The 240,161-nt window shown below is 43.5% G+C and overlaps 15 protein-coding genes and 2 long non-coding RNA genes across 21 annotated transcripts; 11 read left to right on the top strand and 6 right to left on the bottom strand.

The window, feature by feature from the left end:
- Positions 1 to 47,621: 47,621 nt before the first annotated feature.
- On the bottom strand, positions 47,622 to 56,545 carry traf2a (Tnf receptor-associated factor 2a). Of its 2 annotated transcripts, XM_076167485.1 has the most exons (10): positions 56,101 to 56,545; positions 54,420 to 54,498; positions 53,982 to 54,080; positions 53,610 to 53,771; positions 52,974 to 53,048; positions 52,776 to 52,850; positions 51,839 to 52,321; positions 51,507 to 51,684; positions 51,274 to 51,422; positions 47,622 to 50,627 (listed from the first exon to the last, which is right to left on the bottom strand). In XM_076167485.1, the coding sequence occupies exons 1-10, from the start codon at positions 56,286 to 56,288 to the stop codon at positions 50,409 to 50,411; spliced, it is 1,707 nt and encodes a 568-aa protein (XP_076023600.1). In that variant the 5' UTR covers positions 56,289 to 56,545; the 3' UTR covers positions 47,622 to 50,408. The 2 variants fall into 2 exon arrangements, with proteins under 2 accessions (XP_076023600.1, XP_076023601.1); XM_076167486.1 differs by lacking the exon at positions 52,776 to 52,850.
- Positions 56,546 to 57,751: 1,206 nt separating this feature from the next.
- Positions 57,752 to 68,570, top strand: rabl6b (RAB, member RAS oncogene family-like 6b). 2 transcript variants are annotated; one of them, XM_076167446.1, is made up of 17 exons: positions 57,752 to 57,898; positions 59,116 to 59,484; positions 60,007 to 60,141; positions 60,475 to 60,522; positions 60,727 to 60,756; positions 61,101 to 61,153; positions 61,261 to 61,349; positions 62,173 to 62,313; positions 62,969 to 63,074; positions 63,486 to 63,589; positions 63,712 to 64,106; positions 64,613 to 64,766; positions 64,897 to 65,097; positions 65,343 to 65,610; positions 65,816 to 65,999; positions 66,173 to 66,231; positions 66,331 to 68,570. In XM_076167446.1, the coding sequence occupies exons 2-17, from the start codon at positions 59,355 to 59,357 to the stop codon at positions 66,532 to 66,534; spliced, it is 2,301 nt and encodes a 766-aa protein (XP_076023561.1). In that variant the 5' UTR covers positions 57,752 to 57,898; positions 59,116 to 59,354; the 3' UTR covers positions 66,535 to 68,570. The 2 variants fall into 2 exon arrangements, with proteins under 2 accessions (XP_076023561.1, XP_076023562.1); XM_076167447.1 differs by lacking the exon at positions 60,727 to 60,756.
- A 362-nt stretch (positions 68,571 to 68,932) lies between these two features.
- On the top strand, positions 68,933 to 72,049 carry imp4 (IMP U3 small nucleolar ribonucleoprotein 4). Its single transcript, XM_076167450.1, has 9 exons — positions 68,933 to 69,031; positions 69,611 to 69,719; positions 69,829 to 69,912; positions 70,024 to 70,133; positions 70,294 to 70,426; positions 70,845 to 70,999; positions 71,092 to 71,186; positions 71,267 to 71,340; positions 71,849 to 72,049. Exons 1-9 carry the CDS (start codon positions 69,029 to 69,031, stop codon positions 71,959 to 71,961), a joined length of 876 nt encoding a protein of 291 aa, XP_076023565.1. The 5' UTR covers positions 68,933 to 69,028; the 3' UTR covers positions 71,962 to 72,049.
- A 1,140-nt stretch (positions 72,050 to 73,189) lies between these two features.
- araf (A-Raf proto-oncogene, serine/threonine kinase) lies at positions 73,190 to 85,519 on the top strand. Of its 2 annotated transcripts, none has more exons than XM_076167496.1 (16): positions 73,190 to 73,241; positions 74,409 to 74,610; positions 75,119 to 75,222; positions 76,690 to 76,792; positions 76,895 to 77,049; positions 77,480 to 77,584; positions 77,748 to 77,892; positions 78,105 to 78,132; positions 78,257 to 78,387; positions 78,500 to 78,702; positions 78,846 to 79,022; positions 79,201 to 79,247; positions 79,730 to 79,848; positions 80,142 to 80,273; positions 80,414 to 80,548; positions 81,038 to 85,519. In XM_076167496.1, exons 2-16 carry the CDS (start codon positions 74,500 to 74,502, stop codon positions 81,176 to 81,178), a joined length of 1,836 nt encoding a protein of 611 aa, XP_076023611.1. In that variant the 5' UTR covers positions 73,190 to 73,241; positions 74,409 to 74,499; the 3' UTR covers positions 81,179 to 85,519. The 2 variants fall into 2 exon arrangements, with proteins under 2 accessions (XP_076023611.1, XP_076023610.1); XM_076167495.1 differs by having other exon boundaries at positions 77,468 to 77,584.
- Positions 85,520 to 85,886: 367 nt separating this feature from the next.
- LOC143013810 (leukocyte surface antigen CD53-like) lies at positions 85,887 to 89,996 on the bottom strand. Its single transcript, XM_076167499.1, has 8 exons — positions 89,813 to 89,996; positions 89,047 to 89,129; positions 88,327 to 88,515; positions 87,966 to 88,040; positions 87,720 to 87,830; positions 87,513 to 87,608; positions 87,309 to 87,392; positions 85,887 to 86,372 (listed from the first exon to the last, which is right to left on the bottom strand). The coding sequence occupies exons 2-8, from the start codon at positions 89,107 to 89,109 to the stop codon at positions 86,301 to 86,303; spliced, it is 690 nt and encodes a 229-aa protein (XP_076023614.1). The 5' UTR covers positions 89,110 to 89,129; positions 89,813 to 89,996; the 3' UTR covers positions 85,887 to 86,300.
- A 232-nt stretch (positions 89,997 to 90,228) lies between these two features.
- LOC143013809 (leukocyte surface antigen CD53-like) lies at positions 90,229 to 94,342 on the bottom strand. Its single transcript, XM_076167498.1, has 7 exons — positions 94,167 to 94,342; positions 93,353 to 93,541; positions 92,813 to 92,887; positions 92,141 to 92,251; positions 91,886 to 91,993; positions 91,612 to 91,695; positions 90,229 to 91,205 (listed from the first exon to the last, which is right to left on the bottom strand). The coding sequence occupies exons 1-7, from the start codon at positions 94,227 to 94,229 to the stop codon at positions 91,134 to 91,136; spliced, it is 702 nt and encodes a 233-aa protein (XP_076023613.1). The 5' UTR covers positions 94,230 to 94,342; the 3' UTR covers positions 90,229 to 91,133.
- Positions 94,343 to 96,222: 1,880 nt separating this feature from the next.
- lman2lb (lectin, mannose-binding 2-like b) lies at positions 96,223 to 103,462 on the bottom strand. The gene is made up of 8 exons (XM_076167441.1): positions 103,235 to 103,462; positions 102,115 to 102,233; positions 101,741 to 101,858; positions 100,518 to 100,600; positions 100,043 to 100,204; positions 99,835 to 99,949; positions 99,488 to 99,598; positions 96,223 to 98,827 (listed from the first exon to the last, which is right to left on the bottom strand). Exons 1-8 carry the CDS (start codon positions 103,440 to 103,442, stop codon positions 98,685 to 98,687), a joined length of 1,059 nt encoding a protein of 352 aa, XP_076023556.1. The 5' UTR covers positions 103,443 to 103,462; the 3' UTR covers positions 96,223 to 98,684.
- Positions 103,463 to 113,518: 10,056 nt separating this feature from the next.
- On the top strand, positions 113,519 to 116,872 carry tbx3b (T-box transcription factor 3b). The gene is made up of 7 exons (XM_076167418.1): positions 113,519 to 113,867; positions 113,979 to 114,246; positions 114,714 to 114,860; positions 115,009 to 115,085; positions 115,618 to 115,709; positions 115,826 to 116,238; positions 116,564 to 116,872. Exons 1-7 carry the CDS (start codon positions 113,539 to 113,541, stop codon positions 116,870 to 116,872), a joined length of 1,635 nt encoding a protein of 544 aa, XP_076023533.1. The 5' UTR covers positions 113,519 to 113,538.
- Positions 116,873 to 119,573: 2,701 nt separating this feature from the next.
- Positions 119,574 to 122,149, top strand: LOC143013767 (E3 ubiquitin-protein ligase TRIM39-like). Its single transcript, XM_076167442.1, has 2 exons — positions 119,574 to 119,694; positions 120,311 to 122,149. Exon 2 carries the CDS (start codon positions 120,320 to 120,322, stop codon positions 121,961 to 121,963), a length of 1,644 nt encoding a protein of 547 aa, XP_076023557.1. The 5' UTR covers positions 119,574 to 119,694; positions 120,311 to 120,319; the 3' UTR covers positions 121,964 to 122,149.
- Positions 122,150 to 123,123: 974 nt separating this feature from the next.
- On the top strand, positions 123,124 to 127,320 carry tm2d2 (TM2 domain containing 2). Its single transcript, XM_076167443.1, has 4 exons — positions 123,124 to 123,518; positions 123,848 to 123,935; positions 124,044 to 124,159; positions 125,488 to 127,320. Exons 1-4 carry the CDS (start codon positions 123,250 to 123,252, stop codon positions 125,699 to 125,701), a joined length of 687 nt encoding a protein of 228 aa, XP_076023558.1. The 5' UTR covers positions 123,124 to 123,249; the 3' UTR covers positions 125,702 to 127,320.
- Positions 127,321 to 127,327: 7 nt separating this feature from the next.
- htra4 (HtrA serine peptidase 4) lies at positions 127,328 to 136,690 on the bottom strand. Its single transcript, XM_076167416.1, has 9 exons — positions 136,183 to 136,690; positions 132,539 to 132,638; positions 132,253 to 132,457; positions 131,241 to 131,435; positions 131,101 to 131,133; positions 130,455 to 130,569; positions 130,290 to 130,347; positions 129,978 to 130,073; positions 127,328 to 128,656 (listed from the first exon to the last, which is right to left on the bottom strand). Exons 1-9 carry the CDS (start codon positions 136,688 to 136,690, stop codon positions 128,491 to 128,493), a joined length of 1,476 nt encoding a protein of 491 aa, XP_076023531.1. The 3' UTR covers positions 127,328 to 128,490.
- Positions 136,691 to 147,106: 10,416 nt separating this feature from the next.
- On the top strand, positions 147,107 to 149,621 carry LOC143013757 (E3 ubiquitin-protein ligase TRIM39-like). The gene is made up of 2 exons (XM_076167428.1): positions 147,107 to 147,278; positions 147,894 to 149,621. Exon 2 carries the CDS (start codon positions 147,903 to 147,905, stop codon positions 149,544 to 149,546), a length of 1,644 nt encoding a protein of 547 aa, XP_076023543.1. The 5' UTR covers positions 147,107 to 147,278; positions 147,894 to 147,902; the 3' UTR covers positions 149,547 to 149,621.
- A 702-nt stretch (positions 149,622 to 150,323) lies between these two features.
- On the bottom strand, positions 150,324 to 185,197 carry LOC143013758 (uncharacterized). Of its 2 annotated transcripts, XR_012965215.1 has the most exons (4): positions 185,096 to 185,197; positions 154,672 to 154,790; positions 153,238 to 153,347; positions 150,324 to 153,153 (listed from the first exon to the last, which is right to left on the bottom strand). It is a non-coding gene; the product is annotated as an uncharacterized LOC143013758 (long non-coding RNA). The 2 variants fall into 2 exon arrangements; XR_012965214.1 differs by lacking the exon at positions 185,096 to 185,197 and having other exon boundaries at positions 154,672 to 155,158.
- LOC143013694 (E3 ubiquitin-protein ligase TRIM39-like) lies at positions 164,674 to 167,564 on the top strand. The gene is made up of 2 exons (XM_076167342.1): positions 164,674 to 164,835; positions 165,441 to 167,564. The coding sequence occupies exons 1-2, from the start codon at positions 164,674 to 164,676 to the stop codon at positions 167,079 to 167,081; spliced, it is 1,803 nt and encodes a 600-aa protein (XP_076023457.1). The 3' UTR covers positions 167,082 to 167,564.
- On the top strand, positions 176,689 to 235,682 carry LOC143013759 (uncharacterized). The gene is made up of 3 exons (XR_012965216.1): positions 176,689 to 177,044; positions 224,949 to 225,026; positions 235,202 to 235,682. It is a non-coding gene; the product is annotated as an uncharacterized LOC143013759 (long non-coding RNA).
- LOC143013756 (E3 ubiquitin-protein ligase TRIM39-like) lies at positions 185,107 to 187,970 on the top strand. Its single transcript, XM_076167427.1, has 2 exons — positions 185,107 to 185,221; positions 185,838 to 187,970. The coding sequence occupies exon 2, from the start codon at positions 185,847 to 185,849 to the stop codon at positions 187,485 to 187,487; it is 1,641 nt and encodes a 546-aa protein (XP_076023542.1). The 5' UTR covers positions 185,107 to 185,221; positions 185,838 to 185,846; the 3' UTR covers positions 187,488 to 187,970.
- Positions 218,653 to 221,529, top strand: LOC143013755 (E3 ubiquitin-protein ligase TRIM21-like). The gene is made up of 2 exons (XM_076167426.1): positions 218,653 to 218,781; positions 219,397 to 221,529. The coding sequence occupies exon 2, from the start codon at positions 219,406 to 219,408 to the stop codon at positions 221,044 to 221,046; it is 1,641 nt and encodes a 546-aa protein (XP_076023541.1). The 5' UTR covers positions 218,653 to 218,781; positions 219,397 to 219,405; the 3' UTR covers positions 221,047 to 221,529.
- Positions 235,683 to 240,161: the final 4,479 nt, after the last annotated feature.

Genomic DNA, 240,161 nt, shown 5'->3' with positions numbered 1-240,161 from the left:
CTGCACTTCTGTTATTGTGGACCTCAAACTCTGCAACTCTATGAAGGCTCAACACACACACACAGTACAGATACACATACAGTATTTAGGAAGTGCGTTAGTTAGAGTGCATGGACAGGAAATGAATGATGATGAGCACATTTTAGATATGGGTTGTGTGTGTAAATGTCTTGAGAAACCCACTGAAATCAGACTGCCTGTCCATCTGGTCTGGGCTCTTCAAAGCATTAATTACAACACATGGCAATAAATACACACACACACACATACACATACACACACACACATGCAAGCCTTGGCAAGCTAGTAAAATCTGAGACGTCCCTCAGGATCCCAGCAGCGAGCAGAGGGCTGCAGCCTCGTCTGAAAGGATCTGACAATTTACTGCAAGTGAAGTCGAGCAAATATATAATAACATCAAACAGTCAACAGGTCATTCGGACAAATGTGAGGCTCTACTGGAGTCCAGCTACACGCAAACCAACAACACAGCTGCCATCTACAGTGTGTGTGTGTGTGTGTGTGTGTGTGTGTGTGTGTGTGTGTGTGTGTGTGTGTGTGTGTGTGTGTGTGTGTGTGTCTTTGCTGTGATGAACCTCGCTCACACTCAGGGCTTTAAACAGACTGCAGGTGTATTTGTGGGGAAAGAAGAGAGCACCATGCAGGACAAGTCCCACCAAACAGGAACGATACACACACACTCTGAGGGAACGCCTCCTCCTGGGTGCTCTTCCTCACTAAAATGTGGCCTCTCAGGTGGCTTTGTCTTGGGTTACAAGCCCAGGCCTTTGAGTTGTGTGCGCTATAAAACAACAGACTGTGACCTCGCTTTGTCCCACTCAGGTCCTGGAACATTTTATCGCCTCAGCACAAAAACTATAGGCATACACCAGGATCCTTCATCTGTGCAGCCACCAACCACAGTAAATTGTATTCTATTGCCATTGGTCAGGCTACACAGGCAGGGCACTTCCCGGAGAGGCACTAAAACAAAGACCCACAGGTTTGGCCGAAGCCTGGTGGGGATGAAGGAGTTTGGGTTCAGCGCTCGTATGAGGGATTTATGAGGGAGGCTGGTGTGAATGTGAAACAGTGAAGCCAGCTCAGCGACTCATCCATCCCAGCTTTCTGCAGCACGCCTGTGTGTTCAGAACTAAAGCCCAGCTGCAGACACAAGTCACTCTTCTCACTTTCTCTGACCAGAAGGTCTTCATTGATCAGTTAGCATGTAGAGGAGTCGAGCCCACACGTGTGTGAGCCCACACACGTGCACACACAGACACTATATCTGTCTGCAGATGCATTTGTGATGAAACTGTTCTCCAAAGGTTTAGGGAACAGGTTTATTTTTGAAAGGGTTCCCTGAGCTGATTATAAATAAATGTGGCTGGACTTGTCTCTTACAGGAAGTTGTGTATGTATCAGTATGCCACTCATCAAGTCTGCTGCTACAACTGAAACCGTGGACAGCGTTCCAAACATTGGCTATACTGTTGCTGGAAACCAGCAGGGATTTGTTGGATCCAAATATCTTCAGGAGTTGAGTTTGTGATGGGCTTTGCAGGCTCGCGGCGTGAATCTAACCCCACTGAGCTACAGCTACAGTTGAAAGGTTGAACGGCAACAAACTTCTGCAAACCCCACAGAGGCAAAACAGAACTTTTTCTCTCAAACACAACACAGTAAACATACCACACTATTGTCAGAGTTGCCTTTCCAGCCTACTGTCCTTAAATGACCAAACATATATATCTTTGTCTGTCTCTACTGCATATCGGATGTGAATGTTGAATAAACATTTCATGCCTTTTGATCACTGAGAGCCCGGGAGAATTTTGTATCACTGCAGTTCCTGTTGTCTGATTGACAAGCGCTGCCATTGGGTAATCTCATTGCATGGCTGACTGGCACAATCTGTGGAGTCCGGCAGAAAGAGGCCTTTACATTGACATGCGAGGAGGGTCCCAGACCTGAATGGATGGGACCAGTGGTTTCCTCACTGCCATTTCCCCCTCTGTACTATTCAACTGTGCGCTATACTATACTCAGCTACAACATGACAGGGAGCGACACAAAGAGCTCAGTGTGTGAAAGTCGAGGTGAGGAACAGAGGGATTGGAATGATCTTTATGTATACAGAAGGTCTGTGTCAAACCCAAACACAGACACACATTCTGAACTTGAGGAGCAGATGGTGAAAAGACCATTGTGCAGTAAAAAAATGGCTTTGGAGACTTGAATGTTACAGCTTTGGACTTCAATGTTTGATTTACAAGATAAACACATGGTGATAACTTGTAATGGAGGATTACACGATATCTAAATTCTAATCCCATACTCCTGTGTTATTGAGTAGGTTTGCATGCCCACTGTGCTGGATGAAGGCATGAATGAAGGCAAAAACCTGAGTAACACATGTAAACAATCAATAGAATTCCATGGTTGACTGAATTCAGCAAGACAGAGGTTAAACTAATGTGGAAGTTTACTCTGATCAGCATACTGTATATATAACTGCATAACTATTACTATCACTTTCATTATATTATGTGTATTTGCATCAGTTTAAATTTACAATTGTGTTTACATGATGTTTGAAAAAATCAATTTATTGCTTCAGTTTGAGTTTAATCAAACTGACAAACAAAACAAAGTGATTTTCGTCTGGTGTCATGTTTGCATTTGGTCTCAGATGGATAAGAAGGCGAGCTAAATGCTGGATCTATCTGGATCTGAAAGACTGCCACAGAATTCTGTTTAGGCTTAGGAAACAGATGTTTGCAGCATGGTGACTGTACAGCTGTCTTAAAGTGAAGTAGAGACTCCAGCTACAGGAATGAAATGTTTCAACTCAAAATACAAACTAACTCACCAAAACCCAATCAACTGATCTGAATTCATTGAAAATCTGTTCTTGCTAGGCGGCAATCAGTCCAGGCTGAATGTCTGCAGACCCAGCAGAGGAGCCTGAGAGCAATGAGCCATAGACAGATTGACGGCTTCTCACCAACAAGGCGAAGGGTCCTATTCCAGGGACCGATCCTCTGTGATGACATGTCATCTGGAGCCCAGATGGATCGCCTGAAGTCTCTTCCATGTCCTGTATTGAATAACCTGAGGAGTGGATCATCTATACACAATCCCAACCTCAACCAACCCCCATGTAGAGAAAGCCTTTATCCATCTATTACTCTATCACACAGAGACTGGAATGCGCTGCTTGTGCTTCTTTCCCTTCATCACACTGAGGAGCAGAATGCAATGATGAAGCTCTGACCCTACCACCTCTATTCTGACTCTTAGACACATCCATACCAGATGAAATCCCTCTGATAGCAGCAGCATTTGTGAACATGTAATGCTATTGGATTCCTAAAGGTATTATTGTATCAGAGCTGCTCTTAGCATTTATCTGGCTGGAATCAAATAGACTGCTTTAATACAGCTTTAGTACAGCTCTGCATATGTGTATAACTGTTCAACTAAGCTATGGAGACATGGCAGGAAGCTGTATATACCAATGTATATATATACAGTATATTGTTTATGTTTATTGTTGGGGGGAAAATTCCCAATTGGTTCAGGATGAAGTCAGGAACTCTTCTCAACACTCACACTCAATGTTCAAAATGAATTTTCGCAAGTCCGCAAAATAATCTAACAGGCAGAATCTAGGTGAAGAGTGTGAGAGTCTCAGTTGTAAACAACGAGCGGGATTCCGGAACTAACTGAAATTCTAGTCTGACACATTTTACACCCTATGGTATACGCCGTCCTGCTGAGCTGACTTATACTTTGTGTTCACGGTTCCTTCATCTCTGCCTACACAGCAGAATCTCTCCTTACACATCCTTAAATCAAATCATTCTCCTGTCAGGGTCTTTCAGAAGTGCCTTGTCCTTATGGCAAATATTCGACCTGCTAGCCTGCCGATCTCCTCTCACCATCACGTCACCCTTTTTGGGATGGGAATGATTAATCACTGTCTCACTTCTTCCCCTTGATATGCAGGTAGACTGAGCTGCCTCCATACACTAATTGGCCCCCGCCTCCTGAAACAGCAGGAAGTCTGTCTGCCTGACTCTACATGTCCGTCTGGTTGATGGACTTCGCCGGGATACAGTGGAGCTTTGCTCAGCTCAGTCTTGTTGAATCAACTCTCTTTGTTACACATGATGGTGGTGACAGAAAGCTTAAACTTCTCATCTCTGCCTATATTATTTATCAGGAAAACCTTATAAAAGAAACGAACATCTACTTTAACACACCGTGCGATGAGTTCTCCTGCTGTAATGTCGTAATCAAAGAGCACATTGTCTGAGTGTTAAAACAATGTCAACCATCCTAGATTTTAACATGAAATTGAGACGGTCCCTCATGCACATTACAGCCTGTACAGAAATTAAGGCATTAGGTATCTTTTAATGACGTAATGGAAAACTCACATAACTTTTAGGAATAAGATTGGAAATTCTGAGCACTAAATGGAACCAGGAGCCACAGATTTCACACTGTGGGACGGTCTGGTTTAAAGCTGGCCACCCCCAGGATCTGATGATGAGCGGTGAAGATGTTATGCATGTACAGCTGCTCAAGGTAAGATTGAGTACCTGCTGTGGTTGTAGACTTCCTCCTCAGTTGACCCAATTTAATACAGCCTATCAAGAACTAATTTGAGTGAGCAGCGTATATTGATCAGTATCTCATTTGTGGTCTGTCCTTCTGTTGCAGCCTGTAAGTTTGTTGGTTAAGCAGATCCAGGTCCTGGTGGGATCACAGGTCCTGCATCAGGCCAGGTCCAGAATGTATTCAAAGATTACTGAGGCAGAATCATGTGTGTGTGTGTGTGTATGTGTGTGTAACACTGGACGTGTGCAGGGCTCTAAATATGATCCGGAGCAGGAGGAGGTCGAGTTTTAGGTCGAGTGTGTGGAGAATTTCCCCAACAATGCTGCTTTGGTTCTGCTGCAGTCCCAGATGTTTGCCTTACAGCTCACTCCTGCATGTGACCCAGCCAACTTCATTCAAATCACACACACAGATGATGGCATATAGCCTGAGAGCAGAGAGGCTGTCAGGGAAAGGGACAGACCGGGGCACAGGATTTCCACTCCAGTCACATACTCTGCCATGGTCCAGATCAGAACAAGGCTCCTGGTTGTGTCACATGTGGAGAATAAGACTTCAGAAGGCAATTCTTCAGAAGAACTTTAAAGAGGATTTGTGTGATTCATGCAGTAAATTACAATTACAACAACGACCGGACATCAGACTGCATGTATGTGGACTTACACAGATCCCACATTAGACGTGTGTGTGTGTGTGTGTGTGTCATGGGAGTCATGAGGAAACCAGGGCACATCTCTTGTAGATCTCATCGCTTGTACTGTTTGAGGATATGAGTCACGTAGCAGCAAAACAGACCCATCTGTATGGAGTCATATTTTCAAAGCCAAGTTTGAGCTCAGTCGCTACATTTGGTTAATATATACAGATTAGAAGACATGTGTGCCAAGTGATTTAATGATGGTTGTGGTGGATTCACAGACACTGAAACTACGTCTGAATCCAACAGCTACTAGTCTGAAACCTAATATATGACCTGAATTGTCATGCTAATTGAAAGCAGTCGTTGAGGATAATGACCTCATCAACGCAGCGTGCCAGAGCGGTGTAGTTGGGAGCCATCTTGGCTGCTAGCTGCTCCGCTCTGGACAGGAGAACCAAGGCAAAATCCTATTTGGCCTTTGGATGAAAGCGATTACATCTTAGAGAGCAGCATCACCCCCAACATTAGTGGTCACAGCACTTCAACAGTCAGTTTAATGACACTAAGCGCCACACAGGCAGGTTGCATAGATGTGCAGGACCACTGGCATGGCCTCCTGTCTGACCTTCTGCACATCATCACTTGGCCATTAACCAGGGCGAGGGGGGGAGAAGGGCAGCGCTTTAACAGCCACTTAGTGAGAGTGCAAGGTGTAGCCAAGTATGCTATGTAAACACATTTATCCTGTGATATGTGGAGTGTGCACATGCATGAATGTTCTGACCTGAGCCTTGGCTGGTGGTTTGTTCGCTGGTTTACTTGAATGGTAAAGTGCAGCAACACTTCAACACTTTGCAGCACTCAGATATCACATCACATCCTCATAAATCAGAAAGAAGCTGCGCTGAAAGGCTCGGCTCAATGCTTCATCGTCCAGCTTGTTTTCTGGCACCGTTTGATAAAGTTTCACAATGAAGTAGTGCCTGAAATGAACTCTCATGAAAAGATATATCTTTTAACACAAACGGTAAACATACTTGTTTGTAAGTGTGTAGCCCAGTAGTCTGGCAGAGTGATAAGCGTAGCATTTCAGAGAGATGGCAGACTGGATAATGCAGCCGTTTGTTCTGTTTGAATGAAAAGTAGTTGGCACTAACGCAACTCTTCTGGCAAATGATTCAGTGGCAGAGTGCCGCCCTCTCTCACAGAGAGGAGAGGGTAAGAAACAGTGAATCCAGCTTCACATAACTGAGAGAGGAGGCAAAAACAAAACACATTCCAATAGTCAGTTCAGTTCACAAACTACAGCTGTTAAAGGAAGAAATTCCCACACAGGTATAATTGAGCTCGGAGGATGTAGCACCTTGGTCTACCTGTTATAATCCAACATCAACCCCCCCCCCCCAGGAGAGCTCGTACCCATGGCAACAGGAGCCTGAGAAAAGCCTTGTGCAAGGTGCATTTTCAAACTTTTCTTTTCCTGTATTGCTACCATTAATTGGTTGCCAACCACACTTGACTGTAGCGAGTTCAACCCCCCGCCCCCTCCCCTCTTGGCAGGTCTTAGCTAAAGCCAGAGGCCAGATGAGCAAAGGGTTTCGCCGGCTCCCAGCATCCAGCCGTTAAGGGAGACAGTACGTTTGCACTGGGCGTGATTAGATAGCCGTTATGTGTCACACATGCCTGGGCTGAGCCCAAGTTGACTCATTTTCTATCAATTTCTCTTTTATGTCTGCTTGTGGACAGTTCTGTTTAGAGCATCACATAAAGAAGAATTATTTCATGCATTAGTCTCAGGCCAGTGATGACAAGGTGGGGGAGATGGCTTCTCATCAGCTTCCTCCTAACTAGGTCACTGTGTTATTCAAGTCCAGCAGGAGACTGGAAGCAACAGAAGGCTGCCAACTGAATGTTTAAACTCCCCCTCACCCACCGCAGGAGATCTTGTTAAAAGATGCCACAGAAAACTATTATGGGAAAAGATGGGATGACCCTAATTTCATTTCTTGAACCAACACAACACACAAGCGACCCTAACCAATGTCACAACACGTACGTTCACCACTAGTTCATGTAATTGGCTCAGTGTAGGTAGGAGGGATGGACAGTGATGGGTTACGGTTCAGCCTGCTCACTAACATGCAGTCACTCACAACCTCACCAATGTAAAGCTCAAACGTACAGACATCCAGCTTATCTACAAGTATCTGATGAGGCTACAGTTCAAGCTGTTACCATCAGGGTTATTTTAAAATACACAGGAGCTGCCGGCATGAGGAGTCTCACTTGGAGATGGGAACCAAAAAGCCCAAACAGTACTCCTTGTGCTCATCGACACGCCAATCAAGACGCTGCTATTTTACATTAGAGTTACAGAAATGCAACTCTTGAAAAACAGCCGGCGTGGGTCCTTGCTGTACAAAGTGTCGGTAGCACTGAAAGAAGCACTAAATTGCTTTTAATGAGGTCCCTCTCAAGTTAAATGGAGCGTCTGTCAGTTACATCTGCTGCGATCATCTTACACCACATTGGCTTGAGGTTAAAACCAGAGACGCCAACTAACAATGTGAGCCCCTTCCAATTAACTTTCAAGAATGATACTGGGAAGAAATACAAGAGAATAGATGTTCGTTACCTTCCTATAGGTTGAACATATTCTATATTTTCCCCATCAGTAGGCTAGAATACACATTACCCTGACGTGACACAGAATTTCAATTGTCCATATGAAATATTTACACACTCCTGAACTGGCTGTACAACAGAAAAGGGTTCAATATGAAAATATATGCTGTGTGTGTTCACATCCAGCAGATAACAGAATCTCCAACAGTGTACTGCTTATATTAGTATTTAGATTTTTAATACTGTTTTTATACCTTTGTACAAAATGGAGTACATCAGTTGAGATTTTACAAATAGCTTTTAGTGGTTAGAAATAAATTCATAGTTCCATTCCCTTCAACAAGAGATGAATTGAAGGTTCCTCTCATCTCCACACAACAGTACCCAGACATGGTGTGTGTATGGGTGTGTGTCAGATTAAAACCTTTCATTTAAGTAATATGACTAATCAACTGAGTGACAGATGAATTGATAGGAGTGTATTCACGAACTACCCCAAAAAGCTGAAGACATCATGTTTTGCATTTGGAGGCCATTTTAGACGCCCCTGTTTTAGGACCTGAGATTCAGCAAACAATGTTAAATACTACATCCTGTCTGGAATGGTCCCCACGTCAAAAACAACCATTTTATGAAGGTACTTTTCCCCCTCTCTCCTCATTTAGTGTTGGAACTACTTGATCCATTTTGTCCAAAGTAGGGCAACAGTGAGCGACTCAGCAGCAAGAGAGAGCGAGAGCCAGAAGAGAGAGCATGTTTCCCCTGTGCTAACCTCCCTGCACTGGCTACCCATCAAATGCAGAATTGATTTTTAGATTCTTTTATGTGTTTTGAAGCACTGCACGACTCGGCCCCTGAGATCTCCTGACCTATTATTCCTCTCCATTCCACGCTCCCTGAGTAAACACAGGGGAGATTGTGTGTTCACCATTGCTGCACTGAGACTGTGGAACATCTTACCTGTTGAAATATACTTGAATTCTTTCAAAGAACCGTTTTAGTTCAGGACACAACTCAAGTAAATATTTCCGTATGACCTCATCTTAATCTCATATCCGTCACAAATCATAATACCACCATCTGAGCCACTTGGGAGCTCAGCTTGCCGACGCCATACTGTGATCAAAGCAGCGTTTACGCCTGACAGAAATTAAATCTTTTAGAAGTTTGTGTTGTATACTCCACAAGACTCTTTCTAGAACACAGTATTAAATCGTGTTTTTAATCCCTTCCAATCCAACCAAACCCCCACGAGGCCACCTACCCCCCAAAAGCGGGGCGCAACCTAGAGGGATGCAAAGGTATTGTGGGATCAGTTCTCCAATCAAATAGCTTTGAGGGACTGTGGCTTCCGCTGCCTGCAGCCCTGTAGCCAGCTTTGTTCTGCTCGTTATCTTTGGTGGCAGATAATCCTGCATGCGCTGCTTGGATCACAGCTGCTTCGCTAGAATTTAACCACCAGCTCCTCATGCATGGTATACTTGTTACATATTCAAAAGGTAACTAAATCTCCTGCATATCTGCTTGCCGGAGGGCTGCGTGCGTGCTTAAAGCGTTTTTCATCCCCCATTTAACCTTCGACTTTCCTTGTTAACGTTCTTTGCAGAGACCTAGAAAAAGAGTTTCATAGAGGAGTTTAAATTATGGATTCTTTGGCAATGAGCTAAAACAAAAAACACAACTAATAATGTGTGTGTGTGCCTCGCTGAGTGTGTTGCCTGTGGTCAAAGCCTCCACTAATTATCTATAAACAGGCTTTATTGATAGTCTTGTTATCGCCACAGAAACTCAATCAAGACGGTGAAGAAGCGAGCAGTATGTGATCACATGTACACAGGCTCAGTATCCATCTAATAACAGCAGCAGCGACTGGATTCTTCATAAACACGAGAGGAACATATCAAAGCCTTTGAAACCTCAGAAATGCATAAATATTTGTGGAATTTTTTGAGGCTTTTCATTCATAAACTCTCAAAACTTGCAAGCAAAATAATATGAATGAATCCACCTGCAGAATGAACTAAATCCAGTTTAACAAAATCAAAAGAGTCCTATAATCCAATCTCCAGATTTCATTTGACCACTAACTTCCATATTTCATGTGCTCCTAGTAATCATGTCATATTGTGGAATGTGCCCTGAGTGGATTAAGTGACAGATTGATCTGCAGGGGACATGTGCTCTGCCACGGTAGGCAAATTAGTTGTGTCGATAATGCGCTTGTTTGCATGTGAGGCTCAGGCACTTCATCTATCTGTGAGTCCTCACCTCCTCTTAATCCTGTCCCCAGACAGGCTGAGGCCAGATCAGCAATGGCTACAAGCTGGGGGACCCTGTCTCAACCAATAAGCCCTGCAGACCAGCCTACATGAATTATAGCTCTAACTTCTGTTTATCAAAGTATGGCTTATTTACATTTGAGCCCTGTACACCTGGAATCTATTCAACAACCATAGAAGTGCAAAACCCAACAAATGATGCCTTCAAGTCACGTCAGAGATATTGTAAATACACAAAGTCATAGGTTCAAACAGGAAATCCACGTTTTCCTGTTTAATACATCATTGTGTATTGAGTTAAGAAGACATAAATAAATGTGTGAGGGTTTGTGACTACACAGAGTTTTGTCCACCACAATATTTATGGTAAATGACATTGTGACACAGGTGAAACTGTTTGTGTTCATCTGGAGTAGTTATCACGCTTATGCTGCTCAAATTAAGGTTTATATGTAAAATGGTGAAGTGGTACTTTGGACTTCAGTGCATTTTGATGCAAAAAAGATCAACATGAAGGGGCCAAATATCAGAATACTGGATTTATTCTTTTACGCCAAATAAATACATAGAAATGTTTCAGGAGTTCTATTCTGAAAAGCATCGGTGTGTTTACCATTTATCAGTGTGGATACTCATGTAGCATCAAGAATCCAGAGTTTGTGACTTGTAAATACCACTTTGTCAGTTGTACAATTGCAAGTTCCAAGTTAAATTAGTAGATAAAACTGGTATCTACCAATCTGCAACAACACCTGAACGCAGCATTACCAGTGAGCAGATCTGTGAGTAAGCCAACGATCACTTAGAAACTAGCAGTACCTTCATATCTTAACAGAGAGACACAGAAAAGTAAAAAAGTATTGCGTCTGCTGTAAATGATCTTTAAGGTAATTGTTCCATTTAAAGGTGGAAGTCTGTGATTTTATTGCTCTCTGAATTGACAAATGTGTTATTCTCCCACGACCTCTGAGAAAGTTAAGAGCTGCCATTCTGAATACCAACACACACTCTCACTGCTCTTCTGATCATTTTAATTCCATTCCAATCACATCTCAGGGGTTTAAAGGAGTGGCAGGACAAAGAGCCATGGAGGAATCTTTTCTTTTTGGCCTTTTCTAAATGCCGCAATGTAAACTATCAGTTTGGCATTTGGCACAAATGTTGCTGTCTGACTTGAAGGAGATTCACAGGTGGAAAACAATAAAAGCACTTCAAAGGTTGAACACAGGTGAGCTTTGCATTGAGATTTAGTTTGTATTCCTACACACACACACACACACACACACACACACACACACACACAACCTGTAGACCACAGTTTAACAAATCAGTATCCATCTTCTATCTATAGCTCGTTCTTCATGTAATGCAAATGTAAGCCAGCAGAATGTTGTTATGTTGCACTCTGAACACATTGTTTCCTTTTTACCGTATTAGTTAGTTTATTTTCTTATTATTATTTATCTTAGAGGCTTCTTTATTGAACTGCACTTTCAATTTAGTTGTACAATGACGATAAAAATGTTCTATTCTATTTATTTCTATTCGGAAATTGAACGTTCCACCATTCCACAGGTCTAAAGTTGGGTAAAGAAAAGATAAGATAAGACAAGATAAGAATTCTGGTTTCCTCAAAGGGAAAAACACGCTTATCCTCCTGATAAGTATCAAATATCCTGTGATTTCAAATGCCACCTGAATGCAGCAGCTCAATCACAGAAAAGGGTAATGTATTGATCAGAATAAGAAAGTAAATATGTATTGATTTAGTAACACACATAGATACCTGTAGTATGTACCTCTTCACACTTTACACTGCTTGAAAACCTTCACTCAACACACACAAAGCTGCACAGAACTGAGAATCCATTTCCCCTCCTGACATTTCACTTCAAGAGGCACTTTTTGGCTTCTTATAGATAAGCAAAGACAATTTGCTGGTGAGGAAGAAAGTGTCAGAAGAAGAAAATTGGCTGGAGCACAAGAGGTAAAAACTATTCCAAAGAGAAAGAGCAGACTGTTCTGCTAACGAGCCGCTCAAACGTCCAAATATATCTGTAGGAAGCACAGATCAGGAATGTCGTTTTGTTCTTTTTAAAACAAATATCTGCTCTCCTCCACCACAGACTGAACAATGAACACTTGAGAAACTAACAGCTCTCCTCCAGTCTCTGTCTCGTGTTGGTATTTGAAACTGGTCAGATTAGAGCGATAACACAGATTCTTCCATTTACAGGACACTGGGTGGCAGGAGAGGGGGGGGGGGGGGGGTTCAGTGTCAACCCAGTGCATGATCGGAATTTCGATGAGGCGCTCCCGTCAGCGCTCCTTTCATCCTCCGTTCCACACACATCTCTGGCAGCACATCATCCTCCTGCCACCACCTCCACACACACTTGCCATGGTATCATTGTCCTACCATAATCCAATGTTTGACGAGCGCACATTAAGCCCCTGCAAACATCCATGTCTGATTATGAGAAACACACAGAGTACGGCCGGCGTTCCGACGTGAAAGCCCGGCTGCTGCAGTTCTTTGATGACTCTGCTGACACGCGGGTCAAACAAACACAAAGTTGGATCGATGGCGCATCTGAACCAACAGCCTTGTGGGTTTGTCCCGTCGGCTTGATGAGACTCGGAGTAGGAAAGTAGGTTGATGACTAAACATGACAGTATCAATATTAGATGAATCCTAACATCCAATGATTTCTTTCTTCAATGTTTGTAAAGGAGCCGCCGGGTAAGATTCCTCTCAACGTCGCCACATGAAAGCGTGTTCTCATGGATTAAGCTGGAGCAGAATATATAATAGATAAATCATTGGTAAACCAAAAGCTGAATTCTGCAGCAAAGCCGTGTGGTTTGTACTTCTCTGCTGATAAAACAGAGGGATTAATAACGTTGGTAAAAGAGGACGTTTTCAGGAAAGAGACGCCTCTGACTGAAGCGTAACCTAGAATTAAAGCCACAAATAAATAATGCCCCACAAATCCCACCATAGAGGCTGCATTCATCCTCAGCCTGATTATTCCCCAGCTAGTAAGAAAGAGAGAAAATGGTCTACCTTGTTTATATGGAGCCGGGACACTTCAGTGGCATTGTCAGTGTTGTAGCTGCAGGGTGCTTGTGTGTTCCCCAGTGAACTGAAGCAGATGTCAGTGGAGACACCTGCTCTGGCTCAGCCTCCTCCTCTGCTGCCTGCCTGCCTGCCTGGCGGGCCCGGGTGCCGGGGGGTCGCCGCCCTGCCCATCGCTCAGCCCCCTGGCATGCTATTGTCTTAGGCGCAAGCACGGGTTTAAGTACTCGTTAAGACATTTGAACACATTCCTCATCTGTTGCCCGAGCCGTTAAACACTTAGAATTAAACGAGAGGTGGTAACGTGTGCGCAAAGCGTGCCGGGGACATGTATGTGCAACATTTACATGTATATGACTTTGATTGCTTTCATGATAAGACCTAAATTAGTGACAAGCATGGAAAAAAAAACCCTCTAAGGAGCTTACAGTCTTTTACTAAAGGGTCTGAGGTGGGGCGGGGGGGGGGGAAGGGGGGGGGGGGGGTCGGGGGGGGGGGGGGGGGGGGGCAAGCGTGTGTTGGTGGCCGGCCATCTGTCTGGGATGATTCATGGTGGGCTTGCATCAACACCCAAATGATTGATTGACAGATGGGGAATCCAATCTTTTGCAGTTGTAAGTGGGAGTGGGTCACAGAGTCTCACAGCCGTCAGAGCAGCAGCATCCCTCTGACCGGGCCGCTGCAGAGGAAGGCGAATGTTGTGTAACTTCAGGGCTTGTGGTGGGACTGGAGCTCTTATCCGGTTGTCAGGAGGCCATAGGTTGCTGCTTTAATCAGGCCCCTGCTTGGGCAAAGACATGAGAAACAGTGACCTACATTCCTCCTCATCTGACTGACAGATGTCCCTGGTGTCTTTGGTGAGGAGTTGTAGTACGTGTTCATTCTTTAGTGATTACAGCTGCACGCATACAGCTCAGGCATTTACAGCAGCAGCATCAGGAAACAACTGGAGGAACTCTCTACGCCAATATGTGCATGTTACTGTATCAGACTGTGTGATGGACAAAGAACGTTAGGAACTATTCTGACATTTGCCTAGGAGATAATATTTTAAAGAGTGTCAGTTTGACTTGTCTGAAGCGATTTTGAAGAAATGTTGGGCATGGCCAGAGGAAGAATCCATTGAATTAAGGTTTAAATCCATAAACAAGAACAGATCCAAGATTTAGTTTTAAGAACAATTTCTTAACATTGTCAGAAATGTCAATCTTGATGAAAAACCGGCAACAACCATTAACATTGATATATTGTGTTTACATTAGCTCTCTCTCTCTCTCTCTCTCTCTCTCTCTCTCTCTCTCTCTCTCTCTCTCTCTCTCTCTCTCGTATATTATTTGGGTGTGTTCAGGCTTGGACTTCACTTTTTTCTGAAATCTGTAGAATAAGCAGAAAATCAAAAACCTTTCATATTTAAATGTTTAATAGAAACATTTAAGCATAATTTTACACATACTAGAGTTTATAAATGATTGAATTCCCTAGAGGATTGCTGAACAGCTGTCTGATCTGCGTCTACATCAGTAACTCAAACACAAACCCTTCACATTTATCCTCTTAATAAGATCCAGTAATGTCAGTTATGCAAAAATACTTCTTATATACTTCAGAGACAAAAGAGCAGAAGGGGAACAAAGATGAGAAATGCTATTGTTTCAGCACAATGTGTCCCCCCCTTTGATCTGCGCTGCTTCTGTTTCCATGGCTCACCTTTTGTGAATCGGCTTATGAATCACAGTTAACCCTTTCCTCTTCTTTTTTTTCTAAACACAGGTTCTTTGACATGACAAATGACTAAAAGTGTTCATTCATCTCCACAGTCATTATGAGAGCGATCTGCTTGTCAAAGGTCGGCCTAATCTGTGGGCGTTTGGTTGAGGGGATCACATCGATCACATTTACACACCTGTGCTGCTGCTGTTCTTCACAACAAAGGCAAGGTCAGGTTTCGCACTGCAGAGGTACGTGTGTGTGTGCGTGTGTGTGTGTGTGTGTGTGTGTGTGTGTGTGTGTTTGTGTGTGCGTACATCGGCACACACACACATACACACAAACAAACACACAGCAAGCTGAGCTGCAAGTCGCCGGTATTTTAAGACCTTTTTCTGCAGCCTATTTATTGTGAGATGCCAGGAGCAAATCTAAGCTGCAGAGGAGCCGTTTACTTCAAGGAAACCCTTCAGAAAACCTCTGCTGCACATTTATACACCAGTTTAACATTCAGCCATCACCACTACAGGTCCAGCCTCTGCCACATGCACAACAATGTCAAAAAGCCACCTTCAAAAAGTGATTTAGTTTTCAAATTTTGTCTCAAATCATTTAAATTATTTGCAAATGATGTTGTGGGGTGTTCACCAACATCTCTCCTTCCTCTGCCAAGCTTCAGCTTTCAACCACCACAAGTTGCCAGTGACCGAAAACATCTAGACACAAACTAATGAAGCTAAAGGGAGAGGTGCAGATGAGGAGGAAGAGTCCAGCAGTACAGGAGGCTGCACACACTGAGACACACACTTCCTGATTAGGTCAAAGATAAGAATTTTCCTGTCAATGTCTTGACAAATGTGTCTGATATATAAAAGTCATCTGTGCAAAAAAGAATCCTTTTCTCATTCTAAAATCAGTCCACATGTAAACACAGTACACAGTATCTGTTCACATATCAGATAACATCAGATCAACATGAGCTGTGATTGCAAATGCAGCTTCTTCCGTCCATCTGGCAGATAGATGGAGGTTATTAGACCTTTCATGGTCAAACTAGTTTCTCTTTGGCCGGTTGCCCAATGTCTTCAACCTATTTGTTACATGTGTTCCTCTACAACCACAGCAACACGGAACAAAATGGATTATTTCCTCCCAAGATGTTTAAACATCATCTGCCCTCTAATTACTGCAGGTGCTCTATATTCAGTCAGCAGGAGCACGGTGATCTTGTGCCTCTCACACAGGAACACACTCTTTCCTCCCAGGAGAAGCCTTTGTGTGTGTTCTGCATGAGTGTGACTGTTCTTTCCCATCATGAAATTGTCAGATCACTGTGGCGTAGAGTGAACTGCCTTTAATGGGAAGGAGGGAAAAAAAGGTGATTTGATTCATGGTGACTGATAGCAGAAGACCACACCTAATGAAAATGTATTCCTCCCCCTTCCATCTGCACCACAGGTGCACTGTGCACCTCTGGCAATGAACATGAAAGTCAGACGCTGTGCCCTTGTGCTGTGCGCCTTTGACTGCATCACGCACCACTGACTCACATAAATAAAGCCCTCTAACTCCACCTCTGCAAACATGTACTGTTTATAAGCTGATGGGATTTTATGCATAAATGAACAATGATATTCAGTCATAATCAAAGCCGGGCCAGATAAGAAGTGTGTCCTGAGATGTCATCCTCTAACTGTGAGTTGTTTTCAGGCCCTGCAGGCGTTGCTGCTCACCCTGAAGACTACAAGTCACTGGTGCCCTCACCCAGGCTGCACAGGCAGATGGTCATTTGTTCAAATTAATTACCCGCAATGTATCGTCCATATGGGAGGGGACAAACAACAGAGCGCTGCCTTAGCATGCATGAGGCGTGATAGGCAATTCATCTATTATTGATAACAATTGATCTATGATACTTCCTGAAATATTCATAATGTTATCAGTTCATTCATGAAAGATATCACTGGATAAGCAAGGTGAGGTTTTATATCACACATGGTGTTAAAGGTTATTATGATACAATGTTAATCAATGATTTCATTTCAGGACCTGCCGGTTTATCAGGCAGCAGATAGGAAACCTTCAACCAGTCACCAGTTACATTATACATCAAAGTTAACAGTCTTTTATACACAGTTGCAGGGTTAATCAGTGATGTCATACAGGACGTATGAGTCTAAGATGCATCTCAAAGCAGTCACTAGCTGTATTCTTCCGAATACCTTATGAGCCCTGAGCTGTTATTGAATATCTCATTCATGAAACACAATAACTACAGTCCAGTCACAGTCACAGGATATAATTTGCCACCTACAGATATTTTCAAAACCACTCTATTGTGAGAAGTATGAAAGACTAAATGTCCTCCAAAGTCTGAGATCAAATGAGTCTTCGGCAATCAATTACACACAGATTTTGTCTACAGCTGAGACACAATTGCTGTTGGCACCAGAATGCATCTCAACTGCATCACAAGCGACCACTTGTTATCACACTTGGCATCAGGGCTCAAATGAGATTTTGTCTGTGGGAAAATGTAGCCACGGGTAAACAAAACAGGGTTCTCTCTAGGTTGTATAGCTCAAGTGGAGGACTGGGGTGGCTGTGTTACTATGAGACACAGGTAGTGACTTTAATATCTTGACAAATCCATTGAACCTGACTATCTGAGAGTTTTGTCTAAAATAGAAGTATATGTTCTGTTTCACTGCCACACTACAAACATTAGAGACAAACTATTAGGACCTGGATCTGGAGGACAAACCCAAACAAATACGACTGCAAACATGCAACGACCGCTAATGTGCAGCTGAGACGATGCTGATTCAGCAGCATGCAAAAGGGTTTGAAGTGACTTTAACAGTTACAGAGATAGATTGTGTTTATTATAACATTGTGTTTGTTGTAGTTGTTTCGGTGTCTCTAGGCGATCATATTATTAGAACACGACTCATGGAAGTATGTTCTCTAATGAAAGCTCATCAGTTCTGTGAGAGTCTGAAAGTACATGTTCTATAAATGTTTGGATGATGTAAATATTTTGTGCCAGTGTTCAAAATGTTGTTTGTACGTGTTTAAACATGTTTGCAAAGTTCCAGAACCCTAATATCTGTAATATTAATTGTTTCCTTTTGTCATTAATTAAACCCAACATGGCACTGAAAAGCACACACACATATCTGGATGTTATGACAACATATGACTGATAACTTTGGCTTTGGTCATCTCAAAATCAAACATTTTGCACAGACACTGAAGCCACCTAAACAGCTTCTCCAGGCTCTATTGGGTCAGGAGGTCGGAGCTTAGACGCCATGGAGGAACATCTACCTCTCTGTCCTCTCTCTCTTCCACTTGTAGCACCTCTTTTAAACCTGCTATCTAAAATGTTACAAAAAAACCAGCAGAGACTGACATCGCTGTTGATTTTGCTTTTAAAACTGCATTGAAGAGAAAGTGATGCGGTTCACCGTTCATTGCCAAATAAGGCAGCTGTGCGGAAAGAGACAAACGAGCGGTGACAGATGCTCACAGAGGAGCATCATTTCAGAAAGTCATTAAAATGAATGAGGAGCACTAGATTGGGTCAAATGTTTTTATCTGTAGCCAATGGGAATTTCAAATTGATTGAACACGCTGAGAGAATGGGAGTTTCAAATGAAAATTATTGGCGTTTTGGCTCTTTGATAGACACCTCACTGCTGCCTTTGCTGACACCAGGAATTTCATTTTCCTTTGCAGATATTAAGCCCTTTGTTGCTTATTCCTAAAATGGAACCAAAATGGGCAGAATTCAATCAAGACCCACTGAAAGATAATGATTTATAGAAGCTGCTCTGTTCCTTTAGCAGCCCAGAGGACAAAGTGATGTGGAGAAAGAATCCACATGATGTTGATTAATACAAATGAGTTCCACGCCTACTTCCAGTGTCAGTTCACACATGTCCTGTCACTGTCACAGGACAACAGAAGACCTATGTTCGATCTCAGTCTCTCCACTTAACTCATAGACCCTGCAAGAAATAGGAGTCATCTTTTACCTCTCCTCTTCAGAAGCTCTATTATGTTTTTAAATCAATAGTCAGAATCCATATTTATGTGGAATGGCCTTGACACACACCCCTGTAATAGTGTGTGTGTGTGTGTGTGTGTGTGTGTATGAAGTAAGGGTGCTTTAAGGGCATTTTCACGCCTGGGGTTTTACTGCCGTTCACTCACATACACTTGAGAGAAATGAGAAATACATGAAGTCACCTCAAACAATGTGGGAAAGTGTGCGTGGGTCTGCTGCTGTAATGGGAAGGAGGTTAGTGGTGTCATGGTGTGCATCTGCTTCTCTTCAGCTGGGACAGGGCCTCCAGTCAGGATGAAGGGGATAATAAAAAGCTCTGAATATCCAGCAAGAAACCTGCTGAGCTGACAGGAAGCTGAAGATGAAGAGGGATTTCACCTTCGAATAGGATTGTAGTCGTCAAAAGTGCACAGCCGAGTCAACCAATGAGAGAGAGCGGAAGAGGGAAGCTGAGAGTGAAAGAGTCAGGCCAGGCCTCGCTCTCATTAAAGACCTGTGAAATGACCCCAGAGAGCAGGGCACAGGAGAGCCACGCACAATTACATGGAGCTTAAGCACTTTTGCAAGATAAAGTGGGAAAGTCCAGGTGTGGGAAGTTGATAAAGACTCACTGGAGTCATAAATGTAAAAGGTACTTTAATCGTGTTTCACTTTAGGGATGTGCAAACATGTGCAGGATACACTTCATGTTTAATTTGTGTTGTCCTTATAAGAAAAATGATATTTCTACAGTAATGTCTACTTAGATTCAGTTCGGTATGCAGTCAGTTTAAAGGTGGACACACACTCACATGATTTTTCTAAATATAGCCTAAATATACGTTTGACTACCTGGGAATAAAATAGATCCAGAAATTGATTTGGATCTGATGTTGTGTTCCTCCATTCATTAATATTGAATCTAAAGATGCTGCACAAGGTAGATTTTACAAATGTAGGTTACTAGGATACAGGAAGCTGTCTCTGTCTCCTCTCTAGCTGAGGTCCCTTGGGTGCTTCATCTTCAAATCAAACATTGCAAGCTGGCGCTTCAGCAGAATGAGCACACTTATTTTTAAAACACACAGTTGGTTTATGGCTTTGTTGTCTCCTCATCTCCCCAGCAGACGACTTGAACAAAGCAGCCAATCGTGTGATCATGAGTCCAATAGGCCGGGGTTATACTGGAGGTTAAACTAAGCATAGAGTTAATGATGGCTGACATGTATCCTCCTTTCATTTTAGCATTGATTGTGCATTTCCTTTAAGAAGTAGCATGCATTCACACTCTGCTCCACTGCACAATGTCAAAAAGCCTGAAAAATAGTTAGAAATAGAAATCATCTTAGATTGTTGTCACCTTTGCTTACAATCTCGAAGGAAATCGTAAAGATTAAAACTTGTCTGACTTCGAGAAAACGGACCAATCACTTCTCGTGGACATAACGCTCTCCAGCCGACTCTGTTTTGATCGACATCGGTTCAATCCAATAGTAGAGCTTCTACGCTTTCCAACGCCGCCTTACACGGCCCGACTTCATGTTGTTTGAGAGTGTGCTTCATGCTTCCTGTCTGAGGTTTAAAGGGCCAGCGCTCAAGGCTTGAAATCACCACTCTAGAGATCCAGCAAGTCTTTTATCTTGAAAAGTAAGATACAGATTAAGGTTTTGTGCATTGATACGCTCAGAATATGAATTATAAAACCCATTTGACCACTACCTCTCACAAAAGGATCACTTTGTAGTAAAACAGGGTATTTTCATGTTACTAGCAGTCATTGAAGGTAGAAGTTTAGTTTATCAAACTAAAACTAAACGAGCTTTCTGAGGCTTTTCCACATGTTCCATGGATTGTGTTCTGTGCTTCTGATTGGGTCCATTCTACAGACTGTGGACCTGAGAAGGGCTCCAACTCACAATAGCCAGTAGCCTAATTTGGAGAAGTTTCAAAGAAGTCCTTAGTATCAAAAATCCGTATCAGTTTGCTGTTATAACAAAAAGACATTATGTTTGAACTTTGAACATCCCTGCTAAAGTGGGACTTATATGTCACTTGAAAGCTTTTCTACAGAGACAGACTTTATGACACTTTAATGTGCAGTGTAATGCTGAGACTGATGTATTAGATTACCCACAGTGAGATCAGATCGTGTCTTTTCCGTTTCTTTGACCAATAAACCTCAAAATCAAAGGCACCACAATAAAAAGACGACCTCCAGCAAAGCTCCGCAAAACAGCTGGCAAACAAAAGTGCCATTGTCACCGAGACGGCGTCGGGTGAGAGAATTGGGTCAACTTTGTAATGATAAAGCTGCGTGGGTTTATTTTCCTCCGCTCGGCCTTTCAACAGGTAACGTGACACGAGGACTTCCCGTCTGCTCGGCCTAAGTTGCACGATAAACTCTCCGCCGCTGTGATTCATGTAGGATGACTGCATAGTCTGAGTCACACAGAGCAGACAAGTCCAACCACTAACCATAGCTCATACTTCAGAATCCTTCATCCTTCTCCCAGCAGAGACCTCACTCACACACATTTTCCCCTCTAAACGCAGACTTGCTTATAAACCTAAAATAAGCTTGCATCATGCCGTTGGAAGGGAATCTGACCAATTTACTTTTATAGCTTTCATGAGAAAATGATCACTTTACTAGAGAAACACCAACAAAAAACACATTTCATTCACTGCAGTTGTGAGTTTCTGGATGAATTAAATGAGTGTATACTTTAATGGTTAAAGGTGTCTTTAAGTGATTTATTTGTTAGGGCAACACTTCTGCCTCTTCAGCCATGTTGGCTTCTTTTAAACTATAAAAGTTAAATGTATCACTTCCCTCTGCAGCAAAGGCTTTGGACCAATAATGACCGACACCAGACACCACATGCTCAGGAGAGCAGCGTCAAGCTTCAGGAGCCTGCGGTGTCTTCAGTCACTCTTATGTAACATCAATGTGGTCTAAGAAACCTTTTAATTTACTCTGTATGAAAGGAACTTCATGCAGGATGCTTGATTACAATGAACTCAAGTCAACATCTAAGCCAATTGTGAGCAACTTAATCAGTTTCAGTGAAAACCATAAGGCATATTCAAGTTACCAAGTGTTATTATAATTCTAATAGTCTATTCTCCATTTTTAGGCAAGTGTATAATTAGAACCAGACAAATGATGTGTGATCATTTCTAATATGCGATGGTAAAAAGATGAAAACTGAAATTATACACGTCTTACTGCTTCACAAGGTCAGTAACTTTAGTTCTAAGCTATTTTGTGAACAGAACTCTCTTACTTCTGTACTTCTTGTTTTGTTATATATGACATAACATCACTTTTATTAAAGCGTGGGTTTCATGCTTGGAAAAGAAAGAGCAGATCTTTCTTGATTTATCAGATCTGACCTGAGTCTACTGGCCTCCCCTGTGTTTTTAACCCCGTGTCAGTGTTTCCCTGCTCACCTAATGTCTGTCTCCATGTCAGATGTTTTTCTCATTTACGGCGCCCACCTGCCAGAGAGTGCAAAAAGAAGACTTCACCCATCAAACCACACCGGAAAGCCCAAGGCAGAAGTACTGAGGCCCCAGGGAAGCTGTCATCCTCAGGTTACAGCTCTGAATGTAACCCTCAGTCTGAACACAGAGGCTGATTAAAGCCAGAGAGAGGAAGAGGCTGAGAAAGACTCACATGAAAACAAAGCAGTACTGAGGGAAACCTTAACTTATCCTACAGAAAAAAATCTCTCGGAATGTTGCTGAGTAACATTTAAATAGCATTTGTCTAAAAAAAAAATGAATATCTCAAACTTGAAAAAAAAATTGAAGAGTTAAATAATTATCTTATTATCTTAATTTTCTTATCTTCTTAAGATATAAAAAGCATTGACCAGAGGGCACAGTGACCTAATTCCTACTAAATCAAAGAGAAAATATACAAAATATGTCACAAAAAAGGGATAATCTGCAATTCATGCTCAAAAGTGTCGCATGGATGTTTTGATCTGTGATGAGTTCATCCACTGGTCAGGTGGCGCTCTTTCGATTGATGCAGCCTGAGATGAACCTCTGACTGTGTTAGAAGTTAAGGTCCAAAATCTCCAAACTTGATTTCCTCACACATCTAGACAGCAGTGAGGATGGATAAGAAGTCTCCAAGAGTATGCAGTCGTTTTAGCAGAGTATTGAGTTTGAGATTTAGGCTGCACGGTTCATTTATTTTTGTAGGTGAGCTCTGGGCCAATCGGTTTCCTGCCACACCATATTGTGCAAGTACAGCTGTTTGGTTATAAATATTAATGAACTCAACTTTTCTGTGATGCTCCAGGACGAGGTCAGGATGGGTCAGGACACGTATTTAAAAGTGTGTCGGTAATGAGCAGAAGCAATTTGAGTCCAGCCTGGGGTTTCTGCCACAGATCACAGAAGTTTGACCCGGAAATAGGAACTAAAGTCGTGTAGTCTGAGCTCGGAATGTTTATGAACCCACCAGCCAATCAAAGCAATCACATAGTAAGCAGGGGGCATTGATTCATCTGATAGAATAATGCAAAACAGAACATTAGGTTCACCTGTAAGAGTCTTTCAATGGACACAGAGACCATTGAAGTTGGTGCTTCTTATGTCTGGCATGGCACACACACAGAAAGCAGCTGATCCACTGTTTGCCAGTCCTTTTTTCTCCGTCCTGTCTGCACATTTTCTAGAGGACATCTGGGGAAAACATAACGGAGGGTTTCATTCATAACTTTTAGAAACACTGGTAATCCTGAAGCCCCGTCTCTGGAGAATCCCAATTTTCCAGCTCGTGTCTCGCCTGCACGTGTGACCGTATCTAATCTGTGACCGCACTCGTTCCAAACTCAAAGTATAGGAGTTAGGCTGACTTGTACCTTGAGCTTTGTGTTTCTCCAATGTGTGATAAATGACAGAAGGCTGTGCTAAACATCTGGTAGCAGGAGATAAACCTGGAGTAACCAGGAGGAAATGGGTCAGATGGTAGCTGTAAATCATTATTTTCGTTAATCTGCATTTACCACCAGATGGTTTGGCTTGACTTTAATTCTTCCAGGTGTAGGTAAGTTGTTAATCACACAAAAGTGCTCTTGCCAGACTTTCTAATAAATCTAAATAAATAAATCTTTCCAGCTTTGAGAGTTTGTCCCTCATGGAGCAAATCCCTCAATAACATAAACTAACACTGCCGGCTGAAACTCAATCCATCCTGCTTTCTCATTACACACTTTGGTCTGTCTGAGATGTCTTCACTGCATGTCTATACACAGAATTATGCTTCTATATAACATAACTGAGGCAGTTGGTTTATAGTTTTAGACCAAATCACAAGCACCATGGTGAAACTGTGTAAAGTAATATGTCCTCTATTGGCCACATGGCAAAACTAGTCCGACATTTGTCCTAATATTATTTGTTACTTTATGTTATTCACTGTATAACTAATTCTGCTATGGTGGTTAATTAATGTAGACTCCTGTTGGTAACTTGCCTTGCTGTGGGATTAGAGAGGATTCAGTTTTATCTCACTTACTCCTTCTTTCTGTCTTTAGAGACTTAGTTCTGAACTACTAACATGATTCACACAGCAAGGACTAGCATAATGTCCAAGTTTGGGATCAATAAAAGTCTACTTATCTATCTATTATGCAATCTGAGACAATGTAAACTCACATTAACCTACCAGTGTGACGGCGTAGCGAGAGATCACATGACCCGTCACCTGTGAGGTCACATGGAAAACGTTTGAAGCAACCTGGAACCCATCCATCCAACTTCTTGAAGGAAATTCATCATTTTTATTATTGACTTGTTATTATTTCTCTAGTAAAGTAAATCAAGAAGAGGCCAGGTTGAACTTTTTAAAGTGAAACACAGATAACAAAGCTCCAGCTCATATTTCATTGGGTCGTGTTGTGCTTCTTGTTATTTTCTTTCATTTTTATAGACTAATAAAAAACCTCATGGTACAATTTAAGGTTTCACAGTATGTATGTTTTTATGGGCCAATTTAATGGCAGAAAATGAGTTTTTATAGAACCGTGACTTACTTCTACTCTGATGTGATTTAGGCTTTATACTAAAGTTAATCTGGACTGATATGTGGACTAAAAACATGGAAACACATTCTGGTGTCACATCATAACAACATAATAACTTACCATAGTGATCATTCATATGTGAATCAACCACTGAATATATAAGGTAAAATAGCAGGATGTCATTATTTAGCATTAGTAAGTAACTATAAAGTTTTATTTTATTTTAGCTGAAATATGTTATCCAGGGTAAGACGACCCCGTGTTTTATCATCTACTTACTGTAAATCTGTCACTTCTGGCTCTGTCACCGTATACGACGGTGGTAAATACCAGATGTTAGAGGGAAAATACCAGGGTACAAATAAATACTACACATTCTAGAGCTTCTTGGAAGAATAAAACAAACACGGATGTGCAGAAGATCAAAATACTGCTTATGGGAATGTGAAATCTGTTTAAGTCTCCTTTAAGATCTGAGTGGGAGTGAAATATTTGACTTATATAGGATTTATTTGACATGTTTACTGAATAATGTTAAACTCCTGTAAATAAGTAACATAACGCCGCCCTGAAGGATTTAAAACAGACCTCTCTTTTTTTAACAGTTATTTATATTTTGAAGCATTTTGACTGGCTTGTACCAAGAAAGAAAAAAAGAAAAAGCCCTTTAATGTCATTCTGCACATAAGTAGTATTTCTGCTTCCCCCTGATTTTATCCACCAGCCTATAATCAGACTGCCTCACTGGGGGAGAAGATGGAACACTGTTAAATGAACTGTGATAAGTAAGTTCAAGATGCTCCGTTCTGCAAAGAAAGCCATATAGGCACATATGGGCATAAGATCCCTTATGGGAGTAATTTGAGTTTCCAGTCTCCAGAGGCAAGTTTCCACATATAGGCCTGTGTGTTTCCACAGATACAATGGCTGTGACCACCTTTAGAGAGTAACTGCTCATTATAGGAAACCTTCACATGGATCGAAACAACATCCAACGCATTCACGCATCAACAAGGTCCGCAAAAGATGCAACGTTTTGCTTTTCTCTCTCTTGTTTCTGTCAATTCTTCCCTTGTCTCAGTGTTTCTGTCATATTCTTAATGAAACTGACTGATATCCGCATTAAAGACATTGTATCACGGCATTTCAAAGGACTTGGCTATCTTCTAATCCTTCAGATTTGAGAATTTCACAGCTTTGGCATCGAGCTAAGCTTTAATTTAGTATTCTGATACACGGTGACAGGGTGGATTAGTGTCGGCCCGTATCTGTAAGAAAGGTTTCTAAAATGTATACAAGGCAAAGATTGTAATTACAGACTGTCCCCAAGTTACGTTTTCAAGTCTGTGTTTGAGTCAAAGCAGTTTGTAAGTGGAAGCAATTAGTCAAAGACAACGTTCACAAAAGTGTTTACGTAGGACTAGGCTAATACACATGGTTAATACACATTTGTTAGATTGCAAAGGTTTTTGGGCTTTCCAATACCAACACAGCTCAACTATGATGAAGATCTGGTTAACATGGCAGAAGTCTACAAAGCCAATATCGTCTTCTCTTTCTGAAATACCCATACAGATGCTGGAACAACACCAAACTAAAACAACAGTACATAAAGTGAATACTGTGATTCTATGGCTGAACCATCCTGATCCTTGAATCTTCTGGCCGTGCTCAAACATGTTTTTCCAGTTTGTTGGAAAATCTATTATGCCACAAGGTCAGAGGATAAGTGGAGAAGGTCCATACACGGAATCCTTACAAAGATCAGACAGGAGGAAGAGCAAAGAGAGGAAGTGTTTCATACTCAAACCCAGGGTCAACCAATACAAAGAGCAGATGGAGAATCATTTGGCCTTTCTGTCCATGTTCAGCTTAAAGAGGCCAAAAGGATGAGCATTGGAGGAGCCATTTATCACCACAGAATAAGTGAAAGTATCCCAGTGTCGACCTCACTGCTCATTCAGCAGCACTATTTATCTTGTGAGAATACGAAGACAGTCTGATGGCTTAAGAAGCTGACACAGTCAACTTCCTGGAATGGCTGAGAGAGAAACACTGTTGCTATGACACTGAGCATGTGGAAGTTTTTTTTTTCTTTCCTCGCTTCTGAAGGAGTTGAAGGAGTTCAGACTGAAAGTGAAGAGAGAGGGAAAAAAGGGAAACGTTTCGGCTCGCTATGATGTATAAACCACAACAGATTTGTAATTTCCTCTGGGCTCTGACCCATTAGACAGCTGAATGTGGGAGAAAAATTCACCCAAGGAAAATTGCTGAGTAGAATAAAGATGAGACCCTTAAAAGTAAAGAAATATGGAATAATTGGACAAGGTGATGTTATCTCTGCGAGGCCCCGATGGAGGATTTCCATGAGAGGTGTGAGCATTATGTGAGTGCAAATCAATGGCATGAGGAAAGCGGGCCAGGCCACAGTTTGATGTTTCTCTCCAATCATTAATTGAACCAGCCTGGGGGAATGACCTAATTCTCACTGAGACTCCCAGCGTGCCTCCGGCCACAGCCTCCTGCTTCCCTTCACTCATCGCCGTATTCAACAACTCACAAAAGCCTGGGAGAGAAGCAAATGGACGGACATGGGTGTGAAGGAGACGAACACAAGATCCATCAGCTTGACAAAGGTGGTGTGAGAAGACCCGGGAGATAGAGGGGCCAGTCTAGGTAGCCCCAAGTCACACTCGCCTAAATGGCTATCAGGGATGTGTTCAGGGGCAAAGGACAATGAATGTTACAATGTGTGTCAAGAGCCACTGAGGAGGATCTGTATGAGAACATGCCGTCTAAACAGAGTCAGGCTTATTATCTGCTACAGTAAATGAAATGCAGAAAGTGGCGGTAATGAGCGCGTTGGTGTTTCACTGACGTTGTTGTCCCTTATAAAAGCCAATTAAATGTTGTGTTATTGAGCTGCTACATGTATAAGAGGGAGGCGGTGGCTCAGTGGTAGAGCTTCTGCTTGGAAACCGGAGGGTAGCCGGTTCGAGTCCCTGCTGATGTGCCCCCGGGCAAGGCACCGAACCCTTAATTGCTCCCCCCTCTGTAACTTACTGGGTGGCAATGTAATGTAAGAAGAAGATGTTGCCCATGGGGTGGCATTACTGCATTTCTGGATGATTTATAGACTGTACATATCTAAGTAATTTGAAAAACACCGAAAATGAGCAGAAGTTATACCATTATTACACCCACAAACAATTCTGTTCAGACAGATGAGGGAGAGTGAGGGGCTGTTAAGACCGCCTTAGTTAAACCTCTTCTTAAGCTAAATAATTAAGATAACTCACTTCTTAAACAGATCAGAATCCAATCTGCCAAAATAAAAATCTTAGAGAAGCTGCTCTTTAATCAGTTAAATGATTTTCAAGATTTTATTTTAGGGCCTACACTTTTTAGCTTCTGCATTCTTCCATTTGGAAATGTCATCCTGAAGCTGATGATTGACAGCTTTACATTGCCGTGTCTCCTGAAAACTCAGGGCTCATAGATGCCATAGATGACCTCATTAACTGTATGTTAGATATCAAATCATGGCTGGCAGAGAATTTTCTACAGCTCAAACTGAACAAAACTAAAGTCTTGGATATTCGTTCTGAAGGTCAGAGAGATGAAACTGCAAGCACTGCCATTAAATCCCTCTCAACAAGTTAGAGACCCTGGACTGGAGTGATCTTTGATTCAGATCTTTGTTTTGAACCTCACATTAGGGACATAATTAAGAAGGCATTTTATCACCATAGGAACATGAGTGTGACACTTCTCTGTCAAGCCAACACAGAGACACTGATGCATGGGGGAGTGGCCACTGTGATGCTCTGTTTGCTGGTCTCTCTAAAAAGGATACAGCCAAATTGTAATTACTTCAATAGTCACACATGAAGAGAAGACACATTACAGCAATCCCTTCATTGGCTACCTGTTTGCTTCAGAGTTGATCCTTTTATGGGTGTATAAAGCTCTTCATGGTCTTGCTCCTTCCTATTTAACAGGTGTGCCTTTAGCCAACGACCCCTATAGAACCCTCAGGTCTTCTGGTGGGGCCTTTTAATTATCCCTAAAGTCAGAACAAAAACCCAGGGTGAGGCATCCTTTATTACTGTGGTCCAGGTCTCCAGCCTGAAGACCTGAGGACAGCAGAGAAGGTTGGAATTTTTATGTATTACAGGAAAACACTGTTCCACACCAAAGAGACTCTTTCCTCTCTTTCTCATACGTTCCTATAAATAACGTCAAGCACATTTAAGTCTCCATTGTAAAACTTGGCGGTTCTTGTTAGATATCAGTAAACCGGACATGAGTGACAGTACAGCTGCTCCAACAGAAGAGCTATGATCTATGTGCTCATACCTCCGCCCTGCAGCAGAAGCTGTCAGGTCAGACTGAAGGCTACCGTGCCAATCCCAACAGACTGGACACCACTGTGACACAGCACAGAGCACACAGACAGACGGACAGAACCCGTTATAACTCATGGGTGCAGCTGGTGTTTACATCATCTGAGCACATTGTCAAGATGTTGTGTTCTCCAAACACAGCTCATGTCTCGTTGAGCTCATGAAGTGGCTGCCATACTCTCTGCTGAGTGCTGGGCTTTATAGATGTAAGTCTGATCTAAGATCTAAGATCAGTAGGTGAGGTAACAACTTCACCATCAGCGGTCATTCTCATCAAATAATTGACTGCCAAATGCTACAACCGACCAATCAGATTTGGGGAAATGCTAGATTAACAACCAACAGTTCATATTTCAAAGACCAGCGGGCTGTAGTGCAACCTCTTACACACACAAAACAAACACACACACACACACACACACACACACACACACACACACACACACACACACACACACACACACACACACACACACTGTAGTATCATCATATCTAAGGCCACCTCTTCCAGGGTTTGTAATGAATCATTGACAGCACTTTTCTTTGTTTGAGAAGCTTCTCCTTCCTCCGCCAGAGAGGAAACGTTCATGATGAAGCACCCTGACCTGTTATTTTCCCTCTGAAGATGGGCAGTCACAAAAATAAATTGTCCAGACTCCAGGGACCCCCCTTTCCCCCCCCTGCCCCCCTGCCTGTCCCACCTCCTGTCATTGGGACTAATCCCCTGTCATCATAGGTGAGGTGTAATGGACGGGAATCCTCTCAGCCATTTCACAAAATAATATTCTCTGTTCCCTTTAGAAGAGAAACTCTTGACACTTAAAATCTCTTTACTTTTCTCCCTATTAATCATATCCTGCTGGAGGTCAGGGCGGTGCATTACACACTGCTGCTGATAAAGCTGCTGTCAGATTCATATTGTAAGTAAAGTGCCGCATGAGTGTGTGACGGCAGCGACAGCATCATAATCCTCTGATAGCTGGAATCCTATTAGCTATGGGTGTGTGACTTATAATATGAGGGGTCAGATTAATGCGGCGATACAGCATCATAATCTGTTGACCGCACTTTGCCCTCTGCTGCGCCACCTACAGGAAGTTAGATTTAACCTCCTAGGAAGTCACAGCGGTGGACAAAAAAAATCAAGTTTACACACTGAGAAATTATTGAATTGAAGTTTGACTCATCTCAGACAGGAAATATTGAAATATTAGATATTAAGATGACATAAATTCAAAACAAACTGACAAATATCTATAAACATGTGACTGAAACTCGTTAATTTGTCATTTTTAAACCGCTTAAACAATGCTGTCCAAACCTCCATTGTCGCTGACTGAGCCGGTTTGACAGCACTGCCACATCTCAGAAACACCACCATCTCTAATTCCCCCTCTACACACACCTCTGTGCTCTGGCTCGCCACTTCTACACATGCAGGTAGCAGGTGCACACTGTAAATGTCTTTCACAGTTACCTGACCGTCAGCGTATTCAGCTATTATATAACAGCAGAAGCTCCTTTGACAGCTGTCCTATACTTTTTACCTCTTCCGCAGTCCAGACATGCATGGGGAGGGAGGACGGTACTGTATGTGCGGTAGCAGGAAAAGGGGGGCGAGCACAGGGAGGCGAGGGCGAAGGAAAGGAGGGATGATTTACAGCCTTACTCCCTTCTCTGGGCTGGGATGATAACTGGAACAGACCTCTGGCAGGATACAAGCCAGCAACTTCCCACTAGGCTACGACCAAAGCCAGGTCTGTGCAAACTTTGGCACACGCTTACAGTCGTGTGGTTAACAGATACCAAAGTCATGTCTCAGCACTAAACCGACCCAAAATACTGCTTGTAATATTTGACAGATATGATCAAAAAAAGGTCAGTTCAGTTCTATTTTTGGATGCAGAAGAAAGTTGCTGTTACATATTATCTACTCCAAAGCTTTGAGACTTGTCTGGTCTTTATATCTCTGTATACTTTTCTTATTGGTTTGATGGCACACTGGATGGAGGGGGAGGTCTTGAAGGCCTTGAAGGTCTTGAAGGCCTCCTTTGAGAGCGGCTGGGGACATCACAACCCACACCATCTCCTCTTAACAGAACCACTCAGACAGCAGATCTGGCTCAGTTCAAGCCCACAAAGCTGCATCAGGAAACATCATCCCAGCCGCCTGTCAGTGAGTAAACCTGATCCCCTCCAGAGGTTGTGGTAGGCACACGTTCATGCTAAATGAAACACGTAGGGAAGGGCTGCGTGTGTCGCAGAGAGACATGGACCTTTATAGTTTGTTTAAAATGAGCCGGTAGGTCTGGCATGTAACTGCAACATCCTTAGTCTGAGTCTGTCTGGGGACTTCTGTCGTTCTCCCTCACTAATGCAAGATGAGTTAATGTTGCCTAGTTCAGGTACGAGTCTCATAAAAGGGACTATTTAATGGATAAAATGTTTAAAAATGTAGTTAATTTCTACATAAACACACCAATAAGTCCACTCATTGATGTGTTTACTGCTTGTGATGTTCGGTGTTGTTGCGAATTGTGTAATTTCCACATGTAGACATAAATGGCCAAAGTAAAAGTAGGCCTATTTTGTGTTTCCTAGGTTCAACAGACACTTTCTTCATCTTCTTAAAAACTCCCTGGCTGTACAACACAGCATCAAGATTATCTATAATCTGATTTAATCCCAAAGATCTGGGCTATTGTGCAAATCCCTGTGCAATATACTGTAAATCCCATGACTCGTCTTGGTGTTGGCACTCGTGGAAATGCAGAATTAGGCACCGGGGCAGAGTGAAGCAGTCTCAGTCTCCTCCCATCTAAAGTGTTTAACCACATGAGGAGGTTCAGGATCATTCTTTAAAGACCACAGTGGGGTTTGCGGCCCTCAGACAGACCCAATGCAACAATTCTAGCCCTGTAAGACCCGTAGAGTTGAAACCAGGACTCAGTACAGTGGTACCGGAGACAATAGTGGCACACAATCAGGCAGACAGCTGGGTTTCCACCCCCTCTGCTCCCCACAGACCCCCACCACTGTGGCTTTGTTCCACTAGATTAGACTGCTGCAGATCCAGGGCTTCCCCGTGTCCTCTGACATCACTGGCCAGCTGATAGGAAGCACAAAGGAGCCTTGCAGAAAGGATGCCGCCTATTTATAAACCATGAAGAACTGCAGGGATTTCACTGCCTCTCTGGTTTGAGCTCAGCCTCCGGGGCAAACCTGTGGGACAATAGATGAATTTGAAAAAAAGACTATGGAGAAACGCTAGAAAGCTTTGTTTGTTGTGTATTCTAATGTAAACTGTCATAATGTGTGTACCTGAGATCCTAAAGGGGGTGGAGGTCACACACATGTGCATCTGTCAGTACTTTGCCATGCATTTTAAGTCTTTAATTACAATTTTGTAGACGTCATGATGTAAATGGACAGAAGCCTACAGACCTTCATCTTTCTGTTTGTCCCATTGACCTACTTCAGCATGAGTTTCTTCACCTGCACAATTCTCTAAACTCATTAGTAATAAGATTCATGTATTTTTGGTGAACCACAGCTCCATGGAGATGTCTATGCAATTGTGGTGTGTGAGAGAGAGAGAGCGAGAGAGAGGGAGAGAGAGAGAGAGAGAGAGAGAGAGAGAGAGAGAGAGAGAGAGAGAGAGAGAGAGAGAGAGAGAGAGAGAGAGAATCTTGCAAAGTGTTCGTAGATGTGCTGCTTCTTAACGCACGTACTATAAAGAGCATTAATCTCCAATATTATTTGATAAAGTCTAAACGTAAACTTCTTAGTTTTTGGAGATAAAAAAGATTATCAGTGCCTCCTCAATGCCTCCTTCTCTGAGGAAATGAGAAATGTATTGCCCCTTTAACCCCTCTTTTCTTGATAAATCTCTTTTGTAAAACTGAAGTGTAAAGGTTATAACAGAAGAACTGTAACGTATGTATGAGGTACGATGCATGTTTGGATGGGAACCTCCTCCAATGTCTGAGAGATAAACACAACCTAAACTACATCAACTTAAACAGGAAGGACTCTTTAAAATTCCACTGGGCCAAACTTTATGGGAGCTTGTGAGGTTTTAGTTTGCATCTTTACTAATTGAGTCTAAAAATCATTTTCATAGAAACAAGAAGACAAAGTTACTTTACATTTCTGAAAAAGACATTGATTGGTTTTTGTACAGAGAACAGAGCAAACTTTTTAAGATTCCCTCACAGAAATGAGCTCAATAAGCAGAGTTCCTGCAGACGGAGCCATCTGTCTCTGCGTCTCTGCTCCATAAACACACACAGATCTGCACAGCGCTTCTTCCTCTGCTGCAGAGAATAACAAGGCTAATGCTAATGACAACGTTTGGTGTTTTCACTCAGAATGAAAGCGCTTGTGTAGCTCAGGCCGACTGAATCTTAAATGAAGTCACCACACGGAGGAGCAGAGGTGAGGAGCGATCAATAACTCTTATGTTGTAGTTCTCTACGCTGGGAACTTTAATGATCTATCCTGGGATTCAAACTAACTTCATCCTCACTCACTCACTTTAGTATCGACACACCAGACGTCCTGTCACTGCAGTAGTGTGTGTGTGTGTTTGATGCAGAGGTTTGTTACCTGAAGCCTGACAGCTCCTGACTGATCATTTACAAAACAGCTGTTGTTTAATTCAAGTGTTTCTTATCTTATTATTGACGTCCATTAAAGATTTAATTATTATAGAACATGGCAACAGTTCTGCTAGAACATCTTCATCTTCATTACATCTCCTCTCTCCTCAGGACTAATTAGAGTCATTTGTCTTAAATTGCCGAGGGAAATGAGATAAGGAGTGATGATGTTTACAGCTGGATGTCTCAATGATGTGACAGGTTACTATCTGAGAGTAAAGCTCCTGTCTGGAAAATGAAGCCTCACGTTCAACCAGAACTACAAATCTTTAAAGACTAAAGGGAAATTGATCTGATTTTATTGCCCGAGACACGAGGACGCACAAATGTGTGATGTCTCCTCAGTAAATAGACACAGAGTTTGTGTTTAATTAGGAGATCAGTCAATAGAGCATTTTAGCCTCCAATGCAATATCACGTGTTCATACAGAGTCCTTAGTGTTCAGTCTATCGCTGCCTTAAAGCAAGCTGGTTGTGTGTGTGTGTGTGTGTGTGTGTGTGTGTGTGTGTGTGTGTGTGTGTGCGTGTGTGTGTGTGTGTGTGTGTGTGGTATGTATTGCATTGCAGCAGTAAGTGGATGAAATGATGTCACATGAATCTATGTCATTGATTCAACAGCTAATAATAGAAGTCTGTTCTTCACATCATCACTGAGCAAATCAATCATCAGCAGATATGAAGATATGTCAGCAGGGCTTTACTGGAGCATATCCCTGCTTCCGACACACACACACACAGACACAGACACACACACACACACACACACACACACTTACAACTTCTTCCAGCCTGACTCACCATTATTACTTTTCAAGAGGTTCTGTGTTCCCAGTAGATTGAAAGCAAACACACACACACACACACACACACACGTAGCCGGTTGTAAATTTATCTCCATTTCCAACGAGTCAGAAATTCAATCACAGACGTGTGGGGGGGGGGGGCGGGGAGGGAGACAGACGGGCCGCCGTATTGGATTGCCGACCCCAGAAAGAACTTCCAAGCCCCCCCCCCCCCTCACCGCACTGGCTTGACCTCCGGAGCACAAAGAAAGCACATGACTTCATCCTCCACAGACCGCGTTCAAACAGTCAAACACTTATCTGATCATTAGCAATTTCTTCGCAATCCTGCCGAGACGATTATGTGTGTAGTCTAACCGAAGTGGAGCCTCAGCCAGTGTAGGTGCGGCGGTGCTGAGATTGTAGCGGCGGGGGTGAGAGCAGAGCCGAGCGGGGCCGAGCAGAGAGGAGCCAACGCCACGGCCGCCCGGTTTCCCCCTCAGCCAAGAGTGGGAGTGTGTTTAATTTTGATTAATGGTGGCAATTAAACAGATGAAAAGAAGCAGAGCTCTAATGAATGTATCAGGCTTTAGTTGGGACTGCAGAGGGAGGCTTTGAAAGCGGTCCCAGGGCCTGATACTCCCTAATTTGATAGTATAAATCACTGGAGAGGCTTTAATCCTGTTAAACTCTATTCAGGCCTAATGGTCACTGCTGCTGTCATCAGGCCTCCGCAATTAGGCTCAGCCAACAGGAGATACTGAGCAGGAAGACGTGTGTTGAGCTGATGAGACTAGAATCTCTACAGTAGAACGCAATTTTATTTCTAAAAGCACAATTTCTTCAACTGAACGTCACTGATGATAAGTGAGGAGCAGAGGAAGGGGAAGAGGAAGCAGAGGATGGCAGATAGATCAATCCTCAGCGAAGGAATCATCATTTCCACCCCCGGAGGGATTCTGATGCGTTGAAAGAAATATCTGTAAGTTAAAAGCAGTGTGTCACAGATAGAGATCAATCATGTGGGAATGTGCATGATCTCCTCCCCAGACAGACTGTGGGGCACCCACAGGTCACCAAAACATGGCCCCGACCTGGAGGAGGAGGAGGAGGAGGCTGAGAGGGAGCCCAGCTTCTCATGAATCAACCCACCAGGACCCCCACACACACACACACACACACACACACTTCAGCCATCTGCATAGTTAAACAGTGACATAAACAGTGATGTAAGTGTTCCTTCCTTGAATACTATAACACATGGCCACAGAGAATACTTATACTTTAATGTCTGTGTGTGTCCAGATAAGGTTCGCTGTAAATCTATAAATCGACGGTTAGAGAAATTTGTATCTTGCAGATTGTGGGTTTGAGTCCCATCCAGGGGACGACTTAATGACATGTGAGGAAACGTCCTCTTCACAGGACTGAAACTGCACACTTCTTAGTTTCAGTCAGAGTTCAGAGAGAAGCCGGTCCAGCAGCATGAAGCTCATCAGGACACCCCCTGACTCTGAACATCAAACGGCTGCTGATGAGGCTGAGCTTCAGCCCCACGACCAAATCAGGCTCATATCAGGACTGAACTCCTCCAGATTCAGACTTCATACCACCACCAAGTCAGACTCTGAACACTCTGTAGACACATGCTGCCCTCCAGTCCTCATTGTTGATTTATTTAATTGATTGTCATTACCACAGAATGCAGAGCTTTTGTAAATGGCACATTGTTTCTCACATCTGATCTGAGTCCAAACAACACAAATACAGTACAAAAGATTACTTGAGCTTGAAAATAAGTCTTAGAATGGTTTGAACATTCTTCCTTGTCTGTGGCGTCCTGATATTGAACTCAAGGCTCAACAGTCTAAAGCCCTTTTGTTCATTTGTTTGCAACTGGATTACAGGAAAAGAATGGAAATGGTACAAAATATGCACTGCTGGGAGTTTAGAATGAATAGAAGAAGAAGAGTCAACCAGAGGCACTGAGCCCCAGCAGAGCCACCTGAGCCTTTGGGGCCCAGGGCCTTGGCCATAGGAACATCAATTGCAGTTTCAAAGGTAAAGTATGAAATATGTGTACCCTCAGTCAGATGGCTATCAGACACAAATCCTGCCAGCTGACCTGCTTGCCTCTCTTTGCACAGTTAATTATTATGACTTTGCAAGCTTTATTTGTAGCACTGACCCTTGAGTTTTGCCCTCCAGCTCTCAAAAGAGTCTTTGTGTGAGCCAGGTGTCTCTGCGGGACCGTTACTCTGGGTTACGTCATCGCTCACACTCACAGGGTGAAGTCCCGAGGTCCCGAGTGTCAAGAACAGTGTCATACATCTAACTGTGAGAAGAAGAAGAAGAAGAAGAAGCAAGAATGAAGTACCCAGACCTCCAGCCGGGGGCCGAGCCAGACCCCAGAACATTCAGCGGTTGATCCAGGAGCCTCTTATGAGCCCTGGTCTTGGCTGACAGGACAGAAGATCTCACAGAACAGAGAAGCTTTGTGCTTCAACCATCCTGCTAACCTCTAACTTCTGTGGTGCGCCACAGAAATGAAGGAACTCATATGAGAGCAGCATGAGGCGAGCTCACCCCTGCTGCCACTCACTGTATGTTTATGCAGAGTAATGTGCCATAACGCTGCTGCTTACTCCCTTTGTTAACCATTAATCATCCCTTCACCAATGTTGTTGTTATGCCTGAAATTGTGCAAAAGGAAGCTTATAGCAACACGAGAGCTGCCAATTTAGGACTTTTTGTGCCAATAATGTTACTTCTTTTCCTTCTCACCTATAATACTTTGCAGGTTTTATTCCTAGTTGGGTGGATAAGACAGGGAACAATCTGGGAAAATCTGGGAAAATTCTGGAAAAAAATCAGGAAAATTAGGGAAAACTATGATACTCTAAATGTATCAACTCATCATTATTGAACTCACAGGCCTGAGAACAAGATGATCCACCATGCAAACTCAGTAGTAAGGATGTAGTTCACAAAAAGGTTCAACTGAATGAAAGAAAAACCTCTGTTACTGTGGTTCTCAAACTGTGTTACATGTACGACAGGTGATTCCTGAATTAAGCCCCTCGTGGTTTGACTAAATCAATGTCTACAGAGAGCAGGAGGAGGTACAGATGCTGCTAATTCAGCCTAATATAGGAGTAAACCTGTTCTAAAGGAAAATGCTTAATCTGATAATTATCTTTAGTCTTGTAAGTTCCTAACTTGTTTGTGCTCCTTTGCCGTCAGCTTTTCCAAACCTCACACCATCACACAGAGTGTCAGGGCCTGGTCTGCGGCTCCCCAGGGGGCCGTCATTAGGAGGACGGTGCATTTTATGGCCTCCTATTTCTTTAAATTGATTGAATGAATGCCAAAGACCTCTTAAATATTAAAACATCTGTGTTTTCCTCACTTGTAATGTCTGGTTGAAATATTTTTATATCCACTGGATACTTTGGCAAATGCCATCAGTAAGTAGCCCAGGCCGTTAGGAATTTACTGCGGTACTAAACGGCATCCTGAGGGAACGATCTTATAAAACTGAAATAAAGCTATGTTTTATAGGAAAGAAAGGAATTTTAATCATAAATGAGATTTTAACTTTGCTTATTCTCAGAATAGCAGTTGAGTAAAGAAGTCTCTGCAGCAGGTTCACTGTGACGACTCGACTCTGCCAAGGCAGCACAAGGTTTCACCCTTTCAAAGCCGTGAAGGAGCCAAGAACACTGGAGCTGCTGCAGCTGCTGCTGGTGGAACTCTGTGGAGCCGGCTGAGCTGCCAGACGATCTGAGCTCCTAAAGTCATTTGTGAAGTCCTTATTTCATTCATTTCTCAACAGAATTTCCAAGGTTTTATAATCTATGATGTATAAATAAGCAGTCAGGTGTTTTCTTCCCGCTCCCTAAGCCCCTAACTTTGCATTCATCGCAAGTCACTGTTGAAATATGAATGAATCCTGTGACATAAGATGCAGATAAATACGTTTACATCTTCGCTTTAACCTCTAACTCTCCATTTTCCTCAGCGGTCACGTTCACATGCCCACATTCCATGTAAACAACCATGTACAACAGCAGTAGATAGAGATAATAACTATTATTATCATCTCTGCCACATAGCTTCACCTTGTAAAGTACAAGGACAGTCCAGCTGCTGAGTGAGGCCGGGGTCTTTGAAAGTGAATGATCAAAGTGAAGAGGGTTAAGAGTTAGAATGCACAAACACCGTCCTTTACGTTAGACAGCAGCGCCACATGACAGTGACTGATGGATCTCATGCATTACTGAAACTGTATGTAGTAAATTAAGAAGTAAAAGTTAAGATGAGCCGAGCTGACGTGTGTGATGAAGGTCTGCAGCCTCACTCAGGCGTCTTTAGAGAGATTTTAGGGGCCTCAAAGTGGACACGCCTTTTTAAATGTATACGTTTAAACATCCACCTTTGCCTATCAAACACACGCAACAGGAAGCCTCTGGACGGCCCAGCTATCTGGAGAATTCCTTTAAGAAGAAGATGAAGAAGAAGAAGAAACTTTATTGGGTCAAATAGCATGCGAACTATCTGAAAGTGTTGCGTGCCCCTCTAATGCCATGACACGGCGCCTGTGGAGCAGTTTTGGGGTTCGGTGCCTTACTCAAGGGCACCTCGGCAGTGCCCTGTAGGCAAACTGGCAACTCTCCAGCTGCTAGTCCACTTCCTTGGTCTATACAGGACTCGACCCCGTGGTTCCAAAGCTGAGTCCCTATGAACGGAGCTACTGCCCCATTTAGACCTGCAGGTTAGTGTGAGGGGGCCCAACATGTGGCTCTGGCCTCGGCGGCTGCTCGCCTGCTATAGGAAGCCCTGAAAGCGAAATCCTTTAATGAATGTTTCTAATAGGTTACACACACACACACACACACACACACGGACACACACATCTGTAGGACGTTAGACCTGCGGCTGCACCGCTGAAGTTTAAAAGTCAGCGTCAGAACGAGATGACTTAAGCTATGGAACATGATTTACACCGCAGCACAGCACGTGCAACAGGCGTCCATTCCCCCAAACACCAACATCTGTGTGGCAGTCCGTTTGGGAGAGAACCTGGGAGAACGGCTCATAAACAACAGCGTGTAATAATGAGAATAATAATAATGAAGGACTTTTTTTCCCCTTTGCACTGCTTTTCACAAACGTCACACGGGGCCAAAGAGAGACAGAGAGAGAGAGAGAGAGAGAGAGAGAGAGAGAGAGAGAGAGAGAGAGAAGAGAGAGAGAGAGAGAGAGAGAGAGAGAGAGAGAGAGAGAGAAAGAGAGAGAGAGAGAGAGAGAGAGAGAGAGAGAGAGAGAGAGAGGCCTCAAAAGAAAACAGAAGCCGCTGACAAGGAAAACACAGCACCGGCGCTTCATTGGATCCCGCTCCCTCCCGGCAATGAAAATAAAGCCTCCAGCCGGTCCAGACGATCAAGAGACAGACTGACTCAAGCTTCTCTTAAGCCGACCGCAAGGCCCATCTGAAAGGGCTGAATGTTCTCAGCCTCATAGAACCAGTGGAAGAATAGAAGCATTATAAGAGCGTCGGTGCCAGCTCACCGGCAGGATACACAGAATGTACATTATGCTTTGATTACAGATCTATAGAGCAAGCAGGAGTACAGTGCAGAGTCTTTGTCTTTAGATGTACACGTATAGGATTATGGATGAGCTGCTACATGTTAGGCGCTATCTTATTTCACTGTATAGTTACATTGATTCTCTGCTCTTAGTCATTCTAATGGGGCGCTCGTTCTCACACTGATACTCTGCGCTGCACTTAATGACTTTAGACCATTGGATTAAGACGAGCACACGCGTTTTGAAACGGAGTACAAACCCTGTGCTGTGTGATCTCTTCATGTCATCTTCTCTATTCTATACCTGTCAGATTTGTTGTTTTGATGAATTGAATGACAGCCCCTGACCCAGATATTCCATTATAACCAGCTTGTCTAAATAAATGTGGAACGCCGGGCTGCATCGTGTTTCATTGAGGACGGAGACACGTCGAGCGTCCAGACGTTCATAATCACTTCCTCTGGAGTGGGAGGCTGAATCGCTCTTTGGCACATTCAAGGAAAAGTGCTTTTACAAATGTCCTATTCATCTTTTTTTTTTAAGTCAAATTGTTCCAAAGTATACCTGCGAGTGTTTGAAAACTTTTGTCCAAGAACGCCATACTTGAGTTTGTCACGTTCAATCAAGTCTTTGGTGCGAGTACAAGACCATAATCGAATCTGAGGAGTGATTTGTGTTTCCATGAAGGAAACTAAATTCTATGCCCTTAAGATCCATTACAGTTAGTCATAATAACACACAGAGGCGAGTGTGAGACGTCTGCATGACAGGCAGCGCTGGAAAGTCACTGCATTTACTGCAAAGTATACATTCTGGAGCTTTCACAGAAAACAAATATGAGCCCACATTCTAGGCACTGGAGGGTTTCTGTGGAGATCAGCAGCAGACCTGGAGAAATAAATGTGCCAATGTCAATCCTATTATATAGTCACTATTAATATGAGAAATATGACATATTTTAAATTGAAACAAAGCTAATTTCACCCACCTGATTGAGGTAATTCCCTGTTTGTAAGAACTCTCTAACTACACATTAACACACACTACATTTCTCAGACATTGTGCTTCTCCAGCTCCTTGTCTTCATAAACCATCCAATGAAACTCTTGTGTGTGTGTGTGTGTGTGTGTGTGTTGATTGTAAAGCTCTAGCAGATGTAACTCCTACAACATAAGTGGCAAACATTCAGCATGAACACTGTGGAACATGTTCCTTGTTAGAAATGAAAAATGGCTCCTGCCCGGCGTCTTCAGACAGCTGCTTCATCATCTCAACCCCCAGGAGATGAGATGCCTGTGTACAACTACAACCGACCAACCTACATCTCTGAGCCTCCTCATTTCCCTCCGCTCCCAACAGCAAAGCCACACAGTCAAAGACGGCAATGTGTCTTGGAAAAGCCCCGCGCCACCTGTGGCCTCTTCCAGACGTGTAACACGGCCTCGGCCTCGGCTGCCACTCAATACTTCTGTTCTCTGGGGAGACACCAGGCACCGAGAGAGATACTTCAACACTTCTGTTCAGCTCTGTCTTCCAGAGGTGAACTTTCGTCTAACATTCCAAAATCTGCTTCCATACGCCAGCTACCTGCTTCCAATTTTGGATTTCAAGATTTGATTCAGTGCCGTTATGCAACAAGAGTAGCAAGGCGGCGTATTTAAACACAAAGGCATGGAGCATTCTGTCTCACACGCAAGACCTGGAGCTTTAGAACCCGTCTCCCCGTCCCTGACCACATGCTGACACGGACGTGACACAAGCTGTCCACATCTGCTGCTCTGGACACTCTCATCCAGGAAAGCTGTATTAGTGCCGGCAGGTTGGGTGGCCGGAGTGAAGCAAACCCCGGTAGAGGCAAAGCCAAGCTGTGCCACATCAAGACCGAACCAACGACCACAGCCAGGGAGAGATGAGAGGGAAACCTAAATAAATACAGCGGGTTTGAATCTGAAAGTGAGCATCCAGATGTCTGAGCCATGCTGTTTATGGAAACATTCATTCATTCACAAGCTGACGCAAGGGGCTTCCTCTTCTCTGCCCACGGCGACGGTTTCCAAGGTGTGGAAGGATCCTGAACTCCATCATCTACACTTAAGTCCTCTCTCACTGGCTATTAACTTTGTACATATTTTGCAAAGTCTGTGTGTGTGTGTGTGTGTGTGTGTGTGTGTGTGTGTGTGTGTGTGTGTGTGTGTGTGTGTACTGTACTTGCTAAGGACTAATGAAGGACAGTGTGATAATGTGTGTATGCACCACAGCAGCGGGGGAGCCAGACCCATGAGATGATGTTTGGAAGTGAGCTCAGGCCCTCAGAATGTGGGTTACACAGTTAAGCACCACATGAAAGGGGCTCCTCTGGGTTTTGTGGGGACTCCATGATTTCTCTCTCCCCCCCCCCCCCCCCCCACCACTGCAGGAGTTTCCAGCCATGGGCCTCACGTTAATGTAGGGGTTAAAACGTGCCGCTGAGTGATACATGAACATTTCCACTCAGCTACCGTTCCCTTCGCCGTGCCGTACCTGAGCAGACGCCATCATGACCTCACCTCTCTAATGAAGCAGGCAGGGCTGAGGTGAGACTGAGGTTTGCAGACAGACAGGCTCATTAGAGTTGACAATTAGTCTGCATGCCTGATGGATCGACTGGACTCGGCTGAACTCTGACCCGTTGACCCCGGAGCTAGGTTAGATGACGTAGAGATGGAAAGGAGATGAACGCTCGCAACTTCCTCCACCGTGGCTCAGGAGGGAAACAGAGCTGCTCGGTTAAACAGGCAGATCATGGTTGAGTTCAAAGCGCCGGGCTGATGGTGAAGTGTTCAGAGCCGGGATCTCAGTAGGTAACGCTTTACCGTAATGATGAAAAACACAGCAGGTTAGAAACTCTGGGAGCCCGGCGGCATCTCCTGAATGCCATCCACTGTTTCCATTGAGCAGTAAAACAGCTGCTGGCCTGAAGACGGAGAGGCCAGAGAACACACACGTGGTGGCGTGTCGTCTCCAGGCTATCGGAGTAAGTGATGGTATGACAGAGAGCGGTGTAGGACAAACGTATAACAAAGGGAGAGCAGGCTCTGTGTCTCCGCCTGCCAAGGACGGGAATTAGATCCTTAAAGGTAAAATACGGGCCGTAAAGAATGTCTCTCTCTCTCTCTCTCTCTCTCACCGGGGCAGGGATTCATGGGGCTCACAAGAAATAATAGAAAAACTCTCTGACTGCAGATCAAATCTATTGGAACGTTGGACAAGAGGTCCATCTATCATTAGAGCTGGTCTGAGTCAGAGAGAGGAGAAGTGGGCTTGGTGACGTTTCTGTGTGAAACGGTCTGGAGAGAACTGAAGACATCTCAGTGAAGCTAAACTGGTCGATGAGTGAAAGATGAGTGTAAAAGTGTATTCAGTAAAGGCAAAGGCCGTCAGCTGAGACCAGGGCAGCTCAGAAGCACAAGAAGAAGAAATGGTCCACATGCAAAATGTCCTGTTCCACATAAATGGAGGATAAATGGCAGAACTAATACCAATACTAACTCTACTAATACTAATTTACATGATTCCTCTCTTGTGTGGTCACTGTTTCATTGCAGATCAACTCCATGAGTCTGTTGCTTCCCTTGGACAGAATACATTTCTGTGTCACTCTCGTGTCTTCCTTTCTTTTCTTTGAATCGGCGGTACAAAAAGCTTCAATGTAAACAGAACACAAAAACCTACACACTAACAGAAATATCAGTATCATGTAAAGAGAAGGGATGGAAGGATGGAGATCTAAGCTTTCCACCATAGATCTACTGCACACACACACACACACATACACACACACACACACACACACACACACACACACAGTATACCTGGCTGATGAATGAACTCAGCAGGGAGTTCTGTTTACCTTTCAGACAGAGAATGAGAGTTTGTATCTTAGAGGGGAAAGACAACAGTCACAGACGAGCGTCAAAAGGCTTTGACGCCACCGATGGCATTCATAAAGAAATCAAGCCATGGAAACTATGCAGTCACACAAGGGAGGGAAGTGGTGAGAGTGATATCACTGAGGGGAGAGAGGAGGAAGGCTGCTTACCCACAATGCCCAAAGACACCAAGCATGGGGACCACGCTGGGGACACGACAGGGGGGAGGGAGGAGGGGAGGGAGGGAGGAGGGGAGGGAGAGAGGGAGAGATGGAGGGGGTAATAGAGGGAGAGATGGAGGGATGAATGGGGGGAGTAATGGAGGGATGGAGGGTGGAAGGATGAATGGAGGGAGAGAGAGATGGAGGGATGGAGGGAGGAAAAGAGGAAGAGATGGAGGGAAGAATGGAGGGAGAGAAGGAGGGCTTGGAAAAATGTTTGTCAGACTGAATGAATCCTCGTCTCCAGCCATCAGCAGGCCACCACACTATGTTCTTCACCTCCATCACCATCAACTTCAGTCACACAAAGGAGAGCAGAGAGGCTTCTCTTGTGGTAGTTGTGGCTCAATTTGTTCTAAATAACAAAATGCAGAATACGAGCGGAGGTGTTCTGGTTATTAACTGAGGTTTTATGTGAAACGAGACGCAGGAAGGAAACTGAAGGATTTGCTGCATTGAGATTCAGCAACAAAACTAAACAAGGCTGAGACAAGGCTGCCCTCTAGTGGAGAACAGAGGACATGACACTTCCTAAAGCAGTAGTTAGGCTCAATCCATTACATTACATTACAATCATTTGGCAGACGCTTTTATCCAAAGCGACTTACATTACATTACCACCCTTCGCAGAGGGGGGAGCAATTGAGGGTTCGGTGCCTTGCTCAGGGGCACCTCGGCAGGGACTCGAACCGGCAACCCTCCGGTTCCCAAGCGGAAGCGGTTGTATATGTAAACAGTTTAATGTAATGATAATGAATGAACAAGATGTATAGAAAAAAAAGGATGATTGTGATTTTTTTTGTTCATTAAAATCCACTTTACCTTCCTTTAAGTTGATGTCAAAGGATTTGCCTTTAATATTCCTTTAATATGTCTTTAGGATTTAGAGTTAAACACGTCACACAACGCCTCCAGAGGGAAGATATCTCTCGTGCTAACCCACATATGAGTCCTGCACACATTGTGATTAAGCCCCTGATTGCGTGCACTCACTCACTCACACACTCACTCACACACTTGCATTACCCTGCTCTGCCCATAATGCAAGGTCACGATGGGGGGGAAACTCTTGGCCTCCTTATATAACTCCTCATCCAAGCACAAAGTCAAAACCAACACGACATCCAGGGGTTAAGTCCAGGCCGAGAGAAGATTGAGATCAAGTCAAGATTGAATCCTTAACAAAGATTCCAAGCCGCCTTCTCAATCATTACTGACTAATGAGGGGACGGCAGCTCAGGTGTCGTCCATTAAGACTCTAAGTGCGTGTCAGCTGTTGAATGGACACTCTTTGACTCAGACTGACTGAAACACTGTTTACTCACTGGATTAGACACAAATTAACTTAACTACACAGGACATTGACCAGACAAGACGCGACTTCAGCTGCCACGTAGAGTCAATGTGCAGGAGATGCTGGATGCTTTTGGTGTTGAGCTCAACTCCCCTTATTCCTCCTAGTCAGAACTTTTCCACATGAAGCTTCCTATGCTGTATCCTCTCCCTCCTTGTTTCACAAAGAGCCGCCTGTATGGAAACACCAAGGTCTCATTCATTCATGCAGCAGGTAAAGTTTCTGCATCCTCAGGTCAGACTCACTGTTTCCCTGAGTGCCTGTCACTGCTCATTTCCTCAATCCCCCAGTGGTGCCAGTGACTCCACACGAGACCAAGACTTTGAAGCTACGCACGCAACACTGCTACACAAAGAAAGGAAAAAGAAATACTGAGCTCTTTGTGCAGAAGCCAGCCACAACAAACACAGTACACTCATGTTGGCTTCCAAATATTGAGCTATTATTACTCAAATATGTCAATAAGTTGACATTTCTTAACAGTATTGACTCCAGTTGATCTTCAGAGTTCAGAAACAACAACACAAGTAACACAATGACACACAAATAACTCACAAAAGCTTTGCATAGAGGTCTTAAAGTCTTTAATAGAAACGAAATTAAATACAAATATGAAACAAACATCGCACCTGCTGTACAAAATACTAACACGCAAGTTACTACACACACACACACACACACACACACACACACAATGTAGCAGAGAGAGAACAACAGAGTAAAGTTTACAAGTGCCAATCATCTCGACGGATGAAAGCTTGAGAGAAATGGAGAATAGATGGAGATAGAAGTGTTATTTGAAATATATATATATATATAGAGAGAGAGATAACATTGACATATTGTTGTTATTCCGTTAGAGTAACAGTGAGGCAGCGTGGCGTTTCAGAGTGGAGATCGCTGATACAGCATAACGTGAAGAGTCTCAGAGTTCCATGTTTTCCCCCCCAAACTGGAGTTCTTTTGAGGGTTTCTGCCAAATCCATTCAACAAGTCGAGATCACAGGAGGCAAACAGAGACAAAGGCAAGGAGACAGTTACCACTAAAGGAAATGAGAAAAAGCCCTTTTGTAATGTTTACAGGCTCTCTTCAGACTGAGGGGCCGGGTGGGCGGAGCTTTGGCGCCGGGTCGGGCCACAGATTTGACTCTTTCATCTGCGGGTCATGTCTCTTCCAGGTACACGGACCTGGAGGAGCAGTGTGTGAGTCAGCAAGGTGCTCTCTTCTCCTTTATGCATACGGGAATCTGCTTAAAGTGTCTCTCCGCCTCCTTTAGGACAGGTGCAGGTTAAGGAAGGGGCATCTGACAGAGATCCAACGCACTCAACAGGAGTTGTGACGACGTAAATAGAGACAGAGATCACATACGGCGTGAAATGTGTGGAAAATATGGCTACATTTAGATGTTAGCTTATTTACAGAGTTTGTGGAGGCTCCATGTTGGACAGATTCCTCCTCTGAACTCACAGTCGCACCCTAAATGCGACGAGTAGACGGTTACATTCACTGGCTGCATAAGAAGCTGCAACTTTTGTAAATTAAGAGTTCAATTCAATCTCATCTGGCTGGGATTTGCACTGAAGACATAAACCCCCCCCCCCCCCTATCAGGTGACACCTTCTCCCTTTCTTCACTTTCACAAAGACAAAGCAAAAGTAAAAACACCAACACAGTGCTGCTAGGCTGCATCTAATCCACAATCAACACAAGAAAAAGGTAGCAGCTGAATTATTCTGAGGCCACGGTCAGACGTGCAAAATATGGTGAACATATGATGCAACGGGAAGGAAGAGAAGAGGAGAGAAGAGGGGATGATGTAGTGTGAAAGGCAGCGATGCTCTGCAGAGGAAACCAACCTGAGGCCAGCGAACACGCTCAGGCTGCAGAAGAGAACATGCTTTAAAGCCTCTCAACATAAACAGAATCTAGATTATTTAGATGTTTAAGATTCTCACAGCAGCACAAGAGTCATCAAACTGTCACACACTCCTACTAAAGCTCTTATACTGTATAGATTGAAGCTGCAGGTCTACAACATAAACAAGCGCTGAATCTGCAGATTTACATCAATGTCTTAGTTTACATTTCTGTTGAGAGTTTTTAAAAGATGCTGGATGTGTTTGGACAAAGCCAGAAGTAGAGTGTGTGTTGTTTGATCTGTGGTTAAGCAGAGGAATCCTTGATAACATTCACCAGTTTTAATGCAAAGTCACCATGGAAACATTCTCATCATCACATCACTCCAGACACAATCATCAGATGAGTTAGTTTAGAGTTATAAAGTCACAAGAAAGCACATTCACAATCCAGTGGGTGGGTTAGGGTCAGGGGGAAACAAACAAACAAACACACAAACACACACACAAACTGTTACAGGCACTTTTTTTCCTCTGTAAAAAGTCGATCGGTTCAAAAGCTGTAAGAAAAACTCAAAGAGGCGGAGCTTCAACAACTTCACACATTTACACTTTTCTCAAATTTCAGGCCCACCTCACCTCCACCTCAGTGTGTGTGTGTGTGTGTGTGTGTGTGTGTGTGTGTGTGTGTGTGTGTGTGTGTGTGTGTGTGTGTGTGTGTGTGTGTGTGTGTGTGTGTGTGTGTGTGTGTGTGTGTGTGTGTGTGTGTGTGTGTGTCTCTGTCTTATTATTCAGGTTTAATGCTCAGAAAAAGAAATCAACTAGACCACAGGCACTTTGGTGTCTGCCTTGTTTGGTACACACCAGTGTGAAAGCCTCTCACACTCTCAGGTGAGCACCAAACAAGTGAACCAGGATCCACCAAGCCTCACAACATGTCCTGGATCTTTAGACTGAAGCATGAAAAGGTCCTAAGAGCCTGTGCTGAGGACATCAGACAGAGGTGGAAACAGACAACAGATCAACTATTAACTGGGATTTGGGTCCCAGAGACAAAACGTGGGAGGAAGACAAACGTTTACAAGTGTTCCCCTGGAAATCTGACTGACTTTAGAAGACAGAGACTTAATGGGAGACGGGCCAAAAGTCCAGAACCAGGAGGGCTTCAAGTAGCTGCCAATGCAAATCTGTCAACGATCTGGATCCTTCCTTCATGCGTGTCTAAACTGGACTGATTAAATGTTTTCTGTCCGCTCCACAAGATGAAGCCTAAAGCCCAACCAACTAGGCCGACAGCAGGAGAGGGGAGATAAAGGGATTTTTGCTTTGGGCTATTTTAAATCTGTGTTCTTCTCATTTTCTCTCTTACTTTAGGAAACAGAAAACACACACTAGACAAACATTGGAAGGGGAAGCGTTGTGAAGTCTGTAACATACTTCTCCTCTTCTCCTCCCGTTGCTAAGCAGCAACAAAAACACACAACAGGAACCTCAGATGTGTCCATGTGCATATAATGCAATATTAGTATGATGCAGACAGAGATCCGTCTTTGTAAAGTATAACAACTTAACGTGTCCACATCAAATATTGAAAAATAGCTTAAGTCCAGTATTGAAAATATTTAGTGTCAGCAAAACATGTGAGCAAACACGTTTACCCAAAAACCTCTTCATCCTTCCATCCGGGTTTCATCAGCCGGAGTCAGACTCACACTGGAACTCACACAGCCAAGGAAATGGAACGGCTACGCACGCACACGCACACACACACACGACGACGACGACGACGACGACAAAAGTCACAACTCAAATACTGCACTCTGAATTCATGGAATTCAAGCAATGTCCACCGCCACGAATGATCACAGATGAACAGGGGGACTCCAGATGTGGAGGCGTAGACGAGGGAGGGACAGCATAGCGCCTCCAAAGTCCTACTGCGGTACAAACTGTGTGTGTGCAAAGCTGAGCAATACTCTGAAGGCTACATGGGCGTCACACGCTCAGGGAAAGAACTGCAATACAAATTTAACTCAAACTAAACGCCGACGGTGAGCTTAAGCACCTAGACTGCTGGATGATCTCACCGCTCTGCTCCGCTCTGCTCTGTTCTATCTATGGCACAGGCAGCTAGACGATGGTGATGATGAGGGGAGATATTAGTATCTTTGTTGTTTACATGTGTGACAAACCTCACAAGTACCATCCTCTAGGACTGTGGACGCTTCGCTCATTTCAAAACGATGTGCAACAAATCCATCAGGGTGAGAAATGAACGACCTGCCTGCCTGCCTGCCGGCCGACAACGCACAGCACAGAGTCCTTCAGTCCCTTTGGTAGGTAAACACCGTGAAGAGGCTTCTGTTGACTACAAACCGTTAAAGAGTGGCAGGAGAATATTTGGGAGACCAGTTGGCAAAGGAGTTGTGTCCCCCTGGTCCTAAAGTAAGTGCGCTCATGCCAACAACCAAGAGAGAAAGTGACAGACGGCAAAGAAAGGTGCCAGGTACCGGCCATGATCACGTCCATGGCAAAGGAAAGGCGCGGTTGGGTTCGGAACTTCACCTCCTGCCCTAAAGTCCGGTGAGATCCACGATGGCCTTGATGAAGATGGTGTCGTCGCGGGTGTAGGAGCTTTTAGAGTCCAGCTTGGGGAGCGGACAGAAGAGCGGGCAGCCGCTGGCAATGTTCATGTCGCTGACCGGCCTCTGGAAGGACGAGGAGGAGATGTCGGGCCGGAAGGCGTCGATGATGTGCTCTCTTTTGTTCTGGTCCAGCAGCATGAGGGTGACCTGGGAGCAGAGGTTAGAGCAGAGAGCCTTTAAATGAGGTGAGCCACTAAAGTACAGACTGCAGTAAAGACTTAACTAGAGCAAAGACTAAACTATGCTTCATCTAACCAGCTGTGTTTACACCCAAGCAGCTCTCGCCCACACTGGAAGGTGGGGTGAAGAACCTGGTCATAGAGAAGGGAGGGTGTGTGTGTGTGTGTGTGTGTGTGTGTGTGATCTCCATTATCATATTAATTTTAATGGACTTATTGCTATAAAACAGGAGAAATAAAAGTGGGATGATTAAAAAGGACTGCGCCAGTTTGATCAAATCAGACAGACGGGTAAACTGAACGCTCCAACTTAAAACAAAACAATGTCAGTTCAATGGTTTGATGACATTTTGAAATCCATTAAAAGAATCCATGAAATGATTCCCATGACTGAGACTGTCCACTGGGCAGCGCTGTTGCACTGGGGAGGAAGGGAACGTTTGCTGGTTTAGTTAATGAACTGATAAATTTCATTGTTGAGAGATGGAATCATATTTTAAGGACGACTCGGCCTTGGCGGAGGTATGCCAGTGTGAAAGCAGCATTTCCTTCTCCGCCTTAAGGAGTTTGACCTTCTGGTTAAAGAGTTTGACCTTCTGGTTAAAGAGTTTGACCTTCTGGTTGAAGGGCCACTTCAGCAGAGCGTCGCTGTGTCCTCTCATCACCACGAAGAACAGAGATAGGTGCGTCCCCCGGCCCGTCCCGTCCCCGTTCAGGTAGATACGCAAGCACATCTTGTAGCCATATTTGCTGGTGTAGAAGGCTGGAAGAGACACAGTGGGGTCATGTCCGCTGTCACTACAACCAATCAAAACCCTTCAGTTCGTCTGAGTTCTCCTGGTGTTACCTGGGGAGAACATAGCAGGAGCCCGGCCGGCCACAGCGTCCTGCCTCTTCTTGATGAAATCTGAGACCTTCCACACAGAGATGCCGTCATACGTGGCAGCAGACATATCCCTCATCTTGCCCTCCATCTCCACGATGGACAGGTCCCTCAGGCTCACCGTCCTCTCCAGCTGGCGGACCTGCGGCACAGCAACACAGAGGAGTAAACACCGGGGGGGGTCGGGAGAACCGGATACAGATCAGTGACCGACTGCTACAAACATGGAGGAGTTGATGACATCATTCACATGAACACCCTCCTCTTGTTAGAAGCCGTCCTGATGAATTCTTCACCTTGTTATTCAGGATCTCGATCTTGTCCTGGTCCAGACGGTGCTGGCGGGTGTTTGACTCCATGGTGGCGCAGGAACGCTCCATCTCTCGGTTGAGAACGCAGACAATATTCTCGAAGGTGCTCACTTTGAGCTCCAGATCCTGGCAGCGCTGGCTCAGCTCGGTCACCTTGGTCTTCTCACTCTGGAGCTGCAGCTCCAGGGCGGCGCCCACGGCGCTTGGCAGCGGGGTGAAGGAGGTAGGGAAGGTGGGCGCACAAGCCCCCTCTACGGGAGCCTCTCCACCCTGGCCCAGCTGGCTCAGCTTCAGCTCCAGGTCCCTGAGGGACTGGTGGAGCTCCTGCAGCTTGTGGCTGGCCACCTCCAGGCTCTGAGGCTGCAGGCTCTCCAGGCTCACCTTGATGCCCATGATGAAGTGCAGGAGCAGGTTGAGGTGCTCGTAGGAACACTGACGCTCGTGATCAGGGATCTTCTCTTTCTCCGCCTTGGGAGTGAAGAAGAACACACAGAACACATAAAGAACACAAACACACACACACACACACACACGCGCTACACAACATGAAGCTACTGTGTAGAGATGATGTCACCACACAGGAAAAGAGCAACAACATACAAAACAAAAACTGATGACAGAGGAAATGATTCGATAGAATATATGACAGATATGAAGTTATGATGTTTAACACACAGTCATTCACTTATTGGTGTGTAGCAACGGATTCTGTAATAACTATGGAGGAAGGAAATAACTTGGCTCTTTATAATGTTAATCTTTATGATTTCACTGTTTACCTCATTGAATTAAGAGGAATTAGATGATGAATATGTCTCATAGCTCGGTCAGCGAATGTTTGAACAAGTTATCCACTGAGCCAGTAGTCATTACATAACTGTTGTTACACACGTTGCAACTTATGACAAAAATGTCTACTTACAGATGTATCGCAGCCAACAACATGAAATCTGCATGGAGCTTTAAATTTACTGCAGAACTTAATATGGTCCACATACTGGAAAACAAACCAAAGAAGCTAATGATCCATTAAATACTGCAGTTTGATCCCAAACTAGATTCATGGTAAATGAGTTCAAGAGATCAATCGATTAGAGAAGAAGATGAACAACGCGAGTACCTTTTCTCTGGGGATATTTTTCTTTGCACAACCTTCACATATCAGTGGATACTTGGGACAAATCTCATCGTGAGCCTAAAAGAGAAGAAGATATATAGAAGGACTTCATTCACAGTAAGACATTTGTTTGTTTTCAAGAGAAGAGGATTGAAGAAAATATTAATGAGATAAGTTTGATTTTATTTTGGGGGAAATCATTGAACGTGATATTGGGCTATACAAATAAACTTGACTTGACTTCTATTGCGTAATAAATATAATCTATAGATTAGTCGACAAATCGAAAAAAATAATCTGTAGATTAATCGTTAAAAAATAATCATTAGGTGCAGCCCTAGATTAGTTTGATATTTACTTTTGGGGAAATAATTGATATATTGCGTAATAAATATAATCTATAGATTAATCGACTAATCGAAAAAATAATCTGTAGATTAATCGTTTAAAAAAAAATGGTTAGGTGAAGCCCTACATCAATCACAACGTACAGAGGCTCTACGTCTGTCACTTATAGATTCATATTATAGAAACATAAAGAAGTTCATCCTGCACGAGCTCCGTTAGAATGTTGACATTAATATACAACAAACACATAAACAGTCAGTATAGTTGATAAGAGGACAGATGTGTGTTCACCTTGATGTCCTTTGTGAGGAAGGGTTCTTTGCAGTATCTGCAGCTGAGCCTCCTCTCCGTACATTCCCACTCGTCGTGGCGTTCCTGCTCGTTGGCCCTCATGAGCTCCTTACAGTGCGGACAGAGGATGATCATGAAGTCACAGCTGTCCTCATGCCCGGCCTGCGGACGAGACACAACAGGAAAGACACAGCCTCCAAAATCAGACGGCCTCTTGATGCAATATGAACATAACTTTAACTATCATTGATCGAGTATGTCATTAATTTTTTACTCATTGTGTGTAATCATTGTTCAGAGTGAAAGATCATTCCAGAACAAAAGCAAAGTGATCTGAAAAAACAGAATGAGGAGGAGTTCCTCTGTCAGCACCTCGTACTCTTTGATGGTCCCCGTCCAGGTGCAGCCCTCGTTGGGACAGACGGCCGCCAGCGCCTCCACTTCTCTACGGGCGGCATTGTCCGGAAAAGCCTGAATGGAAAAACCAGAGGGTGTGTTTGTGCGATGGGTGTGTGTGTGTGTGTGTGTGTGTGTGTGTGTGTGTGTGTGTGTTCAGTTACAGTCTGAGGTTTAGGGGTTACAAGCAGTGTGTGATTCAAATACTGCATCAATTTACATCAGGATCAGCTCAGGATCAGCTCACTATAAGCTCACTTCTCACCCCTGGATCTAATTTCTCTGCATAATCGTCTCCATCAGAAAAGAAGTGCAGCTTTACATCCTAACATTCTCTTCTTTAACTCAGAGCTTAAATGCATTTTAATGTCTCATTTCTTTAAACAGCAAATCAAAACACGTGTTGTTACTCACACCGCCTGGCTTGAGAACGGAGGTGGGCTCCTCAAAGAAGTCTTCTTTGATGCAAGCAGTGCAGTTCTGTGGTCCGGAACTTGACAAAGGAAGAAATTGTCAATCAATCATATCGACCATCTATCAGGTGAGCATCAAACAACACGCAAGAAAACACAACAGTTCTGCTTCATGCTGCTGCCTGATCTGACCTCTACTCCTGAATCAACTTTCATTAGAAGAGGAGTCTTCCCCCACATGAGCTTTAATTGTTTATGGATCGTTTGAACACACTAACTGTAATCTGGCATCAATCCAATCCGCTTTACAGCTTTATTTCCAACACAATGTCTACTTTGTTCTGTTCTCATTCCAGAACATTCATGGAGCTGCTTAGACCTACAGATCTCATTACAGTGCTGCTTAGTGGATCCATGTTAGGTTCCCACAACATCACAGAACTCTGTAGAACCGGATCTGATCCAGTCTGAGCCGCTTCACTCAGACGCTGCCTGAGTGAAGCCTGGGTTGTTTGGTCATGGTTGCAGCTGAAACTACACAGCTGTTTGGAACGCATCGTTTGTGGTGTGGTGATGCAGACGGGCAGGGCATTGTTTTGCCCAAGTCCAATCAAGTTCTGAGTTGAAAGGGAAGTCACAAGTCAACGCTGACAGGTCCATGACAAGTAACAGGTCCTACAGTTTGAGTTTTGGCTCAAGTCGATGCGATTGGATATCAAAGTGGAGTCGCAATGCTTTTCATTGCGCCAAATGGTGTCTGAGGTCAAGTTGTGTGACTCAACACCCGGCTGCAGGAGCTTCAGGTGCACAGCAACACACGAGCCAAGATCCTACATGAGACACTGAGCCAACATCCCTCCATCCTCCATCTCTCTATTGTACAGATGTTTATTGTATCGTGTTTAGGTTTGTGTTTACCCTCAGAGCAGCAAAGCTACACTCATAACCTGCTTTACTAAAAGGATTCAGCATAGATAATAAAATGATAAATCGATTTAATTTTACTCTTAAAACGTGTTAAAACGTATTTCCCATGCATTAATAAGAGAATAAATAGACGTAGACGCGTATTGGAGAGCTGAATCTCCTCTTATCACACCAAGGTCGTTGTTGATGCTGCAGGTGTCTGACACACTCACACAGCAACACGCTGCTGCTGCTGCTGCTGCTGGCGTCAGACTGAAAGTGAAACTGAAAGAAGAAGCTGACAGCCAGACTTCTTTAGAAAAGCTCACACTAACATCCTTTAGGTTCGAATCCCCTTAATTCTCCACTAAACAGCAACATCCATGCTTCAGATCTAACTCAAGAGTTGAACAATAACGCAGCGGCCTTCCGGTCAAATGCGTTTCAATGCCAAACATCCCAAAAACATCACTTTAATCCATGATATCATAAACGTGTTAAACGTTTAATTGTCCTTAAAATGTTTGTTTCAGGTAAATCTAGAGACATAAGATGACATTTTGTAGGACTTAAGTGTTGATTTGGAAACTAATGTGTAAGCCGATTTGTGCTCTGGCTCATTGTCACACAAAATACGAGTTTTTGTTCTTTGTAGTTTTGCAGAACTGACAATAACCAAAGCATAAAGAAGTAAACAGATTATTTTAGAGGCAGACTGGTGCCTCGCTCCGCTCTCTCTCGTTAGCTCGCCCGCTAGCAGCCATGACACCGCTCACCTCACTATTTTGTTGAAACAGAACGAACAATAGCGGTGTCCGCACTGGGCCTGCAGCGGCCTCCTCAGGACTTTCAGGCAGGAATTGCACAAGTGTTTGTCCTCGAGGTTGTTCGCCAGAATCTTCTTGGGGAAGCCCGGTTTGTTTCCTTCCAGGGAAGATGGAGGAGACAGCTCCTGAGCGGCCATTATCCCCCCGAACGCTGGGAATCGGGGTGCTCAGCGGGGTGTGTTCAAGACTGCAAACACGGCGGAAAGTGCTTTTAGCAACAACTGTCTCCCATGACTAATTTTTCTTGCACTATTTACCGAATAAGTAATAGTTAATTTGACTTTATCTTAACAACTATAAGCGTTTTATCCACATGTTTTACGACAAATACGAAGTGTTTTCATGTGTGTGAACAACTGACAGCTGAGCGAGGACGGCTGTGTTTACAACGTCTACCGCTAGATGGCGCAAACCCAAGAGGAGAGCGACGCGTCTGAACGAGCATCAGCAGCAGGTGACGCTGGATTGGACCGTCAGAGCGGTATCAAGTTAGAAACAATAAACCAGTAGTAACCAGTTATGTGCTTCACAATAAAGGTAATAGTCTTGACGCTTTTACAGGATCTGGTGCAGGAGGGAAAGTAAATTTATTTTGTTTGGTAACATTTGATGCTGAAAATATTCTAAATGTTTTACTTCCCTGCGTGTGCTGTGGATTGCAGAATATCCACTCACATAGCTTCTCATGTCATTGCTGTGATCCTCTTCCTGCCAGAGATTTTCTTCCTCAAGCAGAAGTACAGAGGTTCGTTGCTTCCTTTTTTTCAAAGTGGAGGCCTCAGGGTATTTATCTGTAAGCATTAGTGACGCTGTTAAGCACAGCGTGGAAATGAGAGATTGGCTGCACCTGATCCTGTAGTGCAGGCTTTCAGATGGATGCTCTTCCTGTTTGTTACAGTAATAAAATGACCTCATCTGGCTCAGAAGCCCGGCTTTATTTGCGCGTTCAAGGCGGCTCATAATAAACAGAGTGACCAGTAACCCAATGCAGACTCTTGTGCTGTCATCAAGTCAGCTCAGTCCTTGCTTCCTCCAGAGCCACAGCCAGTAATATAAACATGTGTCAATGTATTTATTCTTTGTACTGCATTCCAAGTTTAAAATTGATCAGAATAGCTTAATTGATGTCCATGATCTCCTTCATATTAAAGGACAATATCTCAAGATAATTCATGCAGTCCCACAGTTGTGGCCACAAATTATATTTCTTGATCCTTCACATTGACAACTGGTTACACCTAATATGTATAAACACAAGATGCAACTTCTCCTCTTCCGTAAACAATAACAGACTCAGACTCTGATGCAGGTCTCTGCCTCATCTTGGTCATTCGACCCACTTTGCATCCCAAGCTTGGCTCTTTCCAGTTCTTGAATTCCTCTCCTGTGAACACCTTCACACCTGAGGGCTTTCACTTTATATTCCTCCTCTGACAGCCCTCGGACATGTACAGGCAGAGGAACTGGAACTTTGCTCCAGGGTTCTAATTCTTTTCTCTTATGCCTGTCTGATTTATTGAGTTCTTGCATTAATTTCTGTACCTCTAAGTTTAATTTTGAAGGTTTCAACGGAAGTCGGTCATTCTCTGTGTGAATTGACTCTCGGTCTGTGTCAAACTGGTGTGTTTGCAAAGGAATGTCGCCTCTACGCGTCTGCCGGGATGGAGCGCTGACAGATGCTGAGGGAAAACATGTCAGGGCCTCAGTTTGATGTCAGGACCTCAGTTTGATGTCTGATCAAGTGACGGTGAGTCTCCGCGGCGGCTAACAGCTCCAAGCTAGCTGCCCCTTGTTCTCACTGAGCGTAGACTGGGTGAAGCTAGGCTAGGCTAACTAGCAACACTGAGCCGCCGGATAACGTTACCTCTCAGCTGGGATCGGTAACACACCGGGCTGAAACCTGCGGTGACCTTGAGTTACCCTCTACGATGTCTGTTTGCAACACATACAAGCGGACATTGAACACTTTGCTCCCATCTGTTGAACGAGCTAATCCAAGCTCGGGCTGCTAATGCTAGCTGGCTAATATCGTAGGCAGAATGAACCCAAACATGTAAACTCCCTGTGTTACTGTGTTAGTGACGTAAATGCGCGTCAGGTTCGGTTCGGTTTGATTCGGGATTGTGACCCGTTTGGATTCAGAGACAGAAATGGACTCGTGTAATGATGTCAACCAGAGACGGACCCTCCATAGAAAAACAACTCCAGGGCTCTAAAGCAGCAGCTGCCAGTGTGACGTCATCTTTTGCTTCAGAGCTTCATGTAGTGTTTCATACAAACATCTGGCTCATATGATGTTTAATCTGTGGACTGACTGCTAAACACACCTGATGAGGCTGTGAGCTCAGGTTGAAGCTCTGAGCTCTGACACGTCTGCATGTAGATCTTTGTTGTGTTGTCATAAATCAAATGTGTCTGGACAGCACAATTAATATAATGAATGCAGTTTAAATCAAATTAATGGGCCGGCAGGAGCTCAGTCCAGAGGGGATTCAGTTTGGGAACTGGAGGGTCGCCAGTTCGAGTCCCTGTATGGACCAAGGAATTGGACTACCATCTGGATAGTTGCCAGTTTGCACTTGAGCAAGGCACCAAACCCCCAAACTGCTTCAGGGGCTCCGTATCATGGCTGCACTGTGCTGACCCCTCTGTGATGTAATAAAGTTTATTCTGTCTTCTTCTTCTTCTTCTCTTCAAAGTGAAGCAGCCAAACACAGATATTAAAAAATTGCAACATTGACATTCAGGAAAGAGAGAAGAAGAAAATGATTCTACTACTAATAATGATAAACATTTGAGCAAAGATTATGTTACGTGTGTGTGTGTGTGTGTGTGTGTGTGTGTGTGTGTGTGTGTGTGTGTGTAGGTTTACCTCTGTATATGATTCTGTGTGTTAGACATCTGTTCCTTCTCTGTACCTCCTTCATCTCTCTTCATTACAAACTGTACCTTGTATTCTGACAGATGATGCTCAGGACGACCTCCATCTCTGACTGAGGAGCAGGAACATCTGGTCACATCTGCTCCGTCCTCAGAGAGCTGCTGCAGCCTCAGTAGGAACTTCTTTGGCGTTGTTTGCTTTGAGGCATGGACTCTTAACTTCCCTGGCCTCCAGCGTTCCTTTAGTTGTGTGACGCGTCGGCAGAGGAGCTCCGCCTTACTATCAGCTGTTACTGTAAACAAGTTAGAGAATCCTGGTCGAGATGTTCTCAGCGCTGAAGAAGCTGGTGGGGTCAGAGCCGGGGCAGCTCAGGGACAAGAACATCCCTGCAGGCCTGCAGTCCATGAACCAGAGTCTACAGAGACGCTTCGCCAAGGGAGTCCAATACAACAGTATGTGATCCAGCTACTCACCAAGCTACTCACCAAGCTACTCACCAAGCTACTCTTACAGCTATTCTTACAGCTATTCTTACAGCTACACATCCAGCTGCTCATCCAGCTGCTCATCCACTTACTCATCCACTTACTCATCCACTTACTCATCCACTTACTCATCCACTTACTCATCCACTTACTACCCCAGCTACTCACCCAGCTACTCACCCAGCTACTCACCCAGCTACTCACCCAGCTACTTCCCCAGCTACTCACCCAGCTACTCCCCCAGCTACTCCCCCAGCTACTCACCCAGCTACTCTCCCAGCTACTCTCCCAGCTACTTTCCCAGCTACTTTCCCAGCTACTCTCCCAGCTACTCACCCAGCTACTTACCCAGCTACTCTCCCAGCTACTCCTCTATCTATTGATTGAGCTGCACCTGTAGTTTCCTTCTTACTTTCTCATCAAATGTAGCTTTTTATTGAAGAGGCGACTTTGTTTATGACGATATTAATTATTTTTGTTCCCCTTAAGTGAAAATCGTGATCCGGGGCGACAGAAATACAGGAAAGAGCACTTTATGGCACCGGCTGCAGGGGAAGAAGTTTGTGGAGGATTACATCCCCACTCAGGAGATCCAGGCCACCAGCATCCACTGGAACTACAAAAGTAAGAAGCCGACCGCAGCTTTCAGCGCCTCAGTCAGTCAGAACATTAAAAACACTGTGGTTGATCTGCTTGCTGATGGAAGTGTTTGACCTTTGTTGTTGTCGTCTTGCCCTGCTGATCTATTTCAGTGGCTCCATATCAAGGTAAACACTAGACTGGGTACTTAGCCTTAGCATCAGCTGACCCGTTTCTAGACTAGGAGCCCTGTGTTTGACTTTATTTGAGCTATTTTTAAAAAACACTCCCGTAGCTGCTTGATCCATATTCCTGTGACCTCACCTGTAAGGATGACTAAACGTGACTAATGAACGCCTTGACCCCTGCTTCTCCCAGCTACTGATGACGTGGTGAAGGTGGAGGTGTGGGACGTAGTGGACAAAGGTGAGTGTCCAAATAAAGAACGATGGCTTCTCTCCTAGGTGAAGTCCTCCTGTCTTCTCTCATTCTAATGTAGTTATTCTTGTCTATTTGCTAAAGTATTTCATGCAATCAAGCCGACAGATGTTTGATCACCCTTTCTTCAGATGTCCCATGTCCTCAGTGTTGACGTTGTCTTTTGTTTACACCCCTCCGCACTCATCTCAGGCCAAAAATATCCTCTTCCTGAAGGTGTAGGTGAGCGCCGCTCTAGTGTGTAGACGTGTATCTCACTTGTGTGCAGTGTGAACTCTACACCGATCTGAATGTCAATATTCACAAGTGTGGGCTGTTTGCCAAGTGTGCAGTGTTGCTCCGTGTCAGGTTTGGCCGAACTTGCTGCTGCTGTGTGTAGATGAAGAAGCCTGAGTATGTAGCGGTGGTAGTGTGTGAGCCGGCAGTAGCTTAGTACTTTAATGACGCTGCAAGATGTGGCTGTGCTGCTTGGCTTACTTTACTTATGAGAGGTAGTGTAAAGCAACAAGCAAACTGTAAGGTTGTAGCGGTTTAAACGTAAACACTGCTCTGCTTTGTTCCTCCAGGCAAAGGCAAGAAGCGTGGAGAGAATCTGAAACTGGAGAATGAGCCCCAAGAGGTGATTATCACATGACCGTCATGTGTGCAGTGGAAGAAAGAAAGGATCAAATCTGCCCTGAAGGGGGCGGGGGGGCGGGCAACGATTAACCTTTCATTTGTCTCCAGTCAGATGAGGTGGCGTTGGATGCAGAGTTCTTGGATGTTTACAAGAACTGTAATGGAATCATCATGATGTTTGACATCACCAAGCAGTGGTAAGAGGCCTCAGTCTGTCCTCAGTCTGTCCTCAGTCTGCCTGTAGCTCCTCTGTTGTCGTCGTCGTAGTCCCAGCACCGACTGATCAATGAACTCTAAACGCTACAATATGCATGGGGAGGTTAAGTTTCACTCAGCCTGCACGGCGCTGTGCAGGCTGAAAGCTTCCAGTGGTAGAGTCTGTTAACATCATTTAGTGCAGTGTAGTGCGATCTAGACCTCCTGTCTGAGGACGCAGATACGTGTTTCTGTTTGAAATATGAGCATGATGCTACGTGATGCTACGCTGCCATAGAAGTGTTTTAACAGTATTCATACCTCCATCAAACTAACCAAGTACATACACATACTGTAACTTTATTTTTGAATTTTTTATTTATTTCATTTCATTTCATTTCATTTTATTTTTTATTTTATTTTATTTTATTTTATTTTATTTTATTTTATTTTATTTTATTTTATTTTATTTTAATTAATTAATTAATTTATCTATTTATCTTTGTATCTATTAATCTATTTATCTATTTATCTATCTATCTTGGTGCTGTGCTCATCTTAGTATTAGTTTCAAACATTCAACCGGATCACTTGTGTTGTTTACCTCTTTTAGTTCATTAGTCTACATTAGTTATTGCACAATAATGGATCACAGCATCTCGAGGCTTCTAAGACGTCTTATACTCTTGAAGGTTCCACTTCAGTTATCAGAAAAGGTTAAAGTCTCTAATTTGGACACAATAAACAACAGTAAACGTCATTTCTGCCGTCTCCTCCTCCTCCATGGACCCATAGGTGATGATGATGATGGTTTTTGCCTTCCAGGACATTTAGCTACATCATGAGAGAGCTCCCCAAAGTGCCCACACACGTCCCTGTGTGTGTGCTGGGAAACCACAGGGACATGGGCGAGCACCGGGTCATTCTTCCTGATGACATCAGAGACCTGATCGCTGGACTGAACAGGTACAAGTCAGGGTCCCGCTGTGAGGAAGGAGGGGAAAGACAACGGGCTTCATTTATGAAGATTCAACATTATTCTGGGTTTTTGATGAAAACGAAGTCGACAGCAAAAAGAAAATGTGACCACTGATTCCTATTTCAAGAGAGTCTTACTACTTTGGATGTAGCTTCCAGGCAATCTGACCAAAGTGAGCGTGTGGGAGGATTTCAGCCCAGTTAATGCTGAACAACACATGGAGAGAAATAAGAATAAAACCAGTTTGATTTTAAAATAGAAACCTTTAAGCCGTCTGTCAGCTGTGAGCTTGCATTCGTTTCTTCAGATGCAAACACAGCACTTATTGTCTCTCGGACCCACACACATACACACACACACACACACACACACACACACACACACACACACACACACACACACACACACACACACACACTCTCTGACCGCTGGAACCTTTTCTGAATGAGAGCCATCGTGTGTCGGATCGGGAATCGCAAAAAGAATTTAACACAAAGGTGGAAAGTAAATGAAGCAGCGATGTCACAGACGTGTGAACTCCATGTGTGCCATATAGAAAAGATGGAGGAAATGTGCCTGTGTTCACATTATGGATGTACGGTTAACACATGCATACGATCATGACGCTGTGATGTCTTTCAGACCGATGGGTTCCTCTTACATCCACTATGCTGAGTCGTCCATGAAGAACGGCTTTGGGCTGAAATATCTGCACAGATTTTTCAACATCCCCTTCTTACAACTCCAGGTTATTGTTTCCTCCTCGTTTACCCTCATTATAATCTGAACGATTCTGGGTCAGGTGTGTTTCTGATAAGCTTCTGTGTTTGTTACTGCTGAGGTGTGTGTGAGTGTGAGAGAATAGCCCCAAATGTGTGTGTTCCCTTCTCTTATCTCATCCTGGAGTGAGAATGTGAAAGCTGCTGCTGCTGCTCAGTCCTTCATGCCAGGTGTGTGTGTGTGTGTGTGTGTGTGTGTGTGTGTGTGTGTGTGTGTGTTGTGTGTGTGTGTGTGTGTGTGTGTGTGTGTGTGTGTGTGTGTGTGTGTGTGTGTGTGTGTGTGTGTGTGTGTGTGTGTGTGTGTGTGTGTGTGTGTGTGTGTGTGTGTGTGTGTGTGTGTGTGTGTGTGTGTGTGTGTGTGTGTGTGTGTGTGTCCACAGAGGGAGACCCTCCTGAGACAGCTGGAGACCAACCAGCTGGACATGGATGCGACTCTGGAGGAGTTGTGTGTCCAGCAGGAGACTGAAGATCAGAACTATGAGATGTACGGTACTCAGTTTGTCTTCATGTTATAGTATAGAATGTATCAGAAGGACATTGGTTGTATTCTTGGTTGATATTCTTGAACCAGACGTTTTCTTCCCCACCCCTCTCTGATCTCTGCAGTTTCCTGGAGAACCTGGAGTCTCGCAGTAAAGGTTTCGGCTCTCCTGGTCCAGCCAACGGTCAGAGTCCCTCCTCGGGCTCCCAGTCTCCCATCGTCCCCCCCAGCGGGGCCTCCACAGGCAGCTCCAGCCCCAGCACCCCTCAGCCCCCCGTCCCCTCGCAGACGCTTCCACCCTCGCAGCCGTCGTCCGCTTCCTCCCCTCCTCCTCCTCCTTCGCCGGCAGTCACCGCCACGGCCTCGCCCACCGTGGAGGCGAAGCCCGCGGCCCAGTCCCCCGAGCACCAGGGGGCCTCTCAGTCCCCGGCAGGGTTTGGGTCGGCCCCCCAGAAACGTGGCTTCATGTCCCGCTGGTTTGGCGCCTCTCCGGCCCCTGAGGGTCCGGCCTCTGCTCCAGGTAGGTCCCTTTCACATCCCCCGCCCTGATCCAGGCCTGATGCTGCCCCTCAGAGCGGAGTAACGCAGCTCAGAGCTTTAGTTTGTGACAGACAGCTTTGATCTGCTTGACTCCTTTTTCAAGTACAAACCAGTTATTGCATGTGAATAGAACACAGCATGTTTCATAATCTGCTGATTGGTTTGTAGGTCAGTTGTTCATGTGTGTGGTTGCTTATTGTGTTTTTGAAAGCCCTTGGCTGGATTATTCAAAGAAAGCAGTCACAAGATTCAAGGTTTAGCCGCTGCGAAATGCAGAACTTGAAAAAAAACTCAAGTCCTGACGTGTGTGTGTGTGTGTGTGTGTGTGAGAGGATCATGTGACTCTGGTGTTTCCTTTGGTCTCTGCTTACTGAACAAGGCAGCTTAGTGGCGGCACCATGAGAGTCTGAGAGCTCTGCAGCATTCAGACAGCCGCTCACAACAAGTTGAGTTATATGTTTATATTTATTGCCATGTCTTCCTCAGAGGAGCCGCCTGCGCCCCTGGGCTCTGCTAAGGTGCAGAGCTTGGATGACTTCGTACCGGATGAGAGACTGGACAAGAGCTTCCTGGAGGACGGCCTGCCCTCCAGGTCCAAGGGGCCTCAACGTCCACCGGCTCCAGCTGTGGACAGTGACAGGTAAAGGGAGACGAGGAGGGGGAGATAAAAGAATAAACATCATTATTATTATTGTTATTCAAGTTGTTTATAGCAGTAGATTCACACTAATAGTTTTGTATTTCACGTTGTTTCTCTTCCTCTCTCCCAGTGATGGTGAAGGCAGAGGGAACCCCATGGTCTCTGGTTTCCTAGATGAGCTCGACCCCGACGATGAGTCCGGCCTTCCTCAGCCCAAAGCTCTGCCCCTGAGTAAAGACGTCACTCTGACCAGCGATGAAGAGGAAGGCGTCCCAGCTGCTCCCACAATCACACAGGACAAAGACCTGGACAGTGAGCCGGAGCTGAAAATGTGAGTCCTCTCTCAGACAGCATGATGTGACCTTTAACCTCTGAAGCATTTCACAGTACAGTAGATCTTGACTTATCTTTGCAGCGTTGTATTCTGATTATATTGAAACTTAGAAGAAAATAAATTATAGCATGAGATTTAGCTGTAAAACAATATGGATTATGGAACATTAGTCTGTTTTTGTAATCTCCTGGTCGGCCACTAGATGTCACTAAAGAGCCTCATGTCTCTCTGCCCTGTTTCAGCCATGCTGTCCATATCACCAAACCAAAGGTGGCACCCAAAGCCTCCGAGCCCCGAGGTCTGGCCGCAGCTCCCATCTCCCTCACTTTGACCCCGGCCTCGGCAGCGGAGCAGCCGGGTCGACACCAGAGCAAGAAGAAGGGGAGCACGCCCAAAGCTGACGACTCTGACAGCGACCTGGAGGCTCCTGTCGCCCAGCAGATGCTTTCTTTTGTCATGGACGACCCGGACTTTGATTCAGAAGCTTCGGACACACCAAAAGTAACAAAGGTACAAAGGAACACTTAGATATTCACTTAGAACGTTTCCTGTCTGAGCTGTCTCATGTTTGTTAGATTTCAGTCAAGCTTTGTTTCTCTACAGCTACAGTTACAAATGAGCGGTACGTCCAGATACAAAGCTGATTTTAATGATATCTCTCTGTAAACCTGTACTTTTCTCTCCTTGTGATCCTTTTCTTGCCTGATCTACCCAGGATGCATTTCCACTGAGAGATGAGCTGTCTGACCTCTCTGATGATGAGGTCAAGTTGACCAAGGTAACGGAGCCTCTGAAGCCGACCGTGATCTCCTTCAAACACAAGGACGACACCGACCTGTTTGGCCTGGGCTTCCAGGAGGAAGCTCCCATCGTCAAAGACAGCAGTGAGGATCAGGAAGGCAAGTCCACTAACTCCCAACCTCATCTATACAAGCCTGATAGACACTTACATCAGAATCCGATCCTGTTATTCTTTAGCCATTATTCTGAGAGGATTGAATTTATACTTGATAAATGCATGCAGTGATTGTGGAATGCAATCAGAGCAGAAATCCTTTTGTGTCACCTGCAGAGAAAGAAAGTAAACAGGCCCCCAAAGAAAAGAAGAAAAAGAAGAAGAAAAGCAAAGAGGTAACGTTGTAGATGTTGTTGTTGTTGTTGTGTAAGTCCAGGCTTTATACTTTTGTGTTTCTGACGTCGTTCCTGTCCAATAATCCTTTTCCCCATCAGGAGGAGGATAAGAACAAAAAGAAACACAAACACAAGAAGAAGGAGAAAGAGGAGGTGGCAGTGGGAGTGGCCGCCGGGGACGACAAAGAAAAAAAGAAAAAGAAACCACGGGCTAAAAAAACGGACGTGGACGAGCTGGAGGACTTCCTGGGCGGAGGGGCGGCGTCATCCAACAGGGAGGACGGCGATTATGAAGAACTCTAAAGCCCCGGTTCTAGTTTAGAAATCCAGCCGCAGAACAGCAGCGAGGCACGTGGTTGTTGACTTGTGTGTGCGGACGCAGCATCTCCAAGCTCATACGCAATACACAAGGCCACCAACGACACCCGGGGCAGAAAAGATCAAGGACTCTGGCTCCTGTTTGCTGCTTCTGATTGATTGATTTCCTCATCTGCACTACCGCTGTCACTCCCATTCCAATACCAGACGGAAAAACAGACTGACGTGAACTACCGGCGACTAGTTCAGGCACAAAGTGAGAGTCGTGGCTCTGTGACTCTTGTTGAATGCGTCGGCTTTGTGTTTCCTTTGGTTTGATACACTCGTTAGGTGAGCCACTCCAGATCAGCTGCTGTAAATACGGTTACCTTTTAGTTTGGATGTTGTGTGCTTGGTGTACAAAAACAAAACAAAAAAGGTAGAAAAAAAGGAGAGCATGCTTAAAGTGAGGACCGACTTCTAGACTTTATAGATGAACGTAGGTGTTCATGTTTTTCTTTACTTCCTCTTTGGTGATTTCAGATTATTGGCAGACCTTTTGTGCAGATTTGATCAGAAAAAGTCTTTAAATCATGAATATGGAACTGAGACTGTCACTACTCCATTGTTGCTCTGTGTTGTCTGTAATGTTAGTAAGTCTTGTCTCCTCCTCTGCCGGCGTCTTTGGCCAGGCTTTAGTCGTCGTCGTCGTCATTGGCGACGTCCTGACACGTTTACCGACCCACACGGCTGGCACGTTACCGCTCTACCCTCATTACCACGACTCCACCGAGAAGTTTCTCACACTAACGTTTAGAAGAGTTTCATCCTGTCGTCTGCAAACGCCTTAATTTAAGGTCATTACAAGGGAATGATGATGTCGTTACCCTCAGCAACCATTTGAAGTGTTCTTACTGTAAACCTGTCGAGTCGCTGGGACGAGATCACCGATAACGTTGCCGTCTGGACCTTTTTGATTGGTGAACTTTCCTCCAGACAGAAGCTCCATCATCCATCGCGCCTGATCTATGAGTGCAGTGAATCATCTTTGTCTTGTGGTCCGGTTTTGTTTTGTTTTGTTGTGTTTGTTTTCAGCAAACCACTCTTTATCATTATCAAAGAGTTTTGTTGAATTTATATTTTTCTCGCTAAGTGCAACATTCCCAAGATTTGCTGCTTGTTTTACGGTTGTGTTATTTATTGTTTTTGGTTTTGTTTGTTTAAAGTGTCTGGCCTCTGTTTGTTTTTGACGTGTATTGAACGTGTTTGTGCTGAACTATCATATCTGAGCTCCATCTCTTCTGTACGGGTCTCTGTTCTGAACCCGATCATGTAAGTCATCCTACAATAACACTTTATTTCCTTTTTGCTTTGAATCAAACGCCTCTGTTAACATCTCCTTATTCTGTCTGTCCCCTCAACATGTAGTTTCTCCCATGAATCACATCAACTCCATCTTTCCTACATATATATATATATATACAGATACATGCTGTGTATTTTTAAATATACTTTTTGACAGATTTCATACTTCATTCTTATGCTTCTGCTTCCATTGTGTTGGTTTACAGAAACACTGTTTAATATTCCAAAGTTGGAACTATGCAGCATTGATCCTGAATACTGTATGATCCTTTTTTTCCTTTTTTGTTCTTTTGTCACGTGATGGAGGATAAATGCTGAAGTTTCAAGTGATGCATGAGACTTAAATGCACAGCAAGAAAATGTATAAAGTATATAAATAAATACATATATTTGAATGGCTTTTGACTAAAATGACCTAAGCATCATGGGGGGAAAATGTCAAAGTGTTCCTAGGGAGGAAGAAAATATGGGAGCCTGTTGGTCGTTTGAAAGAAATCTGCTGTAGAAAGTCAAATTTCTGAGAATCGATATCAATATGACTTTTCAACTTCAGCTTTTTCCCAAATTGATGTGTGGCATTTTGGAATAAAGCCCTTCATGTATTTTTCACCCCATGACATGTTTCATCTTTACACAATGTGTGAGTTTGTCCAATAAATGCAAATTATTTCTTCTTAGTTGGTGTTCTTGGTCCATTTTTAAGGGTCTGGATTCCATAGATTTGGATTTTTTGTTCTAATTAATGGGTTTAATGGTTAAACTGCAAGTTGCATTCTAGCAAAATAATTGTTATCCCCCGCGTTTCCGCTTTTATTTTGAGGGTCAGATGCCCTTAGCGGAAGTCCTGCTATTATCCTCAGTATAAACGTAGATTAAGGGACAGTAGTTGCTTTCTAAATACACTTTGTTTTTGCCAGAACCTATCCACGATGTGCTCTACAGAAGAGACATATTTATTCTATAAAACCCCAAACTGACAAAATCTCAGGCTTTTATTATTATTTTGTCGGCGACTATTCAGTGTCGCGCCCTGTCATTGGATGCTCTCGTAGCCAATGAAAAAAAGCCTTGTACGCGCTTCTTCCGGGCTCCATGTGAGAATCCCTAAGCCCTGCTGCTCTCCAAAGAAACAAACATGGTACGTAACGATCCCATACAAACTGTTTAAAATCTTTAAAAATAACGTGTTTGTCCTATTGATTTTGCTCAGCAATATGTCGTTTCGTTAACGATCAAACTAACACTGCGCGTGCCTGTAACGTAACTTAACTCGTGTCGATGTGAGGCTAAAATTAAATGTAAACAGCTCAGTTTACAAACGCATTCTAACTTGTTGTCTCTATTTATACAGCACTTCTTTTTAAAGTTGGCATTTATTTCCAGTTATTTAATCTGCTCACATAATAACAAATAAACTTTAAACTTGAAAGTAGAAATGCCACGCTGGACATAAGCATCTAACAATGTTATACAGTAAACTTAGATGCATTAAAATTGTATTTTCTCCACAAATATTCTAATGACATCAGATTAAATTCATTTGATATTGGTCTCGTTTACTTTGGCACGTCCACCTAAGTGTACTACTACTACTACTTCTACTACTTCAACAATGAATTGGAAATAAATTCAGAGGAATATTTTATTTATCTAAGGATTTCCATCCCAGCTGTATATTTGTTCCATACTGACGTTGTTCTGTGTCGTACTATAACAGCTTCGTCGTGAGGTGAGATTGAGACGTGAGTACCTGTACAGGAAAGCACAGGAGGACCGGCTCCGGACCATAGAGGACAAGAAACAGAAGCTGAAGGGAGCTCTTGAAGGTAGGAAGGCGTCGCCATTTTCCACCTGAGCTTCGTATGGAAATCAAATCAATTCCACCTTAAATTCTGGCTGTTTTTGTTTTCTTATCTAATTCAATTCTTCTTGCAGAAAATCTTCTCATTCCCACGGAGGTACGCAAAGACGCCCTGCAGCTACAGAAACTCCTGGAATATGATGATGAAGGGGCAGAAGGTTTGTGTTAACTCCTATTAATCATCACTCTCCCCTCAGATAGTTTTCATTTATCACAGTTTTAGAAAAAAATATTATTTAGTGTTGCTTATTTGAGTCTTATATTTGCAGGTGTCAGCTCTCACATGGATGATGAGTATAAATGGGCTGGAGTTGAAGATCCTAAAGTCATGGTGACATCATCCAGAGACCCCAGCTCCCGACTCAAGATGTTTGTCAAGGTCAGGTGAAATGTTTATGTGAAGTAGGAAACACCTCAGCCATCCAACTGTCTCTCTCTGACTCTCTCCAAACTGACTACTGCAACTTGTAGTCAAGAATTGCTATATTTAATTCAGCTTAACTTCTGTCACTGATGATGTATCATTCCTGGGCCCACAGGAGGTGAAGCTGATGTTCCCTGGAGCCCAGCGCATGAACAGAGGAAACCATGAAATCGCTTCTCTGGTACAAGCCTGCAAAGCTAACAACGTGTCCGACCTCATCATCGTGCATGAAACCAGAGGACAACCAGGTGAGAACGCTTGTCCTTCCATTTCCACATAATATTGGGACTCGTTTATTTGAGCTTTTGTTCTTTTTACCTTTTGGTTCATGTAATCATATTTATATTTTGGTTTGTTGCATCTGTACCTTGCATCTTTTAATTGCTTTGTTGAGGCCAAACCTGAAGTTTTAATTGCATCTGCATGGACTACTGTAATTAGAGTGTGCTTGTCTGAAATAAACACAAAAGAAAGCAACACACAGGTGGAGCGCACAACCTAAAAGTATCTACACATTTGCATCTGAAGTAAAAACTTAAATCCAACTTTCCATGTACTGTATTCATCTTTCTGTCTTGTCCCACTGAATTCTGTTGCTTCTGCACACGATGATCTCTACTCGTACAAACTGTGCTGAGTGTCTGGATTCTTCTCTCTCTTCTGCAGACGGGTTGGTGGTTTGCCATTTGCCATTTGGACCCACAGCGTATTTCACACTATACAACGTGGTGATGAGACACGACGTCCCAGACATAGGCACGATGTCCGAGGCCTACCCACACCTCATCCTTCACAACTTCTCCTCAAGGCTGGGCAAGAGAGTGAGTGACTCGGCCCTGCCCTCTACACGTGATGCTGAGCTTCTCTTTCACTGCTTGTTTGTGCATACAGCTAATTAATTCTGCTCACACAGGTGTCCAATATCCTGAAGTATCTGTTTCCAGTGCCCAAAGAGGACAGTAGGCGTGTAATCACATTTGCTAACCAAGAAGACTTCATCTCATTCAGGTCAGCCTGAAAGGAAATGTCAGTAACAGTTTGTTGTCATTTGAGATACACTGTTAAACATAAAGTTATTTTTGTTGCAGACATCACACTTATAAGAAGACGGACCACAAGAATGTTGAGATGACAGAAGTAGGACCCAGGTTTGAAATGAAATGTAAGTATGGATAGATGTTCATCCAGAGAGCTGCAATAACTAAAGAGTTAAGCCTCTGTGTGGATATTTAAAGGAACAGTGCAACATTTAGTAAAATGTGCCAGTTTCTCATTTCATTTCTGTGTGTAGTTCAGAGGATCTAGGATCTGTTTGCTTGGTTTAGCTTCTACAGTGACTGCAAAGGGGAAACTACAAGCCTAGCACTGCTAGAAGTAACTAAATATTTGCGGTATCAATCTTTATTTTATCTTAATCTTGGTAGGTATGTTGAATAAGTCAAATCAGAATCACTATGTTAGAGAGCTATTTAACTCTTTAACTTTGGGTAGTAAACGCTTCATGATGCTCACTCTATAGGTGAAATGCAAAACATATTAACTGGAAAACAAAGAGAACGTGTTCTTAGTCTCATTATAAATGTATTTAAAAAGGTGGAAAATGTGAAAATGTTTGTTTTGGAGCATTTTACAGGGATTGAGTGATTAACTGTGTTTCTGTCTTTGTTTAGTGTACATGATCAAACTGGGCACTCTGGAGAATGAGAGCACAGCGGACGTTGAGTGGCGTCACCATGCATACACACACACAGCCAAGAAGAGGAGGGTCCTCAGCCTGGAATAGGAAATACTGTCGATGAAATGCATTTCTTACCTGTTTGTCTCAAGGAGATGCTGTGTTTTATTACCATCATAACAAAAATGACAAAGGATATCTGTCATAAAAGGATCTCTCCTAACCTGTAAAGATGTCATCAGTTAAACATGATATTTAAAAATAATTAGTGAAGCATTTCCTTTCTTCATACCCTTCATATCAGAAGTTAACAACACTGATAACTGAATCCACCTGTTCTGTATTTAAACATGGTGAATACTTCTACCAAGCTTATTATAGCTGACATTTTGTAATAAAATATGTTCCTGACTTTTGTTGCACTGGCTCAAAATGCTTTTCCTACACTGAAATGAGTAATAGAAGATCTCAGTGCAAACTAAAGCTGCATACTTACTACTAATAGTAAGCAGGAGGACTTGGCTGAAAAATGGCTGATTTCTAATGAATGTTAAGCTGTAGACATCTGTCAGCATCTTGAACAGTAATTAATACTAATGAAACTGATCCCACCTTTACCTGATCTTGATGAGAAGTGTTTCGAGTCCCTGCCGAGGTGCCCCTGAGCAAGGCACCGAACCCTCAATTGCTCCCCCCTCTGCGAAGGGTGGTAATGTAATGTAAGTCGCTTTGGATAAAAGCGTCTGCCAAATGATCGTAATGTAACAATGTTCAGCTGGGGTGAGAGCGCCTGACTAAATGCCACAAGAAGAAGAAACTATTGGTGAAATCACATGCAAACGCATCATCTGAAATTTGTCTTGCGCCCCTCTTACATATCACAACACACACACACACACATGCATTACTGCAGGGCAGGCATGATACGGCGCCCCTGGAGCAGTTTGATTCCTTGCTTAAGGGAACCTCGGCAGTGCCCCAGAGGCAAACTGGCAACTCTCCAGCTGCCAGTCCACATTTACGTACATAATGTCCATACAAACCATTCAGTGATCCATCATAGGGGGAACATTTCTATGCTGTTCTGTTCATGAGCCCAGACAGATTTCACTGAAGCAACCTCATCATAAAGGTGTGTTGCTCATGATGTTGCTCATGATGTTGCTCATGTTGCCCTGTACACTTCAGATACAGTGGATCTCATTTACATGACGACTATTGACTCACAGCTCCCGCCCCCTAAAAACGGGGGCACGTGTTGTCCAATGGGAGGGCGCGGCTGTGAGAATCAGCCAATAGCGGAGGGGCATTCCGAAGGTTTTCCGCTTTCTCTGAACTTCTTGACAGATCCGACTTCAGATTGAGAGAATTCAAGATGGCTGCACCAGGTAAGGGTGTCATTTAAGACAAACTGCGTTAAATCACTTTGTTTCTACTGTTAAACTGGCGAACAGAAGTGGATTATGTGCTGATAAACACGCGCCGAGGTTTGTCCTGATGTATAAGGGAGACAGCCGGAGTAGTTTACAGGCTGACGCGCTGGTAAACCCCCTCAGATAGGCTAACGTTAGCCGGCTAGCGTTAGCATTAAAGCTCAGACAGTAAAGTCAGCGAGCCGCTGAGTTTAGCCGCTTAATCCTCCAGGTAGCACTTAGCAACTTAGCACTGCGGGGAGGATATATTTGTACACCCGAAACAGCACCGTCATCCTGTAAAACTATCTATAAAAGTAGTAGACAGGATAGCTGAAGTCGTCAAAGTGCTGCTCCGGCAGTAACATGGCTTCCTCCCAAACTGGGATGTCACATTCACTGCAGTCACATCCATGCTACATGCTAAGCTACCGTGCTAACCAGCTAGCGTTAGCATCAGGCGAGTCGGACCAGCAGCAACTTTAACTTCGCTGGTTTGCAACTTGGATTGTCGCCGCCGAATTTCAACAGTAACTTCAAACTTGGGTCACACAATAGTTACAACAATAACGGAATGTCATAGAACTCTTAACGACTCTTATCGATTATATGTAGTTGTGTCCGTCAAGGTATCCATCATTCAGACTGATCGATCGGCTTGATTCTGCTGCATTTCGTGTTTTGTTTATATAATTAAACGGATAAATCAATCGCAAATTAGCGGGCAAAAAAATGGATCACATCGGTTCTGCATTACTTGACAGATTCTGTAATTATATCGTATTTTTATCTAATTATATGAACATTGCAGATTCTTAATCATCTATTAAATCTGATCAGTGTGATCTGCTTTTGCTTGCCTGATTATTGATGACGTCATAATTTATTAATGGGATAAATAAGCTTTTATTTTGCAAGGATCGGTTTGATTACTATGTTATCAGTGTTAATGGAAATGACAACACTTAAGGCAGTCTGTTGTTAATTGTTTGATGATTGTATCCGTCATTGTGTTTGTGTGTGTGTTGGTAATTGATGAAATGATACCAAGGACTGCAGATGCTTTATGTCCACATCAGTCACCTCCATTATTCTTACAGAGGCGTTCTGATTATGTCTGAATTGGATGTTTGTATTCTGTAGGTTGTAGGTAAAGGCTCAATCTTTTGGATACTCGTGTGCTGACGTCGTGGTGTGTTAGTGCTGCTTCCCTGAGCTCCTCCTGCCGCTCACCATGTCCTCCACCTCCTCCTGCTACTCCTCCTCTGGGGAGACCAGTCCAGAGGATGTACCTCGAGGTGGGGGCACCATCCGAGTCTTCCTCCCTAACAAGCAGCGGACAGTGGTGAGATGTTTGACTTCATCCTGTACGAGAGCAACGATCTGTCACCGCCTGTCACCGCCTCTATGAAAGGGTTAATTGTGTTACCCGTATGGGTAATAACACCAAAGTGTGTTTTCTTTCACAACCCCCTAATGAGTAAGCTGGTTGACAGTTGCCGTGGTTACACAGATGAGGCCTTATGCCACCTTTTTGCAAACCAAGTGACTTAAGTTGATCTGTATTGTATAAATGTACATTGTCAAAGCGTATTATAGGAAGGAACAGAACAATGATTAACTGACTGTGATTTGGCCGACAGCAATGTAATCTGCATGCTGGAGAGAAACGTTTGTAATGTTATCCTGCTGTATTATATGGCTGAGGAGTGTGTGTGATGCTGAAAGGAGTTTGTCTTCTGATTCACTTTCTGCACCGTATTCTCAATGTTCCTTCCCATTAATGTCTTAAAGTGTGATGCAAGTGAATGTTATCTCAATGTCACACTCTAAATCTCATTTCCTGTTCTCAGGTGAATGTTCGACAAGGACAGACCGTGTACGAGAGCTTAGATAAAGCTCTCAAAGTCAGAGGCCTAAGTCAAGACTGCTGCGCCGTGTTTCGCCTTCTGGAAGGGTGAGATTGCATCACTGTGCGCCGATTATTCTCCCACTCCATATAGGGATAATAAGTTGCATTCCACATCGCCTACAAAGAAGATCGACGGGCAACAGCAGGCAGTTGTTGCGAGTCACAGATCTCCATATTGGACAGTGTGGTCTATTGATGTGTCGGTCATATATTCAGGCTGAAGGCAGAGTAGGAAATGTGCTTTGTGTTTACACACGCTGTGATTGTCCTTTCTGTCACAGATGATACAGTACATAGCGTTCATTTCTGATCGAGTTGACTACTTTTCAGAGGCCATCACTGGATGTACATGGAATAGTAAATTATTCTAGAATAACACTACCACAACATTGTGGTGTGAAGGAAGGTGATAATGGCAACACAACACCAGAGATGATGAGGATGATGATGAATCATGTTTTATCAAGACCGACAACACGACCGCTAATGTTTACTTACTAATCAGCGAGTCGAAGCTGGAGGGTTTCTTATTCATGTCCGGGAATAAATATTGATTGAAGCTCCTGGATTGTAATTCTGAAGAAACACAGATGCCCAGTCTGGATTCATCCAAATGAATATCACTTGTTGATGCTGTGCCAATATAGAGTGTGTTTAGTAGAACCATAACATGTGGACAGTTGTATGATAATAAATAAGCTGATTTTCTGTGCCAGTAAGTTGTGATACAGAAGAAAACTGCCAGTATATCTCTGTTTGCGGAAATCATTTTGAAACAGTTTTACAACCACGCTCCATGCAGTCTTACAGGTGGAACAACAGGGGAATGATTCCTCTGGTAGTTCCCCAGACTGAACTTAGGATTCCCCTAAAAGAAAGCAACAAAATAAAGACTGAAAAATGCACGTATGCTTATTTGATCGTATCTATTTACGACCTAACCAGGATGTGTGGTATGTACATGAGTATGAGTACGTGCTGAAGTAGCACTTTACATAATGCACACATACTGTAGGTGGGTTATAGATTGTCCATCGTGTGTTGCCGTTAAGGAATCTTATTGATTTGGGATCAAAACCTCTCGAGTCTCCCCGTCCTCATCTTGTTCCCTGACCTCAGCTGTGTGTGTGTGTGTGTGTGTGGGGGTGGGTGGGTGGGTGTGGGGTTCAGCTCCCACACCAGTCAGGATGCTGTGGATGACTGCAGTGTAGAAAGACTTTAAAATGAGGGACACTTTGTGTGTCAGAGCGCACACACACACACAGCTGTCTGACCGTGGCGTTTGGTTCGGGAAAGTCCAGGGAAAGTGGTTAAGGTGGTGCTGTTCTGGACCGATTAAACTCAAAGCTGTTACTTGTATGTTGCCACTTCATGAGGAAGGTCAGATTATTACAGAAACCCCTGGATTGAGTGGAATAATCACCTCTGACGTTCAGTCTAATCAAAATTGTAAAATCGCGAGCTTATCACATCATGTGTATTTATGTTTTGTTTATGTTTTGCTTTTTCCAGCCGCAAGAGACTCACAGAGTGGGACACTGATATCACCCCTCTGGTGGGAGAGGAGCTGCTAGTGGAGGTCCTGGATGATGTTCCTCTCACCATGCACAACTTTGTAAGCAGCTAAATGTCACTATAGCAAGGTCAATAAACTGAAATCTTATTGCGGCGTTCTAACCAAACCCTTCTTAAACCCGATCACTGTTCATCTGCGCAGGTACGGAAAACCTTCTTCAAGCTGGCCTACTGTGATTTCTGCCACAAGTTTCTTTTTAATGGCTTCAGATGTCAGACGTGTGGCTACAAATTTCACCAGCACTGCAGTAGCAAAGTCCCAACTGTGTGCTTGGACATGGATACGGTGTCCAAACGGTGAGTTGGACCAGAAATGTTTCACACCATGGAGTCACTGTGTCGGGTTGATCAGTGGTTCAACTGCTGCCAAGTGGATCACAGCATCAACATGTGTGTATGTTTACCTTTAGCTCAACACGGAATAACAGCATCACAGGAATACCTTCACATGGAAGATGATATGTTGTATTTGTCAGTTAATGTAACCCTGCCATTTTCACGGACACCGTTGCCATTAGTGACACTAAACAGTAAACTTGACTCTTTGGTGCCCGCTGGGTGGTGAGACAGCTTTCTATCTGTCGGCCTGAGCTAAATGTTCATGTAACATCACTTCACCAGGTTGGAGACATGAAGATTGTCCAGAGTCTACTCTTTTGTTGTCTGATGTTTCTCTTGATTCATTGTGCTTCTTGTATGTTAATGAATCTTACAGTATGTTCTCCAGGTGTGATCCCAACCCCTGCACAGATGAATACCCTCGGATATCCATCTTAATGCAAGATAACTCCATATCTCAGAGCTACATAGCCTTAACCCCCGAGCCTCCAGGGTAAAAACACACACACACACACACACACACACACACACACACACACACACACACACACACACACACACACACACACACACACACACACACACACACACTTTGTAAAAGACAGCATGATCAGAAATATATTCACATTGTGTAACTGAACATCTTCATCACCTAGGATGGACCTCCTGTCCCCAACGTCAGCCTTCCGCTTCCCCATGCCTGGTGGTGAGTGTCAGTCTCTACAGAGGCATCGCTCCACCTCCACTCCAAATGTTCATATGGTCAGCACCGTGGGCCCTGCAGGAACCAGCATCATCGAGGCAAGATGACAAAACACTGTGGCATTAGACAGGAAATGAAAGTCTATTTAAAGCGTGAAGCCAAAGTGATGAAAAAGCATCACAGCACTTAAAATAACTGGTCATGAATCAGCCACCTGAATGTGATCATCGTCTTTTATCACCTTTACCACCTTCACCTTTCTTGTGTTCAGACATGAACGTCATCATCTGTTTCTGTCTCCATGTTTTAGGAAGCACTCAAATTCAACAACACAATAGGTATGATTTTACATTTCATTCATCCCCATTTTATTTCACAATGATTTATCCCTTTGGAAGACACGTAAGCGTTGGCATGATCATTGTGACTTCAGCTCATGTCTTGTGCCGTCTGCCTTCATAGGTCCTGAGCCTTCACCTAAGCCCTCCACCAGCCCACCCTCTCATATGGGTTCTCCCGGGAGGAGACCACCCAAGTCTCCCTCAGAACACAAGGAGCGCAAGCCCTCCTCGTCTGATGACAAAAAGAAAGTTGTACGTTGTCTCTGACCTTATTCACTGGTTGTCTTTATAGTGTCTGGTTAGCTTCTCCAAATAGCGTTCTCATGTTTGTTTACATTGTTGTGTGAACATGCCTCTGTTTCAGCATCGGGGAGGCTACAGAGACTCCAGTTACTACTGGGAGGTCCACTCTCGAGAAGTCACTGCCCAGAAGAGGATAGGTGCCGGCTCCTTTGGAACGGTCTACAAGGGCAAGTGGCACGGAGATGTGGCAATCAAGATCCTCAAAGTGACTGAGCCGACGCCTGAGCAGTTACAGGCCTTCAAAAATGAGATGCAGGTCTTGCGGTGGGTAGAGCTGTCTGTCATACACTTCAACCTAATCCTTCACTCCTAATCCTGTCCTAATTACTTACCTAGAGATCATAACGGTTTATAATCAAACCTTAACCTTCCTCTAAATGCGAGTTCTGAATCTGTTCTCTCTTCAGGAAGACTCGCCATGTCAACATCCTGCTGTTCATGGGCTACATGACCAAGCCCAACTTTGCCATCATCACTCAGTGGTGTGAAGGCAGCAGCCTGTACCGCCACCTGCACGTCACCGAGACCAAGTTTGACACCATGAGGCGCATCGACGTGGCTCGGCAGACGGCACAGGGCATGGAGTAAGATGACCTTTCACCTAAAGCACTTAACACTGGTAGAACGTTTTGGTATTGAAGTTGATAAAAGAACTCGATTGAAACAGAGCCTCAAATGAGATAAAGTGGCTTCTCATTGTATTTCTGTGCCTTCCCCATTCTCCTGTACAAATTATGATTCAACATTTATTTTTCTTTTCAGTTATCTTCATGCAAAGAACATTATTCATCGAGACCTGAAATCAAACAGTATCCTTTCACTATCGGTGTTAGTTTAGCTTGTGTGGCCGATGTTTAAATAGGTCACCAGACAGATAACCACAGTGGCAGGTATGAATACTGTGCTGCTGTGCAGCTTCATGAAGCATTTTAGTGCAAACTGCAGTTTGAGTGATGCAGAATACTGTTTGTCCCCCTGCCTTTGTATCGCTTCTCTTTTCAGTTCTTGTTATGGATTGTGATTTTGTCATTTCAAACTCAAACTTATCCATGATTGTTTTGTTACTACAACACAAATAAATCCACACATACACTTGCTTACTAACTCCTCCTCCTAACTCTCACCGTACATTTGTTCCTAACAATTGAATTACGTGTTTACTCTGTTATCAGACGTTTCAGTTTCCTACCTATACATTCTTTGGGCACTTTCATGTTTGAATGTTTTCATTACCTTCCTGGATATGTATGTATGTATGTATGTTGTAATATTTCCTGAGCTGTGCTGCCAGATATTTTCCTCCATGAGGGCTGGACAGTTAAGATCGGGGACTTTGGCCTGGCCACTGTGAAGTCCCGATGGAGCGGCTCTCAACAGGTGGAGCAGCCCAGTGGATCCATTCTCTGGATGGTGAGGCTTTTTAATATTTGAAGACTTGAAGTAAATGAATAAGATCACTAAAGATAACAAGAGGAAGAGAGCAACAAATGACAGATTAAGCAGATGCAGACAGATGTGCAGTAACTTGGGCAGAGGGAGAATGTTGAGCGCTGTTGTCTCTTTAAACAATGAAGCTTAGTCATGCCTGTAATGAGATCCAAACCTGAACCTTCACACAGATAGAAGCTTTACAAACATATAAATGATACAAAGATTCTGTAGCAGCAATTCTGACACTCTGCTTTGTTTGTGTTGTGTTTCAGGCTCCTGAGGTGATCCGAATGCAGGACAGCAACCCCTATACATTCCAGTCTGATGTGTACGGCTATGGAGTGGTGCTGTTTGAGCTGATGTCAGGGACGCTGCCTTACTCCAACATCAACAACAGAGACCAGGTGCTTCAGTGTTCAAACTAATATTTAGGTTTCCAATTGCATTACAGTTGTCCCATGTAGATAAACACAAAGCATCATAAGATGAATAACACTCACGTCAACAGATGCAGATTTTGACGCCTCCTTGTTTTCCCTCTCAGATTCTCTTCATGGTTGGACGTGGTTACTTGTCTCCAGACCTCAGTAAGCTGTATAGTACCTCACCCAAGGCCATGAAAAGGCTCATCATCGACTGCCTGAAGTTCAAACGGGACGAGAGGCCCCTATTTCCACAAGTGAGTGGTTTATGGTCCATCCAGAACCCGATGCATAAAGTATGTTTGTTTGTTTTTGAGTGAAACCCGACCGGAGAAGGACTCTGATCTTAACTCGGCCTTAAGTTAATAAGAACTGATCCAACATGTGATGGACCTGAGCAAACCCAAACACGGAGAGAGAACAGCAGCAGTCCTTCACATCTGCGTAGATCACCTCAATCTTGTCCCTGCACATCAGTTTACACTTTAAGACACAGGAGGGAGAAAGCATGCTGTCAGAGCTCATCGGCACCCTGCTTGGGTTAACTCAGATCCACGTAAGACTCATTGACGCAGGCTTAAGACACGAGACAGTAGGCCACCTTGGGCTCACTTTGACTTAACTAATTAGAATTTGGAGACGTCTTGGTTCTGGTCTCAGTTCAGAGCGACCCGATTGGACACAACTCCAGGTAATATGTGATGACGGTTTCCGCAGGTTAACTTTTCTTTCTCTTTCTTCCTCAGATCATTGTAGCCATTGAACAGGTTCAAGAACTGATGCCAAAAATTGAGCGGAGTCGTTCAGAGCCCTCCCTCCATCGAGCCGTCAACGCTGAGGACCTGAACCCCCTCCTCTTCCACACCACCAGGCTCATGCCTCTTTAAGCTCCCAGCCCCACCAGGCGGAGAGGCAACCCCCCCACCCCCCACCCCCCCTCCTCCGCCTACATAACAGCATTCCCCTGCCACAGAGGCCACAGCTGGCAGCCCTGTCAGACCACTCTCACTGATTCTCTGCTCGGCCCCTCAGAGCCTAGGAGCTGCAGCCCAGAGGACAGGAACACTGTGCAGAAAACAAATCAAACCTTTTAGCCTGATATTCTTCTTGTTTTTCATGAAGCAAGTGACAACAAATAGTTAATTGCATGACATATTTCCCTGTGCACCAGCAGCTTTTAACATTGTGTGAGTGGGTTTAAGAGAATCCATCTAACAGGTCCATGTGCAGAGGAAGAGTGAAGTGAAGCCCCTCCATGTTTAGTTTTCACTGAAAACAAAACAAAGGCGTCTTTGCAGAGCACACCTGCACTGGAAACATCTGGTTACAAAAATAAGTCCCACTTTCTGGAGCACTGTGAAGATCAGACGTCACAAACACGTGTGATGTCATCATTGCACAGATTTTAAGGACACATTTTTTTTAAATTGGCAGAGAAGGGTTTGACTGATTTGACATTTTAATGAGAAGTTTTTAAAAAACTATAACGATGGCCATTATTCCCAAACCATATTCCACATCATACCTGACTGTTTTCATGGCACAGCTACACGTATGTAGATGATCCCAAACAGCAGTGAAGCCTCCTCTGAACCACAACAACAACAACAACAACAACAACAACACTCTGTAGAGCCGTAAGAAAGGTAGCCGAGTCCTGATCAGCTGCCTGTCATGCAGTAACCAGGAGGGGGAAGCTCTGAGCAGAGATCAATCACTTGAGTTTCCTCCCCTCACACACACAGCAGCACAGCTCAGATGGGCCCTAGCAGCTTCTGACTCCTCCTGACCCCTCGGCTCAGCAGGAAGCGGCTCCGGCCTCTTAGTTGGATCTATTGGATGACATTCCTAAACAGGCCCTCCAAATTAACCTCTTATTGTTTTTATTAACCCCATGATTCCCTTTACTAGTTCCCGCAGAATGTTCCCATCTGGTTCACACCTGTTTATGTTCATGTGTTTTTTTTTTAAGTTATTGTCATTTAATCCTCTGGAGAAACCTTAGTCTTAATATAAATGGTTTAGTTCTATTGCTGCTATGAACGGTGAATCTTAGGCTTTAGCGTTTAAAACCTTATTGTTTTTGTATAAACACCTCGGGGAGCAGAGCATTCTGGGACTGGAGTGCACCACTGTAGCACGTAGCTTTGGGCTTTCTTCTTCTTCTTCTTCTTCTTTTAAAGCTCTAACATTAAATCTGTAAAGCCATAGATATCTATAGTCTTAAACATCCTGTAGAGTAACGTTCCCACACGCTGCACAGCGGAGCAGCCGTCAGTCTTTACATGTAACTATTACTGTAGCCATGAGAGGAGCGATGACATCATGGACAACTCGCTTAGTTAGTCACTAATGAGGCAGCACATTAACCTTTCACCCCTCCCCCCCCCACCACACACACACGCACATGCACACGCACATGCACACGCACACGCACACGCACACACACGCGCACCCCAGTACGTTTACATGCATGTTCAAACACCAAAACTCAATCATTGTAAAGGATGCATGCGTTTCCTCACCTGACAGATTCTCCTCATACACAAGTTAAGCAGCATGTCGTGTGTGTGTGTGTGTGTGTGTTTGTATCGTTTGACCACAGAATCCTGTTAACTCGGTCCATGTAAACGTCAAACTCACACCTTTGCCTTATTTGCAGTTATTGGAAGTCATTGGCGTACAGCGTGCATGTAACCGTAGCGATGGAGGCTGTCATCTTCCTCTACGTCCTTATTTGGGAAACATATATGCAGATGACAATCAGAGTAGCATTGACTCAGCGTGTTGGCTTTAACCACACACACTTCAGTGACTCACATGTCAGAGGCAGCCAGCGTTTCTCCTCTGGCGTTTCATTCGGTCACGTTTGGGGGAAAACCACTCCATGACTTGTTGGCGGTTTTGTCTTCAGGTGTGACGTTGGGCTGAGCTCTGTAGCAGAGTGCTGTTCTCTCCTGACCCACATGGGGAGCAGAGCTTTGGTGTGGAACCATCAGGAAAGTGCACAGGGGTGGGATTTGACTTGGAGGTGCCCTGTAGCTGCTTCTCCTCCTGTTTGGGTCGGCAGAGGAAGGTGTTGATCGGCTCTTGGTTGAGTTCTTGGAAGAAACGAGCCTCAGTGTTTTCATCTTGCAGACTCGCCTGACTCCTCAGCTTGCCTCCCGCTGTCAGATCAAACAGTTTCTGACTTATTTACTGTACGGAAGCTCAATGGATGTGATCGCTTTGTCTCCCAAGTGTGAATTATGCAAATGATTGTAGCCGCCGGCCTTGTGATCGGCGAGGCGTCGGCGTCGATCACGACTCCGGCCGTCCTCTTCATCATCATCACGCTGAAGGACCGTTAAGTCTCGTGTATCGAGTCCTGACAATCCCATCTGGTGAGACCTGGACGTCCTTCATCACCGCACCAAACTCTGTTCTAACAACCTCACCCTAACACACACACACACACACACCACCTCACTAACAGGCCGGCAAAACCACAACTTATACTAAGACTACTTTAATAAGACACAGGTGACACTCCTCCTGTCCTCCTCAGTGGAAACAGGTGTGTTAGTCTGAGTACGAGCACAGGAAGTCACCTTAGAGCACATAGAGCACGTAGAGCACATAGAGCAGTAGAGCACGGGTTGAGGTGGGGGTTTAGATGGAATAGGATAGAATGAATGAAACACTTCTTTCTCATTGAATGAATGTCACCTTATTTGTGAACACTTTCCATAGGTTTAAACTGTTTTGATTTCCTGTTTACCACTTGGGTCGTTCCATCCATCAAGTACCATCACTGGTACCTGTACCGCAGTTTGTGAACCTCTTGTTCATCGCTTTGGCCCTTCATTCTCGTGCATCGTTGGTTGCTGTGGTTTTTGATGCTTATGTCATCTCGTCCCCTGAAAGAGGAACGGATCAGAGCTGTCAGACTCTCTCGCTCTCTCTCGCTCTCTCTCTCTCTCTCTGGTGTCTTCATGAACGAGCTCCACCTTCTCTGTCAGAGTGGGAATGAACTCCCAGCAGCAGCCAGTTCCATATTTAAGGTCATAATCAATCAAACTGTACTCTCTGATGTGATTGAGCAGCAAACAGAATGAACTCGCAGCTTGAATCTGAACGTTGGGGCTGGGCCCCCGAACCGTCTCCACTCGCTCCGGTCCTGTCAGCTGGAGGTCGTCGGCTTTGTGAACCCGGGACAGGAGAGATTTTTTTTTTCTTTCTGTCTTTCTTTGTGGTATTTATTGACGTCAGTGCAGCTTCTCCTGCAGTCATTGATGAGACGTTCACTGAGAGTTTGTTTGGGTCGTGGTTAGGCTCTCCTGTTGGTACGGGCTTTCATTCTGGTCGGGCTCTTGGGTTCTTCTCTGTTCTCGGGCACAAACGTAGCCATGCGGTGGTTTTGTAGACACACAGTTTCCTTGTTTCACTTGCATTTGAGTTGAAACACTTGCGGTAAACCCCTTGTTGGGGGGGCGGGGCGGTGTGTTAGCGTGAGTCTGGGTTAAACGACTGACCGACTGTTTTTCTAAACAAGCAGCTTTTTATAACTTTTTGGCAATAGTAAGAACAGAATGAGATTTTCTTTTTTTTAATAATTTCCACAGTTAATCATTAGCGATGCTTCACATTGATTATTGATCAGGTTTTCTTTGAATCAATGCTTTTTTGTGTTTTAAGAATTGATTTCCCTGTTTATAAGTTATTCAGTCAGTGGGGCTTGGTTGGTTGGTTGGTTGGATGTGACTTTGCTTCCTCCGGAGGCCAAGGAAGGAGGCGACAACAAGTGCCACAGCTCCCAGAAATCCCCATGGTAACGGACCTGAGAGAGATGTAGAGAGGCGTGGCTCAGTGCTGCCCCCGGAGGCGACTTCAAACAACGGGAATTTGTTCCACAGAAGAAGAGGAAGAGCAAGGCTGTGACAGAGAAGTTTTTTTTTTTTTCTTTGAATATTTGTAGGTGAATTACAATAATTGTGTTTATAGTTTGAGGTGTCGGTGTTCTGTTTGCAATAAATGCTATATTCTGCTGTGTACAGTTACATTTTTTTAAATTACAAAAATTGTACTTGTGTCTATTTTTTGTGTGATGGTTTCAGAAAGAACAAAATTATTTTAAACTGTAAAGGAAATCTTAGTATTTTTTCAGTTTTTTTTTTTTTTTTTTTTTTTTTTTGTCTTAAAATATTGATGCAGGATTTATTCTTTAAATAAAATTGTGGAACACTTAAGGAAGTTGCTTTGTCTTCATTTGAGCTGTACTGAAGTTTGAGAACCGCTTTGGCTCTTCTGCTTCCATCATAGTTTACACTCTTTCCCCATGAAAGAGGAACTTGAGTTCTGATAAAGTTTGTGTTTAGTTTGCATTTCTGATGTTCTTCCCCCTTAAAACTCCAAATTTCAAATCCTTCATTAAACAAAGTGATGACTCCTCTGAGAGAGGCCTGGGTGTGGTGCATGCCATGCACACACACACACACACGCACACACATGGGGACTTCAGGGTCTGATGGTTCACTCTGACCAAAAGAGGAAGTGGTTCTTATTTACAGCTCTGCTCGCTGAACAGGAAATGCTGATCTGACAATAAAGAAACGATTTAAACTCTAAACACAATACTTTATTAGTAAATGTGGATATTACAAGAAAAAACAACATTTCATCAAGTTTGTCTTTGCAAAATGAAGGAAAGAACAGAAACAAAAAAGTAAAATATACACAAACATCTTTCATTCCAAATCTAGAATCTCCATATCTATTCAGCCTACAGAAATAACAGGGTTTGTTACTTGTTACATGTAGAAAATCATTTGATACAGCATAAAATAAACTTGTTCAGTAAAAGAAAAATCAGATTTGTCTATTTTTTGAATCTTATGTCGACACCACTGCTATAGTCTTTCAATCATTTTCTCTTTAGCTCTCTCGTCACACCTCACCTGTGCCGTCATGAGACGTTGTTAAAGAGCCGATCTGTTCAACGTCTTCTGCTACACACACACAGAATCGAATCTATAATTTGTAGCCAAGTCCAGATCTGCTGATGTGGCAGAAGAGAGTCATGGCGAAACACATCGCCAAGACCTGTGGACACACAAAGACACTTAGAAAGGATCTGTACAAAAACACAACACATACAACACCGGCACTCTAGATCTGATTGTTTGTTTCTGAAATCAGCGAGCTCGTATCCTCAGATGCAATGATGCACTGTGCATGAGGAAGATGAAGATGAAGATGAAGCGGCACAAGGGTATAATTGGAATATTGTTTGATAAAATATTTGTTATTTAAATATAATATGGTAAATGTACAGTTTACATTTACAAAATCCAGGAACTGTACCAGAGATTGAACACATCCACCAAGATCCAGCAGTGCTCCAGTTTTGACTCGTGTTTCATATTATCATAGAAGTGAGTCCAGCAAGTCTGTCCAGCATCAGTGGACCAATTCCTTTAGCAATTCCTAGTTCCTGATCTGTTTGAGTCTGTAGTTGTGTCTGTACATCTGATGTGCTCACCATAAACATCACAACCAGGCTGGAAGTGGATTCTAAAAGCCAACAACAAAAGTGATGAAGAATAAGGAATCTTTCAAACTCCATTAGATTAGAGGTCACAGGACTCCAAAGGTCATCTGTATGAGTGTGGCCTCTAACTAGGAATTCAAAATAGCTGTGCGGCCACAAAATGTTGTTTGTGAGTCATAAAGACAGATGTGATGTCACACAAGCAGCTGGAAATGACACAGGCCGTTCTCAGCGGTCTACCAAAGCTTAATGATGGACATGAGTCACACTCCGTCATACAGGCTTCACACACACACATGCATCAGATCAACCGGTAACAGGGTAGAATCCATCACCATCGGTTTGTTGTACATGCAGATAAGAGTATTTCCACACAGTGAACAGCTGATTGCCGGTTCTAATCTGTAACGGACTCATCCATCTTGTCTCATCCAGCAGATCAACCACCTTCATTTCCTTACATTTGACCTCATCTACTTTCATTTTACCTCAATAATGCAGAGGAAGATGACAGAGATTCCAACGTATAGGAAATTTTCTTCAAACCAGATCGTCAGCTTGGACAGACAGCCCTGCACACCAGGAACACACATACATGATCAGAGTAGTGCGTTATGTGTTTATGCTAGAGAGACAGAGACAACAGCATGTGAATGAATCCCAGCTGATAAGAGAGTCAAGTGTTGCTGTACCTGTCTCTTCTGTTTGTCACAAGGCGACGTCACACAGCAGGAATCCGGCACGTTGGCTCCCCAGTCTGAACTGTTTTTGACGCCACAGCATTCAAACTGAAATATACATCACAGAAAATACATTTCCACGTCGCAGAAGAGGGAACGAGACGAGCCACTGTCACCTTGGTAACCGCGTCAGCTTGTTAAGAAGACGGATGTACTCACCTCGATCTGCATCCAATCCCAGTCCTTCAACTCTGTGGTGGAATTATTGGCGAGATCTTTTTGGATTTTTTTCAAACCGTCCTCGAGGTCTTTCTCCAGCCACTTACCGACCTGATCAGCAGGGGACATGGCAGGGAAATGAGCCACTATTTAGCAGTCAGGATGACGAAGAGTTCATACAGGTTGCTTCTCCCTTCAGTGTGACGTCTGACACATCACAGAGTACAAATGAACACATGACTGTACCTTCTCGTCATTCATCAGCAGTATGCAGGCTGCCGACAACTCTGCCAGCATCAGAATGAACAGCAGGAGGAAAAACTGTCAACAGAGATGACATCATCGGTCACTGGACACAATTTGCACATTTCTCTGTGAATGATCATCTAAACTTGAGAGTTTCACATTGGCAGTAGCGGCATGTGTGTGTGCAGTGATGTCATTTGTGTAACCTGCTCCTGCTCATAACACATCTGGAGTCACAGCTGTAAATTTGGCCAAATGTTTGTCATCAAGATAGATGTGGTTTTTATAGGAAATAGGCAATAAATGTCCCATAATTTAGCGTTAGAGAGGGGAAAATATCCTCCAAATCGAACCGTCGTACCGTCAGGAGGAGACAGCGGTTCTCCTTCAGTGCCCCCAGGAAGCCCAGGAAGGAGATGCAGGTGATGATGGTGCCGCAGATCAGCAGCAAGGTGGACACGTTGAGCGCAGCCAAGGTGGGGAAGAGGGAGGACAGCCTCAGGGTCATCATCATGTAAACGCCGAGGCCCAGTACGGCTGTGCCACACAGCTGAGAGGGGAGGAGGAGTGTGTGATCAGAGTCAGAGGGACAGCGATGGAGGTCAGGACACAAACAACACAAAGGTTTCAACACAAATTCAGACTTGGACAGATTTGTGATTTCTGACCGATCCTAGTTTCAGTTCTGGTTCACAGCTTTGACCTTTGGCCCTCATGTGCAGTTGGTTCTTTCATCTAGAGCCATCTTTAAGGTTCACACCTCCACCAAAGCCTAACAAGTCGAGACAGAATGTGTGATTCGGATCCAAATCCAGATCATTGCTGTTGTTGTTGTTGTTCTTAAGGACTGGATCATAAAGATGGCAGATTGTGTGTATATGTATATTGTGTCATGGATCTATTCTTTATACTTGAAGAGTTTCCTCCCTGTGCTGTGCCCCTTCCTCTACGATCAACCACAAATCAACCACCAAAGCAAAACACAGAAACAGATGTAGGTGAAAACACAACAATACTACGACTTACAACCATAATAATAATGAATTGACTCAATAAGATGCTGTAGTTGAGGCTTACGTACAAAACAAAGGAAGTTGGCGACACACATGGTGTACTTCAAACACTTGAGGCAGCCTTGAGACATGGTGAGGCGTCGGATCAAACCTGCAGCAGCGGAAGAAAAGGGAAGAAATCACAGTGTCAACATTTTGTGATCCTATAGGGTCAAAGGTGAGAAAAGGAAAAGAAGTGAGTGTCGTGTGACAATCTGACACACTGTCACATGCGTGTGTGTGTGTGCGTGTCGTGTGTTTGGTTCTGGTTTTGTGTGAGCCGTTTGTTAGAGTGGCGTTGTGAGGAAGTTGCGTTCACGCGTCTCATTTCCTGTGTTTTTGCTACCCGTACATTTAAGGACTCAAACCTTTAAATATGAATACAGAATAATGAAGTGACGGGATTCTGCTTTACTTCGGAAAAACAGAACGACAGAAGATCCCCAAAAATAACAAACGGACTCCAATCATCCATTGTTGAATCAAACTATATGAATCGATCTAAACCGCTGATTCAGCAGTGAAAGACGATGTAAAGAGTACAAAACCAGTCAATGTGTATTTTAATATTCTTCACTAGTTCCCATTGAAGTTCCTCTCAATAAGGATGACATCATTATCGTGCTTACTTTTCCAATGATTACAAATGGAAGATATGAAGCTTCTGTGTTCTTCTAACAGCGGCGCTAAAGAGGAAACCTGATCTCTATGATGGAGCTCAGACGAGGATCAGACATCAGTAGCCTCACACCTTAAAGAGAAGAAGAAGAAGAAGAGGAGAAGAAGAGTTCTTACCTGCTTTAGACGATAATCTGTGTCTATGGTCTCTCTTCACACTGAGCGTTGTTCTGTGCTTCCTCTTCTCAAAACACTGCCAACTGTGAAGATTCAGGGACTTTCAGCTCGACTTCTCACTTCCTTATTTCTGAGCTCTACATGGAAACTGTGCGACTGCGAAAGTGCAGCGGGGGAACAAACCAGAATAAGACTGCTGCGTCTTACACACTGCTTTTAGAAGTAATATGGTCAACAAACAAACACACACGCGCACACACGCACACACGCACACACGCACACACGCACGCACGCACACACACACACACCTCTGGATTGAAATAGTCACAGAAACCAAAGGTGTCACATACATGAGACCTAATCCGTATTTTGGCCCTCAAGACCAGAGTCAACATTTAACACACATTCACAAATAATAGATGCTTTAACATTCTGTGTTTATTACTTTCAAGATAAATGTTATTATTTGACAAATGTACAAAATAAAAACAGACTATTTTGTGTGTTTCCATGTGAATTGTATTGTGACAGGAACAGAGGGAACCTGCTCACTTGGAATAAAAGATCTAATTCACTTCACACACTAAATATCTCATCTCATCCCTCACACACCTCACACACCTTATAAAGCCAGCTGTCACACAGAAGTCACATTTCTCTAAAACTCTTCTGTCATGGCTGCCAGATTAGAGATGAGCCATGTGGTCAACAGGGCGAGACGCCGCCTTCACACACACACACACACACACACACTCAACACCAGTTTCGGTTAAGAATGGAGACCACGCCCTCCAAGTGGCACACACACACACACACACACACACACACACACACAAACACACACACAAACCCACACACACACTCATTTGTCTTATTCTAATAGCTGGTGAGGTTTTCTTGTCTCAGCATTGTTTATATTTTAAGGCAGTTGCACCACCGTGCTGCCCTCAATGACAACAATGGCAGCAGTGCTTCATTTCCTTGTTAAGGGAGAAGAAAGTATTTCAAACACATCTTTACCATCACTTGATCCTGGCTCCACAATTGAACAGAACGTGTGTGTGTGTGTGTGTGTGTGTGTGTGTGTGTGTGTGTGTGTGTTTGTGTGTGTGTGTGTGTGTGTGTGTGTGTCACCCAGAGTTAATAGTATCCAGCTGATGTCATCATTACATACTGTACATAGTCTCCTATTATACGAGCACACAAATCACAAGACAGTGATAAATAAAACACAATGTTCAGGTGATTGATTAAAACAGTGACAAATCCCAATAAAACACAACACTTGGAGGAATGGGAGGTTCGATATCCTTCAGGTGCGTCACCCCTGGTAACCAAGCCCATGGCGACTGAAGTGGCAAAACAATGGGACGGTGACACACATACAAGCAAACTGCAGATAGAGAAGAAGAAGACAGAAAATATGAATCAATATTATAATATCAGACCAAGACACAATCAACTGGGAACATGTGTGACATTCAGATTATTTAGCTCCTTTTATCATTAGTTCCTTTTATGATCTTGACACATTAGCTGTACTTATAAATGTGTGATACAATTTTACTCTTCCTAGCTGCAGCACAACTGTCCACACAGAGTGAAAACAGGCTGTTTAAGATGTTGTCTCTTCAAAACTGACCCAGGACCAATAAGTTTATCGTACAGCATACATTCGTATAAATAGTCAACCTCACGTTTAAGAACACATTCTTCCACATATTCCACTGTAGAAACAAGAACATAAATCTTACATGTGCCCTTTAAATCCCTGTAATGAACCCAAATCCATACTCTACCTGTAGGATGAACATGGTGATGATGCCTGCTCCTGTGCTGAGATAGTTTCGGGAAAACCAGTCCCTCAGTATCACAAGACAGCCCTGAGAGAGTGTGTCAATATGGGAAATAGGAATACGGCATTATCTTCACATTATAATCTAGATCTTATTTCATGTGTTCATGATCTTACTACAATGTTTCTGGGTCACATGTTCTCTTTGTTGGGTCATAGGTCAGGGTTCTCTAACCTAGGGTCCTTAAAGCTGCGGCCACACTGATCCTGTGCCTCACCTCTCTCCAGTTGGTGGGGGTGATGTTGTCACAGGGGTCCTGGGTGCAGCAGGAGATCGGGACGTTTCCCTCCCAGTCTGCCTCACCGTGAACGCCACAGCACCTGAACTGTACACCAGACAGGAACACTTCACTGACATGCACCTCTGATGTGAATGAATGAACTCTGACGGCGGAGGTTGGAGTTAAATTACGGAGGAACTGAATGAAAACAGAACTATAGTCATTATTCACTCAATAACAAACAACACAAACCACATAATGGACAGCATCAAAGTCATCTTTAATGGTCATGTTTCCTTCTGGACTGGACTGCTTGTAGATCTGCAGGCTTTGCGTCAGGTCTTTCTCAAAGTAAGTGCCGATCTGCAGACAGACAGTCACTGCTGCTCACTGGACAGTAAGTATTCATTCATACAGGCTGGGATTCATCTGATCCTGCACGTCTGTGATGCAGAGATGTGATACTCAAAACTGAAAATAATACATTGAGATAACATCATGTGTGTAATGAATATGTTTACTGTAGACTTAAAATGCTGAATCAACCTTAGATAATTACTGTAACTAAGGAAAATGTCACAGTAAAAAGCTATTTGTGTTAAATTAAAACTTTTTAACTTTCTATGATATGAAACTAACCTCAACCCACAAATGTATGTAGAACTAATAAATAAAAGTAAGTAATATTATTGTGTAACTTAGCTTCAGTTAATGCACAAGTTACATAAGATAACAGTCCAGGCAGCCAATATTCAAATATTGGTTCAATAACAAAAGCAATGAGGAGAATACTTCAAATGGTTCTCAGGAGTCAGACTAAATATAAATAGAGGAAGTGTTGTTACATCAGTCAGCATCACTGAAGCATATTTCTGATAAATAGACAGCTGTGTAAATGTGTTATTGTCCTTAACCCTACTTTACCTCTCTGCTGTAGACAAAGAACACACAGGCCATGGCAAGTTCAACCAGCATCAGGATGAAGAGCAGCACGAAAAACTGGCGAACGGAAATCAGACGGATAGAAGTATTGAGTAACAAAAGGAAATCAGCTGATAGACTGAATGTTATTATATTTTTCTAACTACCAAATATGGCAAACAGAAAAAAAAGAAGAGAAAAAGTTCTACTGTGGTTTTGAAGTTAAATTCTTCCACATTGCAGTTCAGTCTAATGTTTATAAGTTCTTGGTGATTGTAGAGTATTAACACCTTCACACTTCTGACTGATGATGTAATGATAAAACAATATTATTGACAATAAGACGGATGACAGATGTTTAATTTTACAGTTATGAAAGTATTACTGTGACAGTTACAAAACACTAGAGAGCGCCAAAAATCACTATGACATTATGTTTTGTGTTTTAAAATAATAATGACAATAATAAGAGGTCATATGTTTATCAGTTGTATGCGTGTGTGTGTGTGGGTGTGTGTGTGTGTGTGTGTGTGTGTGCCTCACAGTGATCAGCATGCAGCGGTTCTCCTTCATGCTGCCTAACACTCCCAGGAAGCACACACAGGTCACAATGGTGCCAGTGACCACCAGCGTGTTGGCCGGGTAGATGGGCCAGAAGGAAATGACCAGGGAGGCGTATTTAGAGTTCATCATCATGAACTCGCCCAGCGCCACCACAAACGCACCGCACAACTACAACACACACACACACACACACACACACACACACACACACACACACACACACATAAGGGGCTTGATATTGTCATCCTGGGTGTCTAAATTTATGTTTGACTGAGACTGAATCAGAGTCATTATTACGTCATATTGCTGAATGCTTTTACAACAAGAACAATTTACACTCTTACATGGCCTCTTTAAGTTAATTCAACTTTCAAATGTGTCCTCTTTCTGTCATTTTCTATAATGTATTATTGGAAAGATTGTGATCTTTTCCACTGATTGGAGATTTAAGAGAATTTAAAACCCCTTAAAAAATTAGGTTAATAACAGAATAAAAAAGTGTAAATCTTAATAAAAGAATAATTTCATTGTTTTAGTAACATGTCTGAATCCAGGTGAAGCCCGAGGTCGATGCGGACAGAAAGTTGCAAGTTAAAAACACAAATGCTCTCTAAAACCTTTGAGTCCTTCATACAGTTAATGGCAGAAGAGTCATTGAGTTTTTACGAGTCTCTATAAAGACCTAACACACCCTCACTTCTAACCTGTGTGATTATGTAGCACATTTATCTTAAATAAAAGAAACACATTCATTATATTTGTCAGTAAAGCACAGCTGTCTGTATCCACCTACCCAGCACATGAAGTTGAGAAATGTCAGGAAGCTTTTCAGGCAGTTTACGCAGGAAGAATTCATCTTCTTCCACTGATTAACACAAAAATCACCTGTAACAAAATCCTCACAAGAGTCGCGATCAAATGGCCGAATCCAACATGTGTGAAGGACGAGCAGTGATGCTGCTGTGTGTTTACAGCACATCAGTGTTTGATATGACAACACTGAGGCATCAGGCACCATCAGGCCCCTGTGACCTATTCAGCCTCCAACCTCAGGCAGGTAATCATTGCTTAGACTTAAATATGCAGTAAACAATTACTGCAAATGTCTAAAAATGTGTTTCATCAAAAGAAATGAATGTGGAAATGAATTGTTTTTTTTCCCGTATAGCTGGTTGGAATATTTAATGGAAGAAAACAGCAAAAAAATGACTTTTCAAAGTCACTACAAAGTGATAAAACCCAAATTTATATGAAATTGTATATATTATTCATTCTGTACAGATATATTATATTATTAATTCTGTCTCCATTCAAAATAACCAATATTGACGCTCTTGAGCCAAATGAACGTCGAACTACTCCACCCAGAGGCGGACGGAGGTACTGTAGTTGTGACGTCATTGTAAAGCGTACCTGGGCCTTCGTTCAGTGAAATCCCGCCGAGACTTAGCTAGCAACTGAAGAGGTAAGATGCTTTAACCATTTCTAGCTCCAATGTTAGTTAATATGCCTGCTAATGTGTTTACAAATAGTATAAAGGTTGTTTGCGCTTGTTTTAATGCTTGTGTGAACATCCTTTTGCTTGTTTTATGCTTGTTTGAGTCACGTCAATGAATGAATTACAGTTAATCTTTTTTGACAACTCCTCAGTAAGGACAGTAGCTATTGGCTGTTCTAAAATTCGCCTAATTTGCATAATTAATGGCCGCTGTAGGAGAGAGGAACGTCGTCGGAGAGGTTTTTTAATTTTACCATTAAAAAAGGCCACCACTTCTCAAAATAACTTCATGATTTTAATACTTTGTCTAGACCCACATTACATACATCAATTAAGTCCTGTATTGTTAAATGTTCGAATATCAGGCTGTTATGTGGGGTGGAATTGCTAGCTCTACGTCCAAGTTAAGTTTTCTTTGTTTTGCTTGTGGTTTTCTTAAGTTTGGTTTAGTTTCTCACTTTATGCTCCACTAAGAAGTCTACAACAAGTCTTTTTTTTGCCATAACCATAACAACATTGTTTGTATAAACGGTGTTTAACTTGACAACATCACATTTAGTCATTTAGCAGACGTTCCAGAAGTTTCCCTTCAGACTGAAACATTAATTGTAATTGTAATGTATAACCTCAAATATTCTAACTAAACTGCATATCAGTATCATTTATCCATCACCTTTCTGTAAATGGTTAGGGGATATTTGATTTAACAGAAAGGAATATTGTTTAATTAAAGTGTGAATTTTTATTTTTTGTATTTCCTTTTTCTTCATATATGCTCCAGCTAATTTAACAAATCTACGTGTCACCGTTACGTTATGTAGTTGCCTACATAACATGTTTTGACACTTTTGTCTCTGTTCACAGGTGTCAGTGTTGCAGATGTGCATTTCATGAAGTGAAAGATAAAGATAAACAATAAGTTCTGTGTCTTCTCAAGCAACAACCTAAGGAGAATACAGCAGTATTACCAGGAGCTACATGGACACTATCTAAGAGGTTTGGGCCTAATTTGTGTTCACAAAGACTTCTTTTACATATTTAAAACCCAAGTAAAACTGAAAAAATCATTTGAATGGACATAAAAAAGACAAAGCTGTAACCAAAGAATCCTGTAATTGGAGCTTATTAATATTCAGAAATACTTTTCTCATCTGAAGAGACGTTTGAGAAACTGTAAAATGCCCTTTTGTTAATTTTGTTTTCAAATCTAGTGTGCTGTCAACCTAGTTTCTTTTAATGACACACAACAAATCATTTTCAATCTGATAAGGCGTTCACTCACTTTAGCTGCATAAATATAATCTTGGACCTATCCAGTGTTTTCAGTGAAGTGAATCAAAACAATACATAATACCTTTTCTACATCATTTATTAAGTATTTATAACGTAAGGTCATACAAACAAAAACATAAGTACATAAACAAGACAGAATTATTTAACAGAAAAACACATCAGACACTGGTTGGTGATGAGAACACACACACACACACACCGACACACTCTCGATGACACTGATTACAATTTCCAGCTTCAATTAACAAATGTAGGTAGATTTAAAGCAGAGAATTCACACATTTACCACAACAAAATGATTTAATAAAGTATAGGACTGATTTCTCTCCATGCAGCATTTAAAACACAAGGTTGGCAGACAAAACAATGAAGGAGAAACATCTAAACAGACAAATTAGACTAGAAATCATCTAAAAATCTCATTTTCAATCTAATATTTTAGAAATAAAATTAGATAAAGCTAAATCAAGTTTTCAGAACAAAATCAACTCTGACCACACACAACTGTAAACATGATGAGAAAGTGGCTTTGATGGACTCACACACATGTTGAAACCTCTCCAATACACGCACATAAATGTAAATGCTGTTTGCGATGATGCTTTTTCACTCATCCCTGTTTGTTTCCTGAGTTATAAAGGCAAGATTCACATTATGATCCAAGTGAACAGTGGTTTTGTTTTACATTGTTTTTTTTCCACTTTAATTGTGCTTCATGAACTGAGACTTTTCTTTAGTGCTACCAGAGTTTTACTGTGCAAACACACACACGTAAGGATTGTTGTGCCTGGAATTTCCCCCAGTTTGATCATTAAGTTTGCACACACACACATAAACAGCAGTGACCAATGACAGATCAGACAGGAGTAACATTAAAGAAAAGGATGAGTGTGTGCCTTTAGGTAAAGTCTTAAAATCACCCAGGATCAGATCACAAGTCAACTAGTATAGGAAAAAAATCTGTTTAAACAGCATGAGGATGTTTAATCTCAACTCTCCACTAAATGTTGTTTCAAACTCACACTACTCTACACAACAAGGGAAACATTTGTGAAGAACAGATCCTGGTGTTACAGCGTTCAGTAAGGCACCTGCTTAGAAGCCCGACGGTAAACAGCATTCAGATCAAATCATTCACATTTGATGAGATCATGGCAATAAGTGACAGATTGGCTGAAAAAAAAAGAAATCAATTTCAAATGTTAGATTACTTCAATGATGGCATGAAGAACTGTGTTCCATTAGCAGGGCCTTTATCCTATGCAGAAAATATGTTTTAATTAACTCTCAAAAGCTTTATAATTAAGATCTCTTTAAAACTCCAGTGCAGAAAATGAAGACTTTGGTGTAACTTTGTCCTGGAGGGAAGATTAAACAACACAAACAGTGCCAGGACTACACCTGAGGGTCATTTATCTCAGTGCAGCTCACGATCCACAGGATTGTCGGTCTTGTCAGCACCTTGTGATCAGATTAAAGCTGCATGTTGCAACTTCAAATGCAGGGAGCAAGAGGAACCATTTATCTAAGCATGATGTGAATTACTGTCCAGGACGCAAATTTGTGTGTATTCACTAAGAATGATTATGTAAATGGTGCACAGGTGCAAAAAGTTGCTTTGAATGCACCGACACCATGTGAGAGGCTTCCTGCTTCTGTTCTCCTGCTGTCTCTTCTCTTCATAAACGTCTTCAGGCCTCTCAACTCAATTTCAGGAGAATCTCTCTATCCTTTTATTTTACATTATTGTACCTCACATCTATATTAAAATTAAATGTTTTTCATCTACATCAATCAATCAGTTAAGTCCTCATTTTTTCATTTATTTTGATCCCACAGGTGTTGCCGTGCTAACTGATGCCAAAGAAAGTTCCGACTCCGAGTGCCCGTCCCCTGCCGTTTCCAAGTCGATGCGGTCCTAAGTAATTGTAAGAGACGGCTTTTCTGGTAAACCCCCCAAGAAATGCTCCAAACATATATAAAACTGAAAAATAAGAAGCTGCAGCAGGTGGATGGAGAAACGCTCTCCTCCTCAGAACGACAGCTGCTTTGCCTACAATCTAGAGTCGCACAAATCATAACTCATTCACTTTGCTGCCACAGTGAGCAGCCGTGATCATCAGGCTGCTAAATCAGCTGTATGCACACATTTCTTTATCATATCTTCCTTGTCACTGTCAGTAAATCTAAATACCATACAGCCTGTAACACGCCGGCACATGGACCATGGAGCTCCACAGCAGAAAGGTTTAAATTTGGATGTGCTCTTGTATTTGTGTGCGTCCGTGTGCTGTGGGTGAAGATGATCACAGCCGACAGCAGAATTTCTTTTGGGTAATAATAGTAAATTCACAGTGTTTCAGTTGGCGGGGGTTTGAACAGCTTGATCTTTTCTCTCTTTAACACTCTCTGCGACACGTTCATGTTCTCTCTGTGAGGATGTTCACTCTTCAGCTCCCACAGTCTCAGCCTTGTTCATCTGTTTGTCTGTCAGGATTCAAACACGTCGATCATCTTCTCTCAATAAAAGCGTTTGCGTTTGTTTTCTTTCCAGCGCCCGTAAACCACCACCGCTATCACTCCCAGCACCATCAGGCCCAGCATGGAGAAGAGCAGGGTGAAGAAGAGCTGGACTCCACTCATCCCCTCCTCCTGAACCTCCACTGTAAAGAGTTAAGGACATGATTATTACTCTAATTAGGCTTCATTAGAAGAACCAATAAGAAAGTTAAGTTATAAAAAAACACTAAATAACAGAAACTAAACAAGTAAGCAGTAGAATTTTGCTGCAATACACAAAGTTAATGTTAATCACAGCGGCTAAACAAAGTCTGCCTGTCACTCAGACACACAGATCAAATCGCCAGGATAGTCGGTGGTTATGGGTTGAAGCTCTTGTTTCAGTTTTGCAATGCTAATGCTGCTTCAGGCTCGACAATGCACGAAGCAGCACATGGACACATGCGGAACACATTTCAACACTCATTTCAAAGCTCAGTCATAGAATGTGTTGTTAAGTGGAAACATGAAGCTTTCATCATGATAAGAATCAGCGGACTTGTTTTCTGACACATTTTGGACAAACAAGTCATCATGTTGCTGTCATTGTTACACAAAGCACCTCTTCTCACCTGATAACCAGAGATTAGACTGAACTTACTTAATGAAGGAGACATCTGCCTCTCACATCAAACTCCAATGAGACCCTGGCGTGTGTTTATCATTACCGTGTGTTGATTAAATAGATGTTGCACATTGAATTTTGGAAATCAAGCAGACGTTTATCATCATCATCAGAGTCAAGATGAACATGCTGCATCTACCGTGGAACTGCTCCATGTTGTCCACTCTGGGAACGACCACTTCTTCTTCTTCTTCTGCCTCCTCTTCCTCTGCCAGCTGGAACAGCTTCATAGAGATGAGGTCATGGATATCTAGAGCACAACAATATTAACCATCAGAGGAGTCGTGTGCTCATCCAGTCACTCAACGCCTGAACCTGCGCTCAGTACTTATGTGGCCACGCAGAATATTAAGGTCAAAATGTGATTACACCACACACACACACACGGAGGGAATTAACACAAGTCTGCTGCTGTCAGAGTATACATGAGGCAATACATCCATTTAAAATCTAATGATTCACTGCCTTTGAGTTTTGAATCTGTACCTGACAGGTCTCCGGTGGCAGACGAGGCACCAAAGAAGTATCCTCTGGGGAGCCGCAGCCCGCTGATGTCAGCACAGTCTTTCCATTCCTGCCTTCCATCCACGTCCACCATGATCTGGAGCGCAGAGGAAACAGGTGAGATACATGCGACGACTTCCTTTAAGCTGGAGCAAGGCCAAACAGAAGCGTGTGTGTGTGTGTTTCCTACCCTCAGCCTGTTCCCGGAGTATCTGATGAGGAGGAAGGAGTCGTAAATTGCGTTGCGCACCATGGCTGTGCATCCACCGAGCTCAGTGGGCCGCCCGTCACGCTCGTGGTCGTATTTTAGAGTCCCATTCCCGAGCATCACTGAGACATAAGGGAAGGCCCTCTGCCACAGGGAGAGGAAGGTTTAGTCAAATGTGCAACTACATTACAGCTACAGCATCATACAGCACCGCTCTCTGTTTGAAGGCGTCAAAACAGCACAAATGGCGCCAGCAGTTTACACTCGTGTGCTTATGACAGAGAGTCGGACTGTTTATCAGACACATTAAAGGAAATTGAAAAAATTTAAACACAAAACATTCATTTGTGCTCATCAAGTAAAGAATCCGAGAGCTCAGCAGGAAACGTTACGTTGAATCAGAGAGACACTAACAGAACAATGACACAGGAGTGAAACAGAAGCCGTAGTTTCTCACATCGTGGTTCTTGTTGTCGTTGGGGTACGTGTCCACAAAGATCCCCAGACCGGTGAACTGGTTCATGTTTCCAAACACAGAACCTGCAAAGAAGCAGTGAGGTCAACAATCTGGCTGAATCATAGCAGACATCACAACTTCACACACTCATTCAGGATGGCTTTGTTCCATTTAGTTGCGTCAGTCAGCACATTACCTCAAACTCAATGCTTCTGACAATGTTCTTATTCTTTATGCTCGTTGTGTCATAAACACACAGAAGCATGTGACTGATGACACATGTTAACAGATTGCATAAAGGGAAATATTTCACAGTGTTGTGTGAAACATGCAGACCAACGGCAGAAGAATGTGGAAATGTAACTCATGACTTCATGCACAGCAAGGGAAGCAACTGGTGACAAATAACAAACAAACCTCACTTCATACAGCATATCATGTTTAAATAAAGAAACGCCTTGGTATGTTTATTCAAATGTGTATCCACCCTAATGTGACTGAAAGTGAGACGATGCCTTTGTAGGTCATCACACCTCTACATGCATTTTAAAGCAGGAATAATTCTGCAATTGCGCAACATGTCACATACAGACGAGGCTAAACAGGTCGGTGCTGTTCAAATAAACAACAGCTGGATGAGACCACAGTTCCTCAGATTACCAGGAGGTTTAAGGTCCATGGGAGTGCAGCCAGTATGAAGTTTGCTAAAATGTCACAAAGCTTCTGGACAGAGGAAAGTAGATTAGAGCTTTGTTTGTAAGTCACATTTGCTCCATGTTCACAGAAGAACAACAAACCAGCTGTGAGCTCAGATGTGTTTGGGGGCAAAATTAAATCGCAAGATGATGATCGAGACATTCCTGATCTTCATCAAGCACTTTGAATTGCTTTTGAGTCTGAATGGTACTACTGGATATAAAGCAAAGTGTCAGGCCTATTAGGATAAGACAAAACTTTATGGATATGGAATAAAGAACGCCAAAGTCCTCTTCATTCCATTTAATCACATTGTTGACTTATCTATCTTTCTCCCAAAGTAATTGTTGTTGTAGCTGACGCATTTAGATTGTAGTAAGTGTGGGATTTGCATTGTGTACTAGAAAGTTTGTAACCATTTCCACTGGATTATTGGGGCTTGGCTCTTTAAATGAATCAGATATAAAAGTCAACATAGCTCAAAGACTTCCCTGAGGCACCTGCAGCACGACCCAGCGTCTACCTACCAATCTGCATGCGCTCCTTTGTGAACCAAACGGCCAAACCATCGCCATTTAAATTCTTTTTTCCCAGGCCGTGGACTTTGAAGTGAACCCTAAGCTCCCAGTCCCGCAAAGTACAAGGCTAGAAGAGAAAGACAAAAAAAGACAAGTTCTTCCTGTTATTATATATGGTCAACTATTCATAGAAGGTATTAGCCAGAGGAAATGAGTGAAATGAGTCTCTGGCTGTTTAGCCTAAGATACTACGACTGCATGCTTCTCTAATGCAGGGATACACTTCTGACTTTGAAGCTGTGTGAGATCTGTTAATGACAAAGAATGCAAACTGATGATATAAGATGGCATCTCACGAGGCCTGAGGCGACTGGAAGACTTACAACTCGACTCCACACCGCCCCCTGTCTGCTCTGCAGGTCTGGCGTCAGTCTCACATGGTCGGGCGTTACCATGGCGGTGCCCAAGAGATCCCATTGCGAAGAACTGGAGAAACCCAACCCTGCAAGCAACACAGCAGAGGACTGTAAGCTCCATCACAGTATGAAACACCTCAACATCACACATACCTACAAACACACACGCTTCACTGTGCCTCCATGAGTTGGGAAGGTGGAGTTGTGATGTCATATGTGACAAAAGTGGTGGGGCTTTTTAAAACTTTTGACTTGCTTTGGCCACAGAAATGTGATCCAGCAGATGAGAATAGAATCGATCACAATGCATTCTGGGAGCATTTAGAGTACAGCATGTAAACAAAGATTATCACACGTACATTTAGATAGAAGACTTGCCCCCCTTTAAAAAAATAATAATCTGTGTGTGTGTATGATTTCCGTGTATGTGTTGTGTTTATGTGTGTGTGAGGAAAAACCTTTGATTTGCAACACCAGCCGTGTTTATTATTTACTATTATTATTCATTGTGTAGCTCTGGCTTTTTTTCAGTTTTAAGATTGCATGCATTACTCACAATCACTTATAATATTAATAATGGCTCCATTCCGTTTAGTTTGTCATTAACAGCCACAGTACGAAGTCCTTAGCACGTACACACCCCGTGGATCGCAGCCAGCACTATTGTTAGTAGCTACACCTGAAGAAGTCCCTACAGATGAAGCTTCATTAGTGCCGCTTTGTGTGTGTGTGTGTAGAGACGGATTTAAAGGTACACACACAATTTAATTTATGTCTTGATTGAAGAGCTTATCTGGTACAAACTAATACGTAATGGCAGTTTAACGTTAGTAAACTAATCACAGTAGACCGTGTTTGTGGTCGCCTCTCTCATTTAACATAAGCTAAACAAATAAAGAAGTTGACTCTGAGTCCAATGCGCACAAAGTTCTTCTGGGTTAATTATTAACCTGAGTGGCTAAAGCAGTGTTAGCTTCTCGGTACCCGGGCGGACACACACCATGACGTCACCCGGTACCAGGGTGACTTCATTCTCGGTTTCTGTTCCAGTTCATCCTGTTAGCTTAGATTAACGACAATAGCTCACCTCGGTAAGGTTTCACCAGAGAATACTCCCGCTTCAAAAAGTCTTCCGACCCGTCCTGGTCATCTGCCAACGACTGGCCCGTCAAAATAAAAACACAAATAAACAAACATGTTAATTCACGAATGTTTTTGAGTCGAAACATTGGATATAAAAATAAGAAAGTTCTCAATCGACCGTGATTACACTTGTTAGTTACAGCGGAAGCCATTTTACTCCTCCCACTTTTGTTTCACGCGATCTAGTCGGAGAAATATACACTTCCGGGGAGGCTTTTCAACTTAAAGTTTCTTTGGAGCGAATCGACTAATTGGATATATATAAAAATAAAATAAAAATCTTCTGCAAAATCTACTTTATAAATAAATGTGTTTTGCCACTTTAATACAAAAGCAGAAGTTGTGCTCTCCCTGCTTCAAACAAGGCTATTATCCGCCTCAGCGACGGTTCCATTTTTTATTTTGAAGGTTTGATTTCGTTAGTTGTTATACTAATCTTCTAGCTTGAAATAAAGAGAAAATAGTCCCGCCTCCAACTTCTATTGGACAGTTCGGTTGACATCCTTCTCCTATTGGCTGACGCTCAGATACTTCTGTGTTCAGAAATCATCAAAACAAGAATTATTAATTTCATAAAGATAGACGATCACCAAAGCAAAATGAAGCAGATAAATGAAAACACTTGTGTTTAAGATGAAGTGTTTTTTTTTTATCATGTTAGATGCATAACTCACTAAACATGAGGGCTGAGATTAGATCAGATGTGAGATTACAAGTTGTTTAGTGTTTTATTGGTTATGGTAAAACGATTTATTTACAGCACCTGTGATGAGATATTCAGATCTGAAGGAGGGTATTTTTTATGTATTACTAAAAAACTATTCACCCACTGCTTTCTTTTACAGACAAACTTAATGACTGTAACTCTTCATCTTATAATGAATACTTCTGTCATATGATTTATGAAAACATTCTATTTCTTATTGATACGATACTGTATCAGAGCTGACAGGTGTTTAAAGTAGAAACTAGGATGAAGCAAGTACAATAATAGATAACAGAATATAATAACATAGTACAACAAACTTGTAGTGCAAAACAAAATAGCAAAGTGCAGATACTGCAAAGTCTAACTCACTTGAACAGCAAAAGATGGCTGAATGATATCAATATACTAATAATTCAGAAATATTCGTAACCCAGTTGCAATTTAAGCATATTACTTTGAAGGCCGATTTTTTGTTAAATCGAAACATAATTCAGTTTAATTGATTTGCTGTCTGATCTTACAGGTTAATAATCATGAAAATGGAGATTATGCCTTGGAGGCTTCTAGCTATCTGCCTGTTCAAACAAATCTCACTCTATCATGAAGCTCAGTCTGAGGTCATCATCAAACAGGGAAATTCCAGGAGAACATTACCACATTTTGTCATTTGTGATACAACTGAATTTAGTTTGTTATGTCTTTGGTCCTCTATATGATCAGTATATATATTTACCAAACTGACAGGAGCATTAATTCTCATACTTATACATTCCTGCATTATTTGACATTTCCATTTAATGAAGACCTGGACGCCCCTCACAAATTGTTCCAGTTACCGGATCAAATGTGAAATCCACCTGACTCAGGGCTTTGCAGAGTTTGTTTGCTTGCTCACCCGTCCTGCTGTGTCTCATAAAATAATGGTGCTCGGTTCGATTAATGGACAGAGCCAAGTATTGACCTGCAATGGCGAGCAGCAGGGTTGTGTCAAGATCCTGGGAGGAATTACACTAATGCAGTCAACTTGAGGGTAATTCTATTGCTCCTCAGAGACCACAGCCTTTAACAAACAGACAAAGAGATGGAGTGGAGAATAAGACAGTAAACATAAAGGTGTTAAGACCACAATAGATCATATGTTTATGATCCAGCAGGCCCTCTGTGTTTCCTGTAACTGTGCCCGGGGAAGATATCCCTCACTTCAATTCAAAAAAGCTCAAGAATCCTAGCAGAACCTTGAAACCTGAAACATTCCTGTCCAGCACATCTCCTGACACCCACACATCACCATTTGTTTATCCCATAATCCCCATCCACAGGGCTGTCTGCTCATCATAAACCTCTGACTCTGCTGGTTGAGTGCAGAAGAGTGTGATGCATGTTATGTTGCCCCTGCTGTTGTAGACTTCTGCTGTAATCCCAGAGATATTTGAATATCCCTCCTCCTTATTAAACCCATCCACACCTGTTCTCCTGCTAACATTTGGGAAGCAGATATTTCCGAGGGGAAGTGTAGGCGTCACTTTTATGGGACCATAACCTCAGCATTGCATGTCTGGAATAATGTACAATTGCAGAATTTAAGAAAGGAAACACAGCAACGCTATAATGAATACTACACAACACAGACACAACATCATCATGAGCTTCCTCTCCTGTCTGCAATGATGTCATCTCCCTCTGTAACAGCCATACAGTATGCTTCCACACACACTACACATGAACAGACTGATTGATGGAGAGTTGCGTGTAGCCTTGTCACAGCCCGGCGGTAAATACCAGCAATAATGAAATAATGAAGAGACCTTAATGCTTCCTCTGGCAGGGCGAGCCTGGGCTAATATACGACCACTTACAGGAGACAATAACTGTCCTCTCCGTCTACTTAAAGACCAGAGACATTAAGAGCGGGCAAACACCTCTGGACATAAATATTCACACTATTCAAATCAACAGGCCTGAGAGAATATCGTCAGGCCAATCAGCTCAGTGAAATATAGCTGCTGGTCATTTCACATCCACTTAAAGCGTCTTTTCATTCCCTGCTGTTTGTGCTGACAGGAAGGAAAACACATCTTCTTAATTGAAGCACTCATTTGCTCTTTTCTGTTCAGGATGTGTCACCCAGACATTTATTATCAATATTCTACAGCCATAGAGAACACATTACAATATGATGTAATAGTCTTATTCTCTGAGAGTTGATGGAGATCTTCTTGGTCCTACAAACCTGGAAGACTTAAGAATATAATCAGTAATCAGTATACTTGACTGCTATACTTCATAACATCTCTGCGTGTAAAATGGAGCACAGGAAGGCGTCCCGCTCGTGAACAAATTTGTAAACGCCCTGTAGACTTCTGCTTAAAAAGATGGACTTCCTCCTGCCATGGAAGCTACTCTAGAAGATTAGCAACAAGCTGCCAGGTTGTGTAAATTATTCTGAAAATTGCAGCAGTATTCAGTTTAGATGTCCAAGCTGGAGAGCAGGGTAAAAGGACAGACAGGTGAATGAATGACTCCACACTGGAGATTAAACAGAGTTACTTATTCATCAGCAATCAATCAACCAACACATTCAATCCATTAACAAGCTATTCATATTTTTATTTCTTGGCTTACATTAAAATTGGGCTATTATGAGATTCTTACTAAAATCCTTTGCATATTTGTTATGAAAGTGAGCTGCAGATGCTTCCAAAAATATTATTAAAAAGCTATAATTTTGTATTTTAAGTATCAATTAGATTAAAGATGTGTAAGTTGTGATTGGCCAGCTCACCAAAGTCACGGGTCATTCTCCGTCTTCCAGACTTTTCAGAGACCGGTATCATCTATTAAATATTTATGTTATGATACATGCATGTTCCCCCTGTGTGTGAGGAGTTTCATCTGGGTACTCCGGGTTCCTCACACCTCCACAGGCATGAGATTTACCTGACTTGTAAACACTAAAATGTCTGTAGGTGTGAATGGGAGTATGACTGAGTTGTCTCTCTCAGTGGGTTAACCCTGTGACCGCTGGACCACCTGAGCCTGAATAGGATAAGCTGTTATAGAGAATAGCTGAACGGATGTTAGTATATACTGTATATGTGTAGGATAAGCAGTATAAACTGTATATCTGCAAAGTGGAGCTGGCTTTGATTTGCTTGAGCGCCTCCTCGACTCGTTGCTTCGGCCTCTTTGCGGACGTCTGAGGTGGAAACTCTCGGACCCTTCTCTCTCTCTCTCTCTCTCTCTCTCTCTCTCTCTCTCTCTCTCTCTCTCTCTCTCTCTCTTTAACCTTCACTGGCTTACCGAAAACAAATTCATCCCATATTTGTGTATCTAGTGTAAATCTGAATAAATGTGTAAATAAAAAAAATATTTTCACCTTCTCTTCCCCCCACCAAAAGCATTTGAAGAAACATTAGATAAGAAAGCTTACTTCCCAGGTTAAGACTCTAGGTTCCTTCAATAAATGCTCTCTGTTACCAGGAAATTCTAAAGATATCCTCAAAATAAATAATATCAGTGATGAAATATGACATCAATGTTACCGACACACTGATGTCCTTAGGTGTCTGAACTAGTCAGTGACCTGGGACTCTGACTTGAGCTATTAAAATGTTCTATAGTCTTGTTCTGTAGCATTACGACTTGTGTTGTGACTTGGACTTGTCTTCATCTGTGAGCTGATTGATGACTTGCCTGTCTTGACTTGAGAGTTGACATTTGACCTGTGACATGCCAAATAAGGACTTAGGCTGATATTTCAATGTAAAAGTTTTTAAAATTTTCCAAACAGTTGGTATCTCAGCATACAGACGAGCTCCTGGTGAAGTAAACACACCACTATGTCACCACTTTATGTGCTTAAAGGAAAACAGTAATATAGATATTTAATTGCAGCTTCCCATCACTTTCAGGAAAGCTCATCAGTCCAGAAGCTCTTTTCCAGTTACAGCTCTCTTTAATGTCCGGCCTTCAATCCGTCTTTCAGCTCTCAATAAGCTAATAGTTCTAATGTGTCAAAATTGATTCCTAGGAGCCTTCTGCCTCCTCCTTCCACAGCTCTTTTCATTCCCTTTCTACACTCATCTTGCCATATAACTGTTTTATGGCCTCGCTGGAACTGGGAAACCTTTATTGATTTCTTTCTTTAAATATACCTTTGTTTTGCAGTGCATCTGCCAGAGCAGCAGAGTGAAGTTTGCTGAGAAGCAAAACTGTCAAAAGCAAGATCTTATAGTGTGCTTTGGAATAACGACTTAGACTTACGACTTAGACCAACTTTACTGTCATCCAAGCTGTACACAGAGTGTGTGTTGTGTTTTTGAACGCTCCTGTAACAGAATGACATTTAGTAAGAAAGCTGTAGCTCTCCAAATTCAATCAAAATCATTTCACAGATGTTTTAGCCTGATCTAAATAGCGATATATGCAGTATATAGTATGGAGTGTACATATATTTACTCACATTGCAAGATAGGATGTAAAAATACATTTGTAAACATTTGTTCAAAAGTAATACATTATCTATCTAACTATCTCATTGGAAAATAGAAAGTCTATCAATAAATATATGTTGTTTATCTGTCTTTCATACAGTATGTTGACAAGAGAAGGACAAGGATTCACATCTGTTACTGCTGTTCAGAAAAGGGCCTCTTATTTCAGAGTCCTAACACTTCGACTGGAAACGAGTCCGCTGCTAATAGGTATTGTTCCTGATCCTGTGGCTTGCTGACCAAATATGTCTTAAGTATGTCTGACTTCTTCCAGAGGGGATCTGAGGAGCTGGGAAATGTGAGGAATGCTTAGCATCACCTTGTCAGTCCTGTGCCACCCCCCACCCTCTAAACTCACCCTGCAGCCCAGAGGGGATCTGCTGCTGGCCTGTTTGAGCCGCACTGGTGTGAATCATGTCCTCCAGGTAAATCTCAACTGTAAATAGACGTAAATTAGTTACAGGGGCTCTGGCTTCTGCATTCCTAGTTTCCTCTTGAACAGGCTGGTGAACACCCTGAAACACTGTAGAGCCTTAAGAGATGGACATCTGTACATGCCACTCAATGATGCTCTCCAGTCCTCTCTCACTTGATTTGTCATATTTTTCAATATGGCATTACAGAGGTCAGGATTGTTGACCCCCCATGTCCGGGAGATTCTAGTGAAGAAGTTGAGCCTATTGAGTCCTGGAGGCCATCTCCCCCTCTCCATCTCTCCAACTCTCCACAGTATCAGATACAGTATGAGTCGGTGTAGTTCTGACTATAGTAACAAAGATAGAACCAGAAAACTATAATGTTCATTGTTTATTTCTCTTTATGTTGGTGATATATTATTAGAACAACAACCATTTTCTCGGCTTGTTCTTTAGGCCCCCTATGTGAAAGCCTGTACTGTAGTAAGTGTGCCTGTTCAGAGGTTGTCCTGTTTAAATGGCTGTGTTTTCAAATCAGCGCCAAAATGAACAATAGTAGAAGTATAAATCACGATAAACACAGGAACTTAGACTTTCTCATGGCTCCTCTTCCAGTCTGTCCCACCAGACATGTGGCCTCTTGTTTGATATCAACTCCAACACCGTCTCTTTTAGCACCTCCGCTCTGCTGTTAAACGACATTCCTCCCACCTCTGAAGCCCAAATATGTTCAGTCGCACTAACCTGTTACCATTAGGCCATTCATCAACGTTCAACTGTCCAAACATGAGAGGTGTTAGGGAGACAGCACGGCCAGAGAGGTTTGGAAAGTTTCCAGTGACCCTGACTGTGGAGACTCTTTCCAGTCACAGGACACCACAGTTGCAGACAGAGATGATCAGGGTGGGTTTGCTTTGCAATTTGCCATTAAAAGATGTTACATACTACAACTGGCTAAAGGACCGAGGTTTGGTTTGGATGTGTTGGGTCAAATTCCATAATCAGTATGAATTTGGCACCGCATCAATACAAAATGATGATGTAATCTTTCTAACACCGTCCGAGCTTGATGGTCTTAGTGGCTGATGTCACCAGGGTTTGGAATTCTTCTCAAATGTATTAGACTCTGATAGTTTGAAACTGAAGAATCTATATCTATGATCCATAAGAAATATATATCTGAAGTCCAGGATTTAATAAATACATTTAAAAAAGATGATCCAAACAAAACCATTGCCATTTCTCTCAGCCCAGAGTCCAACTGTAACACTGTCCTCAGTCAGTATATGGTTACAAGTAAAGATTGTGTAACGCTTACACATTGATTGAATAGTTAAGATTCCACTCTTATCACTAATCAGAGTACAACAGGAAAAGCATGCAGAGATTGTTTACAATGTTAATCATGGACAATGGATTGTTTACATGTTTGAGTAGACTGACTCCTCTTAAGTGCAAACTTAATTGGCAAATAAAGTGATTCTGATTCTGATTCTGATTTACAATCTCATAATCTAGATCTGTTAGTTTGTCAACACACTTCAGTCTATGTTAGATTTGAATCTGATCTGAGAATCTAAACTTTTCAAGTGCATGTAAACATTGAGTGAGGCTGCGGATCACAAGGCAAGGAGCTAACAAAGTGTTAACAAATTTGTGTTTATTACTGCTTATGATTGTATTTGTAACCCTTCTTGGTTTCTTGGAAGTAGAGCAATAACTGGAGGAGGGGAGTTGTTGTTTTGGATCTGAAAGTACAATTTAATGACTAGAATATTTGTGTCAGGGCGTTAGAGTGTGAAAGTGCAGTGGTGAGTCCAAGGAGGAAGGTTACCATGGATCTTATGAGCTCCGTTATAGAGTCCTACTATTGGCTCCATGGTTTCCTTTGTGGTGAGAGACCAAACTGGGAGAAAATAGGATATTGTTGAAAGAATGATTGCATGTAAGTACGGGTCTGAGACAGTGATTTGATCATTTAGGCAAGTTTGCTCTTTTCACCATCTTTATTCTCTATTTCTTATATAGTTTGTTTTATTTGTCAAAAGTATTATATACCTGAATTTAGGTCTCAAATATCACTTGTTGATGAATGCACCCATTGGTGGACTTGACATTGGTTCTGTATGTGTCACTCATGATCATTAACACGTTTTCTTTTACAGATTTGACAATGTTAAGATCTGCCAGAGAGATTCAAGAGCAGAAAACGTGAAACCCAGTGATGTTGGTAGAGATTTGGGCGATGGTTCTCCTGCTGAGGGGTCCCACCGCTCAGGGCTTAGGGACCTAAAAGCGTCCCTCCAGTAACGGGGAGGTTTGCCTGGGGAGGGTGTGTTGCTGGGCAGTGACCCAGTGGAGATCTGTGGGTTTATCCACAGTGACAGGTTTCACACGCAGCTTGTGGGCCAAACCCACAAATAACAGCCAGGCGTCTTGTTTGCCATCATTCTCCGGCCTGTTTCAGATTACTGACTGGGTCTTTGAAGTTGGCTGATGGACAGGCAAGGGTTTTCCCCTGCTTCTCTGCCAGAAACAGACTGGGTCATCGACACATCCACCACCCACCACATATCTTCAATGACCTCTGAATCAGAAGTGTGCTTACTTAGGCATCTGATCAGAGAAACACGAGGAAGCTGGAACAAAGGCTCCACGCTGAGGCATTTCCTGATTTCACGTAGAGTCCCTGCTGGAATTACAAGGCTCAGTGTGTTGTTCTTCGAAGAACGGCTGCTTACTATGGCGTCGTTAAAGGCCAGGACACAAGATTGTAACTTTAAATACACAGCGTTCACAGCCAGAGCTGCTTCTGATAACCTGCGCATCACAAGCCTGCACAACACAGTCAACTTGTGATGAAAGGTATGAAAATAAATCTATTCACATATAGACGTCTGAGTTAAAGGTTAAACTGGAAGGCTCTCAGAGTGCATACCTCCAACAGGGCAGATTTTTTCAATTATGACTCTCTCAATGATGAAATTGAACTGGGTTTTGTCCCATGATACCTGGTGGAAAACTTACTTGGTACAAATGCAGATTAATAATAACCCAATCATTTTAATTCTATATCTCAGGTAGGTAGGTTGCAAATTTTCTGTGTTAGAAAATCATTTTAAATTGACTCGCAATGTAATCCCCCAAAGTTCCACTCTCTCTGACTCCAATTTCCAATGTGGAAAAAGGATTTATGTTCCACAAAAGTTATTTTAATAGATTGGAAAGAGGTTTGGGAGTCAGATGTGACATCACCTATGTCTGAAGATGCTCTCTGTAGGAAATCCATAGAGAGACGACCCGTACATGGGACACTTTCTAGCTGTTGGAAGTCCTTATTGTCCTCTGTCATCTTCATCTTTAATGCTCTGTATTCTGCTCAGTGATGATGGTGACTGCTGCTCCTGCCAAATACAAATACTCCTTTTTCTATATTTCAAACTGTTAACAAACTATTATATTACCTAATATAACAAGTATAGGGACTAACTATTAGTAAATAAAAGAGGCTCACTTCATTCTGTTTTATCTAGACTTCATATTAAGCTCGGTCTTCCCCATGTTGACATATAGCAGAGAGGTATTAAGCTGCCGTCCTCACTGACAGAACGTTCTCACAACGCCGCTCCTGGACTCTCATGGGCCATCGAGCAATAAAAAGCCTGTAACCAAACCTAGAGACTAATCCAGCCCGGACAATCGCTGGCAGAGCTGAGGTCTGCACACTGTTCAGTCCTCAGCACCGCCTCCTCTCATGGCAAGAAGCCTCATTAACACAATGCTTCAAAACACAAACAACAACTCTGTGATTAAAGCAACATGGATGTTTTTCACTCATATGGATGTTGAGTTTAGATCGCTTGTGTTGGACCAATGAGCGTCTCAGAAAGGACAACACACACACACACACAAGCATGACAAAGGAGGAGGAGGAATTTCCTGCATGAGACAATTAGTTGTAAAAGAGATTAACCGGATAATTGGTTGTAATTGTTGTAACCCTGTTAATTGTGACATCATTGTTAGTTCAGAATTGCAATTGACATGTTGTTATTGACAGCTCTAGAGTCTGATACTGTTGTAAGTGACATTGGAAGCAACACATCAGACATACATGAGTTTATTAGACTTGTTTGTTTACGTTTCACCCAGAAGCTGACACATCTACGCTGAAGCTACACACCAGCGTCGCCCCGTGCTGCGTGTGTATCCAGGTTGAAATTTGTTCAGTTGTATTGCGATGAATGAAATGGATGTAAGAGCCAAAAGGTCAGCTCCATCAACCAACTAGCCAAGCAGCTCGAAGGAAGCAGCACACACACACACACAAAGCCTCTGCTTCAGAGCGACACCAGGCAGGCAGACCACACCCACCGCTGGGTGGTGCACAGCCCGGACATGTCAAGGAGCACATCGACCCGGACACGGGGAGGGAGGCAGCTGGACGCGCCACAGCCTGCATGGGTCAAATATCAACAAGAGAGGAAATTACATCAAAGCTGATTGATTGGATGCAGTTAATAGATCCAGATAAAGAAGGATGCAGACGCGTTCACCTGCTGGGTGTTAAGGCAGCGCGTCGCAGCCCGGCCAGAGTCGTGCGTAAAAGTTCCAAGTTTGTTTGGAGACAATGCGCAGCTTCTCGGAGTCTTGCGTCCCCGGTGAGGTTCCGCACACATTCCCACCCAGAAGACTTGGGAATGTTCCGCTGCACGGTGCCATCCTGGCCGGAGCCCCGCTCTTCCCGGCAATCGCCTTAACTTCTCGTGGATCAAATTCCATTTTGGATCCCGGCGTGGAACAAGCGAGTCACACATCCGCGCCCGAGCAGTGTGTGAGTCTGTGTGGGCCGGGATGGGAGACGCCAGAGGATGAGCCCAAAGTGCATCTGGAAGCCATGGACCTGTGGAGACAGTTCCATAAAAGCGGCACAGAAATGGTCATTACAAAATCCGGGAGGTAAATGTGGAGGTCACTGTGAGATGAACGCATGTTGTGGCTCCTGTTAGGGCTCCTGTGGTTCCATGCTCTCTTCTCCTCTCCTCTCCTCTCCTCTCCTCCCCTCCTCAGGCGCATGTTCCCGCCGCTCAGAGCGAGGTGCAGCGGGATGGACCCAAAGGCCAAATACGTTCTCCTGATGGACATCGTGGCGGCGGATGAGTGCAGGTATAAGTTCCATAACTCCCGCTGGATGGTGGCGGGGAAGGCGGACCCGGAGATGCCCAAGCGCATGTACATCCACCCGGACAGCCCGGCGGCGGGAGAGCAGTGGATGTCCAAAGTGGTCAACTTCCATAAACTCAAACTGACAAACAACCTTTCAGACAAGCATGGATTCGTAAGCTGCAACTTTTATTTTTATGTTGTTAGATGTTTTTCTGTGTGAATTATTATTATTATTATTATTATTATTATTATAATAATAATAATAATAATAATAATAATTATTATTATTATACGTGTTATTTATGTGATTATGAATATTATTGTTATTGTAATTGGTGTTGTTATTATTGTTATTATTATTATTATTACTTGTTGTAGTGGTATATTTTTATTAAATTAATTATTCAGTCGTTTCCCACAGGATAATAAAGTTTTATCTTATTTTAACTTTTCTTTACTTTATCTTATTATTATATCACTGTTTATTTGACTAGAATTTATTTAATTTGACCAGAACATAATTTTATTTTCTGGGTGAAGAGTGTGTGTGTGTGTGTGTGTGTGTGTGTGTGTGTGTGTGTGTGTGTGTGTGTTGGTACTCAAACGGTCTAATTTCTCCCGTTGTTTTCCTCCCTGCAGACAATTCTTAACTCCATGCACAAATACCAGCCCAGGTTCCACATGGTGAAGGCCCATGACATCCTGAAGCTCCCCTACAGCACCTTCAGGACCTACGTCTTCCCTGAGACAGAGTTCATTGCAGTCACAGCTTATCAGAACGATAAGGTAACAGATTCCAGGGCTAGAACTATGTCACATACTGTATGTGTCCCTATGCTGGTTGATGATGTTCATATGACTGAAGCACAGAACCTTTTATTCATATTTGCGTTCTTGATTTTATTTATTCAGATTTTATTTTGTATTGTTCCAGATCACGCAGCTTAAAATAGACAACAATCCTTTTGCAAAGGGATTCAGAGACACAGGCAATGGAAGGAGGGAGAAGAGGTACGTAACAGACAGACAGACAGACAGACAGACAGACAGACAGACAGACAGACAGACAGACAGTAAAAGGGGCATTTCGATTTAAAACCTTAAAACATCTTTGCACTGATTTTACTTTGAAGTAAGAGTTTGTTTCCACACAAATTCTAGTTTTATTAAATGTTTTGAAATTGGCTTTTTTTTTGTTTAGTCACATTAATATGGACACAATGATTTTTAGAATTAGATGCATGTTAAGTGTTTATTCTTTCCTGTGTCATTGCATTCACATTTGAAGATTATACAACAATAAAATAATAAAAACATAATAAAGCAAAATTACAAATGCAATTTTACTGGCAAAATTCAGTTTTGTCTGACAATTTCTTTTGAAATGTGTTGACACTAACGGTTCCCTTTGGTGTGAGTAGCAACAGTCTTATCTTCCTGACATTAGGATTAGATGTTTTGGTGTTAGATGTTTAGTATTGGAATTTAACTTTCCCATATTGAACGCGACTTATTTCTCTTTTGCCTTTTTGGGCGGAATCAGGAAACTACAACCTTCCTCAGCAAAGTCAAAGGAGATGAGGATGAATGAAGTGAAAGCTGAATCCTTGGATTGCTCTTCAGATAAGTGTTCAGGTGAACAATTCTTATTTTCACACATGATCCCCCTGTATTCTGTATTTAGATGTTTTAACTTCCCCTAAACCCTCACAGCCATGTTCATTTCTCTCTGTATGTTTTTCAAATGCAAGACGCCCACGACAGTGACAGCGACAAAGACTGTAACGATGAGGAGAAGCAGCAACTCAACAAGGAAACAGAAACCGAACCACGAAGCCCAGAAAGGCCTGTAAACACGTCAGAACCGGGCCCACAGAGCCACGATGGGTCCAGCTGCCATGCTCAGCAGGACTCCCACCCAAAATGCCCTGTGGACAAGGAACAAGTGTACAGATTACGCAGCGGCTTTACTCGCAGCTGTCTTCACCCGGCAGGAATAAGCAGACATTTCCCAGATCTGAGTACGGCCAACAGTCTTTTCCACACGTTTCCTGTGAACACGGGAGCCGGGTGGTACAGCTGTGCGGGCGTAGACGCAGCAGGACCGTGCGGACTCACTCGGGGAACTTCAGGGTTCCCGATCAGCCTTCAGCAACACGCACTGGTACAGATACACAGAGGAGCAGGAAAGCCAGCACAGCACTGACACATACAAGCAAAAACACCTGGAACATGGAACATCCCATAATAAACATGGATGACAGTGCAGATATGGAAATATATACATACAGTATTTATATTTTTATCTTTTAATGTTGGAGAGCTTTTTCACAGGGCAGATCCAGGTCCATTTTGTTTTATTTACAACGTTTAACAAAGTGATTTTGCTTCACATCGTCACATTTCAGAGTCTAATAATTATAATAATTCTGTTTCAGCAAATCCAGACTTATTTGAACTTCTCCATGTGCTGTTCTTGTCTTCCTCAGGACCTGGTGGGTCTTTCTCACTTCGGAGGCTTCTTCTTTTATCCGTACTCTGGCTTCCCTGCTCCTCTCTCAGCCCAGTGCCTCCCACCGTCCCGGGCCAGGCTGGATTCCATTCCCTACCCCCTACCCCTCGCCCAGGATTACTTGACCTCTCCGATGACACCCTGTCCCCTTCAGCTCCTGGGTGACGGTGGTCTTAAATATCAGCCGCTCGCCCCGGATTTACTGGTTCCACATAAAATGGAACACAAGAACACGGAGGAGCCTGAGAGTGTGGTACAAGACTCCGGTCAGGAGGAATCAGTCTGAGGCAAAACCAGCAGAGAATCCTGAATGCATAAAGGGTTAAATGCTTAAATGATGCATGTGGTGAGATGATGATGATGTTGGAGTCCACACCTGCTGTTTAACACACATTTCATAATCCACTTCAGACTTCATTCTTACAGAATTTAGCTCACTTTGGTGGAAACATATTACGGTTCAACTTTATTGGAACGAGTGGAAGTCAGGTTCTCAACTATGTTGTACATTTATTGAACATATCATCACTTTCACGCTGTTCGCTCTCTTCCCCCTGCAGAAGGCTTAAGGCTGTGAGCGAACTCAGGCCGAGGAAGGTACATGTCTACTCACTCATTGTCTTGACCCCTGACCTTTGATAATGGTCACTACTGCCTGACAAAGGTAATTTGTGTCATGGTGGAGCGTCTTCTTTGGCAAATCATGTTGGTGTTTGTAGGAATCAGTTTGGAGGTGATGGACACACAGACACACTCACACACACACGCTCACTGTCATTTCTCTGACGTCATGATGTCGTTGTGGGGGCGGGGCTACAGGGTGATTCCTGTCTCTTCGTGTGTCATCTATGACATCACTCCTGATGTTTTAATTACTACCATCATTCATGGCTGAGGTCATATGATCCGACCCTCGCATATTTATTTTCTCAAAGCCTAAAATAAACGAAGACATTAAATGTCTACATGAGTGCTGTTTCTAAACATCAGGGCATACTGTGGTTGAACATAGGAGATAAAACTGTAAATGTGTATTAAAGCTAACATTTTGCAATATGAGTTTGTTTCTTTTGTCTGTAATCTGCTGTGTTTCCTGATCTGGTGACTGCAGAGTGATGAACATGGTCATCCTGGAACAAAGCTCGCAGAATCTTAGAACGACTTTGTATTGATTTGCAGTGATGCTTCAGTTTAACCCTCCAAGGGGACGAGTGGACACAGACGTCCCACACAGCACAACATGAGCCACACAACTGACATCAACACACAACTGACAGGGACAAGTGACATGGTTACCAACTCATCAATAAGTGAATAGTGTGTGAGAGACGCCTCCAGGCCTGAGTGCTGCTCCCTCACACTGGGGACGTGTTTGGGTCCACTTGTCTCCTGGATGGAAGCATCTCTGCAAATCACTACACAGTCGCACCAAGTGATCACTTTAGCTATGATTAAACATTTGATCCTGATGAGAGTGAGACTGAGGTCCTCAAGGATAATAATGTCTTCACCCTTAAGAAATAAGGGCTCAGTGGTTTGACTATGGAGATGATATAAAAGCATGCATGTGGTCAAAGTCATCAGGTCTCAATCTTTCACTTTTTGTACCTTCATGTTAGATGTCCTTCTCCACCACCATCATCCACCGTCCCTCCAGCAGCCAGAGACTTTTGCAAGGTGCACTGACGTTGTTCTGGTGGCTTGTGGTGGCCCAACATCTTACCAAGTAACTTTACGATGGTTTGTCCTGTTCTCAGCAGCCTGTGTACACCTGGGTGTGGCTGGAGTGCTGTCCATGGTACTGAACACCACAGCAATTTATGTGACACTCATGAAAATATTACGTTAAAAACCAATATTGATGCCAAACGTTCCGATGTGGATTTTTAAGATAATATAAAGCACGGATCCTCCACATTAAACTGAAGACAGAGTGCACACATAAATTACATAAGGCTTAAACACACATCTAGCATCCATGTATCATCTTACACTTCTTACTATTTGGTTTTCCTTTACAGAAAAAGAAAAGAAAAATCCCAAATTCATTTAATCAAGGTTCAAGTTTTGTTTAGTAATAATTAAAATGAATATGTTAATCAATCAGTGTGATGAGTTCAAAGGAAATGAGATGGTTCAGATCAACAGGTTGGTGAAGTATATTTAAGTGGGATTTGAACGGCATGGATTTCAGGTTTTGCGAGCTTTGGTTTTCACACCTAGTTCCTAAAATTAAATGTAGCAGTCATTTTGATTTAAAACATACCAAGATAACTACAAATTAATGGGGGAGTCAAGCACTGATTGTACTAAAACAGGGGTGTCAAACACACATACACACTGGGCCAAATTAACCAACTGGCACTAAGTCACGGGCCGGACTCCATATTCTTGAAAAATGGACTACGGTTGTGCATGTTTTCCCTTCTCTCCAGATTGGAAACATACTTAAGTTTAGCTTAAACATTAAGTCTGGAACAAGCACAGCTTAATATTATAAACAGGCTCTTATTTTATCTTAATGCTCTTTATTGCTTTGCACTTTAGACTTTGCTGCTGTAACATGTGGATTCCCCCGTTGAGGGACGAATAAATGATAATCTTATCTTATCTCTTATCTTAAGACAGTGAGCTGAGGTGCAGTGCTGATTGTATTCAATGTCTTACAGATCCTGCAGATTGTTAAGTAAACTTTCAAAACTACACACTTGAGTGGCCTCATTTCAAAAGTGAGCAACAGTTAGAGAGAACGATCATTTCACACACAAACAATCCAGAAACTTTGCATCGTGTGTAAGTCTGTAAAAAGGAAGAACCTTCCTCCAAACCTGCAGGAGGAAGAGAAGCAGCAACAACAGCTACAGGAGGAGGAGGAGGAGCAACAACAGCTACAGGAGGAGGAGGAGGAGCAACAACAGCTACAGGTGGAGGAGGAGGAGGAGCAACACAAGAGGAGGAAGCAGAAGCTGCAACATCACATACCTGAAACGAAAGTCAGTCAGTCAGAGTCCAGCAGAGCCTCGACTGAAGCAGAAGAGAAGCCAGAGGATCAGAAGTTTGTCCAAGTTTGTCTCTGCAGCGTCTCTGCAGCGTCTCAGCCAAACTCAGGTGAGTGCAGACAGAATCTTGTCAGTTTCAGCAGCAGCATGAGGTCCAGGCTGAGCTGCTCTCACACGTCTCACTTCACTGCTTCAGTCTTAAAGGCTTGGCTCTGGTTCACACACGTTGGTGTTTGTAAACACACGGCAGTTTTTACCGTCAGAGCAAGAAAAGAGCGTCAGGAAGTGTGTGTTTATCTGTGTTAGTGAGTCTCAGAACTCAGCCGCACCCACGGCAACAGGAAGTGAAGTGAGTGCAGCCTGTAGTCATGGTGACCTCATTAAAAGGCAAAGTTCAGCTCCAGAGTGAAAAGGGAAACTTTAAAGTTAAACAGTCTGAATAGAACTAAAGGGACAAAAGCTTCATGTCCTGATCAATACACAATCAATCCTCATGAAGCTGAGCCTGAAGCTGAGCCTGAAGTCTTTTCATGACGTTTCCTTGAGCGTCCCCTCAGGACAAACCCCAGTCTGCTCATAATATCCATCAAGAACAAAGTCGTCTCTCCTGTTTCACTCTGACATGAACTTCAGGAGCTTTAAGACTTCCAGACTCTTCATCCTGCTCAACAATCAGTGTTTGTGTCTCCAGAGATGTTTTCACTCATGTTCTCGTCTGTTCTCAGTTTGTAGACATGTCTGCTGCCAGCTGTCTGCGGTCTGAAGATCAGTTCCTGTGCTCCATCTGTCTGGAGGTCTTCACTGATCCAGTCTCCACACCATGTGGACACAACTTCTGCAAAAGCTGCATCACTCAACACTGGGACAGTAACGTCCAGTGTGTGTGTCCTCTGTGTAAAGACACTTTCCACACAAGACCTGAGATGAAGGTCAACACGTTCATATCTCAGATGGCCGCTGAGTTCAGACAGTCGACTCAAAAGGAAGCCAGCAGAAGATCAGAGGAACCAGCTGCCAAACCAGGAGAAGTTCAGTGTGACGTCTGCACTGGAACCAAACTAAAGGCCATCAAGTCCTGCCTGAAGTGTGAGGCCTCCTACTGTGAGACTCATCTGGAGCCTCATCTGACAGCAGCACGCCTGAGATCACACCAGCTGATCCATCCTGTGGACAACCTGGAGGACAGGATGTGTAAGAAGCACAAGAAACCTCTGGAGCTCTTCTGCAAGACCGACCAGACCTGTGTGTGCTCACTCTGTCCTGTTTTAGACCACAAGAACCATGAGTTTGTTCCTCTGGAAGAAGAATATGAAGGAAAGAAGTCTGAGCTGGAGAAGATGGTGGCTGAACTTCAGCAGAAGATCCAGCTGACACTACTGAAGATCCAGGAGATGAAACAGTCAGCAAAGCTCAGCAGGGAAGCTGCAGACAGAGAGAGAGCAGATGGAGATCAGGTCTTCACCGCTCTGAAGCAGCTTGTGGAGAAAATCCAGGCCGACTTCAGGAAGACCATGGAGGAGAAGCAGAGGAGCACAGAGAAACAGACTGAAGACCTCATCAAGGAGCTGCAGCAGGAACTCTCTGGGCAGAGAGAGAGAACTGCTGATGTGGAGAAGCTCCTACTCTCTGAAGATCACCTCCACCTCCTCCAGAGCTTCTCATCCATCAGCTCTGCTCCTCCCACCAAGGACTGGACACAGGTCAGAGTCCATCAAAGGTCACATGAGGGGAGTGTGGTGAAAGCTGTGGCTCAGCTGGAGATGACCATCAGTAAGGAGGTGAAGAAGCTGCAGGAGAAGGTGGAGCTGAGGAGGATCCAGCAGTTTGCAGTGGACGTGACTCTGGATCCTGATACAGCTCATCCTCTACTCATCCTGTCTGATGATGAGAAACAAGTTCACCGTGGTGATGTGAGGAAGAATCTCCCATACAAACCACAGAGATTTGATGAATGTGTTTGTGTTTTAGCAAAGCGAAGTCTCTCCTCTGGAAGCTTTTACTTTGAGGTTCAGGTCAAAGGAAAGACAGGGTGGACTTTAGGAGTGACCAGAGAGACGAGCAAGAGGAAGGGAGACATCAAACCGAGCCCTCAGGAAGGTTACTGGACTGTAGCGTTGTGGAATGTAGATGAGTACATAGCTTGTGCTGGACCTCCTGTCCCTCTGAGTCTAAAGTCAAAGCCAGAGAAGGTGGGCGTGTTTGTGGACTATGAGGAGGGTCTGGTCTCCTTCTATGACGTGGATGCTGCAGCTCTGATCTTCTCCTTCACTGGCTGCTCCTTCACTCATAATCTCCTCCCATTCTTCTATCCTGGGCTTCATGATGATGGTACAAACTCCGCCCCTCTGATCATCTCAGCTGTCAGTCACTCTGCCTAACCTGCAGGAGTTTACATGAAACGTTTCTGTGGTTTAAGGGAACTAAAGTACAAAGGATCAGCTGATCTTCCCTCTTTACTTTGTCTTTTCTTCACATTCTGATGACATCATATTTGTTTCTGGTTGCTTCTTACTGCTGTAACACAACAATTTACTCACACTGATCTAAGAACTGTCATTACTGTTCATCAATCAATCAATCAGAAGCTTTTAGTAAAGTCTTTGCATGTAAGTGTGATCAATCAAAAGGTTTGATTGATCTATGTAAATATCACAAATGTTGGGTTGTGGTTTATGAATGGACTGAATTCTGTCTTTGATCTTTGGAACAAAAACAATAATAAAGTTGGGATGAGGTCATGTCAGCTGTTTTCATGTTTGGTATCAAATCTGGAAACATGTTTGACTTTCAGGTTTGAGTGCAGAGCTCTGTTCATGTAAGACTGTATCTGTAATCTAATAAATCCATCCATCTCTGTCACATATCTGATTTACTCATGTTCTCCTTCTCTCCATGTACCGATGCTTTGTGGTCAAAGTGTGATAGGAATAAGAAGTCTGGTGTGAGAAGCAGCAGCCTAGAAACCTAGCTGGGGAGTTGAGACCAAGCCTAGAGATCTGAGCGTTCTTCATGTCTGACTGTTGTGTTATGTTTCCACCTTATTGCTCTTCTCTTAACCCCCAGGTTGCTATGTAAAGTCTCAGTTTATTTATTTTATTTATTTATGGCAAACTGTTATAAGTTATTTGAAGGTTGTACCCAGTTATGTAGAACAGACACCAGTACATGGATTCAGGTGGTTAACAAACACAAACCAGGATGAAGCTGGGCGCTGCTGCTGGAGACGCTGCACACGGAATGCTTGACGAAGCGAGAGTGAGTGGATCCCAAAAACAGAATCCAGGAGCACAGGAAAAACAAAAGGTCCACTCACTAAAACAGAACAGCGCAGCATGTAAGGGCCAACTTAAAATTCCATGGAATGAACCGGAACTTGAATCGAAGCAAAGTAAAACTCTCTGCCCCCCCTAAACCTGCAGCTGTGGTAACCATGGTGGAGGTATGAGACCGGAGCACAGTGTATAAGAACGATTTGGCCGTAAACACGGAGTTAAGTTTTTATAATTCCTACGCTCTTGAAAGGCACCATTAGTTTTTACTTGGCGCTTGACGATGACATCACTCGACGCGACAACCTGGTCAAAACAAAACGACTAATGGCAGCTGTCCGTGTTTAACGTTACACTATTTTTATTCGGGTTAATGTCGCATTTAGAGGACGGTCATGATTTCGGTCAGTTATTTTCTGTTCTGCGGACAGTTCTTGTTGCTGTTGACAGTCGTTCTATTACAACATCTGGAAGGAATCCATCCTCTGAACGCTTCCACCGAGGAGTCTCCTGCTGCTTCCCCCGGACACGAAGCGACCGCCGCCCCGTTCACCGAGCAGCCGGAGCCCGACGTAGTGAAGTATGAAGTCCCGGTGGAGAGTGTGAACGATACGGAGACCTACGAGTATAAACCCCCGTCCCCGGTGGTCCTCTGCAGCTACCTGTGAGTGTGTGCGGGCTGGGGTTAGCACGTTAGCTTTGGGTGGCTATGCTAAAGGAAATCTCGTAAAATCTCGTTAATGCTACAAATCACGACCTGATAACTGGAGACTTTTAGCGATGATTAGGGCAAAATAAACCTTAAGCTTTTTATTTACCTTTGTTGTTGTATATTTCTGTTGAAGTAAGCATTTGACATGACATTGAGCACAGTTATGAGACATCATGGAGATATTATCCTTCTCCTGCTTGTCTGATCAGCTGATGAACCTCAAACTGTGACTGACATGTGGTTGTTCTCTTTCCCTCCTCTCCTCTCTCTGTGCGGTACAGACCAGAGGAGTTCATCTTCTGTCAGGAGCCTGTGGACCACGCAGGGAACCACAGTGCCTTTGCGGAGATGGGACACGGCTGTGTGGGGGTCAGTGACATCATCACGCTCTCACTCTGCCTGGTTGAAGACGTTTAGTCGACTCACACATGATGTTTGTTAATGTTTTTGTTTGTTTGTTTGTGTGTGTGTTTGTAGTGGGGCGGTCAGACTCGGAGAGAAGTGAACCACACACCTGTGATCTGCACGGCCCTGGATGAGATCGAGTGTGCTGGACCCAGAGAGTTCCTGCGGGGGAACGTGCCCTGCATCAAGTACGTGACTGCAGACACACAGACATACATGTGTTTGAATACTCAGTCAGTGTGTTGGTCCAAGATCCTCACTGTGGACATTCAGAGCTTTATGTCCATCAGAGCGTAACACTGGAGAAAAGACATTCACTACGTTTTCTGGAAAAGAAGCATTTCAGTGATTTCAGTACAAACATTGTTCACACACACACACACACACGTTCTCAAGGTCAGTCACCTCTGGAATGTAAAGAAAATGTTAACACCTATTGTGTCACCAGGAAACCTAAACCTGCACACAGAGAATCTATTCTAGAGCCCAGTGTGAATCTGATCTGGAGGAAAGGTCACAGGGTCACCATAATCAATAGGTCCTTCCTCTTCCTCTCTGGTGGACGTGCATGAGGATGTGCTGGACGTTAAACAGGCAGAAGCTGTGCTGCTTGGTCTTCGTATGAAGTTATGAGACTATAAGACTTTGTGTTAAACAGGAGGAAGAACACGCAGACTGAGCTTAGGATCAATCTATTGCAATGTTCATGAGTCAAGAGAAATACGTTCATGTAACAATGATTTAGTTTGTAACTGTATAAAGTTTTGGTCACAGTGTGTGAGTCCAGACTCTGATAAAGATTCAGACAGAAATATAATGTAAAGAAAATCAAACAGAACATAATCACGAAGTTCCTAAAGTGATCACATTCTTTAGAGTGAGGCAGCTGATTCAGACGGAACAGTGACAACACGTGTCCACTAGGGGGCACTGTTGACAAAGCTGACAAGGGACGCGCTGCATTGTTTGGTTCTAACAGAAAAGCTGCAGTGACAGAGAGAGGGAGAGGGAGAGGGAGAGGGAGAGAGAGAGAGAGAGAGAGAGAGAGAGAGAGAGAGAGAGAGAGAGAGAGAGAGAGAGAGAGAGAGAGAGAGAGAGAGAGAGAGAGAGAGAGAGAGAGAGAGAGAGAGAGAGAGAGAGAGAGAGAGAGAGAGAGAGAGAGAGAGAGAGAGAGAGAGAGAGAGAGACAAGAGAGACAAGAGAGACCAGGGACCAGGGACCAGGGACAGGCAACATGCAAGACAACAATACAGAGACCCTGCACTTTATATTTATACTGAGAAAAGTATTTATAATGTCAAACTCTTTGCTTTACCTGTGTCCATCTTTTATATAGTTGACCAGAAGTGAAGTGTTGCTGTCTTACACATGTCTCTCTCTCTCTCTCTCTCTCTCTCTCTCTCTCTCTCTCTCTCTCTCTCTCTCTCTCTCTCTCTCTCTCTCTCTCTCTCTCTCTCTCTCTCTCTCTCTCTCTCTCTCTCTCTCCCCCTCCCTCCCTCCCTCCCCCTCTCCTCAGGTACACCGGTCACTACTTCATCACCACTCTGCTCTACTCCTTCTTCCTTGGCTGTTTCGGCGTGGATCGCTTCTGCCTGGGTCACACCGGCACGGCTGTGGGCAAACTGCTGACGCTGGGTGGTCTGGGGATCTGGTGGTTTGTAGACCTGATCCTCCTCATCACCGGAGGCCTCATGCCCAGTGACTACAGCAACTGGTGCACCTACTACTGAGGAGGGAGGAGGGAGGACAAACTCCAACAGGGAGAACTCTGGCTGCTGCTCCTCAGCTCTCTGTTTGTCAGATATTATTAGATGGGTATTTCAGGGACTTGGCTGTAGTCTGGCCCCGGTTATGAACACTCTGGCCTCTGTGGGCTTTACAGCAGAGTGGAGTCCAGGGACCTCCAGAGGGACCTCCAGAGGGACCTCCAGAGGGACCTCCAGAGGGACCCCACAGGGTTTCTATAGACTCCTGAGAAAGATAGGGGAAGGATTTGATTTGGTTCTTATTTAATTGGTTTAAAATGTGAGCGTTTGAGAGGAAGTAAGGATGACTCAGCAGAATGATACGGCCATGACGGTTCAATACGACTTCTCTTCTCTCTTCTCTGGCCCCACTTTGGGTCTGGCACAGTCCTGATCCACTCTAGTCTCCCGTCACATGACCCTTACGTACCCCCACTCCGCTCTCCCACGCCAGAACCTCTCATCTTCTTCTCCGTTCCTTGAGTTTCCCCCTGCAGAGTCTGGATTGATGGCACCTTACAGCCACCAGCAAGTTTAAACACAGAGCCTGAGAAAGTTGAGGCTCACACACTGTAACTCACGCTGGCAACTTAATGATTGACTGCTCCCAGGCTTTGAGTGGAGGAATGTGGTGTGTGTGTGTGTGTGAGGGTGTAAATAGTTATTTAATCTGATAAATGGAAGGAATGGAACTCCAGATCCTGTCATCCGGATTAAGGTAATGAGAGTTGATTGACAGCTGAGGCATCGATCACGCGCTCCCATCCCTCAGATTCCACTTTGTTAAGTTTCCTGCCTTTTTTATGGGAGCTGGAGCTTTATGTGCTCGCTCACAGACGGAGCAGGTTTCATTACCCTGCGCTCCATAAAAACACTTTCACATCCAAATCATAAAAAAAAGCTGAAGAAGACGCAACCAATCAAAGTGTCGGCTCCTCCCCGTCAGCCGCAGAGACGTGGGAGACGTTTAGTGACTCCTATGTTTCCTCCTGACTGAAGAGAGAGCAGAGCTGGACCTTCGCTGAGTCCAGCTTAGCAAAAATCCACTTCTAGAACCTTCAGAGCCTTCACAGAGCTCAGTCTGAATGGTGATGTCATCATGTTCCCCATCACCAGTCACAGTGAAGCGGATGAATTCTCCTCCCCGGCTGAAATGTTCATCAGAGCTGTAGAAAGTGTGTTTGATGTAAAATACTGTAAATACGATGATTGATCTGCCTGTCAGAAGCTTTGGATCGTTTTATATTCTTAAACCTGAATCCAATCTACTCTTTTATTTATTTGCCTCATCTTTTTATGTGACCTGATGTTATTTACAAACTAATGAGAAACCCTTACACGTCTGTAAATGTTGTGAATCTGAAACTAAACGTGTTCAGGGGGGAAGAGTAAAGAAGTCTTTCATCTGTAAGTTAAGATTAAGATAAGGGACGACTGTACTTCATTCTTTTACTCTTTGTTCTTGTCTCTCTTGTGCTTGTAAACATTTGAATGAAGCAGCACAGGTGTGTGTTGGACCCGGAGCACAGGAACACACAGACGTCTCCTCTCGTACTCGTCACTGTGCTGAGTCTTTATCATCCAATTAAAAAGATATCCCTTAAGTCTGATCTCATAATTCTCAGAGTGGATTTAATGGGCTGTGGTTTGTTTCCGTGTGGAGACTCGGTCTGCAGGCGGTCTCTCTCTCTCTCTCTCTCTCTCTCTCTCTCTCTCTCTCTCTCTCTCTCTCTCTCTCTCTCTCTCTCTCTCTCTCTCTCTCTCAGACGGCTTCATTCATCTCAAGGTTTCTTTATTACACTCATGTACAAACTTGATACCTTATATTAAATGTCTAAATGAAAAGCTGACAACAACACAGTGCAGTACACAGTTTTGTTGCCATGGCACCCGTATACAGTGAGGATCGTTTACATGGCATTAGGAAAAATAGTTTCAGTTCTATTTGTTCAAAATATTACATACGTATGTACCAATAAAGGGTTAAGAATGGATACAGCCACAACTGGATGTGTGTTAAGATGCTGGTGGGTCACATGATCAAGTGGATTGATCAGGAACCAGCTGATACTGTGAACAACACAGGAGGTAAGGTTTATGAAGCTCACGTCCTCATGCGTTTGATTTACAACACACATACAAATATCCCATTAGCAGCCTTTAGATAAAATGCTATGAACACGATGGCTGACAACTATTATACAACTATTATACAACTATTATACAACTATTATATAACTATTATATAACAAACATTATACAACTCAAGTCTTTTTCATTTCGCATAAATCTCACACATCCTGCAACAGAGCCAAGTTGCATGTAGCGTTTCCTCCAACACTTTGCTTCATCATCAAAATGTATACTTACTAATCAATCAGTCAATCAATCAATCAATCAATCAATTCATTTTCAAACACACAGGCACTTGTGAAGTTACTTGTCCTTTTTGGAAAACGCACCCTTTGTTTTCCTTCATTTACCAAAAGTTTTTAAGTGTCCTTAATAAAGTCTTAAAGTCTCCTTAAAGAAGTTACAAACTTACATCCTGTTGGAGTATGAACTTACTCCAACAGGATGTGTGAGTGTGTGTACACAAACACAGTGGTGTGTGAATACTTAGTGTGTCTCTCACCTTAAACATGATATATTCACAGATATAAGACAAACACATTAAAAATAAAATGCATGGCAAACTTTACATCTGTTTACATCAGAATTATTACATTTGAAGGTAGATTGAATGGTCGTCATTCATTCCAGTCGCAGTGACATCAGTCAATCTCCTCAGGAACGATTGTTAGTGCGACGTCCCTGTCGTGTCGTCGCACAACCACAGAGAGAGAGGAGCCGGTCTGCACGGCGTCCGTCACTTCATCCATCGTGTGAATCGGCCGGCCGTTGATGCCGATGATCACGTCGTGACTGATCATACCGGCACTGTGGGACACACACACACACACACACACACACACACACACACACACACACACACACACACACACACACACACACACACACACACACACACACACACACACACACACACACGTAAACACCCCTGACCTTTGGTCAGGTCTGGTACTGTATCACATTCCCGCTCCCTCAAGAGACAAAGTAAACAATCCGACGGCGGGGTCATGACATCATATTGCACGCTGACATTTACACCGGTGGCATTTCCTCTAACTGATGATCTTATGCAGACTGACTGACACCGCATGCAGGGGAACCAGGAAGATGGAATTCAGATAGCGAGGAGGCGAATCTGCGAGGAGGCAGAACATGTGGAGGAAACTGTCCTGTCCTGTCCAATTCTGTCTGCTGCTCAAAGCTCCAGGCTTCAGTGTCAAGGGGAGAATGTTGGGCTATTAGGAATATAGTGAGTCTAAAGCGTTAGAGAGAGAAATCCTGTCTACATGAAGACAAAGATGTCAGAGCTCTGCCTGTGGGAAGCACAAATATAATGAGCAACTGGACCACAGTTCAATTTGCAGCCTTGAGAAGTGCAGGGATGCTCTGATTCCACAGCTCGGGAAATATCCAGAGGCCTCCAAACACCGGCTCACAGAGCGGCTGCTGCATTCGGTCAAATCCAGTACCAAAACAATGTCCTGCTGTATATCAGACTGATTAACTTCAGGTAGGACGAACTACAATGATGGATTTATTCAGAATTAAAGAATAAACAGTGTCTGTGAAAGAACAACAGTGTCTTTGTATCAGTCAGGGTTTGATCCATGAGGTTGATATTGATGTTGCTATATGTTGGACTGAGGCGGGGGATATACTTGCAAATAATATTCATTCTTAAGCATTCAGCACTGATTACTAATAATATTAGACAATCACATGTATGAACACTTGTGCTTTATCTCCTTCAGGTCTGATATTGTCACATTATATTAAACTGGAGATATTTGCCACTCAGCAACAATATATAGATTTTCCACATGCTTTTAATGTGTGTTATTTTGTGAATTTACCTCAAAATTCTGAAAAAACGCGTATACAAATATTATACATGTACAGTATCTTCAAATTCTACCAAAGTTTAAAGAATTTTTAAATCCAGAAAAGTCTAATTTAGTTGTTATGAACTTCCATGTCCATGTTTTTGTGTAAATCAAGGTTTTCCTCATAACATTATAGCCATTTTAGAATAAAGCCTTGATATCAGCCAGTGTCAATGTCCGGCACATGTCCAGTGTATTGTAGTATAGTGTGACCTTGTCTGCGCAGGGTTTGGTTGAACTCTTACCTGGATGCGGCTGTTCCAGGTATGACCTCGTAAATATAAACTCCCGCTCTCACGTCGGAGAAATCTTGCTGCTGCTCCTTGAGATCTTGGATCAAACTGGACAGAGAGAGAGAAGAGTAGGGACGAGTTCAAGTTCAAACAAATCAATCAAAATATATCTGGTATATTGGTCTAAAAACAGACACAAGCAGGTTAAATAGAGACCAGATCAGTTCTGATGGTGTATTCCTGCATTCTAACTGCATAATGCTTTACAAACCCTCATGGATAAGCCTTCTAATCAGACCTTGAACTCTCCTGCTGTTTACTCACGATGGTGAAAGCTGCAGCATCCGGACGCCCATGTATTTCTTTTTTGATAAAGTATTTCCTAAAAGAAAACACCTGAATGAATGAACGAGCACATAAATAAATGAAGGACAGATATAAGCATGGTATCTGAGGAGGAGTGTGTGTAAACGCTGGAACGCCACTCACCGCTGATTTGTCTGTTATAAGATTCAGCGAGGAACTGCCGCACTCGGTCAGCAGGAATGGCAAAAGAGATCCCAGCTGCCACTTTCAGAGTATTAATGCCTATAACGTCCCCGTCCTGTGAAATAGAGCGTGAGAGAGCCGGTTCTTAACTGTTGGACGGACTTTATGGCTCTGCTATATGGAAAGACAAAACGGCAGTAAAAGCAGTGCATATGTTTTCTTCCACTGAGCGATAAGTCAAAGTCTGTGAAGTTTTGGTTTCACCTCCAACACAGCACCGACAGAAATACAACTTTTAACAAATTAACTCTGGGGAAAGACAGTGAACAGTGTAGTGTCGGTATGGCAACTATGTGTTTAGTCTTTGAAGAGAAGCAGCAGAGCACAGAGGAGAGATTTTGGGTTATCCCTTACTTAATGGATTAAAATCAAATCAAAAAATCAAAAAATCAAAAAATCAAAAAATCAAAAAAAAAAAAAATAAATAAATAAATAAATAAATAAATAAATAAATAAAATAAATAAATAAATAAATAAATAAATAAATAAATAAATAAATAAATAAATACATAAATAAATAAAAATAAAAATAAAATAAAATAAAATAAAATAAAATAAAATAAAATAAAATAAAAAATTCTCTTACCAGGTTGACAAGTGGTCCACCTGAGTTTCCATACTATGAATTTAAGAGAGAAAGCAGAGAAACGTGTGTTTAAATCACAACCCTAAAGGACATGAAAGAGGATGAGATACATGAGGTGAGGAGTTTGTGGCCTCACTGACGTTGATGATGGCGTCGGTCTGGATGTACTCCATGTCAGAGTCCTTCAGGCCCAGCTCCACGCCGTTCCTCTGGGTGGTGCTGATGATGCCGGTTGTCACGGTGTTCTGCAGGGAGATGGGGCTTCCCACGGCAACGACAAACTCCCCCGGACGCAGGTCAGACGACAGACCCAGACGAAGCACTGGCAAGGGACTCTGGAGCAAGGCAGCAGTGTGAGCAGAGAGTAGAAAGGAGTCATTTAATGGTGATTAATGCTAGGAGACTGGCCAACTAGTTTACACTTCAAGATTTGTCAGTTGCAGTTGATCCATTAGCATCCGTAGTTAGCGGTGCTGTTTCCATGAGCGTTTCTTCTCCTTGTCTTGTGCAGCTAAGGTGATTTGTTGAGTAAACCAATCTAACCAAAGCCTTAGCTTGTCTCTGCCTGCCCTCTTATGCCCGGCCCAGGCTGAATTTATTGCTATATAATGTATCTCCTGCGGCGTGGAGACTTTAGAGCCGTGCATCATGACATCAGTCAGGCTATAGGAGCGTCTAACAGCGACGTAACAGACTGTACTGCCTCACTGAGTGAACCTTACATTCATACACAGCTCCTAAGCTCTGTCTTCAATTCAGATCAGCTCTAAAGCTGTTAATCGTCTCGTTCCTGCTGAGTGGAGACTCAGCGAGGTGGTCAGGAGGAGCGGAGCCTCTTCCTCCACACAGAGCAGCTGCTTGTGTCCACGCATGTTTTATTCAGAGCACTACACACAAACAGACACAAACAGCTGAAACTTTGAATTTATGAGGCATGACCAGCAAATCCCCGGAGGAAATCAGCTGATAAATTGACCGTGTTAAAGACTGGGCTCTAATTCTGAAGGGCAGAGGCCCTTTGTGACTTTCACCAGCCCACTATCTACACAGATTAATACACTTTGATGGAAGCCACTCGTGACAAGAGGCCAGGCCAGAATAGAACACAAGATAGACTTAAGGGCACTCAGGGAGCGACTTCTTTCCACTCACATCTGGCTCAATCTTGATGAGTGCGATGTCCATCCTCTGGTCCGTGTCCTTGACCGTGGCGTCGTACTGCAAACCACTTTTCAGCTCAACTTTTACCCTCTGTTTGTTGGCGAGAACGTGTGCATTGGTGACGATCCAGCCGTCCTCTGACACAACAAACCCTGAACCACTGGACACAGACACCTGCTCGCTGGAAAACGGCAGCCTGGCATGAAAGAAAAGCCAAGATTAGCTGTTTGTACGTCAGTTTCCATCTGTTTTCATCTGTTTTTCCGGGTTGTTTTACCTTTGGAAAAGCTCCAGATGTACAACAGCTGGAGCAATCTTATCCACAACATCTGCAATGAAGTTGAACTTGTATCGCATACTTCCTGGATGTTGTGTTCCTTTGATGAGCGCAGGAGAATAAAGGAAACATGAGAAATATCTTCAGCACAAAAATCAGCATTTAAATTTCAATGAACAAAAGTGTAATTTTCATCAAAACTACAGTTTAAAAAGTCAGGATCTGATTTTGGATTCATTCTCACATCGTTCCTTTCATGTCCATGTATCTCCTGAAGAGTGGAATTAAAGTTCATCACCAGATAATCTCAGTAAGCCAAAGCTGAGTGTCTCATGACAGCAGGCTCAATTCTCAGACAAGTCATAACACATCATTGCTCTTTAAGTTTGTACAGCCCAGGTAAGATCATGAACTCACTGGAAACAGACAAACATCTTCATGAACATGCAAACCATCTGCTTTACTACTTTTCTACTCTTGCTACTTTGTTGTAATGGACAGAATGAGGTATCGCTCACAGTACATCACACGAAATCAGCATCTACATCCTAACAGAGTGCAGCCGTGAACATTACCACCCAACAATCTAAGATAGGATTCCCTTTAAAACCAAATTCTTTGTTGAACACCTGCCTTTGATGCCTCTGGGCCAAATCAAAGTCGTCCTCCGTCCTCACTGTCACTGTGCTCTGCTTCTTAAATTAACTTCACCGTGTTTCCTCCAGCAAACACTCCTCCATCTCAGATGCCTCCTCACTCTCCAACTGACGCCGTGTGTGTCTCACAAATCAACTTGTCTCTACAGAAACACTTTAAAATGCATCTGATACCAGAAACTACTTTGGAAGTAGGGGAGTAGTTGGGGTCGTCAGAAAACCAAAAATACCTCATATAGTTTTCCTGTTCATGGAAGAAACTGGAGCTCAGTCCTTAAACTGTGTTGCCATAGCAGCTTTGCATATAAATCCCAACACGTGCTGAGGACCTGTCATGTGTCTCACAGTTGTAAAACAAGTAACATCCTGTTTGACTGGGATGAAATAACTCAGTTTACTTTAAGGAGACAAACTGTACAGTACTGTAGTCCATGTTGTGATTGTCGTTCCAGGCTCTGCTTTGAAACAGATTGATACTTTTTTGACATATTTTCACTGCTTGGTGAATCATTCAGGGTGAGAACAGGCAGGTGGAGGCGTTGTCATGGATAAACAACCTAGTAAGGGTGTTCAGGATAATTAATTTAACGAATACACACACACACACACACACACACACACACACACACACACACACACACACACACACACACACCATCATCTGGTGAAAGAAAGAAAAACTAAAGCTACACCTACAGGTTCGGTTTCCCGATCACCATGGTTACCAGTGAAAGGTGATGAACTCTGCAGGCAGGCTTTGCTGGACCATATTGTCCATTGTTATGTTCACACTGACGGACACAAAGTTGTGTACCTCATGTTCATCAGTCTGACAATCATTTAGTTTGATGGATGTGTGACACAGTAGACGGCTAACATTAACATATTATAAATATAACAACCGAGGGAGACACGACCAAAAACAACAGCCTCAGTGAGCACAGCAGTGAAGAAGCAAAACAACAGCAGCAGTGTTCCTCTTAATGTAACTCAGCTTCGATTGCATTCAAATAAACCTGTGTGAAACTGTAAACAACACAAACCATTTACCGAGCGCAACATTCAAACACACGGCTTTCTAATGAAGCTGGGTGTGAAACAATAAATGAAACAATGACTTAATGAAAGAGACAATAAAAGACACTGACAACTGAAACCACACAAACAGGCCAGAGGCAAGAAGACACACAGACAGCCATTCTGCTGTACTCTGGGTTTCTGGCATGAAGATTCAGATAGAAATCATGTAACAGTGACGATACAACATGCCGGTATCGTGTTGCATGTTTGTCTCTGGATCTCCGTCTTCACACTCACAGGTTTAACATGAACGTGTTTACCTCGGGCACATGTTTCCTGTATCTCAGGTCATTTCAGAAGTTATGTTAAGCTCACATCCTGGTCTGCCACACACGGTGACGTATCTGACAGCAACGAAGCTAAAGCGCTAACTGGAAGCACACATTTGAAGTCTGCAGACTCTGTGTGACCTGTAAGGCTTTGAAGTTTGCTTTCCAGACAGTTTTCAGTTTTGAAATTCTCAGAAATATAGACAGGGAAAAGGATTTTACAGTGTTTTTTTCTTTTTCCTTTTCAATGCTACAGTCTGCAAACCTTTTCAACCCTGCTTACAACAGAAAGCAGTGGGAGGACGAATGCAGGAGGAACTCTTTTCCCTGTGTGTGTGTGTGTGTGTGTGTGTGTGTGACTATAATAGGCAGCTGCATATTATGAAAATGAACAGGACAGGATATGAAAAGGAAAACGATGTATTTGCACGCAGGAGTTGAAATTTGCAACTGCTAACTGGGGGAAAAGCTTATTAGCTCTTTAAGTCAAATAAAAGAGCCCAGGTGATGATTAGCGCTCAGCAGGGGGCTCAGGACCGAAGCAGATCTTGTATTCAGCCTTTATTAGGCATGGGAGTGTTTACAGCCAGTATTCAGCTCCGTTTAGCCGCTGCCCTGCCCAATAAAGTTGGTGGAACAGTTGGTGCTTAAGTGCTTTGCTTAAGGGAACCACAACAGCAACAGCAACTGATTCTGTTTCTCTGATGTCTTTGTCATTTATTTTCACTTTATGCCTCCATACTGTAAGGTCACAGTGTGGCACCGCTTCAAACTGCAGCGATCACAGAGGATCTATACGGCACAGCTATCACCTCCATGCATCCATCCAAGGGTCCGCTGACTGAACACTTATTGGATCTCTTTGTTCTAATATAAAGGCCCAAACATTTGTGATTGAGAAGCCGTGAGTAAAGAAGCACAGGTTTGGATCCATAATTAGAACTGATGATGAACATTAACCTGATTGGTCTTTAGCGCCACCTCTGGCAGATCAATATATAGATAACTCAATGTATATACAACTCAAAGAACACAACACAGCTGCAGCTCAGAAACAAGACAAGGTGAACTTTTGTAGCTGCTGAGGTTCTCGTCATAGATAAGAGTCGAAACAAACAAACAAACAAACAAACACAGTAACTTCCAAACAACAACAAACAGTAAATGCTTTATAAAAGTTTGTGTTTCTTAAAGTTATAAGCTTAAAAATACAGGCGAGCTTCATCTTCACTGCAAATCAGGCAAAACACAAACACATGCTGTTAGTTTCACACTCCTGTTCTCTGTGTTCTATTACTGCCAAATGAATAAATGTAAATGTATTTAAATTTTTAGTTTACTTGACTTTTGTTGCAGCTTTGGGTGATTTGAATTTTTCAGTGTTGTATTTTTAATTTTTGCTTTTCTTGAACCCTCTGACATTTTGTTCTTTACTGCAGCTGCCTGCTTCGATTATCAGCATCATTATTATTATGGGATGGAGCCTGCGAATCAGATTCATCAATAACAGAAAGATCAATAAGAAGGAAGGATGTTACGATCAGGGGGACTAATTGGGAACAACCTGGGAACATTTGTGCTTTAACACAAGATAAATAAACACACACACACACACACACACACACACACACACACTCACCAGACTCACACGGGCCCCTCTGCACCAAGATGACCGCTGCAATCTCCCCGAGCTCGGCCCTCTTGTTCTCGGCCGTGAGGCGGCAGGCGCTGGGGTAAGTCCTCCCGTCGCTGCCGCACACGGGTCCGGAGGAGGCGCACACGCAGGCGCGCCGGTGCCTCCCGTGTTTCCCGGCGGGAGACTCGCACCGCAGCCCGTCGCCGCAGGACTCCTCCCCGCAGGCTTCACCCTCCCCGGCCGCGCACACGGAGCAGCAGCCGCAGCGGTCCCTCGCCAGGCCGTAGTAGCAGGCCCGGGGCGGGACGGGGCAGTGGGACGCGTCGCACACCTCCGGGCACGTTTGCCTCCTTCTGATCAGGCCTGCGTGGACGGCGGAGGTGAGGAGCGTGAAGTAAGTCACAAACTTCAGCGTCATCGTGGGCCAACTTCCAAAATCAAGTTTCTTCCTGTAAGTGTGGATCTCGCCCGGTCCCGTGGGAGCTCCGTTCGTGGAGGTGTGAAGGTTCATGTGGGGCTTCCAGGGACCTTCAGTCTCTCAGAGTCACGCTGCTGCTGCTGCTGCTGCTGCTGCTGCTTCTTACACAACAGATTTATGGGCTTAAATGTATCTGCATGTCTGCATATCTGTAAATGCATCTTCTAGTCTCTGCATGTTCATGTTCCTCCTGGATTCTTTTCATGTATCTATGTGCTGCAGACTTTACTGCTGCTGTGGAATGAAGCTGCAGGAGCTCACAGAGAGCCGGCAGCTTCCTCAGGCCTCAGGTCTCAGGTCTCTGCTGGAGCCGGATCTGAGTTTATGTAACAGAAAAGTTAAATACATGATGGCAGCAGAACGTGTGTGTATGATGCCTGTGGCCTTAGATGAGGGTGTGTGTGTGTGTGTGTGTGTGTGTGTGTGTGTGTGTGTGTGTGTGTATGTGTGTGTGTGTGTGGAGAATGCAGTGAACCTTTTCAGCGTGAGTGAACTTTTGAACCATCAGAATCCTGAACTGTAGCATAATTCCTGCTTGATTGTGTTGCATGGGCTTAAAATTGTTTGATCATAAATGCAGCATGCTTGATGATGTCATGTTGTGGTATGATTCACATTGTTGTTCAATGAGTTGCAGTGTAGATGTTCTATGAAAACGTGCACACTTGTACCCCCCCGGGTGTGTTAGACAGATGTTAAGTCATTTATCAACTTCAGCACCTGGGACATTATCATCCTCCAGCTAAATGATTCTTTATTATAGCTAAGAGTGCTGAATGATATGGGACCTATAGGCTCCTGTAGGCTCTGGATGATCTTATTGATGATCATACAAGTCCAGTCTGCTCATGTGCTTGCAAAGCCTTGAGATGCTGTGTCTGAGGTCCATCGTTACTTCACAACTTTGACTTTAAAAGACTATAAAGAGTCGTTAAATAGTCAGCTGAACTGTTGTTGTGATGTGCAAATAATGTAACATGTGGACTGGAGAAGGGCATCAACATCCACTGCCTCTATCTGCTGTTCTGTTCAAACTTTAATGGAGACTTTAAGTGATGGAGCAGTTCAGCTGACTAGAGCAAAGTGCTTCAGACCCTTCAGACCCTTCAGACCTTCAGACCCTTCAGACCTTTAGACCTTCAGACCTTTAGACCTTCAGACCTTCAGACCCTTCAGACCCTTCAGACCTTCAGACCCTTCAGACCTTTAGACCTTCAGACCTTTAGACCTTCAGACCTTTAGACCCTTCAGACCCTTCGGGTGCTTTCCCTTAGTTTCACCCCCATCGCCCCAGCCCGACCCTTCACCCCTAACCCCAGCCTCCCTCGACCCTCCTGCCCCTCCTGCCCCAGTTGGTATAATGAATATGAATGTGAAACTAAATATGCTGGCATATCATCATCATAGTTTAATAAGAAAGCCTGAGTATTTATCTGAGGCCTCTGGTTGCTCAGCCTCCTTGTCTGGCGCTCTTCCTCACAGTGCTGAGCTGATGTGATGTGGTTGTTTGAAATGAGTCCCACATAAGCAGTGACCTCATGTAAATAAGATGGTGTGTGTGTGTGTGTGTCCTGTACAGTGAACACCATGGATCAGAGTGATGACACTGAGAACATGAAGGTTTACCTGAGGCCTTGGGCGACTCCACGACTTTGTTTGCTTCATTCTCTGTCATCTCATCTGAGAAGTCATGTAGCTGTTAGATGTTAATCAAACCTCAAAGTCATTTTGTGTCAATAGTTTAGGCTTCCATTCATTAGAAACTCTGTTCTGGCTCACGTTGTGGAGAGAACACGAGACAGAAGTACTTCCTGCTTCTATATGCATTAGTTAGCAATGCAAATAAAAAATGAAACAGGTCACACACACACACACACACACACACACACACACACACAGAGGCCGATCTCCAATTACAGGATTTCCCCCAAAGCCTCTGGTTCAGTGTAATCATGCTGCAAATGACTTGTGATGAATGTTTTAATGATTTCCTGACGCTACATGTTGAACCTTTCACCTCCTGAATTACCTTCAGCTACGGCTCCAGCAGCCAGCATAGAGGATGTGCTGTGGAGTGGCCACAGACACACAATCCTCCTGTGGCTCTGTAGTGTTTGACAGGGAAAGCTGGGGAAGCAGATCGTCATGCCAACAGCTCTCTCACTCAATGCAGTATTGTATGAGAGAGTTTCTGTTCAAGTGATTACAAAGAAGAATGTAAATATGATTGAAGTGTTCCAATTAGTGGAGAGTTCGGTTTGTTCTTCTGGAATTTGAACACATTTGAACCAAATAGCAGTTTTGTTGAATTCCCAGCTTTATATATTACTGCTATCCTCATTAAACATCTAATTAATCACCCCCCCCCCCCACACACACACACACACCTCCACCCTCCACTGTGCTCACCACAGACACCTTGGCCTCCTTCTTCACTGATAAAGTATCTGCCACCAGTAAACAGTTCCTCACCAACTCAGTTCCTCACCCCAGCCTAACATCTCTCTCTCATGTCATTCTCCACTCCACCCTCCTACACCCTGTATGCTGGACCCCAGACCCTCCAACCTGCTGCAAGCCATTTCAAAGGAGTGTTCCTCACCACATTCAAGCAAGCTCAACCCATCCTTGGCCATGAATTACAGGCTGGTCTCACTCCTTCACTTTCTGTCCAGAAGAATCTTTGCTTGTGTTGTGTTCAAATCTCAAATGTACGTCATCTGCCAAATGATTAAATGTCTAAATCTAAAAGTAATTATAAGATTAATGAGGTCCCTACCTGCAAAGAAAGGGCCCAAGCTTTGTTACCAGGACCTTCATTGCCATGCTAGACCAAGACCCGTTGTTGGAATAGAATGTGGGAAATAACAATAAAAGCTCTCCGTAATCCAAATTGAACAAAATTAAACCAGTCAACTACATTTCAATTGTTACTGCATCATATATCAAAGTAACATTAGAGGTTAGATTTCATTATAATCTTTATAATCTCTGTTTTAGTCAAACTTTCTTTCTCTTTTGCAGCTGAGATGCACCTGAGATCCAAGACAGGATCTTCAAAAGACACCGGTTCAATTCTACTTGAGTCGGCACGTATCTGACTTTAGACATCCTAATTAACTGTCTTCTCTCGTTATTATGCAAAGAAAAGCATCTATTGATCAGCGGCCGGTATCTCTCTTTAAGTTCTACCTGTGTGAGGGCGGCGTCTTCCTTTGATCCATTCTCAGAACTTCATTGATGCGTGGTTTTAAGTTGTATGTGCCTCATCTGTATTATCGCTGCGGCTCTCACACACAGGATCCAAAGCAGCAGAAGCACTTTGATCAAAACCTGTAGGTAGGCAAGGGAATTTAAAACCTTTAATACAAGATAAATAAATGAGGCGATCTTCCAGCATTGAGATTCTACACACATGCCAACAGACACTTTATGATGTTAGACTTACCAGTAAGATAAATATGAACAAACTAGAGTAAAACTGATGAATGTCTTAATAATAACACTGATGAATAATTGAGTATTAGCAGGGTGATGTCATTCTCTAATATGATGGATATCATGCAGTTTGATTGACCGCAGTCCAACAATCAATACAACAAAGGTCAACAACAGGAAATTACCTTCTAATGAGGCGTATTGATTCATGTCATATATGTACAGGTAGGATTAGATTCATTCTGTTTTACTTTCCCCTGGACTGAACTCTTTCGTCCTCATCACTTACACACTGTTGTCTGTTTGTCAGTCTCAGCCCATAAATCTCCACTAGAACAACCTTGAAACAGGTTTCCGTCTGCTGTGCATCAGTCAAGCTCTGAAACGAGAACACAAAGTATCAAACTACAACTCTACACCGTGTCTTTACACTAAATTAACAATCATTTGTCTCGTTTTGCATCACAGAATACAAGACTTGTGTTCAAAGTCCTTGTTTTCTATGTGATGGATTTCAGACCGAGCCCAGTCCTCAGCGTGCTCAGCATCAGACACCAAACCACACACAGGTGACAGTGATGAATAGGCACTGCAGCACTGCACAGTAATAAGTCATGGTGTAGAGACTCTTCACTAACATTTATCAGTGTCATTCAACTGTGCGGCACACCTAAGGAGAGCACTTTCATAGAAACACTAAGAATGTACCGCAGTTATTCATAGTGAAGATTCTTTTGACATCATGTAATGCAAGCCAGGGCCGAGCCAAACATTCTAGGGCCTTACCTAGGTCTACCTGCATGCACACAAACTGTTACAAATGATCCATTTGCTCTGTTCTTCATATCCCTCCATTGACTCCCAGTCTACCAAACAGCTTCCAATATGGAAATCCCTTATTCAGGTTAATGCTTCCTCCTGTTCACTCCGCTCTACCAACCAATGGTGCCTGGTGCCAGAACCATAACGAGGCCTCTAGCCAGACACTTCCTCTTTGTCGCCCCGAGGTGGAGAACTGAGTTACCAAACGCCATTCCATCCACCGAGTCCCTCACTGTCTTAACAATCTTAAAAACAAACTACCTCTCTCTCTATCCATACCTCCTCCAGGCTCTGCCTCTTGGAGCTTATGTCCTGTTGTTGTTCCCGTCTAATATGTTTTTCCTGTGTGAAAACCAAAGAGTACATTTCTGACCCTGGGTTGAAGCAACGCAAATGAACTGCAGATCTGTAAATGTCATATGTAAATTGAAACAGACTGAGACAAGCGACTGTTTCATGCAGTTGAATGTCACATTTCCTTTCTGATTACATTGTGAAAGATAGATAAAGGTTGAGTTTAAGTCTGAAGAAGAACGGAAATCAGTCTTTGATATTATGGACAAACACTCAGGACGAGCCTAGCTGCTTCTCTTCTTGTTGGCTGCTTCTCTTCTTGTTGGCTGTTCTCTCCTTGTTGGCTGCTTCTCTTCTTGTTGGCTGTTCTCTCCTTGTTGGCTGCTTCTCTTCTTGTTAGCTGCTTCTCTTCTTGTTGGCTGCTTCTCTTCTTGTTAGCTGCTTCTCTTCTTCTTGGCTGTTCTCTTCTTCTTGGCTGTTCTCTTCTTGTTGGCTGCTTCTCTTCTTGTTGGCTGCTTCTCTTCTTGATAGCTGCTTCTCTTCTTGTTGTCTGCTTCTCTTCTTGTTGGCTGCTTCTCTTCTTGTTAGCTGCTTCTCTTCTTGTCAGCTGCTTCTCTTCTTCTTGGCTGTTCTCTTCTTCTTGGCTGCTTCTCTTCTTGTTGGCTGCTTCTCTTCTTGTTGTCTGCTTCTCTTCTTGTTGGCTGCTTCTCTTCTTGTTAGCTGCTTCTCTTCTTGTCAGCTGCTTCTCTTCTTCTTGGCTGTTCTCTTCTTCTTGGCTGCTTCTCTTCTTGTTGTCTGCTTCTCTTCTTGTTAGCTGCTTCTCTTCTTGTTAGCTGCTTCTCTTCTTGTTAGCTGCTTCTCTTCTTGTTGGCTGCTTCTCTTCCTGCCTGGTGACCGTTAAGAATCCCTTTGATTCTAAAAGTTGAGCCAACTGTTCCCTCTCCCTTTAGGGTCCAGTGTGAAGTCAAAGAGACGATTCAGGGCTGCAGATTGTTCTCTCTATAGTTTTTAGATCACTATTTATTTGTGCTGGTTGAACATGAATTGTCCACCTGTGCAGTAATTCTCCATCACTGTGGTCAATGATCCTGTGTCTGCTCACACAGTATGAATCCTCTCTTTCTGTCTGATGCTTTGATAATCGCTCAATAGCCTCAGTAAGCAAGCAGACCCTCTGTGTATCTGTCTGCACCTTCGCTCTTTCTCTCTCTAATAAACTGACTCATGACCTCATATCACACAGCACACAGACACACACACACACACACACACACAGAATGTATAACCTATGAATGTTTCTGTCTCTATACGGTGATGGGTACAATTTAGATCCAGACAAGCTGACACAATATTTCATATGTTTCTGTGATTGATCTCTTCTTTTTGGGTGAACGTTTGTCCCTAGAACACAGGAAGCTCCACACATACAGGAGAAGAAGGACAGTGCAGCCTTAATGTCACCCATTACTGGTTTATCATGGGAAAAGTGTTCATTCAGACCAGTGAACCAATTTTAAAATCATTTCATAAAATCCCTTTATTTGCCCCTTGATCCAGATTCTTCCAAGGTCGTTTCCACCAAGTTATGTCACAGTGAGGTCTGAAATACTTTATAATCTGGCTAACAAATAAAAAATCAGTCACAGGCAAAAACACAAAGTCCTTGGTTATTTAAATCATTTTTTCTATTTATTTTATTCCATTACAAAACAAAAATGTGTTCTGACTACAAATGATAAGCCAATACAATAGAAATCTAGATACATATCATCGTAATAATACAGGACATACTGTTACTCCATATTAAATATAAAGGAATGTGCCACTGGTTTATCATTATGAGAAACCAATGAAGGACAGCATCATTCCTCCGTGTTCCTCTGATGATCACACTCTCTCTCCCCTTCACTCTGACATCACATCAAACTTTCCCCCGTAACATCTATCTTAGGGGGAATTGAGTGTGATGGTAATGAGAAAGGTTGATAGAAACATATGGAGGCCGTACGGTTTGATGAGGTCCTGATGATAACACTAACAGTATGGGTGATCATAATGATGGTGGCATTACAAATGTCTCACCCTTTGGCTAGAGTTCACTTCCATGGCTTTATATGATGTGTGTGACTGCCTGCTAGGCTCCATTATGTGATGATGGAGTGTCTCATTGTTAACTAAGAGCATCTGCCAGGCCGGCCTGTGAGAGAGAGAGAGTGTGTGTGTGTGTTTGTGTGGCTAAAACACACATTTTTTTGTATTCTAAAACAAGAACTGCACAAATTCAATCACTCATTTAATTGAGTCTTGAGAGAACGATCATTCAAACCTATTCAAACAATGTTGTTGTACTTTCTGCAGCCCTCGTCGATGTCGGACCATAATCATTGACACGGAGGCTTTATAGGAACGTTGACATCGCATTTCTCCATAATGGCCTCCAAACGGGACGCGGTAATGGGAGATTGCGGCGAAATTCAATTTCCTGATTATTTAGTTCTGATTCTAATGACAGTATGTCCGCATGGTAAATGGATTATATTCAGTACAGAGCAGTTAGACGCTTTACGTCAGAGGGAGAAGAAATGACCTGACATTTCCATAATAGCCCACTGTAACTGCACAAGTCGTTTCTTTCATTTATAGCGCCTGTCATTCTGGCTGCTCATTCAGCATACAAATCCATTATTTCCCCTGGAAAACTCATAATTCATAAGCTCATTACAGAGGGTGTGAATTAAAGTGGCTGCATGTCCTTTGTGCCATTTCCTGATCAGCAGTGGCCCACTTTCTAAACTCCAGAACACTTTCAAAAGCATTTATTCTTCCAACTTCTACGGATTCTTTCAGTGACTTTGAAAAGACTGTTTGTCCTCTCGTAGTGGTAAGTTGAGATCACACAAAGTGCTCGTTCACAGGGTTTGGTGCCTCGTCTACATTTAGCCACGACGTGTCACACTTCTGCTGAGAGCCCGGTTCTTTAAGGAACCTCTGCCTTCTCCGGAGTCCTGTCCGCTTCCACCCCGGTGCCATTCCATCATCACCTCGGGCAGCTTGAGCAGGGACCCGAGGTGAGGAGGGGGAGTGCTTTCTTCCTGCCAGTAGGGGGCAGGAGCAAGCTGTATTTCAAGTCCTGCGTGTGTGTGTGTGTGTGTAATCTTCTGCCTACTATCTAATTTGGGGCAGGAGGTGTGACAGGGAGAACACCTTTAAGCTCCACTGCCTCCATAGAGCCAGATGCATGAAGGGAAGGGCTGCTGCTCCCAAGGTCAGCCATCTGAGGACCAGCCCCTCTCCTCTTCCACTGATGGCTGCTGGACTAATTGGCCACGGGTTTGCCTGCGCGACAGTGGAAATGAAAGCCAACCAAAATGACAGCCCCTCTGGACCGACGGAGACGCGGCTTTTTTAAAGGTCCCATATGGCGTTTGTCAGAGCAGAGGCGGTTTTGAGGGAAACTCTTCATCTCCCATTTCATTAGCCGTGTCTGCTGCTCGTGGATGAGATGTAATGCGGTGACAAAGTGGATCTCAAACATCCCGTCTCCCTTTCATGCTTGCTGTCGGATCACCGGCAGGGCAAATAAGCTTAGTCATGGATCTTGAGTTCTCTCTCCCTCTGCTTCCCTTTCTCTGTGCTGATTGATGGCACGTAATCTATTAAGAGGATTTAGGGCCCAATCTGAAATTGAGGGTTAGAATTAGCTGTTTTAACGTCAGGAGATGCTGGCATAAAGAGACGGATGGAGGGGAAACTCATTAGCTGTGAAAGCTGTTTGGTGGTGAGGAAGAGTTTGTGTCAATAGAAGCCTTCTAAAGACCGGCTTGACCCGGGGGAAGTTCAGGGTAGAGAGCAGAAGTTTAAAGACAGAACGATGCCGCTGAGGCCTGAGAGATGACAGATGAAGTATTTTATCTCCTCCCTCCTCTCCCTCTCAGTTTGTAGTAGCTGTGTAAGTTAATCATGTCGGGGAAGTATCCCACTACCAGAGGCAGGAGAGGTGTGTGTGGGTAGTTTCATCCCTGCCATCCTGAGTGAGAGAGTGCCGTGTAAGAAATACTGACGTAGTAACTCCAGGTTCGCCGTTGGAAAATTTACAAGAAAAACATTGCGGCCCAATAGGGAGAATTTATATCCGGAATGATTTTGATCAGACAAGTCTGAGGGAAGATTCATGGTTGTTGTTCCGCTGCTTATTGGATTTCACTTTGTTTTATGTGAAAGGGTTCTGAACTGTTGCCTCCCAGAGTCCGGTGACCATTTCATAAAGGGAAACGGTAATGATGTGGCAGTGCAATTACCCCCGGAGAGCGGGACGCAGTGACAGCTGGGAGAGGACGAGAGGCCGTGTTTCACAGCAGACGTGGGGGAGAATGTCAGGCAGATGTGGAGGCAAGTCCATCAAAGTGTGGAGGAATTAGCTGTTATTTATGCTCTCAGACCAATTTCCTCACATACTTTAAGGACCAGGGCAATATTTTAGGAGCCTGCGTGAGACGGCTCCTCCTCCTGTGCTTATTAAAGGTTTAACAAGTGTCCAAAAATACAAGATCAATTACAAACTGGGGATGATACAGGCATATAATGCTCCTCTGGACTGATTGAACATTTCTGATTTTCAAGATTTCTGCATAGAAATTGTGTGCAAAGAGTAGCTGGATGTAAGAGTGACGATGATGATGATGATGATGGTCCTCAAGTTCTTTTCATCAGGTTATCCAAATGAATGAATAAAGAATAACACATTTTTGATGGTGCTTCAAAGATCAGCTGATGTGTTTTGCCACAGATCCAGATCAGGATCCAGATCCAGAATTACAGGATGCAGGATGCACAGCCTTGAGCAACAGAAGGCATTTGTTCACACGTTTGCCTGAGTCACTTCTTTACAAAGCAAACAGGCATGCACGTCCTTTCATTGACTAGCAACTCAAACCAGGCTCAGGCTCAAATCCAGATATTGAGGAATAGAATATGTGCTCAGCTGGAGCTCACAGTTGTGTGTGTAGGTATGTGTAGTGAAGATGATGCTGATTCAGCTGTTTTAGCAGCATAGTTATGGTAACAGATCAGAGGAACAGGAAGTCTGCAGTAACACTCTGCTAGGGACTGAAAGATGGATTATTCTACACACAAGAAAAGTCAGACAGAATGTTCACCTCAAATGTATGATATTGGTGGGAAAATGATGGAATACAAATGAAAAGATGAATTGTTATCATTAAATGTTCCTCTAAACCAGGGGCAAACACACACTGGGCCAAAATAACAAACTGGGACTAAGTTGCAGGCCAGACTTCATATTTCTTGATAAATGGACTACAGTTGTGCATGTTTTCACTTCTCTCCAGATATATGATGATCAACTTTTTCATATGGAAACAAACTTAAGTTTAGCTTAAACATTAAGTCTGGAACAAGCACAGCTTAATATTATAAACAGGCTCTTATTTTATCTTAATGCCCTTTATTGCTTTGTACTTTAGACTTTGCTGCTGTAACATGTGGATTCCCCCGCTGTGGGACGGATAAATGATTATCTTATCTTATCTCTTATCTTAAGACAGTGAGCTGAGGTTCAATGTCTTACAGATCTTGCAGATTGTTAAGTAAACTTTTAAAACTACACACTTGAGTGGCCTCATTTCAAAAGTGAGCAACAGTTAGAGAGAACGATCATTTCACACACAAACAATCCAGAAACTTTGCATCGTGTGTAAGTCTGTAAAAAGGAAGAACCTTCCTCCAAACCTGCAGGAGGAAGAGAAGCAGCAACAACAGCTACAGGAGGAGGAGGAAGAGGAGGAGGAGGAGCAACAACAGCTACAGGAGGAGGAGGAGCAACAACAGCTACAGGAGGAGGAGGAGCAACAACAGCTACAGGTGAAGGAGGAGGAGGAGGAGCAACACGAGAGGAGGAAGCAGAAGCTGCAATGTCATATACCTGAAACGAAAGTCAGTCAGTCAGAGTCCAGCAGAGCCTCGACTGAAGCAGAAGAGAAGCCAGAGGATCAGAAGTTTGTCCAAGTTTGTCTCTGCAGCGTCTCTGCAGCGTCTCAGCCAAACTCAGGTGAGTGCAGACAGAATCTTGTCAGTTTCAGCAGCAGCATGAGGTCCAGGCTGAGCTGCTCTCACACGTCTCACTTCACTGCTTCAGTCTTAAAGGCTTGGCTCTGGTTCACACACGTTGGTGTTTGTAAACACACGGCAGTTTTTACCGTCAGAGCAAGAAAAGAGCGTCAGGAAGTGTGTGTTTATCTGTGTTAGTGAGTCTCAGCACTGAGCCGCACCCACGGCAACAGGGAGTGAAGTGAGTGCAGCCTGTAGTCATGGTGACCTCATTAAAAGGCAAAGTTCAGCTCCAGAGTGAAAAGGGAAACTTTAAAGTTAAACAGTCTGAATAGAACTAAAGGGCAAAAGCTTCATGTCCTGATCAATACACAATCAATCCTCATGAAGCTGAGCCTGAAGCTGAGCCTGAAGTCTTTTTATGAAGTTTCCTTGAGCGCCCCCTCAGGACAAACCCCAGTCTGCTCATAATATCCATCAAGAACAAAGTCGTCTCTCCTGTTTCACTCTGACATGAACTTCAGGAGCTTTAAGACTTTCAGACTCTTCATCCTGCTCAACAATCAGTGTTTGTGTCTCCAGAGATGTTTTCACTCATGTTCTCGTCTGTTCTCAGTTTGTAGACATGTCTGCTGCCAGCTGTCTGCTGTCTGAAGATCAATTCCTGTGCTCCATCTGTCTGGAGGTCTTCACTGATCCAGTCTCCACACCATGTGGACACAACTTCTGCAAAAGCTGCATCACTCAACACTGGGACAGTAACGTCCTGTGTGTGTGTCCTCTGTGTAAAGACACTTTCTACACAAGACCTGAGATGAAGATCAACAGGCTCCTATCTCAGATGGCCGCTGAGTTCAGACAGTCGACTCAAAAGGAAGCCAGCAGAAGATCAGAGGAACCAGCTGCCAAACCAGGAGAAGTTCAGTGTGACTTCTGCACTGGAACCAAACTAAAGGCCATCAAGTCCTGCCTGAAGTGTGAGGCCTCCTACTGTGAGACTCATCTGGAGCCTCATCTGACAGCAGCACGCCTGAGATCACACCAGCTGATCCATCCTGTGGACAACCTGGAGGACAGGATGTGTAAGAAGCACAAGAAACCTCTGGAGCTCTTCTGCAAGACCGACCAGACCTGTGTGTGCCTCATGTGTCCTGTTTTAGACCACAAGAACCATGAGTTTGTTCCTCTGGAAGAAGAATATGAAGGAAAGAAGTCTGAGCTGGAGAAGATGGTGGCTGAACTTCAGCAGAAGATCCAGCTGACACTACTGAAGATCCAGGAGATGAAACAGTCAGCAAAGCTCAGCAGGGAAGCTGCAGACAGAGAGAGAGCAGATGAAGATCAGGTCTTCACCGCTCTGAAGCAGCTTGTGGAGAAAATCCAGGCCGACTTCAGGAAGACCATGGAGGAGAAGCAGAGGAGCACAGAGAAACAGACTGAAGACCTCATCAAGGAGCTGCAGCAGGAACTCACTGGGCAGAGAGAGAGAACTGCTGATGTGGAGAAGCTCCTACTCTCTGAAGATCACCTCCACCTCCTCCAGAGCTTCTCATCCATCAGCTCTGCTCCTCCCACCAAGGACTGGACACAGGTCAGAGTCCATCAAAGGTCACATGAGGGGAGTGTGGTGAAAGCTGTGGCTCAGCTGGAGGAGACCTTCAGTAAGGAGGTGAAGAAGCTGCTGAAGAAGGTGGAGCTGAGGATGATCCAGCAGTTTGCAGTGGACGTGACACTGGATCCTGATACAGCTCATCCTCTACTCATCCTGTCTGATGATGAGAAACAAGTTCACTGTGGTGATGTGAGGAAGAATCTCCCAAAGAACCCACAGAGATTTGATCCATGGTTAAGTGTTTTAGCAAAGCAGAGTTTCTCCTCTGGAAGATTTTACTTTGAGGTTCAGGTCAAAGGAAAGACAGCGTGGACTTTAGGAGTGACCAGAGAGACGAGCGAGAGGAAGGGAACCATCACACTGAGCCCTGAGGAAGGTTACTGGACTGTAGGGTTGAGGGATGTAGATGGGTACAAAGCTCATGATGACTCTCCTGTCCCTCTGAGTCTGGAGTCAAAGCCAGAGAAGGTGGGCGTGTTTGTGGACTATGAGGAGGGTCTGGTCTCCTTCTATGACGTGGATGCTGCAGCTCTGATCTTCTCCTTCACTGGCTGCTCCTTCACTCATAAGCTCCTCCCATACTTCAATCCTCGGCTTCATCATGATGGTAGAAACTCCGCCCCTCTGATCATCTCAGCTGTCAGACACTCTGCCTAACCTGCAGGAGTTTACATGAAACGTTTCTGTGGTTTAAGGGAACTAAAGTACAAAGGATCAGCTGATCTTCCCTCATTACTTTGTCTTTTCTTTACATTCTGATGACATCATATTTGTTTCTGGTTGCTTCTTACTGCTGTAACACAACAATTTACTCACACTGATCTAAGAACTGTGATTACTGTTCATCAATCAATCAATCAGAAGCTTTGAGTAAAGTCTTTGCATGTAAGTGTGATCAATCAAAAGGTTTGATTGATCTCTGTAAATATCACAAATGTTGGGTTGTGGTTTATGAATGGACTGAATTCTGTCTTTGATCTTTGGAACAAAAACAATAATAAAGTTGGGATGAGGTCATGTCAGCTGTTTTCATGTTTGGTATCAAATCTGAAAACATGTTTGACTTTCAGGTTTGAGTGCAGAGCTCTGTTCATGTAAGACTGTATCTGTAATCTAATAAACAAAAGCAGAGCTTTCCAATCATGTTTAACCCTTTAATCCATGCTGTTTCAATCACACATATAAGCACAGAGGGGAGTTTAAAAGTGTCAAATGCTGCACTGAGTTTTAGTTGTAGATGATTCTCAAGCCCTTTGCTGCTGACTACATAACAAAAGTGAAATAGTGGAAATGGTACAAGTGGGCGGGGCTAAAGAAGGCTACAGTAAATATCAAACATCCTCTGTTCCTCTCTCATTACCTCCAGTGATGTCTCTCTCTCTCTCTCTCTCTCTCTCTCTCTCTGTGTTCTCTGGAACGTATTACTAATCACTCCACACCTACATTTCTAGGCTTCAAAGTCGGCAAATCGCCGGGTAAACTCGGCGCTGAGTACGTAGAGTTTATCAGCAAACTGTGCACTTGGCAACACGGAGGTAGAGATCTGCTCTTTCATGGTTTGGCGGCACGGAAAATGGCCCAAGTTTCTTGCAGCGTCCTTCTCTCCCACAGGCACAACTTAGTTTTGAAGCCCTCACCTCAGAGTACGTGTGTGTGATGACACGGCCCCGCCCCTGAAGCTGCAGGTTGAGCACATCCAGATGGCTCGTGATGTCACACAGAACGCACTCGCAGAGCATTCTGGGATGTGTAGTATTAGCGGTGCATGCGCTTTATACCAGTGGGCTAGCTCTAGCAGACATTTGACATTATCTCGCAGGCCAAATATAATTATACTGCGGGCCACATTTGGCCCGCGGGCCTGAGTTTGACACCCCTGCTCTAAACAGTTCTAAATAGACTAAATTGTGCAATGATGAACATTTGTGCACCAAGAAGCCTAAGCAGAAGCTCCTCCCCCTGTCGTGTTCCTCCACTGTATTTGTGTTGTGATCCCCCTCTGATCCTTGAAATAAGAATGAATTGGGGTCAGCTTCATAAAGCTCCTGTGACGCTGGTGAAGAGGTCTGCTGTCTTGCTCAAGGACACTGCAGCAGTGAGGAAGTGAACCTGAATCCTCCAGGTGAAGGACGTCTGCACCAATCATTACCTCTCTTGTATACATTTGTAAATCTCAACAAGATGAAGTGACAATAAGATCACAAAGTGGCTCATGTTCCAAATCTGTTGGCAAATGTTTCCTGTGATTATCTGCTTCAGTCTTATTTGCTTTTTCTTTGACCTTCATCAAGAGGGCACCGGCTCCACAATCTGTCTGAGAGCTCCCATCTGTCATGAGATGTGTGTGTGTGTGTGTGTGTGTGTGTGGATCGACGAGTGTGTGCACACCTCATCTACTCACTGAATACATTTGTACCCATCACTGACATCTGTAAATGAGCCCTCTGTAGGAACCAATCAGAACAATAGACTCATTTAAAGTCAGTGAGACAGATAGCTGGGGTCGGTGTGTATGTGTCGTTACCTTTTCTCAGACCTGTGAAGGCTTCTTACACCCGAGCATAACGGGGCTTTGAGGGGCTCTGCTGAGGCTTTGCTCTGGATATAAACTCATGAATATTTCATTCCCTTTCTCTTACTGGTCTCTGTCAGAGGAGAGCGCTGGTTTCCCTCCCTCTGCCACATGCAAAGTGCAGATACACAAGAGGGAGGTGTTTGACAATTTGCTGGTATTAGGGCATCATAGGAGCGATCCAGTCCGTCTCAGTCCGTCTCAGCTTGACAGGAAGACATGAAAAGCAGCGGTGGCGGTACAGAGCAGAGACGGCGAGCGGAGCAACCTGGCACGCTGTTTATTAGCAACAAAGAAGCAAATATACAGTATCGCTCGTCAACAATTGTGGAAACAGATGCTGTGCAGACAAAGGCTGTACGTCTGCCTCCGTCTGTCCGCCTCCAGCTTCCACAGGACGTGTTTACACTGAGAGGAAGAGAGAAACACAACATGCTGAGCTCAGTGGGTCTTCAGCTCAACTTCCCTGGCACTTCTCCGTTGTTTGCATGCTTCCTCGTAAAGCCGGAGATATTTCAGAACAAAAGTGTGTCAGAGATGAAACGAGAGTGAGTGGAGCCTGGGGAGGCGGCGTGTTCAGGTTTAGGTCACACATCTGGGTGCTGTGTAGGATTCAGACACGTAAGCGTGTTTCACTCTGCTCTCCTCTTTGATGCAGGGGGGATAAGTAATAAAAATATAATTGGTGCATGTTAGCTTCACACCGTTCACTTCAAAGAGCCTCGTCTCTGCAGAGGAAGTGTGTGATTAGACACAGAACAGGGACATGTATGCTGCATGCGTGTCACATGGAGAGACTCACTCAGATACAGACTGGAGGGCAAATCAACAAAACTGAGATTCTTTTGACTCTGCTTCTCCCTGACTAAATATTTCCACATTCTTGAGATGATGTAATAAAGTTCCTATCCTACAGCCGAATACAGCAGGTGGCATGTTTAGAGTCACAACACTGGGCTGCACTTACAATAAAGATATCTGCTACAAATACAGTATGTGCTGGAGTAGAAACATTTAGTTTACCATGCCAGAATTCTGTAAATCCTGATTATTCAGATTTTAAAATGAGATGAGATCATTTCCTGCTAGAATCTGTGATCTAGAGCACAAATTCCTCCTCATATATTCTTACATGTTAAGTGAGATGAGTCATTTCATGCGGGGAGCTCATATTTGCCGTCCTGCTCCGTCTATTCTCTCTCATGCTTAATAATCCTTAATAATTGGACTGTGATGGTGCAGAAGGCCTTAATCATGGGCGTGTGGGTTGCGAGCGGCAGATTGTGATTGATGGGTGGCACGTCTGCTGAGCCGTGGGTGGAGGAGGGGGCAGCGATGGCGCAGGCTTCAACAGATGGTCGGTGATATGGAGCCGCAGCCTCGCTCCAGATAGGTTAATTAGGCTGATATGTAAAAAATGTGTTGCTTTTGGCTCGGCGTCTGGAACGGGTTAGTTTGTTCATATGGTGGCCGTTTATCCTCCAGGGTACGGAGCTGAGAGCTGAGAGCTGAGGGCTGAGGGCTGAGAGCTGAGGGCTGAGGGCTGAGAGCTGAGGGATGAGGGCTGAGGGCTGAGGGCTGAGAGCTGAGAGCTGAGAGCTGAGCTGTCACCGATGATGTCACCGCCATCCAAGATGTCATTGGTGCCAATTCAAGAAAAGAGGAGGCATTTTCTTCCAGTCTGAAAAGTCCCTGTGATGTAAAGAGGAGTTTGATCTTGTTGCTTTGTGCCTCTCATCTCATCTCGTCTCATTCAAGCTCACCACATATCCCCACCTTCTTTGTCTGTGCTGTGAGCTTTCCTCTGGACCTCCATGTGTCTCCTGCTGCTGTCAGATCCCCTCCTGTCGTCCTCTCTGCGTTTTAAAAGCAGACCTCCTCCGCTCCTCTAAACACATTTGTCAAAGGTGAGCAAGCAACATTAAAAGTCAAACTGACCCCTCTTTGTGCTGAGCAGCGAGCAGCTTTATATAATACAGAAGGTATTTCATTAAGACGTGCTTACTTCCCTAATACCTCCTGGCAATGTGCTATCACCACCGTCCAATTTGCATATAAATGTATTCTGTTTTATTGGGGTATTGTGAGGAGGATTTATTATGAGCCTACAGATTTAAACACAGTCTGACTCTATTATGGCGCGGCTCTCATCAGTGACGGCTCTGTGTTATGAAGACCTCGGCTCCTCGGCTCAGAGACGGACGTGAGGAGCAGATTAGATAATAGTTTGATGGCGCTATAAGGCACTTCAAACATTTACCCGAGTTTGATGTAAACAAAATCCTCCTTGTTGAAAGGCTCAGTGTGAGAGAGAGGAGCTGAATAATGCAGGGTGCTGAGAACGATCACAGCCTTCATGCAGCTCACAACATATTCCACCATGGCTGCCCTCAGATTGACTCGCTCGCTCTGTATTCTCTTGTTTATGAGCTTTAGTACTTCTCATAAAACAAAAGGTGTAGATGTGCTGTTTAAAAAAACACAACAACACACACACACACGCACACACACACACACGCGCACACACACACACACACACACACACACACACACACACACACACACACGCACACACACACACACACACACACACACACACACAGATATTCCAAATTAAATATAGTGATATACAACTTCATACCCACTTCAGCCTAGCACATCACTGCTATGCACACTGAGTGAACACAAGCCATTTGACGTACAGTTTCAGGACACATTTTGTTCAAAGCCGCAGAACTGTGTTTGAATTCTATCAGAGATATGAAAGTTTCCAAAGCTTCCAAAACTGTTGGGCTGAAATGCAAGGAAATGTTTATAAACTGATGCATGATGGGTAACATCAGCAAAGTCATGAAAATGAATAGAAAAGTCAAGAAATAGAGCCACCAACAGCTGTTTAAGCACAATTATCTTATGTATAATTGAATCAGTCTGTTGTTGTAAGTTGAATTAACCTTTCAATCTATCTATCTTTGTTTAATAAATAAATGTTGGTGTGAGATTATAACCAGAAATCGAATGAAAATGTGACGTATTAGAATGAATGAAGTGAGCGATGGTGTATGGAAGAATTTGGATCAATAAATCAGTTAAAACAAATCGAGAAAAGGAGGAAAAATAAAACATATTCCTCTTCCTCTTCTTCATTGTAGTAACAGTATGAAGGCTCAGAGTATCAGAGTATGAAACCTTGTGAAAGGTGGAACTCACCTGCGTGCAAACTGAATTCTCCCTCCTTCAGCTCTGCTTCTCTTTGTGCTTTCTGTCAATCCTTTGCTCCCTGGTTTTTCCCTCTCCCATGGAAAGAGAGGAGCAGCCATTGTTCAGATCTGTTCAAAGATTATGGGTGGGAAACATGAGGATCTCAGCTCTTTTTGGGAACAACAAATCATTAAAGAAATCAATGAACATCTGAAGTTCCTCCTGTCAGGTGAACACACACTCAGGGCGTCGCGCTGCATCACCTGCTCTACACACACACACACACACACACACACACACACACACACACACACACACACACACACACACACACACACACACACACACACAGGTTGTTAGTTCCAGAGTAACTCCCTTACTCAACTCACGCTACATTAACAGGGATCTTTAAATCTTTTCCAGTAGTTCTTATGGTTTCAACCCGTGTTATTTATCTATTTATGTATTTATTGACATGTTTGGCCTGTGTTGGTTGTGTTGGTTGTGTTGGTTGTGTTGGTTGTGTTGGTTGTGAGCCAAGCTGCTCTGTTTTGAGCAGAACAGCTTGGCTCACAACCAACACATGGAATATAATATTATGATGATTGTAATTATAATAATACAATATTTATTCCCCATGGGCATAAATAAAGTTGTATTGTATCAGTAAAAGTGAAGTTCTTACACAGTTCAGTCTGCTTGTGTAGGTGTGTCGGGTTTCTCCACTATGAGCACAAATCTCTAGTTAATAGTTTGGAAATGGACTGGAAAAGCCAAAATCCAAACATGATCTATTATAATAAAACAAAACATCTTTAGTCTGAACCTCATATTATGTGGAACCAAGCATTTATTTGAAATTAAAAAGAAAGAAAAGAGCATTAAGTAAGGACCTTCTCTATCAGAGGTCATGCTTATTAATATGGTTCATTCAATTGATTCACTGAAAGCCTGTGTGTGTGTGTGTGTGTGTGTGTGTGTGTGTGTGTGTCCTTGATCTGAATAACATAAAGTTCATACGGCCCTCCTGCGTTGTTCAGTCTCCTGTAGTGATGCAGATCCTGACAGGTTCTGATGAACAGAAACATGTTTTACCCTGAAGGGCAATCTGATGTTACTCAGCAGAGTCACTGATGTCAGCAATTAAAGACAAAGACAAGAGGAAGAGAAGCCTCCATTGTTTTGTACACATGTCCGCCCATCCTGTGAATTTGAATTCTCCCATGATGCTTTGCAGGCACAACTACATCACCATAGTTAGGAATATTTCTCTCTGATCACCGCTTCTTAAAGAAATGGAAATGTATCCGAGGTAAATCCAAACTATTTGAGATATTTATTCATTTAGATTTATATATTTGATCACAGAGCTCCAGTTTACGTAGTTGTTCTGTGTGTTCTTAGCTCTTACATGTGATCTCTGTAATTAAATCCTCAGGCATCCAAACTGTGGAATGAAGTCGTATGAGTCAGATCTTCATTTCTTATTGAACCAACACTTCTAGCAGCTTTCAGTTTGATGCAATGTTGTAAGGTTTCATCCAGGGCTGCATATTCAACATAGTAGGTACAGAGGAAGCTGCTGCAGATATATAGTTTAATGTGCAATGTTTCATGGACATTTTCCTTTAATTTTAATGGTTTCACAACAAAGACAATAGAAAGGCACAGATCTGCACAGAGGTTAATTTCCCTTAATGTCAATAGAAATCGTCTCATCTTCAAAATGTGAACTTTTAAAGGAATAATCTTTACATATAATACTTATATTGCCGTCTTGTATTGCAGGCTGAGACCTACAGCTGAATCTCCAGTTGGATTTAATATCAAGCTTGACTTCAAAGCTCCACTCATCAAAGTCATCGTCTCTGCAGTGTCGCCTAACTGTCTGCCTGATGGGGGGAATGATATTCTCGGGCACAGTCCTGGTTCACAGATCAATACCAGCACCCGGTGAATCCTCTGAGGTGAATTAGCAGCTGCAGCCTTTAGGGATGCGTTACCTCACTCAGCACGGGCATCTGTGGCACTGATGAACAAGATGGACGCCCAAAAGCTGCTCCTTTGGGTCAACAAACACTAAAGGTGCAGGGCGATAACCTCCCTCTCTAGGAGACAGCGCTGTATGCAAACTGAATGTGATCCTTCCAGTTAGACGCCTCTACATGGTTGCAAATTCCAAGGGTGTGTCTTGCTAGGTGATTTGTCAAGCTGTCACGCAGGGATTGGTTTGGTATTCCACTGGGAGCTCCATGTTGCTGCCCTGGATGTGAGCAGTCACCATGGCACAGAGGAGTTAGGGCCGTGTGTGTCAAAGTGTCAGCACCGTGTTTGTGACTTGTTGCACAGGTGTCACCATATTCTAGAAATTCACTCTGGGAAAGAAACACAGCGCACAGAAAGGTGTGCAGTGGAAGCCGACGCTGCTGCAGAGAAACAGCGGAGAGAGGCTTCAGTGAATCTGCAAGTAGTGACCTTCTAATGAGAGCTAATGGGGGAGCACACTGTTCTTCACTAATACGAGACACCCCGGCTATCTGTTGTTGATAAAAGCTAATATTGTGAATATGGTCAACTCAATAACCTTAAAATTCTACCTTAAAGAGGAGATATTGTGCTTTTAGGGCCTCTTAGTTGGCCTGATAAGTGTTGGTGCTTGAGCTGTGTGAGCATTTACCTTTGGAGAGAACATCCAGAATAACAACAATCAGTAGTTTCCAGTTTATACCTCTGATGTTGCAGTGATTGTCTGGTTTGCATCTTTCTATGAACTCAATCCCTTCATTTGAAAGAAGCGGACTGCAACACACCACACACAAACAAACACATTAGTTGATTGTGTGAAGAAAACAACATGAATAGTAATTATGATGTTAATTCAGTACTCAGAGGGAGAAACAGACAAAAGAAGCAACAAGCCACTAAAATGTTGCACTCTACTCTAAAAACACCGACAGTGAAGACGAGCAATTTATAAAGAGAAGAGTGTGTGTTTGGGTAAAGGTCTTGAGTGTTTAGCGTGTGGTGAGAGCGTCTCCATGAGAGCGCAGCATAATGGAGCCATTTCCAGAGAGCACTCCAACTTTGACACTCTGATGCTCTCTGCAGCACCGGCTGGTTGATCTTAGTCTTATATTGACACTCACACATCTGTTCATTGAATTCATTCACTTCTTGCTGTACAGTTATTGAATAATTGATGGAATACAAAATAGCCATAACAAGTCTCTCGCTTGCTCGCCCGCTCACTCACTCACTCACTCACTCACCCACTCACTCATTCACTCACTCACCCACTCGCTCGCTCACTCACTCACTCACTCACTCACCCACTCACTCATTCACTCACTCACCCACTCACTCACTCACTCACTCACTCACTCACTCACTCACTCACTCACTCTTCCTCTCTCACTCTTCCTCTCTCACTCACTCATTCACACACACACACTCCGTCTCACTCCCTCTTTCTCTCTCTCTCTCTCTCTCTCTCTCACTCACTCTTGCTCTCTCACTCTTTCTCTCTCACTCTTCCTCTCTCTCTCTCATTCACTCACTCACTCACTTACTCTTCCTCTCTCACTCACTCATTCACACACACACACTCCATCTAACTCACTCTTACTCTCTCACTCTCACCACACACTCACTCTTTCTCTCTCTCTCTCTCTCACTCACTCTTTCTCTCTCACTCTCACCACACACTCACTCTCTCTCTCTCTCACTCACTCTTTCTCTCTCACTCTCACCACACACTCACTCTTTCTCTCTCTCTCTCACTCACTCTTTCTCTCTCACTCTTCCTCTCTCACTCACTCTCTCACACACACACACACACTCCGTCTCACTCCCCCTCTCTCTCTCTCTCTCTCTCTCTCTCTCTTTCTCTCTCTCTCTCTCACTCTTTCTCTCTCACTCTTCCTCTCTCACTCACTCACTCACTCACTCACTCTAATAGGAAGAAATAAATCAGAACTCTAGCGTCTCCATATGAGTTTGAGTCTCCTTGAGTCTGAATATGAAGACGTTTCCTTCCAGACCCCAGGAAGTTGCTCGTCTCCCACCTAAAGCCCAGAACATATTAAAGATATCCTTTGAACACATTCACCTTAATCTGAAACATCTGCTTTGAATTGAAACGTCCGCTTGTCTTCTACGTCACATATTCAATGAAAGTGGCTTCGAGATAAAACTCCTTTTCCAAATCTATATCCATCACTGTCTCTCTGCGTTCTTTTATCACACAGCGCTTGGAGCAATGGAGAAACTGCCACACACTCGCTCCCTCTGATCTGTCAGACCTGCATTAATGAGCGGCTGCAGACATTCGGATGTTCTGAGCCCTGCAACGTCTATTCCAGCAAAAGTCAACTTTAAATCAAATGTGAAGTTACCTTTTGGAAGTGTTTCCCCTTTGTGAGTCTTCTGACCCACAGCCTGCTGGCCTCCTTCATGGAGGCCACACGAGTGATGAAGACCCCCAGCAAAACTACGGCCTCGTCGTCTACTAGGGAACACACACTGGTTCGGTGGCCAGTCGGGCTGCAGGCAGACATGTGGGCCTCCGGTGGGGTCCTGGTGGGGGCTTCAGCTGCAGGCTTCGTAGTTATGCTGGTGGACTTTGACGCCCATATGGGTAAAGATGGAGGAATGACCTGCCTGATCTAGAGATGTTAATTAGAGAGACACAACATGAACTTTGCATCCTAAACTAGTGGCTGTTGCAGTGAAGACAAGACCCTTTGGAGTTTAAAGTGTCTGACTGGGGATGAAATAGCAGACGAGATAAAAAGGGAAACAAAAATCCATTTCTGCTTTGCTTGAGTGCGGCAGCTAGCAGACGAACAGACTCCTGCCTCTTTACTCGCTCTTCAGAAGTCAAGTCACTGTTAGTAATCAGCCCCAGGTTTCTGCTCTCTGACTCTGCATTGGAGTGCACTTCACTAAGAAGATGATTTAGAACACAAAATCTGCCATGACAGTGTTATCTCTCCCTTCATCCTTCCACCTGAGAGAGGAAGCTGCACTCAGATCAGACAGAAGCACGTCGGACCATTCGCCTCCCGGCAGCGTCACTCGCCCGTTACGCCACGTTTACGTGACGCTGGCTTCCCTGTAAATACGAGGGCGACTGGGGGAAAGTGTTTCTGAGTACAGCTTGTGGGGAAGTGTTTTTACCACACACACACTCCACACTCTGGATGAAAAGCATGATGTTCAGTTAAGTATGGAGTTGAGTGGAGGCCTTCCTGTTTTACTAATGAGCTGCCACCCTGTTGTTGTTGCACCTTCCAATTAGACACGCATGCATCATTAAACCCACACACACACATGCGCACACACATGCGCACACACACACACACACACACACACACACACACACACACACACACACACACACCTACGTCTCCGTGCTTCAATCCAGCTTGCACCTTTGCTGTTAGCTGATTTGTGTTAAATATGAGAACACAGCTTTCACATTTTGTAACCCAGCACGAGGTTGATTCATTGACTTGGTTGAATAATTACAAGCCAAGCGTTAAAATACAGCATTTTCCAGTTGTGTACATTTCTGAGCCTTCGATGTTTGAATGTAGGGACTCGAGACCAAAGCTCATGCAGTCCTTTAGAATCCTTCTCCTGATCTGCCCTGCCATCTTCCTCCTCGTCTTCCTCAGGTCACCCCTGTGTCAGTAACTTCCTCTTCCTGTCTGTGTTAATCCATTTTTCATGACCAGTTCCTAACTAAACCCTCCACCCCAGCCTCAGTGTGTTGTACCAGCTGCACCTCCTCCCTCCATCTATCCGTTTGCTGCACGATGACAGATGCTCCCTCCTTTATTTTGCATTGATTGCTGTTGTAGCAACTCAAAGAGTCGCTCCGCTTACCTTTGCTCTCTGCTCGATACAATGTTTCTGCCACACTATTCACATTTAATTAACCTGCTCACCCCAGACGTAAATCAATATGGAGATCAGGATATTCAGCAGCGTTTGGCTGAGGCGCACAAAGTCGTTCCCCAAACACTGTCACTTTCCAGATGGTTAGGCAGATCAGAGCGAGTCAGAGCAGCACTCCGCTCTCGTTAGGACTCAACCACCAACCTCACACTCGTCACCCGTGTGACTCAAATGACTACCTTTGTGTTCAGCCTTTGATGGATTTGTTTGCTTGCTAACAGGAAGCTGTCAGAAGGTTTGGATGGTCAGGATGAACCTGCTGAGGGCTTTAGAGGGGGACACAGCCTCAGGGGTCTCAAATGAAACGCTCATATTTGTTGCCAGGTCTTTGTGTGTTCTGGAACTTGGGTCCATTTGTTGCCTGGTGTCCATTTTGTGATTTTAACCTGCATCTGCACATTTAAGGTTATAAGATTTTGCTAAACTGCCAGGATGCAGAGCTGAGGCGTTCAAGGCCGCCGAGCATCTGCTGTGTTTGGCTTAAGGATCATTTGGCGTGTGTGTGGGTGAACACTGAAACTACGCCACCCATCTATCAATATATCGACTCATCCTGTGCGAGGTTGCAGGGGACTGGACTCTATCCCAGCATGCATTGGGTGAGAGCCAGGGCCCAATCTGCACAGATCAGCAGTCTATGACAGGGTTAAGAGATCGAGACTAACACACTCACATACACCAACATGTCTTTGGAGCTCAAGGACTCAGAGGCTCCACAGTGCAGATGCTTTTTCTCTCCCTCTCCACTTTGCCGTATCTTTTGCCTTCATTTAAGTATTTTCTGGCGTTTTCTCTTGAGGTTTTCTGCCACATCGGCTGGATTCTGAGCTGTGATTCCCTCTAAGAACTGAATTATAAGTACATGGATGAGATTCTCCTCCCTGGACCCTGATCGCCCACTTTGAGCCTCGAGCTAGGTGATAACTCAGGAACACAGCAGGTTGCCTTGGACTCGCTGTACAGACTTGTCATCTTAACAGAAGATTCTATACTTGAATATTTGCTGTAGAAAAACTCTTCCGAGCCCCATGACATACTTCTGGTGTCACCTAGCAGTGATTTGGCTCAGCAGAACACAAATCATCAATAATTAAATGTGCTGCTGCCTCTCAGTGAGACTGTAACTTTTCCCAAACTGTGAGACTGAACCAACAAAGGCGTCTGGTGTATCTGGGAGATCTATCAACCAACAACTACAGCCCTTAGTTCAAACGGCTTCAACCCCGGACATCTGGTGGGAATAAACACAGACGACACTTCATTCATTTTGTCTCCCTGGAGTCACATTATTAATTCACCTTTTTTGGTACGACCTGCATCGCTCCTCTGACACGACGCAGCAGGAAGAGGCAGAGTGCTGCTTCAACAGAAAACACCACCACTTCAGTGTCAGCCTGTTGCTAACCAGCGTCTGAGCCAGTCCCCACACCTGTCACCCCCCACCCCCCGTTCCCTCTGCCCCAGTCATCACCCCTGTTGGGATTCACATAAAGAATGGAAGATCTTGTTAATGCTGGCATTAAAGTCGCCCCCCAGCCACTCGTGCGTCTGCTGCACTCTTTACTGGCTGGACAGAGCACAGGCTGTGCTTCCAGCCCTGCTGATCACGACAGAATGGGACAACAGCCAGTTCATACCCAGGCTGGTGAGCCCCGCACAGTCAGCAAGGTCACTAAAGGGCAAATCTCCCCTTAAGAATATTGCCACTGAGCTGAGGGCAGTAATTAAAGAGGTGGAGATGCTGGTCTCACTGCTGGAGTCCTGCAGGCACAACAGGAAGGAAGAGGCTCAACAATGTCACTCTGTCCATCAGCCACAAGTTTACTCATGAAATATCTGTACTTATTTACTTATACTTTAGCAACACTGCTCTGCACATGGAGTGAAAACAGCTCATTCTAATCTAGACACTGTCTCTTTAAGGGCTGCTGTCCTTGAATTCTGGCCAAACACTTCCAGCGTTATGCGTGTGTGTGCGGGGGTTTACATGCTGACATCAACATATTGCACATTGTTCAACAAACGATGCCCTTCCCTCTACAAGCAGCCACACAAAGAGCTCGCCTCATTAAAGACCTTGAGAATCACTTGAACACTGATATCACATGTAGGGAGATGTGTTTGGCTCTAATGGCTCCATGTTTCTCTGACTGAACAGCTCATAAATTGCTCATTCCCCACAAACCCAACACAAGTCAGCCATTGGAAATTACTAGATCAATAATAACCATAACGAAATCAAATCTGGTGACATTCTAAGCGTGAACTCCTCCGACACAAGTGGGCGTTGCCGTCAGGAACACGGGTCTGACACCCACAGGTGTGAGGCTCACAGAACCTGCTGCTCTGATACACAGGGACATGTTATCCATGATTGAAATGCATCACAGTACACCTGCTGGAATCATTTTGACTTTATAACCTCAGGAAATATCACAGCCACACATTTGCAGAAGCTCCTCGTGCCCCTGAAGTGCCACCCACTCAGGATCTGACAGGCTTTAAAGACCCGACTAACACTTTCCCTCTGTGACCACGAGGCCCTGTGTACCCGCTCTTATCTGTGATATGTTAATTATCCTCCTGTGACCCTTAGCAACCACCGCGTTGTCTCTTTGATACATTTCAAATGCTTGTAGGTGCCATTATGTTCATGTCCAGTTCATTAGCAGACATCACCATAACAACGCAGGCACCAGAGGCCGTCCTCGGTGAGCAGAACTTCAGCCAACAAATACATCAAACCAATGTGTTGATGATTAATGCAGCAAAGATAATCACAGCAGGTGTTTCAACCAAGATGAGACGTATCCATTATATCACACAGTGGTGCTTATTCTCTACCTGCTTATCTGCACCAACGTCTCTAAGTGGTTCATGGACCATGATGCACCATCTCTGGCTCTCTGAATACAATAACATCATAACAATGTAGAACCGTACACATTTCAGGCAGAGATTAACTTCTAATGGTCCATGAGGGAATTGTAAGGAGTTGGTGAAATGGGATCTGGAAAAGCTGTTTCCCTTTCCCACTCCTGTGCAGAATCACACAGATCCATTCCAAGCCAATTGCCTGTTTCTGTATCATTATACTCACACCCAAGCCAAGGTGAGATAAAAGGCCCCAGGATGTGATATTCCTCTGCCTGCTTTAAGGTGAGGCTGGGATGTGTTGATGCACACTTGATCCAAATGCCTTAATCAGCTCTTTACATACTGTATCCCCACCAGATCTGCTTTGCTTTCACCAACATGTCCCAGTCTGCTTTAGGGCTCTCGCCTACAATCATGAATACACCCTGCATCTTCTTGCAAACTTGTAGTCGGTGTGTAATGTGATCTAGATGATTAGATGTTAGTACAAAATGTAAATAATGCACTCATACAGGTACTTGGATGTTAGTTGCACTTATTAATATCTCACATCATCTAGATCAGGGGTGTCAAACTCAAAAACACAGTGGGTCAAATGAACAAACTGGGACGCAGGCCAGACTCCATATTTCTTGAAAAATGGACTACAGTTGTCCAGTTTTCCCTTCTCTCCAGATATATGATGATCAACTTTTTCATATGGAAACAAACTTAAGTTTAGCTTAAACATTAAGTCTGGAACAAGCACAGCTTAATATTATAAACAGGCTCTTATTTTATCTTAATGCTCTTTATTGCTTTGCACTTTAGACTTTGCTGCTGTAACATGTGGATTCCCCCGCTGTGGGACGAATAAATGATTATCTTATCTTATCTCTTATCTTAAGACAGTGAGCTGAGGTGCAGTGCTGATTGTATTCAATGTCTTACAGATCCTGCAGATTGTTAAGTAAACTTTCAAAACTACACACTTGAGTGGCCTCATTTCAAAAGTGAGCAACAGTTAGAGAGAACGATCATTTCACACACAAACAATCCAGAAACTTTGCATCGTGTGTAAGTCTGTAAAAAGGAAGAACCTTCCTCCATACCTGCAGGAGGAAGAGAAGCAGCAACAACAGCTACAGGAGGAGGAGGAGGAGGAGCAACAACAGCTACAGGAAGAGGAGCAACATGAGAGGAGGAAGCAGAAGCTGCAACGTCATATTCCTGAAACGAAAGTCAGTCAGTCAGAGTCCAGCAGAGCCTCGACTGAAGCAGAAGAGAAGCCAGAGGATCAGAAGTTTGTCCAAGTTTGTCTCTGCAGCGTCTCTGCAGCGTCTCAGCCAAACTCAGGTGAGTGCAGACAGAATCTTGTCAGTTTCAGCAGCAGCATGAGGTCCAGGCTGAGCTGCTCTCACACGTCTCACTTCACTGCTTCAGTCTTAAAGGCTTGGCTCTGGTTCACACACGTTGGTGTTTGTAAACACACGGCAGTTTTTACCTTCAAGAAAAGAAAAGAGCGTCTCAGAAAAAAAGAAGTGAGTCTCAGCTCTGAGCCGCACACACGGCAACAGGATGTGAAGTGAGTGCAGCCTGTAGTCATGGTGACCTCATTAAAAGGCAAAGTTCAGCTCCAGAGTGAAAAGGGAAACTTTAAAGTCAAACAGTCTGAATAGAACTAAAGGGACAAAAGCTTCATGTCCTGATCAATACACAATCAATCCTCATGAAGCTGAGCCTGAAGCTGAGCCTGAAGTCTTTTCATGACGTGTCCTTGAGCGCCCCCTCAGGACAAACCCCAGTCTGCTCATAATATCCATCAAGAACAAAGTCGTCTCTCCTGTTTCACTCTGACATGAACTTCAGGAGCTTTAAGACTTCCAGACTCTTCATCCTGCTCAACAATCAGTGTTTGTGTCTCCAGAGATGTTTTCACTCATGTTCTCGTCTGTTCTCAGTTTGTAGACATGTCTGCTGCCAGCTGTCTGCGGTCTGAAGATCAGTTCCTGTGCTCCATCTGTCTGGAGGTCTTCACTGATCCAGTCTCCACACCATGTGGACACAACTTCTGCAAAAGCTGCATCACTCAACACTGGGACAGTAACGTCCAGTGTGTGTGTCCTCTGTGTAAGAAGCTTTATGACAGAAGACCTGAGCTAGACGTGAACACGTTCATATCTCAGATGGCCGCTGAGTTCAGACAGTCGACTCAAAAGGAAGCCAGCAGAAGATCAGAGGAACCAGCTGCCAAACCAGGAGAAGTTCAGTGTGACGTCTGCACTGGAACCAAACTAAAGGCCATCAAGTCCTGCCTGAAGTGTGAGGCCTCCTTCTGTGAGACTCATCTGGAGCCTCATCTGACAGCAGCACGCCTGAGATCACACCAGCTGATCCATCCTGTGGACAACCTGGAGGACAGGATGTGTAAGAAGCACAAGAAACCTCTGGAGCTCTTCTGCAAGACCGACCAGACCTGTGTGTGCTCACACTGTCCTGTTTTAGACCACAAGAACCATGAGTTTGTTCCTCTGGAAGAAGAATATGAAGGAAAGAAGTCTGAGCTGGAGAAGATGGTGGCTGAACTTCAGCAGAAGATCCAGCTGACACTACTGAAGATCCAGGAGATGAAACAGTCAGCAAAGCTCAGCAGGGAAGCTGCAGACAGAGAGAGAGCAGATGGAGATCAGGTCTTCACCGCTCTGAAGCAGCTTGTGGAGAAAATCCAGGCCGACTTCAGGAAGACCATGGAGGAGAAGCAGAGGAGCACAGAGAAACAGACTGAAGACCTCATCAAGGAGCTGCAGCAGGAACTCTCTGGGCAGAGAGAGAGAACTGCTGATGTGGAGAAGCTCCTACTCTCTGAAGATCACCTCCACCTCCTCCAGAGCTTCTCATCCATCAGCTCTGCTCCTCCCACCAAGGACTGGACACAGGTCAGAGTCCATCAAAGGTCACATGAGGGGAGTGTGGTGAAAGCTGTGGCTCAGCTGGAGGAGACCATCAGTAAGGAGGTGAAGAAGCTGCTGAAGAAGGTAGAGCTGAGGAGGATCCAGCAGTTTGCAGTGGACGTGACTCTGGATCCTGATACAGCTCATCCTCAACTCATCCTGTCTGATGATGAGAAACAAGTTCACCGTGGTGATGTGAGGAAAGAGCTCCCAGACAACCCACAGAGATTTGATAGATGGGGTTTTGTTTTAGCAAAGCAGAGTTTCTCCTCTGGAAGATTTTACTTTGAGGTTCAGGTCAAAGGAAAGACATGGTGGGCTGTAGGAGTGACCAGAGCGACGAGCAAGAGGAAGGGACTCATCACACTGAGGCCTCAGGAAGGTTACTGGACTGTAGGGTTGTGGAATGTAGATGAGTACGAAGCTTATGATGACTCTCCTGTCCCTCTGAGTCTAAAGTCAAAGCCAGAGAAGGTGGGCGTGTTTGTGGACTATGAGGAGGGTCTGGTCTCCTTCTATGACGTGGATGCTGCAGCTCTGATCTTCTCCTTCACTGGCTGCTCCTTCACTCATAAGCTCCTCCCATTCTTCAGTCCTTGTGGTGGAAACTCCGCCCCTCTGATCATCTCAGCTGTCAGTCACTCTGCCTAACCTGCAGGAGTTTACATGAAACGTTTCTGTGGTTTAAGGGAACTAAAGTACAAAGGATCAGCTGATCTTCCCTCTTTACTTTGTCTTTTCTTCACATTCTGATGACATCATATTTGTTTCTGGTTGCTTCTTCCTGCTGTAACACAACAATTTACTCACACTGATCTAAGAACTGTGATTACTGTTCATCAATCAATCAATCAGAAGCTTTTAGTAAAGTCTTTGCATGTAAGTGTGATCAATCAAAAGGTTTGATTGATCTCTGTAAATATCACAAATGTTGGGTTGTGGTTTATGAATGGACTGAATTCTGTCTTTGATCTTTGGAACAAAAACAATAATAAAGTTGGGATGAGGTCATGTCAGCTGTTTTCATGTTTGGTATCAAATCTGAAAACATGTTTGACTTTCAGGTTTGAGTGCAGAGCTCTGTTCATGTAAGACTGTATCTGTAATCTAATAAACAAAACCAGAGCTTTCCAATCATGTTTAACCCTTTAATCCATGCTGTTTCAATCACACATATAAGCACAGAGGGGAGTTTAAAAGTGTCAAATGCTGCACTGAGTTTTAGTTGTAGATGATTCTCAAGCCCTTTGCTGCTGACTACATAACAAAAGTGAAATAGTGGAAATGGTACAAGTAGGCGGGGCTAAAGAAGGCTACAGTAAATATCAAACATCCTCTGTTCCTCTCTCATTACCTCCAGTGATGTCTCTCTCTCTCTCTCTCTCTCTCTGTGTTCTCTGTGGTGGAATCGTCCTCCATCTGGACTTCAGATGCATTTAAGCTCTGTAGGATAGTGGCACGTGGCTTTGATCTCCATCTCTGTCACATATCTGATTTACTCATGTTCTCCTTCTCTCCATGTACCGATGCTTTGTGGTCAAAGTGTGATAGGAATAAGAAGTCTGGTGTGAGAAGCAGCAGCCTAGAAACCTAGCCGGGTAAACTCGGTGCTGATTACGTAGAGTTTTTCAGCAAACTGTGCACTTGGCAACACGGAGGTAGAGATCTGCTCTTTCATGTTTTGGCGGCACGGAAAATGGCCCAAGTTTCCTTGCAGCGTATTTCTCTCCCACAGGCACAACTTAGTTTTGAAGAGCCCTCACCTCAGCGTACATGTGTGTGTGATGACACGGCCCCGCCCCTGAAGCTGCAGGTTCAGCACATCCAGATGGCTCGTGATGTCACAGAGAACGCACTCGCAGAGCATTCTGGGATGTGTAGTATTAGCGGTGCATGCGCTTTATACCAGCGGGCTAGCTCTAGCAGACATTTGACATCATCTCACTGGCCAAATATAACTACACTGCGGGCCACATTTGGCCCACGGGCCTGAGTTTGACACCCCTGATCTAGATGGAAGCTGCTGGGACCTATATTCACTGTTTACCTGCCTTGGTCCTGTGGCGCTGTCTGTTCTAACCCAGCGTTTTGTATTTGATGCTAATCCTGCTTTTTAATGGGTTTACTTCACCTCACTGCACCACCACACCACCTTTAGTCAGCCTCCTAACCCTGTAGCCCCACATGGCAGGTAATAGTATGTTTATCCGTGGTTTATTGTTTATATAATGCAGTTTATAGGCTTTAGGTGATGTAATTGCCTGATACCTGACTGTGGCCTGTCAGAACATCTACCTGACCTCTGTTTCTCTGACCTCACCAGCAGGGAGAGGCTTTATAATCAAAACTGTGTGCGACATCCGCTTCAGGATTGAAGATAAAAGAGACCATCAATTTCCTCACGATAAGAAATTCTATTCCAACCCATTTTATTTCCATCCTTGTTTTCCATATCATCAACTTACAGAATGTTTATGATGTAGAAGAGCACCATGCCAGTGTGTGCCAGTAGTAATCATAGCACCCATAGGGAATCTAACTGACCACTGATCATAGGTACACACACAAATACCACACTAATGAAGGCTCGGCTCCCAAAATATAGCAAATATCAAAGACAACGAGGGTAACTGCTTGAATCACAGCATCCTGCATGTGGCACATCAGACTGTAATGTTGTTAGAAAGCCCTTGAATCCGGCTCCTTTGGCTGCAGTGTAAAATGAAACACGTCATTCCCAAGCCGTAAAAAAACAACACCTTGCAAATTCATCATTTCGAGTCAATTTGTAAGATGATGGAGTTCTATTCACCATTTGCAAGGATACAGTGGAATCTGGGTACATTAGAATTGGAGATCGCTTGCCTGTGATTTAGCTGCAGGAGCCGCGTGGATCATTGGCGCCGTGATGGAGCACGGGAACACGGCTGCATGACAGCTGACCCGCACACAGCAGCTCTCCTCACAATCAAGACTGGAGGTAATTCATTCTGGGTATAATTCACTCCAGGTTGCTTTTAATGGTCTCCATACTTGAGATTAAATTGACTTGGCAGTTGGAGGTTGTTTCCTTTTTTGTCTCTTAGATACATTCTGCAGGGATGAAGCTTCTATATGACTTAGGCTGACTGAATGTAGATAAATTGCCAGGGAAGAAATTGTGCAACCGTCCTCCCACAGGCTGCTGATGGAGGATCTATCTTTCCTGCTCCCCCAACAGCTGCCTGGGAAATGAGACCTTGAGAGAGGCCGGGGAATTTCCCATTTTGTCACGTTCATTGTTTGCTCCTTCATATTTCCCTGCGTGGCAGTTAATGGTAACGGCACATCGGCTGACAAGATAACAAGAGAGTTCCTGTTTAAAGATGAAAAATGGCCTTGTTTGCTTTTTTTCCCCCTCGTTTTGATATAATTAATGTTGATACAATCTCTAAATTCCTGCTCTCGCCTCCAGAAATAGCCTACTTGTCTAATTTAGAGAGCTTTAGAAGGAAGAGGATGGATTGATAATTAGTATCTTTATTGCTGCGTAATGGTATTTTATTGATAGTTGAATATTGTGAGATGCATAATCAGCTTTATAGTGAATGTGTCGTTCAGTCCTGTTTCACTGTAAGAGTCCATAAACAGCAGCAGTGTTAGAAAGACAACTTCTGGTTTGGAATTAGAAGGCTTTTGCTTTTTGTACATATATAATAAACGACGTTGTATAGACGTTGTATAGGCCTGTATGTGTGTGTGTGTGTGTGTGTGTGTGTGTGTGTGAGGCTGTGGCCACACTGGGAGACACACTGGGCTGCAGTCTTTGCCAAATGAGGCCGTTCCCACTCCATGACTGGTCTTTGCCAAAGAGCGTTACTGGTTCGACTTCACAGATGTTCAAATGACCCGAGGGCCCGAGTCACAAAGTCTCCAGCCAAAATATCATCTGGGTCAACCAGTTCTCATTAAGATGAAGCAGAGGTCTGTCTGTCTTTCACTCCTGTGGCGATTCTAACGCACCTCAAGATCAGAGTCTCTGATACACTCACACATGTGACACACACAACTGAGAACTGAGGCCACAGCACAGGATCCAGACCCTGAGTATCACATGGACCCAGTCTGAGTCAGGTCCCGGCCCTGGTTGGGTCCCTATTCACCAACAAAGGCCGAAGCTATGCTGTGTGTGTGTTCTTCACTTGGTTGTTGTTCGTGTGCGTGTCATATTTTCAGTCTAGATCAGTTTGCTCCCATGGAATCAGATATTTTGGGTCTGCTTGTGTCCTATGTGTTGTTGGTAAAATGTAATGTGTTTTTGTGTGCACATATGTCACACATCGCACACTGTGTGACAAACATTACACACAGGTATTTTTGCCCATTGTCAGCTTCATATTTGTTCCATGCCTGAATGATCACATAAAGTGAAGTGTGATGCTGCATTCATTTGGTGATGGGAATTGGAATTTACCAAATTGTGAAACTTGATTGCCAAACCGACACCCGGGGATATGGAGCCCTGAATAAACTCCACAGAGGAAGTGTGCACAACTCAACAAAGTGTTTGATGTGATAACAGGAAATTTTCCAATTTCCCTTGCAATTACAAAACAAAAGTCTCCAACTGGTAGAGAGATCCTGTGAGTTGCCTGGCATCCACTTTGTTTCACTTATGGTGTCGGTCATTGAGGGCGGAGCCATAGCAGCTATGAGGTCATCAAGTATTTCAGAGTGAAAAAATACAAATCAGCTATATATCTTGGAATCGTCCCTTGTTGTCGGCCCATCAGCTGTGCTGCGTTGCTTCCACACAGCAAGATGCTTCTATCAGGACCCAAACACACCTCATATTAAAATATGATGAGCATTAGTTTGGTGAGATGTTTGATCAGGTGCTCAGCAGAGCTTCCTGAGCGTTGGCCTGAGTGCTGTAGCTCTAGTGCAGGAGGAACAAAAGCAGAGGCTTGGGGAGAACAACACACACAGAGACACGGTTTGTTCCACACAAAGAAGAAGCAGAAGAAAAGAAAACGTGTGTTTGGAATGGACACATAAATATGCATTCATTGCCTCTGTTACATCCACAGGACGGCCAGTGAGTCTTAAATGTTCAGAGTCGGCGGCTGTAATAAAAGGTGGAAAGGTAAAACGGGACTATGAAAGGAAACACTGGCACTTTGAGGAAACAGCAGTCTGAAGTAAGGACACAAGTTTTGAATCCACTTAAAGCCCAGTGTGAATGTTCAACCACAGTCCTCTCTCTCACAGTCCCTCACTGCTCAACAACGTGAGAACAAGCGCTCCCAGAGGACACAGAGGACACAGAGGACACAGCCAGGGAACACGGGAAGACATTTACTGATGAGGAGATGGAGAAGGAGGGCATGTTAGATATAATAATAATGATAATAATAATAATTAATAAGTCTGTAGTGGGTTGTGGTGTTTACTTTGTTTGTTACTGTACAGTTAGATTTTCTACTTCTATGTTGGAAAACATAGAAAAGCTAATGGATTGCGTTGTTGATGTAATCTCAGCTCATCTTCTGTGTTCTTCAAAAGGCTTCTCAGTCTCTAAATGGTGCAGAGATGCAGTACATAACCTCGTCCCCCTCACATATCTCTATGTTCTATACCCTGGCGACAGGCCTGATTGAAGGATGCTAGAAGTCAAAAGATAAAGATTCCCCATTCTGTGTGATGTGTCAGACATGAGGCGGATGTAAACATAAGAGAGCAGCACATTCCTTATGTTCAGAAGAGCAATTCTCTTTGAGCTGCACTCTTTGTATCGTGTGAAAACGTGTGCACTCTCATTTGTCTCCAGAGACGGAGAGGTGAGACATTTCACTGCTGGAAATACACACTTTGAAATGCAGGGCTGCTTCCTCAGACATTAATTAAAGCCATCCTTGGACTTAAACTTCCTCTGGAGACCTCCGTATCTGTAGGTATGAGACTACATTCACATTTCCCAATCACATTAATAAGGCACAGACAGAGCACAGACCTGCAAAAATCAATTGTTTTACTTTCAGGAGGAGCAGAATAAGTAAAGCATTTGAACCAGGGTCTGAGAGAAGAGGAAGAAGAAGAAGAAGAAGAAGGAGTGTGTATAGTTTGCAGTATGGAGCCACTACAGTAATTATGGACTTTTCCACTGTTAAAATATAATTAGTGAATTATCTCCCTGGCAGCTTCGGGCACGTTTGCAGCTGCACTTTATTGAATCCCGTTTGCATTTGCCACCGAAGAAGCACGCAGCAGAAATCCTTCAGTAGAATAAGAATAAAGCCTTTAAGCCAATGGGCGCTGTGTTTGGGTGGGCAGAGAAGAGTTCAGCCAACAACTTACAACAAAACACATAGTTTGAAAGAGTTCCTTTTCTTTATACTTAAGACAATGCAAAACAATTTCAAGCATATTTTCAAACATTTGTTTGTTTTTGCTATAATTAGAATAAAGAATTAACTCTTTTACAATGTCCGAAAAAAAACAACCTTTTCAAATGAATTTGTTGATTAGTTGGACTTCATACTTAGAAAACGTTATTAAAAGTTATTAAAAAACAATTGCCTTTTAATAACAATGTTTAAATGTCATCTTTTTATTTGTTTAAACCCTTACACTTTAATTTACTGACAACATGTGCCCACTGGTAATCAGTCATTATTGTTACAGCACAGTTCAGACGCCAAACTGCCATCATACTTGTAAATAAATGGTTTATTTTCAATTCATTCATTTATTTCTCTTCTTTTCTTTTTCTTTACGTGTTTCATAATTCTGTATCTATGTTCTCTGTATAGAATCCCCTAATTAAAGTGAATAATGTTACAGATGGCTGCAGGTTTTCTGGCACTTTGAGCCCGAATGAGCGAGGAAAATCTTTCATATCTGAAGTCCGAATGTTGAATTTCAAAGCATATTGTTCTCTCGAGCTTCCAGCCCTTTGCAAACAGGAAGGTGGCACTGAGGCATTATGTGGAAAGAAGAACACTGTCCTTCATATCTCAAAGGGGGACTGGCGCAGTCGCTGATTACTGCCTTGAGGATCATGAGCCCGACCATTCTAATGTTCCCATTACTCAAAAGAAAGCGTGCTTCTTGACTAAATACATATATTAAATCTGCAAGAAATGGGAGCAATTATTCTAAAGAGCCATTTAGCTATCCAGGGGGGAATTTCCTTAAATGCATTTGACAGCGGCCTCAGTGTGCTGATGCATATCTGTGAGATATTAGTGTATTAAAGGAGTGGACCGGGCGGCTCGAGCAGGGAGAGATTGCTCCGCGATGGAAACTAACCTTTTTTACTGATAATTGGGTCGTCTGTTTGCCGAGAGCCTGCGTGTGTGTGTGTGTGTGTACGCTTCACTCCAGAAACACAGCAATCCATTCAAAACATCTTATCTCTCTATTCACAGGCCAAGGTGTGAGGCCCTTAATGCAAAACACCGTTTCAAAATTCAATCCCCTCATCTGCCGGTGAGGTCAGGCCAAAAACACAAAGCAATATCTCTCTTTGTGATTTTATAAAGCACATAGGTTGAGACTGCAGGTGGATGAGGAGAGACCAGATCCCACTGAGCGTATATGCATGTGTGTACTACTCTCACTTAGACTGCTGCTCATAAATGTAATCTTGTTTTCCCTTACATTCCCCTGAGAAAGCTGCCAAGAGAATAATTCACCTCTCAGCGGCAGATGTAGCTGACAACAGTGAAGACACAGAGGTCAGGCCTGTGAAGGAACACGGCGCTGGTAGGGAAGCTGTGCAGCCGCTGAGGTCTGACAGGCGTCTCTGCTGTGGTCACTTCACACTGAGCCTCACACACACACACACACACACACACACACACACACACATACAAGGCTGCTCATTAGGACGATCTCTGTTTGCTATTTTCCTCATTCTGCTGCAAACTTATTCACTTTGACAATAAAAAACACAACAATTCAGCTTCTGGATTCTATTCTGTATGAGTTGTATGTATAGATTTTGCTATACACTTCATTTTGGTGTATTTTTTCCAACTTCCTTTGGCCCAATATGGTGGCCCTGTGTTGCAAACGTCCCAAATGAGAAAACAAAAACCAGAACTAATTAGAGACGTTTTAAAAACATAACAAAGAATCAGAGAACAACAATTTACAGACCTCAGTTATTCCCCAAACAATTAATTAGTAAACAATGCACATGAATGTTGAATGTGATTCTTAATAGGGTTTGTGTTGTGTTGTTTATGGGATTAACACTCTTGTTGAAAGCTATCTTGTGTGTTCACAATGAAATGCAATTTTAAGAGGGAAACGTGAAATCTCCACTCCATTGTTCTGCCCGTTCCACTAAAGCCTGGGGTTTTAGTTCTTCCCCTCATTCTGTCCCATTACGAATATTACAGATGTTTGAGTTCCCTCTCTCCTGTTTCCCCTTATGGACTGTGTTTCTAGTTTCCATGTGTGTGTTACCGAGGGTCTGTGTGTTCTCTCATTACTCCGTCTTTTGTTTCCCTCTGCATCTTTGAGTCCTTTCCCCTCCCTGCATGTTGATCAAGCTCGATGTTCCTCTCCAAGCTGGATCCCAACACAAACAGCCAGCACTAACCAAAGAGAGTTCTTCTATTGGATCTCCCCTGGAGCGCTCACTGATGTCAGCATAGCTCATGTTTGTAGTATTTAATTGTTGTAATTATTATTGTGACAGTGAGGTGAAAAACTTGGGTCATGAGTTTGTAGCTTGTCTGATGTGTGGGGATTCTTAAAAATGATTGACAATCAACTTAGATCTTATATTCTGAGTTTATTTTGATTATTTAAAATATTGCAGTGTTATTGGGATTAAACTGACTGAAGAATTAAGTGAAAATATGCCTTAAATAACTCAAAAAGCAGCCTCATCTCTTTTCTGCGACGGAGTAAACCAGGATGAATGATGGCACTTTGCAGGATAATGTGCCGTTCACATGTGGTCCAGATGTTGAACTGTCATTGTGTCATCAGCAGCACACCTGGTCCACTGCACGTTCTCATTCTAAGTGCTTGTAGTTTCTCTTTGAGGAAGGAAGAGCAAAGAACGCTGACTAGCACGGCTTTCCATTTAGTCTCCACACCCGAGGCCTGCTGAGCCCCTTTGGCTGTGTCTGAAAGGTGAAACACACTGAAGCGTCACCAGGCTGCAGCTGCTTGAACACATACAGGAGCTGAAACAATGCCACCTCTGCACAATTGATTCCCATTCCTATTTTTGATGAATTGCGACCAAAAGATTTCTTATCACGGTTCATTTATTTATACTTAATGAACGCACAAAATGTGTGTGCGGCATATCGGGAAGAGGCCCTGCAAATACACGTCAATGTGATAAACTGTAGACCTGGAAGCTGGAGAGCATGAGAGAGGAAGCACCAGTCTGTTGCAGTTACAGAAGCCTTGGTTCTGATTTAACCAACAACTGGTCCTGAAACTGACCGTGACATAAATACACTTCATTCTTTTTTAATCTCCACTCATCCTGTGCAGGGTCAGGGAGAGCTGGAGCCCAGGAATCAATGGATGAGGAGCTGGGTACAAGCTGCACAGTCCCCAGCCTATCACAGCGCTCACACACATCGACACAAACCAACTCACCCACCCTCACACCTACGCCCCAATTTAGAATTTCCAATTCATCTAACCTGCATGAGTTTGGCCTTTGTTTGGAAAAGAACTCACCAGTGTTTACAGAAAGGCCTCAGTTGTGTTTGAACCGAGGACATTCTTGTCGTCACCAAGTCTCCAACCGGTCATCAGACAATCACACAAAGATTATTTGTCCAGTTTTAACAGTAATCATTTAATTTAAGGTAAGAGCAGGGAAACTACTTAGCCTTTTACTTCCAACATCTTTACCAGAGATGTTTAAGGAATTAATATTATGAAGAGATTTAGATTTGATGGAAATTAGGTTGGTTGAATAAAAAACATTGGAGTTGTTGGACATTTTTGAGATTTGTTATTTATACAGAAAGAAGAGGAGAAACGAGAAAGAAAGAGAAAAATGAAATAAATATTGATGATACAAAATGTATAAGGAGACAAAGCCACGGTGACTTGAGCCTTACAGAGCCGTGGATAACAGCGTTGTGTGTGATGAACGAGTGTGTTCTTTATCAGAGTGATATTAGTGAAGCTACATTGTCCCGGTTCGGTTAGCTGGGTCCGTGTTTACATACGGGGCTTTTATTTTGAAGCCAACACGTGTGCGTCTGTTTCCTGCCAATCTAAGCGTGGCGCGATGGCTGATTGATTGAACTGTGAGCTTCAGGTGCAGTCATGTGTCATGGCTTTCTGAGGAATATTAGTCCGAAGATCAATGATCTCTGTCGTGTGATTAAGATTGATTGATCGATCCGGGGCCGTTTGATCGTTATCTGTCGTTTATGGATGAAATTGATCAGGAGGAAGTCTACACCGTCACCAACACTACCTGCAGGGGAAAGTGGAATTAGGAAAGTCGAAGGACATTTGCTCATTTATTCCACATTTAACCAGAACGCGAAAGGAGCGGAGCTGCAGTGTGGAGTTTGGACTCTGACTATTTACTGGGAACAAACGAACTTTGGCAAAGACACAGCACAAGTTATCAAACAGGTAATAACGTTTTTGTTGTGTATGCGAATTTGTTTGCTGTATTTTAGAGACTGAATCTTGTATGTCAACAGTTATAAGTTTTAAAAGCTGTCAGAATTCTTCCAGAACTTGTGGCTTATTAGGGTGAAGGAGAGATTTTGTTCATTCTGTTCATATTTCAGGTAGAATTAAAGTAGATGACACACATTTAGGTGCAAGGCCACACTGATGAATACACACTTTATGCTTACAGACTGACACACACACACACACACACACACACACACACGCACACACATGAACCTGTAGCCTTCAGATTGTCCAGGCTTGGCTCAGATCTTCTGTCTGCCCTCCTCAGGCAATTCTCCTCTTTTGTCTTTCCTTCCGTTGCTCAGTGTGACGCACACTCACAGCAGAATGAGTACTTTGCTCCATCTAAACTGGTTGAATGAGTGATTGTTAGATTGCAGGCTCCTGTGACTCTCCTCATGTGAGATCACGGTGAAATCCAATTACATCTTTCTACTTCAAAAAAATTTTTTTTTCAGCTTTTATCTTTCGTTACTGTGCAAAAATATGTGGAGACCAAAACATGCTTTCATTTCACGGATTTTCTAAAAGAAACGGTGTATTCTTTGAAAAACACAAAGGTGCCAATATTTTTGTTCTGTAAAAAAAACTGTAAAACCTTTTATTGATATTTTTTATACTAGAGGTGAATCTCTCTAGTCTCTCTAGTACTGTACTGCAACTGTGTACAACAATTTCCCTCTGGGTGAATAAAGCTTTATCTTATCTTATCGTATCTTATCTTATTGCAGAATGCTGCATTATGCAACTTCAGGTTAATGACCTAGAATCACTCTGCTCCCCAAACCTGTGTACATTTCTGTTGAATTCAATGCAAAATGTGCAGGAAATTCCCTCAATCCTGTGACAGTGGTTGTTGAATTATACTGGTAATGCTCAGGCTCTGCTCTTTGTATGAACTTGGGCAGTGGACACAATGAGACATGTTAGCATATGGCACCTTTCCAGACTTCAACTAAGCAGGCGGTGGTTTAGTTTCCTCTATAATCCCCCAAATTATTGGCCTGACATTCAAAATGACTTCATCAAAAGGGAAATGAAAAGTCCATTTTAATAACTGACGTGCATCAGAAAGTCGAGCCGAGCATTTCCCTACAGACTCCTTTCAAAAATGAATCGCCTAATTATCCGTTCCTCTGATGAAGCTGCAGGTTGTACTTACTGTCAGATGAGATCATGCTTGGACAGTTTCAGCCCTGCAGTCTGTCCTTCACACAGACCTGTACCTCCTCCAAGTCCTGCATATGTACGAGTCCCATTGGCAGTAGCAAGTAGCAGCACTTGGATGGTGTTGAACTTGGATCTTTGAGGGAGATAGCTTTTAAAATGTCACCAGCCATGAGAAATAACAACGATCTCCAGATAAATGAGAATCTGCTCCGTGTCCCCAGAGGCCGGACGGAGAGTCTCTGCTGCCACAAAGTAAATAGAGTAACTCCATTACAGCCCTGTAACTGGAGAGACTCCCGCTCTGCAATTACCTCCTGAAACCAGATGCCATTATGCTTCACATTTACTTTTCAATCCAATATGTTGTTGTGTTTTTCACTTTTTGATTTAATTTTCTAAAATCCCAAGATAACGGCTCCTCATAGATCTTTTTTCGATCCCTTTTCCAGAGTGAAATATCCATAACAAAAATAATCAACCTCTCCACGGTGGGAGATTTGTGTGTGTGTGTGTGTGTGTGTGTGTGTGTGTGTGTGTGTGTGTGTGTGTGTGTGTGTGTGTGTGTGTGTGTGTGTGTGTGTGTGTGTGTGTGTGTGTGTGTGTGTGTGTGTGTGTGTGTGTGTGTGTGTGTGTGTGTGTGTGTGTGTGTGTGTGTGTGTGTGTGTGTCTTTGGAGGCGAGGCCGGCAGATGTACAGCAGGGCGAGTAGACGGTGATAGACGAGAGACGAGACAATCCTATCGCTGATCACACACTGCCCGGTGTCCGCACTCGGGGACGCATGGGTTCGCCGGCTGGTAATCAACTCGTGTCTTGCAGTGGGAAGAGAAACATGCAGAGTTAAAAGCAGGAAGAAATCGCCCTCCATTAAAACCCCTTGCCTCTGTTTCTCCCCACAGCTGGCAGTTGTTGCAGTGAAACCCCGGCTCCCGGCTCTGCCAGGAGGAATAAAACCTCCGCTGATTCCGATCCAATTTGTGGCAGCCAGGTTACAAACTTGTGCATTCATTGAAAAAGACCAGGGTTTTGGAATTGGCAATTGTGCGAGCGTGCAGGCGGGTCAGTGCCACGTTTAGGAGACGGATGGTGTTTCTCTGGCACCGTGTAGAGTAAACACACTCGTCACTCAACTGCTCTCTAATGCCGGCTCATAGTGGACTCCTCTGTGAAGATGAAAGTCGGTACTCTAAATTCAACAGTCCACTGTACGGCCATCGGCCTCCCCGAGGCCCAGCTTTCACATGCTAGCACCGCCGCCGTGTGCTCCCGCTGTAATTGGGATGGAGAGAGAGGTCTGGGTGAGTTCTGCCGCTTCTGCTTCTGCTGCTGCGGCTGCTGTGGGAAATAAATTGCTATTTCCACTGTGAACAAGAATAGTGTGATGTAATTCTGCTCCCATTCCTCAATCATTTTGTACTTATTTTCTTATTTCTCCCATAACAAGCTTCTTCCTGCCTGTAATTATTGCAGCCATGATGCAACACACACACTCACACACTCATGCCACACACAACTGGTCTTCAAAAAGACATGGAGAAATATACTGTGTATATATATATTCTTCCAAAAGAGGTGTGTGTGTCTCATTAAATGTGTATCATCACACAGGGTCTCTCACATCACAAAAATAGAAGGAGGAGCAGTAACTGAGTCTAACTGAGTCTGCTGCTGTACCAAAGCATTTCCTGCAGCAGCTCCATACGCTCACACTTCCTCCAGCTAATAAGCCACCCTGTGTTGAATCACAGCCGTATTCCTCCAGTGCATCTGCAGTTTAAGCATCTGGAAAAACTACAGAAATCCTCCAGTTTGATGGGAATGCCGACGCAGAGCCTCTGAGGCGTGGCGTTCTGCGGTGAAGTGTCTGTTCTGATGCGTCTTAATTACCTTAATAGTAAAGCTGAGGAGGCTCCTCTTCCCCAGAGGCCGCGTCATCTCACTATGCTCAGATGAAAGTCAGTCAGATTTGTCTTTTAGCCTCTCCAATCATTTTTACACGACTGTGAGACTAAAGGAGAGCATTTTCACAAGCAAATGATCTCATTACTGAGACCCAAAGTGTTGTAAAATAGCATAAACATTGTGAAAGTTTGTGTCTATCTGAAACAGAAATGTCAGGGAATTCAGAAAAGATGTTTGACTGAATATTTATCAGCAGAGGGATGAGATGTTCCTGTATTCAGACCTGCGGCTCGTTTGCTTTGCGGGGGTTTGCAGTGCCTGTGGCTTTTAAAAACACATGCTATGACATCACTTCATCAAAAAGCCAACAGAAGATTTGAAAAAATTCTCCCTTTTACTGATTTTCGCTTTCTGGAATGAAAAAGTGGAGAAACAAATGAGCAACAAGCATTTTAGATAGCAAATAAAAGCAAAATTCACTGAGAAATAATGGTAAAATGGACTTCAGCTGGCATCCTGTTGGTAAAAATGATAAAAGCTACATCAAACCTGTAATGTTTGCTCTGTGAAGCCCGAGGAGCGACAGCCGTACATCATAATGTCTCTTTAACAATTATGAAATCCGTCAGTCTAAACAAAAACACAGCCACCTCTCCTCTCCTCTCTGCTCCCACTCATCCTCGAGTGCTCTTCATCTTTAAAAGGCGATGTCATTTTTCAGTCCACTTTTAATTTGGATTCGACACACAATCAAGAGCAAAAAGCAAAAAGTGCAAAAAGCTCGTTTGGCACTGAAACAAAATAGAAACCGTGTGAAATGCTAAATGACTAAATGGATGCAATTACAATAACACACCACTAGGGGGCTTAAAGAGTGATGTAATGTTGCTTTAAGACAATGAAATGTAAGACAACAAATATGCCAAATGCTGTTCACCTTGACTAGAGAGACGTTTGTATGCAGATGAAGAAGCTGTGTGTGTGTCTGTGTGTGTGTCTGTGTGATTTATTATTGATCATAAATACAATATTAAAACCAAACACAAAGTCAACCCAACATGAAACGTTTCCACATTAGACTGAAATGAAGTTCTAACCTTTTCTATGGAGATGTTTATTATTTCTCATGGCAGTTGTTGAAAAATGTCAGGCGGCTCCAATCAAAAGGGATAAGTGAAGGTTACCACGGCAACGGATTACGCCGTTCCCCGTTCTCACTTAATTTTCACTTCTGAAACAAAGCCAACCGTGAGTTAAAGTACAAACAAACCTCAAACCTGGAGAGAATTATCCGCTGTTAATTCAATAAAGCTGTCGGGGTTTTACTCTAGAAAAGAAGAGATTTGGTGAAACTCTTATTCTCTGTTACATCTCATCTAATTTGTGTTTTCATTTCCCTATTAGACTTGTTTTCAAAGTACAAACAGCCTCAGATCTGTCACCTCTCTGAATCACACAGGAGGTTATTTTTAAATAATGTTTCCAGCTGTGTCAAATATTTGAAGCTGTTGAAAACAAAGAAGCAGCTCGTTAACAGGTGGAGCCTCATGAAGCTATGTAATATAATATCATATCATATCATATATCTGCTCTGTTTAAAGAAAGATTCCACATCTTCATTCATGGTGAGATGCTAGATGAATGGATGTATCTGGCCTGTTGCCGTGGCGTTCTTCATGCGGCTGCTTTGTCTACAGGTGTAAAGCTGTTTACTGACTGGCCTCTAGTCTGTTATCAGGCTCAGCTGCATGTTGTGATTGACGGATCAGAACTCCACATATCGGAGCTTTTAAGAAGAAATGGAAGAATATAAGTGGGAAGATGAAAGCTTTGTTTATTGCGCTCAAGTTTTGTAATAAACTAAATCCAGCCTGGAGAACATTTAGTAAATTATAAACCAAAAGGCTTTAGAAATTAGAATCAGTCTGCATTTTACATTTTGAAATCTACATTAATATGTCAGAGGGATGTGAAGGCACCACAGTGTTGACTCAGCAGATAAGCTGCAGTAACCCTTTAATCTCTGTTGTTTAGTTGGCAAAATAACAACAATGTACAAAGAAAGGCTTGAATTATTAATCTAACAGTTTTGACAGCATGTTTTGAATGATAAGCTTCACCTGTGTCATGTTTTAAAGATGAAATGAAACACAGCTGTCATGTAGACGACACACTGATGACGGTTTACACATGATTTTGGATTCACTCCTCAGATTCTGTTTATCCCTGAACATTAGATTAGATGACCTAAGTATAAACACAAACTATAAGCACATTCATGTTTAACACCACGGACGGCAAACTCCTACTACGGAGAATCACAGGAATAAATCTAATTCTGTTCCATAAATTCTTTAAGAGTGTGTGTGTGTGTGTGTGTGTGTGTGTGTGTGTGTGTGTGTGTGTGTGTGTGTGTGTGTGTGTGTGTGTGTGTGTGTGTGTGTGTGTGTGTGTGTGTGTGTGTTGTGGTGAAAGAAGCCCAGTCCCTGGAGACCCTGGTCCAGTCAGATGTGGGAATGAAACGCGACCTGACTGCGAGAGTGGAGTGTGTGTGTGTGTGTGTGTGTGTGTGTGTGTGTGTGTGTGGAGACAGCAGACAGACAGGAGGCCAGTTTGATCCCTGCTTGTCTCTCAGTGCTTACTCCAGATTGATGGAAGCTGTCATGTAATAAACACATCTATTTCTCTTGCACGGCTTCATATGCTAAGGCCAGACTGTAAGCAAACATGTTGTTGAGTTACTGTGAAGCCGCTTGGGCTCCGGCTTCATCGGCTCGGGCTTGGGCTCGGGCCTCAGCTCCCTTATTACTTGTGTCAGCCTTGATTTGTGCGTAGAGTTGGTCTGTGTTATTTTGTCCTTTTTTACTAACAGCTAAGGTCTGAATGTATTCTGCATACATCGTCACCATGAAGGCGTCCGGTGCTAAATGCTAAACAGGAGAGCGTCGGCTTTAAGTACAGTATGAAGGCTTTGGCCGCTCCTCTGAGAGCGACCCTTTGCTTTAATACTCCTGCTTGTGTTCTTCACATTTAGCTTGAGACAAGTGTGTGTGTGTGTGTGTGTGTGGAGCTCTGTTAAATGCAGGACAGAATGAAGATTTGATCAAGCAAACAGCAGCGTCTCTACAGGGTCTGCGTCATGGAATCTGTTAGCAGAGCCTGGTTTTCTCTCTCTCACTGCTTTATTCATGACAGCCTGATGTTTGCTTGTTGCTTACCTTTTTTATTACAGCGTTAATGTCGACTCTACACAGTGGGAAGCAGAGAACCTCATCTTCATTTGCTGCATTTGCTACATATTACAGCTCCAGTTGATGCCATAGTGAGATGGCCTTTAGTTTGATTTACTAATTGCATCATTGACAGTTCTGAATCAAAAATGAGTTGTGTAGATGTAATACTTTTGTCAAATTCAGCTTTTGTGAGGCCCTGGCTGCATCACACTCAGACCACACACACAGTATCCAGCTACCAAACACTCACAATCACTCACTACTTTACAAACTGTCACTCAAATACTCGTTCAAAATCAAAAAGCCCAATCTATTTGTGCGTTTGTGAGTGTGTGATGGAATTGACGTAAAGTTTGTGCGTCAGTGAGGAGGCAAAAAGATTTTCAAATAAAGAGAAGCTTTTGTTTCCCAAACTCAAACTGTTCCACCAAAGATACTGGGCTCATAAAAGAGATCAACCTAACAGAGCACAGGTGAACCGACCTGACTGACCTCACCTGCACCGGCTGATCAGAGCAATTACACACAAATCTACAAAGAACACAACACAAGACAATTTACCACTAAGCTGCAACAAATTGAACTTGACAAAGAAATAATGATATGGTAAAGTAAAGTCATCATTTAAAAGAAAGAATAAGTAAATATTCACCCTAATTCATCTCCACAACCCAGAATGAGGCAGGAGAGTGCAACAGTCCAATTATATTCCTCCTGTGTTCAACATAATAGCATGAAAGGACGCCTCCTTCTTTTGGCCTCCTGACCCACATGAGCAACCACACAGCAGCAGCAGCTCTCACACACTCAACACACAACACATTTAACTGTTTAATAGTCAAAGAGTTAACTAAATGTGAACTCTAACAGTGAAAGATGACCTTGAATGAATGAAATGAAAGTAAAGGTGTGTGTGTGTGTGTGTGTGTGTGTGTGTGTGTGTGTGTGTGTCAGAATAAGAAGTCTGCTGTAGCTCCACTAATTAAATGACATCGCCCTGATGTGCAGTGAGTGCAGGGGCGTCAAACTCAAACACACACTGGGCCAAAATAACAAACTGGGACTAAGTTGCAGGCCAGACTTCATATTTCTTGATAAATGGACTACAGTTGTGCATGTTTTCACTTCTCTCCAGATATATGATGATCAACTTTTACATATGGAAACATACTTAAGTTTAGCTTAAACATTAAGTCTGGAACAAGCACAGCTTAATATTATAAACAGGCTCTTATTTTATCTTAATGCTCTTTATTGCTTTGCACTTTAGACTTTGCTGCTGTAACATGTGGATTCCCCCGCTGTGGGACGAATAAATGATTATCTTATCTTATCTCTTATCTTAAGACAGTGAGCTGAGGTGCAGTGCTGATTGTATTCAATGTCTTACAGATCCTGCAGATTGTTAAGTTAACTTTCAAAACTACACACTTGAGTGGCCTCATTTCAAAAGTGAGCAACAGTTAGAGAGAACGATCATTTCACACACAAACAATCCAGAAACTTTGCATCGTGTGTAAGTCTGTAAAAAGGAAGAACCTTCCTCCAAACCTGCAAGAGGAAGAGAAGCAGCAACAACAGCTACAGGAGGAGGAGGAGGAGGAGGAGGAGCAACAACAGCTACAGGAGGAGGAGGGGCAACACGAGAGGAGGAAGCAGAAGCTGCAACGTCATATACCTGAAACGAAAGTCAGTCAGTCAGAGTCCAGCAGAGCCTCGACTGAAGCAGAAGAGAAGCCAGAGGATCAGAAGTTTGTCCAAGTTTGTCTCTGCAGCGTCTCTGCAGCGTCTCAGCCAAACTCTGGTGAGTGCAGACAGAATCTTGTCAGTTTCAGCAGCAGCATGAGGTCCAGGCTGAGCTGCTCTCACACGTCTCACTTCACTGCTTCAGTCTTAAAGGCTTGGCTCTGGTTCACACACGTTGGTGTTTGTAAACACACGGCAGTTTTTACCGTCAGGGCAAGAAAAGAGCGTCAGGAAGTGTGTGTTTATCTGTGTTAGTGAGTCTCAGCACTGAGCCGCACCCACGGCAACAGGAAGTGAAGTGAGTGCAGCCTGTAGTCATGGTGACCTCATTAAAAGGCAAAGTTCAGCTCCAGAGTGAAAAGGGAAACTTTAAAGTTAAACAGTCTGAATAGAACTAAAGGGACAAAAGCTTCATGTCCTGATCAATACACAATCAATCCTCATGAAGCTGAGCCTGAAGCTGAGCCTGAAGTCTTTTCATGACGTTTCCTTGAGCGCCCCCTCAGGACAAACCCCAGTCTGCTCATAATATCCATCAAGAACAAAGTCGTCTCTCCTGTTTCACTCTGACATGAACTTCAGGAGCTTTAAGACTTCCAGACTCTTCATCCTGCTCAACAATCAGTGTTTGTGTCTCCAGAGATGTTTTCACTCATGTTCTCCTCTGTTCTCAGTTTGTAGACATGTCTGCTGCCAGCTGTCTGCGGTCTGAAGATCAGTTCCTGTGCTCCATCTGTCTGGAGGTCTTCACTGATCCAGTCTCCACACCATGTGGACACAACTTCTGCAACAGCTGCATCACTCAACACTGGGACAGTAACGTCCAGTGTGTGTGTCCTCTGTGTAAGAAGCTTTATGACAGAAGACCTGAGCTAGACGTGAACACGTTCATATCTCAGATGGCCGCTGAGTTCAGACAGTCGACTCAAAAGGAAGCCAGCAGAAGATCAGAGGAACCAGCTGCCAAACCAGGAGAAGTTCAGTGTGACGTCTGCACTGGAACCAAACTAAAGGCCATCAAGTCCTGCCTGAAGTGTGAGGCCTCCTACTGTGAGACTCATCTGGAGCCTCATCTGACAGCAGCACGCCTGAGATCACACCAGCTGATCCATCCTGTGGACAACCTGGAGGACAGGATGTGTAAGAAGCACAATGAAACTCTGAAGCTCTTCTGCAGGACCGACCAGACCTGTGTGTGCCTCATGTGTCCTGTTTTAGACCACAAGAACCATGAGTTTGTTCCTCTGGAAGAAGAATATGAAGGAAAGAAGTCTGAGCTGGAGAAGATGGTGGCTGAACTTCAGCAGACGATCCAGCTGACACTACTGAAGATCCAGGAGATGAAACAGTCAGCAAAGCTCAGCAGGGAAGCTGCAGACAGAGAGAGAGCAGATGGAGATCAGGTCTTCACCGCTCTGAAGCAGCTTGTGGAGAAAATCCAGGCCGACTTCAAGAAGACCATGGAGGAGAAGCAGAGGAGCACAGAGAAACAGACTGAAGACCTCATCAAGGAGCTGCAGCAGGAAGTCTCTGGGCAGAGAGAGAGAACTGCTGATGTGGAGAAGCTCCTACTCTCTGAAGATCACCTCCACCTCCTCCAGAGCTTCTCATCCATCAGCTCTGCTCCTCCCACCAAGGACTGGACACAGGTCAGAGTCCATCAAAGGTCACATGAGGGGAGTGTGGTGAAAGCTGTGGCTCAGCTGGAGGAGACCATCAGTAAGGAGGTGAAGAAGCTGCTGAAGGTGGAGCTGAGGAGGATCCAGCAGTTTGCAGTGGACGTGACTCTGGATCCTGATACAGCTCATCCTGATCTGATCCTGTCTGATGATGAGAAACAAGTTTGTGATAGTGATGTGAGGAAGAATCTCCCAGACAACCCACAGAGATTTGATAAATTTGTTGGTGTTTTAGCAAAGCAGAGTTTCTCCTCTGGAAGATTTTACTTTGAGGTTCAGGTCAAAGGAAAGACAGCGTGGGTTTTAGGAGTGACCAGAGAGAAGAGCAAGAGGAAGGGAGACATCACACTGAGACCTCAGGAAGGTTACTGGACTGTAGGGTTGTGGAATGTAGATAAGTACACAGCTTATGATGACCCTCATGTCCCTCTGAGTCTGGAGTCAAAGCCAGAGAAGGTGGGCGTGTTTGTGGACTATGAGGAGGGTCTGGTCTCCTTCTATGACGTGGATGCTGCAGCTCTGATCTTCTCCTTCACTGGCTGCTCCTTCACTCATAAGCTCCTCCCATTCTTCAGTCCCGAGCTTAATCATGATGGTACAAACTCCGCCCCTCTGATCATCTCAGCTGTCAGTCACTCTGCCTAACCTGCAGGAGTTTACATGAAACGTTTCTGTGGTTTAAGGGAACTAAAGTACAAAGGATCAGCTGATCTTCCCTCTTTACTTTGTCTTTTCTTCACATTCTGATGACATCATATTTGTTTCTGGTTGCTTCTTACTGCTGTAACACAACAATTTACTCACACTGATCTAAGAACTGTGATTACTGTTCATCAATCAATCAATCAGAAGCTTTGAGTCAAGTCTTTGCATGTAAGTGTGATCAATCAAAAGGTTTGATTGATCTCTGTAAATATCACAAATGTTGGGTTGTGGTTTATGAATGGACTGAATTCTGTCTTTGATCTTTGGAACAAAAACAATAATAAAGTTGGGATGAGGTCATGTCAGCTGTTTTCATGTTTGGTATCAAATCTGAAAACATGTTTGACTTTCAGGTTTGAGTGCAGAGCTCTGTTCATGTAAGACTGTATCTGTAATCTAATAAACAAAACCAGAGCTTTCCAATCATGTTTAACCCTTTAATCCATGCTGTTTCAATCACACATATAAGCACAGAGGGAGTTTAAAAGTGTCAAATGCTGCACTGAGTTTTAGTTGTAGATGATTCTCAAGCCCTTTGCTGCTGACTACATAACAAAAGTGAAATAGTGGAAATGGTACAAGTAGGCGGGGCTAAAGAAGGCTACAGTAAATATCAAACATCCTCTGTTCCTCTCTCATTACCTCCAGTGATGTCTCTCTCTCTCTCTCTCTCTCTCTCTCTCTCTCTCTCTCTCTCTCTCTCTCTCTCTCTCTCTCTCTCTCTCTCTCTCTCTCTCTCTCTCTCTCTCTCTCTCTCTCTCTCTCTCTCTCTCTCTCTCTCTCTCTCTCTCTCTCTCTCTCTCTCTCTCTCTCTCTCTCTCTCTCTCTCTGTGTTCTCTGTGGTGGAATCGTCCTCCATCTGGACTTTAGATGCATTTAAGCTCTGTAGGAAAGCGGCACGTGGCTTTGATCTGCATCTCTGTCACATATCTGATTTACTCATGTTCTCCTTCTCTCCATGTACCGATGCTTTGTGGTCAAAGTGTGATAGGAATAAGAAGTCTGGTGTGAGAAGCAGCAGCCTAGAAACCTAGCTGGGGAGTTGAGACCAAGCCTAGAGATCTGAGCGTTCTTCATGTCTGACTGTTGTGGGCCAACTAATTCCATGAAACAAACCAGAACTGGAATCGAAGCAAAGTCAAACTCTCTGCCCCCCCTAAACCTGCAGCTGTGGCAACCATGGTGGAGGCATCAGACCGGAGCACGGTGTAGATCAGGGGCGTCAAACTCAAATACACAGTGGGCCAAAATAAAAAACTGGGACTCCAGCTGACCCCGGATCGCCAGATCTGCCCGTGGGCCGGACCAAACGGCCCCGGGCCGGTGGTTCCCCACTCCTGATCTATAACGTCTCAAGTTCATTTTCAATGGAAACCTTTTTTTCACAGAACAACAGAACAACCCAAATAAAATAATAATTGCCCTCAATGAAAATCCAACAATTCAACTATTCTAGGTCAGGCGAGACTAAAGTGCATAAAGAAAAGCTCAGTTTGCTAAACTCTGATTTACTCTGATGCACAGAGATCTGTGCTGACGAACATAGAGAGCGTTTGAGCAGCTTGGGGACGGAGTTGTTGGGGAATTGTGTCTGGGATTAAACCAGGAAACAGAGTCATACTTTGACTTGAGGGTGTCACTACACTGGAGTTCAATCAGCTACATTTGGAGGTTGGTTGATGTGCGTCCCACGTCAAATGCAAACGGATTACTAAGCACTCCAAACTTACATTTCTGGGCTTCAAAGTCGGCAAATCGCCGGGTAAACTCGGCGCTGAGTACGTAGAGTTTTTCAGCAAACTGTGCACTTGGCAACACGGAGGTAGAGATCTGCTCTCTCATGGTTTGGCGGCACGGAAAATGGTCCAAGTTTCCTTGCAGCGTCCTTCTCTCCCACAGGCACAACTTAGTTTGAAGAGCCCTCACCTCAGCATACATGTGTGTGTGATGACACGGCCCCGCCCCTGAAGCTGCAGGTTGAGCACATCCAGATGGCTCGTGATGTCACAGAGAACGCACTCGCAGAGCATTCTGGGATGTGTAGTATTAGCGGTGCATGCGCTATATAGCGGCGGGCCAGCTCTAGCAGACAATTGACATTATCTCACGGGCCAAATATAATTACACTGCGGGTCACATTTGGCCCGCAGGCCTGAGTTTGACACCCCTGAGTGAGTGTGTTCCATATCGCTGAAGAACATTAGAGAAATACAATCTGCCCTGAAGTTATTTAGGAATCAGCTGTGTGTGTGTGTGTGTGTATGAATGTGTTCCTGCATGCTGGAACCTTAGCAGTGGCTGCTCATAACAAACGTTTTTAATTACTGCTTATATAGGCTGTGAACACTTTTTAATAAGGTGTCTGCATCAGAGCTCTTTATTCAGATAATATACAGAAACAGAAGACATTTCTCTTCAATGTGTAAAGGGGCCTTAGGGGTTAAATTCCTATCAGAATGCAGTCTTGAGATTTGAGTTCTTTTTGTCTTTTTGACCGACATGTTTCTCAATAACAGTGACAAAACCCTCAGGAATACCAAATTAAATACAAAGATAAAATGCAATCAATGGAGACTAAGACCAATCCTGAGATAGTGTTTAACACCACACACAGTATAATATTATATGTTATAGTGATCAATAATGACCTTGAGATCTCATGATGTAGTCATGAATAATTTTGTGTGACACTAAATCCCAGGCGTTACACTTCTGACACACAATAAATTACACTTCTCCCCTCCTAGATCCTAACCTCACCCTCACTCTCACTGAGAACATCCTGTTTGTGTGTGTGTGTGTGTGTGTGTGTGTGTGTGTGTGTGTGTGTGTGTGTGTGTGTGTGTGTGTGTGCGTGTGTGTGTGTGTGCGCGCGCGCGCGTGCGTGCGTGTGTGTGTGTGATGAACCTCAAGTGAGCTGCCTCTATAAGTAACATTATTGGTGTTTCCTGTCAATCTCTACACAAATCTTTCCTCTATTGAAACTAGTTTTCATTAGCTGCTTAAAACAACCTGGACTTTAATTACCTGGATCGTCTTAATCAGGACTAAAACACAAACATCTTAATTAAAATCATTTTATCTGGCCTGAAGATGACCTGGAATACCTCACCTCCTAATCGCACCAAGCTCCGAGAAGCAATAGAGTAGAGAAGAGAAAGCAAAGCAAAGCAGTAATAGAGAGAAAGAGAGAGAGAGAGAGAGAGAGAGAGAGAGAGAGAGAGAGAGAGAGAGAGAGAGAGAGAGAGGGGATCTGGTTGACTTGTAATGAGAATTCACTGATGCGGCTGATGAGAGCATATCGAGCAATACGTTATGGATGAGTGCCATCTTACATAACATCTCTGACACGCAGACGTTCACTCTGCATCTCTCGCTTGTGATGGCTTCATTTTTTTTTTTGTCATTGCTCATTGCTTCAGCCCGGCGTTCTGTTTACTGCAGAGTTTGCAATTTACATCAGAAGGAATTCCTGCCCGTATATAACAACGTTCCCAAGTTTACTTTGCTTTACGTCCTGGCAGCAAACTCATCACAGTAAATCTCAATAATGTGAAGATCTACAATCTTTCATCTCAACATGAGGCCATCAAAGACATCTTTAACGTTCCCACGCATCCGAACTGGAGCCAATCCCAGTCTTGGAAGTGTTCATCAGTTGAGAAGCAGATCAAAGTTAATAACAAATACATTCACAATTCATTCCCAGAGACAGGAAGTGATCCGCTGTGGCACCTCAGCATGGATACACACACGTGGAGGTGTGCGTCTCTCTGCTCCTTTGGACGTCACACACCTGCCAACAGCTGCGGTGATATTCAGATTATTATTCGTCACCTGTCAAACACACCTTTACCTCTCCTGGTTCCTCTTCACACGCTACAGGAACAATTACAAGTGTGAACGCTCAGCAAGACGTGTGGATGTTCGACACATGCAAAGATGGAAATACAATTACATCAGAATTTCTTCACATTAATTGACAGATAATGTATTAATTTCCTCTTTTCTTTTATATTTATCTGATATTTTCTCTTCCATGCTCTCAGCAGGTGAACTTGTTTTGTAGCTGATCTGATCTCTCTGCAGTTGAATCGCTGGCATTCACCTGCAACTGCTGTTTAAATTCCAATCTGTTAGAAAATCTTGAACGTATTTGCATAATGATTTATTAGACTACAAATCTTCTTTTGTACAATATTGAAAAAACATGAAGTATAATGTGATTTCTGACCTTTTGAAGAAATATCTCTCATTTTATGCAAGGCCAGGCAGCACAGCAGCACTGTACAGTATACACACACACACACACACACACACACACACACACACACACACACACACACATATACACTATATCTGCCTGCAAACCTGCAGCTTTACACAGATTAGAGTCTTAACTATATTTGTTTGCATGTTTGCTGTTTATGAAATCAAAGTATAACATCCAGTGGGCATGAGGAAGTGCAGAGCTACAGTATATCTCTATCTTACTACGGAACAGGGGCGGCAGTAGCTCAGTCGCTAGGGCATCCGCTTGGGAACGAGTGGGTCGCCGGTTCAGGTCCCTGCCGAGGTGCCCCTGAGCAAGGCACCGAACCCCCAACTGCTCCCTACATGTGATTTCTTTGTAGAACATGCAGACTCTTGCTCTTTACAATGCTAACGTGACTCTTTCACCTTAACATGACTACTAGAACGGTTGATAACATATTCATGGCTCTGAGCTCAGGCTTGTGGTGAGAGAGAGCAACAAGCACCTGGGAATTGTATATTCAATTTGGAATGCGGCCACGGTGACTCCAGATTCGGGTCTTTCTCCCCTCACACAGGAGTGGAGGTGGATTTGTGACGTGCTGGGCAGATGAGATGTGTCAGTGAGAGCAGATGGTGCTGCTCATCATGCTGCCTTACTCACAAAGGTTCATTACTGGACAATGGAACTCTGGGTGATGTGTGCATTAACCTATTTGGTTTTAAGTTAATATAGCATATAGCATAGTATATTATGTGCTGCATGAATTGCACTACTTCCTGACATTGTGCAGCCCATAAATCAGTCTATTGTTACTGGGAGAAGGAGGGAGAGAGAGGAAGACTCTGATTGTTACTGGGAGAGAGAGAGAGAGAGGAAGACTCTGCCCAGGACTCCATTGATGCTGACATCACAACTGTGGCCTCCAAAACACATGTTCAGTTTTTCATTAGCAATCCAACAATACTATCAAAAGGACTCACTCTCACAAATGTGTGTGTGATCTAAACCTGCTCACACTCTTCTGTGTGTTCCGTTGTCAGTTGGGTGATTGAAAGATACAGGGGTTTCTTCATCTGTTCACAGTAACAGGTGGACCCAAATATAAGTCTACCTTCTTCAGATAGTCAAATGTATCGGACACACTCTCCCATTCAGTCTACTTGAATCCTGTAGACTCTGCAGGTCTCTGAAACATTAAACTCAACCTTTTGGACTCCCCTGCCTCGACACAAAGGCAGGCTCAGGTCGTTCTCTCTCTTACTCTGTGGATTCATCACCAACTGAAATACACCTAATACACCTTGAGATCTAATAGTGACTCCAGATAACAGAATCTTCAATCTTAGCCACAAACTGCCTGGGAGTATGAAACCAGGTTAGGTGTGTTATGACACACACCTCACACCTATAGGTTCAACTTCTGAAGGGGTCTGGGTTTCACAAGCTATTTCTCATTTTCCACTTAAGGGTAATCTGTCTCCTCTCTCTGGCAGAAAGACTCTGATTGCATCCAAACACTCCACAAAACATTCCAGTAACTTAGTCCTTAGCTATCAGACTGAGAGTTCTTAACATGTGGTAAAGAAAATAGTGCATAGATCTGCCATAATGCTGCATTTACCTGTTCTGGAAAAAGTTGCAGGATCAGTTTAGTTTAGTGCGCAAACGGAGCGACCAACAGCTCTCAGTGACCTGTTCTGTGATTTAGGTCTGTGTAGCTTCATATGATGACAAAAGGCTTCACAATTAAAAGGTGTTTTCAGGAAAAAGCTATGGCAAAAATGATTGATCTAGAACTAAACCTTCTGTCTAACATTGAACTATTAAGAGAGTTCAGTTAAGCCACTAACGTCTATATCCAGATATTCTTCTACTGTCATTCATGTGTGAAGTGTTCATCAGTGAGCTACGCTGGTAGAAGACACACATGTTCATGCCTGACGGGTTTCCAGGACATCACATTAATGAGCAGCAGCGTTCACTGAAAGGAATGGTTCTGCTATACTTGGGTTCATCACCCTGCTCAACAGAACTCAGCCGTAGTTGAACAACCTGGTTGGACAAATCCAAAACCCTGCAATCAGGCTTAATCTGTATCAGGACACTGCTGATCAACAGTCTCTGTTAATGCCGACTTTCTGAATGTGGAGACGTACACACTGCTATAAAAGGTTGAGTGTCTGCAAAGCTGAACCTACGGGATTAAAATGGAACGATCACATACCATCCTTACTTTTGGTTTCACCTCTTTGCCTAAATCCCTCCCTCCGGTGTGCCATCTTGTATTTGACTCTATTCATTATGCACTAATGATATTTTCATGAATCTTGATTTAGAATGATCCACACATGCTGCTGCACACGAGCGCTCCAAGCTGGACCCAATCAAGTCCACCTACCGCCATCAGGCCATAACCACATCGTTACGGCAACGCAGAACGCCGCTCTGGTCTCACATTATGGCTCCCACAATGCCTGCAGGCTTATCTGGATCATTTCATCTCAAATCTCCAAAAGACCTTGTTGATTAGATGTTTGATTGCCATCGCTGTGGAGTGGCCTGTGACGCCTGTGATAACAGCTTGATCCCAAAGTGCTATCTTACCTACAAGACGGTTCAGTGTGACTGTGCGTGTGCGCCTCAGTGATTAGAGCAACCTTCTCCTAGGCTACATGAAGCTATCGGCAGCTGTAATGACTTTGCGCTGAGACTTGCTCTGCACACTCCAAACAGAATGCCAAGATTGCAATGCCACAGCAGATAAGATGAAGAGGAGATCTGAATCCTCCTCATTTGCCGTATCGGGGGGACCGGTGGCTGCTGGAATGATTGTAGTTGTATGACTGACCCTCGTACCACTCTAGCATGTTTCCCTGCTCTCAGTGAAGCTGTGAGATTTGCGTCTGTGACTATCCTACTTAAAAGGAAAGAGACATCCAAGGTAACATTATATAACACGACCCGTTGAATCCAAGTGGCAAAAACAAAGCGGCACATTCTCCACATCACTCAGACGTTTTCAGACTGCATCGAGCCAGGATCCAATCAGTTTCAAAGCAGTGGTAGCTCCCTTAACATATCTTTGCAGTGTTTGTGCCTTTGTTTCTTGAGCGCTGCCACCTCATCAGGAGAGCCACTGATCTCTGTGTTGTTGTTTTGTTTGGGGAGGGGGGGGGAGGACCGAGCTTTGCCCCCTGCTGTTCCTGGTGCTTCTGTAATTATTCTGTTGTTTGAGGGAAATTTGGCCTGACATTTTGCTTTCCCTTTGCAAGCCGGGGAGATTGGAACAGAAGGAAGCATTACGGCTCTGCTTATGGCTTTGAATGTACGTCTTAGTGTTTACATTTTCTAAATTATTCAAGCATATTGTCTTCATATTCACGGGGCTTTTATTATGATCACGATACCTGAACATCTGACTCTCTTTTCTCAGCTGTGTGGGAGGCAGTAGTCGAGTCCCTGCCGAGGTGCCCCTGAGCAAGGCACCGAACCCTCAATTGCTCCCCCCTCTGCGAAGGGTGGTAATGTGATGTAATGTAAGTCGCTTTGGATAAAAGCGTCTGTCAAATGCTCGTAATGTAATGTAATGTAATGTAATGTGTGCAGTCATGGTTTTTCTATTACATGCAGTTTGTTCACAAACCCAAGAATTCTTGGGTTGTTCTAGGTCTAGAACCCTAGGTGTTGCATGCACACTGCACACATGTAAACATGAGGTGTACAACAGCGGCCAAGGCAGCTGTCCAGCAGACTTCCCTCCCTGGCAGCCGCGTGTGTGTTGGCACATTTTCTATTGATGACAAATGTTTACAACCACGGCCGTTCTGCTGAGGCCGAACCAGAGAACGCTGTGAGGAAAGACACCAGGTGGCGCTCTTTGGGTTAGAAGAAGGAAGACAAGTGGACCAAGAGAGTCCTGTTGTGTGTTGAGAAGCACACAGCCTCACGTCTCATAATTAATTCATTAGTAAGGACCAAGCAGTCTATGAGTATAATGTGACAAGCCCAGACAAGGGCAGAGATAAACTGTGAGTGTGTGTCCTGTCCTCTGCCATATTGTTATGGCTTGTAATTATACAAATTATCACCCCATACTTGACAATAAACCACAGATAAATTATTAATTGAGATGCTCCATCGCACTTTTAATTCCCAGCCACATATTCAACTTTCATGATTTTGTTTTGGTACGTCTGAGGCTCAAAATAAGGTTTTTAGTGCTAAAGTGAGATTCTGCTGCACGGCTTATTTAAGGGAATATTTACTCTGTGACTTTGAAAACTAAATCCTCAAAGTGAGAGCGGTGACAGTACCGGACCCTGATTGGCTGACAGCAGCAGCAGCAGCGGCTCCTCTCATTCCAGTGAGGTAAACCTGCTGAGTGGAGGCTTTTCCAGGTCTGACGCTGTAAACTGACCTGATTTCAACGGAGCCGATTGAGACTGTGTCCATAAAAATAGCCTCACATTAATATAATAAGCACACAGGTTTTGATCAACTGTGTGTGCGCTTTTGTGTCACTTATTTAGCCGTTGTGCTGCTCGGATTCACACGATCGTATTCCTCATGATAAAAGGTTTGGTCTTGATTTGAGTCTCTCTTAATGATCAAAGTTAACTGAATGTGAACTCCAGCTAATTTAGAGTCAGATGCACTGGAATGAATTAATGTGTGTGTGTGTGTGTGTGTGTGTGTGTGTGTGTGTGTGTGTGTGTGTGTGTGTGTGTGTCACATTATTAGCTCTGTTATACTCAGATTCAGGCATAGATGCACAAAATGTTTCACACATAATGAATAACACCTTCTTACTTTGAAATCATCACAAATCGATTCCTACTCACTTAGAACAACAGACCCAGATTATCTGACTGCCAATAGATTAACTCAGGCATGGAAATGTTACAGATTTATACATTTCCCCACCTGGCTGAGTCCCAATAATATGCCAATTATGCAAAGCTTAGCATTTATTTGGCGAGCTGCTGAATCCTATTAATCCGTCCGTATTGTTTCTTTCCATGTGTCGGACTTAAAGAGCTTTAAGAGCCGGGTTACCTTTCTAACTTTGTAAACAAAGCTGCATCTAATGTGTTCATAACAAAGCCAACGGTTTGCTTATACAGCCAGAATGTGACGTGACAACATGACGTGACACAGGACACACACACGCTACAGAGAACATGGCTGTGGTGACACAAATGGCAAAGGACAGGAGACATCACGCCTGTCATAGCATAGGACCGGACAGGACCGGACAGGACCCGACAGGACCGGACAGGACAGGGAAGGACAGGACAGGAGAGGAGAGGAGAGGAGAGGAGAGGAGAGGAGAGGAGAGGAGGGGACAGGGAAGGACACAACACTAAGCACATTCAATGATACAAAGTTGAGCAGAATAGTTGAACCATGTTAGGAGTTGGTGTTTAGTGACGTCATAAACGATCCATTTATAATGAATCCATAACACTTGCTTGACTGGAACCTAAAACTTGAGAGTTTTACTTTCTTTACATAATATTAGAATAGTTGTCTTAGTGTCTTAGTGTACCTTGAGTCAATCTAAATGTGTTTGGAATGAAAGTGCTTCACATCTTTAGAGCCAACAGTGAACTTCTACAGCCCTCACATATTAAAGGGACACTGGCCTTTTTCTTTATCCATTCAGACTCTTTAGATGCTTTCAGGTCTCATCTATAAGCTTTCAATACTTTTTTGCCAATTAGATAACAAAACATTTCCAACTTGACTACTGTGGCATTGTAAACTAAGCTTGTTACAAGTGTGTTAGTGTGTGTAAGTGTGTGTAAATGTGTGTAAGTGTGTGTAAATGCAAATTATTTAAATCAAATTCCAACCAATCACTCCAAGTGAGCACATAACCGCCATAAATCAGATCTTTCTGTTTGCTGGCAGCCTTTTCTCTCTGTGTAAATGTCTAGGTGGTTCAGATTCTACCTGTTTCTATTAATAATCAGTAATTGCTTCAGAATAGGGACAAGGTTACATAAAGCAACCATCACTGTTTGGTTTCCTTAGACCAGAGCAGATTTCAAGGAAATCTCTGAATTGCTCGACACTATTTAATTATGATTGCATCCATTTAAAATGATTTAGTTATCATGGTAAAAAAAATCAGATCACACTTTTGGAGATATTTCACCATTTTCTAAAACATTTCCAGTCCTCTTGAACACATTTTCAGATTCCCCTTCTTAGCCAGGTTTGTCTTGACAGTCTAACCCCTGAAGCATGGAGAGGAAACAGAGAAAGACTCCACATTATGTCTCTGAAGAGAAGCTTTACACTTAAACAACAGCCTAACTGAAAGGAAAACAACAACAGATGCGGAATGAAAAGTCAAATTACTGCCAAGCAACCAAAAGGCTGTTTGGAATGTTTCCCTCGCTCGTCCAACTTTGAGCAGTAGGCTTGTATATCCATCCCCTGATGCGGATCGCTCTACCTAAGCTGAGCAGCTCCTCTCCCTCATGTTCCAGGTTCAGACTGAATGCCCTGCAGCTGTGATGTATCGGGGGTTGGTTGACGAAAAGCTGCTCAAGTGCGCCTGATATGCAACATCAAACCAGATTTACACACACACACGGCAAAGTGGCACTTGCAGGCTTTCTTGTGGCACGATGAAGTGATCACAGGTGTGTGAGCTGTTACATGACATAGTGTGTTTGTCTGTCTGTGTCTGGAGAAACAGAAGTCAGGCAGAGTTAGAGACCGTGTGCTGGTTTAGAACTAGACATGAGACATCACAGGGGGTTCTGCTCTGATCACAGCAGGAGGCATCATAGTACAGTCTTACCCACTACTGGAAGATTCCTCCCTCAGATTCTCTTACACTCTTATACATCATCCAGTTATGACGTTTATTGGGTCACAGATGATGTTTGGTGTTTGATTCCCTTACTTGGTGCTCAGCTTTCCCTCGATTTGCCCCCAACATGGCTCTGACACTCGTTATACAAGGTCGCCCATTAAATTGGAACAAACAATTATTCCAACTTTATGGGCAACAGTGTGTAGAAAAATATACGTTGCCCAGAAGGTTGGAATAATTGTTTGTTCCAAATTGGCGACTGTACATGCACTTAACTTCTCTGCTGTGTTTGTTCTGTTCAAGTGTGCGAATGCTGACTTTTGTTTACCTTCCATTCTTTTGTGAGGAGAAAGTCACTTCTCCTTTTTATAGAAACCAAACTTGTTTGCCCCCCCCCCCCCATTTCCTTGGGGTCAAAGGCCACAGAATTGTCTCTCACAATAAGAGTGGAGGGTCAATATACTGTGCAATAAGACAGAAGGTATAACTCTGTTTGTCCCGTTGGACGACACACTGGGCCCAATATGAGACAACAACAACAAAATACTACGTTGATACATTTTGCATTGAGCTGCCAGGAGTGAGATTCTTATCAATCCTGCACCCTGGCTCAGGGGGAAGAGTTCCATATGAGGAGGCTCTGCCGGACAATCTCCCATCTTTGATCCAATACTGACACTGGGGCTTTTATTGCAATTTGGACCTGATGATGACAGCCCTGCAAAATTGATAAGACACCTCTGGTCTGAGAGAGATATCATGGGGAGCCGTCACCTATCGATGCAATCGTTCATTTAGCAAACTTAAAGCTACACTCAGCAATATTTTGAAACGTATTATGGATCATTTTAAAAGACAATCAAGTCTCTAATCAAGTGTAGTTCAGTAAATGAGTGCATTGATGTCTTTGGCAGTGACTGTAGTCACATGTTCGCTTCACCTGGCAAAGACTGAAACTAAACACTTCCAGGATTCATTTACATTCGTCAAAATAATGTACATATTTTATAAATACATCCCATTGTAAAGTGATTTCCTGTGTAGCATCGGTCCCCGTGTGAAGCATTCATTAAAGAGACAAATAGCGTTGGTCAAAGATAACAGAGGAGGTGAGAATACGCTCCCAGTTAAGATGACACTTTGAGTTATCATGACTCTTTATGTAGAAGACCATGATGGATTTGGTTCCACTGGTGCCACAGAAACGAGGAAGGGAGGAATATTAATGTGCTGCTTAAGCCAGAGGGAAAGAAAGGGTGGAAGAGTGTTGTTTATTTGTTTTTAAGCTACCAGGAGGCTGACTGACTGGGGAATGACAAATGCTCATCACTATTACTGAAACCAGACTCATATGTGGGAGATTGATTCACCATGCTAAGTCAAGTGGAAGGCAAAATGGACTACTACCATTACCTGTATTACCTCTTGTGTCGTGCCTCTCTGCTTTGTTAAACCAGCATCACTCAATATCATCCTCATTAATAAATAGAATCAAATCAAACAAACTCAACCGTCTATGTTCAGAATAGGCAGATTTTTCATTCTTACACCAGCAGGTTAAGAGGCAAACCTTTTTTCTTGTATAGTGCACAGTGAAATCACCTTTATGTGTTTATTATGGAGGATCACAGCTGATGGCTATCGTGTTAGTGGTCATGCAAATGTGTGAGTCCGCCTGCTAAATACCTAGAAGGTGACGAGCTCTTAGAGTGGAGATCATCACCAAGGCAACAAGTGTCGACAAAAAGTGCCTTTTTTAAATATTATACTGGCATAAGAAAGACAGAATTACTCCATAAGTATGAACATGATGTCAACACTGTTAGTGACTCAGCAGCTCAGCCACATTAGAGTTTGTTTTCTATTCTATTTGTCTCAGCAGATGATTGAGTCTGAGAGTGTTTGTCCCATTTGTTTGTTTTTGTTGAATATTTTTATTAAAGAAAGCATTTGACATGACGATGGTAATTTAGTTATTGGACAATTTTGAGATTTGTATGCAGAGAGAAGGGAAGAAATGGGAGAGAAAGAGACAAAGGAAGGAAGGAGGTATTGATTGGGACCAAAGAAATGTGATAACATGCATGAGGAGACGAGGAAAAGGTGACTTGAGCTAAAGGCTTATACAGAGGGGTTGAGTGTAGTAGGAGGAGATGCCTTGGCAAATTTCAAGTGTTTCCTAAATTGATACCAAATCTTTAAAGTATTGAGAACCTCAGGGTTTTTGGTGAACTTGGGAGAGAAGAGCATATTAAGGCAGTTACAGAAGAGGAAGTGCAGCAGGATTGGTCTTCCAGCCTGCACCAGGCGAGGTCAGGGGAGTCAATCGCAGAGTTTATCAGTATGAATTGCCGAGTAATAGGATTGGAAGTGAAGTAAGGCGAGACCTCCACTGAACTCACATCTTTGTTATCATGCTTTGTGGATCCTTGGAGGCTTCACACCTTAAATGAAGGCGCTGATCATTTTGTCTGAAGAGTCAAAGACATTTTTTTGTTTAGGTCAGAATGAAGGGAACCGGTAGAGAAATCTGGGAAAAACATTCATTTAGATGACATTGATTTACCCAATTAAGGAGAGCGACAGGTTGTTCCATCTCAGAGAGTCAGACTTCAGTGTGGGGATGAGCGCCGTAACGTTGACTGGCACAAGGCCTGACAAATGTACCTGTCACTTTGATGCCGATTAAAGGAGAAGTCTGCAAACTTCATGTGTTAATGGAGTTCAACATTCACTCTTCAAAACATTTATTTGGACCCAGAAAAATAGCTCCAAAATGGATAGAACAGCCTGGAGACTAGATACAGGGTTGGTTAGGTAGAGCAACACATCTACTGCACAATTCTGCAATCTTTCAATGTAAACTTTATTGGATATTAACAGAACATTGATGTGCACATATCTGTTTTTAATACTAACTATTTAGAGTTTATTGAGAACACAGAAATGGTTTGAAGTTATGATTGCATTTTCAACGCGTATAGCTAAGAGAAGTCCAATCAGTGCCCACCTCTCTGGCTTGAGAAGGTCGGCCACATTTCATAACAGTAGTTTGAAAAAAGGCTTGGCTTAATGAAATCTGCTAAATTAAAAAGTGTTGCCGACGCAGGCTGGAGCTCTTTACAGTTTGCTGCAGAAGAGTGGCTCCATTAATTGCAGTGGGCTGTGATTATTCACCGGGGTTTATAATTAGGAGGGAGTCAGGAGTGTTTTATGCGCTGTAATTGCATGTGTCTATGTGGCACCATTTAGCTGGGCAGCAGTAAGCTACCATTGTCAAATCAAGGCAAGTTGCTCCGACCCCTGTTGCAGGAAATTGATTTTGAAGCGCTCATCAAGCAGATTTACACAAACATCACTCCTTCTTCATTTTACACATTGGAATGATTTGTTGCTGCATAAGCATTATCTTTTATGTTGAGTTCAACCTCCAGCTGAGGACGAGCCCATATGCAAACTGCTTCATATTTTGTTGCTATTAAATTGTAGCCAGAAATGAATGAATGTGAAAAGCCAGCTAATTAGAAAAGCTTGTTACCTTCAATATGAAACACAAGGAACAAAATGACACACTAAGCTGTTTGCTCTTACTTCTACTAACTCAGACAAGGGGAGAAGAGAAAACTACTTTGTGGTGAAAGCTTGAATTGTGTCTATAAAAGCACGTACTTGTAGTTCCTTCAACGTAATGAATTATTTCTTGTCTGGCTTGCGTGTAAGGATCTACGGCGCTAAATGAGCTTAAGCCTAGAGTGCTTTGTACACTTAAATAAAACTTGTCCACGCAAATATGACTGTGTTAACATTTCCCAGTGGCTTCTTGGCTCCGTGCATCCAGCATATGGTGCCATGTGGTGTTGTTGCTCAACCTGCTCAAAATGCAGAAAACTCCCATTAATTTTCCCCCCTATAAAGTCGAGGGCATCCATTTGGATTTGCATGAGGAGTTCCAGGGGCCACATGGGGGCTTTGTGTGAAAGGGTGTGGGACTAGTCTGCAACAACACCAAAGGAGTGCTTCAGCAGCTGTTTTCCTGCATGTCTGTTCCGAGGTAATGTGCCTCTAAAGTTGATGGGGCAGAACAGCTTGCTCTTGTTACTTCTGTTCAGTGGCAGAGACTAGTACCAGAGTTAACTTGTCACAAACTCAGCATCTCCAACGGAAAGCCAAGGGGGCTGCCTGCCACCTCGCAGCTCCTCTCTGGCAAAATGGATGAAAGGGCTCCGTGAGATAAGACAGCAGGAGACACGAGACGGATGATTGCTCGCTGCGTGTTTCATTATTTAGCAGCAGTGGTCACACAGAACACGGCCGGGCTTCATGTTTTATTTCAAACAGCGTGTTATTGTGCTGTTGGACCTTTTTTAAATGTGCTTTTCAAGATTGTCTCAGAGTTAAATAAGGGGAACTTCTGACTAGCTTGTGCTGAGTGCTACTTTAATGGTGCAGAAAAGCAGTTTTTGGAGGCTTGATCAATAAAATATGGAGCATTTTATGCCCTAGATATCAATAGGAATTATGAAATGGCTTTTACTCCATTCTGCTGTGTGTCATGAAATACAGTAGGAGATGGAACACCCTGTCAGTGGAACAGAAGAAACGGCTTCTAAAGTCTTCAAACGGGTCACGGACAGGAAAGGAGAGTTTTACATTGAAAATATTCCCACCCAAAGAAAGGGAAGAATAACAGTGCTGCTTTCACTTAGCGTGGATATTCAGCCTCTGGTGGTTCAATCTGCTCACCAATATGTTTAATCAGTGAAATAAAACACCTGTATCATCCCACAGTACGTATAAGAGTAAGAGTTACTCTGGAACATTACACAACATTCTTACCTTTTTAATAAAGAGCATAACACTGTGATGTTCCTGTGCTTTATGTTCACTAACACATAAATGCTACTATATACACTTTCCTTAGAATCTTCACTAACTCAGTATCATGAATTTAATGGAACAACGTGTTTCAAGTTCTAACAAGATACAAACAAGAAGAATGTGGATAAAACAAGTACACAACAAAAATAGTAAAGATAGCAACAAATTCATTCAATTACACACACACACACACACACACACACACACACACACACACACACACACACACACACACACACACACACACACACACACACACACACACACACACACACACACACAGGTGGAAATGAGAGCGCTGAAACACACTTAACACTTATTTAATGACTCAACTCCTACAAATGGCAACCAATGCAGTTTCACCTAAGGTGCCAGGGTTTTGGCAGCTAAACGTGATGTCATGGTTCAGCAGGCTGAAGCTTAATTCACCCTGAGGGAAATCACCACAGAGGACACCAAACTCTACCATGTGTCTCTGTGCAGCTCCACAGCCACCAGAGCCTGCTTCACAATCCACCTGCTCACATCTTCTAACAATTTCTATCCTACTGTTTTGCTAACATCCAGCGCTTTTCATTCACTTATCTTTCTACGCTAAACCTTTGACTCCCGCGCTCATAAGCTTTTATCTCCAGCATCAAAGCACATTAACACAAGACACATTTTACAAAGGAACTTTGTCAGACACAATATGAACATGTTAGGAAGAATATAAGTAATTAACATTCACTACCTACACATCTTGTAACTGTAAAGGTTAAATAAATATAACGAGCGCTAAAACCAAGATGGCATGAAGCTACAAGCAATAACAAAGATATTATTACCTTCCTAATGTCTACGTAAAAGTCAAATTGGGTCAAATCTGTCTCCATTTCTCATCAAACGCAGCTTATCTACAGTTTTGAGGCTCATATTTGTTTGTTTGGTTGAATCTTCCTGTTGACGAGAGGTCATTTCACCCTGAATGTCACATCAGCATCCATCAACCTGAACTTACAAACATCAATCACATAGTTGCTATCTTATCTGACACGGCGATCTATGTCCAATAGTCTGCTGCCTCACGATTATCAACCCTCACATAGAGATTAGAGCTGCTCAACCTATACTGAGTGGAACACAGCCTTCCTAATAACCTTCGCCCAAGGTGCCTCACTATCTGGTGATGTGACTTTGCTGCATTCTGGTGCCAGAATGAGTTTAGGATATAAAGCTTGTGTGGTTGCTTGTGACAAACTGAATCCTAAAATCCACAACCAGAACGTCTTCCATCCAATCTGACTCATCAAACATGAGAACCATAACCACACACACCCTGACTGTGAGCCTGTGACCGCCCCAGCACACACTCTACATTTTGACAACTTTCTGAACTCTGGGTTATTATAACTTTACTGTGAAGCCGCTCTCCCCTTGAGCTTCTTTGTGTCCTGATGGCTAAAACCCACACACTCCCATGCTGTGACATCGCTATGAGGCTTATTCTTTTAAATAGGCAAAATCTCACCCACTTACTTTGCAGGAAACTACACATTAACTAAACCAGGCACCGTCCCTTCATTCATGCCACATTCTGCACAATTTCCCAGTTTTTCCACATATTTACAGCATATTTTACTATTTTACCACATGCATTTCACAGAAAATGAGCAGATGATGGAGGAGAAACTCATTCCTCATGGAGCAGACTGACTTAGAAGAGATATTTGGTGCTGCTCCTCAAACCCATTAAGTGATTGAAGTCAACCCACGCCACCTACGTATACAAATGATCAACCAAATCCAAGTAACGTGGAAGATTTTTAAGTTTATCTATGATTCCAGCCATATCTGTGAAAACACATACAGAAGAACCAAACCGCATTTCTCATGACCGGTGTGCAAAAGAAGAAACAAACAAAGAGTTAAAACAATAACAGTAGCAGTTCAAAAAACAAGTGCAGTGCTTATAAAGTGCAATCTAGTTCATGTGTTAGTAGTATAAGTATTGTATTGCAACGTAAAACAGAAGTAGAGAAATCGTGGAGTTGTTTATTTAAAGGTTGGTTACATAAATATTGGTACATTATTTGCCCAATGGCCTGGTGTGAAGTGGAGGTCCAAACTCGGAGCTGCAGCACAAGCAGTCAAACAAATGAACAAGTAAAACAACTCACTCCTCTCCTTCATTTACCCAGGAGCTGTTAATCAGGGAACGGCGTTATCAAGCAGCTACAGCAGTGATTAGAAAGCTTCCCACTACATAAACTGCAGCAACATGCTGAGCTGAGCAAAGTCAATTCCTTCAGGAACAAAAAAGGAGAACAGGATTTCTTAGAGAAAAGGATGAGTAAATGCAGATCAAAGATGGAGTCATTATCTTTAATGTTCATGTTGATCCATTTATCTCACCAACATTGAGTCAGGAATGACAAATGCCAAGTGATTCCACATCTAATCCATCCTGAAGAGCTGCAGAAAGAGTTGTCAATCATGGCTCTGTAACACTGCATGGAATTAAAGTGAAATATGTTTGACACATTTAGCAGTAGGGCGAGGAATAACTTCACACTGTTTCAACTTGACACTAAATGTGAGACGCAGGTGAGATCTGATTATTTTTCACGAGTCTTGTTGCTCCGTCGCTCGCTGCCATCAGCGACAATGCAAATACAATGAAACAAACCAAACAGCTTCAGTCAACCTGAACAGAGCTAATGGAAACAAAGCAGAATGCTGTTTGGTTAAAGCATCAACCCCCAGCATTCTCTCTGTTTTTCACTGTAAACATGTTTGGAACTGCACTTCCCTCAGATCTCCTGGACATTAAACTGTGTGTGAAGAACATTGAACACAAAGTCTAAACCGTAAAGCTTTGCTACGGACGCTCAGAGGTCAGATCCACACTATGAATGTTCTGAATAAACAAAGATAACATAGAGGAAGACTCACGGAGAGCTGAAGGTGAAAAGGCTTCATCGTGTGGTGGGAGCGACTGAATTAAATGCAAATGTCGCTGCAGTCTGTTGGTTCTATTCTAATACATCTTGTGTGTAAATGTGGATTTTGGGTGAAGTTCAGTGAATGGTATTGCTGGGTGAAAGGTCCCTGGAATCACTCAGTGTTCACTCTTTGAATCAAGACGATTCACAGAGAATGGAATAGCAATCCCACGTTTTACAAAGCTTATAGAGCAAAGTGTTGGGAAAAAGGAAAGGAATTAAGAGTTCATTTCGAAAAACAGACGTGAGTGTTTTTTCAAATAAAAATCTTCATTTTCCAGAACAGAACAGTTTACCTGACATGGAAATGAGAAAATAGTGTTGCCTCTTCCAGGGAAATGTTAAAAAAGGCCAGTAAGAGGCATTTACCACACATAAACATGCTTTGGTCCAATCTGACTCTGTGTTTTCTAAGTTCCACTCGTGATTTAAAGAAACAGGTTTATCTGCTGCTGCAAATGAATTCCCAACACATCTCACATCTCCATTACCTCCTGCCTGTATGCATTAATATTCCAAACCGACTTTTACCTGCAAGCCCAAAGCCATTTTATAAGACAAGCTCTCACACGTTCACAACTATAAAGTCTGATTGTGAGGCTAAGCTGCTGGATTTGACAAACGTTCAGGCTGACTGACTGATTTCCAGTGTGGCTAAGGGCTCAAGTTAATCACTTGTCACTTAAGTGAAACAGCGTGTCAAAGTAGCTGTTATCAGATTCTATTCAAGGTAGAAAACCCTAGCCGCCTTAAAGCTTTCACCTTAAACCTACAATAGAGTCTTTAAGAGCTCCGACCTGACGGGGGACAGAAGAACAAAAGGTTTTGTCATTTGTGAGATAACTCCACGTTCGCACAAACTCTGAAGAAAGTATTTCCTCTTTCATGGTATTGGAAATGAGAGATTGTAAAAGTTTCAGCTTGCAGCCTTTCACCTGTGGATATGTACGGAATCCTAATCACCAGAGCAAAGCGCCGCAAAGGTCCAAAGTTCTCACCCCTGTCGCCCCAGCACGACCCTTCACCCCTGACACCAGCCACCCTTGAGCCCCCCCCCCCTCCCCTCCTTCCTCCCCCTGCCCCCCCTGCCCCAATTAGTATAATAATATGAATGTTAAACACAATAAGCTGGGATCTCGCCAGAGTTTAATAGGAAAGCAAGAGTATTTATCTGAAGCCTCTGGTTGATCCAACGACCTGCTCAGCCTCCTTGTCTGGAGCTCATCCTCACAGTGATGAGCTGAAGTGATGTTTGAGTCCCACATAAGGAGTGACCTCATGTGAATAAGATGGTGTGTGTGTGTGTTTGTGTCCCGTACAGTGAACACCATGGATCAGAGTGATGACACTGAGAACATGAAGGTTTACCTGAGGCCTTGGGCGACTCCATGACTTTTGTTTGCTCCATTCTCTGTCATCTCATCTGAAAAGTCATGTAGTTGTTAGTTGAACATTAAACCCTCATAGCCGTGTTTGAACAAGGGTTTGTTTATCTTGTTACTGTGGGACGAAGAAGGGATTAAATCCTCCATGGACTTCATTCCAGGCAGCAGCCACATGTGACTCAGATGGTTTGTATACGTATGATGAGGTTGTTCGGTCGTTCTTACCTGTCTGTGGAGAGATTCATTCATCTGTTGCACTTTGTTGACAGAGATGTTTGCTTCCTCTTCAGTTTGGAGCAAACGGACCTTTGGCAGTGGAATTGGGCAGCAGTTTCTTTTCACTTTAGAGATCTTCTCCAGTGTTTCCTCTAAGTAGTTTAATACAGAACATGTGTAGTTTGGGGATATAGCAATTAATTAAAAAAGCTTAATCCTTTCATGCATGGATTGTTTTGGTTATTAGTCATTAGTCTGTGGTCTGCAGCTTAATGGAAGCTGTGACGCGTTCTGAATGCACAGCAGCGATGTTTAACTTACCCTACCGTTTAACTAATTTATTATTAATATTACGTTGAATTTACGTTGTTGTGACAAAGTGTTGCATCTATTGAATGATACCGAGTGTGTAAGTAACTTTACAGAAGGGAATAAAGTGAGGAGAGACTTTATATGGCAAGAAACTCCATGGGCTGTGTTTGGCTTTATTACACACCAATGAATTTACCAAACACTCCTTGGGGAAAATATCAAAATAAAACAAAACCTATCACAGCATTAAATAACTATTGTAACTTTATAACAACTAAGTCAGTTGTGGCAACATTGGACAATGAGCAACTTCATTCTAGAAACAAGCAATGTGTTGAGTTCTTGTCATTGTTAGCTGACTTAGCTTGTGTGTCCAAGTCTATATGGCAATAACAACATCAGGTTAGACACGGTATACCAGTCTGCAGTCACCTTAGTTGAGAATTGTCATAACATCAGAGAACGGATTCGTCTGAGCAGATTCGTTCCACAAAACCTATAATTTCAGGTATTAGGCTTTAAGTAACACACTGTCAGTCTGCCAGTCGGTCCTTAAGTTAGACGACCCATGTGGCTGCTACCTTTGAAATGATGTAACACACATCATTAGCCAGGTGATTCCTCTGACAATAACAATGATGTCATACATGGTAGCACACTGTGGCATGTCTGTACTAACAGTAGGCTCATATTAGGCCTTGGATCTCTGTTGATGCTTCCGTAACTCTTTGTGTTTGTGAGACTCCTGGACTCTATTCTGGTTCTGGTTCTGGTTGGACCTTCTGTCTTCTTTGGGGCCTCTGTGTCCTAATGTTGTCTTTCACTTGGCTCACCGCGTCTTGCCCCGATCCTGCTGGAGCTCCACCATGCGGACCGCCAAGTTGCTTGTAGTAGATTTTGCTGCTCACTGCCATCTTCACCGCCACGCCACAGCTCTGATCGTTACAGCGTCCATTTATTAGAGAGGCTGGAGATTTAAGCTCTGGCGCACGATCCAGACAGAACAGTTGGAATGGCTCACACACACACACACACACACACACACATACACACACACACACACATGAGCCACTCTCCAATTATGGCAGTAGGATTGCCTGTGGTCATCCTAATGCGGTGTAGATGTGTGTCATTTGTCACGTGGTAATAATACAGTGTAAATTACTTTCAGGGGGATGTTGGAGAGGATCTGCATCTCCTGAAAATACAATTCTCATGTAAATTGAACTCCTGGTAATTTCAAGATAATTTGATTTAGCTGGGTGCACAATTTATTCTTCCTCTTCCTCCTCTTCTTCTTCTTCTTCTTCTTCTTCTAGGTGTGATATCTCTTGCCGGTGTCATAAAGAGAACAGGGACAGTGGTGGAGTCTTTCTAAGGGAGGTTTTGCAATCAGTTTTGTTCTGAAAGCAATAAATAACAAACCCAGATTTGTTTGTGAGTGCGGTGTGTTATAATACATTAATTCCATCCGGTCCCTGCTCCTGCTCTCACACACACACACACACACACACACACACACACACACACTGTGGAGAAACGCTGCCTTCACCCTGCTGGAACTCTCATTGTGTACAATCATACTTGACATTTGAAAGGGAGGAAGGTTCACACTGGGGAAGGCCTCTCTGCTGAGAAGTCTGCACCTTGCATGATTATTCCTGAACTGATCAAAGAATTAAAAATAGAGAAAAATATGCAAATGAGGCCAGCCTGAACATTGTTTTCTTTTGGAGTCCCGGCGGTTTCTCTTCTTAAGCGGTTGCATCATATTGGAGCAGGATTTCGTTTCTAACATGTCTAGACCTTGACAGTTCACTTTCCCGCCTGTGTGCATCTTCAGCATGTAGTCGAGGCCTCCAGCAAATACTTCCTCCTCCTCCTCCTCCTCCCACTTCAGACCTCATCCCCCCTGAACCTCAGCAGCAGCTCCTTATACGGGCGATACCAGGAGCTGCATTGGATGCTGCCCACAGCACCTTTGCACTTGAACAATTGATTGTCTGTTCTGTACAGGAACTCTGAACAAAGTAATGGATAGACTGCTGTTTCTTGCTTAAATGGAGGAATTTGTGGCTATGATGGCAGACAGCTACTCCAACAGCAACACTTTCATCAGCCTGCACTGTTTTCCTCTGGATCCAGCTTTCTCCTTGACCTTTTCATATCACCTGTAATTTCAACCCCAGGAAAAATGCTGGGAAAGAAATCTTCACAGTTTGCCGTTGTGTGATTGCTTCAGCCGACCTGACTGGTGGTGACTCAGAGTGGAGACGGCTACGCTCAGAGGAGAAGACCAATCACATAACGCCTCAACAAAATAAGAGTCATGACAGAAGTTCCTCTTACTGAGTGAAACGCTTCATATTTACTTCATAATGTTGATCTTATTACATCAGTGTAGTCATTATTTGCAGTTAATCAGCGATAAAATATTTCCCCAGTGACTGATCAACTAGATTGGCACTTTGCCAGGCTGGAAAAGCCTCAACACAATCTGTCAGTCAACTAAAACACAGGCGTTAAGAGAAAGAGGGGATATCAAAACACATATTGTTCTCCCAGCCATCATTCTGCCCCTCTGCTAATACTTATTGTGACACGCTATAAATCTGAGAGAATGATAAGAGATGGAGAGAGAGAGAGAGATCAGGCAAGGGAACTCCAAGTGCAGCCAGTTCATTTGCCTGTCTGTCTGTCTGCATCACACAGCATTAACACTACCACACCTAACCTGTCTCAACATGAGTCAGGAGCCATTCTCAGCCCTCACATGCTGGCAGACAAACATGGAATATACATGAGAGTCAATTAGCATGAATCCCGTTTTAGAACTACCAAACATTACTCAACACGAACGCTGTTATACGGGAGAATAACCATTTAAAGCTGCACGTCTTTCTGCCAGCGACTGCTCCTCCAACCACCTCAGTGTTTTAGTACTTTAGTTCAAATGACACCTGTGGATCGTCTATTATGGGATCATTATTACAGACATTTTGTAATTGAGATGTGAATTGTAACTGAGCTTGTTCTATTTGAAGAAATTGGCCCCAAATCTCTATTTTTATTTCAGAAAAGCACTAAAGTCAAGCGATGCTCCACCCTTCCACTGTGTTTCACCAAAATGAGTGAAGAACCTGTTGAGTTGTCGTTGTAACAAACAGAGCTGACAGTCTAACAGTCTAGCCTCCATGCAGGCGGTAATAAAGTGTATTTATGGGCTCTGTCCCTTCTTGTTCCGTGACTGTACAGCATCAGGTGTTGACAGCTCAGCACAGCGCTGACAGGGAAATCACTGCAATCAATTAATGGATTTGATTGCCTCAATAAATTGAAAGGGAGTATTTTATGCAATAGCTGTCAGAAAGAACAAAGCTTTGATCTGCAGAGCGTTTACAGTGTTTATCTCTGATCCATGTGAGCTATATGAAGCCTACATGTATACGTATGGGTTTATAATTGTTTTACATTTCTAATCACAGCAGGTGTGCCCACAATCCAAAGCCTATTCCTCCATTACATCCTGGTTCCAATCAGATGTATAGATTTCCTAATACCTTCTCTGTGTGCGGTCAAACTTCCGGTGAAGGTAAAATAACACACTTCATTAGCTAATAATTATCTCCCCAAACAACCACACTCCTCTTCCTCCTCCTCTTCCTCCTCCTCCCCCCGCTCCCACAGGACTTCTTGTTTGAGGGCTGATATTTTATGTTGCATCTGCAAGGTTGCTAATTAAAATCCATACCCCTAATGAGTTTCCAGCACCCCTATTGGTTAACATGATTACCTAAGATAAGAGCAGTAAATTGAGGTCCTTTTAATTAAGTATAAGATTTACAGCCGTTTGTAGTGAAAAGGCTGTAAATGGACTTTCCTCCTGTACTTTATACGTCCAGGCCGCCTCACTAAAGGGAGACGTAGAGACACTCACACTCAAGTGCTCTGCAATTACAGATGCAAACTTCACTTTGTCCTTCTGTGTTTGTGTGTTGGTTTGCAGCAGAGACTCTGTGGTGGAACACTTCATGGATGTTTCAGCTGAATGCCTGTCACGGAGGAAGATCTTGCCTGTTGTTGCTATGGGTGATATTTTTGTCTTGCACTTGGAATTCAAACATTTATTGTACATACTGCCAGAGAAGTCAGTTGAATTGGTTTACATTAGGAGTGTTTCCTGACCCTGTACAAGAAAAATAACACACAGGAAATGCCAAAAATTGGAAATGGAGAGAAGAGAGAAAAACAAAAAGTCTCTTCTTGGAGTGACAGGAGTGGAATACGAGCGGTAAACTGGGAAATAGCCATTACAAATAAATAGTAATGTGTAACAAATAAAAGATCTAATCCAGCAAAATTCAGATTTAGAATGTTTTTATAACTCTATTACTCTATTTCTATATTAAATCTATGAGCAATCAAACCTAATGTGCTCATATTACCTGGATCTTTGTGTGTTTGTTCCAAATGAGCCCCATTATTCCCCTGCATATCAAATGTAAAACTATGTATTAAGGTATATTTAAGTGAAATCCTCATGCAGGAGGAGGCTGTAGTGTGTGACACGTTCCCATGAACATTCCCCAGAAACACATCCTGATTGGTGCCCCCTGCGTCTGTGTGATTGAATAGTAATGCACATGGGATATTAAATTGTCCTGGATGGCAGACAGCAGTGGCCCAGTGTTGCCATTCTGGCCCTCAAGGCGCCGGTGCCTTGGCCCCTTTGTCTTGGCTCCGGGATAATTGCTTTTTCTGCGCCAAGGTTATTCAAGTTGTGCGATTGGATGATGGGACCTAGAGCCAGGGAAGCTACATTTGCAGCAAGGTTGGCTTGTTTTTAGTACTTTGCCTCTGAGCTGATTGTTTCAGCGGCGGCTTAGGCGCCATCATAGCGGTGGATTCTGCATTCTGTCCCACTGTGAGGAGAGAGAGAACGCTGTGCTTTCTGTTCAAACTCATTTCCCATCACACACCTTTTCTCCCCCAGTCTATTTATTTCTACCTATGAAACCTATTATTTTTTTCTTTGACCCTTTTGCTTTCTTAAAGGCACAGCTGAGTCCTCTGTCTGTTCTAATGGGATTTTTTTTTTTTATATATAAATGATTTATTCGCCTCTGATTCTCCTCAACTCAAGGTTTTAATTGGTTTCTGAAGAAAATGGGAAGAATATCTTGCATTCTGTCATCACAAGGTGTTTGACACTCAGATGAAGTCAGCAGCCTGAATTATAATGAGCACGCCGTTTTCAAAACATTCCAATTGTTGTCATTGTACTTTTTTACATTCCATATAAATTCAATGAGCCCTGATGTCATCGCTCGGTTCTCACCTAAACAAACATCCTGTTTGTGATATTTGATGATCTAGGACTCGGGCACTGCAGCTGTGTGTGTGCTTTCTGAATACTGACATTGATCTCTGACTGACGTCTCACTTCCTCCCGGCACATATTTGTCTGACATTTTGCACCGGGTCTTTTTCAGATCCTGCATTCTCGCCTCTTTTTGATTTCCCCCTCACCCTGGGGTCGCAAATGATCAGATTGTCTTTGTGACATTTGGCATGGACAGAGTGGCTGATACCTGACCTTTCCACCAGCTGGTCCCTCCTGCTTCTCCACTCTCGTCCAGTCCACTTCCCTGGCTGCAGCATGAATTAAACCCCTAAATATTCCAAATGTAGTTGACAGTGCCAAGGTTTTATTAGACGTATAAAACATGCGGCGGTGTGAAATTGATTGTCTCATTTGACCTGGGGGGGGAAATGGTGTATGGAAAGTACACCTGAACGCAGCAAAGCATCAGTGGAGCTGAATTATTGATTGGGGGAAGCTGTTTGATGTTGCACTTTGCTGACTTACAGCAAGTTAAGTTTTACACTTTAAGGCATTGGTGATCTATTCAAATATTAATTCCAAATGTGCTTAGTTTGCTGTTGGCCGTAGCTTTGCTGCAAACGTTTAACACTGCTGTTAATACGGCCGCCTCTCCAGCACCGAGACCCTCTGTAAACACACTTAACACTTAATGTCAGCAGTCAACCAACCCTCATCAGAAAGGAGAGAGAGAGAGAGAGAGAGAGAGAGAGAGAGAGAGAGAGAGAGAGAGAGAGAGAGAGAGAGAGAGAGAGAGAGAGAGAGAGAGAGACTTCCATTGCTGTTTGATTATGGAGCAACATCATCCTCTATTCTCATGTTGATGTTGAACCTTTGTAAACAAAAGGGCCCTTGCACATTGCTCTTCATCACGTTTGCCAGATTGACGTTATATGATATCTCACGTTGACAGTTACCATGGTGATTTACAATAGCAGGATATGTGTGTAATGTTTAGGCTCAGCACGAGCATGGAGATCACCAACCAGCACCTAGAATGGAACAACCTGCATGGGCTTATTACTCACCGGCCCCTCAGCAACACCAGCGTGCACACTGAAGCACACCCGCCCACACACACTGCCTGACCTTGGCCAAAGGTTTTGTCAATCAGGCAGAGATCTCTTCGTACACTTGGGTGAACATTGACTTTCAGCTGTCAGGACACCTTCTGGAGCAGCTGCTGCACCTCCTCCAGGACAAATCTGCCCATCGGCTCAGAATAGAAAAAAGAATGTCACACAGATGTTTGAACAATCACCCAGACCTTTAGCACTGCTGCACATTCTTCAAAATGGCAAAAAGGGAGAGACATTTGAGATTATTATTATACTTATTTTCATTCAGGGGTCTAAAACCCTCATGGTGCTCCAATGTCAACAAACAAAAACAACAGAGGAAAAAAAGAATCCATTCCTACTCTCTCCTGCTGTAGCTCCACTGTGCACATTGTGTGAAAACAGCTCATTTTAGATCAAACACGGAACATTCTGGGCAGTTTTAGGACCTGGATGGATGTTATGCTGACATGTCTATCGCTAATTTTTAGTAAACATTCATTTCTTATCCAAATTGCCCCACACATGAGGTAGAGTGAACTTAACTACATGTCTTTGTGGTTTTTAGGGGTATAAACCCATGCAGACACAGGTGACATCATGCAAACATGCACACAGAACCTCTAATAATTTGATTAAAAGGTTGAAGACCACTGAGCCGTCATGAACCAAAGTGTGACGTCTCATTAAAACTACAGATCTAGAAAAGGCACGAATGTAGCATTTCTTACAATGTGGGCTGTTTGTAATTTAGTAAACAGAGACAACATTCAAACCTCAAACACATCCTGCTAGTCTCCATTTAGCACCGATCCAATGCTGAGGCTCATCTGTGCCGCTTTTAAAAGCATTCTAAGTGCACATGATGGATTTTCTCTAACTAGCGGCCCCGATTGATCTGCGGCGGCTATGAATAAGCTCAGATTCATCAGGTCGCTCCTCTGCAGCGTCACATCCCTGCTCGGACTTAATGCTGTCTTTTATACATCCCCCCAAAGTCAATACGGTGATTTAGATTCATTGCGCAGGCCTGCAGAGACTAAAGCTGCGTCTAAGTATTGCAACTTACATTAACAGCAAAGAGATAAACTCCTGCTCCCTATGTTATGAGACAGAGCCGTGCATCAGAGCTCATCGGGGCTTATCAACATTCCCACATCTGTGCCGGGGTTATGGAGGAGAAATCTGATTATGCGGGACTGCAATTTATTTCCCTGCAAAGCGCTGACAGGCCACCACAGAATAAAAACAGATTCTTGGAAACTGTAGAAGAATCTTTGTGTTTCTGCTGCGCTCTTACAGATTTGCTGATGGTGTCAATGATCTCTCGTTTGTCTGATTATGTCTCCACTCAGAACGGAAGCCTACCGTATCAACGATAATAGGTTTGACCCTAAAACGGTGCGTTTAAAGACAGTGGGAGTGGCTTTGGAGGCTGGCTGCTGCTGCTGCTGCTGCTGCTTGGCGGGGGAACTAAGTTTCTGTGTGAAGCTCTGATGAATAAATTGGAAGGGGAAGGCAATCGGGAAAGATGAATGATCAAAGCGCTACATAAAGTGAAAGAGTTTATCTCAAGCCTAACAACGTGAAACTTGTAAATGTGACTGCCATTATTCTTGCTGGGAGTCCGTGGCTGTGTGCTCATGTTGCATTCAGTGAGTTCAGCCATTAGACATTCAGAAAGGAGAGGCAGTGGAAACGTTCTCCCCTGGATTCTACACCGGCTGTGTGTGCGATTGTGTGTGCCTGATGTATATGAGGCGTGTGTTTACATCTGGACTCTTTCTCACACTGAAGTCTTGGCACATTCAGAATAAGAGCAGAGTTTCAAGGCTGCATTGGAACAAAAGGGCAGGATCGTCCCAATTCTTCTCCTGGACCTTGAAACGTGGGCCGAATTCTCTCTATAAAATTCTAACGAAAAGGAATTTTTGCTTTTTTAAACTAGTTTTTATCCACATCAGTGGCACAAATTCTCCAGGTTGCTCCATTATTAAGCAAATGCTCCCTCCCCACCTCCAAGCTGCAGCTGAACCGACGACTTCTGTATCTCAATGACCGATCATTGATCATAAAGACGGCGGACAGCGGCTAAATGACTCCATCTCTCTGTGTGAAGTCATGCGGCATTGTTCCATAAAGACCCTTTTTTCTCAGGCACAGCCATTACACAAGCGCTATATGAAGGCTTCTCTCACAATCTATCTGGTGAAATAAATGGACTTACCTACCGCAGGTCCACTGGAGATTGTCTTGCCGGGAGTCGTCTGTGTGTGAGTGTGTGAGTGTGTTTGAGTGGGTGTGAGTGTGTGTGTGTACACCAAAGAAGGTCAGCTGTAGTAGCAGAAATCCCTCTCGCTGCTAGAGTGCAGAGAATTAGCACATTACCACCGGCTATCAATTTAGTCTTTTTAATCAGTCCCATTGTGTCAAAGGAAGAAAAACAAATAGGCGCACGCTTTCAGCCGGCCTATCTGCACCCACTTACCACGCCGCGATGACTCATCACACAGGGAACAGGGCGAGGGTTTGTCCTGCCAGCTGTGTGGATCCTTCAGAAAAGAGAACAACCAACCTTGGCAAAGATTTTGTTCGTCACTGATGTATTTCTTTAATTCTTGTGAGTGAATTGCTGTCAGAATTCTATGGCTATCATGGAATGTGATTGTCACTCTGATTGATGACGCACTCAGCCAGCAGATGCAATCTAAGCTTGATTAAAACATTCCAGGTGAGATCTCTGCTGAAGGAACGAGGAGCGTTATCTTTTTTCTATTTTCTCATTTACATTTACGGATCGTTAAGGATCAAAGAACAAGCCGACGTTAAATTAGAGTGTCTGTCACAAGTGTTATTGTTATTCCCTCTCTGCCTGACACAAAGCTCGCAAATCAGATGTAGAAGAGATTTCATCAATTCAATTTAAACTGGAGCAAATTGCAATTAATGTATAGAGCCCCTCCCCCGCACACACACACACACACACACACACACACACACACACACACACACACACACACACCACCCACCTGCCTCCCTGTTCTTCTTTAATCTTTCAATGGTATAAAACGTCACTCCTACTTGTTTTTATTCCTGTATAGTGATCATGACAAGAGACAGAGAGCAATTCAAATGTCATCACTTCCTGGTTTATGCAAAGGTTTCAATGCGCAGGTGTGTCAAACTCAAACACACACTGGGCCAAAATAACAAACTGGGACTAAGTCGTGGGCCAGACTTCATATTTCTTGATAAATGGACTACAGTTGTGCATGTTTTCACTTCTCTCTAGATATATGATGATCAGCTTTTTCATATGGAAACATACTTAAGTTTAGCTTAAACATTAAGTCTGGAACAAGCACAGCTTAATATTATAAACAGGCTCTTATTTTATCTTAATGCCCTTTATTGCTTTGCACTTTAGACTTTGCTGCTGTAACATGTGGATTCCCCCGCTGTGGGACGGATAAATGATTATCTTATCTTATCTCTTATCTTAAGACAGTGAGCTGAGGTGCAGTGCTGATTGTATTCAATGTCTTACAGATCCTGCAGATTGTTAAGTAAACTTTCCAAACTACACACTTGAGTGGCCTCATTTCAAAAGTGAGCAACAGTTAGAGAGAACGATCATTTCACACACAAACAATCCAGAAACTTTGCATCGTGTGTGAGTCTGTAAAAAGGAAGAACCTTCCTCCAAACCTGCAGGAGGAAGAGAAGCAGCAACAACAGCTACAGGAGGAGGAGGAGGAGGAGGGGCAACACGAGAGGAGGAAGCAGAAGCTGCAACGTCATATACCTGAAACGAAAGTCAGTCAGTCAGAGTCCAGCAGAGCCTCGACTGAAGCAGAAGAGAAGCCAGAGGATCAGAAGTTTGTCCAAGTTTGTCTCTGCAGCGTCTCTGCAGCGTCTCAGCCAAACTCTGGTGAGTGCAGACAGAATCTTGTCAGTTTCAGCAGCAGCATGAGGTCCAGGCTGAGCTGCTCTCACACGTCTCACTTCACTGCTTCAGTCTTAAAGGCTTGGCTCTGGTTCACACACGTTGGTGTTTGTAAACACACGGCAGTTTTTACCGTCAGAGCAAGAAAAGAGCGTCAGGAAGTGTGTGTTTATCTGTGTTAGTGAGTCTCAGCACTGAGCCGCACCCACGGCAACAGGAAGTGAAGTGAGTGCAGCCTGTAGTCATGGTGACCTCATTAAATGCAAAGTTCAGCTCCAGAGTGAAAAGGGAAACTTTAAAGTTAAACAGTCTGAATAGAACTAAAGGGACAAAAGCTTCATGTCCTGATCAATACACAATCAATCCTCATGAAGCTGAGCCTGAAGCTGAGCCTGAAGTCTTTTCATGACGTTTCCTTGAGCGCCCCCTCAGGACAAACCCCAGTCTGCTCATAATATCCATCAAGAACAAAGTCGTCTCTCCTGTTTCACTCTGACATGAACTTCAGGAGCTTTAAGACTTCCAGACTCTTCATCCTGCTCAACAATCAGTGTTTGTGTCTCCAGAGATGTTTTCACTCATGTTCTCCTCTGTTCTCAGTTTGTAGACATGTCTGCTGCCAGCTGTCTGCGGTCTGAAGATCAGTTCCTGTGCTCCATCTGTCTGGAGGTCTTCACTGATCCAGTCTCCACAACATGTGGACACAACTTCTGCAAACGCTGCATCACTCAACACTGGGACAGTAACGGCCAGTGTGTGTGTCCTCTGTGTAAAGAGATGTTCTGCACAAGACCTGAGATGAAGATCAACACGTTCATATCTCAGATGGCCGCTGAGTTCAGACAGTCGACTCAAAAGGAAGCCAGCAGAAGATCAGAGGAACCAGCTGCCAAACCAGGAGAAGTTCAGTGTGACGTCTGCACTGGAACCAAACTAAAGGCCATCAAGTCCTGCCTGAAGTGTGAGGCCTCCTACTGTGAGACTCATCTGGAGCCTCATCTGACAGCAGCACGCCTGAGATCACACCAGCTGATCCATCCTGTGGACAACCTGGAGGACAGGATGTGTAAGAAGCACAATGAAACTCTGAAGCTCTTCTGCAAAACCGACCAGACCTGTTTGTGCCTCATCTGTCCTGTCTTAGACCACAAGAACCATGAGTTTGTTCCTCTGGAAGAAGGATATGAAGGAAAGAAGTCTGAGCTGGAGAAGATGGTGGCTGAACTTCAGCAGAAGATCCAGCTGACACTACTGAAGATCCAGGAGATGAAACAGTCAGCAAAGCTCAGCAGGGAAGCTGCAGAAAGGGGGAGAGCAGATGGAGATCAGGTCTTCAACGATCTGAAGCAGCTTGTAGAGAAAATCCAGGCCGACTTCAGGAAGACCATGGAGGAGAAGCAGAGGAGCACAGAGAAACAGACTGAAGACCTCATCAAGGAGCTGCAGCAGGAACTCTCTGGGCAGAGAGAGAGAACTGCTGATGTGGAGAAGCTCCTACTCTCTGAAGATCACCTCCACCTCCTCCAGAGCTTCTCATCCATCAGCTCTGCTCCTCCCACCAAGGACTGGACACAGGTCAGAGTCCATCAAAGGTCACATGAGGGGAGTGTGGTGAAAGCTGTGGCTCAGCTGGAGGAGACCTTCAGTAAGGAGGTGAAGAAGCTGCTGAAGGTGGAGCTGAGGAGGATCCAGCAGTTTGCAGTGGATGTGACTCTGGATCCTGATACAGCTCATCCTCAACTCATCCTGTCTGATGATGAGAAACAAGTTCACCATGGTGATGTGAGGAAGAATCTCCCAGACAACCCACAGAGATTTGATTCATGGTTAAGTGTTTTAGCAAAGCAGAGTTTCTCCTCTGGAAGATTTTACTTTGAGGTTCAGGTCAAAGGAAAGACAGCGTGGAAATTAGGAGTGACCAGAGAGACGAGCAAGAGGAAGGGAGGCATCGCACTGAGCCCTCAGGAAGGTTACTGGACTCTATGGTTGTGGAATGTAGATGAGTACGAAGCTTATGATGACCCTCCTGTCCCTCTGAGTCTGGAGTCAAAGCCAGAGAAGGTGGGCGTGTTTGTGGACTATGAGGAGGGTCTGGTCTCCTTCTATGACGTGGATGCTGCAGCTCTGATCTTCTCCTTCACTGGCTGCTCCTTCACTCATAAGCTCCTCCCATTCTTCGATCCTGGGTTTCATCATGATGGTACAAACTCTGCCCCTCTGATCATCTCAGCTGTCAGTCACTCTGCCTAACCTGCAGGAGTTTACATGAAACGTTTCTGTGGTTTAAGGGAACTAAAGTACAAAGGATCAGCTGATCTTCCCTCTTTACTTTGTCTTTTCTTCACATTCTGATGACATCATATTTGTTTCTGGTTGCTTCTTACTGCTGTAACACAACAATTTACTCACACTGATCTAAGAACTGTGATTACTGTTCATCAATCAATCAATCAGAAGCTTTTAGTAAAGTCTTTGCATGTAAGTGTGATCAATCAAAAGGTTTGATTGATCTCTGTAAATATCACAAATGTTGGGTTGTGGTTTATGAATGGACTGAATTCTGTCTTTGATCTTTGGAACAAAAACAATAATAAAGTTGGGATGAGGTCATGTCAGCTGTTTTCATGTTTGGTATCAAATCTGAAAACATGTTTGACTTTCAGGTTTGAGTGCAGAGCTCTGTTCATGTAAGACTGTATCTGTAATCTAATAAACAAAACCAGAGCTTTCCAATCATGTTTAACCCTTTAATCCATGCTGTTTCACTCACACATATTACATTACGATCATTTGGCAGACGCATTTATCCAAAGCGACTTACATTACATTTACCACCCTACGCAGAGGGGGGAGCAATTGAGGGTTTCGGTGCCTTGCTCGGGGGCACCTCGGCAGGGACTTGAACCTGTGACCCTCCGGTTCCCAAGCGGCAACTCTACCCACTGAGCTACTGCCTCCCCACATAGAAGCACAGAGGGGAGTTTAAAAGTGTAAAATGCTGCACTGAGTTTTAGTTGTAGATGATTCTCAAGCCCTTTGCTGCTGACTACATAACAAAAGTGAAATAGTGGAAATGGTACAAGTAGGCGGGGCTAAAGAAGGCTACAGTAAATATCAAACATCCTCTGTTCCTCTCTCATTACCTCCAGTGATGTCTCTCTCTCTCTCTCTCTCTCTCTCTCTCTCTCTCTCTCTGTGTTCTCTGTGGTGGAATCGTCCTCCACCTGGACTTTAGATGCATGTAAGCTCTGTAGGAAAGCGGCACGTGGCTTTGATCTCCATCTCTGTCACATATCTGATTTACTCATGTTCTCCTTCTCTCCATGTACCGATGCTTTGTGGTCAAAGTGTGATAGGAATAAGAAGTCTGGTGTGAGAAGCAGCAGCCTAGAAACCTAGCTGGGGAGTTGAGACCAAGCCTAGAGATCTGAGCGTTCTTCATGTCTGACTGTTGTGTTATGTTTCCACCTTATTGCTCTTCTCTTAACCCCCAGGTTGCTCTGTAAAGTCTCAGTTTATGTATTTTATTTATTTATGCCAACTGTTATAAGTTATTTGAATGTTGGACCCAGTTATGTGGAACAGACACCAGTACATGGAATCAGGTGGTTAACAAACACAAACCAGGATGAAGCTGGGCGCTGCTGCTGGAGACGCTGAACACGGAACGCTTGACGAAGCGAGAGTGAGTGGATCCCAAAAACAGAATCCAGGAGCACAGGAAAAACAAAAGGTCCACTCACTAAAACAGAACAGCGCAGCATGGAAGGGCCAACTCAAAACTCCATGGAACAAGCCGGAACTGGAATCGAAGCAAAGTAAAACTCATGGAGGCATCAGACCGGAGCACTGTAAAGGCATAACAGCTAGTTTGCTATGGGAAGAGATTCCTATCTTAATCCAGGAGTGTGTGGTGATCCGTCTTTCCAGAGCAGAATTCATTTCTTCACCAGCCGTCTCATTCAAAATGTCTCTGCTTGCACTTAAAGCTCAGCTGCTCGCACTCAGAATTGTCGTTCCATTCGCTTGGATTTGCCGTGTTTATGTTGTCGGCTTTAGGACTTTTTCTGTGTGCTTGGATTTTTTGTGCGACAACTCAAAAGTCCTCAGCCAATAGAATGGCAGGAGTTTCTTTGACCAATGCAATCATGCTGCCTACAATCAATGTCAGCCAGAGTCACAGGGTCACCAAACCAGCCCTAACCCAGTCCAACAGGCCTTTCAGGTCAAGTCTGGCCCTGGTAACCATCGGCACCCAGCTCACTGAGGGCAGTAATGTTCATCCATCCATTTCAGTTGATTGATGAGCATACAGTGCACCAAAAAGTGAAGGTTCTCAGCAAAAATGACCTAAGTTACCTAGGTAACCTCGACCACAATCTCACACTTACCTTAAAGTGGGATAAGTATTGGTTGTATGATTGTTAAATTGTGGTTTACACAAAAAACCTTCTAAAGAATGATGTACTGTGATTTGTGATACTGCCAGTTTACTTCAGTCCTGCAGTCATGAACACACCTCACACACCACCAAGTCTCCTTAAAACACTGAACTCTACCTGAAATGATAAGGTAACTTTACTCTTATATGTTCCTTATCTTAAATAGCTGAAATGGCTGCTGTAGGTTTATATTCAGAGGACTAAGCATGGGGAGCCTTCCCTCTGCACTGCAGGGCTCCTGGCTCTGCGGCTGAATATCAATTTGGTAACAACTCATCATCCTTACAAATAACAATCTAAAATCATAATCCTGAAGATAGACTTGGTGTCTCTGTAAATGCGGCATTAACTGGTATAGTGTTGGCATTTCGCCCACTCTTCCCCCCCTCTTCACACACACACACACACACACAGGCACACACACGCCAACTTCCACCCCTCCTCATTTTCACGCTTATAAATTTCAATGCCGTTTCCCTCTGAAACACTCCATACAATTTCCCCTGACTCACCGCTTTTCTTTTAACGTCTCATCGCAAACCCAGTGTGTGATGTCCTCACTCCAGCTCAATGACCTTGTTGAGGGGAAAATTAATTTTAGAGAGAGAGAGAGAGAGAGATAGGGTAAGAGCAAAATCTGAATCAACAGATAAATGGTTCACCTCATCTCTGGTTGGATCAGTCAGCTGAGGACTGATGTGCTCCTGGACACACACACACACACACGCACACGCACACACACACACACACGCACACGCACACACACACACACACACTCATCTGTCTCCCGTCTGTCACTTCTGAGATTGTGAAACCTGAACTGTAACTTTTTCCCGATGACAAACGGAGGCGTGTGTAATGCCTCATCATTAAGGCTCTTCTTCATGTGCTGCTAGAACAAACTGGTGACAGCTTGTAAACACATTGACGAGTACGCCCCACTTTGTCTCCTGCCAATTCAGATCTGTGAAAATATGCAGCAGGTCACACATCAAAGGAGGCTGCTGCTTCCTCTACCTCATCATTCAGACCAAATCCATGCAAAATGTAATTACAAATGAGACAGAATTAGCAGAAGTATAGAATCTGAAGCATCCATACTCTGCATAAGCAACCCTCTCTCCTAGAATTTACATTTCTATATAATTCCGAGCTGGAGATAGCCGTTTTATTTCTTGTTGCGTCAAAGCAGTGCATGTTCTCAGGATGGACTTGGCAGAAGCAGCGCCGGATTCTTCTAGCATACAGTATATAAGTAATAAAGTAAAACACCCACACCAATCTATTCCAAGCCTGGAGCTAGGAGCTTCAAACAATGAGCAGATGTTAATATTACCTTGAGAAGAATAAGAAGTGCAGAAAGTTCCTTCACTGTGTGGAAACGCAGGATAATATAAAGAACAGATCCTGCAGATGGAAGTCGAGCCTTAATACGACACACACACACACACGCACACGTGCACGCACACACACACACACACACACACACACACACACACACACACACACACACACACACGACGTATGACCGAAGCCCATGTGCACAGAAGTCTCAGGTGTGTCTCTTATCTCAAGGTCTCCACCTATAAAGGTCATCCATGTCCAGACACCATGAACATGCTTTGTTGCGTGTGACCATCATGTCTTCAGCTGATAATTATCTTTCCAATGGAACTGCTCAAAGGACATTCTCCACGTCTTTGTTTGCAGAAGGAGTCAACGTGAGAAGAAGAACGACGAGCTTGAGTTCCTCAGAAGAAGAAGACCAAAACATCAACAACATAGAAGGTGAGTGAGTATGGAACTTCATCACTCAAGGAGAGCTGTGGCAGTACAGTCACTCTCCTGCATGTGTAGGTGGACACGGAGTCATCGCTCCCTGTTAAAGCTGTGTGTCCGCCATCTCAGGTGAGAGGAGAGATTCTTCTGCACCGTGTGGCAACTTTAACAAAAGAGTTCCTTTAGTTCAGTGGTTCCCAAACTTTTTCTGCAGGGCCCCCCTTTTATAGATCATAATTGTTTCACGCCTCCCACATAAGTCTCTCTCTTTCCCCCCAACGTGTGTGTGTGTGTGTGTGTGTGTGTGTGTGTGTGTGTGTGTGTGTGCGTGTGTGTGTGTGCGCGAACATGTATGAGTGAAGGTTTCTTTGTAAAACTTATCTGCCTAAATCTTTTGTGAACTCGAGACAGAAACATCACTATGCATTATTCCCTCGCCTCCCTAAAGTCCCCAACCACACCGAACACACACACACAACAAACACACTTTTCTAATAGAATCCGTGAGAGCGATGGTCTCTTTGGATGTTCCATTCATCTCCCACTTTGAAAGCCCAACAATAGGCAGCCTGTGTGTGAATCTCTGCATATGTCACAGATGATGTACCGCTAAAACATGTTTGTGCTTATGATGGACACTTACACAGAGCCCGCCGCTTGATGTATGCAAAGGAATTACCATGCTGACATTCTGAGAGAAAAGGCCTCAGCAAAGGCATATCACCTGCTCTGATCTCGCTTTGATTGTTCATTTCACGTTAGCTCATGCACCACCTGCGCACACACACACACACACACACACACACACACACACACACACACACACACACACCGGATGCGGCCCGTTGACAGGCAGAGTCAAAGTAAGAAAGAAGAGTGGCAGAGACGGCGCCTATCACAGAGAAACACATCACTTTCTAATGAACGGTCCGCAGAGTCTGCCACCTTGTCCGGCTTTTGCAAATGTGACACTTTGCGAGGCAATCTGCTGAACGAGACGGGGGGTCACGCCAGTCATCTTCCTCACGCTGTCTCCTGCAGATCCACTTCATAATCTGCTGTCAGCAGCCTGAGCAGGGGCGTCAGAAGTGACAGGTAAGAGTGTAGCGTTCACACGGGAACAGAGGGAATTCAAAGGCTCGGCTCTCGGTCCATTTTCAAAGCATATGGGCTTTGAACGTTGGAACAAAAATCATATTTCTGACAAAAACCCCAGCAGTTTATGACTTTGCTTATCTCCAGGGACTTATCGATTCAGCCCTGCTATCTTGTGGCTCGGCTTTTTAATTTTTTATCCGTGGCTCGTATGACTTTTTGTCTTCTCCCCCCTGATAGCATCTTCCCCAAGTTCAAATGCCAGATGGCTGGCACCGTCTTAATATTGGCAGTAGTTTAGATTATAAAGCCCCGTACTCACAAATCCACTGAAAGCCATTTTCCCCGTCCAAATAAAGAAGCTTTTACTCCCTGCTCACTCTGTTCCTCTCTGTTATCTGTTGCTGGAGGAGTCGCTCTTATCTGTAAAAGGACTTTTCCCTGGCACTTCTTTTACTGCTTGTTGTATCTCTCCGTCCTTTGAAACCTCATTCTCTCCTTCTCCTTGCTCGGACTTGTTAGTTCTTAGTTCGTCACCTGTTCCCATTTATTCCCTCATTTGTGGGAACGTCTGAAGAGTTATTATGAACGAGTAAAGTCCTAAATATGCAAATCACAGTTTCTAATGTTTTCCTGTGTATTAGAGAGAAATACAAGGACAGCAGCTCAGCGTCTTCAGCCGTGACTGCAGATTGTCAGTTAAACATCTTTGTGATGAGTCTGCAGCCCCATAACAAAGATATTTAGTAAAGCTTCAGTTAACAATGAAGACTACACACACACACACACACACACACACACACACACACACACACACACACCTAACTGTCCTAATGTTCCTGTGGCCAATCAAATGTCTTCTTTACTGCTGATCATCGACTGAATCATTAGGGGAAGTCAACTTTTATTTTTCTGTGAATGCCACATTAAAATGATTGAACATCTTTGTATTTATTTGATTATTTAATAGATTTTCACCAGCATCACAATGTTAAATGACACCCGTACTGTTCTGTGCAGAGCTCCATGTTTCATCTCTAGTTGGTCCTGGCATGTAGACATTTTGTTACCTTATGTTAGTCGCTGTGCCTCTGGTTCTGCTCTTTTAAATGGTTTGTGTACACTCATGCTGAGTGTTTGTGTTGGCAGATCACACTTTAGATGTTCTGTTTTCTAATGGGAACAAGTTTACATCCACTCCTTGGATTTTGTGACAATAATGATGCGTTCTAGCGTTGTGGGTTCGTTCAGGAGAGTTTGATCTCACATACCTGCACTCCTTCTTCCTCCTTTAGCCATTTTAGAGACTTAGTTCTGAACTAATACCATGCTTCAGACAGATAACCAGTATTGAACAATGGGAGATCAAGTCAAGACGTCACATGACCCTCAACATCACATACAGAACCTTTCATTCCTATGTAAGACAAGCAGAACAACGCAGCGAACAGAAAAGCATCGCTGTGAGAGATTCAATCCACAGCTGTGTGTCCTTGATGAAACTAATGTTTGACTCAAGGTCTTCATAATTCTGACATTCTGCTTTTGTATTGCATTAATATTGTTTCTATTGTAAGTATTTATTCCAGTAAATAGATTTGGGACCTTGACTGTTGCTCTGCTTAAAATGATGTGACTTTTTTTCCCGCCCATTGTTGAATATTTAAACTAACCTTGTTAGATCAAGGTTGGAGGTTAGAAATGTTTTTTACAAATCTATCTCCCACGAAAAAAACTTCTTTGTGACTTGTTGGAAAATGAAAAGAAATTGACGGTAAATCATGAGGCTGACACAGAAATCATCCACCATCACTACAGAATTGGCTGAGGACTTAACCGGCACAGAAGAGAGACAACATAATCAGACTACATATTACAATACAACGAATAGTGTTTTTAACCCAGGATGTTCTGTGTTCATTCTGATGCTCACAATAAAGTCTCTAATCCTCAGAGACCAAATACATTAGTGGCATCAAAATGATACAAAATGGAAATATTGTAATGTCAGCTATTGTTATACACACATTTTTTCCCACAAAGGTATTTATTTTGTTCATTTGGACACATTGGTATTTTATGCAGAGTTTAAAATAAGATTCTGTGGTTCAGCACAATGTTTGGACGCACAAACTGTCACCACCTCATTGTTTAAGAGGTGGGTTTTTATTTTGACATTCTATCAAGATTAAAGAAAACTATTTCCAATATTATTTACCTTTGTACAATGCAAAAAACACAATTATTTATCTATTGACTATTTTCACCTCAGCATTTACATCACTACTAATTCAGTTGTCAGTTTCTGCAAAGCAAATTTAAACCTGTACTTCTGAAATCTTACATATAATAAGTGAAACAATATATTACTATAATTTGTATCATTTAATTGCTGGTGTAGCATGTGACATGTAGCTTTAATGATGATATGCTGTAGTCGTAAGTTAGCAGTCAGATAAGATAAGAAGTCGTTGTGTGTAATCAGCAGATCCATGCCTGAATGTGACACAGTATGACATCATAACATGGACAGATCACTGCTCTGGCTGCTGCTCCAAAACAAATCCAACATCCAAACACGTTGCGCCATTTGAATCCCATTTGGTGAATGTTGACATGTTATTCATTATCTCTCAATAAGAGTTGTCAGATGCAGCTGTATCTTTTGCGTCAGAAAGAGGAAGAAAAGCTTTGACAGGCTTATTTATCTCGTGCTGTCTTGATATGTTTCCAGTTTGCTCGGGTTATGATTGTTCTTCCATTGTGTTTGCCTGCAGGCAAAGTTAGAAATCCATCTAATAAATGCTGAGCATAGTCCCCGATGTGGAATCTACAAAGAGGCTGGCTAAGGCAACGAGAGCGGGGAATCTGTGTAGCCTCCCATGTTTACGTAATGATTCATTAGATTCATTCAGATCCATGACAGCATGTGGCAGATCCTCCTGCGTTATGATTCTTTCATGTGTTCAAATGCTTCCATCATGTGTTAAGAATGATAATTAAAGCGGTGCTATGTCATTTAGTTTTGAAGCCCCCTACTGTTGAATTATTGTTAATTGCATCCATTCAGTTTGTGTTTCCCTTGGTTTCACTTTTATTTCAGTCCAAAACAACAATTTTGTCACGTAGCTCAGTCCTCTTAACCGTCTCCGCTGCATTGAGTGGCGCTACACAGCTCAGGTGTTTGTGTGTCTGTACTCACAAGCACACTCAAGACTGTCTTGGCGCTTGATCCAACCTGCAGACCAGCACTGTGACAGTCTTGTGTATGAATAAAAGCGTGTTTGAGACTTGAATCAAGCTGAAACCAAGAGGAATTCTGACTTAAAGGCTTCACAAAGGCCATTTGTTTGATTTTTAGCAGGATTCTTCAAAATTGTTCTGAATAGGTGTGAATTTGTATGGAAGGTTGGGGGCGAGGAGGAAACTCATTTCATTTTGGTACAATGCTCCACTCTGAATGGGGAAAGAAAACCAAGCATGCACTGTATTTTTCCCATGATGCATTATCAATCTGCTGCACATCTGGATGAAATGTTGATCACTGTAGCCTTCCCCCATCCCTCTTCCCCTCCTCTCCTCCATGGCAGACCCCTCCTCACCCTGCCCTCTCTCTCATCACTAACTAACCCCCCCCCCCCCCCCAATCAACATATTCATATTATACTCACCCAACATTTGGCTAAGCTCCTTCTGCCTTGGTGGGGGTATGATAACTAAGGAGTGCCCTTGAGATGGAGTAAAGGTTTTCTCATTGTGTATTTCTCTCTGCTTGGCTCCTAATGATCCAAGTGTCCCTCACTGCGTGTTCCCAGTTCAACCAACTTGACAAATGAGTCGGCTGACATTCTTTCATTTTCTGTGAGAAATGTTGTGACGAACGTTGACCACAGTCACCTCAATTCCCTGTGTGTCGGCATGGAAACGATGGCTGCAAGTGAAGCTTTGAGTTGCATTATCCATCAGCAACAATCACACAGTGTATTGATGCTGCTGTGTGTGCTGCCATGTTGATGCAACATCACCGCTGCTGCTCGGCGTTTTAAGGGGCATTAGGTAATCTATGACTCCCCGCAGACACATTCTGTGCTGGAGGGAAGTAAAACTCTCACTTATGCCCCTTTAGGTTTACGGATGATGGGAAAATACCATAGAAAGTCCAAACAGTGGCGATTCATTTTGTTTTGCAACCTGAGTTTGTGCTTTTCATTTTCTGTACATTGATCTCTGCAGCCTGAGGGAAAACGGTTGAAAGGTGAAGCTAAGATTAAGTTTGAGGTTCAGAATGTGGGAGGTGTGGTGTTACTGAGGGAGTAGAACTTCATGTTCACACTGCAAGCCGTGTAGGTGATGGGTTGCTTTAGTCTGATTGACTGAAGGCGGTGCTGAAGCCTGGACTGTGACTCTTTGCACCAACTAATCTCTGACAGGAAACAAAACACAAGAGGGCCGCCTTTACAATGCTTCTCAAAACAGTTCAAGTGGTAATTACATATCTTTAATGGAATATAAACAGAAACAACCATCAATAAAATTGCTTCAAGCTCGCCATCAACCCCGGCGATGCATGCAGCCGTTCTCCAATCGTTACGCCGCTGTTGTTTTCTGTTGCTTTGTCGTCTTTCAAAGTAAAGTTTAGTGATGTTTTGAATGGCTGCAATCAACTTCTCATTGATTATACACTAGCACAAAACAATCTGGTTGCCTTTAGTTTGCTGATTCTCTTCCACTGGTTGAAATACATCAAGAACCACAGCAGTAAAAGTAGAGATATTCTATTTGAAAGATTAAAGGCAACACACTACTGCATTACATGTAGCCAATTATAAGCAGCACCCATAGCTAATACTGCTGGTGTGTGATGTCACATCGGAAAGGTCAACAGTAATGGGTCAACGCTACATTCTGTTGAACTTTTAAGTAGAAGAAGAAACCTGGAATGCCATTGTCGTGAGTGCATTTGTGGGAGGTGCTTCCGCTTGGGAACCGGAGCGTCGCCGGTCCGAGCCCCTGCCGAGGTGCCCCTGAGCAAGGCACCAAACCCTCAATAGCTCCCCCCTCTGCGAAGGGTGGTAATGTAATGTAAGTCGCTTTGGATAAAAGCGTCTGCCAAATGATGGTAATGTGTGTAATGTAATGCATTTGTGGAGGATGTAGCACCGGTACGATGTCAAGAAGAACCTCTCAGCTCCGTACAAAAGAGCTTTCAGCAAATGTTCCACTTGACATGTCTAACCTGTAGCAATATTTACAAAAGTCTGTAAAAGACTTCACACTACTGGTTTCTCTCCTCACTCCGCTCTGTGAGAAGCAGCTTCCTCAGTGTGATTAGTGTTGAGAGCAGATGAGGTAGGCGCTGGTTCTCTAGCACCAGGTTTCTCTCTCTCTCTCTCTCTCTCTCTCTCTCTCAGTGTTGTGTGTTTAATGCAGTGTAACACCTGTGATGGGAGGTTCCTACTTGATAACCTAAATGACACAGAAATCACCCACCTCCCTTTCTACTTACTGTCTGGTCTTTAAACTCTATTGGTGCTCACTCACACAGATTCCTACTGTATATCAGATGGTGTCCTTTGATAAATGCAATCTCCCAAAGGACCTCGCCATTTGTCTCTTTTTCAATTTGCTCCCTGTTGTTGCCTCGGTTGCCAAGAACAGATAGAGGCCAGTAATAGCGTCCGCACAAACATGTTGGGTTTCAGATGTTTGCAGCACGCTCGGTGTCTCTGAGAACGTGTGTGTACGGGTCTCTCTTGTCTCACTACAATACCTGCGGGTGAACACACAATTTAAACAAGATTGTCAATCTTTGATCCGTTCAGATGAAGCAGAGAGCAGAGGTCAAGGGTTTATATTTGAAATCCAAATCGAACATGCGGAGACAGAGGGGAGGGGCAGGCAGGGAGGGAGGGACGGATCAATACCAGGCTTTAATATGTCAATCATAAACTACCTGGCCACTCTTTTAACCACTGGGAGCATTGTATTTACGCCTGAACCGTACAACTTTATGGTCAGTAAGATATACAACCAACATCCAAGTCCACACTATCATCAGAGTAAAAGGACCCAGAGGAGGTAAATCTGTCCGTCCAGCCGCCTCTGACTTTCCCTCTGAGGTCACTTTTATGAGTAAAGCCTGGTGTCCTGACCCGGCTCAGCCTCCCCTCCCTGGCTGAATATTACGTGGGTGAGGGAGTGACTCCGGGCCAAATCTCAGGTGATGGATTCTCCATGAAAAAAGGGGGCCAGATTGTGATAGATGGGCAGGTCCCTGAGCCATTTCTCAGCTGCCTGGGCCAGCTGGGCTACCTATGGTAATGGCCTTTACAGGACATTGCAGCAGAGTAGTCTTTATATTTGGAAAAGAGGGAGGTTGTCTGGATTGTGCCAAAGTCAACATTTAAGTCACCTCTATGAGACGAGAAATGAGTTTGTGTAGGCAGCACTGTTTTATATGCTGGAGCGAGTTTCATATTAAAGAGTGACAAGATGCTGGGTGTCTCTTATGCAAACACGCTGATGAACCAGCAAGTGGTCGTTTGTTATTTCCAGCAAGGTGGTCTTTCTTTCTTCTGCCTCTGCTGGGTTTATTTGCTTGTGGGGAAGATTACTCATAGAATCAAAGCTCGGTGTTAGAGTGGGCGTGTCACAGTGAAGAATCCCATACATTTCATCGCTGATCCAGATCCTGGGGCGAATCCAGGAATGTATGGATGTGTCACAATTCTTTTCAAGCCATTTTTCAATATTTGTGTTGATTTCTTTCAAAAGTTTATACCAATCTACAAAACACTCAAGCATATATTTATCCCATGATTGATTATCAAGGTACAATTCAAGGGACGATAGTGTAGTAAGAGTGTGCGGTGTAGTGTTTGCTTGTTGGGCCTTATGCACTCAGTCCCCCAACAAGTAGTTTAAAGTATACAAAGTGTTTGAGACACAAGGACAGGATGCAACCAACCACTATGCTGTTTCATCACATAAAGAGATTTGTATCCTTATTTTTCTTTTGCAATTTGGTCAGTGCAGTTGATAGAAAGCATACAAGAAAAAAAAGGTTTAACTTTTCTCCCCCCTCTCTATTCTTCTCGTGTGCCTGGCGCCCTGAGAGGCAGAAAAATAGGCTTGCCGTTTGAGCAGCTTATCTACTGCAACATATGAGGAGAGGAGCCCTGTGAAGTTCCAGGAGAATGTCTTGTTTTAATTGCTTCTTTAAAGCCTGAGCAGCTGCACAGGGGGAGAGGGGACATCTGTAAAATAGCATGGAGGCTCCGTATTGCACAGTGGGGGAACAGCGGGACTCTGTCCTTACGCTTACAAAGAGGTTATTCATAGGTGTTCATAAGTTGCTGCACAACAGCAGCATTGAGCAGAAACTTTATGCTTTCTGTTTCTTGGAAAAGAGGTTACATGATAGGGAAACATTTATAAAGTGCTTGAGAAATACTATGTTGTTTTATGGTGAAAGCAAAAGCTGTGTTTTTATACGAGTGTTTGAATATGAAAAATCTAGGATGACATCATGTTATGAATGTTGGATGATCTGGTGTAGACAAGAGTGGAGATGACCTAGACGACTCTCACTCAAACTGACTGACTTGAGACTTGACTTTAGACTTAAAGACACCACTTACTTGCGACTCCACTTGGACTTTAGCCTCCCGACTCCGACGTAAGTTCCCTAAACCAAAGATTATACATTATGAAACTATACACATATTGTCTTTGCCAGTACATGTGTGTATTGTGATCCAGATCATGGTTGTCTAGAAATTAAGATCATAAAAGCAACCCCAATTTGTTGAAACCAACCTCTCCATTTGTTGTCCTTGTCACTAGATGTCCTTGTTCAATGTAAACTGTATTGAATTGCATTATTTTCCCAAAAAACATTTGGGTGCATCAAGGGAAAATCAAATTAAAACAACGTGTTCCTTTATAAAATGAGTGGTTTACCATGAATGTATATTATCACGTGTAATATGCAAATCATTTATGTTATATTCTTAATATTTTGATTGATATATTTCTGAGAAAGAGTGAGCCTTACTCCAGGGATGACATGAACAGAACTAAAATCTTACAGTCAATACAGTGGGAAACATTGTCTCCTTCAAACTTCAAATCTCCTTTTTGGATTTATCTCCTTCAGTGTCTTTTTTTTCTTTTAACTGTAATTTAATATGCTTTCAAAAAAAGGCAACATTGAGAAGCAACTCTATATGACACGTCTGTCTGGTTCTCAAACTGAGAGAGGTGAACAGAAAGTCAAACAAAGTTAACACAAATGTCAAAAAGTCGGAGGAGTAAATCCTCTGTGACGATTGATCCCTGAGGCTTTGTGCATCAGTGGCTGACAAAAGTGTTCTGCTTAAATGAAACATGCCTCTGAGACACACAGGAGATTATCGCACCAAATGCTGAGAGCAGCCGCGCATCTTTGTTGTATTTTTATCAGTCAGAACCAATAACACTCGCTGTAGGTCGACTGTGAACATAAAAGAACTGGTAGTCTAAGAAGGTCTTGCACTGAGAATGTGGATCATTCTGGCCAACATCAGGAAATGCAGGAAAAATATTATCAGAAGCAGTCATATGATTAAATATGTATTTTTTTGTTTGATGAGTTTGATTGAGCATTTAGGATATTTCAGCCCAGTGCATCGTCTTACTGGGTTATTAAGTCATATTATCATTTTAATACCTCCAACAAGGGGGATATGTTGCCATCAGCATTTGTCTTTGAATATTTGGATGTACTTTTCCCAACACAAAGGCCAGGGATGAGTTTTTAATATCATGTCTCTGTGGATCCTCCTATGGATGGAATCTGATTTAGGAAAAACCTTTGAGCCCAGAAAATACCAGCACTTGCCACCAGGGGAATCAGGAGGTAGATGGAAGGGAGAGGGGGGTTGGGTTTTCTCTGGGATTAGGCAGATTGATGCGGCGTCTGCAGTGATGAGGAAGCTGTATTGGAACTGTCATGGTGAAGTGAAAGTGAACCCTGAAGGCAAAGCCACAGATCATGAGATTGGTTTGAGATTGCAGATACAAACGGCTGAAATGAGTTTCCTCCGCAGGTTGTTGGGACTTTGCCCTCAGGGACAGAGGAAGGAGCTCTGACATGAGGAAGGAGGTTGAGGTAGAACTGCGGCTCTTTCACACTGAGAGGAGTCAGCTGAGGCGGTCTGGACGTCTGATCCGGATGCTTCCCCATGAAACCTGGAATATCTGGACAAGGAGACGGACATCTTGTCTTCTTTTCTCATCATGCTTCCTCCACGACCTTTGTTGTCCTTGCAAGTACAGGCATGACCTATTTCTGAACAACTAAGTTACCAATCTTAATAGAAAAAGTTCAGACTGTGTATCCAATGACGGAGTATGGAAGGACTTATGGAGGTGCAGTTTAGGCCGGATTCAGATATCGATCCAGAGCTGGCAGATTAAAATATATGCCTGGACAGAGGTCAGTCTCAATATCCTCCTCTCCCTCTAACATGATGAAGCTCTGACACAAGATCTCTCTCAATTCTAATTTACGCTCTTTGCTCATTTTCATGTCACTGTGGATCTCATGCAAAGCTTTAGTAACTCCTCTTTATACTGCATATGAGCGCCTCACATCGTTTAAACCTTAAAGAATATAATTAGGCTAGTACTCAAAGGTTTGGTTCCCTATTATCTTTCTGTGGTATCTACAAAATTAAAAGGCTTTTAGGAATATTGTAGAAATATCTGTCATTATTGCTTCATACAATATGAAGCTGTGCTGGCCTTTAATAATCTATATTAGTAGAAACGTATCAAAAATAGCTTTAGGACTTTAAAAGAAACACATTTTATATTTTTACGGCGGCCCCCTTTAGCAGTTTGTGATTTATTTTTGGGGCAGCAGCATCAGAGAGGGGACAGACAGACAGACAGACAGACAGACAGACAGGCGGAGAGGAGCACAATAAGAAAGCAACGTGTGGAATAAATGGGCAGAGGGAAAATACAAGGCGTTCTCCCAGGAGCAACGTCTGCGTCTGAGACCTGCAGTCTGGCTCGCTCGGCTGACGTAGGAGCTGAAGTCAAGCCGGCGATAGAGTCTGCTGGTGCAAACATGCCGTTGTCCCTGTGTGTGTGTGTGTGTGTGTGTGTAGAAGCCGGGGCAGTGGGAGCTTCTGCGGTGATTAGCTGAACGCGCTCATCTGTTGTTTGAAAAGAATTGTAATTGGACGTTGGGTCAAGACCTTTTTTCTGGTTGCCATTCTTTTCTATTATCAATTTTGTTCCTCTCTAGCTTCCTTTGTGTTCTTCTCTCCTCAGCTTTTATTGTGAAAGCTTAAGCATAAGGCTGTGTGTTTATGAAGGACAGCACTGTTTATGGATGTCTTCTGTTGTTGTTCTCCCGTGGAAACATGTTGCCAGGAAACAACAAATGTAACACTGAATACATTTTCAACTTGATGGATTTGTTGTTTGCTTGTTGATAGTTTGTCTCTTCACTCCAAACTTCAGCATGTATGAAATTGAAAGGTTATAAAGGTCTGAATCAACTCAGTGTTCAGTGTTGGAATGTAATCACTCAAAATGTGATGGACTTGGATGGTTAGGTTTGGATCAGAGAGACTTGTGTTGAGGGAGATCTGATTGGATGTTGAGGCAGATCCTCGTCCAGTTTGTCCATCTTTTATAAACATTGCATGATATGACATTTGTGAATATTTGGACCTTTTGTTTGTATGAAAAAATGTTTTTACACATCATATTTTAAGTTATTGGTAAAAGTCTGGCTTAATTTAGGCAAAAAAAGCTCAATCTGAGGGCTGTTGAGCCTCTGCAGATTGATTCACTTTCAGAGAACCGTCGAGTTAAATTCCAGTTGTGTCGACTCCCTCTGACATGATCAGGGTCTGACAGGGTCTCTTCTTCATTTAGTCTGGGAAGTTGAAGCGCAATGTGAGATCTCGAGATGATAAAATCAAAAACCCACCAATTACATGACGTCACGATCCCAGTGGTCCATTTACTTCAGTGACCTTTCCTCATCCTAGAGTTATAATCCTGATTCTGAAGATACATGCCATGACTGAGACGACACAGAAGACACATGGGGCTCAAATGTGATCATTCACAATCCAGGTTCAAGATGCATGAAACAATTAAATGTAGATGGAGGATCTGTGTTTGTTGGTGTGTGTGTGTGTGTGTGTGTGTGTGTGAGTGTCGCCAGCTTTGAATAATCCTGGAATATTTCTAAATGTCCCAGATCCTCCTGCTGTATGTGGGATGACTGGCCTGCCGTGTTTGTTTTGGGTTGCCATGGTTACTGATTTGACAAAAATCTCAATTATATTTTATTCTCTTGATATCTCATAATGTTAATATTGTGTGTTTATGAAAGACAGCATTTGTTTCATGGGTACTAGTTGCCAGGAAACAACAAATCTCAAACTGTTTGCTGAAAGAATCGTCTGTAAACATCACGCATCCAAAAAGTCAAGTACACGCACACACACACACACACACACACGCACACACACACACACACACACACACACACACACACAAACAACAGGTCTTTACCAACTGGGTATCCACTGTTATTCTCCAGCTGGCTGTCAGAGAGAATATAATGCATTTGGCAGCAAAACGTCTGAAAACAACCTTCTTGATTTTGTTATTCTGTCCTAAACCAAGCAGAACAGTTTTACATTCCACCCTAGTGATTCATGAATAATCTAATTCCTCTTGCAGCTAATCACGGGCTTTGCTTCACACTCCTTCCCCTGGCGTCGCCGGGTTCCTCCTCGTCCCACCTTTGCTTTGCCTCCTCGCCGGAGTCTTCTCTCTGCACACACAACATAATGTCTGAACCAAGATTGTGGAAGAAATATTACCGAGCGGCGGGGCCATCCATCATCACGGCTGCCCGGGCTGTGAAATACAGGCCAGGCCCCGGCAACAATGAGTCCTATCTTGTATGTTAGACCTCATGCTTGTGTATTTATCACCTAAGCGGCTGCACAGTGTGTGTGTGTGTGTGTGTGTGATTCATTGAACAGTCTGGCTGATACAACATGCTGACTACATCTCTGGGCACTTGGCCCGCGTCCCTATCTATGATAATGCTCCACACCCTTTGCCCTCACAGAAGGAAGTGCATTCTGTGTGTTTCTCTTCTACTTCTTCTTCTTCTTTCTTACCATCGTTGTGTGTAGGAAACGTCAACACCCTGAGTTCAACCTCACACACATCACTGCCTCCTGAGGGATGATGTCTCCCAGGTATTTAATTTCTTAATGTTTGTGTTGATGCATATTGTCAATCACACACACACACACAGCAAACGGTCCAAATGGAAGCGTTCCAGTTCTTAGGCTGAATCTGGAGTGTAACACAGGAAGCACTGCACAAACGAGTCTTTGCTCCAGTGGCTCCACCAAGCCAGATGCTGTTTCCTCCGCTTGTTGACTTGTAGCAGGTCTCTGATGGTTTTATTACAACTGCATGCTTTTATTCAGTCGGCTTGGCTACTTTCCTTCCCAAGTTCATTATGCACACAATCTGTGACAGAGTACATTAGTTCTGTTCACTGTACAGCTGCCAGCCTCAGTAATCTAATAGTAATGTATAAATTTCCTCTGGCAGGCCAATAAAACTCAGATTAGTTTCCTGGGCGACGGTACAGCGGTGCAGCGTTTGACAGACGTGCGGAGAGAGAGCGCATTAGCATATCATGGGTGCGGACTCTCACGGGGGACGCAGCGCTCGCACATCACTTCCGCTGTCTCCGCTACTAGCAATACACGGAAAAGCACTGATTGGGTTAAGTAGTGCTTGATTTAATACAGGCTAGGGTAGGACTGGGGTGTCTTATAGGTTGATCAGTGTTTCAGGTAGGAGGGAGGAAGAAAGAAAAAGCCTCAAGGTGTCAAATGCATTATGCAAATCCCACAGCAAAATCAGTTTTTATACTTTTACACAGAAATCTGTAAAGTTTGTTATTGTTTTTTTTGGGGACGACGATGATAAAGACAAACAATACAAAGTTAACTCTGCAAGCTCCAATTCAATTGAGTGGAAATGCAACAAAAGTGTATTCTGGTCTTTTCCATTATTCATGAGAGCGACTTAGGTATATTCCTCTATGCTAAAATGAATAAACATGTATTTTCTCATAGGCAGGCACTGAGCTGTTGCCTGTTTAATAATAAAGGATATTTGCTGAGTTATAAGTCAGTCATTCCAGCAGAGTAATGGCCCTGCGTGATAAAAGAATGTGTGAGAATCGTCTCCCTGTCCATAAAATGAAATTCACACCCAGAGAGAGAGAGACGTCTTCTTAATCCTGATCGGACATAAGCGTATAAAGATCATCATCTTTATGGTGTAGTGTCCTGGCTGGATGGCTGTGGGTGGGAGGGTCACCTTCTTGAAGGAGGCGCCGGGAGGTAAAAATGATGTTTTGTGGGCTCGCTAACACCAAACTGCTTTTTCAAGGTCCCTCACACCTACTTTCTCTATTATTAAACGCCGAGCCTGAAGGCCTGCTCTATATTCATGACATAAACGCTGTTCATTCCTAATATTTGTGAATAGTTCCCATCGTGTTCCAGTAAACAGCAGCTGCCCCTCGCACCACTGGAGCTGCACTGGCACCTTTATTGATCTCCACGCAATAAAGGAGCACAGAAGTACCTCTGGAAATTAGATTTTTATACTACAGAAATATGCCTCCTGAAATTGCATTACCTTAGCACATTCATAACATTTTTTTCTTAAACAAAGTTAGAAATTAAATCCCAGTCCTGGGGGAGTTTCTGTTTTTCCTCCACTGCAGCTATCAACAAAACGATCCTTAGTAACTAAGGAGAAGTTTGTCTTGAGGTAACGTGTTCTTATTCATGAACATCAGCGCTCTTATTTGCCTCTTTGCTGTTGAGGTTGTTATAAAAGAAAAAGATGGAGTAAATATTTTTTCCCAGCTTAAAAAGTGCGACTCTGATTTCCCCCTGCTGATTGATCTCCTGCTGCATGACGACACACATC

This window comes from Genypterus blacodes, unplaced genomic scaffold (assembly GCF_046128005.1).
Source record: "Genypterus blacodes isolate CSIRO-AG114 ecotype Tasmania unplaced genomic scaffold, CSIRO-AGI_Gbla_v1 ptg000158l_1, whole genome shotgun sequence".
In the NCBI taxonomy this organism is placed as follows: Eukaryota; Metazoa; Chordata; class Actinopteri; order Ophidiiformes; family Ophidiidae; genus Genypterus; species Genypterus blacodes.
This window is presented reverse-complemented; position numbering and strand designations above follow the sequence as displayed.

Excerpts from the sequence above, each read along its gene's own strand:
- LOC143013767 (XM_076167442.1), top strand. The coding sequence starts at position 120,320 with ATGTCTGCTGCCAGCTGTCTGCGGTCTGAAGATCAGTTCCTGTGCTCC.
- LOC143013756 (XM_076167427.1), top strand. The coding sequence starts at position 185,847 with ATGTCTGCTGCCAGCTGTCTGCGGTCTGAAGATCAGTTCCTGTGCTCC.
- lman2lb (XM_076167441.1), bottom strand. The coding sequence starts at position 103,442 with ATGGCTTCCGCTGTAACTAACAAGTGTAATCACGGTCGATTGAGAACT. Across the intron at positions 100,205-100,517 it reads ACGACAACAAGAACCACGAT|AGGGCCTTCCCTTATGTCTC; the intron begins GTGAGAAACTAC and ends TCCCTGTGGCAG. Across the intron at positions 99,599-99,834 it reads TGCCACCGGAGACCTGTCAG|ATATCCATGACCTCATCTCT; the intron begins GTACAGATTCAA and ends GTTGTGCTCTAG.
- LOC143013810 (XM_076167499.1), bottom strand. The coding sequence starts at position 89,109 with ATGTCTCAAGGCTGCCTCAAGTGTTTGAAGTACACCATGTGTGTCGCC. Across the intron at positions 87,609-87,719 it reads GGGATTGGATGCAGATCGAG|TTTGAATGCTGTGGCGTCAA; the intron begins GTGAGTACATCC and ends TGTATATTTCAG. Across the intron at positions 87,393-87,512 it reads GTGACAAACAGAAGAGACAG|GGCTGTCTGTCCAAGCTGAC; the intron begins GTACAGCAACAC and ends CCTGGTGTGCAG.
- traf2a (XM_076167485.1), bottom strand. The coding sequence starts at position 56,288 with ATGGCCGCTCAGGAGCTGTCTCCTCCATCTTCCCTGGAAGGAAACAAA. Across the intron at positions 52,322-52,775 it reads TTGTTGGCTGCGATACATCT|GCGGAGAAAGAGAAGATCCC; the intron begins GTAAGTAGACAT and ends TTCACTCCCAAG. Across the intron at positions 51,685-51,838 it reads TCGAGATCCTGAATAACAAG|GTCCGCCAGCTGGAGAGGAC; the intron begins GTGAAGAATTCA and ends GCTGTGCCGCAG.
- htra4 (XM_076167416.1), bottom strand. The coding sequence starts at position 136,690 with ATGAACCTTCACACCTCCACGAACGGAGCTCCCACGGGACCGGGCGAG. Across the intron at positions 132,639-136,182 it reads GAGGGGCCCGTGTGAGTCTG|GAACACAACATCCAGGAAGT; the intron begins GTGAGTGTGTGT and ends CGCTCATCAAAG. Across the intron at positions 128,657-129,977 it reads CCTGGAACAGCCGCATCCAG|TGCCGGTATGATCAGTCACG; the intron begins GTAAGAGTTCAA and ends TGTGTCCCACAG.
- LOC143013694 (XM_076167342.1), top strand. The coding sequence starts at position 164,674 with ATGAGAGGAGGAAGCAGAAGCTGCAACGTCATATTCCTGAAACGAAAG. Across the intron at positions 164,836-165,440 it reads AGCGTCTCAGCCAAACTCAG|TTTGTAGACATGTCTGCTGC; the intron begins GTGAGTGCAGAC and ends GTCTGTTCTCAG.
- araf (XM_076167495.1), top strand. The coding sequence starts at position 74,500 with ATGTCCTCCACCTCCTCCTGCTACTCCTCCTCTGGGGAGACCAGTCCA. Across the intron at positions 78,133-78,256 it reads CAAATTCAACAACACAATAG|GTCCTGAGCCTTCACCTAAG; the intron begins GTATGATTTTAC and ends CTGCCTTCATAG. Across the intron at positions 79,248-79,729 it reads TCGAGACCTGAAATCAAACA|ATATTTTCCTCCATGAGGGC; the intron begins GTATCCTTTCAC and ends CTGTGCTGCCAG.
- LOC143013755 (XM_076167426.1), top strand. The coding sequence starts at position 219,406 with ATGTCTGCTGCCAGCTGTCTGCGGTCTGAAGATCAGTTCCTGTGCTCC.
- imp4 (XM_076167450.1), top strand. Across the intron at positions 70,134-70,293 it reads GACTCAAGATGTTTGTCAAG|GAGGTGAAGCTGATGTTCCC; the intron begins GTCAGGTGAAAT and ends CTGGGCCCACAG. Across the intron at positions 71,187-71,266 it reads GAAGACTTCATCTCATTCAG|ACATCACACTTATAAGAAGA; the intron begins GTCAGCCTGAAA and ends TTTTTGTTGCAG.
- tbx3b (XM_076167418.1), top strand. The coding sequence starts at position 113,539 with ATGCGCAGCTTCTCGGAGTCTTGCGTCCCCGGTGAGGTTCCGCACACA. Across the intron at positions 114,861-115,008 it reads CAGCTTATCAGAACGATAAG|ATCACGCAGCTTAAAATAGA; the intron begins GTAACAGATTCC and ends GTATTGTTCCAG. Across the intron at positions 115,710-115,825 it reads CTCTTCAGATAAGTGTTCAG|ACGCCCACGACAGTGACAGC; the intron begins GTGAACAATTCT and ends TTCAAATGCAAG.
- LOC143013809 (XM_076167498.1), bottom strand. The coding sequence starts at position 94,229 with ATGAATTCTTCCTGCGTAAACTGCCTGAAAAGCTTCCTGACATTTCTC. Across the intron at positions 91,696-91,885 it reads CCCCCACCAACTGGAGAGAG|GGCTGTCTTGTGATACTGAG; the intron begins GTGAGGCACAGG and ends ACACTCTCTCAG. Across the intron at positions 91,206-91,611 it reads TCACCATGTTCATCCTACAG|TTTGCTTGTATGTGTGTCAC; the intron begins GTAGAGTATGGA and ends CTCTATCTGCAG.
- tm2d2 (XM_076167443.1), top strand. The coding sequence starts at position 123,250 with ATGATTTCGGTCAGTTATTTTCTGTTCTGCGGACAGTTCTTGTTGCTG. Across the intron at positions 123,519-123,847 it reads GTGGTCCTCTGCAGCTACCT|ACCAGAGGAGTTCATCTTCT; the intron begins GTGAGTGTGTGC and ends TGTGCGGTACAG. Across the intron at positions 123,936-124,043 it reads TGGGACACGGCTGTGTGGGG|TGGGGCGGTCAGACTCGGAG; the intron begins GTCAGTGACATC and ends GTGTGTTTGTAG.
- rabl6b (XM_076167446.1), top strand. The coding sequence starts at position 59,355 with ATGTTCTCAGCGCTGAAGAAGCTGGTGGGGTCAGAGCCGGGGCAGCTC. Across the intron at positions 61,154-61,260 it reads TGGAGAATGAGCCCCAAGAG|TCAGATGAGGTGGCGTTGGA; the intron begins GTGATTATCACA and ends ATTTGTCTCCAG. Across the intron at positions 66,000-66,172 it reads CAGCAGTGAGGATCAGGAAG|AGAAAGAAAGTAAACAGGCC; the intron begins GCAAGTCCACTA and ends TGTCACCTGCAG.
- LOC143013757 (XM_076167428.1), top strand. The coding sequence starts at position 147,903 with ATGTCTGCTGCCAGCTGTCTGCTGTCTGAAGATCAATTCCTGTGCTCC.